The sequence below is a fragment of the Puma concolor genome, chromosome B4 (genome assembly GCF_028749965.1).
Source record: "Puma concolor isolate L17-30 chromosome B4, mPumCon1.1.hap2, whole genome shotgun sequence".
NCBI lineage: Eukaryota > Metazoa > Chordata > Mammalia > Carnivora > Felidae > Puma > Puma concolor.
In genome coordinates this window covers 11,440,383-11,722,877 of record NC_141673.1, presented here as the reverse complement: position 1 = coordinate 11,722,877, position 282,495 = coordinate 11,440,383, and the positions used below count along the sequence as shown (strand labels likewise).

Below are 282,495 nucleotides of genomic sequence, written 5' to 3'. Positions count from 1 at the left end.
ACTCCCCTGCCCCCCCTAGTCCCCGCCACCACATACCGGAACTAACGACCAGAACCCTTATTAGTGGCACATTTGTTACAAGGGATGAACCTACATTGACACATCATAATCATCCAAAGTCCATAGTTTATATTACGGTGTCACTCTTGGCGTTGTACATTCTATGGGTTTGGACAAGTGGATAACAACGTGAATCCATCACTATGGTATCATACAGAGTATTTCCACTGCCTTAAAAATCCTGTGTGCTCTGCCTATTTAGCCCCTCCTCCTCCACCCCCACCCCTACCCCTGCAACCACTGATCGTTTTTACTGTCTCCATAGTTGTGCCTTTTCAAGATGTCATAGAGCCAGATCATACGGAATGCATGTCGCCTCTTCAGATTGGCCTCTTTGATTTAGTAATACGCATTTCAAGTTCTTCCATGGCTTTTCATGGCTTGATAGCACATTTCTTTTTTTTTTTTTTTTTTTCTTTTAAATGTTTATTTGAGGGGCGCCTGGGTGGCGCAGTCGGTTAAGCCTCCGACTTCAGCCAGGTCACGATCTCGCGGTCCGTGAGTTCGAGCCCCGCGTCAGGCTCTGGGCTGATGGCTCGGAGCTTGGAGCCTGTTTCCGATGCTGTGTCTCCCTCTCTCTCTGCCCCTCCCCCGTTCATGCTCTGTTTCTCTCTGTCCCAAAAATAAATAAAAAACGTTGAAAAAAAATTTAAAATAAATAAATAAATAAATAAATAAATAAATAAATAAATGTTTATTTGAGAAGGGAATGGGGAGGGCAGGGAGGGACAGAGAGAGGGAGAGAGAGAATCCCAAGCAGGCTCCATGCTGCCAACGCAGAGTCTGAGGCAGGGTTCAAACTCACGAACCATGAGATCATGACCTGAGCTGAAACGAAGAGTCAGACACTCAACTGACTGAGCCACCCATGTGCGCGCCCCCACAGCACATTTCCTTTTTAGTGCTAAATAATATTCTGTTCTCTGGATGCACCACAGTGTGCATCATGTACTAAAAGACATCTTCATTGCTTCCAGGGCGCCTGGGTGGCTCAGTCGGTTAAGCGTCCGACTTCGGCTCAGGTCATGATCTCGCAGTTCGTGGGTTCGAGCCCCGCGTCGGGGTCTGTGCTGACAGCTCAGAGCCTGGAGCCTGTTTTGGATTCTGTGTCTCCCCCTCTCTCTGCCCCTCCCCCGCTCGTGCTCTGTCTCTCAAAAATGAATACATGTAAAAAAAATTTTTTTTTCTTAAAAAAGACATCTTGGTTGCTTCCAACTTTTGGCAATTATGAAGAAAGCTGCTATGAACATCCGTGGGCAGAATTTGGTTTGGACAAAAGTTTTTACTTCTACTGTTTTTTTGTTTTTGTTTTTGTTTTTTAAGCCTGGAGATGGAGGTAGTTGTTTGGAGGCTGGCCTGAGAGCCATGTAGCAGAGAGGTCAGGGCTAGATGGGGTCCTCTAGGACTAGAAGGAGGAGGACGACGACGACGACTAATCCAGCAGTTCTGTTCCTAGCATCAGCCTGGCACAGAGGTCTGGTGAACCAGGGTCACTAGCAAGTTCACGTGTGCTGCCTGATTAGTTAAGCTCCAATAACGGCCCTCATTGCAAACCAGTAGATGCTGGGTGCTGTGACAGGTGCTTTATCCATGGCGGTGTCCAAAACAGTGTTCTTAGAGTTTTTGGTCTTTTTACATTCACACAACTGCAAGGAATGTATTTTATCATACAAATGCACTCACGTAAATGAAACAGGTGACCCCAAATACTCTAATATCTTCTAATCTAGATCTTTTTTTTGAAAAAATTTTAATGTTTATTTATTTTTGAGAGTGAGAGAGAGAGACAGAGTGCGAGCAGGGCAGGGGGCAGAAAGAGATGGAGACAGAGAATCCAAAGCAGGCTCCAGGCTCTGAGCTGTCAGCACAGAGCCCGATGCAGGACTCGAACTCACAAACTGCCAGATGGTGACCTGAGCTGAAATCAGACGCTTAACCGACTGAGCCACCCAGGTGCCCCGATTTCATTTTTTTTAAATGCCGGTCATGACATTGACTTCCTGGCACGACATGGAATTTTATTAACAATGAAGCTTTGGGCAAGCCACTGAATCTCTGTGAGCCACCAGGCAGGCCTTAAAATGTTGTTCTGAGTGGTAAGTGAGATAAGGTATGTGAAAAGTTTAACACCAGATCTTTAACATTGATAAGGGCCCAAACCAGGGTTGAACCTGGAGCCAGGTTCTCCTTCCCACAATTCCGAGCTGCCTCTCAGAAGCCAAACTTGCCGGGTGTGGCTTCCCAAGGCTGTGCTACTGGTTACAGCTCAGTCATTTGGGTAGAGGCCAGGCTTGCCACTCCTGGAAAATATAAGAAGCTGTCCTCATGCTCTCCTGGACCAGTGACAATCTTCTCTCTCCCTCTCCATTGCTCAATTTATTTTATTTTGTACTGTTTTTAAGTGATCTCTACACTCATCATGAGGCTCGAACCCACAGCCCCGAGACCAAGGGCCACCTGCTTCACCGACTGAGCCAGCCAGCGTTCCTCCATTGTCCTCTTTAACTCAACGTCCACTTGCTGGGCACTAACTGGACACGTGGCTATTCCCTCTTTCTCTTCCTCAGCCTGGAACTCTCCAGAGACTGCCTGGTGCCCTCCTTACTTCATTCAGATTGCTCCTAAAATGTCACCTTCACAGAACCATCACTAAATCCCTAATCGAAACAAGAATCAATATCCCTGTCTAGGGTAACCCCTTTTCCCTGCTTTAGTTTTCTTCACGGTTTGTTACTACCTGACAAATTATACACCATGTTGGGTTATCCATTAACTCTTCATTTTCACTAAAACATAAACTCCAGGAGAGCACGAACTTGGAGGGTTGGTTCCCTGCTCTATGCCCAATACCTAGAACAGCGGGGCACAGAGTAGGTGCTCAATGGATGTTTGCCGAATCAACAAAGGACACTGGACCAAAGCTGGGGAGGCAGGGGACCAGGCTGGGGGCCATGGGGAGCTGTGTGGGTGGACCTTGTGACAAATACACTCAGCCAAGTACCAACCAAGTGCCTGGAAGCACAGAGGAGGCAGAAATCAACTCTAACTCTGGATCAGGGAGGGGGCTGAGGGACCGCAGAGGTTGGGTGGAACCTCAAAGATGTAGCCGTACGGAGAGAGAGTGTCTGTGTAGAGGCGAAGGCAAGGGCAAAGTCAGGGTAGAAAGGCGGGTTGGGCAGAGACCAATCTGCGGGGGCAGTAGCTGTGGGTTCAGGGATGACGGGCAGGTGGGAAGAGGCTAGAGCAGGAAGTAGAGGGCTTTGAATGCCAGGCTGAAAAGTTTGGCATTTATAACTCTCTGACAGTGTCCTAAGAAGGTCCACCCATGTATCTGTAACTATATATCTATATCTACACACATATGTGGAGCACATTTATATATGCACACACCATGAGAACCTATTAGAACATAAAATTCAGGGGGCACTGGGTGGCTCAGTCGGTTGAGCAACTGACTTTGGTCTTGGCTCAGGTCATGATCCCAGGGTCACGGGATCGAGCCCTCCGTTGGGCTCAGCGCCGAGCATGAAGCCTGCTAAAGATTCTGTCTCCCTCTCTCTGCCCCCCTCCCCTGCTCACATGCTCTCTCTCTCTTTCAAAAAAAAAAAAAAAATCAATAATATTTATAGATATGTAAAATTTTAAATTAAATTTAAAAATTAAATAAATTAAGTATTAAGTTAATTATAAATTAAAATGAAATATACAACGCAAAATAATATATACTTTTTATTTTTTATATATAATTTTGGGATTTTTAAATTGTTTTTTATGTAATCTCTACCCTCTAATGTGGGGCTGGGACTAGGATCCCAAGATCAAGAGTCAAGGGTCGCATGCTCTACTGACTGAGACACTATATATATATATATATATATATATATATATATACATATATATATATGTATATATATATACACATACACACACACACACACACTTGTGTATAGTGTATATATATTTACATACATATAGTTACATATGTACTTTATATATATACTTTATATATATAAATATAAATATATAACTATATATATTTAAAAATTATGTTTTAATAATTTCCCACGGTTCACAGTTCGGGCATAAAAGACTTTACGATGAAGATCTCCCTCCAGTTCCTGCCCTCCCCCGCCTCATCCCCTCCCCAAGGAAGTCCCGCAGAAGCAATCAATGTCACTGTACTTTGTGTTGTCCCAGCAAATGCGCGTTTGCACCAGGCCGCGCTGGCGAAGCGGCTGTGTGGGGTGTGGACGGGTTCCTGCCTCGGGTCCATCAGTAGGACGCCCGGCCTCATTCACCGCTGCCAGGTGGCCCTTCACCCTTCTCCAGCCCGGAAGCTCTGCGTGCTCCACCCTCTGACAGGTAGATTTGCTTGAGTCCGCCCACTCCGGTCGCTTGAGCCAATCGAACACGATATGCAAATCGAGTCTCATAGCGCTACAACCAATGGTGGCGGAGGTGCAACACCGGGTTCCCCCGGGCTCCCCTTCAGACTCTGCGCGAAGTCTGTAAAAATTCCTTTCAGGGGCAAAAAGAAGTTGGCAAATGCGGGAGCTGGAGAAGTGAGGACGGGGACGTGAAGGGAATGCTGAGGTGGGAGGACACTGAAGCTTGAAGGACTGCTGGAGGTCATCCCGCCTGGCCCCGGGGCTGACCCTCTCCCTCCCTCCGCGGCCGCCCTGCCAGGTGCTCACACCGTCTCTGGTGAAGTCACTACCGGCAGGCGCCGCCAGGCTGAAGTGAAAACCGGATGTGGCTTCTGCAGAAACCGACCCGAGGTCTGGGCGTCGGGCGAACACCCCAGAGAGAATCCGAAGCAGCCTCAAATCCTGCCTCTGCCACTTGTGAGCTGTGTGACTTTGGGCAATCGGCGCCCCCTTACTAAGGCCTCGGTTTTGCCACCTGTAAAATGGGAATAATAACACTACCCCTCCTAGCTCCGATGCGGGGATCGATGGGCTAGTCAGATGAAAACGCCACAGACTTCGATCTCTGCAAGCTACAGTACTTGATAATTAAAAGACGATCCCTTTGAAGTTAGATACACCAGGTGACCCGTTCCCGGTGTTCCCAACTATTTGTGGTGTGATCTTAGGCAGATCACTTTACCTCTCTGACTCTTGCTTTCTTCAACTCTTCAGTAAAACATTTCAATGGCTGTTGTTGGGATTAAATGTGTCAAGGTTTATAGGGCACTTGGCACAGGGCCAAGCCACATGTGCCTAGAGCCGTAGGTCCTCCTGGAACCTCAGTCTCCTCGTCTGTATTCTGGATACAACAATAATGTCTTCCCTGCCTGCCCCACAGGATAGTCATGAGCCTTAAATGTCTTGCGACACAGTTTATAAATAGGAAAACATTATACCAATGTTAATTAGTGATATGCAAGGCAGTCAGCACACTGCAAAGAGCGTGATGTTGGCCCTGACTCTGCCTTTTATTCTCTGTGTGACCTTGGACATGTTATTTTTTTCTGTCCAAGGGTCAATTTCCTCTCTTGTAATATACCAAGGATATAGGGCCATTGTGGACATTGATAAAATGGTGTGTGGAAAATGCCTCCTTTATGCCCAGCACATGACAAATTTTAATAAACAGTACCTATTATTACCAGCAAGTTTTTCTTTAAATATCCCTAGATTCTATTTCCAGAACCGAGGGATTGACAGAAGGGCAAGAGCAAGACTTGCTTCTCACTGTACATCCTCCCGTATCTTTTGACTTGTATTATGGGAACGTGTTATTTTTCTAAGACGTAAAATTTACATTAAAAATGGAAATACAATTAATTATGTAACTATAAGTAATAAAAATCAAAACATAATAAAATTTAAATCTAATTTTTTTTTAATTTCTTTTTTTTAATTTTTATTTTTGGGACAGAGAGAGACAGAGCATGAACGGGCGAGGGGCAGAGAGAGAGGGAGACACAGAATCGGAAACAGGCTCCAGGCTTCGAGCCATCAGCCCAGAGCCTGACGCGGGGCTTGAACTCACGAACCGCGAGATCGTGACCTGGCTGAAGTCGGACGCTTAACCGACTGCGCCACCCAGGCGCCCCTAAAACTAATTTTTATATTTATTACTTTCAATTTTTATAGTTTATTTAAAAAAATTTCAATCTTTATTTGTTTTTGAGAGAGAGACAGAGTATGAGCAGGGGAGGAACAGAGAGAGGGGGAGACACAGAATCTGAAGGAGGTTCCAGGCTCTGAGCTGGCAGCACAGAGCCCGAAGCAGGGCTTGAACTGATGAACTGTGAGATCATGACCTGAGCTGAAGTCGGACACTCCAAGGGCCAGATGCTTAGCCGACTGAGCCACCCAGGCTCCCCTAAAACTAATGTCTAATCTCATGGGTAGAGAGGCCTTGTCCGGGGTAAGAAGCAGCCCAAATTCAAAGAATAGCCTAGTGTCCACAAATGCCAGAGTTTACCACGGAGAGGCAGAGTCCTGCTTTTTTTCTAAGATCAATGGGAAAATTTCCAAACCTCAACAGGGGGTCACCTCTGCAAGGACTGACCGCCCATCGGTGTAAACATTCTCGAAGCCACTGTGAAGTCATTTTCTATGGAAGGAGATGACCGGGACTAGGAAGACTGGGCTGGATTTCTTTCACCATCAGAGGTATTCAGGACTCAGGGTGAGTCACTCCTGCCCAGAGGGCTTGCCCTCCAACCCCAATAAGGATGAACACCTCATTCCACAGTATTAGTGTTCCCCCGGCCCCAAGGCCTTACATGGGTATCAGCGAGCCATGGGCCATCCAGCCAATCCACCCCCAGGTTCCTCCAACTGTCCTGAGATGCCTCTGGTCTTGGACAGCCTTTCTGTTCTTCCTCGTCTGCAGGCCAAGTCCTGAACTGACCGACACCACTCTAGTCTGGAAGCTCCCATTCAGCTGGAGGAAGGCAGGAAGGAAGAACACCAAGGCCCAAGGCCACCTTCCCTCCAGTGTCCGCTGTTACATCTTTACTGTGTATGGCAGTGACCTTGCAGTTCAGATTCTGTTTCTCAGACTGTTCGTCAAGGCAGCAGAGAGGGCACAGACATTTACCTGCTTCCCCGTGGTAGGGACACGTGCCACTTTCGCTCACATCTCATTGGCCAGAGCAGTCGGGGGGGCCCCCGACCCAGTGAAAGGGTGTGGGCCGGTGCTGGGGAGTGACTGGAATATTCGGTGAATGTTGCTCTGTCTGCCACAATCTTTCTGCTCAGCCTTTAGGCCAATAGTAATTAAGTTAAGAAAAAATTTTTTAACGTTTATTTATTTTTGAGGCAGAGAGAAACACAGAGCATGAGCGGGGGAGGGGCAGAGAGAGAGGGAGACACAGAATCCGAAGCAGGCACCAGGCTCCGAGCTGTCCGCGCAGAGCCCGACGCGGAGCTCGAACCCGTGAACCGTGAGATCATGGCCCGAGCCGAAGTCAGATGCTTAAGACTGAGCCACCCAGGCGTCCCCAACATCAATTAACTTTAGAACCAGGGGATGTTAGGGTGGGAGGGACCCCGGGAGTCATCTCATCCAGCGACTTCTGAAAGTAGAAACATATCAGAACCTTTGGGTCGATGTCAAAAATGCAGAGTCCTTGGTTCTACCCCAGAACTACTGCCACAGAACAGTCGAAGGTGGTGCCAGGGAATCTACATTGTTAACAAGCTTACCGGGGAATTCTCCAGTCTCCGTGTGGGGTGACGCACGGTGGACAGGAGCACCCTCTCTGATCACACGGGCTTCCAAGAAATGGCCCCCCCGCCTGAGTCGCTGCAAGGAGGCCTCACAGAACAGTCTGCAAAGCTGGGGTTTCTGCAAAGAGGTAGGAAATGTGGTTGGGAGTGCTCTCTGGACTCCTGCACACCCCACGGAACTGAAAGCAGGGTCTCGAAGAGATGTGGGCACATCCCTTTTTATAGCCGCGAGATTCACATTAGCCCAAAAGGTGGAAGCCGTCCAGTGCCTTAAAGACGAAGGACATTCTGACCCGGGCGATAGCACGGATGAACCTGGAAGACAGACGTTCTACTTAGTGAACTACGCCACTCACAAGGGGACAAATACTCTATGATTCCACTTACGTGAGGTACTTCGACGAGTCGACTTCAGAGAGACAGAAAATGAGATGTCACCTGCCAGGGGCTACAGGGCAGGGCATCTGGGGCGTCAGTGTTCAAAGGGGACAGAGTTTGTTTTGCAGGTGGAAGAAAGTTCTGGAGATGGATGGTGGTGACGGCTGTACACAGCATGAACGTGCTTAAGGCCGCAGAACTATTCATTGAAGATGGCTAAAATGGTAAATTTTAGGTTATGTGTATTTCACCACCATTAAAAATTAACTAATTAGGGGCGCCCGGGTGGCTCTGTCTGTTAAGCGTCTAAATTGGGCTCGGGTCGGGGGCGCCTGGATGGCTCAGTCGGTTGAGCGTACGACTTCGGTTCAGGTCATGATCTCGCGGTCTGTGAGTTCAAGCCCCACGTCGGGCTCTGTGCTGACAGCTCAGGGCCTGGAGCCTGCTTCGGATTCTGTGTCTCCCTCTCTCTCCGCCCCTCTCTTGGCACCCTGTCTCTCTTTCTCTCTCAAAAATAAATAAACATTAAAAATTTTTTAATTAATTAATTACAAAGAGTGGTCCTTTAAAAAAATTTTTTTCAATTGCTTATTTATTTTTGAGAGAGAGGGAGAGAGGGTGAGCAGGCGAGGGGCAGAGAGAGACACACAGAATCCGAAGCAGGCTCCAGGCTCCGAGCTGTCAGCACAGAGCCTGACGTGGGGCTCAAACCCTCAAACTGTGAGATCATCACCTGAGCCAAAGTCGGATGCTTAACCGACTGAGCCACCCAGGTGCCCCAAAGTGACAGCTTCATTTCGAATCCTAGCTCTGCCACTCCTGAGCTGTGTGAACTTGGGCAAGTTTCTTTGCCTTTCCGTGTCTCAGTTTCCTCACTTATAACAATGAAAATAGTAGGGGGCACACGGGTGGCTCAGTCGGCCAAGCGTCCGACTTCAGCTCAGATCATGATCTCACAGTTGGTGAGTTCGAGCCCCGCGTCGGGCTCTGTGCTGACGGTGCAGAGCCTGCTTGGGATTCTCTCTCTCCCTCTCTCTCTCTCTCTGCCCCTCCCCTGCTCTCTCTCTCTCTGTCACAAAATAAACTTAAAAAATAAAATATAATGAAAATAGTAACGGCACCCAGTAGAAGTCTGGCGAGGTTTCGATGCCTCCAGTAACTCACTCAGAACACTGGCTACAGCCAAATATGCTCTCACCAGTGTTGCCTAGTATTATTTTCATACTAGTCACTTGGAGCCAGAAAAAGACACTAATGAGCCCTTCTCCTCTAGCTTCTCAGTCTCTTTCCCTAAGTTCCAGCAACCTAAAGAGACGGAACTGTCCCTGCGTGAAGGCACAGAGTGGGCTCGTGGAAAAGATGGGTGTCACAGCCACGCAGGGCGAGGCTTCCCCTCAGCCCCTCCAAAAGTGCCGCTGTGCAACTTCGGGCCGATTCACTTACCTCCCTGTACCAGCATTTCCTCATCCAAGAAACGGGTGAACTACTCCACCTCCCAGGTAGACGTGAGGATTCAGAGAAAGAACAGAAGCGCGCGGGTCCGGCCCCCCGCAGGCACCCCACACACACATCCGTCCCTTCATTGTGCCATTGAGCCGCGGCCAGGGGCCAGCGCAGCGTGCGCCCTCAGTCCCCAGGCTGTGGCTGCTTTGCAAAGGACCCGAGGAGTGTAGTCGCCGAGGACCGCTGCTTCGGTCCATGTGACCAGGATGAGGGTCATTAACGAAAGGCCACCAGCCCTCCAAGGCTTTGGGAAGAGCTTCTGCCTTCCTTTCAGGGCCTCAGATGGGGGTCAAGACATGCTCAGGGCGATAAATGAAGAGGAAGCAAACACAAAACCAAAGTGTTGCCTCTGAGATGAAAATACATTGCTAAACACTAACCTCAAGGACTGATGTACAGAAACCACATGTCGGGGATGCTCTGGAATGTCACAAGCTCCGGTGGTTTGAGAGAGGCAGGCTGGGCTGGGGTCCAGGAGGCAGGACCAGGACTACCACCGCCCCCCCCCCCCCCCCGAGGCAGCCCTGCTGGGTACCCTGGCACCTTCACGTCCAGGGTTCCGTGATCTCTCACACCCCACCTCCCACAGCCTGAGCCATCCATACGCCGCCCCCTGTGGCCACCCACTGGCCGTTCCTGTCTCTACTGCCTCCTCTGTGGGGCCCTTCCATCCACCTGGAGAGCCCTTGCCGCCCCCCCCCCCCCCTTTAGCCTCACGAACCTCGACTCATCCTTCAAAGCTGTGTTTAGACACCACCTCTGCTGGGAACCCTTGGCTGAACCCACCCCACCCCCCAGACCCTCATAACCCCTACGGTCTTGTCTATCACTACAATTCTACGAGGAATATCGGGTTTCCGTGTACTTGCTTCTCATCCCTAAGCTGCAAACCCTTAAGGGCGGTATACCGTTAAGGATGTGGATTTGGAGCCAGACTGCCCTGGTTTGAACCCGGCTTCCCAGCTGTGTGACCTTGGGGGAATGAATGAATCTCCTATGCTTCAGTATCCCCCCCCCTCCCCCCAAGATAGGGACGGTAACAGCGTCTGCCTTATGGGGATTCTGTCAGTTGCTGAGTATGTCTATCTCAATTATGCATTCTGGAACGGGGGAAATAACCACGGGATGGGTTTGGGGGACCCGTTTGGCCAAGTGTCAGACAGACCTGAGCTGACGCTCCTTTGATCGCCCGATCTCTCCAAAAGCCCTTGCTCTGACCCGGCGGGGCCATCGTGATATTCTGGGTCTCTCATAGTTCATGTCAGTTCAGAGTCAGAAAAGTCTGATTATGTCCTTTCCCTCATGCACAGTCGCCCGGATAAAAGGCTGGAGTGCCCTTGGGGAAGAGTGGGAGAAAGAGTTAGAAAGTAACTTGTTTTTTTTTTTTTTTTTTAATCTGTCCCTCTTTTCTCCCTCTTTTTTCACGGAGCCCCCTTTGAAATTCTTGGGCTTGTTACTTTATTTCTTTTTTACTTTCCATTCGATACATGTGTGGCATGCCCATTTTTGTTTTGAGAGTCCTAAATTGGCTAAATTTCTTTTCCTGCCAGAGAAATGTCAAGCCCAATTTTAACTGTCTCGTGTTGCTTTTCTTTTTTTTACATTGATCTTTTCTGTTAATTTTTGAAATTTAAATTCCAGTGTAATTAACATCCAGTGTTATATGAGTTTCAGTTGGGTAATATAGTGTTTCAACACTTCCAAACAATACTCGGTGCTCAGCAGGATAAGTGTACTCTTAACCCCCTTCGCCTCTTTCACCCACCTCCCACCCACCGCCCTGCTGGTAACCATCAGTTTGTTTCTATAGTTCAGAGTCTGTATTTCAGTCTGTCTCTCTTTCTCTTTGTTTCGTTCCTTAAATTCCACACGAGTGAAATCATTTGTCTTTCTCTGACTTCTTTCACTTAGCATTATGTTTTCTAGCTCCATCCATGTCTTTGCAAATGGCAAGATGTCATTTTTTTTCTTGGCCAAGTAATATTCCGTTGCATAGATATACCGCATCTTCTTTGTTCATCTATCAACGGACACTTGGGCTGCTTCCATAGTTCGGCTATTGTAAATAATGCTGCTATAAGCACGGGGGTGAAGAGTTTATGCTTTCCTTCTTCCTTGGTTCCCATTCGCCTTCCCCAAACGTGCATGAATCTTGTAAAGTTTCTTTTAAGGATTTCTTGCGAGGGTTTGGATTTTCGAAACTGAAATGTTGCTCTGCTTACTGCTTTGAGATCTGCCTCTCTGCATTGCTGCTATGCATGTCTTCTTACTCTTTGTCGATGCTCCAGTGTCCCTAGCATGCATCCGTGACATTTTGTCACCAACTCTTGAGAGTACTGACCTTTCTAATAATCTGTGATGGGTGTCAGGTGGTATCTCACTGTTTTCATCACGTTAACGGCCGTCTTCCCTGCTGGATTGTGAGCCTATGAGGGTGCCAGTTCCACGCAGAAGGCACGTCTGTGTCCTTAACATTCTGCTCCGTGCCTGCCACACCAGGTATTTCAGTCTGTACCTTCAAAGGGATGAACGAATTAGTCTCGAGAGCCCCCCTCCTGAGGTCGAGTTTGACTCCTGGGGAGGAGAGACACAGCCACGAGTGAGCAAAACACGGAAGAGCTGATTCGCTAAAGCCTCAGAAAGACACGGGCCGGGGCGCCTGGGTGGCTCAGTCGGTTAAGCGTCCCACTCTTGGTGTCGGCTCGGGTCATGATCTCGCGGTCCGTGAGTTCGAGCCCCCCATCGGGCTGTGCTCTGACAGTGCAGAGCCTGCTTGGGATTCTCTGTCTCTCCCCTCCCCACCCCCCCACTATCTCTGCCCCTCCCCCGCTCGTACTCTCTGTCTCTCTCAAAATAAATAAATAGACTTAAAAAGAAGAAACAGAAGAAGGCGGCCAAGGGGAGTTCCCTAGGGACTCCCAGACATAGCTGGAGGGAATGTAAAGGAGGGGATGTTCCCACAGAGCCAGGGAGAGCCACTGGGTTGCAGACGGGTGTCTGTGTTCATCTAGAAAAAAAGGGCTGCGCTGAGATACGGGAAGACCCTGGCAGGAGCTGCCAGCCAGAATCCCCGGAGGCAGAGACTTGAATATCAAAGGGGAACAAAATTCCTGCTGCCAGGTGGTTGGGCCAAATGGACCTTGCTCACATGTTATTTTAGTGATGATTATTAGAATTTGGGGGGCGCCTGGGTGGCTCAGTCGGTTAAGTGTCCGACTTCGGCTCAGGTCACGATCTCATAGCTCATGAGTTCGAGCCCTGCGTCAGGCTCTGTGCTGACAGCTCAGAGCCTGGAGCCTGTTTCGGATTCTGTGTCTCCCTCTCTCTCTCTGACCCTCCCCCGTTCATGCTCTGTCTCTCTCTGTCTCAAAAGTAAATAAACATTAAAAAAAATTTAAAAAAAAAAGTATTTGGGATAAAATGAGAGCCACATGTCTCTGAACTATCCCGACCAAAAGTCTCCCGGTGGGGTTTGCACAGAACCACTGGCTGGCAAGGGTCTGAGGGATGCTTTTCTGCCGGCAGCCTCAGTTTCCTCATCTGTACGGTGGGGACAATAACGGTGCCCATCTTGCTGCCCAGCATGTAGAAAGCACTCGGCAAACACCGGCGTTGACTGACTTTCTCACGGGCTTGGGACTAATGAGGGCCAGGGCATGGTCAGGGAGAGGCAGCCGGGCCTTCCTATGACCTCCCTTTTCTGGTTCCCGGAGGACTCTCTTGTGCTTGTAACTTGGGTCTCTACATACCCTCATTCAGTCAGTCAACAAACTCCTAAAGTAGCACCGAGGACACAGCCCCTACCCTCAAGGGGTCTGCAGGCACTGAGGTGAGGCTGTGGTGAGGGAAAGACAGACCTCCATCCCCCCGCACACACATCCTCTCCCTGCTGTCCCTCCCAGCTCTGTTTGAGCCTTGCTTTTTTCCCTACAAAATGAGACTCACAGAGTTGTTTTCATGTTCAAGGGAGAAAAGGGATTGATGGGAAAGAACTTTCTAGACTGCCAAGTGCATCTAAACAGATGGCCAGGACTATATTAGGAAAGCGGAGACCCGCTCATAGAGTGATGCTAATGGTCAGTGGGTTCCAGGGCAGCGTAAAAACCTCCGGTTTTAAGAAGTTTTCAAATAAAGGAATGATGCTCTTAGCCCATCCTTTGAGTAGGAAGAGACATGGGGGCAGTTGGTAGGGGAGGGATGGGCTGAAATGTGGTTGCTTACCTTGCTTTCTAGGCCAGGACCTGAGCTACGGGAGGGTGGGGCACAGAAGCAGATGAAATGCAATGGCTGTCTTCCCCTCACCTAGCCGCCCAGAGGTCAAGGTGCTGAAGGGGTGGGGACACCAAGCTCAAAGTCTCACTGCCTGGGTGGCTCAGTCGGTTAAGCGCCCGACTTTGGCTCAGGTCATGATCTCGTGGTTTGTGGGTTTGAGCCCCACGTTGGGTTCTGTGCCTGAATCCTGCTTCGGATACTGTGTCTCCCTCTCTCTCTGCCCCTCCCCTGCTTGGGCTCTCTCTCTCTCTCTTTCTCTCTCAAAAATAAATAAACATTAAAAAAAAAATTTTTTTTTAATCTTGCTGCTTCAGCAAGGGGACAGTATTGGTTAGGGGGCAAGCAATGTTGCTGTAACAGTGTGGAAAATATCGTTGCTTCAATGACACAGAGACAAGTTTCTCCCTCACGTGACAGTCCAGGGAGGTGGTCCAGAGCTGGCGTGGCAACTCCCCAGGGCTGGGCTTCCATTTTGTAGCTGTCTTCCCTCTTATCCATATGCCTTCTGCCACAAAACTGCAATTCACTTGTCATTCCAGGCAGAGGAAGAAGAGAAAGAGAGAAAGGGCTGACACATTCCTTTCCTATTAAGGACATGGGGTGGCCAGCCTCCAAGATTGTCCCCGATGATCCCTGCCCTGTCCCTACCCCCCATATTCGTGCCCCCGTGTTGTCCCTTCCCACAGTGAACAGGGATGACTGCATGACCGATAGGGTATTTGGGAAAAGACTGAGTGTGACTTCTGAGGCTAGGTCATAAAAGACATTGGAGCTTCCACCTTGCTCTCTCTTGGGTCACGCACTCTGGGGGAAGCCAGCCGCCATGTCACGAGAACACTCATGCCCTGTGGAGAGGTCCATACAGTGAGCAGAGGCCTCCCACCAGCGGCCAGCGTGAACCTGCCCGCCACGTGAAGGAGCCACCTTGGAAGCGGACCTTCCGGCCACAACCCAGCCTTCAGATAATCGCAGACCCAGAGGACATCTTGACAGCGACTTCGTGAGAGACGCTGAGCCAGAACCACCCGGCTAAGCCCTTCCTCAACTCCTGACCCACTGGAACTGGGTGAGACCCTACATGCCTATTTTTGTTTGCTAAGTTGTGGGAAATCTGTTACTCGACACGGGGTAACTAATCCAGGTCACCCTCAGAAGGCACGCTCATCAGAGTCATTCACATCTATTGGCCTCAACCCAGCCACATGACCACGTGTAGCTGCAAGGGAGTCTGGGAAATACGGTCTTCGGTTGGGCGGCTAGGTGCCGGGCTAAAACTTCAATGACTCGGGTCCTCAACTCAATCACATCTGCAAAGTCCCTTTTGCCAGATAAGGTAATATGATCACAGGTTCCAGGGATTAGGATGTGACACCTTCGGGGGCCATTATCCTGTCCGCCACAACCCAGTAGCTTGTACGTGCATGTTCACAGCAGCTTTATCCATAGTAGCCAAAACAAAAAAAATGGCCAAATATCCTTCTTTTTTTTTTTTTTTTTTTAATTTTTTTTTTCAACGTTTATTTATTTTCGGGACAGAGAGAGACAGAGCATGAACGGGGGAGGGGCAGAGAGAGAGGGAGACACAGAATCGGAAACAGGCTCCAGGCTCTGAGCCATCAGGCCAGAGCCCGACGCGGGGCTCGAACTCACAGACCGCGAGATCGTGACCTGGCTGAAGTCGGACGCTTAACCGACTGCGCCACCCAGGCGCCCCGGCCAAATATCCTTCTAATGGATGAATGGTTCTGAAAACTGTAGTACATCCACACCATGGACTACTATTTGGCAATAAAAAGAAATGAGCCATAAATACACACAACTCGGTTAAACCTCAGGAAAATTAGTCTGAGTGGGAAAAAAAATTTTCAAGAGGTAACGCGTCGTGTGACTCCATTTACACAACGCCTGTGAGCGAACATCATTACAGAGGTGGGGCCCAGAAGCTACAAGGGGCCAGCGAGGGTCGCTCTATATAAAGGCGCATCTCATGGTGGTTAAGTGTCTTGATTACGGTGGTGGTTACATGAAGCTCCCCACGTGATAAAATTGTGTAAAGCTCCCCACGCACCAGCACACAAGTGCACGTATCACTGGTAAAATCCAGATAAGCTCTGTGGATCCCACTCATGTTGATTTCCTGGTTTTGATGTTGTACGATAGTTACGCAAGATGTTACCATGGGGGATGTTGGAGGAATCTATAATTAGTTCAAAAATTAAAAGTTGGGGTGCCTGGGTGGCTCAGTCGGCTGAGCGTCCGACTTCGGAGGTCGTGATCTCACAGTCCTTGAGTTCAAGCCCCGCGTCGGGCTCTGTGCGGACAGCTCAGAGTCTGGAGCCTGCTTTGGGTTCTGTGTCTCCCTCTCTGTCTGTTCCTCCCCTGCTCGTGCTTTGTCTCTCTCTGTCTCTCAACGATAAATAAACATTGAAAAAAAATTTTTTAAATTACAAGTTAAGGGGCACCTGGGTGGCTCCGTCAGTTAGGCGTCCGACTCCTGATCTGGACTCAGGTCACGATCTCATGATTCATGAATTTGAGCCCTGTGTTGGGCCCTGCACTGACAGCGTGAGATCTGGCTTAGGATTCTGTCTCTTCCTCTCTCTCCATCCCTTCCCCACCCATGCTCTCTCTCTCTCAAAATAAATAAATAAACTTAAAAAAAAAAGTAAAAAAAAAAAAAAAAAGCAGGGTGGGGGGCACCTGGCTGGCTTAGTCGGTGGAACGTGAAACTCTCGATCCCCAGGTTGTGAGTTCGAGCCCCACGTTTGGTATAGAGATTACTTAAAAAAAAAAAAAAAAAATGCTGGACTCCCAGCCTGGAGACCTGGATCCTGGGTTGTAGTTCTGGTTCTTTCCTTAACTCGCCTTAAGTCGACGGCAAATCCCTGGCCACCACTAGGACTCTATCAGCCCCCCTGTGAAACGGGGGTTTTGGCTTGTGTCACAGGTTTTCACAGTTTGATGTTTCACGGCGATACGTTTTGTTCCAAACATCCTGATGGAGACACGATGGGCACTGGTGCTGTGATCCCCCATGGGACTTCTGTCAGCACCTGCACCATCTCACTGGAGGGCTCTCCCTGAGCTCAGAGGAGGCCGGAAGTGCCGAGAAAGGAAAGTCCTCTGACGGGAGCTGGTCATCAAGTGTCCGGGCGCCTTCGCCCCTTGGGCAGAATGGCCTGGCTGTGTGTCTTCTGCACTGGCTCCCAGAGATCCCCAGTGGAAACCCACATGCTTTGTCCTTGTCTTGCCTTCCTTGTCTCACCGTCCCCTCTCCCTGACCTGATTTGCCGGGGAACTTTATCCAAACAAATGACTCGTATTCAAATCATCGTCTCAGAACCTCTGCGAGCCCCGTGTCGGGCTCTGTGCTGACAGCTCGGAGCCTGGAGCCTGCTTCGGATTCTGTGTCTCCCTCTCTCTCTCTGACCCTTCCCCGTTCATGCTCTGTCTCTCTCTCAAAAACAAATTAACATTAAAAAAAAAAAGAAAAGAAAAGAAAAGGAAGGGAGTCAATAGGGCAGCACAACTAGAGAGGAAACCTCGTGAACCAAGGCCCTAGGAAGGACCCTGAGACGATAACTCGCTGTCCCCATCCTCCGCGCTGACCAAGTCACTTGGTGGCAGTTCTCTCCATATCTTGCCTTTTCACTCAAGACCACGTTCCTGTTTGGACCAAGAAAGTAACCCAAAAAGGACTGTGGTCACTCTCTTATCGGGCCTGTGGTGGGGGTGGAGGACACACGTCAGACCCTTCCCCAGCTGCTGTGGCCCCAAGCCATTTCTCCGGGGAAGACACCCCAGCCCCACTGGAGGCCACCACTGGGCACCTCTCAAACTCTAAGCCAGACGAAGGGATGTGTCCTGAGCAGTGGGCCCAACAGCACCCAGGTAGCCTGGTCCTCCTAGGAGAGAGCACTGGAGAGGGAGTCCAGCGGCCACCTTTGTAGAGTCTGTATCTTTCTGAACTCAGTCTCTTCCACATCCACACACCAGGATCACAGGCAGGAGACGTGCCCGGTCTTCACAGCCCACAAACCGTAACCAGTCGTATACTTCCAGTGGGGACGAAGCTCTGTCCTTTTTCCACCGCGTTCCAGCCCTCGGCACAGGGCCTGGTGAGTGTGAGGGGCTCAGTAAACGCCGGCTGGATTAACGAGTTGGCAAATGAATGAATGAATGAATGAGAGTCTGGGTATGTCGTCTAGTTGAACCATTCAATCCAACGTGGTATCGCGAAGGGCCTACTATGTGCCAGGAGCTGGGCAGGCGACTGAGGAAACTCACAAATAGCAAGACGGGATTTCTTACCCTTCCGAGCTCATGGTGTAAGAGCAGAGCAGCCTGTCGTCAGGGCCCGTGTGTGTATTCCTGAGTATCCCCTGTCTACTGAACTTGACTCTCAACCCTGGGTCGCTGCTCAGTGTCTGCAGCAGCTGAACTCTAGGGCAGCCCCACAATCCTTCCTCCTGGCATTCACACCCTTGTGTGATCCCCTCCCCTGCAGTGCAGACAGGGCTACGATTTGCTTCTAACCAACCGACCGTGGCAAACGGGATGGGGTCTACATAGTCACGCGTATGTGACTCTGTCATACACCTCCTTCTTGTGAAGAGGCTCCGTCTCCCTTGCTGGCTTTGACGAGGCAGAGAGCCATGCTGGGGAAGGAACGGAGGGAGGCTCACCCCCGACACCCAGCAGGGAGATGAGGCGCTTGGTCTGATCACAGCGAGGAACTGAATTCTGCCAGCAATTGTGGGAGCTTAGAAGTAGACTCTTCCCCGGTCAAGCCTCAGCTGAGACTACAGCTCCAGCCAACACTTTGTCACCTTGTGAGACCCCGGGCTGGTATTTAAGCTGAGCCCATATTCCCGAGCCACAGAAACTGTAAGTTCATAAATATGTGGGTTTTTTTTTTAAGAATTGTTTTTTATTCTTTTTTTTTTTAATGTTTATTTTAGAGAAAGAGACAGTGCGAGTGGGGGAGGGGCAGAGAGAGAGAGAGAGACAGACAGACAGACAGAATCCAAAGCAGGTTCCAGGCTCTGAGCTGTCAGCACAGAGCCTGACGTGGGGCTTGAACTCAGGAAGCGCGAGATCGTGACCTGAGCCGAGGTCGGCGCTTAACCGACTGAGCCACCCAGGTCCCCCATAAATGTGCGTTGTCACTGTGCAGATAAAAAACCCACTTCGGAATGGAGCCAATGGGAGGAAAGCAGAGGTAGATGTGGACGGAGACAAAGCCTTTGTGATACTGCTCACTTGAGCACCTGGATCCAGCCATGCCTGAAACTGGTCATCCACCCCTGGACGTTCCACTCATGTGAGTCAATAAATTTTATCTTACTATTTCTCTAAGCCAATTGAGTCAGTTCCTGTCCCTTGCAAAAGAGAAAGTCTCGATTAAGACACTCATCTTTACAGGTAAAATTCAGTAACTTCTCTCCTCAAGGAAGCCTTCCCTACCCACACCGGATGGCTTCTGCCTGCTACACCACTCTCCCAACTTACCCTTTGGTTTTATCCTCTTCCGGCGTTCTTTAGCGTCTTGAGTGTGAGTTGTGATACTCGAGCACGATTTGACACACTTTATTTATTTATAAAACGTTTAAGTTTATTTATTGAGAGAGAGAGAGAGAGAGAGGCAGAGACAGAAGGAGGGAGGGAGAATCCCAAGCATGCTCTGCACTGTCAGTGACACGGGGCTCAAACTCATGAACCATGAGATCATGACCTGGGCCTGCTTGGGGCGCCCCAAGAGAAAGGTTTTTAAAAAGTGCTTCAGGGGTGCCTGGGTGGCTCAGTCGGTCAAGCACGAGTCTCTTGATTTCGGCTCAGGTCATGATATGGCGTGTGTGTTCGAGCCCCACATCGGGCTCTACGCTGCCAGTGCAGAGCCTGCTTGGAACTCTCTCTTCCTCTCTCTGCTCCTCATGCATTCTCTCTCTCTCTCTCTCTCTCTCTGTCTCAAAATAAGTAAATAAACTAAAAAATAAAAATAAAACAAAACACCTCTTTCTTGTTGGCACATAGTATACACTAAACAAAACTGATCCAAACAAACAAACAAAAAACGCTTTTGGATCAGAATGCAAGGTTGTCAAGAGGCGGATAAAAGGAATGAGGTTCACGACCCTGTACTGGCCCCCACGGTACGCCAGGAACTTTCAAACAGGCTGTCCCAGTAATTCTCCAGAGCTTTACGGCTTCCGGGCGCAGACACACAGAAAACCCAGAGAAAGTCTGCGAGGTCCAGGTATCCCAGGTGGCCTGTCTGGGCCTTGCCTGCCCGGTCTGTTTCCATTTGTCTGGGCCTCTTTCTCGAACTCCCATACTTACTGTTTTGTCTCTGGGTGTCTAACTTGCTCTCCCTCTCCTGTTTCTCTGTCTCTTTTTCTCTTGCTTCTTTCTCTCTGCATCTGACCCTCTCGCTTCTGTTACTTTCTGTCTCTGGCTCTCTCTCTCCTCTCCCTCTGCCTCTCTCCCCTCTGCCCTGTCCTTCCTCCTCTCCCTGCCTTCCTCCTCCTTTCCCTGCCCTCTCTCCTCCAGGAGTTCAGGCAAGGACCCAGCTGGCCTCTAGGAGACACAAGACTCCCCGGGGGCCCAGCAGGAAGTGCAGTTTCCCCTCTGACCCGTCAGCTGGCCGCGGGGCACCCAGCTTCCCTCCCACTCTGTCCACTCAGACAGCCTGTGCGGGGATAGAGTATCTCCCTTTTGAGGAGCTCTGAGGACAGCCTTTCCCGGGAGGGTAGAGGGTAGGGGGCTGGGCTGCGGCCTGGTGAGCAGGAAAGGAGAACCCCGTGTTCACTGTTCCTGGGTGTTAGCACTGCAAAGGTTGGGGCGCGATGGAGAGAAGCGTCAAAGGCCACAGTCCAGTTCCCTTCCGGAAAGACAGAAGGACACAGGGCAAGGAGCTGGGGGATGGGGGTTGGCAAGAACTGAAGTTCGGGGGGAAAGAGAGAGGTCTCTGCAGAGGCAGGGGCTTCTGGCCAGCCAGGGAGGATAAGGAACCACCCCCGTGGATTTGCACAGCCATTAATATATTTTTACATCCCCTGGGCGACCCTTAGGAGAGGCCCTGTGGTTCACCAGCATCCAGGGGTCAGAGTCAGAGGCCTGGTTTCTGATTCCATTTCCACCCTGCCGCACGCGTGACCTTGGACATGTCACGTGACCCCTCCCAGCCCGTCTCATCATGTATGAAATAGGGGTAAAAGGCCTGCTTATTGCAGGGGTGCAGAAAGGATGGGGGACTAAAGGCCCTGGAGTCAGGAAAGGAGCCAGCACAGGACCAGGAGCCTGGCTTCAAACCGCACACACGGATTATCTCACAGCTGCGGGGGCCGGAAGTCGAGCACTGACCTCACTGCACAACATCAAGGTGTCAGCAGGGCTCTGTTCCTTCCGGAGGCTCTGAGGGGGGGACGGCACTTTCCAGCTTCTGGAGGCTGCTCACACTCCTTGGCTCACAGCCCCTCCCTCCGTTTCTCCGACCATCCTCTGTTGCAGCCACGTCTCCCTCTCCCTCTCCCCCTCCATTAAGGGATTACACCGGGTAATCCAGGATAATCTCCCTGTTTTAAGGTCAACTAATGCGAAACCTTAACTACATCTGCAACTTGAATGCCCCTTTGCAGGAAGCCTAACTATTTACAGGTTCCAGGGATTAGATCATCTGGATGACCATCTTCGGGGGGCCATTTTGCTGTTTGCCATGGGCTTTAACATGCCCCATCTCATTTTAATCTCCCCAACAACCCAGGGCGGGGGGGGGGGGGGAGTAGTGTTGTGAACCCATTTTACAGATAAGAGATTGAGGTCAAGACCACACCAACATGAAGTTAGTGCTCTGGAGAGACATGCAGAGGGTTTAGATGTGAGCTCTACCTTCTTGGGGATTTTTAATCTAGGGGAGTGGAGGGGGCAGGGCGCACCGCACCCAAAAGCAGAGAAGGGAGTTCGGGAGAGACAGGGGAAGGGGTGGGAGGAATGGCTTCTTGGTGGCCGATTAGGATCTCGCCCCCCTTGACCTGTCCTGCTCTCCCTCCCTCAACAATAAATTCATATGGAGAGCCTCCTCAGTGCCAGGCTGGGCTGGGCATCGGGCGGAGACTCACAGGAATTAGGCAGGGCCCTCCTCTGGGCAGCTCTGAAGACAGGAGCCCAGCCTCCAGGGCGGGAAGCCCCAGGAATTTGTTCTCCCACATTCCTGCCCCAGGGCCTAAGGACTGGGTCTCAGCTCACCAGCCCCCAGATGGCTCTGTGCGGACTTGAACTTGAGTGGCTGTGGGACAGCACATCAGCGGGCACTGGCAGAAGGAGCTGGGAGCCCGGGAGGGGTGTCTGGGTTCAGACTTCATTTTGCTCCTCTGGGTCTGCCCCTGTGCTAAGGGAGAAGAATGGCCCCTGGCCTCTTGACTCAGGAATGCGGAGCATTTCTTAGCACCACTAAGAAGGAAGGGGTCAAGGCCTCCTATCCCAGGCTCTAGAAGGATCCAAATTGTTTGCTAAAACCACGGCCCAGGAGAGGTCTGAGGGGAAATGGAAGTCTGAACTGGGGGCAGATATCCTGGCTCTGATTACCCTATGGGGAGGAGGGGCCTGCTCTTAAAAAGGAAAGTTACCCAAGGGGTGGATGGAGGGAGGGAGGCAGGAACAGAACTCTCCCTCCCACGGCCCCCCTGCAGCGGCTCCCAAGGGGTGTGAACCAGGCATGTGGGTGGGCTTCCCCCCTCCCCTCAGGCACCCACCTCCCGGCCCTGCCCCCCTTCCCTCCCGTTCTGTGTTCTCAGATGTTGTCAAATGCCTGTTGGCCAGGCCTGGTCTCCTCTGATTTGTTCAGTGACTATTAGGTGCCAGACAGCTGGCCAGCATCCCCAGGGAGGGACAGTGTGCCCCAGGAGGGGTGGGCCTCCTGCTGTGTCCCCAGGCCCGGGGTGTGATCTCACAGCCTGGCCTTTCTCTTCCAGCCCCTGTAGGCCTGCTTTCTCCCCATCCCCCCCCCCCCCCCCCAAACCTCACCCTCCTCCCAGCCCTGTTCCAGGCCTTGTTCTTCCCCGCAGCCCCTCCCTAGCTCTGCCGCCCGCCCCCCAACTCCTGTGGGGACCGCACCCTATCTCCACCCATCCCTGGAGACCTGGGCCCGATAGACCCCAGCTGAGGGGCACCCGACCTTCTAGACACTTCCTGAGCTGGCTCTCCTCTGACCCCATTCTGAGTGGTCTCCCACATACAGACCCCAGAGGCCAATTTCCCTTGGGTCCTGTTGGCCTCGGGGCTCAACCAGAGGAAGGGAACCAATAGGGCACATATATCCTGAACGATTGGTTGACTGTAAGGAACTTACGATTGATTAACTGACTGTAAGGCAAGGCAAGTCCGAAATCTGCAAGGCAGGCCTTCAGGAAGGGCAGGTGGAACTTCCCCCAACTCCCCAGCCTGAACTCACCCACACCTGGAAAGTTCCTTTTGCCCATTTAAGGTAATGTATTCACAGGTGTCCGGGATTAGGATGTGGCCTTCACTGGGAGGCCAGTATTCTGCCCACCACAGCCCCTCCACACACACACACACACACACACACACACACACACACACACACGGCCACCACCCTGCCCATTCCTTCATGAGCTGTTTTCTAGGTGGTCAACAGACTGGCCCGAGCCTGGGCTGGGGCCTGGGGACACAGAAGCCGCTGTCTAAGCTGAGGCAGCCACAGAAACAGATGGATGGGATATAGTGACTTGATAGGGGTCAGATCTGAGAAGGGAGGAAGGGAAGGCGGTACTCAGGGATAAGAGTGTCCTGTGGGGGGCCATCCCCACAGGGATCGGTGGGGACACTGCTGGGCCATGGTTAGGAATGGCATGCTCTCTGCAGTCAGATTTACTGTGACCTTCATGGCAGGAAGAGAGGGAATCATGATTTTATATACATATATAAAATCCTCCCGGGGCGGGGGTGAGGGTGGGGGGTGGAATCACGTTATATTAAAACAAACACAGATCTGCTAGGGAGTGGAATGCAAAATTCACAAAGTTTCTTAAGAAAACAATGGAGGCCTGAAGGAACCGTTGGGCGGGCCTCCGGTTCAGTTCTCGGAGCCGCCTTCCAGCTTCCCGCTTCGGCTCCCGGAGGGTGGCGGCTGTGCCGGGCGCTGTAGCGGGTTTGAGAAGCTGGCAGGGCGGAGCTCGGGTCGGACCAGCTACCGAGATGTGTACCCGGACCCAGGAGGAGACAGACCCAGCCAGCTTCTCCCCGGCCAGGCTGGCGCACACCTGAGCATGGGCGGAGCCAAGTGGAGGCCTAGGCCCCGCCTCCCCCCTTCTCCCCGGCTCCCCCCCACCTCCCGCCTTCTCCAAGTGTCCCAGTCTCGGTCTCTCTCCGACCGCTAGGTGCTAGGGACACAAGGGAGAGCCAGGTGGCCTGGAAAAGCAGACCCTGGGAGCGAAGCCAGACTCTGACCATTGAAGCCGAGTGGACCGGGGGCAAGTCAGATTAGGGTAACTCCGTGCCCTGGTTCCTGGTCAAAGGGCATAGGCTTGGGGAAAATCCTGCCCTAAGTGACAAAGCCCCAGTTACTTAACCTCCTGCTGCAATTAACCACATCCGCAGCCCTTCGAGAAAGATCTCCAGGAAAGCAGCTACTGGGCCGGCCCATTCACCAGGGTCCCCAGTGTCGCCTACAGGGTCTAGCATACGGTGGGAACACCAGAAGTACCTCCCTTTCTTCCTTCCTTCCAACGATGCATATTAATTAGTCTCCAGTGAGGTGGGCAGGCACCAGGCTGAGACTTAGACGTGACTTCACTTTACAGCTGAGGAAAGGGAGACTCAGAGAGGTTAAGTGACTTGCCCAAGGTCACACAGCAGGTAACTACTTGTCCCTGGAGTCCCTAGTTCTTCCACCTGACTTTTTCCACTTGACCGCAGCATCGAAGCCAAAGCGTGGAAGTTTGGAGGCAAGGAAGGGGAGGTGCCCAGAGGCAGGGGACAAGCCTGGAGAAACAGCGGGGCAGGCTCATGGCCGTCATCAAAGGTCAAGGAAGGGACCAGTGAGAGTTTGGCCTTCATCCTGTGGACCACAGGGACCAGAAGTCTGTTCCCGCTTTGGGCCCTTGCAAAACCAAAGTGGGCTCAGGGAGAGGGCTCGTCACAAGTACCCCGCTTTCTCACCTGAAAAAAACTGGCACAAATATATCGATAAGTGTTCATAATCCTGGTGCAAAGGATTTGAGCCTTAGCGTCAGACACATCTGGGTTGGGGCGCCCGGGTGGCTCAGTCGGTTAAGCATCAGACTTCGACTCAGGTCGTGATCTCACGGTTCCTGGGTTCGAGCCCCGCGTCGGGCTCTGTGCTGACAGCCCGGAGCCTGGAGCCTGTTTCAGATTCTGTGTCTCCCTCTCTCTCTGCGCCTCCCCCGCTCACACTCTGTCTCTTTCTCAAAAATAAATAAAACATTAAAAAAATTAAAAAACAAGCAACAACAACAACAAAACATATCTGGGTTAAAACCCCAGCATTGTCACTTCACGGTTGGGGGATCTTGGCGCATGATGAAATTAGTTACCTTTTCCGAGCCTTAGTGTCCAGCTGTGGGGACAGGATGCTCTGACTCATCATGCAGGACCACTATAGGACTCAAAAGAGACAAGTTGGTTGAACACCCAACACAGTGTAGGTACCCGACAGTGACAGCTATTATTATTATTATTACTATTGTTGCCATTAGCCAGGTGTTGTGGGGATTGGACCCATACTGGAAACCCCCCTGCCAGGGAGCAGGGCTCCCCAGGGTTTTGTGGGCCCGCCTCTCCCCACAGAACTTGGAGCCCTTGGTTTCTGGCTTCCCAAGTGTCTGTGCATGTTCCAAAAGCTTAGGCTTACAACTCATGACCCCCGTGAGTATGTCACGCTAAGCAGCCTGAGAAAAAAAAACGTCTGGAGATGGGAGACGGAAATGGCCTAGCCCCATTCTGCCCCGACTGGCTGTGTGATCTTGTGTGAGTCATTTCCCTCTCTGGGCCTCAGACAAGGGGAGGTGGATCAGATGACTCAGAGAGGCTTTCATTTCTCATCTTGGCAATGGGGGCCTGGAGATGGAAATCTAGTGCTGGACCTTCAAAGTCCAGGGGGTGGATGCCCACCAGGTGCCAGGTGTCCGATTCCTGACGCTTCCAAAGACTTTAAAAAAAAAAAAAAAAAGAGGAAGCTTTTTAGGTGCCGATATGACATGCTCTCAAGGACACGTGAAGGGAAAAAAGAAAGTGAGGAAGTGTGGCTACTATGCGTCCCTGTATGAGAAAGGGAAGAAAAGAAAAGAACGCAGAAGCCCCTGGAAACACAGGCCTTCTGGGGAGAGGAACTGGATGGCAGGAAGGGGAAGAGGAAAGACTTTTCACTGTGTCCCCCTGGCACCTTTTGAATTTTGTGCCATGTGAATTTTTTATCCAGAAAAAAAAAAAAACCCACAGAATAATAATAAATAAATAAGTAACATAATCCGGCAGTTTTGCTCCGACCCTGCTCCCCGCACCCTTGACCTCCTGCATTCTAGAAATACTCTAGGGCTTGTGTTACCCTTATCAAAATTCCTTTAGGCCTTTGGACTCGTCTCAGCCTGTCGTCAGCATCCCCCAGCCTGCAGGGATGGGGTGAGTCACAGCCACCCCCAGCCAGCTGTTTGCCATCTGCCTTCCTGAGGCAGAGCCCCTTCCAGATGTGTCTCCTCCCCCCCCATCCCTGCAAAGACTGGCCTCTCTCTTCATCTCTCTCTCTCTTTCTTCTGTCTCTCCCCTTAGACCATAATCCCAGCGGATTCAACCCCCCCATTGGGTGTGCCAGTCACTGTTCTAAGAACGAATCTGAAAGGGAGGGATGGCTGGAGCCAGGGGAGAAGGGTGGGAGGACCAGTTGTAGGTGTGTTGCAGGGAGGTGGCATCTGGGAAGGCTTCCTGGAGGAGATGGCACCTTGAAAGAAAAATACTCTCCTGGGGGCACCCGGGTGGCTCGGGTCGGTTAGGTGTCCGACTCTCGATTTCGGCTCAGGTCATCATCTCACGGCTCATGGGTTCGAGCCCCACGTGGGGTTCTGTGATGACAGTGTGGAGCCTGCTTGGGATTCTCTCTCTCCTTCTCTCCCTGCCCCTCCCCTGCCTGCTGTCTGTCTCTCTCTCTCGAAATAACCCGGGCAAAGCCAAGGTCGCTGGAAATGTATCAGCAGGTCTTTCTTGAGCATAACAGTACGTAGAGCTCAGTGCTTGGTGCGAGGCTGAAGGCAGGACGAGGAGGCACAAACACAGGGCCCTTCCCTCATGCGGGGAGAACATGGCACATCTCATAGGAGGCTGTGGGAACAAGTCAGCGGGATGCCTTCGCTGCTATATCCAGGAGGACAGGCAGGGCTGCCAAGGGATCCAGGGGAGGGTTACCAAGCTGGGGTGGGAAGGGCCTTTGCACATCTCCCTCATCCTCCAGGCAAGGCCACAGGCCCAGAGAGGGACAGGGAATCAGGCAGGTCACACAGTAAGTCAGCTGCAAAGCCAGGACCAGACCCCGGGCTCCTGACTGCCAGTCCAGGGCTCTCTACACAACCAGAGCTCAGGGCTCAGGCTCGCATCAGAGAAGCCTTCCAGAAGCAGGGATGCTAGGCACTCTGACCCCGGCCATCCCCTCTGGCAGGTGGTCCCAGGAAGGGACCTGCCTACTTTGTAAGGTGGGGCGACTCTGCCCGGTTGGGCTCAGCTCACAGCAACCTGCCAGAGCAATCTAGAGAGGAAAGGGCCACCTGCTCAAGGTTATCGCAGTGGAACCCTGTGCAGGCATCATCCCCGTTTCCAGGAAAGCAAATGATGGCTTAGGGAAATGAAATGATTTACCCAAGGTCGCTAGGCAGTGAGGATCATGACCTAGCCATAGCAGCGCCCCGTACTGTTTCCACAACCATTCTGCCTGCATCTGGGAAGTCCGTAGCCCTCCCACCCAAACACGCACATGACGCCTCCAGACATGCCTGACCAGGTGAAATCCCACCGTGAACTCGCTTCCTTCCTGTTTACCACAGGCACCCCCCGAAAAGGAGCACGTAACCCCCGACGGCGCTATCAGCCATGTCTGCTCGAGTATAAGTTGGTTATCAGAGCCTCAGACTGGGGCTGAACGCAGGGCCCTGCCCAGAATGACACACGACAGGTGAAGAGAGAGAGGTCCCTGGGCTTGGGCTGTGCCCTGGGAGTGGCTGGGTAGAGCTTCCCCTGGAGCGCTTGGGCGCCGGGCCCCGTGTCCAGGTGGCATTGTGGGGGCGGTGCCCAAGGGTGGAGGTGCACGGTGATGTAGAAAGAACACCGGCCCCGCTCAAGTTCCGACCTGCGCTCTACCTTCTCCTACCTGCACAGGCTGAGCCTCCCACTCACCTCCCTGAGCCTCACAACCACGCCCGTGCCTCAGGGCCACCTTGTGTCCACGGGGCAGGTGCGGGTGCTTGAGATGCTCCATCCCAGGGTTCTCATGCTTAAGGGGACATTGGCATCCTTTGCAGGGCCCCCGAAAACTCAGACTGCACGGCCCCACCCCAGACCTTCTGCTTTCGTTTGGGGGAACTACTAACTAACTACTAACTAACTACTAACTACTACCTACCACCTACTAACTAACTACTAACTACTAACCACTAACTAACTAACTACGAACTAACTACTAACTAACTACTAACTACCTACTAGCTACTAACTAACTACTAACTAACTACTAACTACTAACTAACTAACCAACCAACCACTAACTACTAACTAACAACTTACTAACTACTAACTAACGACTAACTAACGACTAACTACCCTGACAAGTTCCGTGGTTCTGCTGCTGCTTGTGCTGGTACCGCTTCTCTATAAAAAGCAGGTGATCGTGGGGCGCCTGGGGGGCTCAATCGGTTAAGCGGCCGACTTCAGCTCGGGTCACGATCTCGCGGTCCGTGAGTTCGAGCCCCGCGTCGGGCTCTGTGCTGACAGCTCGGAGCCTGGAGCCTGTTTCAGATTCTGTGTCTCTCTCTCTCTCTCTCTCTCTCTCTCTGACCCTCCCCCGTCCATGCTCTGTCTCTCTCTGCCTCAAAAATAAATAAAACATTTAAAAAAATTAAAAAAAAGAGCAGGTGATCGCTATGAAAGCCTAGAGATGGGGGCGGGGGGCGGTGATACAGAGCAGAGCCTTGGAAAGACAAGTACAAACTTGACATTTTGCAGGGATTTCACGCCCCGCCGCCAGGGTTGGACAGAGGGTGCCCGGAAGGATGAGAAGAGGGGGGATATAGGGCCAAGGTCAGGGAGCGGGATGCTGGGCTCTCTGCAACGACTGCTTCTGGGAATGTCAAAGTCTTCCTCTAAGCGCCCGAGGGCAACTGCTGGGCACTGTGCCCAGCGCCTCTCACGAATTGTCTCACATAATAGGTCTCCCCACAGGTCTCTGAGGTGGGTTATCGACACCCCATGTTACGGGTACAGGAACCTGTGGCAGACAGAATGACGGCCCCCAGGGGTGTCCACATTCCAAGCCCCAGAAGCTATGACCATTCCCTAACAGGGCAGGAGGGACTTTGTGGATGTGGTTTTGATATGGCTCTCCAGGTGGGGACACTATCCTGGATTATCCAAGTTAGCCCGGAGTAATCACAAAGGCCCCAATAACAGAGAAGTAGAAGGTCAAGGTCTCCATCTAGTCAGGCTGCTAAAACCAAACCCCACACACTGCATGGCTTGTAAACGACAGGAATTTTTTTTTTTTTTCCCCTCACAGTTCTGAAGGCAGGAAGTCTAAGATCAAGGTGCTGGCACTTTCACTTTCTGCTACGGTTCCTCTTCCGGATTCACAGCTGACACTTTCTCCAGGTGTCCTCACCTGGTGGGAGGGACGGAGCCAGGGAGCTCTCCGGAGCCTCTTTTATAAGGGCTCTGATCCGGTTAGTGAGGGCTCTGCCTTCCTGAGCTAAGCGCCTTGCAAAGGCCCCGCCTCCAGAAGCCGTCATCTTTGGGGGTTGGCATTGCAACGTATGATTTTGAGGGGGGCAGAAACTGCAGACCACAGCAGTCAGAGAGTCAGAAAGGAGGTGGGACAGAAGCAGAGATTGGGGTGATGAGGGTGGGACTGCCAGCCAGGTGTGGGGATGGCCTCCAGGAGCCTGAAAAGCACAAGGAAATTGATTCTCTCACTCGGAGCCTCCAGAGAGACTACAACTCCGCTGAAGCTTTGATTTTCGCTTTTTTTTTTTTTTCCTTTAATGTTTGTTTATTTCTGAGAGCCAGAGAGAGAGGGAATGAGCAGGGGAGGGGCCGAGAGACAGGGACAGAGGATCCGAAGCGGGCTCTAGCTAACAGCCCACTGTTTGATGCGGGACTCGAACTCACGCGCCATGAGATCATGACCTGAGCCGAAGTCAGACACAACGGGCCGAGCCACCCTGGCGCCCCCAACGCTTAGATGTTAGCTCCATCAGATTCATTGTGAATTTCTGACCTCCGTGAGTGCGAGATAACAAATTTGGCCTATTTTAGGCCACAAAATTTGTGGTCACTGGTTATGGGAGTCATAGAAAATTCATCCCGAACCAGAGGCTCAGAAGGGTACAGTGATAAGATCGAAACGTAGTCTTTCTGTCTACAGGAACTGTGCTCAGACTCCTAACCACAAAGTTGACTCAACAGCCAACTGGGGTCGGGAACTGAAGATACCAATACCATTCTCTCCTCCTCCCACCCCACCCCCACCATGGCGAAGAAATGACCCTGGGAGTGAGCAGAGGGGAATTCTGCTGGTTTTAAGTGTTGGAATTGTTATGGGAAAGGGGTGGGGTTGGGGCCAGGCACAGCAAAAGTTTTCCCTATCATGGGACTCCAGTTGATGAGAATTGGCTGCCCCGAGCTCTGTGCAGAGCATCCTGAGGCTGAGCCCAGGCTCCCGGGGAAAGTGTGCTGTGGTCGATTGGTAATGCCTGACGTGGCCTTGCAGTGGCTAATCAGCAGTGCATGCTGATCAGGATTAGATCGGTTCCCTAGGGCTGGCCCTGGGTCTGACTTATCTTTTTATTCCCAGGGCCTAGCAATGTGCCCGAAACAAAGCAAACACTCAATCAGTGTTTGAAGGAGGGAGGGAAAGCGGGAAGAAGCGGGGAGGGGAAGCAGGGGAAGAGGAATTTATTCTCAGGAGGCCAGGATGAGGGCCGGTGGGTAGAATCCAGGGTGGAGAGCTTCTGATTCCCCTCCTTGTTCTGTTCATAGCAATCCCTTCCTTTGGGGGGGATCCACCCCTGCCTCGTTCCACCTGGTGATGGCAGAACGGCCAGTCACAAGGTCCTGCCCCTCCTCTCCAGGGGCAGGTCTGTGACTCAAACCAGGCAAGACAATCTGAACCCCAATGAGAAACACGGGGGCAGGGGTGCGGGGGAGAGAGCGTCTGATGGCCACATCCTGGAAAGGTGGTCCACGAACTCAACCCGTGGAGAGGAAGTGGGCCAGAACTCTGGTCTGAGACTCCCGGGGCTGAGCTCAGACGCTCCTAACCTTAAAGTCATCTCTTTCAGGATGGCCAGCCAGAAGGCCCAGAAGCCACCGGGCAAGAAGCACTCCCAGGAGATGCGGGCACCCGGCCTTTCCGGCTTTGCAGAGGCGTGGCCAATGTGTCCCAATAACCATCTCCACCTCCATTTTTATTCTGCTGAGTTATGCAGAGTCAGTTTCTGTGGCTTGAAACTGAAGAATCCCAGCCTCGTACGGTCTTTCTAGAAGGAGGAGCCAGCCAAGAACCATTGCTGTCCCGCTAGGGAAAGTCTCTTTAGTTGGAGACTTGAGAAAAGAGAGGTTGGTGTTCCCCCAGATTCCTGTGTTGAAGCCCGCATGGGATGGGATGGGATGGGACGGGATGGGAGGTGGGGCCTTCGGGAGGCGAGCCCCCATGATGGGATTAGTGTCCCCTGAACAAGAGGGGGAACGCTAATGATGATACGAGAAGACAGCCATGTGTAAACCAGGAAGAGGGCCTCAGCAAGGCCCCAACATTGCTGGCACCTTGATCTTGGACTTCCAGCCCTCCAGTCTGTGGAATTCTGTACAGCAGCCTGCCCTAAGGCACAGGGGCTGGGAGGCTGTCCGGTGGGGATGTTGTGGAGGCAGTTGGGGAATGAATGGGAGGGAGGGTCCAGAGACCTGTCGCCTCAGTGAGCATGAGTTAGATTCCTTCCCTTCTGGCGTGGTGCCTGACTGAGTCCCTTTGCTCCCTGAGCCTCAGGGAGGCCATGAATATTATTTATCTGATAGGGTCCCCATGGGGCACATAGAGATAATGCAGATGAAGCCCAAGGTTACCCAAGCAGGCCAGCAGGGCACTGGGGCTTGAACCCAGGCACTTTCCTTTGAGAACCCCAGATCTTACCCAGCACTCATGCTGCGTCCCCTAGGGAGAGAAGTCTAAATCCCTCCCACTGTAAGCCCTCTTGATGGCAGATACAGGGTCTGAAATCCTGCCCTAGAAGCATGTGGGTCCAGTTAGGAGATGCCCACATGGAAAAGGAGAGTGAACTGAGAAGGCAAATCATGCGTATGCACGAGCCCAAGGAGCCAGCAAGCCCAGGGGGAGGAGGGCCCTGCTGCCTGGATTTCAGACCATATCCAATGTCTCCAGAAAGAAAGGACTAGAAGCCACTATCCTAATCCTGAGGCCCCCAGGGGGGAAACAGCAAGTTCCCGGAAGAAGACAGGTTCCCACAGGCTTTATCCTCCCCTGTCACTGCTCCAGGCAGCTCAGGCTTGGGGACAGGAGGGAGCGAGGGTGTTCTCTTATCTCATTCTGGGGGAGGGAGGGCCCTCCTCCAACACACGAGAGGAGAAGGCAGGCAGCTGAGGCTCAGAGCAGGAAGGGCTCTGAGACCGCCTGTGGTCCTGTCCCCTCCTTATAGGGCAGTGCCTCGGCCGGGGTCCACAGAAAGAGGGTGGCAGGATCACAGCAAGGACGCAGGTCCCCCAGGCGGGGGGCCTTGCAAGCACACAGCCCAGCTTCTCCCAGGCAGGACATTTCCCCCAAGCCCCTTCCCCAGCCCCCCTCCCCCTTCCACAGACTCTCCACCTGCAACAGTGAAAAGAAAGAGCCCTGGATTTGGAGCCGGGAGACCCGAATCTCAGTACTCACTCTGAGACTGACTCCCGTGGAGGAAACTCAGCTGAGTCCCCTCCCGGCTCTGGGCCTCAGTTTCCAGAAAAATAAAACCAGGGGGTTGGACTCCATCTCGAAGGTCTCCTCTGGCTCCAGTGTCCTGAGGGCCAAGGATCTTGAGTTGGGGCCACGCCCCTGCCCCAGGGGAACTAGATGCCAAGTGGAGACTTCTGTCTTTTTTTTTTTAAGTTTATTTTATTTATTTGGGGGGGGGGGCATGAGTGGGGGAGGGGCAGCGAGAAGGGAGAGAGAGAATCCCAAGCAGGCTCCATGCTGTCAGCACAGAGCCCCGATGCGGGGCTCGAACTTGCACACCGTGGGATCATGACCTGGGCTGAAACCACGAGTCGGACACTTAACTGACTGAGTCACCCGGGGTGCCCTGCCAAGTGGAGACTTTTGAGGGTAGGGGTACGGGTCGGGGTTTGGGGGACCCACCCCACCCTCTTGGGCTGCTTTACAAGTGAAAAGAGCCGTGTTGGGGTGCCTGGGTGGCTCCGTCGGCTAAGTGACTGACTTCAGCTCAGGTCATGATCTCGCGGTTCGTGAGTTCCAGCCCCGCATCGGGCCCTGTGCTGACGGCTCGGAACCTGGAGCCTGCTTCGGATTCTGTGTCTCCCTCTCTCTCTGCCCCTCCTCTGCTCTCACGCGCTCTCAAAAATAAATAAACATTTAAAAAAAAAAAAAAAAAGGAAGAAAGAACAAAGAAAGTGGCTGTGGAATGGACTCAGGATGCTGAGCGTTTAAATTCTTTGTGCATCAAAAAGGGCCTCCCAGCCACTACCAGGCCCTTTGGAAGGACGCTCGGATCGATGGTTTTCAACGCGCAGGTCAAAGTGCAGGTAGCTCTTGAAATTAATTTGGTGAGTCAGACTCAGAATTTCATAATGGGGACGAGGATAAGCACGATGGGAAAAGAGCAGAGTGAGTCTCGGGTAGTAAACGGTCTCGTGAAATGCTTGCTCGGATTTTGTGTTTTGTGCCAGGTCGTGATGTAATGTGTGCCTTCGTGCTGGTCGCAGTCAGAAAACCTTGAAAAGCCGCTGCCTCAGACGACGTGCCCTTTGTTCGCCAGCAGGGGCAAGACAGCTGGCAGGGAAGGAGCTTCCTGTCTGCCTGGGCTCCCTGCTCACACACCCGGACCAAAGGCTCGGGCCACACCCAGCTGGGGGCCCCCACCCCAGCAACCGCACAGCGCCCGTCACACCTCTCCGTCCTCCAGGTTCCCTGTTCTTTCAGCCTCACGCCCAACCCTGCCTTCACTCCGGGAGGCCCTGTCGAAATGACACTTCCTCTGGCCATCAACCCACAGGGGGCCAGGCAGGCTGTCCCCTTCCGCTGTCGGCCGTCCCACAGTCTGCTGGAGCGCAGCGCTCTCACCCTGTCAGTCAACTGCTCCACCATCAGCGGCTTGGCACACTCTGATTCACTGGGCGGATGGAACTGTTCGCTTAAAATGAATGAACGAATGATTGATTGAAGGTTGACTTGCTCTGGGGCGGGGGTCCTGGTGCGGAGGCTCGCTGCTTTAATCGTCATCCAAGGATTGCTGTGTACCTACTAGGCACCACGCACGCAAGCGACCGGGGACACTAGACCGACCAGAATAGGATGGCTTCCCTCGAGGAGCTCACGGTCCGGTGAAAGAGACAGGCATGTGAATTACCACCCAGATAAGAGCCCCAGATGAAGACATTGGCGAGAGGACCCCACCTTGCTGGGAACACTGTATCACAACTCCCCCACTAGCCAGTGAACTCCAGGAGAGATGGCTGGACCCTGCCTGCATTGCACGTCACCACTGTGGAGCTCTTTCTGGTGTCGCATACTAACGCGTTCAATATTTACTTAATGAATATTCAGGAAGCTGCAAATGGTGCATGTTGACCTGAGAGGAAAGTGGGAGGAAAGTGCTAGGAAGAGGCGCTGAGCAGTCTGTGGGGCCCCGGACCGCGGAAGGCACGTCAGCCCTGCAAAGGTCTGGGTCTTTCTCCTGCAGGCACTGGGGAGGCCATGGAGGAGTTTCAGCGGTCTAGAAAATTCCTTTGGCTCTGGTGTGCCGGGTGGGTGCCTGTGGCCCAGGAGGGCAGCTGAGAAAGCAAATGCAGAAGTAACCCAGGCGAGGAGACTTGAGTCTAGAGACAGCCGGCTGGGGCGCGCTGGCGTGGAGGCATTTGCGTGCTGCAGATGCGTGCTACGACGCGAGGACGCTGGCCAGTCAGGCTCTGAGATCCCACCTCCTCCGGCCACACCGTCCCCTGCTGGGGCAGGGTCCAGTCCCCAGGAGGTTCCTGCCAAACGTCAGCCACTGCTAGCAAACTCAAGAGCTTTGCCTTGGCACTCTTTGTACCCTTATCTTATTCTTCTCGTTAAAAATCAGCTCCTGTTTTGGGTGCCTGGGTGGCTCGGTTGGTTAGGCGACCGACTTCGGCTCAGGTCATGATCTCACGGTTTGTGAGTTCGAGCCCTGCGTCGGGCTCTGTGCTGACAGCTGGGAGCCTGGAGCCTGCTTCGGATTCTGTGTCTCCCCCCCGTCGTGCAGCTCACACTCTTGTCTCTCAACGATAAATAAACGTTAAAAAGATTTATAAAAATTTTTTAAAACATCAGCTCCTGTTTTAACGCACTTATTTATGAACATTACATGAATCTATGCAGGGTCTATGCCCTTGTGTGTATTTCTGCACATTTTCATACTAAAAAACATTAAAGTGAATATTATGTCACCACCATGTATGGAAAGCCAAGTGCCATAAACAGTAATTCTACACTCTCAATGGAAACTCTGAAGTCCCCAAAACAAAGCCATGTTATGAAACTTACCCAGCTCCTATCTCCTGCTCCTGTCTTCCGGTCTCAGGCCTGTCTCTCCTTTGCTAAGGGGTGTGAGAGACATTCTAACCAAAGGCATTCTCCTTGCCCCTAACCAGGATTCAGGAAATGTGAGAAATAAGAATCTCAGGGTTTAAGGTTTATCTATTCATTTTGGGACAGAGACAACGTGTGTGAACAGGGGAGGGGAGAGACAGAGACAGAGAGAGAGAGAGAGAGAGAGTCCCACGCAGGCTCAGTGCAGTCAGTGAAGAGCCCTACACAGGCCTGGATCCCACAAACCATGAGATCACGACCGGAGCTGAAATCAAGTCGTAGGTGCACCCAAATGACCCACCCAGACGCCCCAATACCTGCGTGTTTTTAAAAACTGCTCCTCTGTTTCCGATTCTGTGTTTCCCTCTCTCTCTGTCCCTCCCCCGTTCATGCTCTGTCTCTCTCTGTCCCAAAAATAAATAAACGTTGAAAAAAAAAAAAATTTAAAAACTGCTCCTAAGCCCCCTAACACTGGCAAAAAAAGACCAGGACCGAGGCTGAACTTCTGGCCGTTTGGGTCTCAACATCTGAGAAGCAGCCCTTTGGGGTTTTATCACCTCCCCCAAAACCTGCTGAAAACTGCTCACTTATATGAACACATTTGATGCTCAACCCCAACCCCGAGCAAGCAGCCATTATATATCCCCACTTTACAGATGAGAAAACCGAGGCAAGGAGAACCCCTGAACTTGCCCACAGCCCACCAAGGCCAGTATGCAACCTAGTAAATGGAATCTGAGTCGTGTGGTTGCTGTCTTAGCTCTTACTAAGCCACGCCGCGCAGGTTGACTGGGCGGTTAACTTTGTCAGCGTTGAGTTCAATGCCAGGCGTTTAGCAGGCACCCGGCGGACTGGGGAGTCCCGAAGCGGGGCCGATTTTCCTCCCACCCCCACCCCGGCTTGCGCCTAGCCCAGCTGCCTCCCCCCACCCCAACTTTCCGGGCCCCCCAACCCGGGGCGCCTCGCCGCGCGGGGACTCGGTTCCGGCACGGCTGGCTGGGAACCGCGCAGGTGCGCGGGCAGGGCGACGCTTCTGGGTACGAAGGCGCAGGCTGGCGCGGCCTTGGACTAGTGCCCCTGGCGGGCGGGCCTAGGCGCGGAGCGGGCGGACGCAGGTGACGACAAGCGGCCCAGACGGGAGCGCGGCGCCGCTCTCACCTTATAAGGCCAGGCTCCGCGCGGCGGGGCGGGGCCGGGCGCGGCAGGGGCGGGGCGTCCCATCCTGCCGGCCCCGCCCAGAGGCCCGACTACCTCCGGGTAGACTTTTCTTGCTCGGGCGAGGTCCCTCCAGGGATGCCCCTAGGTCCCCCGAGGCCCTTTGGGGTTCCCCGCCGCGCACCTCTCGGCTGAGACCCGCCCTACAGGGGCTGAACTTGACCGACTCGCCCTGTGGCTGTGGGCGGGTTTCCATCTTCCCTCCACTGGCGGCAGGTGTGCAGGAGGTAGGCAAGCTGGGGGAGGAGGACCTTTAGCGACTGCGATCTGGAGCGCTCAGACCTTGCGCTCAGATGGTGAGCCCTCCTGGGCCCGGCCTGCGCTAATTGGGCAACTTTTCCGACTGGCCCTAAACAGTCTCTGTAACCCCCGGCTCAGCCCAGGACCTGGCTAAACATTAGCCATTGATCATCGGCCGTGTATGGTTGACTGAACCCTTCCTGGAGGGACAAGACTTTAAAACTAATAGGAAGTGTCCAGGGGCGTCCGGGTGGCTCAGTGGGTCAAGCGTCGACTCTTGATTTCGGCTCAGGTCATGATCTCACGGTTGGTTAGTGAGTTCGAGTGCCTGGTGGGGCTTTGTGCTGGCCGTGCAGAGTCTGCTTGAGATTCTGTCTTCTTCTTTCTGCCCCTCCCAGCTCGCTCGCTCTCTCTCTCTCTCTCTCTCTCTCTCTCAAAATAAATAAATAAACTTTGAAAATTAAAAAAAAAAAAGAAGTGTCCAGCATAAGTCAGCCCACTGGTCACCTGGCCTCCACTCTTGTCTCCCTACAGACGTCCTCTCTACTCCACAGCCCCTGCAGGGTCAGTATGAGCCCTTCACTCAATACGCAGGCCTCGGTGAACTTGCAGGTACTTCCCAACGTTTGCACCTGCTGCTCCCTTCTGGAAAGCTGTTTCCCTTGGCACACACAGAGACATGAACCCTTCCTTCAAGAAGATTCCTCTTAATGTCCTCTCCCTGGCTTCTCTACCTTCCTGAGCCTCAATTCTTCACGTACAAAACGGGGATAGAATCATCTTCACCTCACCGGGTTATGGCGGGGGTCCAACGAGCTAATAATGTCCGCGCAATGTTCAAGGCGATGCTTGGCACATAGTAGCTGCTCATGAAAAGTTGTTGCCGAACAAATTCCTCTTTCTGCGTTTCCATTAACGCCTTCATGCGCTCTGAGTTCCGTGAGGGCTGGGCTCTTCTTTTCCACCCTCGCACATCCAGTGCCTGGCATGTAGTAGGTGCTGATTAGCGTGGGGCAGGGAACGGATGAATAATAGGCAGCGGGAGGTGGGGGTAGGGAGGAGGAGATCCCTCACCAGGGGGGCCACCACTAACAGTGAGAAAATAACTCCACATCTGCTGGGAGGTAACACATTCCACCTCTTCCTCCACAATCTTCTGGGAGCTTCATGAGAGGGATGTTGGTTGGCTATTGACCTCACTTCCCAGCTAAACTTCCGAGGCATGCAGAGGGGAAGTGACTTAGCCACGGTGACCCAATGAGTGGCAGAGTCGAGATGTGGCCCACTTTTAGCCCTCACAGCCCATGACTGCAGGCAACTCCCTTACGTGGCAGGCAAACCAGGATGGTTGGTCACTTCGGATAAAATTCCAAACCCAGGTCTCTGAGGGCCCCCCCCCCCCCTTCTTGTGGGACATCCCATTGTCCCCAAGCTTTTTAGTGAATCTCCTGAGGAGACAACGCTCTCCAGCCAGAAGTTCCGGGCAGCTAAAAAAGAAAAAAAAAAAAAAAAATCACTCTCTCTCTTACTTCCCAAAAGCCAGACTCCCAGCACAAGGGGGGTGGGGGACAAGAGCATCAGAAGGACACCGATCCGGGGCTAGGAGTTCAGTGCGCTTTGACACAGGCTCATGGCCACGCCTGTGCCCGGAGATGGAGAAGGCCAACCCCGCCCTCTAGGGCTCCTGCTCCTGGGGGATGACAGGATGCTCACACACAGCGACAGGCTGGTTGACGGACAGCTGGAGAAGGGAGGGATAACTCAGTGGGGGTTCTGAAGGACCTCCTCCTGATTCAGCCACTCCTCGCCGGCCCCTACCTCCTCCCCTTGCCGGGCCTGGCTTCCTCTCTAAACCCGGGGGTGGAAACTGGTCTCTGGGGGCTTCTGGCCCTGAGGTTCATGACATGGGGAGAGCAGAGTTCTGGGAAACGCGGCCTCCAGAGAGGAGGCAGCAGAGGCCAAGCCCGCCCGAGTGATGAGGGCAGGAGCCTGGGCCTCATGTGCACAAACAGCTTCACCTTCCCAGGCTGCCCGGCCCTGCCGGCCTCATCCTCCTGGGCCGCTGTCCAGAGAAGCCAGTTCTCTGCCTGGTCCCCCGAGTCTGTGGGGGCTAAACCAGGAGAGGGGGTGCCCGGGCCTGCCCCCCGCCCCCAGCGTCCCCCAGGCCTTTGCTGGGGAAGAGACTTGCTCTTGTGGCCTGAGCCCTGCAGCCCTGAATTTGGCCTGGCTGTGCCTCAGCGGTCAGGGCCAGCACTGAGCAAACACCAGGCCCTCTGGGCAGCCAGGCCCACCGCGGCCACTGTTCTGTGTAGTCATTCCTGAGCTGGCCGTGGAAGGAAGGAGGGTCTCTCCTGGGTCCAGGGACTGAGCAGGGGGACGGGACCCCTGGGGGACTATTTCCTGCCTTCATCACCTCTTTTAGAAATAGTTGACCCCCAGGCAAGGCCTCTGCCCTCTCTGGGCTTTCATTTTCCTCTCCTCATCCAGATGCGATGGCCCTTCCTCCCTTCTCTCAACACCACCAGGCCCCCATTAGATGGAAAAGCGAATATGGGAAAGAACACGGGAGTCATGAATATGCTTGCTTCATGGGGAGGGAGGGCACGGGTGGCTCAGAGACTCAGTGATGCCTCCCGTGACAGAGGTGCTGGGGCCCCGCCAGGCCTCCTTGGTGTGGAGAGGGGGACCCTGGCAGTGGGGTCTGGGCCGTGGAATAAGGATGGGGACCAGACCAGGTACAGGGCCTGGCATAGAACAACTCCTTGGTAAGGTTATATACTTCATTCATTCATTCATTCATTCACGTTGCAGATTCCTGTGCTCCTCCTCTGTGCCTGGCCCCAGGGGAAGGGGGACATGGAAGGGACATAGAAGGGACATGGAAGGGACATGGAAGGCTGCTCAAGGAAGAGGTGCAGTAGAATGGGCTTGGAGAGGGCTCTGGTCACAGGAAGGACATTCTCCTTTTTCTTTCTTTCTTTCTTCCTTTCTTTTTATTTTATTTTTTTTTAATGCTTCTTTTAGAGAGAGAGAGAGAGAGAGAGACAGAGACGGAGAGAGAGAGACAGAGTGTGAGCCAGGGAGGTGCAGAGAAAGAGAGACACACACACACAGAATCCAGAAGCAGGCTCTAGGCTCTGAGCTGTCCACACGGAGCCCCACAAGGAGCTCGAAGTCAGGGACCGTGACATCATGACCTGAGCCGAAGTCAGACACTTAACCGACTGAGCCAGCCAGGCGCCCAGCAAGGGCATTTTCTTAAAGTCCAGGATCGGCCGCATCCAAATCACTAGGGCTTTAAAAATGCACATCCCCAGGCCCCACCCCAGACCCAGGACCCGTCCTAGATGCATAACCACAACCTGATCCTCATATGAAGGGCTCACGTTCTCAGGAACGCCAGAATTGGGGGCCTAGAAATTTCTGTATAATAATAATAATAATAATAATAATATTCCAGACAAAATTATACTTGGAGTATAACTGGTGCCAGAAACTTTCTAAGGCAGATGTGGCTGGACAAAAAGGGGGCTGGAGGTGGGGCAGGTCTGCTGACATTCCTGTGGCTCAGCCTCCCCTCCCCCAAAGTAAACCGGCAGGTAGGAGGTGCCTGTGCACGGAGGGAACCCGGCTCACGTTTCAGCCCTGGGGACACGCCTCCCAGGCCCTCAGCAACAGCAAGAGGCTCCCTCTGCCCTGGGGATCCCGCACCTATAAAATTGAAAACAAGAAAGAAGCTCTACGCTCAAACTCATTCGTTCCAATCTCGTTAATAATGGACGGAAATTCTAGCCGGAAAATAGCTAAGTGTGGGACAGTGGGGGAAAGGCTAATGATGTGACTTTAGCTGAGGGACTTCCGGGGGTCTGGGTTGCAGGAATGCAGTGAGTTGCCGCTCTGAGGTCCTGGTAAGGATCTAGGGGACAGTGAAGAGTGGGGCGCCCAGTCAGACTGTGGGGTCCACATCCTGGCTGTGCACCCTCCTAGCTGTGTGACCTGGGATCATAATGAAAGCCCTCTGTGCCTCAATTTCCCCACTCACAAACTGGAGCCGATACTGGAACCTACCCCCTAGGGTTATGTGAGCATTGAAGGAGTTAATAACTGTGTTTAGGACAGGGCCTGGAACCTCCATGCTGTCCATTATTATTAAACTATGTAATGGGCTTTTATGGGCTGAGTGTGTCCCCTCCAAACGTCACCTGTTGAAGCTCTAACCCCCAGGACCTTAGAATGTGACTATATTTGGAGATGGGTCTTTACAGAGGTGATAAAGTTCAAATGAGGCCGTTAGGGCGGGCCGCAGCCCATTTGGACTGGTGTCCTTACAAGAAAGGGAAATTTGGACAAAGAGACCCGAGGAATCTATGGGCACAAAGACGATGTGAGGGCACAGCGGGAAGGTGGCCATCTGCAAGGCCCCACCCCCGGCCTCCTGCATCCCAGCCTCCCTCCTTGGACCCATCAGGTACCTTCCCACCTCCGTACCTTTGCACATGCTACCCCCTCTGCTCCTCCCACTGCTCTCTCTTCAGGCTAACTTCTCTTCCGTTCTTCCAGACAAAACCTGTCTGAATGTCCCCTCCTCCCCACGAGGATGTGCAGTCAGTCCACACCCTGTCTTCCTGACATGCATGTTCTGGGGCATCCACACCAGGCCGAGCGAGGCGTTCACAGATGCCAGCGGGCTGAGGTCGGAGCGGGGGAGGCTGGGACTGGAGAGACTATTCCGGCCTCAGGAGTAGATCCTGAGGAAAGGGAATCTTCTGCCTCTGGCCAGGGGTTGGGGGGGGGGGGGAAGGCAGATAAAAGAGAGAGGCTCAAAATCCCCACTCTTGGCATAAGACGAGGGATCCTTTGGTCCTCCTGGGGACAGCGGTGTGGCAGAGGGGGAGGATGGGGATTAGGCCAGGCCACCCCGGGGCCCATTTCCTAGGGTATGTCTCTGGGTCTCAGTTTCCTTCTATGTGAAATGGGAACAACAGTGGCGACCCCTGGTGGGTGGGCGTTGGGCGGGTTAGATTTGGTTGGCGCAAGGATCAGTGCTGGACTGCCTCCTTGCTGGGAGGTTGAGGAAGGCTGCAGAGGAGAGAGCCAGCTCCTTGCCTGGGGCTACCCAGAAGGCAGGCGGCGGGGGACCAGCTCACCCCCAATTAATAGTTGGCAGCCGCGTGCAGTGGGGGGTGGGGGTGGGGGGCCGGCTGGCTTAGAGGCAGGAGCCAGAGGGGAGGCCCGGAGCGCAGGGGACCAGACTCAGGGCGAATTCCAGTGGGCATTCTCCGAGGGTGAGGTCACCACCTCCAGCTCCTCGGGGCTGCCCGAGCCACAGGCACCGCTGAGCCAGCGCTGGAGCAGGAGGCGGGTGGCGGCAGGGTGGGGGCCAGGACAGGGAGCCAAATGCCCACAGCCTAATGCGAGGACGGGCCCCACCCACGGTGAGGTGCTGGGTCCTTATCTCAGGAAACCTGGTGCTTCCTGTTTAAGATGGAACTGGGGGTGGGGGGTGGGGGGTGCGCGGCAGGGGTGGGGCAGGGGTGGGGCGGGGGGAGTGGGAAGGCAAAGCCACGGACACTTTCTGGGCTCCAGCTAGGGCCCGGAATGCTTCTACATGCCTCACCGTGACCTCATTCTGGAGTGGTGGTTACCGGCCCAGCTTGCAGATGGCGCCACTGAGGCTCAAAACGGTGCCGCACCTTGTCCCCAAGGGAAAGCAGTAGAGCCAATGGCTAAGGACCCAGAGACTTGGGGATCAGACACGCCCGAGTTCAGAGCCGAGCCCCGACACCTGTTGAGGCTCAAGTGCTCTGGGCCTCGCCTTCCTCGTCGGTAAAGTGGTGACAGAAGACCGGGCGTCCCGGGGTCGTGGAGAAGGGCTCAGTGACGTGACGCACGCTAATGTGCCCTCAGAGAGAGCCAGCCACCGTCGCCTCACTGTACTGATGTCACAGCTGGGCATCAGAACGGGGCGGCGAGGCGCCCCAGGCCACGCGACTAGTAGGTGGGCAGGGTCAGGACTTGAACCCAGATCTGAATCTTCCTGCCCTCCTTACACCCCTGCGGGGTGGCTGCTGCCAGCCCTTGGCTCCCAAGGTGGTTGGAGAGGTGAAGCGCCTTGGAACCACCTGTGGTCCCGGCTTCTGGCGGAGCCACGGAAGCCAGCGCCGGCGCCCGGGGTTCAGGGTCAGGCCTGCGGCCGGTGTTCCAGGCCGCGGAGAGGATCCGGGGCAGCGTGCCTGGAGGCCTCGCTGGCCGCACAGCATCCTGCCGGCCACCAAGGCCCCAACATTGTTCTCTGGGCCCTCCCAGGTCAGGGCCCACACATCAGGGATTTCCGGCGGCCTGGCCAGAACTGCCTTCACCTTCCGGAGAAACGTTCCCCGGGGGGTCTGGGGCAGGGGCTGAGCCCCTCGCCCTGGGCAGGGACTGCCGGGAAGGGCAGCGGCAGCACGGTCAACATCCCCTTGACCCGACTGGTACCGGCCCCAGAGACTGGCCTCCTCAGAGCCATGGCGTGCTCCCCACCTCTCCCGAAGCCGAGGGAAGGGAAGGCTGTGACTCATTTTCATGTTAGGGCTGGCCGAGGTCGGGGCCCTTGGCCTCACGTCCCTATCACAAATGGGCTGTGACCTGGGTAAGTCACCCTCCTGGTGCCCCTCTGAGGGAGACTTCCAGGGTGGCCCGCAGCCCCTTGCTCTGCGAGCTTCTGGAGGGCACGGTCGGTTTCCTTCCCCATCCAAATGCTTCCGAGACCCGCTGGCGCACTCTGATGGCGCGCCCTCCTGCTGGCTCAGCCATTCCACGGCCATCACTCCGGCCTCAGTCTCCTCCTCTGAGAAATGGGGAGAACTCCGGCCTGGCAGGGAGCGCAGGGGATCGTAGCGGAGAACACGCGGACAGCACGACAAACGAGCTTGCGTCCCTGACTTCAGGCATCGGGAGGATGCACGTATAGATGCCGCCCCTGGGATGTCTGGGGGGCCCCAAATGCACGTGGCCGTGCCCGCCTTCCCGGAGGGCGTGTGTGCTTCTGAGGGCGGGCGCCGGTCCCCCCCTGCCCCGCAGCGGGACCACCGGACCCTGTAGCTGCACCGCCAATCCCCGGAGCCCGGGAGCCTGAGGAGGCGCCCAGAAGGGCAAGAGCAGGGCCATGATGCAGAGCCAGCAGCGTCCCGGTGAGGTCAGCGCTGTGGAATGAGTCAAATGGGATCACCCTGAGGGTTCTGTGCTCGCAGCCAGTGACTCATGGCCTGAACAGCCGCACCGGCACAGCCTGCCAGCCTGGGATGGCCGAGGCCACCGGCTCACCTCCCGCCGCGGCACACCTTTTAAGGACAGGGAGCTCGGGGCAACGCAGAGGCCTTGCCCCCAGGCCCCGAGGCCTTCGCCAGCCTTTCACACCTGCCGGGGGGTGGAGAGGCCGGACCCCCCCCCCCCCCCGGGTTCACAAGTGGCATCATCACTTTTTAGACATGACCTTGGGTAAGTCAATTTCTCTGAATTGGCTTTTGCACTTGTAATTTGGGAATAATGCTTGCCTCACAAGAGAGGAATGGAGTGAGGTAATGAGTGTGGAAACTGCTTGGCAGAGGGCGCCTTTTAAGGAGTGGCAGCGGGGCACGCGGGGAGGGGCCCGGGCGCGGGAGTCACGGCGCCCCGACCCTGAACTCCGAGCCCTGCCTGCCCCCACCTTACTCACCGGGCGTCTGTGCAAGTTATTCAATGTCTGCATCAGCGCCTCTTCTGTAAAGTGAGCCACCGCCCGGCCCGTCTGCCCCGTGGGCTGTGGGACTCAGATCATACGCTACATTCTGGAGGATGACAGGAGAGGTACAGGTGCAGCCTGCCCCGCCTCGATCCCCGGCCCGGGGGCCCGTGGGCTTCGTGATCTTGGACAAGGGCTCAACCTCTGAGTCAGTCCCACGTGTAAAAGGGAATGTTGACGAGGACGCTAACCCCGTGCGGCCACCGAGGGGTCAGGAGCCCAGAACGAGGCCCGGCGCCCCGTGAGCGCCCTCCGGGCACTGGCTGCTACTGCCCATTGCCCCGCGGCCCTTGGCCTCCCTCCGCTACCGCCAGGTGCTGGTTTATCTGGCTTCTGCACGCCTGTGACAGGTCCCGGTCTGTGGTTTTGGCCGCTCCCGGGGCGGCCCGGCTCTCCTGCCTCCGCCACAGCGGCCTTCCCCAGGCGGTGCTCACGCGGTTTCGATAGGAACACGAGAGCCAACGAGGACAAAGCACACAGGAGTGGTCACGGCACCCCAGGGCCGAGGGCAAGGGTGTCCCCGGTGTTGAGCGCCCACGGCTCCCAGGATGCCAGCGCCTTGGCTGGGCAACTGAGCCTAAGGGCTGTTTGGCCCCAGGAGGGAGATAGAGGGCGGGCGTTCTGGGCTGGCACCTTGCTCCGCGGGCCAAGGGGAGCCGGGAACAGGAAGGGGCGGAGAGGCTGGCCGAGGCGGAGGAGGTACTGTGGCACACACAGGGAACAGCCGGCCCAGCTCCCTCAGGGGGCCAGGCTTGCCGCGGGAGTGGCCCTGTGCCCGTTGGCAGAGAAGGAAGCGCTAGAAGCATCCAGCGCATCGGGTGTAAGAGCCCAGGCTTCAGAGGCAACCACGCCTGGGTACAAACCCGGGCTCTGCGCCCTATGAGCCCGTGTCCTTATCTGCATAACGGGACAGGAAGCGCCCTCTTGCCTTGTGTGTGAAGGTGGCACCGGGACAGCGGCCACGACTGACAGCACTGTTAGTAACAGGAGAGGCTGGCCGAGGGCAAGAGGGTGGCGGAGTCAGAGGAAGCAGGGACAGCAGGCCAGCCCGGGAAGGGGACACAAGTGCTCCTGGAGCCCAGACAGAACAGAAGCTGTCGACAGAGCAAACCCTGGCTTTATTGGTCCGGTTTGTTCACAGTGAGGCTTCCAGAGGCAGGGGCCTGACTCCCCCGTCCCTCTGCCCAGTGCATGCTCTCCGCCCTCGTGCCTGGGAAGGAAGGAAGGTGGCTCTTTGGGGGAGCGGGGGGGCGGGGCGGTGGCTACAGGGTAATTTAGTGTGGGGCCCAGGGTCTGTTCTTCACAGCAGGAGGTAGAAGGGATCACATAAAGTTCTTTATTACAGACCTACAAAAAATGAGAGAATTATATATTACTCTCACTTGTTTGGGTTTCTTTTTTCCTCTTCTATTTTACAAAACAGCAGCAGGGAAGAAAAACTGCAGGAGGCAGATGGGCCAGGCACCGGGGTGCAGATCGGAAGGGGCCAGGGACACGCAGCCGCCATTGGCCCGGTGCACCGCGGGCTGGCTGGCCTGGGGCTCTCTCCAGCATCCTGGGGGAACTAAGGCGAGCCCTGGTGGGAGCAGGCAAGAGAGTGGGTGGGAAGACGGCTGTCCCCAGGTCAGTGGCAGTCAGCCGGCCCGGAAGCCCCGGAGGCTCCCAGGGTTTGGGGGCCTGGTCTCCAAAGCACGGGTCCACAGGGGCTGGACAGAAGGGAGGAGGCAGGAAGGGCCAGCACAGGAGGTCTGAGCTGTAGCGGGGGCCCTCCTGGAACCCCGGGGCCCAGGTGGGCAAGGGCCACCAGGATTCTTCCCTGCGTGTCAGCCAATCAGCTTCTTCAGGAAGGCCTCCAGCTGGTCCTCGTCCTTGATGCCCACGAACTTGTCCACCACATCCCCGTTCTTGATGGCCAGCACGGTCGGCACGGCGGACACCTGGGTGCAGGAGACAAGGGGAGGTGAACTCCTCTCAACCGCCACTCCCAAGCCTTTGTGGAGAAGGCCGGTGGCTCCCGCGGGGCACTGACGGCCCAGGAGGCGGGCACGGCCCCTCCTCTTGGTGCAGGGGTCCTGCGGGGCCTGGAGGTCCACCCGCCGGGGAGACTTTTCCACTGCGGGCTCCCCGTGGTCCCCTTCCTCCCCCAACCGCACGACTGACTCACTGGCCCAGTGGTTTGGCTGCAATGACAGGAGAGATGAAAATAACCCGTCCGTGCAGCTGCAGGCCGGGGCTGGGGGCGGGGCGTGGCTGAGGAGCCCGGAGAAGCTTCCCCAGGAGGGAAGACCCAGAGACTGGGGTCCGTGGCCTGGCTTGGCCCCTCGCGGGTAGGCCGTGCCACCTCCACGGCCCCGGTGCCCTCTTCTGTCAAACGGTGACCAAAGGATCTCCCTTGAAGGTTTAGGACAAACCATCCAGATGCAAAGCTGAGTGGTCAGGAGCTCAGGCTCTGGATGCGGCCACTCTGGGGGAGCCACTTCATCACTGTCTCCGTGTCCTCATCAGCAAAATGGAGCCACCGGAGGCATTCGTGCTGGGCTTGGGGGCTGCGTGGGATGATGCACATGGCGCCCTGCGCCTGGCAGGCACATCGAGTGTTAGGACCTGGCAGAGGGCCTGGTATGCAGTGGCGCTCAACAAACGGTGGCTGCAGAGAGCATGGCAGAAAAGTCTAACGCAGGAGCCACGTCGGCTCGCTGCCGTGGCCGGTTAGCAGGGTCCAGAAATTCATGGACTCCTACTGGACAGCGTGGGAGGAGGGGCTCGGCTACACACGATCCGATGTTTACTTATTAGGGGGGTCGGGGGCAACATTCTTGGCCTGTGAAGCATTTTCTCAAGTTCCCTCGGGGGACCTGTGCAGATTACACGGCATGTCAATGAGGCCCGCTGCACCCTGGCATCTAGCATTTTCTGCCGCCTGGGCTCCCTGCCTGACGTTTGTAGACATTTTTTAAAAAAATGGATACACAGAACAAGATAAACAGACTTTTCTTACACATGTTAACTACAAAGTAACAACAGCAATTTACACAAACACACCCCGTCTTCGGGATTCTGAGCGCATCCTGCCCGTGAGTCATCTCGGGAAACCAGACTTCGGGGTTAGAACGTTCACACCGTGCGCGGGTCGCTTACAAGAGAACCACAGGCCACAGCGGCCCGAGCTCATACCTCGGGCGGTGCTACCACTCGCTCCCGACCGTGTGGCAGGCCCTGGCCTCCGCTAACTGGCTCTGGGTGGACAAACGCGGCAGGTAATACGACAAAGTCCGTATTCCGGTTAGTCCCTCCCGGCCCTTTTGAGGGCTGTCCGGGGGCTGATGCGGTGGCAGCTGATATGCTCCTCAGACCCATCCGGCAGGGGGCGGACCACGTGTGCCACTGCCCGTGGCCCGACCACTGGCTCCCGTCCTTGTCGTTCACGACTGTGGCAGGGGAGGCGGCATGAAGTACAAAGGTCTGGAATGTGGCTCTTAGGGTCTCCAGGCACAGGCAGGGCCCAGAGAAACTTGCTCCGGCCGGGCTGCACAACCAGTCGTTTGGGGTGCGCGTGTGCACACATGGAACACGTAGGCTCCACCCCCAGACTGGAGCCCAACGCAGGGCCTCAAGTCACGACCCTGAGATCAACACCTGAGTGGAGATCAAGAGTCAGATGCTTAACCGACTGAGCCGCCCAGGTGCCCCAAACGATTTAATTTTAACTTAATTTAATTTAAAATATATATTTCTAAACGTTTGCTTATTTTTGAGAGAAGGTGAGCAGGAGAGGGACAGAGAGAGGGGGACGGAGGAGGATCTGAAGTGGGCTCCGTGCGGACAGCAGAGAGCCTGATGCGGGGCTCAAACTCACGAACTGCTGGATCGTGACCTGAGCTGAGGTCGGAACGCTCAATGACTGAGCCACCCAGGCGCCCCAAGATTTTATCTTAAGTAATCTCTACACCCAACGTGGGGGCTTGAACTCATAACCCCAGAGACCAAAAGTTCCACACTTCACTGACTGAGCCAGCCACGCACCCCCAGAGCTGTGGTCTTATGCGCCCTCTAGTGGCCTGTGAGGGCAGCTAGGGTGCCTCAAATCCAGCCATTCAACTGAGGCACCAGGCTCAAGCACTAACTGGATCCCCTCCCCTCCCGTTTCTCCAACCGATATAAAAGCTGTGTGTCAGGGGCTAAGTGTGGCTCAGTGGGCTAAGCATCTGACTCCTAGTTTTGGCTTAGGTCATGATCTCTCGGTTTGAGTGTTCAAGCCCCGCATCGGGCTCTGTGCTGGCAGCTCAGAGCCTGCTTAGGATTCTGTCTCCTGCTCGCTGCCTCTCCCCTGCCCGCGTGTACTCTCTCACTCTCTAAATAAATAAATAAGCTGTGTGTCATTGTACGAGAAGTAGTCTGATTGCTTTCGCGTGTCCTCTCGGGACGACGCTCACTGTGGGGCCTGGAGGGGGACTCAGTTTTCAAGAACTTCACGAGTCCCACCACGATCACACCTGTGTGTTCACACGCATGCACGCACGCGCACAGCCACACTGCGGTCAGGTGTACCGCAGACAGTCCGAGGCCTGGTCATTACTGACCAAGGGCATTCTTCCAAGCGTGAGTCCAAATCGCACAGGCGCGCAGAGCAACGGGCTTGCGGGAAGCCGGTTTTTCCGGGACACTGCTGTGGCACCTGGGGTGTGATGGGACTTCCCTCCCCTGAGGTGGCTTTGCGGATCCGGAGTTTGGCTCACAAATCAGGAGGGGCTGGTGCTTGTAAACCCGGCCTTACATGGAAGTGCACAGGTCCTTGGCACACGCCTGTAGAATGTGATCCAAGTGCAAGAGGGGCCGTGGCGGACCAAGAATGCTGCTTCCCTCCCAACTCTGGCAGCGCTGAAGGGACCGAGGGGCCAGGAGAGAGATGAACAGATGCGCGAAGACGTGCTGCTTCTCCTCCTGCTCTGTGACACCACCAGGAGCCTTCCAGGCTGAACCCGATGCCCTGAGAATTCAGGGTAGGGTGGGGTGTGTGTGTGTGTGTGTGTGTGTGTGTGTGTGTGTGTGTGGTCCGTCCCCACCAACCTGCAGCCCAGTGGCTCGCCCTGTGCGACTGAGCTCAGTGTCCCTGCTCAGTCTCCCCCTTCTCCCCCCCAACCTCCTCCACCTGTGAGGACCTACTGAGGGACAGACACAGCGCTAGATGTCACAGGAGGCTGGCCACCTCCTCCTCAGCTAACTGCGGAACTGATGCAAAGGAAAAGACCACTGTCACCGAGGCTGCTACCTACTGGGGGCTCCTTTAAGGGTCAGGAACGACACCAACCGCTTGCGTAGGCTACCTCGTAAGTTCTTGCCTCGAGGTGGGGTCGCTTTGAAGAGGAGAAGACAGAGGCACAAGCACTGAATGAGGAAGAGCGGGAGCTGGGATCTGTCGTGGGATCTGTCTGACTTTGCTGTCTGTGATCAAGCTGAGCCATCCCTTGGCCTAAGAGCTACCGGGTCCCAGCAGGGCGAGGATGAACGGGCAGCTGGGCAGCCTCCAGCCTGGGAGGCTCCCAGTGGTGTCACACTCCACGTTTCAAATGAGAAGCCTTTGGACACGGGAGGGTTCTGGCACAAAGCTATTACTGAAAAACTCAAATCCAACTCTATGATGTTCTGGAAAAGGCAAAACTATGGGGACAGTAAAAAAGATCAGTGGTTGTCAGGGGCACCGGGGGAGGAGGAAAAAAAAGGAAAAGGTGAAACCCAAGGGGATTTGTAAGACGGTGACGCTATTCCGCACACAACTGTAACGGCGGATGCGTGTACATTGTCAAGACCCACGAGATGGACACCATCTGGCGGGACCCCTGCACGTCCCCAGAAGGTCAGCACAGGACTTTCCAACTTTTGCTTCTCGATGTTTTGTTTCCACGCTGCTGGCAGTGCTCACCTAGAAGCTGGTCGGAAGAGCAGAATCTTGGGCTCTTCCTACACCTACTGAATCAGAATCTGCTTTTAAGCAACATCCCAGATCGTATTCATGTTTGCAAAGCACTGATTTAGAAGACTTGCAAAGCGGGGAGATACGGTAACGATCGCTTCTAGCTACATATTCATAATAATATGAAACAGCAATACTCAGTGAACTATGAGGTTATACGAAACATTAAAAGGAAAAATAACTCAAATGAAACCTTAAATGAGTTTAAAACACCACCCAAGATGGTGACAGTGGTTGTATCTGGGGCAGTAAGATGACAGCGGACTTTCCCCCTGATTAACTACTTGGCTGTTTTCCTAATGCTTTTAAAGGGCCTTCTCCATACGAGGAGAAAATAAAAGAATAACAGCTCCAAGTGTGAAGCCAGAGGAAAGCATAAAGCTTCGAGGGTCCACATCTGGATCCACTCTCTGCCCCCAGTAGCTGGCAAGGTCTGTACGGAATGCACAGCCAGGCAGCAGGGACGGAGACGGACAGCAGAGAGCTTTTCGTCTGGCCAAGCCAGGGCAGTGCACGATCGGGTGGTGGTGGTGTGGGGGGGGTACCCTAAAACTACCGAAGCCCCGAGTCTTTCCCTTCCCTGTCCTTTGGGAGACCGTGGGGGTCCAGGGTGGTCAGCTGAGCGAAGCAGAAGTGTGGTGCCTGAGGGAGGAGACTTGCCCCGAGGGCATGTGCTGGGCACGAGGGGAGGTTCAGGAAAGCCTGGAGAGAGGGACCAAATTCCCTGAAAACAATTTTTTTCCCCCTTTTTTAAAGTAGGCTCCAAGCCCAACGTGGAACTTGAACTCAGGACCCTGAGATTAACAGCCACATGCTCTGTGGACTGAGCAGCCAGGCGCCCCTCCCTGAACACCATTTAAAGCAGTTTCTACCACATGTTCATCCAACACTCGGAAAAGGAGGAAGCTGTCCCAGGAGGTACCCTGGATCTCTCAGCTGAAACGTCTTTGTCCTCTGGCTCTCCTCCAAAAGAACAGGTGTGAAGGAAGGAAGGAAAGGGGGTCAGGAAAGTCCCTGTTGGAGCTTCCTCAGCCCTGCAGTGACCTCTGCCCAGGGCTTGGCAAAACAAGGAGGCTGGGACCAGCTGATGTGACCCACGAGATCTGGGCAGTGGACAGAGGGAGGAGCGAGAAGGTCCTACAAGAGGACCCAAGTCCACATACACTTTCCAGGCTTGACCACAGGACCTCAGTGCCCAGCCCTAACCACCAGGCTCCCTGGAATGCAGGTGGGGGTGGTCTTGGGAACCTCGCCACCCGGGGGGGGCCCCTGTTGGCGGGAACTGGATTATTCTTCTTCACATCTGTACCGGTTAACCACGGTTCCCGGAACATGGCTGGCGCTCAGGGCATGTCTGCTAAAAAGTTCTACTGGCTGAGGCTGATTGGCATGGCGGCAGGAGTTAGCCGAAGACATCTTACGCCCGCCCCTCACCCTGGGAATGTCCTGGGAGCTCCAGCCCTCAGCTCACCCCCACAGCTGCCGCGGGCCTTGGGGGAGGGACGGACAAGTAGGAGAAAGGTAGGGGCATCTGAATGGCCAGTAAGTACCCCCTTGACTGAACGCTCAGTGACAGAGCTTTCAAACACAGTAACTTGGGATGCCTGGCTGGCTCGGTCAGTAGAGCATGCCACTCTTGATCTCAGGGTTGTGAGTTCGGGCCCCAAATAGGGATGTCGTTTACTTAAAAAAAAAAAGACAAAACAGAACATCAAAGTAGTAACTCATCCCTCTCCCCTGCGCCAGCCCTCGTAAGGCGCCCTCAGTCACTCACCGCCACAGGCAGTCCTACACCCCCTCACTCATCTGCAGTGACCATCGGTGGCTTTGCCTGCCCGGCACCTATTTCCTTTCCCTCTGGTTGGGGCAGCCTGATTTCCTGGCGGGGGGAATCACTGCCACCCCAGTGCAGCAGGCAGCCAGCCTATGCGCACCCCCGTCCCCTTGGGGACTGGCTGGAGGCGGCATCTCTACTTGAGCTGGGCTCGGGCGGGGGCGGGGGGGGCGCTGAGCCTGGACTTACAAACTCGATCAGCACCCCTTCCCGTCTGGCCACAGTCAACTCCCCCAGTGGCCTGTGCTCTCACTCTCTGCTCAGTTCCCCACGCTGGCCATCCAGCCGCAGTACATCTCTCCCCTTTCTCCAGCTGTTGTGGTCTCCGAGGCCCAGAAGATGCCCCCACACCCCACTCATTTCCTGCTCCGGGCACACAGGCACTGCTATTCTGTGAGCAAACTGTGCTCACCCTGACCCCAGGGCCTTTGCATTTGATGTCTGCTCTGCCTCAGATTACTCTTCCAAAGAGCTGCTTGCTTCATTTCCTTCCTCCCTCCAGATCTTTGCTCGGATGTCAGCTTCTCAGAGACCTTCCCTAACCCACCCTTTTATTTTTTATTTACTTATTTCTATTTTTATTTATTTTTTAAAAAGTAAGCTCCACACCCGACATGGGGCTTGGACTCATGACCCTAGGATCAAGGATCACATATTCTATCGAGCCAGGTGCCCCCACACCCTTTCAAAAATGAAACCCTCCCATGGGGCGCCTGGGTGGCTCAGTTGGTTAAGCGTCCGACTTCAACTCAGGTCATGATCTCACAGCTTGTGGGTTCGAGCCCCGTGTTGGGCTCTGTGCTGATAGATGGCAGCCTGGAGCCTGCTTTGGATTTTGTGTCTCCCTCTCTCCCTGCCCCTCCCCCACTCACACTCTGTCTCAGATGAGTAAACATTAAAAAAAAGTGAAACCCTCTCCAGCCCCATGTTCAGCCCCACCTCGTTTTCTTGATTTGTTTCCACAGCACTTATTACCTAAAGCAGAGATCCCATAGGCCAGACCCAGCCTGCTGCCTGTTTGTGTAAATAAAGTTTTACTGGCATACAAGTATGCCCATTTGTTTATACACTATCTCTGGCTGCTTTCAATGGCAGTTGAGTTTTTGCAATAGAGACCAATGCCCTGTAAAGCTTCAAGTATGTTCCACCTGGTCCTTTAGAGAAAAAGCGTGCCGATCCTGTTTTTTTTTTGGGGGGAGGGGGTTAGCTTTGTTCATTGTCATATCGACAACCAAGTAACAGCACCTGGCATTTAAGAGACTCTGAACACACATCTGTTAAATACACACAGAGACCAACCAAATGCATTAGACTACCCTGTCTCAGTGTGTGCTGTGCTCTTGGCCTTTCTTCTCTGTGCATCCTTCATGGCCCCAGTCAGAGGTCCCCCAAAATGGAAGCATTCCCTCCCCCGACCCCAACAATCAGTCCCTTCTTCCTTTGTGCACCTCTGCTGTCAGCACCTCTCACCGTACGCTGAAATGACCTGTCTACCTGTTGTTCTCTTGCCAGACTAGACTAGGGGTGCTGGACACAAGGTGTTCATCTTCTTTGTGCCAGAATCACGGATGCCCGGCTCACTGCGGGGCTCCCGAACGACGGCTGACGGAATATGTGCGTGGATGAAAACATGAACGAAGGAGCGCGTCAGTGCCCCAAGACTCAGACGATAACCTGGTGTTTTGGATCATACACTCCGCTTCCTAAAGGTGGGCTAGACAGACAAGCGGCTCAGAGGGTCAACAGAGTCACATCTGCAAAGGGCTCTGAATTCCTGAGAGCTCTAGGAAAAACCGAGACACTTCTTCCTGGCTGCCTGGTGGTCCCCAAGATGTGTCCCGCACCTGCTATCCTAGGGCCCAAGCACCCCTCACACCAGCTGCACTGTGGCAATCCCCTGCCGATTCATACCTCATATTCTAGGGCGAGGTCTGTGTGGTCGTCAATATCCACCTTGGCCATCACCACTTTTCCATGCTGCTTGGCCACCACCTTCTCTAACCTTGGCCCCAGGATCTTGCACGGGCCACACCACCTCAGAAGGGGAGAAAGGAAGCATCCAGTCACAAGAGTGCTCAGCAATCGATTTACTGCCTCCCCAGAAACTTCCCTTGACCCACATCTTTCTGAGGGGCCTTCTGCCCTCATTAGCTCTGTTTACAGTGTTTGAATATTAACTTGTAATGTCAACAGGTCAAATGATAAAGCCAGAACTCTGCAGCGGGGGAATTTCCAGGGGTCCCGGGCTTCTAAATCACAGTCTTCATCAGAAGACTCTTATAAGGGTTATTTCAATAGATATAAGAGAATTGCACTGTCACAGAAAAAAATATGAGATGTGAAGTTAAAAGGTTTGGGTTCCAACAAAGACTCCTCACCTATCAGCTCACTGTTCTGGGGCCTCGGTTTCCTCTTTTGAGAAAGAGAGATCATGTCTCTCCAAGCAGCGATGAGAAATCTACTAAGGCAACATGAATAAACATACTCTATAAGCTGCAGGGTTACTCTAGATGCTTCACGGACCCACAACTACAGGGAGGACAGACTAGTGGCTGGGGAGCTTCTACAACATGCTAGTCACTGCGCCAGGGCCTTCTCAGCTTTTACCGCCCAGAACCCTCAGCCCCACAAAGGAAAAGAACACGCCTTCCTAAGAAACTGAGGAGCACGCAAGTTAAGGAACATGTGCGTGGCCCCAGATCTGGCGAGCGGGACGTGGGAACTGCAACCCGAGGTTGTGTTCCAAATGTCTTCCTCCAGCCCTGGTTATCCTGGGATCCCTCAGGCCCCGCGTCAAGTGCTAGCAAGGTACCGATCACAGCTGTTCCCCTTCGGGTGGTGAGCTCTTTGGGAACAGGCTGTCATCTCCGGAGCACTAGGGACAGTGCCAGGTGCTGAATGAACAAGCTCACTGTCTTACTTCCTCGTCGAAGGAAATGAGGCATCATCCCATTTGTCACTCATTTGGGAAGTCCTCTCTGGAGTGCTCACTATACAGGGGAGGTAGAAAGCTCCGCCTTCCACGAACCCCTGGCTGATGACCCCTATTTTATGCTCAGCCTTGAAAACGCTTTCCCTTCGGGGATTTCAATTAAGGAACTCACAACACCTAAAAACCCAGTCTGCAAGAGCTTATCTCCTATTGTAAGAAGAAAGGGAGGCACAAGGAGGTCACACGGCCTGACCAAGGCCATGTGGTGAGTCAGAGAGAGTGGGAAAGAAGGCAAAACAATCTGTCTGACGTTTGTTCGTTTGTTCGGAAGGCCTCCCAGCTTGTAACTCAGGCTATGCCAGGTCTGTCCAGTTCTTTGGTAGCCAGGTGGCTGCTTAGGACCCAAAGTCTGGAAATGAGAAAGCCAAGCTAACAATTAGAAGGCTAGAGGCATTTAAGGATCCCTAAAACACACTTGTACAGCACTGAAAAGAAAACCCTGCCCATCCCCTGCGTGCTGGGATATCGCTGTGGGGACACTGATAACTTTTTGCCAGCCCTTCCCAGTTTGGGCGGCAAGATGTTAAACATCAACCTATCCGCAGGGCCAGGAATTGATATACACCACAAACCAGATGATGTGATGGTCCCTATTTTTCCTGCTTTGGTCCAAGCTGAAGGGGACTCAGCCATTTGGGCAGGGAGATACAGAACATGAGTGTTTCTCAGCACCAATGACAGGGAGCTTTGAAGACTGTTTACTAGTGTGTGTCTTACCAGACTGCACTCAATCTTTGATGGCAGGGACTGGGTCTTACCAGCCTTTGTAAGGAGACTACATCTGAGAAGCATCGAACATGGCACTGAGACACAGCAGATACTCAGTAAATACCTGACCGAGCAACACCCCAGTCTTCTGCCGACCCCTGGGACTCACTGTGCGTGAAAATCCACAACCACTGGTGTTTCACTGTTGACAACTCGGTCTTGAAAGTCAGGTCCATCCTGGATATTAAAGGTCGTTGTGCAGACTCTGGTGGTGTATATTGACCGGGCTTGGTTGGGTGTTACTGTGAGGTCACCAGGACTGCACCGCACGGCCCTGGAGGTGAGGGGTGCCCACCGACCCTGAGGCGGTTTCCTGGAGATGATGGAGGCCAGGAACCTCCTCAGGAGAAGTCGCTGAGCCATCTGTGAGGGAAAGAGGCAGGAACAGTTCGAGAAGTCAACACCGCAGGAAAAGAAAGGTATTTGGGGAGAACTGGGGGGCTCAACATTCAGGGCCAGAAGAATTCCAGGAAATGATATGTAAGATTTCTAGAGGAGGGGGCGCCTGGGTGGCTCAGTGTTTAAGTGACCAACTCTCTTGGTTGCCGCTCAGGTCATGATCTCACGGTTCATGGGTTCAAGCTCTGACAGGTTCCAGGCTGACAGTGCTGAGCCTGCTTGGGATTCTTTTTCTCTGCCCCTTCCCCACTCGCGCGCGAACGCGCACTCTCTCTCTCTCTCTCTCAAAATAAATAAACTTAAAAAAAAAAGATTTCTAGAATAGAGGTTAAGTGAAGAATGAGAATCAAAAAGCAGGAGTCACATAACACAACTCGGAAACTGGGCTGATGACAAAAGAGAAATCAGGATATTCAGAATTATAACAGAAGGGAGGGAGGAACATACATTCATGGAGAACCTGCCAAGAGCCAAGGGGGCCTTAGTTCTCCCAGATCACCCAGGAGGAAGTTTCTACAGTACTGCTCACACTACAGATAGGGAGTCCGAAGCTCAGGTAAATTGTGACACGCCCAAAGTAACCTATTAAATGAGAGTCAACACTGGAACCCAAGGCCGTCTGCAGATTCTTTATTACTCATTTTAATGAGTGTTCTAACGGGAAATTAAGGCACGAGGGAGTTATCAAAGGATCAGAAAAGAGGAATCGCAACAATTCAAGGTGGGGGGAACCAAGAGGTTCCGGACCCGGAGTGTGTGGGGGGGAATAAAAAAGAAGGGACATGCGTTGAGGGACTGGGGAATCGGACGCCGCCGGGGATCCCGGCCCTCCGGAGGACAGGTCCCCCCGCCCGGGGTCTTCGCCCGGTCGGCCGCCGGCCAGCGCAGGAACAGACCCGGAGCTTGCCTCCGCCGCGACACCACCTAGAGCCACCCCCACGAGCCTCCTACCTCCCTGCAGCGCGAGCGGAGGGATGCACGGCCCGGCCCTCCCCGTCAGTCAAGGGCACTCCTGCCGTCACTTCCTCGGGGGAGGGCCTTTCGAGCATCACTTCCGGGGACAGACAACCTGGAGGACTGCTCTCCGCAACCCGAGGGCGGCTTGGATTTTCCACCAATGGGGATGACGGACGACGGCACAGCGGAAGGGGTGGAGCCTCAGTTAGGGACCGGAAGAGAGGTGTTCTCGGGGAGGGACAACGGAAGAGGGGGCTGGTCCTTGGGAGGGAAAACCGGGAGAATGGGCGGGCCCTCGGGGGGGGGGGGGGGGGGGGGAAGAGGGGGCGGGTCCTTGAGGAAAGACGCCCTCGACCGGAAGAGGGGGCGGGTCCTTGAGGAAAGACCGGAAGAGGAGTGGCCCTCGGGGAGGGGCCGGAAAAAGGCAGGCGGGCCCTCGAGGAGGGTCCGGAAGAAGAGGAGGAGGAAGGAGGTGGGAGCTTGAGGGAGTTACCCAAGGGCGAAAGGGCGGGAGGGAGGTGTGGTTCCGGGTTTTGCAGACTCCTCCACCCGCCACCCCTTTGCCTCAGTGTCTTCCGAAAATAACAGGTGCGGGAGATTCTTTTCCTCCTTTTTACAAATGAGGCAGCTAAGCTCCTTGAAGGCGGAAGTGCCGGTTAGGGGCAAAAGACCCCGACTGGGAGTAAAGAGGACGCTTTGTGGCCCTTGTCTGTCACACGCAACTGTACCCGCTAGTGGTTTTGGACAAGTCACCCTGGCCCGGGGGGCTTCGGTTTCCCAATACGTGACATGAAAGGCTGGCGTGGTTCAAGCCTGTCTCCGGAGTTGCTGGGGAACAGGGCTTGGACAAGATGTCAGGTGGTGGTGGTACTCGGCCTGCTTTTGAGGCCCCGGGTAAGGTGTGGGGACCCGTGAACTTGTTTGAGCCTGGGCCTTCCTTTCGCACCCACCGTCGCTGGCCTGGACAACAGGGGCTAAGTATCTGTGTGGCCCAGGCTGGAGTCACAGCCATCTCTTGTCTCCCCCCGCCCCCTCTCCCTTACATTACAACCACTCGTGGCCTGGCGGGTCTATGAATACATCACTGCCTTTTCCCTCCTCCTTGCCTTATGCTTAATTTAAATGCTCTTTTCTCTCTCCCCTTGGCGGAACACCTACTCATCACTTCTCTGAGCAGCAGTAATTGTTTCCTTCTCTGTAGTGCTTTGTTCGAAACTCTTATGTAACACATTGTGGGTGTCTGCCTCTCCCCCTAGACTTTATGCTTCCTGAGAGTAGGAATTTGTCGCTTTTATTTGACTCCATATGCCCACCAATCTGATACAGTGCCTGACTCCGAGGATGTTCGATAGATGTTTATTAAACACTGTCTTTGGATATCTCAGGGAGCGGTTTATAGAAAGGTTACGTGACTTGTCCAAGGTCACAAGGCAGGTAAATTGGCACAGCCCCTTCTTACACCTCCGTTTCAGTCTAGTCCAGCCACTGGGAATCCCATACAGCTCCAGAGTGTGCTTAAATGTCGCTCCAGTCCCTGGATTTTGTAGTTGCTCTATGACCGGAAGGCTCTGTCCTCTACTCTCCAAGGGAGAGACTAGGCATCATCTCTGGAGACCCTTTCCTGAGCCTCCTCTAGCGGGGGAGATGCCCTTCTTCGACCTTCCGCAGCCCCTGTGCCTCTGTACATCAGCCACCACACTCAGCACTCTGTATTGTTACCGTCTGTTTTGTCTCCACTGCATTTATTACTAATACAGAAAGATGTTAAAAAGAAAAAAAAATTCGGGACACCCTGCTGGCTCAGCTGGAGGAGCAGGTGACTCTTGATCACAGGGTTGTGAGGTAGAGATGGGTATAGAGATTACTTAAAAATAAAAAATCTAAAACAAAATTCATTCTTAGTTTTCCAATGGCTCTCAGCCTTCCCTCTTGCCCACACAGCTCCTGACCCATTTCCTCAGGGCCAGTTCAAAGCCGAACGTGTTCACTCCCAGTTTCACAGAAAACAGCCAGTGCCTGGGATGTGGGGGGAGATGACAGGAGGGTGACAGCACCGTCCAGGTTCCACCCACAGGCAGGCCGGGTGGGGATTCACAGAATTCAGACGAAAGGGCTGGTGGCCTCACAGTGATGCAGTCTAACTAAAGTGGGCTGGAGAGGAGATGGGTAGACCGTCAGAGGCTTTGGAGGACATCTCGTGGGCTTGTGTCAAACCCAGAAAAACCAACACCAGAAGGATGGAGAGGCCAGGGAAGCGGTCTTGTGGAAAGTTTCACAATCCTCCCACGTTGGGAGGTGTGGAAAGTCTAGAAGGCACCAAGAACCTCTCATTTTGGCAGAAAAACTTACTCTGGTGTTGGGAAGTCCGCAAAGATAACCACGAACACAGCAAAGCTACGAGGGGGATGCACAGTTCCCCAAAGTGCAGCGATCACAGACCAGAGCGGTGGGGATCGGGCTACTGGTGCGGAAACTACAAAATATTGTCTGTTCTTTGTTCCTCACTCCTCACTGTACTGTCATCTCCCAAAGGGTCCATCTGTCTCTCCATGGCTTATGTCCGGGCCTGGTGCATGATAGCAGGTGCTCCGTGATTATTTGTCCCATGAACAGACGGCAGGAGCACAAATCACACCTTCTTACCCCAAATCCCATTGTCTCCACCATATCACGTGGCTCCATTATACCCTTCCCAAATCGCTGCCATGTTTTTTTTGTCTGTTTCCCCTTCGTCTTGGCCATAGTACGCTGTTTGTTCTTTGTGCAGTTGACAGGTTCGCTCCCTCACTCCCCTGGCGTGCACGTCCTCTGGGGTGGGTGAGAGAATCTTTGGAATAGACCCACAACCCCTGGCCATCACCAGCTGTGTCAGCCTTCCACTTTAAATAGATTGTCCACCACAGGCAGGGGGCCAGGTGAGAGCACGGGCAGGCGTGGCCCTCCCTGCCCTGTCTGATCTCTCGCTTTTGCCTCTGCCCGTGCCCAGGGCTGGAGCCAACAGTGGTAATCCACGGTGGGAGCACCTGAGGTCAGCATCCCTTGGTGCGGCTGTGTTTGCTAGTTCCAGATGCCGTCTGGCTGGGGAGCTTCCCCCTCGTCCGTTTTCACTTCTGTTGTTTCTGTAGCTCCAGCACCTCTTCCAGTCACCTGCTAATCCTATTCCTCCTTTCCGATGCATTTTCTGAAAGGCCATTGTCCCTGCTCAGTTCACATTTTGAATTCCGAAGGAGGACCAGTCCTGTTTATCCTCATCCCACAGTGACTTCACCTCTTGGCCTCAGGCTTCTCATCTGAGAAATGGGAAGAATTATGCCTTCCCCATAGGGGGCCGGGAGATTGCAGGAAAGACTGGAACAGTTGTTGGTGTTAGGTCTAGGTCTGTGTGTCCTAGGGTTGTGATATACAATGTGTTTCTTACTGTGGCTCATGGTCAGAGGGTTTGAAAGCTGTTGATATACTGAAGAGTTACCCAACACCTGATGCTGTTCTAAGCACCTTACACGTATCAACTCAATCCTACAACCCTGTGAGCCCCCGTCTGTGCCCCCTAATGAGGCACATGGGGGCTAAGTGGTTTGTCCAGGGTCCCCCAAACAATAGGAGATAGATAGAAGCTTACAAGTGCTATATTGCCCCTAGCAAGGATCTGATCTGACTCAAGACTGCTTCTTCTTCCCACCACCAATCCCTACAGACCAGCCAGTTAGTCTAGGCCATCGAAATGCAACATGGGGCTCTAACCCAGCTGGTGGCCGAGCGGGGCAGCCGTTGTCAGCAGAAGTGTCCACACGGTGGCAGTGTGGTTCACACAGTCTCCTCAGCAGACCAGGCAAGCTGGGCACGGCCCTGACGCACCAGCTCCCTCGGGTCCACTGGGCAGGGGACAGGTGTGGGAGACAGGTGCATCTCAGTGACCACATGTCCGAGGATTTCATAGCTGGAGGGAGGCACTTAAGAAAAAAGTCAATGAAGAGAGAGGTAGCGGGCCACAGTCTAAGCTCATAGAGTTTTCAAGAGGTGTTTCTCCTCGAGTATCTTTGTTTTCAGTTTCCATCTTGATGATCATTTGTGTGTTTTTATTCAAAAAATTTTTAAACGTTTATTCATTTTCAAGAGACAGTCAGAGCATGAGCGGGGGAGGGGCAGAGAGAGAGAGGGAGACACAGAATCCAAAGCAGGTTCCAGGCTCTGAGCTGTCAGCACAGAGCCTGATGCAGGGCTCGAACTCATGAACCATGAAATCATGAACTTAGCAGAAGCCATATGCCTAACCGACTGAGCCACCCAGGTGCCCCCATTTTACAGGTATTCTAGAGTCCAGGGCCTGGTCCAGTTGTTCTCAGCCACCACAAAAGTCCACTGATGTGTATGTAAAGCAGAGAGCCCACCATTGTGGGCTGAACGTTTGTGTCCTCCCCTAATTCATATGTTGAAGCCTTAACCCCCAGTGTGATGGTGTTTGGAGGTGGGGCCTTTGAGGGATAATTAAATTTAGATCAAGTCATGAGAGTTGGGTCCCCATGATGGGACCTGTGTCCTTACACTTACAAGAAGAGGAAGAGAGACCGGAGCTCGCTCTCTCTCTCTCTCTCTCTCTGCCATGTGAGAACATGAGTAGGTAGCAAGAAGGTGGCCTGAGGGCTTCCCCCAGGAACTGAATCCACCGGCCCCTTGATCTTGGATTTCCAGCCTCCATAACTATGAGACCTAAATGTCTGTTGTGTAAGCCACTCAGTCTGTGGTATTTTGTTATGGCGCCAGAGCTGACTGAGACACCCGCCAAGAGTAAGAAGATATATCTTTTTTTCCTTTTTTGAGCCAGGATACGATGCTATAAAAATAGCCTTTCGATTTAATAAACATCCTAACTCTAGGATACCTATATATATATTTTTTAAAAATTTTAAACGTTTATTTTTTTTTGAGAGACAGAGACAAAGACAGTGAGTGGGGGAGGGGCAGAGAGAGGGAGACACAGAATCGGAAGCAGGCTCAGCACAGAGCCTGACGCAGGGCTCAAACCCACGGACCACGAGGTCATAATAACGTGAGCTGAAGTCGGGCGCTTAACCAACTGAGCCACCCAGGCGCCCCTAGACCTTGTTTCTTTAAATGTATAGAATGAGTATAAAATTGAAATCTTATACAATTGTAAGCATTAAAATGCCAACATTGTTGGGGCGCCTGGGTGGCTCAGTCAGTTGAGTGTCTAACTTCGGCTCAGGTCATGATCTTGTGGTTCGTGGGTTTCAGCCTGCGTGGGGCTCTATGCTGACAGCTTGGAGCCTGGAGCCTGCTTCGGATTCTGTGTCTCCCTCTCTTTCTACCCCTCAATTGCTTTCTCTCTCTCTCTCTCAAACATAAACGTTAAAAAAAACCCTGAACCATTGTTTTAAAACAATGCCAATATTCTTGGCACATAGTAGGCCCACACTGTGTGCATAGTAGGCACGCACACTAAAGGACATTTCAGAGAGGATGCGTTTGGCTATAAGAAACAGAATGCTTACCCAAAAGTGGCTTAAATGGTAGGGATTTATTACCCTATAAAATGAGAAGTTTGAACGTAGGTAGTTTCAGGTGATTAATTCAGGATTCAGTGATGTTAGGGCACCGGGTCAGCTTTTCTGCAACTTTCTTGGCCTTCTCCCACCTCCAGCGTGGCTCTCCTGGCTGCAAGCGTCATATCCTTCCATCAAATCCTCCCAAAGCAAGTGGGTTTCTCATCCCCCACTTGTGGTGGGTTTCTCATCCCCCAAAGTGATGTGGCTTTTAAAAATCAGGCAGGACAATCTTTCCCTGAAACCCTCCTTACTTCTGCCTGACCAGTAGTGGATGACACGGCCTCTTTTAAACCAGTAACTGGCCAAGGGATATGGATTAGACCCATGGCGGGGTTCACTCTCTGGAGCTGGGCCCACCTTCCCTGAGCTCTTCTAGCTGTATACACTCTGAACAAAATCAGGAAGCTGCTAGCCTGCAAGCAGTGAGGGAATGGCTACTGGGAAGGTAGCTGGTGTTATCATAATTAGCTGAAGTTGCTGGAAACTTCTAGAAAGCAGTAAAATAAAGTACACCTAGTATCAGCAAATGAGTTCAGACCACTCAGTGGTTCAGGTGATGGGAAGGTCAGGAGAGAGGAAAGCCAGGGGCAGAACTTTATGGAAGGGTAGGGTGGTGGAGACTGTGGTCTTACACAGTAATAAAATTTTACATCGAGCCCCGGCTTTTTAGCTGTAGACTGCATTTCCCAACCTCTCTGGGCATGTAACTAGGTTGGGGGAATGGAAGTCATTTGTTCAACTTCCAGGCTGTTCCTTTAAAGTAAGGGTCAGCACACTTTTTCTTTAAATGTCCAGATGGTAAATACTTTAGGCTTTGCAGGCCCTAAGGTCTCTGCTGCAACGCCTCAGCTCTGTTGTTGAAAGCGCAAAAGCAGAAATGGGCAAATGCCTAGATGAATAAGCATGTCTGGGTCTCAATAAAACTTTATTTACACAAACAGGCAGTAGGCCAGATTTGGCCCATGGGTTACTACCAACCTCTGCTTTGCCAGCCTCTGCTTTAAAAGGATGGGGCATGGGGCCACCTGGCTGGCTCAGCCAGGGGAGTGTGCGACTCTTGATTTGGGGGTCGTGAGTTCGAGCTCCATGTTGGGTGTAGAGATTACTTAAAATAAATAAGTAACTAAAAAACAATAAATAAAAGGATGGGGGCACGCCATCCCTTTCTCTCTAGTTGGAATGTGGGTGTGTCGGCTGGAGCTGGAGTAACTACTTTGGATCACGGTGTTCAAGTCCTTTGTTGAAATGGTGGAGAAAAATGGTAGGAGTTTGAGACCCTCACTCTGTGGAGCCACGTACCCGCTCCGCACTGCTCATGGTGACTGTTGCGTTTGGGGAGGACTAAGCGCATCTTTTGTCCATCACTCGTGGTTTGGGTCTTGCAATGGCCACCATATTAATAGCTTAGCTCCCTTATTTCAGAGACCCTAAGGGGCCATCAGATACACATTGCGCAATCATTTCATGTGTCACTAAGAAACAAGACCACCGCTGTGCCTCTTATTAAGCTTTGTTTCTCCACTCCAGATCCACTCTGCCATATTGTGCTTTGTGATGACAGCACTGGAGACCTGTGAACTACACCGCGCCTTTGCCTGCTGGCCAGCTTCCGTCACTCAGGGTCATTGGAGGGAAACAAGAAGGCGGGAAGGCTTCCCGTTCTTACTACTGTCCGGAGCACTGGCTCCTCTCCCAGGCGGCAGCCCGTGGTTCCAGCCTCCAGCTTTCCTCGGGACCTCAGAACTGGATTCATCATATGCCTCGAGAGGTACCGACACTGGGCAAGTCGTGCCTCCTTTTCAGAGGTCTGGGTTCCGGCCCAAGGTGGCAGGGATGGTGCTGGGTTTGCACATATTATCCCTGAGTTACCTCTGTGTTCCCTTTGCCTTTTTGGTCCTCAATGCCTATATTGTAAATTATCTCTCTCTCTCCATATATATACATATATATATATACATATATATGTATATATATATAAAGTTTTATTTATTTTTGAGAGAGAGAGAGCAAGCATGAGCAGGGGAGGGGCAGAGAGAGAGGGAGACACAGAATCCGAAGCAGGCTCTAGGCTCTGAAGCTGTCAGCACAGAGCCCAACGCAGGGCTCGAACCCATGAACTGTGAGATCTTGACCTGAGCCAAAGCCAGATGCTTAACCAACTGAACCACCCAGGTGCCCCCAACAAATTCTCTATATTAATTGTCCTCATCTGAAATGCGTTGTGTAGCTTGTTTTTCTGATTGACCCCGGAATAATGAAACAATTTTTCTCATCACTTACAGTCCTTATTTTATGCTTATTGAAAGAGTTCTTTTTGACTGATTGATTTTTAAAGATCTTATTTACTTTTTTTTTTTTTAATTTTTTTTTCAACGTTTATTTATTTTTGGGACAGAGAGAGACAGAGCATGAACGGGGGAGGGGCAGAGAGAGAGGGAGACACAGAATCGGAAACAGGCTCCAGGCTCCGAGCCATCAGCCCAGAGCCCGACGCGGGGCTCGAACTCACGGACCGCGAGATCGTGACCTGGCTGAAGTCGGACGCTTAACCGACTGCGCCACCCAGGCGCCCCTTTATTTACTTTTTTAAGTTTACTTATTGATTTTGAGACAAAGAGAGAGAGTGCACAGAAGGGGCAGAGAGAGGGAGAGAAAGAGAATCTCAAGCAGGCTCCATGCTGTCAACGCAGAGCCTGATGCGGGGACTCTAACCCACAAACCGTGGGATAATGCCCTGAGCCAAAGTTAGATGCTTAACTGACTGAGCCACCCAGGTGCCCCTTTAAAGATTTTATTTTTAAGTAATCTCCACATGCAACATGGGACTTGAACTTACTACCCCAAGATCAAGAGTCCCATGCTTTACCTACTGAGCCAGCCAGATGCCCCTCCTTTTGATTTATTTAAAGAAAATTTAATATATGTCTTGTGTACATATAAAAAAAATACTAGTGAATATATTTGATAAGAAATTTCTTTTTAAAAAATGTTTGTTTTTTTATTTATGAGAGAGAGAGAGAGTGAGTGCATGAGAAGGGCAGGGAGAGGGAGACAAAGAGTCCCAAGCAGGCTCCACTCGCTGTCATGAACTGTGAGATCATGACCTGGGCCGAGATCAAGAGTCTGGCCGCCCAACTGACTGAGCCACCCAGGCGCCCCAATGGAACTTTCGGTACAAAGATATGATGGATGAAATCACTGGTTATTGGTGGTTGTACTCAATCTCCAGCCCCTCTCTCCTTCCCCGGAGGTGAGAGGGTGGGGCTAAAAGTTCCAGTCCTCCGATCACCTGGATGGTTCCCCCAGCAACCAGCTCCCATCCTTAGGGGTTTTCCAAAAGTCCCCACATAAACAGAAACTCCAGGGTGGCTCATAGGGCCTTGGTTTGAATAGCAAAAGACACCTTTATCGCTCTTGTCACTTAGGAAATTCCAAGGGTTTTAGGAGCTCTGTGCCAGAAATGGAGATGAAAACCAAATATATTTTTCTTATTTTAAGTCACAGTATCACAGGTGGAAATGGAAGTAGATCAGGGCAAGGAGTTTATGTAATCCCTCAGCCCCGTTCTACTTTCTGTGTCCTGAGGACTCTTACTGCTTAAGTGTATGGTCTGTTTTCTCTGTTGGACTATGAACTCCATGAGGAAAGGGATTCTGGTTCTTTTATTCTCCATTTTAGCCCTAGATGCCCAGTAAAAGTTTTTTTTTTAAAGATTTTATTACTTTATTGCTTAAAAAAATATTTTATTTATAAGTAATCCCTACACCCAATATGGGGCTGGAACTCACAACCCTGAGATCAAGAGTTGCATGCTCCGCTTAGCCCTGAGCCTGAACATGGTTGGCACTCAGCAAATGTGTGTTAAAAGACAGAGAGAGAAAGAAGAATGGAGTGAGAGGTCCTTCAGTTTTGGTGTATGAATGGAAGTCCCTTAACCCTGTCCCCAAGAATGGCCCTCTTTGAGGCTTGGGTTAGTCAGGATTCTTCCGCGTTACAGTAGGCAGTTAGGTTCAAACAAGATACCTGGAGGCCAGCAAGGAGGAAGTTGTGGCCAGCTGTCAGGGCCCTGTCCCGGCAGCATGCTACAAGAAGCCAGATCAAACCAGACAGGCCCAAGATGGCGGGCGTGCGCCCTAACAGGAAACCTCTGACCATATTAGGAAGAAAAAGTGCGAAACCCTGTTTCTCTGCTGCAAGTAATGAATATTTTGCCTCCTAGTTCCCAACTGCCAGTAAAAGATAGGAACCCAAACCCCAGGGACACAGCTGTCTTTCTCTCTCTTGAGCTTGCTGGAGCTCACATCTCAATAGCGTACTTTTCCTTTCAATAAACCTTCCTGCCTGTGTTGCGTGTCCGTTGTGCTGCGTGTCTGTCTTTGAATTCTTCTTGTGACAAGACCAAGAACCTTTGGCGACTTTTGGGAGGGGCTGGGTCGAGGCCCCATGGCCGCTCGGTCTCCACAGTTCACCCAGCAAGGTCAGGAACCAACTCAAACCAGCTCACGGAAAGGGACTTATTAGCTCACATAACTGGCATGTTCAGGGATGCAGCTAGCTCAGGTACAGTGGGATCAGGACCCAAATAATGTTGCAGAGCTCTGTGGGCTTTCCATTGCTTGTTTTGATTTCCTCGTCATGTTGATTTCATTCTCCATGTCGTGGGAGAGATGCCTACTACCAGTCACAAGAAGTCCAGCTTTGGGTTGACAGTCTGAAAATGGGAAAGTCCCTCTCCCTCCCAGTGTCCATCCCTCAGGTCTCAGGAAAGACTCTGATTGGATCTGTTTGGGTCACACGTCCGACTGTAGGGCAGTCTCCGATTGGCCAGCCTGCATTATGTGTCTGACTACCCCTCACCCCCACTCCCTGCCTCCACTGTGATGGGTGGTCCCATAGAGTTGGGTGGACATTGAGCGGGTTCTCCAAAGGAAGGCGTGTGGATCACAAACGTGCAGGTAGTGAGGGCTCTTTGACTCAAGTCCAATAATCCTTCCATTTGCCATATCCCTTCTTGATCAATTCATGCCTGACAAAGTTGGGAAGACTTTGATGCTGGAGGAGAGTCCTTTGATCAAAAAAAGTTGTGCTGGGCCAGTTTCGTTTTGCCTAGGTGAAAGTCCCTTTCAAGTGCAGAGCTTTTGATCTCAGTGGAATACTGGGTTGTCTTACTGATGCGCACAAATGTACGCTAGTTAGCAGGCTACCTGTGGTTTTACTGAGGCAAAGACGGACATCAGACTCCTGAGTTTCCACCAGTTAGTTTCAGGCAACCACATAACAAGGGCTGAGTCTCCATGGACTCGCTTCCTTTATTTAACTGGCTCGTGCTTCTCTTTCTTTCACTTTTATTTATTTTCTTACAATTATTTTTTAAAGTATTTATTTATTTATTTACTTATTTTTATTTATTTAATCTCTACACCCAACGTGGGGCTCGAACTCATGATCTTGTGATCAAGAGTTGCATGCTCTTCTGCCTGAGCCAGCCGGGCGCCCTTCACTTTTCTTTTTCATCGATCCCTCAGCATATGCATATTAAATGGTGCAATACCATAGCTATATTTTACCAAGAGTTTTTCGATGAGTGTGCTTTGTAATTATCTTTGTAATTACAAAAAGCTTATTAACAATTGCTATTACAGGGGCGCCTGGGTGGCTCAGTCGGTTGAGCGTCCGACTTCGGCTCAGGTCGCGATCTCACAGCTCGTGAGTTCGAGCCCTGCGTCGGGCTCTGTGCTGACGGCTCGGAGCCTGGAGCCCGCTTCAGATTCCGTGTCTCCCTCTCTCTCTGCCCCAAACCCACTCGCATTCTGTCTCTGTCTCTCTCAAAAATAAATAAACATAAACAAACCACAGTTGCTATTACAAATATCGTATCTGCTCTTATAAGTGTACCTTCACTGGAGCCACCTTATAGCCACCCTGGGGTGACTATCCCTGTTATCTATTGCTGTGTAACAAACCACCCCAGAACTTAGTGGCGTAGCACAGGGATCATTTTCCTCCCAAGTATGACATTTGGGTGGGGCTCGGCAGGGATAGCTCATGTCCGCTCCACATGGGGAGCCCAGCTGGGACTGGAGGATCTGTTTCCAAGATGGCGCACCCATATGGCGCAACTTGGTCCTGGCTATTAGCTGGAAGCTCAGCTAGATGCCTCAATTCGTCTTTACGTGGGCCTCTCTCAGTATGCTGGCTGGGTTCCTAGAGAAGTAGTGGAGGTTGCCAGTCTCCAAGGGCCTGTGCCCAGAAATTGGTGGGGCATCACTGCCACCATGTTCTTTTGGTCCAAAAAGTCCCAGAAGCCACCCTAGTTCAAGGGGAGGGAGCAGAGACCTCACATCTTGATAGGAATTGTCATTAAAGTCTTTGGCCATCTTTAACCTACCACAGTGCTTCATAGCACAGGCTTCTGGGCACCTTTTCCTTTCCTGATAGACTGACTTATTTAAAACTTAAACATGGCTGGTGTTAAGGAGCTCATCTCATACATTTTTGTAGTTGCTTGCTTTCTTTCTTTCTTTCTTTCTTTCTTTCTTTCTTTCTTTTTTAATGTTTATTCATTTTTGAGAGAGAGAGAGAAAGAGCAGGGCAGAGGGAACAGACAGAGAGGGGGACAGAGGATCCGAAGCGGGCTCTGCACTGACAGCAGAGACCCTGGTGAGGGACTTGAACTCAAGAACCGCGACATCATGACTGAAGTCGGAAGCCTAACCAACTGAGCCACCCAGGTGCCTCCGTAGTTGCTTCATTTTTAAACTACAACGACAGACTACCACACACTGAAATTTCAAGATAGATTGCATTGCCATTAATTTTTTTCTGGTGGCGAGACTCTTCTGCATCTAATGAATTTATAATAATTTGGAACGACCCGAGAGACTGGTCTGAGACGGTGACATCTAAAAGAGAATGAAAAAACAAGTGACAGACTTCTGAAACATTTTGCACGAAGCACTAAACTTGGGGCCTTCTCCAGAAGAGCAGGCGAATCAGTTTTACTTATGCAGAACTGAGAAAGGAGCGAGACAGGATATTCTGCTGGTCTTTTCTTCCCTGCTTAAATACATCTGTTACATGCTGTTTTTTATTTCAGGGTTGATGGATTGGTCGTGTGATGTACTTGGATTAAATACTTGGGCTAAAGCATCTCATATATTTGCCCATCAGCTTCACTCTGTGGCAGATTTACATTCCGTCTGGGGTGCCAGATTGAATTAAATGCTTGTTTAAAGCCTGCAGTCTGACAAAAGCCTTGCCCCAGTCAGCATTTTTACTGTATTAAAAAAATAAGCATCTGCAGGGAAATGATGCAGCCTACGGTTTCTTTTCTCGGGAAGAATCCAATTTGGCTCTTGGGGATGATGTTGTAATTGGTCAGAGAACTGAGGATCCTAACTGAGGCTGAAGCCTGGAGAAAGGTGGACAGTCCAGACTCCAGGTCCCCATCTGAACCATCCCGCCCCGCCTGTATCACGGGACGTCTGGTTGATGGAGTGGCTGAATACTGTTTTCGAGGGTATGTTTTGTGTAACTGGCACTTTGACACTTCTCTGCCATCCTGTGGGACCACACACCCTTCACCGTGTCTTAGGTTTGAAGGATTGTTTGCTCTCTTAATGTCTTGCCACCCAGTGTTCATGAGAAGGAAGCCCACAGGTGATGAGATGGCTGCTTTCATGACTTAATATTTAGAGGACGGCTGGAAGGAGGTGGATTTTCGAAGCAAATCACCTGTGTAATTGTTCTCAGCCTGAGAATGGAGGCTAGGATAGGAATATCTACCCCTTAGGGTTGTGGCAACAGTTAACGCAGGTAAAAGCTGGTTAGTGCATGTGTTAGTTATCTATCGCTGTGTAACAAAACGCCCCCCTCACAAAACCCCCCACAAAAACTTAGCAGCTTAAAACAACCGGCATTACGTCAAAGTTTCTGTGGGTCAGGAATCTGGGAGTGGTTTAGGTGGGGGGTTCTGACTCAGGGTGTCTCATGAGGCTGCGTTCAAGGTGGTGGCCAGCACTGTGGTCATCCAAGGGCTGGGTGGGAGTAGGTCTGCTAGGCTTACGCACATGGCTCTTGGCAGATCTCAGTTCCTTACGTGGACCTCTCCATCCGTGCCTGGATGGCCTGAGCCAGTGACTCGAGAGGGAGAGAGAGAACAGCCTCTTGGTGGGTGAATGCTCTAGTCTTTTTATAACCTGAGCAAGTGATGAAACAGAGAGAGAGAGAGAGAGAGAGAGAGAGAGAGAGAGAGAGAAAGAAAGAAAACAGTCTCTTGGTAGGTGAATGCTACAGTCTTTTTATAACGTAACCTTGAAAATTACATCCTGTCACTTCTTTTTCTAAATGTATTTATTTTGAGAGAGAGAGAGAGAGAAAGAGCGAGGGCATGAGCAGGGGAGGGGCAGAGAGAGAATCCCAAGCAGGCCCCGAGCTATCATTGCAGAGTCCGATGCTGGGCTCGGCCTCATGAACCCAGAGATCATGACCTGGGCCAAGATCAAGAGTCGGAGGCTTAACCGACTGAGCCACCCAGGTGTCCCAACGTCCTGTCACCTCTGCTCTATTTGCTGGAAGTGAATCACTCAGTTCCACTCACACTCAGCAGGAGGGGAATTAGTCCATCTCTCTGAGGATGTATCAAAGAGTTTGTGAAACTGTCTTTGAAACCACCACGGCACAGTTTTGGGGACGCAGTCAGTACTCAATAAATGACTAGGGGGGGCGCCTGGGTGGCGCAGTCGGTTAAGCGGCCGACTTCAGCCAGGTCACGATCTCGCAGTCCGTGAGTTCGAGCCCCGCGTTGGGCTCTGGGCTGATGGCTCAGAGCCTGGAGCCTGTTTCTGATTCTGTGTCTCCCTCTCTCTCTGCCCCTCCCCCGTTCATGCTCTGTCTCTCTCTGTCCCAAAAATAAATAAAAAACGTTGAAAAAAAAATTAAAAAAAAAATAAATGACTAGAAGTTGGAATTGGTTTAGCAGACAAAGTCACGTCTTGGTGACTCAATTGGCTACGCCCTCACTTTCATCAGACCAAAGGACTTGGGGGCTCTACAGTGGATTGGAGATTACACCCAGGGAACCTCCACAAGAAAACGAGGATTTTTCTCTTTCCTTTTCTATCACTTGGGGAGGGAGGATGCTGCCAGAGATCTCCTCTCTTGTGCTGGGTCAGTCAGTCCAAATACTGAAGGACAGGAATACACATCACTTAAAATTCCCTTCTCTAGACTGGGCATGTCTAGTCCCTTGACACTGGGTGCAGGGGCTTTTCAACTTGGGAGAGGGATAAAACCATGGGCACCCCCGGGACCAGGGGCAGAGCATGTCCCCTGGGAGGGTCACCACCCCCCCCCCATCCTCTCACCCCTAGCAATTTTAAATCCCAAAAGCAGAGATGATTTTTTATTTTTATTTTTATTTTTTTTTTAAAATTTTTTTTCAACGTTTATTTATTTTTGGGACAGAGAGAGACAGAGCATGAACGGGGGAGGGGCAGAGAGAGAGGGAGACACAGAATCGGAAACAGGCTCCAGGCTCTGAGCCATCAGCCCAGAGCCCGACGCGGGGCTCGAACTCACGGACCGCGAGATCGTGACCTGGCTGAAGTCGGACGCTTAACCGACTGCGCCACCCAGGCGCCCCGATTTTTTATTTTTAAAAAAATGTTCGAGAGAGAGAGCGTGAGAGAGAATCCCAGGCAGGCTCTGCATTGCCAGCTCAGAACCCAACGCGGGGCTCAATCCCGTGACCCGTGAAATGGCGACCTGCGCTGAAATCGAGAGCCGGCTGCTTAACCAACTGAGCCACTCAGGCATCCCCCCATAGATGATTAAAAAGAAAGAAAGTATTTATTTCACTATAGAGCGTAACCACAAATTTGGACAAAAGAGAAAGGGAAAAAAAAAAAGCCTCCACAAGCCTAATACCACTACTGTTGACATTTTGTGATCTGTCCTTGCCAGAGTCTCCCCTGTGGGTGGCTTTCTAGTTTTATATAGATCCAAGTAGTTCACAACTATAATTTCATGTCCTGCTTCTTTTCGCTGGACTTTGTCACACGTGTATCTTTACCACACGGTCTTCACCTCTGGGCGTTTTTGAGAGCCGCGTAGTATTTTGTTGGGTGAATGTCCATAGTTTGCTTGACTAGTCCTTTTTCTCACTGGCACAGAGCCCAACTCGGGGCTTGAACTCACAAACTGTGAGATCAGGACGTGAGCCGAGATTAGGAGTCGGGATGCTTAACTGACTGGAGCCACTCAGGCGCCTCTACCCCTTTGAGTCGCATTAATGAAATATGGCTGGGGTGGGGGTGGCTGGCTGTCTTGGTTGGTGGAGAGTAGGACGCTTGATCTTGGGGTTGTGAGTTTGAGCCCCCCATTGGGTGTAGGGATTACTTAAGAAAGAAAAAAAAAGAAAAAAGAAATTTCACCTGAAACTAATATTACACTATATGTTAACTAAGTGGAATTTAAGAAACTTAACTATGGGCTGGAAACGTAAAACCTTTTCCTCTGGGGAATCATTTCATGGCTTCTAAACCTGGGACAGTCCTTTCTTTTGTGATAGCACCGCTTCTCCACCTCCAGTTTTTGTGTGGCTTTTTTTTTGTCTTTTGTCTTTATTTTTGAAAGAGAGAAACAGTATGTGAGTGGGGTAGGGGCAGAGGGAGACAGAGGCAGAATCTGAAGCAGGCTCCAGGCTCTGAGCCGTCAGCACAGAGCCCGATGCGGGGCTCGAACCCACGAACCGTGAGATCATGACCTGAGCCGGACTTGGATACTTAACCAAATGAGCCACCCAGGTGCCCCCAATTTCTGTATGGCTTTTAAAAAATTCCTCAGGAATTAATTTCGAAGTATAGCATGAACTAGGGGTTTGAAATGAGATTTCTTTCCTTTAAAAAAAATTTTTTTTAACATTTATTTTTGAGACAGAGACAGCATGAACGGGGGAGGGTCAGAGAGAGAGGGAGACACAGAATCCGAAGCAGGCTCCAGGCTCCGAGCTGTCAGCACAGAGCCCAACACGGGGCTAGAACTCACGAACTGCGAGATCATGACTGGAGCCGAAGTTGGCCGCCCAACCGACTGAGCCACCCAGGCGCCCCTATTTTATTTTCCAAATTACTTATCAGTTTTACAAGGAAAATACCAGGGAAGGCATCTCTAATCAGCTAACCCATGAAACCATGTCTTATGAAACACAAACAAGGCTGGCTGAAATTCTGATGGAATTCACGATCTGGCGGATGATGGGAGAGAGCAGATGTCACACAGGCGTCAGCGAATTATTTGTTGAAGCACCTTGAACTTTTATTGGCACAAGGAGCTTAGCCGCCGTTGGTAACTGGTTAGGTGTGTGATGTGTGTGACCTTACAGGACAGTCTGAATTCAAGGATTTGTTTTACAAAACGTTTTGGAAAAGGGCAGCCAGGCTGACGGGCCCCGTATCTGGTTTACATGTAATTTGTATGAACTATGGCGAACCATGCCCCCTGGGGTTAGACAGAGATCCTTAGATGGCTCAGCCCTGGACAAATGATGCCAAGTATCGCCCCAAGGAAGTACCTCCCCTCCAGGCTCAGACTGCTGAGTGTCACTACTGTAACTGCACGACTGGAGGGAGAGGGGTCTGCAGACAAGCAGCGGGCCCGGGGGCGGAGGCTGAGGGAGGAAGAGGATGTTCCCAGAAAAGGGCCCTGGATCCAGAAAGCCTGTGTCCCTTGAATTCTGAACACATACGTGGACAGTAAGAACCAGTGAAGAAGCAATCATTTAGGGTCCTGAGCTTTGAAAAATCACCATGATTATTTTATGTACAAATGCTTTCCTTTCCATGATCTACTCCTAAATGGGACGAAAATGCCTGACAGGAGTGTAGGAAGGGAGCAGACTTCTGGGGAGGAAGAAGAGCGAGAAGAGGTAAGAGAACCAGAAAGTAATCGCATTGTTGTTATTGTACAAATGCAGTTGGAAATGCCTCCTTGCTGAGCCAGGCTCCATACAAACAGCAGGTGAATCACCTCGGAAAGAATCCTCTCTGAAAGATAGCATGGTGACAGTTTTACAAAACGTGCTCGGGCAGGCCAGAGGCAGAGCGTTGTTTGGGATGCCAGAGGGCAAGGGCATGGTGCCGAGCAGGAGGGAAGAGAAGAGAACGCAGAGGTTGAAGATTAAGTCGGGGAGTGCAGTCTTGGGGCGGGCGCAGCTCTGAGTACAGCTGCTCAGGGAGAAACCTGTTTAGATAAGGTGGCTTGGCAGGAGCTGTCCCGTCTCTGCCTGGTGACAGCGGCTGGGCCTAAGATGATAAACTGGGCTGGCCCCCCTGGGTTCTGGGAACAGAGGCCGGGGCAGGGAGAGGCAGTGGCGAGGTGGGCAGGGTGGAGGCTTCAGGGCCACCCCAGACAGGGGCTCGTGGGAGTCACCTACCCTCTCTGGGCTGATATCTTCATCAAGGGTGACAGTCCCACCTGCCTGAGATGGTTGAGGACAATAGAGCGTCTGCTTTATAAAGTGCCTGCCACAAACCCTTAGGAAGATGAGGACAGTTCCGCCTGTGACACGATCTGCAGGCGGGATCCTGGTTCATCTGAAGAGAAGACCAGAAGGAAATGGAACCGCTGGGTGCTTGATGGGGACAGAACTGAGCCAGCCTGGTGCTCAAGGACAGTCCACTTGCGGACGGGCCTGGCTGTGGGAGGCGACCCCGCCTCCCAGGCACCAGACCGGAGGGGAGACCACTGGCTGGCCTCCCTCAGCCTTGACATACCCCCTGCGTGTTCTCTTGGTCACTGTGACAATCTGAGTGGTCTTCGGCAACCACAATGGTGGGACAGAGGCGCAGCTGTGGGCCTGGGTGGGAGAAGGCTGGCTGTCACAACTCTTCCTTGTTGCTGTCGTGGGGCTGGAGCAGCGGAGGCCCTGGGGCCAGGGGGCCACCCTCGGGCCCCTGGGCCCCGTCCTCGCGGCGCCTGCCCACGGTGGCATAGCCCTGCGGGAACCTGCGCTCCTCTCGGTGCCGCCGGAGGCTCTCAGTTCCCACGAGCCCCTGCGTTCTCAGGTACCCCTGCTGGCAGAAGGGAGGCAGCTTCTGGTGTGTTAGGGCAAACAGGAAGCAGGACTCTACACAGAAGCAAAAGGAGATAAATGAATAAGATGGAAGAGGAGGAGGGGCTGCCGACGTCCCGGGGCCTCACCCAGGCCTTGAGCTGGGAGCTCACTTTTGTGGGTACCTCCCATCCGATCTGAATAGCCACGGATCTCGTCCCTCCCCGAGGTTCCAAGAATAGGAGGCTTCCCGGACATTCTGGAAGAACAAGGCTCCAAATGGAAAGCAAAAACCACAGATATGACTCAGCTCCCAGGGGTCTGGGCCCAACATGGTGCTCTGCAGGGAGCCAGCCCCAGCTGGGAGCTCGGCCACCCTGAAGCAGACCCCTCAGCCTTTTCTTCTAGAAGCTGGCCTGGCTGGGGCCAGGAGCTGGGTGGTCAGTCCTATTCGGAGCTCAGAGCTGCCTGCGAGGATTTATCCACCTCAGCAATGTCTGGGTGGCACATACCGTGTGTAAAGCACTGTGCGAAGCACTGTGTTCTAAGCACCATGCGGGGCGGGCAGAGGAAACTGGTAAACCCTCGTCTGTACCACAGCAGAGAGTTGGCACACAGATCCAGTCTGCTCTATCAGGAAACAGCTGTGGATGTTTATGATTCAGAGATATGAAGAAACCACCAGAAGAGCAAGAAGCAGTTCCTTCTGGGGAACGAGGGTGTAAGTGAGAAGTCTTTTAGCTAAGCGCTTATATAACTTTCACTTACAAAACAGAAAAGACGAAATAGATAGGGGCTCAGTCTTCTCAGGGATTTAGAGACAAGATGAGAAGGAGCAAATGTCCAAAACTGTCTTGAGGCTTACATCTCAAAAACAAAAAACAACCCCCTCCCTCCCCCCCTCCCCCGCCCCCCCAAACAGGCACGTTACAAAGGACGTTGTGAGGCTTGCATGGGTGAACAGGCTGTAGGGAGCTACACGGATAGTATTTCCTATTTTATTTCTGACTTATGCACGGACGGCCCATGGGAGAACGGTCCTGAGCAGGGAAGACCGCAGGTGCAGGGGAGGACGGCGGAGCGGCAGACTTCTGGCAAGCACCACCTTCCGGTGACATACGTCACCCCTTCTGCAGGGGCCAGGGGGCGGAGGAGCCCAGCAGAATCTGGGGCCAAAGCTAGCAGCTGCACATCAGCTAAGGGGGTGGAGGAGAGCCCGCTTCCCTGCCAGCTGGCCCCGAGGCGGGAGGACTCTTCCAAGGTGAAGGCAGTGACGCTCAGTGGCTTGCAGTGCTGAGCGGGATCTGGGGGGTGGGAGCCAGGAGGCTGCAAGGCCCGGAAGAGGCACTGTGGTGGCCGTGCCCCAGGGTGGGATACACTCCCTAACAGGCACGGTCGTCTTCGTGTACTCCCGAAACCTCGAGAAACAGGCAGGGATCTTTAGATCTTTAGATCGCTGAGATCTTTAGACCCGTATCACGTAATTTCCCGTGCAAGCGTGTGGTCACGGTTGATAGTCTGCGGATGCCAGCCCTTCAAAGCTGCTTAGCCCTGCGTTACGAATTACCTCTGAGCATCTACGTATATTTAGACTATGAATTTAAACTATTGTTTCAAGCCATCCCTCTCTTTAAAAAAATTTTTTTTAATGTTTATTTTTGAGAGAGAGAGAGACAGACAGACAGACAGACAGACTGTGAGTGGGGGGCGGGCAGAGAGAGAGGGAGATACAGAATCTGAAGCAGGCTCCAGGCTCTGAGCTGTCAGCACAGAGCCCAATGCGGGGCTGGAACTCATGAACTGTGAGATCATGACCTGAGCTGAAGTTGGATGCTTAACCGACTAAGCCACCCAGGCGCCCCAAGCCATCTCTCTTAATATACGCATTTTTATTTCAAAGTTGACTGAGGCTGTTGAGAGGATACCGACCATCTCTAACCTGATTTGATAGCAATAGTGCCTGATATACAACTGATGTTCAAAAGATGTTTGCTGAACACAAAAGAGTGGATGTCCTAGGCATTCGGGGGGTTTAAAAAAAGACAAAAATTTGGCTTGTTTCAATTAGTTCTCCCTCTGGATCATCAGACTTCTGTCAATGCTATCTTCCAGTTCACCAATTCTCTCTTCACCTCTGTCTAAAGTGCTACTTTATCTTTCGGTTGAGTTTCTAATTACACATTTTTTTCACTTCCAGAAGTCTTACTTGGATCTTTCTGAAAGCTGACCAGTCAATTATATTTTTTTTTTTTTATTTTTTTTTTTCAATGTTTTATTTTATTTTTGGGACAGAGTGAGACAGAGCATGAACGGGGGAGGGGCAGAGAGAGAGGGAGACACAGAATCGGAAACAGGCTCCAGGCTCTGAGCCATCAGCCCAGAGCCTGACGCGGGGCTCGAACTCACGGACCGCGAGATCGTGACCTGGCTGAAGTCGGACGCTTAACCGACTGCGCCACCCAGGCGCCCCAAGTCAATTATATTTTTAAGAATCTGTTTGTTTCCTTATATGTTTAATTTTTTAAAATTTATCTTAAAGTTTATCTATTTTGAGAGGGTGCGAGTGAGTGCACATGCATAAACAGGGGAGGGGCAGAGAGAGACAGAGAGAGTCCCAAGCAGGCTCCACACTGCCAGTGCAGAGTCTGACTTGGGGCTCAAACTCCCCAACTGTGAGATCACGACCTGAGCTGAAATCAAGAGTCAGATGCTTAACTGACTGAGCCACCCAGGCGCTCCATTTTTCTTACATATTTTAGACAGACTTTGTCTCCTCTGTTTGTAACTCTTCCAATTCCCACAGTTTTTTTGGTTTGATCCCACAGTTTGTTTTTTCTACTGACGCTCCCTCGTGTCACATATTTGTGTCCTTATATGTTAAGTGCTTTTTGCTTGGTGGGGGAGGGACACGGGTTCACCTTAACCTGGAGCTTCATCTGTGGGAATGTTTTTTTGAGCCCTAGTTTTAAAGTGTGTTTCTTCACAGAAGACTTGCATTTACTTCTGTGATTTTTGCACACTGATGGTGTGAAGTTTGGCCCCAAACTCACATGAGCGAGGCTTAGGGGTTAGAAACTCTCAGGAGAGGGGTGCCTGCGTGGCTCAGTCGGTTGAGCGTCCGACTTCGGCTCAGGTCATGATCTCACGGTCCGTGAGTTTGAGCCCCGCATCAGGCTCTGTGCTGACAGCTCAGAGCCTGGAGCCTGCTTCGGATTCTGTGTCTCCCTCTCTCTCTGACCCTCCCCCGCTCATGCTCTTGTCTCTCTCTGTCAAAAATAAATAAAACATTTAAAAAAAAAATTAAAAAAAAAAAAATTCTCAGGAGAGATTCTTCCTTACTCTACACAGAGCCCAAAAGCATGAGTTCTCCATCATCTTCTCTTGGGAGTGTTTTGTGCCTCCTAGTGGATCCACTGAGATCCAAGCTTATGTGAGAGTCTCTAAACAGACCTCCTACCCTGCTGCTTTACCTTCCCACCCGCAAGTGCTGTCAGTTACCCGGGCTCTAGGCTACTGATGATTGGTGACAGACCATGACCAGCAATGGCCTTATGCTTTTCCTAGCATCCGGCCTCTGGAGACTTCCCTTTTTTTCCTGCCGGTTCTTTAAAAGTGACATTTGGGGCTCAGTCAGTTGAGCGTCTCTTGATTTCAGCTCAGGTCATGATCCCAAGGTCATGGGATCGAGCCCCGCATCGGGTTCCACACTGAGCACAGAGCCTGCTTGGGATTCTCTCTTGCTCTTTCTCCCTCCCTCTGCCCCTCTCCCCCTCTCCCCAGCTTTCTCTCTCTCTAAAATAAATAAAATGAAAAAAAATTAAACAAAAATGACATTCAATTCAGCAACTTCAGGTGTGCTGTCCTGGGAGAGATTTCTGCAGACATCTAGTCTATGCCGTGGATAACCGAATTCTCAAGTTTAGATTTCTAGATGTGAATCCTGAAACCTCAGGGGAAACGGATCTACCTGGTCTTCTTTCAACCTCCAGCTCACTGACTCTGTCCTTCTAGGAACTTAAGTTACCTGCATAGAAGCTTCGCAGATCGGTGTCCAAACAGTTCTCCAGGAAGCGCCTCAGAGGTAAGATGTGCCCCACCGGGGCGGTCCAGTCCGTCAAGAAATCTTCCACGATGTGGTGGATGGCTGTGGGCCGAGGCAGGGCCCAGTCGGCAGGGCGGAACCTCACCTCCTGCTCTGTGGGGACGAGAGGGGAGACGGGTCAGGGCCCGGCAGGCTCCCATCCTGGAGCTGACAGCGTGGTTCCCACACATCCCAGGTGCTTGCCGCGCTCCCTCACGCTCGGCTCGCCGGCCACACTCTGCGCTGGGCAGTGGCCGGCCTGTTCAACAGCCATCTCTGTGTTTGCAAGGTTGGCACGAGGGAGGGACTGGATCTGTTCCTTGTGGTATCGGAAAGCGGAACCAAGACTAATTACTTGCACTTGGTGTTTTTCTAAGACGCGCATGGACTGAGGGCCACGGTGATTGCTTCAGAACTGCTCTCTGAGGAGACTCGGAGCCCCGCGAAAAGGGTCTGGGGGCTCATCTAGTCCAGCTTCCCACCTGGTGTGGACTCCCTTCAGTGGTGTCCCGGGCAGACGGCCATTAAGTCGCAACTCGACCATCCTCGTACTGGGAAACTCGATGTCCGGGGGCGACCCATTCCACTGCTGGACAGCTTTGAGTAGGAGTCACTCCTGATTCTGAATAGAAGCCTGCGCTCCTGTCACTTTGACCTGCTGATACTACCTCTGCCTGTTTTTAGAATACCTCTTCCCAGGGACAGCTCTTTAGTTTCCGGAGCAGGAATCACATTCCCCAGCGGGGAGGGGAGTTCATCTGTTGGTAGCTACTCTGTGCCAAGCACCGTGCTGACATTCTGTGTTTTCAGTTTTTGTTTTAAAGACTTTATCTTATTAAAAAAAAATTTTTGTTTTTACATTTACTTATTTTTGAGAGAGACAGAGAGACAGAGCATGAGCAGGGGAGGGGCAGGCAGAGAGAGACACACACACACACACACACACACACACACACACAGAATCGGAAGCAGGCTCCAGGCTTTGAGCTGTCAGCACAGAGCCCGATGCAGGGACTGAACCCATGAACTGTGGGATCATGACCTGACCTGAAGTCGGATGCTTAACTGACTGAGCCACTTGGGTGCCCCAAGACTTTGTTTAAAAAAAATTTTTTTTAATGTTTATTTTTGAGAGAGAGACAAAGCGTGGGCAGGGGAGGGGTAGAGAGAGTGAGAGAGTAAGAGAGAGCGAGAGATTGAGACAGACACAGAATCTGAAACAGGCTCCAGGCTCTGAGCTGTCAGCACAGAGCCCGACACAGGGCTCGAACTCATGAGGTGTGAGATCATTGGCCTGAACCGAAGTCGGACGCTTAACCGACTGAGACACCCAAGCGCCCCTATTTTATTTTTAAGTAATCTCTACGCTCAGTGGGGGGGCTTGAACTCACAACCTCAAGATCAAGAGTCGGATGCTCTACTGAGTGAGCCAGCCGGGTGCCCCACATTCTGTGTTTTTTGTTTTTTTTTTTTAATCTCGTTTATCTTCACACAATTCTATTGTTAGCCCCACTTTACAAATGAGGAAGCGGAGGCTCAGAGAGTGTAGGTAACGGTCCAAGGCCACACAGCAAGGAAAGGGCAGCCTAGGAACGCTGCCCGGCTTTTCCGCGCTTTTTATGCTGCACGCCTGTGCTAATCACGTCCAGCTCCTTTCCCTGCGCCCTCTGAGAGTCAGTCTCCAGGTCCCCTCCCCCTCCACGCTCAGCCTCCCTTGGAGACACAGAGCAAGACCGTGGCGCCTGGAGGAGATCACGACACTCCACGTGTGGCCTGCCCAGGTCACGGTACGCGCCAGAACCTGGGAACGTCGTTTCTCATTCGTGGACCCTGTGCCTCGTTTGCTCTGTGGGCGGAGTCCCCAGTGCCCTCCCCGCCCCCTGTCCTCCTGTCAGCTGAAAGTGTTGTGTGAGGGCTTAGTGGTGACAAGGTAACGGGCAGCGGGGGCCGAGCGGTGTCGGGGGACAGCAGAGGTCTGGCTCACCAGTGGGGAGGTGCCTGTAGTAGTAGATGACGGGGTGGAGGAAGTTGGACTGCCACGCGTCTTCCGTGTGCCCCACGGACCGGTCATGAAAGAAGACGTCCTTGTCGGGCCCAGAGAAATTTCTGCCATACTCCATGTTGATGACGAAGAGCCCGTGCCTGGCCCTCCTTCCTGTGATGGTCTCCAGCTGGGCCAGCATCTGCACGGGGAGCTCCTCCAGGTACTCAAACGCCGTGGCGTTCCTGGGGATAAGGGCAGTGCGGGTGGCCAAGACCCTCAGTGCCGCGGCAGAGGTGGGGTGGGCGCGCGCGTGTGCCTCTCGTGCAATTGTCTACGGGCTCCGATTGTTCTGCACACACCTCACTTGAGCCTTACTATCACAGCTGAACCCCGACTTACACGGGAGACAGGTTCCAGAAAACTCTGAGTAACACCTGAAAGGTATCTGGGGAAAGGGTGACCCGGGCTGAGAGGCCAGTCACGGAAAAGCCCCGGGAGGGAGCCTGGGTGTCTTCGAGGGACGGGAGGCAGGCTGGCCTCGAGCAGAGGGGCAGGAGAAGGGCTGGGGGCAGGTCGAGGAGAGCTTGTGGGTGCCATGACGGGAACGCTCGGTTTCACGTGGGTTCTCCCACTCGCTTTCTCCCTGAGAAGGGAAGGCCACCGGCCCCTGGAGAGTGCTGTGCAGAGATGAACGTGTGTGACTCGGGTTTTAAGAGGACCGCCCGGCCGCTGTGTTGAAAGCAGACCATGGGCAGAGGTGCGAGGCCGTAGGTGGTTCAGGTGAGAGATGCTGGGGGGCTGGACCAAGGCGGTGCCACCGGGGTGGGTGAGGGGTGGTCAGATTCCTGACAGAATTTGAAGGCAGCGCTTACGGGGTGTGGGGCGGGTCGGAGTGTGGAGAGTGAATATGGAAGAGAGGAGTCAGGGTGCGGGGTGTCTTGTGCTGAGCACAGGCGAATTCCTCGTGTGTCCTTGAACTTGGCGAGCTGTCGCCTTCCCTGGCTTTGGGTCAGGCTGCTCCCTCTGAGAGATGCCCCCTGCGTCTGACCTGTCCTCTGAGCACCCTCCTCCGTCCCTGCTCTGCCGTGTGTCGTCTGTGATCTGCCACCTGTCACTTAACCGATAAGGAGACAACACGGTCCTGGCCTGAGGGAGACCCTTCATCCGCATCGCTGCGGTTTACTGCTCATCTGCTCAGTGCCAAGTGCGGTCTACCAGTTGCCTTTACTCCTGCCTGCAACGTAAGGGTTATTATCCCCGTTCCGCAGATGCGGGAAAGGCTCAGAGAGGCTAAGTGACTTGCCCAAGGTCACACAGGCAGAAAGCGGCAGAGCTGGGAGGCACACCCGGGTCCGTCTGTCTGTCTGTCGAGCTTGTGGTGTTGATTTCGTTGATTTCCGCCCCCCACCCCGCCCCCGCGCCCTGAAGGCTTCACTTAGGAGGGCACCACTGGGCCACTCCATGCCGGGGACAGGCAGAGAAGAGCTCCGACCTGTGAATGGTGGAGCTGGGCTACTCACTCCTTCAGCAGGACGACATCGGCCAGCACGCCGAACATCTGGTAGAGCCCAGAAGCCTCGTTGATGCGCCGGACGATGGAGCTCGTCAGCTGTGAGACGGGGTGCTCAGCGGAGGGCCAGGCGACGCCGTGGTGGCGATGCTCCAGCAGGCGGTGGACGGCACGCGCTGAAATGGCCAGAGGGAGGAACAGCATGCCATACTTCAGATTTCATCTTTCACCAGCCCGAGGGATGCACGGCCCCTGTCAACCTCTTGGGGCTCAGTAACGCTTGTGTGCGGGGCTCCAAAATGCCTCTGGCGGGGCGCCTGGGTGGCTCAGTCGGTTAAGCATCCGAGTGTTGACCTCGGCTCACGTCATCATCCCACAGTTTGTGAGTCCGAAGGCCGTGCTGGGCTCCGTGCTGGCAACTTGGAGCCTGCTTGGGATTCTCTCCATCTCCTCTCTTGCTGGCCCTCCCCAGTTCTTACTCTGTCTCTCAAAATAAATAAACTTAAAAAAAAAAAAAAAAAAAAGAACATGCCTTTGGAGCAGAGTCAGTCAAGGTTTCCCACCAAGGGCCAGATGGGCCGTATTTTGGGCTCTACAGCCCGGTCGGCTGCACTACTCAGTTCTACTCCCAGCGCGAAAACAGCCCGAGTGGGTACCTGAATGGATGGGAGTGGCTGGATCCGGCTCCAGGCCAGAGTGGGCCCGGCCCCGCTTTAGGCCCCCTGCCCGTGGATGTCCCACGCTACCCCTCACAGGTGCTAGGTCAACCCCGGACCCTGAGCCTCCCTCTGACCCCGCTCCCCTTCCCGGGGTTTTGTTCCCCTCAGAGACTCCCAGCTGGGAAACCTTTCAGTGCCTCCCGTCCTCCAGAGTCTAAATCCAAGCTGTCCCTAAATTCTACTGATGGAAGGACAGCACAGTGACAGCTGTCTGAAATGACAGGGAGATGTTCTGCCGCGTATCTGGGGCTGCCGTGCAGTTGTGGGATCGGGCTTGCTCTTCCAAAACACATCAACACGATATCCAAATCCGAGAAAGGCAAGAACACAGACAGACCACTCGCGTGACGGGAGACTCAGCTGGCCAACAGTCACGGGAGAGGCTGTCCGGCCTCCCCAGATACCCGACTCTGGAGGAAACGATGGCTAAGCTGAGTTTTGCACAAGGTCGAGGAACCGCGCAGCCAGTGGGGTCTGGGGAGGGTGCCCCAATCTTGGGAGAGCCTGGCACGTTCTGAAAAGCAGGCAAGGGACCAGGCTGGAAAGGTGAGCTGGCAGGGGCCTGGCAAAGCTTGGTGCGGCATGCCAAGGAGCTGGAGCCTTCCCTGGGGGAGGAGGGGAGCCACTAAGAGCGGCTTAAGCTGTAAGCAGGGGAAAGAGAAGATTTTTTTGTTTACAGAAAGGGTGTTTTGGCAGGCAGCTGGAAGAGATACAGGAGGGGGCCGGGCCGGGCGTCTGGCCTGTCCTTCCGTGTGGTATTGGTCTGTGCCGTTCACATTTTATCTTCTGTTGCTTTCCTCTGCCTTACTGTTTGCTTCTGGTCTCCCGTGGGACCCGTTTCTCGGGTCTGAGCAGGATGTGTGGGCCACGTCACCCCTCCCCCAGCAGGATCCTCAGCCGGTAGTAGTGACCACACAGCAACCCAGGACTGCTTCCCATTTGCCTGGAGCTTCGTGGTCGGCTGTGAGCTTTAGAATCAGACACGTGTGCATTCGTATTACCCTTCTGCCAACTGGCTCGGTGACTCTGGGCAAGTTACTTAAGTTCTCTGTGCCCCAGTTTCCTTATCTGGAAAAATGGTGCAGAAATAACAGCGGTGCCGTGAGGATTAACTATGTGAGCTGGGGAAAGGTCAGGGGACCGAAGGAAGGAGGTGGGGGTGGGCAGGATCTGTCAGGAGAGCAGGTGCAGGGAGGGTAACATGCATGGGAACAATGATGAAGGTTTTTTTTTCTGTAAGAAAATTTTTTTTAACGTTTATTATTTTTTTTAATTAATTTTTTTTTCAACGTTTATTTATTTTTGGGACAGAGAGAGACAGAGCATGAACGGGCGAGGGCAGAGAGAGAGGGAGACACAGAATCGGAAACAGGCTCCAGGCTCCGAGCCTTCAGCCCAGAGCCCGACGCGGGGCTCGAACTCACGGACCGCGAGATCGTGACCTGGCTGAAGTCGGACGCTTAACCGACTGCGCCACCCAGGCGTCCCGTAACGTTCATTTTTGACACAGAGAAAGAAAGCGAGCAGGGGAGGGGAAGAGAGACAGGGAGACACAGAATCTGAAGCAGGCTTCAGGATCTGAACTGCCAGCACCGAGCCCGACGTAGGGCTCGAACCCACAGACCGTGAGATCAGGACCTGAGCCAAAGTGAGATCATGACCTGAGCCGAAGTCGGACACTTAACTGACTGAGCCACCCAGGCGCCCCAAGGATTTCTTATCGGGGAGACACAGCTAAAGGGACAGATGCTTCTCCTTCTGGGTGTGTGTGTTTGTATTCGATCTGTGGATATTTTGGCTTATAGACGGGAAACACTCTCTCTGGTTTCCTTCTCCGACAGCACCCATCACCCGTGGGCCATAAAACACATTGTCTGGAAATCAAACATGGTTATTTTTCCCTGCCAAACAGGAAGGATAGTCAAATGCAAAATTGAACATTAAGCCACTAGGAGTCATCAAATTAAACACGGAAATGCCAGGATGCGGGAAGCCTTGTGGTGACTATGGCAAAGTCAACTGGTCCACATAACACTCACCATGCAACCAAGTACCCATCCAATAGCCCGCCTGAGGTGCAGAAGATTTATACTCTCACGACTGATTTAATTCGACCGCAATTTTGACTGAAATTTGTTGGTACCCAGAGAATCTGTGTGTAATGCTTCATAGCTACAGGTCCCCGGGTATTGCCTTATTTAGTCCTTACAACAGCCCCGAGGGCGGAAGGTTCACCTCGATTACATCTCTGATGTCAGGCCGTCCAGATGAGGCTTCTAGAGAGGTCATAAAGCCTCACCTCTCAGACCACCCAGCGGGGGAGGAACCCACATCAGCACCCCCCAAGCTTGGCCTTCTTGCCAATACCTGGTACCTCGCTGGCATGGGATTCAAGCATGTAACTTGCCAACTCCCAATGTACTTAACTTTCATACCTTATCTGACACTTTCCTAGACAAATTACTCAGACCACAAAAACATGCTGCCATCTGTCCCGGACAGATCGACCTATCGACTACTGATAAGCAATCTCATCGAGGCTGCTGGAAATCAGGAGTATGTTTATAAACCCTGGGGTTTATTCTCTCTGCCGGGCTCACCTGTGTATCGGAATCCATGAATGAAGCCCCCGGCCGATTTCCGGTAATCCACCGAGTGGCTGGCGGTACCCAGGACAAAGAGACCCCGGCTTCCTTTGGACTCATAGCTAGCTTTCACCAGCGGGTACTTCTTGCTGAACTCACCCCCAGAAGACAGTCGGAGGGACCTGTGAGCGGAAAGTGTGGTTAACAGAAATCACTGCTGTGTATGAAACACGTATGCTGCGCTCAGCCCTGCGCTAAGTCTAAGTGCTTTATATCCCTTGTTGCATTTAAACCACACCATGACCTTGGAAGGTGGGTATGATTATCTCTACTTAACAGACGAGGACAACCGAGGCTCAGGTTGAAGTTGTGGCGGGTCAGGGATGGGGCCAGGATTCAAGCCTGACTGGAGGCTTAGGCTCTGGGCTCTGACTTAATGGGATGGCAGTCTGGTTGAGGCCTTCCAGCTTCTCCTTGTCCGCCCGTGCTCTGGCCAGAGAAAAGTGAGACACTGGACGGATTCTTTAATACCAAACCTTGCCAAGGTACTGGGACAGCGATGTCTAAAGCAAGGTAGTTCACAATCCTAAGTGACGTTGGCAGCCACCATTTTGTTAAGCATAGAATATGTGCCGAGTACTTTCTGGATTAATCCTCACAGTGGCCCTGTGAGAAAATATGATCCTCGTTTTAGTGATGAAGAGACCAGATGCAGCACGGTTAAGTAACTGTCCCAGAGCCCGCAGATTTGCCAAGTGGAGAATCTCAGACCGACACCAGTGCCTGCGTCCTTAGCCACCTTGCAGCAAATTCACCATTTTATTCTGCCTCGGCTCATCTTCCCCTCTCTCCGGTGGAAGATCACAACGCAGACAAAGACCCGCCGTTGCTGCTGCTACCCGGTGGAGGGCCTCAGGGCCTTCGGTCCCTGTGAGGACAGACAGCTCATGTCCTGGGTGGGAGATGAGGCAGCAGCTACATCCACTGTGACGACACAGTCCTGAAAGCCGTCGCTGGCCCACTGGATGGTGACTCCCCCCCCCCCCCCACCCGCCCCCGCAGGGGAGATATCAGAAGGGATTTGCTAAGTGATCCCAGCTCCTCCCCCGTTTGGACTCACTTGTCGAAAATGGAGAAGTCGAAGTTCCAGCCCAGGCAGCGGATGACCCGGTCGTAGGCCACGCGCATGGCGAAGTTGTCATTGTCGTCCTGGGGGAGGGTGATGGCGTCGGCGCTCTGGTTGCCTTCCTCCAGGAAGAACTTCAGGGTGACGCGGAACTTGCCCTCACGGTCCTTCACGATGGCCAGATCCGTCAGGTCGGACTCCAGCAACCCGTCCAAGGACTTCAGCTGGTAGGTGTCCAGCAGGCCGTTGTTGATGGCCCTGGGGCCCAAGGGAAATGCCAAGAGAGAGAAAGGAGTCCGCACGGGGGACAAGGAGGCTCAGAGGAAGGGGTGGTTGGTCCGGTGGGGTCAGGAAGGGCTTTCGATCCACAAGCAGCCGCGCAGCATACCTGAGGTCTCCAACATAGTGGGTGGCCCAGGACAGCCGGACGCGGGAGCGACTCAGCATGTGGATGAAGTTGGTGACACCCAAGATGTTCTCTGCTGTCTCAAAGGCAGAGTTCCCCCGCCCCAGGATCAGCACATTCTGACCCTCGAAGTCCTTGGGGTCCACGGACACAGACTCGTATCCCTCCGTGTATTCGGAGCCCGGGAAGTCAACCTGGTTGGGGACCGACAAACCGGTGGCTACCAGAAGGACGCTGCAGGGAGGGGACAGAGGGAAGATGGCTTAGTCTCTCAGCCGTGAGACTACTACGTGAAAAGCATTCCTTGGATTAGCTGCCTGGCTTGCCCACCTCGCGCAGGCTGCTGGCTCCTGAAAGAACACAGGAGAACGTCCATTCCTTCATCCATTTAGGGACCCACCCCCGAGTATCAGAGACGTGACCCCCACCCTCGCTGAGCCCACCCTAGCGGACAGTCTCCTTTCCATGTTCCTGGGATGATCCCAGACATGAGAATCAACCTGACTCCCTGAGGTGACACGTGAGAAATAGAATCGTTCACCTAATTTTGGACACAGCCGTTAGGGCCACTGTCACCCGCAGGGGTGCAAGGGTCCAAGCTGGCACTACCCTTCTTTCCCCGGGGCTGTAACAAGCAAGGAGCAAGGCTGGGCCTCCGGCAAAAGGCATGAGAATTTGAACTCTGGGCACCTGCCTGGAGCCGGGTGCCAGGCTAATGGCCAGGAAGGGAGGGGGCAGTCTGGTACAGCAGAAAGAACACAGGTTTTGGGGTCAGGAAGACACAGTCTGGGTCAGACTGCAGCTGGATCGCTGATAAACTGTGTGACACAGCGCCGGTTAATCAACTTCTCTGGGCCTCAATTCTTCATCTGTAAAACTGGGACCAGAGAACTCCCCGCCAGGGTCCTTGCGGGGATTAAATAAGGGCAGTGCGGTGCGTGACCCCGAGTTTGGGCTGTCTACACAATATCGGGCTTTGTCCCAAGCCAAAGCCAGCCAACACCGAATGCTGGTGGCACTGCCTGTTGGACCTCTCACTCTTGTTCAGTCCTGAAATCCCACCGAGCCCATCCAACACTTGCTGGATGTTTTTCCCACAATGTATTTTGGGGAACACCAGTTCTAGGAGATGCTCTGCCCAAAGAGCTTTGTGGGTACATATGTTTAGGCAATGCTGAATGCCCAGTGCCAGAGTGCCACAGTGAACACGAAGGTCTTAAACACTGACAAATCCTGCAGGAAAGAGCTGGTAAGTATCTTCCACGCACATTTGATCATAATTTTTTTGGACACATTTGGGCAACGTTGGGTGAGCTGAACCCCTTAGCACTGGATTTCAGTGGGAGCAAGGAGTGGCAGAAATGCGCATATTCTCTCATTTCTTCCAAACCTACCCGCCAACCAAGGGGTGGCAGCAGATCGGCTCCGGGGCCAGGTTCCTTACCTGCACCGGTGTGCGTGGCCCATCTGGTCCGTCAGGATGAAGTAATGGCCGTTCCAGGCCTGCCGATCCTTGTTCAGAGTGACGTGGGCAATGGTCGTGTTGTACAGCACGTGGAGCCCCAGCCTGTCTGCGAAGTCATCCAGGTAGCGCACCATGTCGCCCGCATCGGGGAAGTAGGCGCTGGAGTAGTGTCTGAAGAGCAGCCGGGGGTCGTGGCTGAGCAGAGAGTTCCAGTCGTGGCGGAGGTTGAACTCGGCGTTGGCCTTGCCCGTGTGCCGCTTGTTGATGCTGATGAGCTTGCGGTGGCGTGGGTAGCGCGTGAAGAAGCTGCCGGGCCGCGGGGCGCGCTCAAACACCGCGTAGTCCCTCCCGGCCCGCTGCAGGAAGTAGGCCATCTGCAGGCCCGCGGGCCCGGCGCCCAGGACGCAGTAGTCCCGGTGCGGGGGCCCCGAGGTCGGGGCTGGGCGCAAGCACAGAGCCGGGTGCAGGGCGAAGGTCAGGAGCAGCCCGGGCGGGCCCCACAGCCCGGCCGCGGCCAAGAGGCTCATCCTGTGGCAGACCAGGGATGTGGGGTCTTGCACCCTGGTTGGTCCCTCCAGGACCGGGGAGATGGGCGAAGGGCTGGGGACCGAGAGAGGGGCAGGGGCTCGCCCACCGCAATCTGAAGTCGGGCCAGGACCACACCCCAAGGCCCTCTGAGCTCATTTGCCTGCCTTCATCCTTTCAAGCTCGAATCTGGGGCTCCCCCCAGGCATCCCTAACGCCTCCATCTCCTCCAGGGCCTCGGTTCCCAGGGGCGCCACCCTCTTTCTTATTGCCATAGTAGTACGAGGGCGGGTGTTCCCCCATTCCTCCCCTAATTTGAGGGTGCCCAGCACCCTTCCCCGGCCCTCCCCAGCTGAGACCCTCGAGGTACGCCTCTTTGGCCACGCCCCCGTCCTCAGGTCCTGGACCGGAGGAGGTGTGGCCTGCACGAGCCCCGCCCCCTCCAGGTGCTGGGCGCGCCGGGCACCCCGGTCACGTGACAGGGATGCCCCAGAACACCTGTCGCCACGCGGCGCTAGGCCTCAGTCCTGCCGGCGCGGGCTCCCCGGGGGCCGCTCCCCACGCGTGCGCCGTGCCCACGTCTGCAGCACCCACTTCCCTGCACGGAGCGCGAACGTCCCAGCCGCACGGGAGGCAGCCCGCAGTCGACTGGGGCCGCGCTCTGCCCGCGGGCGCCTCGGCGGCCCCGCCCCTCCCGCCCGGCCAATGGCAGAGGGCGGGGGTCACGTGCGCGGCGCGCAGCACGCCGGGACGGGCGGGGGGGCCGCGGGCTCCCGGCCGCGCACGTGCTGCCAGCGGGCTGGGCCGCCTGAGGCTGGTGGCGCTGGGGATCGCGGCGCTCTTGGGGCGCCGGGCTCTCGTTTTAAAGCTGTACGTCTCCACGTGTAGGTGAGGCACAGGGGCAGGTGACTTTTGGAGATAAACCCAGTTCTTACACTCTGCTATTAACGTCGCTAAAGACTTGTTGGCTACCCAGTTTGGGGAGTCTGGAAGCCAGGTTAGTGAAGTCAGGACAGAAAAAAGAAATTAACAGGTGTTTGCTACAGGGATTTAGTCTGTTGTTTGCAAAGTAACATCCGTGATTGGCTGACTGTCCCACCAACCCGGATAAGCAGGCGATTCTGTTTCCTACATTGTGTAGCCACTGGCCAAAATGGAAGTTTAGGAGCGATTTGCTTGAGACCACCCAGTTCGGTGGAACCTGGAATTCACCCCTCCCCTTTTACTCCAAATTATGAGCTCTTTCCAAAAGGTTTCTAATTCATGAGTCATGTGTTGTGTTCTTGGTAATGTTGTAAACAAAGGGGCCTGTGATAGGCCAGTATAGACGCAAATCCACTGCTAATTCACTGCAACTGGGTGTGGCTGAAGCACGCAACGCGGATGGCCGATGATGGAGAACCGCTTTTCGGGTGAACTGGCTGATGGAGGTTGGCTTTGCTGAGGTGGAATGTGGATCCTGCATTAGATTTACCGGGCAGAACATAGGCAGTTTTGAGAATACAGAAACCTTCAAGGGGGCGTTAAGCAGTTCGGTGAGACGGGGTCAATAGTGCTCCTGGTTAGGGCAGCCATGCCTAGTGTGGAAAGAACTCTGCGATCTAGCTTCGCATGGCTGGAGCCTCTAGTTAAAAATTGTCCCTGGGTCCTCTAGAGAAGTCTCCCTTGATCTCTCAGAACAACGTATCCACTAAGGAATGCCACTCATCTATTTATAGGTTGTATCCACATCAGAGAAAAGTTCCATAGAGCAGAAATGATCTTATTCACTCTGGTGACCTCAGTGCTTTCTCCAGTATCTGGCAAACAGGGAGCCATCAGTAAGCATTTGTGGACTAAACACCAAAACCAGACGGGCTATGCCAAGTACCTAACCAAAACTAAGGTAGGAAGGTCTGCTTCTTACTGGTTGTGAAGACTTGAGAATATGTGCTGGCAAGTAACGAAGTACCTGAAATAGTTACTGGTCTTATTTGGGGAGTGGTGGGAAATCTGGCCTGATAAAGCAGGGCAGGGCCTTGAGAGTAGGCTGACCCTGAATTACAGGCAGCAGTGGAAGGTTTTGGAGTCGGGACTGAAGCAGTGCAGCTTGATGGCCCCAAGCAGGATGGACAGAGGTAGGGGATAGAGAAAATAAATGAAGCGTGTGGAAGCCGGTGTCAAGGTTTCAGAGACCAGGGCTGGAACTAACTTCCACCTGTCCCCCTCCCCCAGTGAATCCCGCTGGACCGCATCATGGGGCTGCAAGAGGCAGTTTGGGGGAGTACCAGGCCCAGGTCTGAAAGCCCATGGCGCTTGTCACACCACTTTTAACAATCTATTTCACAGACTCCCCAGGAAGCATGTTTCATGCACTAGCTAACGTGAACAGGAATAAACGTTTCATTGCCTTTTGAGGCTCAATTACTTTGGTTAAATGGTAACTTCAGGAAGGTTACCCAAAAGCTGAGCCTGTTTCCTCATCAGTACACTGATGTCACTTCGACCAGCATTACAGTTTGGGCTCAGGCTCAGATGATGTATTTATAGAAAGCTTAGTATACCTGGCAAGGTAATTACTTCCTAGTGTCCAGAACAGAACACTATTCATTTATAAAACTTTACAGGGATGCCCAGGTGGCTCAGTTGGTTAAGCGTCTGACTCCTGACTCGTCATTTCAGCTCAGGTCATCGTCCATGGGACTGAGCCCTGTGTCGGGCTCTGCACTGACAGGGCAGAACCTGCTTGGGATTCTCTGTCCCTCCCCAGCTCGCATGCTCTTGCTGTCAAAATAAACATTAAAAAAAAAAAAAAAGTCTGCATACCCTAAGCACCTGTGGCAGATTTATGACACATTGCTTTGAGGGTGCCGGCTTAAGACTGTCACCTGCCCGAACCAAACTTCAAAATAATTTACAAACCATTGAGCATCACCCACTGGAACATCCATCAGAGTCTTGTGGGGCAGTCTTCTAAAAAAGCAGCACACCCACCTCGACCTTCCAAGACCGTGCCCTGCTTTACCTTTCACTAGGGAGTTATGTCTCCCAGGGGCAACAGACGGGTCTGGCGCACAGCCAGCAGGCACCCACGTCTGTGGAAATGGACCTCCTATGGGGACCTCCAGGAGGCCCTCACAACTGATGACACTCCCCAGCAACGGTTTGTTGTCAGGGGGGTCCAGGAACGAAAATACCTAGGGCACTCACCCTTTAACAGCGGTGTGACGTGAATAACTCTCAAGAACAAATGAAGGAGCCGTGATTATGAACTCCAGGTAGAAAACTGCCGTATCTCACCTCCCTCTTCCAAAGGCTATGGGGGGAGGGGGGGGGAAATGGCTGCCGGTCACAATGTCAGCACGTGATGAAGGTAAGAGACTGAACAGTTACACTTTATTCTCCCTGTTCAACTCCAGAGGGCAAGCAAGCAAACAAGCATCCTGCTAGGCCTTGGATGCCCTTCTAGGCTCAGTGGGACAAATTCCAGCTCCGCGTCACCGTCTGGTTTAAGTTTCTTCCTCTGAAAGACACAAAAAGGTTAGAGAAATGAGCCATGCCGTATGGTGAGCTGCTTAGGATTGTCACCACCTCCACTCCGAAGCCTTTCGGTTCCTCGTGGGGCCAACGCGTTTCTGGTGAAGCAGGGAGAGGCGGCTCTGGGCCCACGTGACTAGCCCAGAGCCCATCTCTCCTCCTCAGACCCCTGGGATCTAAAGGCTCCTGAAAGCAGCTCCCGGTGCCAGACTGGAGGCTGCCCCAAAGTCCGGTCTCGGAACCGTCAGCAAGTTTTACATCAAGGCTACAGAGAGAGATTGGTGGCCACGAGGCTCAGGCCCTAGCCAGCCTACAGCTCACTCCAGGCTTCAGAACGAGGCCTGCCACACACCTTCTTCCTCCTCCTCCTCCTCCTCCTCTTCCTCCTCGTCCTCATCAGAGCTGAACGTGCCGTCGGGCAGGCTGTAGACGCGGATGACCTGCTTGTTGGGGTCCTTCAGGATGAGGTACTTGCCCTCCTCCAGCTTCATGCAGATGTCGATGACACAGCGCAGGATGCCCCAGGCGTTCTCGACGCTCAGGTTGATCTGGCTGGCAAACTCATTGGGCTTGAACTGCTGGGTGCCCAAGATGACGTGGCGTGAGGAGTCTTTCACGTGGTACCGGGACACGTAACTAGCGGGGTGGGGGTGGGGGGAAGGGGTGTTAGTGCCGTGGGGGCGGGGCCGCACTGAGAGACGGCAATGCCTGGGGCCACATGCAGGTTCTTCCCAAGGGAGGGGGAAAGGCAAGCACGGGTCTCTCCGCGCACCCCTCCTCTCGGCAGAAGACTTCACGGCCCCTGGACGGGAGTCTCACCCAAGCTTGAGATACTCCGACCCGGCCAGTAAGGCGCAGCAGGTCCATCGGGCCAACTTGTAGCTGTTGTTCTTTAGCTCGGTGGCAATGACAGCCCCTCGCTGGGAGTCCAGCTTCTGACGCCAGTCTACGCCGTTACAGTGCTGCAGGAGGAGAGCCCGGGCATAAGAATGAGGGTGGGCTCCTACCGCCCAAGGCCTGGAACCTCCTCCGGCCGAGAAGGGACTCCCCGGGGGGCTTGACTTGCAAGTGGGGGAGTCTGCACGTAAATCACAGGTAGGACTGTCATCACCGTAAAGGCAGAGACGTGCCACCCGGCAGACGGCAACTCCTCTCTCCACAAGAGCTTGTCTAGACAAGGACACAACGCACGCACAAGCCGACCAAGTGCCAGATGAATGGCGGGGACAAGGGTTCACCGTGCGTTGTGTGGTAAGGAAGGGCTTCGTGGAGGGGAACGGGCTAGCTGACCAAGGGGAGGCCAGTGACAGAGGCTGGGCGAGGCATGACCAGAGAGGCACAGAGGGAAAGACAGGCCGGGTCAGCCCTGGGTGGGGGTGGAGGCTGCAGAGGGGGAGGAGGTCGGTCTGGCCTTGTGGATATACATGTGCCCATGAAGGAGGGACCATCTTCCCCAGCCACCTCTTTCTGAGATGCAGGAACTCGAGACCCAGAGGGAAGTGACTGCTGGAAGTTCGCGTGGCACAACGTGCTCAGCCTGTCTCGGTTCATGGCAACCACAGGCGAAAAAAAAACACAACTACTAGAGTTCAAGTAGTTAGACCAAAACCATTCAGGAGCAGTATTTGGACAGATGTGTTTCTTCAAAATTACCCTTGTGAGTTTGCTCTGGCATTTGAAGGGCCTCTCCACAAATCTGTGCCGCTCGATGGAATTAATTGGCAGAGATCAACTGGGTGGGGTGGGGGGGGTGGGATGGAGGGCATGAGGGTCAGTTAGGAGACAGGTCAATGCACAGTAACAGGCATAATCAACAGCGTCGGAAACTAGGGTGACCGAAGAGTCTGTGTGGGGGAGGAGGACGCGGCGGGGACCATTCGAGGCTGAGCCTAAGGGAGTAGGAGAGACCCAAAGCTGGTACACAGCCGAGCCAGAGATGTGAGGAATCACTGTTAAGAGTTCAAGGCTGAGGCCCGGGGTAGGCCGAGTTCTATGGTGGCCCCCTACGGCGCCTACCCGAGTGCGGGTGGAGGCTGTATGGATGAGGAAACCCTGCTCCGGTGCTTACGCTCCCTTCTACGTCAGGGATTCTGCACGCGTAATTAAGGTCCCTTAAGGAGACTATGGGTGGGCCTCACCTAACCCCGAATCTCTTAAATCTGGGCATAAGCCAGACACAGAGAAGTCGAAGACCGCAAGAACCTGCCGTGCTGTTTCTGCCTGGAAGACGGAGGGGACCTGTGGCGCGGGATGTGGATGACCCCCAGGGCACGGGGTGTGGTGACCTCTAGGAGCCGAGAGGCCCCAGCTGACGGTGGCAAGAGAACGGGGACCCCAGTCCCACAACTGCAAGAACTCCGAACTCTGCCAACTAGAATGAGCTTGGAAGTTTCTTCCAGAACCTTCAGATTCACTTTAAGCCTCTAGGTTGCTGTCATCTGTTATGGAGCAAATGGAAACTAATACAAGGCTGTATGAGGAAGTCGTTATGGCAAAAACAGCCGCGTCGGGAACTGACCCTGAAAGAAGGCTCCACTGGTGTCAAAACAAGTGAAGGGAACCAAGAAATGTACGGGACTAGAGTGAGGGAACAGCACAGAGGGCAAGGCCACACGGCTACAGCGATGCTGAACGCTACAGGGAGGCCTGGAGGACAGTCGGAGAAGAGGTCACTGGCCTCAGAGCTAGGTCTGCAGAAATGCTTCTGGAGTGCTCTTCTGTCAGGTGACGGAGGCTAAGGAACACCCGGGGAGTGGGAATCAGCAGCAGTTAATGTTAATCCCGTGGCTCTAACGAAGTCAGAAGGAAATGGCCCACAGGCTCCATCTCATTAGACCCTTGTTCAACACTGGCTTAGCCCGAGCTGTCCTTCCCTCTGAGGACCCTTTGTTCTGTAGCAGCACCCAGGAGCACTGCCACCCACTGCCAGTTCAGGCACAGAAGCCTGGGCAACTTCAGAAAGGGAAGCAGCCCAAAACTCACGGGGCACCAGCACGAGAGGGAAGTAGAGAGTGGAAAAATGAAGGAAGCACATTTCTTTCAAGACGCCTCCCAAAGAGCCAAATCTTAGCTAACCTAACACTCTCTGAGTTCAGTAAGTGAAAGAGTTGGAAAAAGGAATCAGAAGGTTGAAGAAGGTAGTGGCTGCAGTAAATGAAAGAACAGCTCAAAGAGCTCCCAGGCTTAGAGGAAACCCGCCAGCCCAGATGAGAGGTCAAAACCAGACGCCTGCAGGGAGCAGACGCCAACGGGAGGTCAGCATGGACTAGAGGAGAGAGACCTGTAAGAAGGTAGTTCCTACTGGCTCCCATGTGCAAAGTAAGCAGAAAAGTTCTTCAACCATAACCATGTTCTACACACACACACACACACACACACACACACACACACACACACACACACACAAACACGTTCTCTTTCTCAATGAGGAACTCAGTGGAGAAAAACTCTGAAGACAAAAAAAATCTTGGAAGCTCTGTAAGTAACGCACGGGGAAACGAAACCGAGGTTCGCAAACACCAGCCGGGGACAACACGCTCGCAGGAACTACAGACAGGGTGACGAAGCACGCCTCACCCGGGAATCCCACTCATTGAGGGTCTTGATGTTGATGAAGGACACTTCCCCGTTGGCTCCGGTCATGACACCATCATGCTCACAACGGACAATAAGGTCGATATCGTCCCCAAGCTTCCACCTGCGGTAACTGCAACGAACAAGGAGCTTATCTGGTCACTGGAGACCCTGCGTTTCAGAGAAGCCACCCCACGCAGGTGGGTTGACATACCGGTATGCAACGGAGGCAACTTCATTCTTGTCCATGTCGTCCTCCACGAATGGGTTTGGGTTGGGGAAGTTGTATCTCTCCTTTCCCTGTAAACAGACAAAGGCGTCACTAGACAGCAAGTACTTGCTTCCGAGCCCATTGGCCAGACCCTGCACTCTGCTTAGTTACAGCCCTGGCCGGCTCCCCGGGGCCCTCGAGGGGGCTGTGGGCTCCCTGCATGGCGGGTGGCTATTTACCCCTCCTGACTTTAAGCATGAACCCCGATGGATCTCAAATGCTTATACGTGTTGCCGGCGAGCTTCGAGTATCTCATTTAATTAGCAGCCATGCCCCTCCTGTTTCATTTTGCCCCACAGCACACGTCACCGTTTGTCACAACCTAGGTTTACAGTCTTTCTTCCTCCACGATAACATAGCCTCCTAAGGGCAGGAACTTTGTGTACCGCTATATCCTCAACACCTAAATGCTGTATTTGTATAGATCAGCGTTATCTGTCCGACACTGAAGGTATCTATACGGCCTATCTGTGGAAGGTAAGTATTATTAGTATCCTGACTTTCCAGACAAGAAACCTACCCTACACCCCAAAGCTCTTAAGCACTGGATCTAAGGTTCGGTCAGGCAGCCTGACCTCAAAGCCCCAGCCTGGAGCTCCTCTGTGACAGGCGGGGACCCTGTCTGTCCTGCTCGGTCCCACAACCCCGGAGCCTACCACAAAGCAGACGTTCAGTAAACGGTAGCTGGCGAAACAGAAGCCGATGCCCAGACGCTCTCACCGCCTCACCATTCTCAAGCACTGCTGGGAGAAGTTGTGGTTGATGTAGGTCGCTTCCATGGCCAAGTTGCGGGGTGAGTTGAAGGAGTTGCCTTCATCTTGTGGGGGCTCGTTGGCGGTCTCACTCACCGTCAGGAGGTCTGCAAAAGCGGCAGCATGGTCACGCACCCGTGAAACCGGGTCGCCCGTGGTGTGCCTGGCACTGCAGGGAGGGGCCAGCGACGCAGGCCTGTCCTTCCAAGACCCGCCACCTACTCACATGGCTCCGTCAAGCGTGGGCAGGCTGGGGAGGGAGTGGGGAGTGCTGCCGGGTAACTTTAGATCCCCTCTGATGTCACAGTCAAGCGAGCTGTAAGAAGGCTACCCCATTTCAATCTGTTTGGATTCTTCAAGAGCCTGTCTGATTTTGTTAGCTTTTTAACAAAGAGAGGGCCCCAAGGCTCAAGCGTAGACAGAATTGTATCATTCTGTCTCACTGCCGTTAGTTCTCAGCGACCTGGTTTCCCCCCATGGCGTGCGTGCACACGTCCGTGTCGTGTGAAATACAGGCAAATGTATTTTTCCCTGTGTAAACACACCGATGTGAAGAAGAAAAAGCATTAAAAAAAACGTGAAGGTAACGTTAAAGGTGCTACGGAGAGCTGGAAGTCAGGAAAGTGCCATTCAAACAGGTAACGCTTGCCAGCACAGCGCTGGGGTCCTGGGAGGACTCAGGAAGCTGGCACCTCGAGCTGGGACAGCAGGGACCGTCCTTCCCTCTGCCAGGCCTCTCAGGGGGCTGGGAGGGCTTTGGCCACAGCTGTCACTGCCCGTGGGGAGACAGGCCACCTCCCAGCCCCGCTCCAGGACCAGGGACTTGCTCTGAGCCCTCAGAACACCCAACCCCGTCGCGTCGCTCCCAGACAGGCTTCTTACCAAAGTCAGAGTTGTCCCTCTTGTCGAAGAAGAGCTTGGACCCGACTCTCTGCACAACGATGTCCCAGGAGTACACAGAGCGGGTGCAGCTCATCAGCGTAGCCAGAATGGCATCGGTGGCAAACACGTTCCCCTGAGTTTTTGCCAGCTGCAAAGAGGGCAGAGAGCAAGATGTGAAGACACTCCAGTCTCACTGCCCATTCCCACGGAGGACTCGTTTGCAAGGGGCCCTCACACCCTCCCGTGCGCATGCGCCCTCTAGCTGTGTGAGGAGTGTGCGTGCGGCAGGTCTGCCTGCTGGCGGTCCCCACCCTAGGGTACGAGGGACCCCGCGGCTCTCCGAGCGCCCACGACGTTCCGGGATGGCACCTGACACCCCTCACCCCGGTGGCATGTGGTAAGCGCCTCCGACCCACTTCAGAGGTAGGAGATGCGAGGGGGTGGTGCCGGGAAGCGCGGCAGGGCTGGGAAGTGGGCCCGGCTCTGCTCTATTACCAGCATCAGGGGCTAACCAGCAAGGGGCCCGTATTTCCACCTAATCCTGTCTGATTCAGGAGCGTCGCATCTAAAGGGCTTTCCGAGGGGCGCCTGGGTGGCTCAGTCGGTTAAGCGGCCGACTTGGGCTCAGGTCATGATTTCGCGGTCCGTGAGTTCGAGCCCCACGTCAGGCTCTGTGCTGACAGTTCAGAGCCTGGAGCCTGTTTCAGATTCTGTGTCTCCCTCTCTCTGCCCCTAACCCACTCGCATCCTGTCTCTGTCTCTCTCAAAAATAAATAAACATTAAATAAATAAATAAATAAATAAATACATAAAAGCAGAACTAAAAACATGGAAACTGGGGGTGCCTGGGTGGCTCAGTTGGTTAAGCGTCTGATTTCGGCTCAGGTCATGATCTCACGGTTCGTGGGTTCGAGCCCCACGTCGGGCTCTGTGCTGACAGCTCAAAGCCTGGAGCCTGATTCAGATTCTGTGTCTCCCTGTCTCTCTGACCCTCCCCCGTTCATGCTGTCTCTGTCTCAAAAATAAATAAACGTTAAAAAAAATAATAATAAAAAAAAAAATAAAATAAAATAAAGGGCTTTCCAAGGCTCAGATGATTCACGTAGGTCCCCGCGGGCTCTGTTCCTCCTGAGGCCTCAGCTGTAGAGGCCGGCGGCACTCCCCACACAGGGGGGTGGCGAGCGGCCGAAGGGGGCGCCCACCTTTCGGATGACCGGGTCGTCCGTGGTGGTGACGGTGTGGAAGATGCGCTTGATGCTCCGCAGCGGCTTCTCACTCCTCGTGGTGATGCGGTCAAAGGCCTTGTCGTAGTATTCCAGGGCCCCACAGCACTCACTGAGGGGAGGCGGGGAAGACACGCAAAGCAAATGGGAAGGAGATCAGCTGTTTGTCTGAATCTGCTTCAGGTAAGCAGCTCTTTGAAACATCAGGAAAAGCTTTCCTGTGGACGACCTGTAGTCTTTCTCATCCTGCGGAAAGAGCTCTCTTTTGCTCATGAGGTCAGGAAGCGGAAAGAAATCTCAAGTTTAACGTCAGCGAACTCTCTGCTGGTCCCCCCTTGGCCCTGAGTTTTAAAAATTGTATCTGTTGGGCACCTGGCATCTGACTCTCGATTTCGGCTCAGGTCATGATCTCACCGTTCATGAGTTCGAGCCTCGCATCAGGCTCCGCGCTGGCAGTGTGGAGCCTGCTTGGGTTTCCCTCTCTCTCTCTCTCTCTCTCTGTCTCTCTCTCTGCCCTTTCCCTGCTTGTGCTGTCTCTCTCTCAAAATAAAATAAACTTAAAAAAAAAAATAAAAAAGTGTCTGTTAATCTTATACAATGTATTTAAGCGCCTGCCAATCCTTTTTGGAAACACTAAGGCTTGAGAAAACATTCACTGCCAGCTGGTCCACACAAGTGCATGGCGGAAGGTAGCAAAAGACGCCACTTACATGTCCTGAGGCTCTGACACTTCCAAGTAGCGCATCTTCATTAACTGAGGAAAGTCCATTTCCTCTTTCACCTCCCAGTCACTACGGACTTCCACTGAAGAGTCTCGGGGTTTCTGCAGTGCAAAACCAGGGGAGGGAAGAGAGTTACAGCCAGTGCGAGGCAGAAGCAAAAGGCAGCTTAGCAGCGCGAAGGGCTTTTAGCCAATAAACGTGTCCAGAACATTTACCACGTGCTGGGTGCTGTAGGAGCCAGAATCCCTGACCCCGAATTCGGAGTTTACAATCTCGAAGGGGAACGAGGGAGTCAAGGGGTCAAAAACAACCCGGGAACTTGACTCCCACGTAATGCCGGCGCCCAGGGAACGTACGTGTTTTCCGTGTGTATGGGTTCTTCCTAAAGAAGCTATGGCAGCTTCTTTTATTTCTCTCTGGATGTCAGCTATTTACCCTTGACATAGAAACATCACATCCGGCAAAATCTAACCGCTGCAATCTGGAGCTCCTCACTTGCCCTCACGTGTTCTTCGTTTATCACAGTGTCCGCCCGAGCATTTGTACGCGAACGTTCATGGCAGCGTTTTTCATAATAGCAACAGGTGGAAACCACCCAGACGGCCATGTACTGGTGAACGTGTACACAAAACGCAGTGTGGGGGCACCTGGGTGGCTCAGTCGGTTAAGCTTCCGACTTTAGTTCAAGTCATGATCTTGCCTTTTGTGGGTCCGAGCCCAGCATCGGGCTCTGTGCTGACAGTTCAGAGCCTGGAGCCTGCTTCAAGTTGTGTCTCCTTCTCTCTCTCAAAAATAAATAACGTTAAAAAAAAAAAACAACAACAACCAAAAAACCAGCCACAAAAATGCAGTGTGTCCACACAACCAATTCAGCAATGTGCCGACACACGCCACAACAGGGATGAACTGTGAAAGGAGCTACACAAAAGACCACATGTCATAGGATTCTATTTATGTGAAATGTCCAGAAGAGGCACATCCAGAGATAGAAAAGACCGGTGGCAGCCAAGGGCTGGGGAGAACCGGGGCTGGCTGCCGAAGGGTATGTGTTGTTTTCACAATGATTCAAACATTCTGAAACTGGCGAATATGTGTGAATATACCAAGAGCCACTGACTTGTACACTTTCAATGAGTGGATGGTGTGATATGTGAATTATGTTTCAATAAAGCAGTTACAAAACCAAACACATACGCGAAACTGAATTTCTAGACAGAACTCTGGTGTGGATACACTACCTGTGACTTCTGGTCCCATTTTTGCCTCACTCCGAACTGTTTCTGAAATTTTTTCTGCAGTCGTATGCGTTCTCTAGAAAGACAAGAAGACTGTGCTTTTGGTGCAGATCTTTGAGTCACTGGCTTTTCAAAAGGCAGAAAAGCTGCCATTCTCTTCGGCTGAACCTCAGCATCATTAGTGACTTCTCTGAACTAAGAAAACAGGGACTTCATGAAAAAGAGGAGACCTTAAGAGTGTTATAGGAGGCATACTGCCCCCCAGCACCCACCAGCTGGGTTTTACTCGCCCTATGGACGGTCCAATGGCAGCACCAGCCTGGGTGTGGCCGCTGCACCGCACAGCTCACAGGGCCCAGCTGAGCCCCAGAGCTCATCTTACCTACCCTCGCTTCTGGCCAGTGCACACGGCCACTGCCAGGGACCTTCCCGCCATGCTATCTGCCAAGAACTGGCCCTTGGAAAATGAGGCCAGGCTACACCAGTGGCTTAATGGCCTTCAGGAAGGAATTTTTGCTTGTTTGGCAGTGACGGGGAAGACCACCGTTGGCCTAGTGATTTCAGAGCACGGTCGGTCCTGGAAGAACAACTCAATCCAGGAGGATGTGGGAAACCTCACCTCTCCTTCTGCTTGGCGCTCTTAGGCAGGGTCTGCAGGTTGAACTGCAACATGTTCCGTCGATCTTTGTCTCTGCGGAGGTTCCGCTGGGAATCAAGAAAAAACAGCCACGCTAAAACCTTGGGGATCTGACCAACAGCAGGGAGTGCCCAGGGGGAGGTCTATACTTGGAATTGGCTTAGACGTTCACACGACATTTTTTATTGAAGTAGGTTTATGGGCCCTTGTTAGAGTTGTAGTTTGCCTCTTTATACATAGGAAGATGCAGCCCGACCGGACCATCTACTTAATAAAGCCTGCACACAGCAATTAAATGAGGCATCAGGCATCTTTTTACCTGGCACGAACACCCCACTCTCAGCACAGAGGCATGAGGTCCTGGCCACTGGTCAGCAGAAAGCTAAACTATTTAGACCATCTCTGGACCCAGCCCACGTTTACTTTAGCGCAACGTGTCACCGGTCAGCTACTTGGGAGTCACTGGAAGACCTAGGAGAACACGCTTTCCTCCCGTCACTATGTGCAAGGAAGCACTTTTAGCAGGTGGCAGCCACGGGTAATGGCCCCAAGACGGTCAGATTGCCGGCTCTTGGCCTACCTGTGCAAATCGCATCCGATTCCGCTGGTAGGCGGTTTTCTGTGTGCGTGCTGTGTCCACCAGCTGGAAACTGGTTTCATCCTCCTCGTGGAAATAAGCATACTGACTTCCACCACCGAACTGAGAGGAGTACTTATCTGCAGGCAAAGGGGATGATGTGTAACAGATGCTACCTACAGACTCTGCACGCCTGCTCTTCTAAAGCCCTGCTAGTTCTTTTAAAACTTTTTTTTTTTTTTAAATGTTTTTAGTTATTTTTGAGAGACAGAGCACAACTGGGAAAGGGGCAGAGAGAGAGGGAGACACGGAATCCGAAGCAGGCTCTGAGCTGTCAGCACTGAGCCCGACGTGGGGCTTGAACTCACACACCGTGAGATCATGACCGGAGCTGAAGTCGGATGCTTAACCGACTGGGCCACCCAGGCGCCCCTAAAGCCCTGCTATTTCGAGTGTGCTCTCAGGACCCTTAACGGAAGTGCATGTTGATGGACTCCGCCCAGCCCCACTACGTCAGAATCAATGTTTTCAGAAGGTCCCCAGGTGATTCTTGTGCACATTCCAGTTTGAAAAGCTCTGATCTAAAGAAATTTCTAAGTCACGACAGAGTCTGAGTTCTTTAAGATAAGCCCATTTCACACCCTGCCTTAATCTATGAGGACCGGAATTAAGGTTTACTACTCCAGAAAGGGCAAATATGGGGTATGCGGTATGCAAATATGCAACCACTTACATCATCTGGTACCCCAAGCAGACAGGTCTAATGGGTTATGATATACTTTACTGTTGACCCTAGCCTCAGATCATCCTAACTGGGTACTCACTCCAACTAAGCCACTTCCAACAATCTCAACTGGCACAGGAAAAAACGAGACGACAACACCAACACCACCAACCCATCTACTGTATCAAGATCTTAAAATCAGGGCTTGTAGACCTGGAGTCCACCGATTGGCTTCACAGGTTCGGTAAATCCCAGGCACTAGGGTACCAAATGGGAAGGAGTTCAACAGATCTGTGAAAGGGTTTATGCCTCCCTAAAAGCGGAAGGAAAAAAATCCCACTGTAACAGGTTAAACCTCCTTAATGACCAGTCTTTAGTTTTGGGACCGTTTCAAAAAAATGTATGTGGTTATTGTCTACAGTTCAGCTCCTGCCCCTAAAAACTATGTGTTATCGTTAGCAAAACATCCTGGAATGTTTTTGGATGGAGGTCACTGGAAAAAGTAACAATCCTCCCAAGGCCTTGATCTGGGCGGTCAGTTGAACACTTACTCGTGTACCTCTTATCTTGATATGTGGCACCTGTCCAGTCTGCAACCTGTGAGGCAACAAGAGAAGACAGAGCACGCAGGTCAATCAGGCAAGTTTCTGCTGACCCAGAAGCCCCCGTACGCGAAGACGCAGTCTGGGAAAGTGTAAGGACTGGCTCACGATGCCTCTGCCAAGTGCCCAGCTCTCCCGTGACTACTGGAAGGACCCAGACGTTATAGCTGTTCCCAGCCAGCGTCTCCGTGAGGAGCACAGGAGTTAAATTCTTTTGAGAGAATAAAATCGAAACGATCTAACAGACGACAGCGGTCACGGCTCGAAAGAGTCACTGTCACTGACGGGCCAAGTACCTTTCCTAGTCGATCTCCTTTGCTAAACGGCTGGTAGGGCATATCCCGAAACTGCTCAGGAACCGCACAGGGACCCCAACCCGAGGGGTTGTCCTGGATCACAGGTGTCATGAACTTTGCCATCTTCTAGAATCTTAAAGATACAAATAATGTGAGGAGCTTTGTGAAGAAAGGCCTCCAAGCCCAAAAAGCCTTCCATTCGAGGTAAGCTAAGACAGAATGATAAAATCAGAAAAGCGACACACAAGATGGAAGTCACAGATAATACTGTGAGTACTTAAAACTCAGAGGACAAATACGAAGACTCATTTACCGTATTGTGCTGCTTGTGACACCCACTTTTTCCACTATAATATCTTTGAAACAAGGCTGCATCTTCCGCTTGATGGACTGTCTCACCTTAATCGGCAGTTTTTCTTTCTTAGTCTACATATGACAGTGGTGCTTCTTTTTTTTTTTTTTAAATTTTTTTTAACATTTATTTATTTTTGAGACAGAGAGAGACAGAGCATGAATGGGGGAGGGTCAGAGAGAGGGAGACACAGAATCTGAAACAGGCTCCAGGCTCTGAGCGGTCAGCACAGAGCCCGACGCGGGGCTCGAACTCACGGAGTGTGAGATCGTGACCTGAGCCGAAGTCGGCCGCTTAACCGACTGAGCCACCCAGGCGCCCCTCGACAGTGGTGCTTCTTAAACGCAGCGGGGTCTCAGATTTGATGGAATGTAGTAACCTTTTCTCAAGCGTAATAACCACGATCTAGTTTCCAGAAACACCTTCACCAAGGCAAACAATCCCTAGCATCCCTAAGCCTCAGTCTTTTCATCTGTAAAGTGAGTGAGACCCTTGTCTAATTCATAGCACAAGACCAGGGTCAAAGACTTAATAGTTACGCACATGAAAATGCCTTCGCTGTAAAATGCCACACCATTACTACTTAGACTTGCAAAAATACATTTACACACAGTGCCGGGAAAGAGTCCGTAAGTATATCCCACTATTCAACTTTTCTTTCTCATTCTCCCAATTTTCTGCCATCAATGCAAACCCTCACGCAGAGCAAGTGGACAGAGCCTGTCAGAAAGCTGATGTTACCATGAACCTTAGGTTGTAGAAGTGGCCAATCATCACATGTTTGTAATATTACGAGTACCAGGTACTGTTCTTAGTGTTTACTCTGCACCAATTCAGTAAATCCTCCCAATGATCCTGGCGTAGCGGCTAGTATCATCTCCACTCTTCAGGTAAGAAAATTGAGGCACAGAGAAGCTAAGAAGTTGTTCAAATTTGCAATGCTAGTTGACGAAAAAATCTGAACCAAAGCAGTCTGGCTGGAATTCACACTCTGTGTGAGGCTACAGCTCCTCTCGAGAGAGAAAAAGCCAGGGGCTACAGAGCACATCTCTGCCTGACGGTTTCTATCAAAAACCTCATCATCCATCATAATCCTCAGGTGAGCTCCCAGAGGAAAATTCACTACACGAGTATTTCTGGAGGCAGCCATCAAAGCACACAGGCACAGTGACCTTAGTAAGTTCTCAGTGTCCCATGACAGGGAGAGAGATTCAGGCTTCCTCCAGAAGTGACACCTGGGTGACAGCAACAGGGACCTTCGTCCTTCAACTCTATGCTTAAGCTACACTACAGAAAGGGGACTGAGGGCAGGCGTGGCAGTTTCAAGACAATTCACACTAAAATACGTATTTATGGAGCTCCTACAATGTCAGACACTATGCTAAATTAAAAATTTGCAGCTCAGCTGTCGATCCGTCCATTGTTTCAAAAACAGACTTGATTTCCAGGGTTGTCTGCACCAAGTCCAACATTCTTACCATTACGTTATAGCTGGGCAGCAGGCTGAGAAAACATGGGGTGTTACTTTTTACAATGTTTTATTTTTGAGAGAGACAGAGCATGAGTGGGGCAGGAGCAGAGAGAGAGAGAGAGAGAGAGACACAGAATCTGAAGCAGGCTCCAGGCTCCGAGCTGTCAGCACAGAGCCCGCTGCAGGGCTCGAACTCACGGGGTGTGAGATCATGACCTGAGCGGAAGTTCGATGTTTAACCAACTGAGCCACCCAGGCACCCTGAAAAAAATGGGGATTTAGACTATACCTAGTAACCCAGTAATGATGTTTAAAAACGTTTAAGAAATCGAGTCCTCTCTCACAGCTCAAGAAGGAAACAGACCCAAGGCTTGGCATACATTTCTCCAGGGGGAGGAAGTCCCCTGGCTTCAACCCATTCAAAATAAGAGCGAGCAGAACAGAACCAGAAGGAGAAAGAGCCACTCTGTTATATCGAAGTGACAGCTGTACTGGCTACAAGGACAGGGTGGGGAGGCCACCACAGGGCAGTCAGAAGGGGCCCATGGCTGGCAGGGCACGGTATTGTGCAGATTACCCTGACCACCACAGATCATATGCCATCAGTCCCTGGGGGGAGAGTTTCAAATCAGAGATCACACCTGCTCCACCACAGCCTTCCATTTCACAGAAAAGGAAAGAAAACCTTCGGACTGCGGACTCCTCAGAGCAGGATCGAACACTGCTCAGCTTGGTACAGTCAGTACCTCCTTCCACGGCAGCTCAGAGAGCCTCTGATCGCTTTGAAAAGACCCTGAGACCCAAAGGGGTTAAGTGGTATTATCAAAGTCGCTCAGCCCGTGGCCGCAAAGCGGAGCCCAAGGTCAGAGAACCTTACCCATAAGGCCGTGCCCCGCATCCCTAAGTGTGTCGGGCCTGGGGTCCCCGAAAGGCGGATTCGTGCCCCGCCCAGCTGAGCAGAAGTGGCCGGAGACGTACGAGAGGCCTCTTCCGGAAGGCCCCCGAAGGCTGCGCCCAGCCCAAACCGGCTCCAGAGATACGGAGAACCTTAAGGGACACTCCACTCACCTGTAAAGGCCTCGGGCGGCCCCGATGGCGAGAGATGGTCCAGGCCGAAGACCACACACCCAGCAGCCCTCGGAGGAACGGAGGGAAAAAGGAGAGAAGATGCGCGCGCAGCGGCCGGCGCCGTAAACACAATCGACGCTGTCGTAAACTGCGTTCTTGCTTCCTCCGGACTCAAGGGCGGAACGCACGAGTCGTAAAGCGACGGCAGACCCGGAAGTTCGTCACAACTCTCTGCTAGGTGGCCCGATGGGTCTCTGAGGAGCCGAGACTCCGGAGGTGTGTTTACAATTACGTCACGGGCGCCTCCGGCGAGGCCCCGAGAGGGCGTTCCGAATTATTGAAACGTGGCTGCCCGGCAGTGGAGGTTGGGGGCGGGCAGCGGTGACCGCCCTTCTGTGTCCCCCCAGTGTTTCGCGGACGCTTCGGCCCCTCTGTATCGCACCGTGACCGGGGCTCCGGTCTTCTCTAGCTAGTCGTGTGGCTCGAGTCTCACAGCTGGGGGCAGGTCGAGAGTCAGGGCAGAGGTTAAAGTTACCATCCCCTACCCCCGCCCCCTGTACCACCCCCGCCCCCCGGCTTTTAGTCTCGGTAACATGCCCAGAGGGGAGGGTTATATTGCTAGTGTAGAGGGCGGCCGCCAGGATTCCAGCCACACTCCACGGTTCTCAAATTTTGTAGGGCAAAGATTTCTGGGGCGCCGAAGTGTAGGATGGAGACCGCGGGTCTCACCTCCACGGACGGGTTATTTAACTATGTCTAAGCTGGAGGCCGGGAATCAGCTTAGCGATTGTGATTCTGAAGTGGCGACCGCTTTGCTACGAAGGGCAACCGTGCTGTCCTTTCAATGACTATCGGGTCTCCGGAGTTTGTCCTGAAATCTTATTGGGGGATTTCAAAGCATTGAAAGAGGATCCGAGGACGTGCTTTTATTCAAACCTCACATCCTTTTCTACCTGGTCTGGGATTCCTCCCAGCGTGTCTCTTCTGTCGGAAAATGTATCTATTGTTAGATCTGATATCTGCTTGGCTCTGCTACCTGCAAGCTGTGTAGGCTTCTCATCTCTGGGCTCAGTTTCCTCATCTGTAAGTTAGAGGTAATAAAATTATATTGGGTGCAATGAGAGTAAAAATACATTCATATGAGAACAGTAATTCCACTTACGTGAACTTGGGGACAGGCTATTCGATCTCTCTCTGAAGCTGCTTACTCATCTGTGAACTGAAAATACTAACAGCTGTTGGGGCACGTGGGTGGCTCAGTTGGTTAAGCGTCCCACTCTAGATTTTTTGCTCAGGTCACGATCTCAACGGTTGGTGGGATCGAGCCCCCAGTCAGGCTCCTCGCTGACATCGGGGAGCCTACTTGTGATTCTTTCCATCTCTGTCTCTGCCCCTTTTCTCTCTCATGTGCACGCATGCTCTCTCTCTCTCAGAATAGTAAAAAATATTAATAGCCTTGTTTGTTTCTATAACTTTTCTCCCAATCTGCTCCTGTTCCAGTTTTCCTAATTTTTATTGATGGCACCCAGGTAATGGTGTTCAGCCGAAACCTTGTAGTCCTCATTGGTAATTCCTTTTCCGTTTCCCACCACATTCCCACACTTGGTCCTTTACCAAGTCCTCTTGATTCTGTTTTCAAAATCCACCATGAGTGCTATCACTTTGCTCCAATGTATCCAGGCTCATGCTCAGACTCCCAGCGTCCACTTCCTGCTCCTCTGGGCTCCTTCTCCACATGGTGCCCAGAGCAATCTACTGTCTTCTAGCAGCTTCCCATGTTTTTTTTTTTTTTTTTTTTAATTTTAATGTTTATTTATTTTTGAGGGAGAGAGAGAGAGAATGAGCAGGGCAGGGGCAGAGAGAGAGGGAGACACAGAATCTGAAGCAGGCTCCAGGCTCCGAGCTGTCAGCCCAGAGCCCGATGTGGGGCTCGAACCCACGAACTGTGAGATCATGACCTGAACCGAAGTCGGACGCTCAACCAACTGAGCCACCCAGGCACCCCTTCCCATATGTGCTTAGGGTTGAAACATGAATGGCTTCCTGTGGCCTGTCTGGTCCCTGGTTACCTTCCAACTTTACATCCTGTCTTCTATACTGACTCGGCTATGGGTACCATGATCTTTCTGTGCCTTAAGTACATCCACCTCTTATCTATCCCAGCAGGGCCTCTGCATTTTCTGTGCCTTCCGCCTGGAACAGTCTTTCCCAGATTTGCCTGTGCCTGGCTCATCATTCGTGTCTCCGTTCAGACTTCTCTCTTCAAGGAGATCTTCTCTGACCACCATTCCTAAAGAGGCTTCTCCTCCCTCCTCCCTCCTCACCCTCTTACTCTGCTTCCTTGTAGTTCTTATCATGCTCTGAAGTATTTTTTTGTTTCCTTGTTTGGGTTCTGTCTCTGCCTCTAGTGTATAAGCTCCATAAGAGTAGAGGTTTTGTCTGTCTTACCTAGAGCAGTGCCAGTAAGACATATTGGTTGAATTGTTGAATGAATGGATAGGGGTTTTATGAGAATTGAATGAAAAAATAAATTCAGTAGATTATCCTGGGCACATAAGTAAGTACTCAGTGTCAGTGTAGGGAAGATCAATATTAATTGTAATATGTTCTAAAACGTAAAGAGTGGGGCACCTGGGTGGCTCAGTTGGTTAAGTGTCCGACTTTGGCTCAGGTCATGATCTCACAGTTTGTGAATTCGAGCCCCGCATGAGGCTCTGTGCTGACAACTCAGAGCCTGGAGCCTGCTTCAGATTCTGTGTCTCCCTCTCTCTCTGCCCCTCCCCTGCTCATTCCCTCTCTCTCTCTCTCTCTCTCTCTCTCTCTCTCAAAAATAACATTAAAACATTTTTAAATGTAAAGGGAGATGTATTTTTTTAAGTTTATTTATTTATTTAGAGAGGGCACAAGCAAGGGAGGGGCAGAGAGAGAGAGAGAGAGAGAGATTGAGGCTCACAAGCAGGCTCCACACTGTCAGTGCAGAGCCTGATGCGGGATTCGAACCTGCAACCCATGAGATCATGACCTGAGCCAAAATCAAGAGTGGGATGCTTAAGTCACTGAGCAATCCAGGCACCCCAAGGAGATGTATTTTTGCTCAATTGCTTCATTTCATTTCTTTTCTTTCTTCCCCTTTCTTTCTTTCACTTGGGTTCACAGGCCATCTACTGCAGTCTCTTCCTTGTGTCAGAGTTTAATCATCTTTCCCATATTTTGGCCTCAACATGTCCCCAGATGGAGGAGGGTTTGGAGAGTCCTGCCTCATTCTGCACAGTGGGTCTCTGGCCTTGGGTGGCAGATCTTGCCTTCATTCCTTCTTTCAATGGACACCCTTGCTGCCTCTCTTTCTCTCCACCCCGCTGTCCACACGCAGCTGGAATGACCCTCCTTTACATTAAGTCGGAGCATGCCTGGCCTCCCCCTCCCCAGCTGTTTAGTAGCTTACCTCTAGCCCGAGGAGAAAATCCCACACTCTGTTCTGTGGGCTGCAAGTTTCTAATGCATCTTCTCATTGGCAGCATTCTGTTTGTGCGTCATACCCAGGTTCATTACTGCCTGGAGACCTTTTTACCTGCGGTTCTCTGGGGCTTGGAATGCATCTCCCCTAGATCTTAATGCCCTTGTGTCTTCATCAGACAGACATTTCCTGATCGCCCCTCTGTGTTGCCTCACCCTGTCCTCATTGACTTGCTCAGTGGCCCCATGCCTGGCACTATTCCAAGTATTTGCATTAACTCACTGAATTCTCACCACAGCCGTGTGAGGTCAAGCCTACTGTCCTTCCTGTTTTAGAAATCAAGATATCGAGGAATGCTCTAGGCTCAACAGTGTGTAGTGAAACTGGGGTTTCGAACTCAGGAGGCCGCCTGGCTCCTGCTTCCTTTGATTCTGCTTTGGTGTTTTGCTGGATGACTAACATTTGCCTCGTTTATCTAGTTGTTTGGGTTTTTGTTGCTGTTTGTTTGCTTACTTACTGTCTCCTTCAGAATGTAAGCCTCATGACAGGTGGGATCTTACACGTCTCGTTCACTGTCGTATCCCAGCACCTCGAATTACCACATAGTTGGTGCTTGGAAAAGGTTGGGGGCATGAAGGACCTCTGCAGATGGGTCCTTCCCCTTACATGTCTGCAGCACTTGGTGGAACCCTCCGTGGCTGTGCTTACGACATGTCTGGTCTGTTACCAGTGTCCCCCACCTCTGGTACTCCAGACCCCGCGTTCCTCTAACGTGGGGTCGCGTTATTTCTGAGGAGGCCTCATGGCTCAGCGCAGTGCCAGGTACACAGAGTGTACCCAGGAAATGTTTATTGTATTCACGGCCTCTGGATACTGCTTTTAGAGGCTGTAAAATAAAAACCTTAACATTCTTGCCGGAAAAATGCAGGTTTGGGGGCAGATGCCCACTTCTCAAAAGATTTCACAGCGTCTTCACACTTTGAAGAGAAACAGACACTGTCTTTGGGCAATTGAGTGACTAATTTTTCATTATTACTAACAATGGCTAACATTAGTACCGCAGTTTATAAGTGACAAGGTCCGTAATTTCGTTTGAAGATGAAATGTATATTCATGACTCACGACTATGGTCTTTTAACACGAAATTTGCCGTTGGTAGAATGAAGAAGCTCAGAGAGGTTAAGTCACTAACACAGGTCACACAGCGAGTGGGAGACAAAGCTGGGATTTTATTTACTCATTCAACAGACATCTGTGGAGCACCCTCCACGTGCCTTGTATAGGCCAGGTGTGGAGGATGCGGCAGGGAGCAAAGTGACCGAGGGTGTTGCTTTCAAGGAGGGTACCTTTTAAGCAGGGGAAGGTAGATGCTGGGCAGGTGTACGGAGAAGTGACAAGTAGGTGAAGACGCCGCACCAGGGATCTGTGTTAGAGAATGATCTGGGGTGCAGCACTTACAAGGCGGGAGTTCGGGGAGGCCCCTCTGGGGAGGTGACATTTGAGCAGAGACTGGAGGATGAGAGGGAGCAGGCAGGGGAGAGGCAGGGGAACAGCTTTCTGGCAGAGAGAACAGGCCCTTTCTGTTCCCTTATGTGACCTTCCGAGGAGGAAAGACCCATTCTTGTGTGCTGGGGCGTCAAGGGACCCTCTTAGTCATTCATCTGCTACAGCCTTCACTCCAGACCAGGTGTCTCCTTGTCTGGCTGATTGCCGTTCTCTCTGCTTGGATGTGCCCTGTGACAGGGAGCTCATTCCTCTGCCGATGCCACTTTACCCTCTATGGACTTCTGTGTGGTAAACATTTTCAGCTCCTTTGTCTATTTCTTGGCGTCACCTCAAGTGCCACTTGGTCCTCGTTTCCCCATTGTCAGCATTCTAACAAAACGGCCACTTCAGAATCGCTCTTCTCCTCTCCTCCGGGACCTCTCTGATTCCTGCTTGGTTTCCACCCTCCTTTTGGGGATTTCTTAACCTCCTTCTGTTCACACCCGCCCTTCACGTGAACACACTCTCCTCTAACCTCTCTGGCAGCCCCATCTTCTTGGAGCCAGGACGGATGAGCTGCTTCTCAGCTGCTGGCTGGGGCATCTTCTTTGAGTCGACCAGCCCACATTCTTTCCAGGGTCTGGATTCTGGAAATTCTGGATTCTGCCATTCCTTCTTCCTCAGGGCCTCCCCTCAGGGCCTGCTTGGAAGGCATGTATATTCTTTGCTGAGTTTTCAGCTGTGGGTCAAATGTCACTTCTTCGGGGGCATCTTTCTTCCTCTTCCTACCCTGTGCTTCCCCTTAACACTTGCAGCAATGATAATTAAGTGATTATTGTATGTACCTATTTGATCCACGTGTCTCTTCCATCACACGGAGCACCCCGAGAAGATGGAGAGAGGACTCGTATCCCCAGTTGCTAGAACAGGGCTTGACATGGAGTAGGTGCCCGTAAATATTTGTTGACTAAGTCAGTGGATAAGAGGGTCAAAATTGGTATGAGATCATTCATTCAATGGGTGTCACTGAGAGCCACCCCTTTGCAGCAAGATCCTGTGTATGTAACGATTGGTAGTGAGATTCTTGTCTCCTGGTCTGAGTCAGTGACTGCAAAACAATTTCTCGACTGGGCAAAGGGAAAGCTGTAGGTGACTGCCGGACCCTCCATATACCTCCCCCCATGTCATGTCTAGAAGTGAGAGGCGCCCTTGTTACTGTTTTCTGATCAGCCTTTTGTGCTGTCCTGCCCTGTCCCTTCCAGATAAAGCAAAGGCATTTTCTTTCTTTCTTTTTTTTCATTTGAAAGAGGGAAAGAGAGGGAGAGAGGCACAGGGAGAGAGAGAGAGAGAGAGAGAGAGAGAGAGAGAGAGAATCTTAAGCAGGCTCCATGCTCAGTGTGGAGACAGACACGGGACTCAATCCCATAATCCTGAGATCATGACCTGAGCTGGAATTGAGTCAGATGCCCAACTGACTGAGCCACCCAGGGGGCCCACAAAGGCATTTTCTAATAGGAACCTCTAATATCTTAAAGAGGAAAGTAGTATTTTTGACTGTTGACTGTATATGCCAGGCGCTGTGTTAGTGCTTTACGTAATTAATTAACATGATTTTTTTTTAAGATTAAAAATTTTTTTAATATCCGTTTATTTTTGAGAGGGAGAGAGACAGAACGCAAGTGGGGGAGGGGCAGAGAGAGAGACACAGAATCCAAAGCAGGCTCCAGGCTCCGAGGCAGCTGTCAGCACAGAGCCCGATGCAGGGCTCGAACCCACGAACTGTGAGATCATGCCCTGAGCCAAAGTCGGACACTGAACCGACTGAGCCACCCAGGCACCCGTAAGTAATTACATAATTAATCATCTCTTTGATTCTTTCCAAGAGTTCAACCCTCCCATCAATGTGGGTGGGGAGAAGCAGGCTCCGCCCAGTTGGATGCTTGGTCCGAGGAGTAACAGCCACTGTTTGAGAGCAGTTTTGTGGCTTCAAAAGCTCCCATCCCTGGGGTGCCTGAGTGGCTCAGTCGGTTGAGCATCCGACTCTTGATTTCAGCTCAGGTCATGATCTCAACAGTTTGCGGGTTCAAACCCCGCATCGGGCTCTGCACTGACAGTGCAGAGCCTGCTGGGGATTCTTTTCCTCCCCTCTGTCTGCCCCCCTCCCACTCACACTGCCTGTGTCTCTCTCGAAAATAAATAAACATTAAAACAACAACCACCACCACCTCCCATCCCTTACAGGGTGGTGGGGAAGACCTTCCCTGAGGTTTGGGAGGTTCTCTTTCTCGCTCCCTCCCACCGTCTCTTGCCTCTGCGATCTCTAATTTACTCAGACCCTTCCTATCTTGAAGATCAGTGAGGGCTCCAGAAGTTCCCCACAGGAGGGGCTGCGCAACAGGGATCTGGTCTGGAAGCTGTGTTTGTACCATAGAGGCCATGTATTCACTGAGGCACACTTACTAGGGGAAGGCACTCCGGAGCTTGTGAAGGGGCTGCTCCCTAAGACGTCTCTTTGGCAAAACTGATGAGCACCCAGATGGAACGAAACCGGAAGAAGAGGAAGGGACGAGTGAACAACCATTGATTTCTTGAATGCTGCCTCTGTGCGAGCATCTTGTGTGTTTCGATCATTCTAGACTGTGAGGGAAAGAGTTGTCAGGGATCCGTGGTGTGCTCAGGGATCTCAACTAGATGTAGGGTGACCGTGTAATTTACCATCCATGTTGGGGCCCTCTGGGGAGACAAAGGGGCCACTATCGAAAATTGCACCAGACCAAAGTATAAATTGGGACTGCCCTGTGCCAACTGGGAGGTCTGGTCACCCTCGGCAGGAGGGAAATCAGATGCCCTCTGTTCCAGTTATCTATTACTGGGTGACACCTCCCTCCAAAATTTGGCAGCTGAAAGCCACAATAATCCTTTTGTTGTCTCTGTTGGCTTCTGTAGGCCAGGAATTTGGGAAGGGGTTGTCTAGTTCTAGCCTGGGGCCTCCCGGGCCGTATTAGTTAGGTGCAGGTGGACCTGGAGTAGCTGGAGGCTAGCTAGAACCTTCTCTCTCTCTCTCTGTGTCTCTGTCTCCATTTAGCCTTAGAGCCTCGCTATATGGTGAGTCCACACAGGGAGTTGAGCTTTCTCACAACATGGCGGCCCCGGGGCAGTCAGACGACATACAAGGGGGCCAAAGATGTCCGGAACAGGTATTCTGACTAACAAGCTGGCAGCGGCATGGCCCTCTACAACCCGGTCTCAGAAGTCAGGCGGCCCTTCTGTTGGTTACCAGCGAGTCACAGGCGCAAGGTTCTAGAAGAGCGCGTGGAGTGAGAGACGTTGTCGTGACCGTCTGAGGAGCCTAAAATCTGCTACAGATGCACCTGGCCTTTTCTAAGAGTAACCAGTTGGTTGTCTGCAAAGGTGTGACTGAAGAGTTTAGGACAGAGCAAAAGCCAGAGTTTCGGAGGAAGTCTGGTCGGGAGGAGGCCTGGGCTGTGCTCGTGGTTTATCAAGGGAAATCTGCTCAGAGGAGTGAATGAACTTGTGGGAAGGGGAGAGTCACAGAGCCAGAGGCCTGGCGTTGTCCAGGGCACGGCTTCTTGGCCACACTGGCCTGAGCAGCAGCCACCGCCCCCCGCCATGTCCCTGGGCAAGGCCGTCCCCTCAAGCCGCCTCTGCTGAGAAATGCTTCTTCTGAATAATCCCGTTACTTGTTCCCACTCCCTCCCACCAAGCAGCCCCGCAAGACCATGAACCCATACGGAGCTTTCGCTGCCGGGAAGCACAGGCTGGTCAGGCTAACATTTCTTGTGCTCTCCGTTAATAGATGGATCGTCTGGTGATGCGTCAGCCTCACAAGATTGACTAAGGGGAGTCTGGCCCTGCCTGGCGTGCGGGTGTATCCCAGACTGTTCTGACGGATTCACCAAGGTCGGCTGGTGGTGATCTGTCCGTGGGGCCGGCGCTTTTTCCAGCGCGCATCCACCTGCACCTCCTCGTGTGCCTTCTGTGAACCACCACGGGGGTTATCACCCCACTTTCTAGATGAGAAGGCCGAGGTGCAGTGAGGAGGCACGTTTTGCCCGCGGTCAGGCCGCCGGTAAAGGTGCAGTTGGAACAGCGGTCCAGGTGTGCGTGCAAACCGCAAACCTCTTCATGAAGGTCGGGGCACGTACCTGATGGCAAACCCGTCGGACGGTGTGCTGGGAGGAAGGGAAGCCTTGAGTCACCAGCTCACGCCAGCCTCCTGAGAGCCCTGTGGCCCCAACAAATTCGTAAAAATAGAAAACCTGGAGGGATTAAAGCCCCAAAGGACGCTTCAAGTCCCCCGCGGGAAAGGGAGGCTTGCCGTATGTTCTGATGGTCTGCATTCAAATTTATTTTATTTTTTTTCATCTCAGCTGGATGTACACTCACCCATCACAGGATCAGCTCTCAGAATAGAGAGGTACCTGTTGAATCATCCACCCCACTTCCTGCCTCGTGCGGGCATCTCTCCAAGTGCTGAGCCATCCGCTTCTCTGCTGGGGCCTGAGATATATCAGGATTTGCAGCCCTGGTGACTTCCTTTGGAACCATTTAGCTAGTTGAGAGAGTGCTTGATTGTTTCAATGGGATGAGCAATGAGCAATAACCAGGTCTCTCCCTGGCTGCTTCTCTCTGCCCTGTGCTTGCTTGCTCTTCTTCCGGAAGCTGGGAGGTGGTGGGGACAAAGGCACACACTGGTTTTGGCTCAGTCTGGCTCTTGAACTAATAGGTGCCCCTCCCGGGACCTCAGGCCCACTTTCTGCAGCACAGACGTCGTTCTCTTTCCTTCTGCCCGCCTTGGCTCCCGCTGGCCTTAGGACTAGAAACTGTGCCTGGTGGGTGCCTGGAGAGACTTGTTGGGGCTAAGTGACTGCAGGTGATATTTAAGGAGGTCTCATGGGAGATACGGTTTCAAGGCAATGAAAACAGACATCCGTGGGGACAGACTGTCTGAATTTGAATCCAGGTCACCGCTAGCTTCATGGCCTTGGGCAAGTCAGGCAACTGAGTCTCGGCTTCCTTGTCTGTTAAATGGGTGGAATCAGAGGAGGTAGGTAGTGAGAATTAAGTCAGATAATACGTACAGTGCTTGAAAGAGTGCCTTAATCCAGGCCAGCTGAATTAGCATGGTCACCAGAAGCCTGTGGGGCTTTGACTGGAGCGATCGATGGCCACTTGTGGGGACCCCGGCCCTGAGTTGGCCACTCAGAGTTCAGAGAGAGAACCAGTCATGAGCTCAAGTAACTCAAAGCCTAGTGGGAAAACAGATGTGGCTGATGCAGGGGTGCAATACCTATCGAGTGCTTAACGAAATATGTTTTGAGTAGACCTTTAAAAAGCAGATTTCACGTGGAAATCCAGATTTGTGGCTTCTCTTATGATCTAGCAACACTGGGTTGGCTTTCCCGCACGGTGACAAGAAGCCGGAGCAGAATAAGTGTTGTAGCCTACGCCAGGTACTTTGCCCCAGTCCCCACTCTTCCCTCCTGCATCCTGTCCGCCCATATTCATGTTCAAGTGTGCTTGCTGCCTGGCCCTTTGGGAATTTGCAGACAGATTACAATGCAGTGCTGTGAATGCACCGGGAGCACGATGAGGGATAACAACTCATCCGTGGGCAGTCGGGAAGAGCTTCCCAAAGGAGCCGAAGTCCCAGTTGCCTCTCTGTAATACCCGCCAATGCTGCAGAACATCCTTGTCTTTATGGCTCAAGGATGTGAATAGAGGACACAAAGTCCTCCGAGCTGGCGGGATCTCTTCCATAAAGCAACCAAGGCTCAGTGGCTTGTGTGGTCATACAGCCAGCTCGTGGCACATCCAGGCTGTCAATTAGAAGCAGCCGTGGGCCTCGGGAGTCTGCAGTTTGTACTCTGGAATCTTGATTCCCTCTCTGCCACCCTCCTGCATCGTGGCCATGGGTAACTCATTTCATCTTCAACCTCGGTTTCTTCATCTGTAGGGTAGGGCTGGGGATTCTGACCTCAAGGGAGTGCTCTGGGGCCAGATAGTGAGAAAATGGGTAAGGGACACTCATAAGCTCCGAAGCGCTCTAGGCCTGTGAGAGGCATCACGATGGTGGAGAAATAGCCACCGTCTTCGAACAGATTTGGCGCATCTTTTCGATGTTACGGGGACCTTGTCCCCTACCTGCTTTTGCCATTCTCTCTCCTTTGCATGTAGGAGTGTGCACAGCCTTCTTCCAGGCGTGGACCCAGAAAGGGAACGTTTTGGGATTCTCTGGCCTTGGCTGTGAACAGGACTCCAGGCGCAGAGCCCAAGGGCTCCCCTCTTTCACGAGGCTCCCACATCAAAAGGAGATGCTGAGATAGAGCTGGGAAGGAAGCCGACCTCCCTGGGCAAAAGAGGAGAAATGTCGGTAGTTACTTTGTTTCCTTTAAGACACCTGCCGCTGCGCATCAGGGGCTACGTTCAAATCCCCGTTCAGTGCCTGGAACTATTGAGACAACATGGCATGTGGTCGACTACTGGATTTGGGAATCCCGCTGTCCTGCGTGCAAATATTGACTCCTCCTTACTAGCTGAGTGTGCCTTTGGACAAAACTTTAAACTTCTCTAAACCTCAATGTCTTCATCTGCAAAATGGGCTTCTTAAAAGTACCTGTTTTTTTATTTTTATTTTTTTATTTTTTATTTTATTTATTTTTTTTTAAATTTTTTTTTCAACGTTTATTTATTTTTGGGACAGAGAGAGACAGAGCATGAACGGGGGAGGGGCAGAGAGAGAGGGAGACACAGAATCGGAAACAGGCTCCAGGCTCTGAGCCATCAGCCCAGAGCCCGACGCGGGGCTCGAACCCACGGACCGCGAGATCGTGACCTGGCTGAAGTCGGACGCTTAACCGACTGCGCCACCCAGGCGCCCCAAAAGTACCTGTTTTTTTAGAGCTTTGTAGAAGTTAAATGACATTACATGGTGAAGGGTTTAGCATATAGTGAACAGCTTAATAAATGCCAGATATGAATTGCTGTTATTGCAAATGGTAATAAGAAACGTACATCATGTTTGTACAGCGTTTTACCGTTTAGGAACTGGTCGTGTTCTCCTTAGCCCATTTGACATTCCCAACAACTCTTTGAGGTGGTCAGGGCAGGGATTATGACCTCGTTGCACACGTGAGAAAACCGGAGCCCAGGGAGGGCAGAAGTCTGCTCAAGGTCACACAGCTTGTGAGTGGTAGAGCCAAGCTCAAGTCCCCTTGGATGAAGGATGAGCAGTGTCATTCGCAGGGCCAGGCCAGACCACCTGCACGTGCCGTCGGGCTGCTCCTCGGGCACTCTGGTTCCTCCAAAGACCCGTTTATAGAGAGATAATCCCGTGGGTTTACCTATTTAAACCCTTGTCGTACCTATTTATACGCTGAGCCTATACCAGCTCCGGGGGCGAAGAAACTTGTCCTTGTGCCCTGGTGTCAGACTGACTTTCTTGGCATCTGTCCCCAAATGACCTCCGCGGGGGTTTCCCGCTGCCCCCTCGCACCCTGATCCGTTTACCAGAATAGCCATGTGTTCTGAGTTCTGGCCGCAGGATGGCGCTGCTCCCCAAGGCATGAAATGTCCAGCCCCTCACCAGGACTGCATTTCCAGGTATGAAACATCTAAACAGCTCCTATGTGCAAGTCACTACGGTTGCTGAGGAGAGGGCTTCGCTTATCCATTATTGTTACATAAACAACGGCAGCAAAACCAATAACACCCGTACGGGTTGTCACAGTTTCTTGAGCAGTTTACAGAGATCACCCGGTTCCATTTGCTAAATAATCCTGGTACGTGAGAGGAGGCGAGTCTTTCCACCCACGTCTGAAGAGGAAATTGAAGCTCAGCGAGGTGACAGGGCTTGTGTAAAGGCCCCGAGCAGAGTGGCTGGTGGCAGATTGAATGGGGGAGACCAGGCGTCTGCCTCCTCCGTGCCCGTACTTGTCGGCGAGGACAGGGGCTATCTTAGTTGCCTTTCTGCCCCCATTCCTTCCTGTCCCTCTCACTGAGGGCTTTAGCTGACGTCTGTGGCGGGCAGGGGAGAGGCAGGCGGGCTCCCTCAGGCCACTCAGCCTCTAGAAGCCGCAGTGCCGAATAGCTCACCAGCGCTCTCCGGACACACTCAGGCTGAGAGGTGCAGCGTCTGGGTTGGAGCCTGTGAAGAGACTTCAAAGAGAGGCCACTGCTTTCACTCCGAGGCCCGGGCAGGGTGTGACTGACTCACTGTGATTTGGCCCCTGAAGGCTGCCGGGTGACCAAGTGGCCAGGAATGATTCATTCATTCGTTCACTCATGTATTTGTTCAACAAACGCTTCCTACGTGCCCGCCGTGTGCTAAGTACTAGGGACGCAGAGACCAAAAGCACAGCCCGTGTCCTCCTGGGAGGGGAGGAGACAGAGGGCGGGGGAGACAGAGGGCAGAGAGCAAACAATACAGTTTGGCAGGCGCTTCTCGGAGGTCTGTTCTAAGTGTCATGGGGTTGAGTGAGTCTACCAAGGGCAGGGGAGCAGGCCACACAGAGGAGGAAGCCTTTGGCGGGATCTTGAAGGATGAGACAAGTTTGCAGATGACCAGGCAAAAGGAGCCTGGAGGTGGGGTGGGGTGGGGTGGGGCGGGGGCAGGGGGAGAGTCGGGGGCGATGTGCAAGAGCTGTCAAAAGTCATCGGGCACTTGATGGGACAGGGGGGCAGCCGGAAAGATGGGGGGCAGCCAGAGACGGGCCTTGAAAGCCATCGTGGGGACAGTGAATTTGTGTGTCATAGATGGAAGAAAACACATCAAGACTTTGAGTGATCACTCCAGGAGCTGCGCTAGGCTTGAGATCCAGAGTTGAACACTGTGGTTCTTGCCATCAGAGTTCAGAATTTCAAGGGCATGGCCAAAGAGAAGACCCTCAGTCACGTTTGTTGAGCGCTGACCCTTTGCCAAGCATCGTGCCAACTGCTTCCTGAGCATTGGCTTGTTGCCTACTTTGCAAGGCAGGTACTATTATCATCCCCACTTTTTAGCTGAAAAGCCTGAGACTTGAGGTGCTTAAGTAAGTTGTCCAAGGTCATAGAACTAGTGATAGTAAGAGTCAGGACGTGTCTTTTTTTTTGCTTTTTGTTTTGTTTTTTAAAGTTTATTTATGTCGAGGGAGATGGAGGCAGTGCAAGTGGGGAGAAGGGCAGAGAGAGAGGGAGAGAGAGAATTCTAAGCAGGCTCCGTGCTGTCAGTGCAGAGCCCGATGTGGGTCTTGAACCCATGAAACTGTGAGATCACCACCTGAGCCGAAACCAAGAGTCAGACACTTAACCGACTAAGCCACCCAGGCGCCCCGTCTTTTTTACTTTTTAATGCTCACCTTTGCTAAAACTAATTCATTAATTTTATGTAGATTTTTTTATGCATGTGGTACAAAATTCAGAAGGTGCCCAGTGAAGGCGCTTGTGGTCACATCCCTGCTTCCAGCCCTCCCTCCCCGGAAGTGAACACTCTTACTGGTTTCTGGTGTTTTCTTCTAGAGAGGTTCTATCCAGACCCAAGCCCAAAAGGTAAGAAAAGACAAGTGCGTGGCTAATCATAAGCATGGGCTTTGGGAACAGCCTGCAGGGAATTGAGTCCTGACTCTTTAGGGTGATCTTGAAGAGTGTTACCACTAAATTGTGGTTTGAGCAAGGGTCAGGAGGTCTTGGAGGGAGTGGGAGACATGCCAGAGGGCTGGACTTGGTGGAGGAGGACGCGGTGACAGGATGGAGATGAGAGAATGAGGACCAGTGGGGCCTGGAGAGAGACTTGGGTGGGGGCCAGGCTGTGGAGTGGGGGGGCCGCCACGACAGGTAGGTGTTTGGCAGGACTGGAGGTGTGCTGAGAGGGAGACAGGTGGCCCGTGGGTCTGGGACAGTCCCTGTCTGAGGTCTCATGCTGACGCCTGGAGGAGTTCCAGCTCATCTGGTGCACCCCGGAGCTGGGCCTTGGTCCCTGGGCTGACAGCAAGGCCATGGACTCAGGAGTCCGGGAGGTCCGGCCTGAGTGGCCAGCAGGGAATTCTGGGCAAGCCACTTCCCTCCCGAAGCTTCAGTGCCAGTGAGCGCTTCCCAGAGGTTCATCTCCCCGTTGTTCCTCACTGTGGAAGTAAAGGCAGGGTCGGTGGGGGGGGATGCGGGGGGGGGGGGGGAGCAGAAGTGCCCTGGCTGGAATGGGCTGGGGGCACAGGATCCTTCTCCAGAGGTTTCCAGGCTGCATCTGAACAAGCATTCACAGTGTGCAGAGTTCTCCCAGGCAGGGTGGGAGCCTATACATAGATATAGTCTTACATTTTCGATCTAATATGTGTATAATGTGTGTAATAACATGTAATACATACATTATTTTGTTTGTCCCCTGCTTCTGTTTTGAAACCAGTTTTCAAAATAACAAGCAGGTTCTCTGGTGTCCTCCCTTTTTCAGTGCTGAGATGATCTCATCTCTGGCCCTGGGAGCCCCTTCAAGTCGACCGCTGGGCCTTGTGACCCAGCCTGAGTAGTCTTTGATAACTTCCTGGCTTTCTGGAAGAACAAATGTTCCAGATTCATCTTGTACTTTCCAAGTCCTGGAATCCGCCATTTCTCCGAGGAGCCCTGGCCCTGGTTCCCTTCCCTGAGAAATGCCATTTGGAGGCCCCAGTCTGGGCTGGGGGGATGTGGGAAGCAGCAAGCTCGGGGCCAGGAGCCCACAGTCTGGCAGCTCCCTCCTTCTCCCCTGGGGATGGGGGATTAGAGGTCCGGTTACGTCTTTCCAGACTCATCCGAGGCCAGGCCGAGAACAAGACATGGGAAATATTCGTGCTGGGCACCCCTGGGTTGCGATGGCATGGTGGGAGCCCACGGACCTGGATTCCGCCCCAGCTCAGCTGCTGTGTGTCGGAGTGACTCTGGGCAAGTGACTTAACCTCTCTGAGCTACGGCATCCTCATCTGTCAGATAGGGACAGTAGCACTCACCTCATGTCAGCTTGAGGATGATGTGAGACATCGCATTTAGGTTTCTGACATACGTCGCCTAGAGCAGGTACTCAGTGAATGTGAATTCCCTTCTTATCCCTCCTCGGCCATGTAACTTCAGCATCCCAGGAGGTGAGAACTGGATTACTGGATGATTTGGGAAAGGGACAAGGGAAGAGGAAGAAATTGGGAAATAGAAGTTTGTGGACAAATAAATGGGAGGGGAAGTTCATTCAAAACAGGGAAGGTGATTTTAGTGGTCAGATCTGTCCAAACAAAGGAAGGTTCTGTGTGCTTGGGGAAGGTGGGGAGCCTCCTGTTGCCGGAGGTATACAAGTAGAGGGAGAGGGACCATTGCCAGAGAAGTGTTCTTTTGAGGACTCCTGCATTGGCCGGGAGGTTGGTCCATTCACTCGGCACACTTTTGGAGTCCTACCGGTCCTTGCCCAGCCCTGTGATGGGACAGGGGATGCCAAGGTGAGCGGGATACCATTCCTAGCCCAAGGAACTCCCAGTCCAGGGAATGAACTGACCTCCAAGGTCCCTCCTACTCTGCGGTTCTGGGCTTTAAAGTGTCCAAGCCTTGGAGGGAGTTGGCTGAGGATTTTCAGCGTGCGCCTTTTGGTATTGATCCACTGGAGCCGGAGCTGGCAGGAGAGGACTCCGCAGCGTTATTAGTGCGGAGGACACGCTGTAATCTGTCAGTGTCACCCTGGTCGCAGCTGGTGGGGGAGCCATCCCGCTGTTAACTCCTCCCTCCCCAGCAGCCACTGAGCGCACAACTTGTAGAGCATCCCCCACCCCCGCCCAGCACCCCCATCTATCCCTTTAGGGGGGAGAATTTCTTTCTCTATTTCTCCTGGTATGAGCCCTCTGCCCCCACCAAGGACATTCCTCTGTACCTTTAGTTACCAGATTTCCCTACCAGGAGCCCGTGGGAAGAGTCCTCCTCTTTCATGGCCAGCTTTGAGTCTTACCTCCGTGAGCCCTTTGCCAGTCTCTCAGGCAGAGCAATAGACTCTAAAGGACTGTCCTTGGGGAAAAAGTTTAGCCTGGTTTTCCAGCTAAGACAAGGAGAGAGACAGAGCATGGGAAGGAGGTGTGAGGTGAGCGAATGGGTCAGGGATTTGGTTCTATGGTAAGTGCTCCTTTTCAGCTGTGAGCACTCTAGCAGACTGAGTGGGTATGTACTGGGGGCTGAAGATGAAGTGAAGGGGGCCAAGAGACCACTGTTAGAGAAGTGGATTAGAATGGGGGTTAGAATCGCGGTGCCAATAGACTGCCCGGCTTACTGTCCCAGCTCCACCATATTCCTGCTGTGTGACTTTGGGCATTGATCTTAATCTCTCTGATCCTCATTTCCTCTTTTGTAAAATGGGGCTAATAAATAGGACTTACCTCACAACGTTGCTGTTAGCATTAGAATGTAAAGTGTCTACGTTAATGCCTGGCGCGAAGAGGGGGGCTGGATAGATTTCAGTCGTGATTATTATTACTCTTCATGGAGCACCACCTGCATCCAGGCATGACACTGGGAGCTTTCATGTTCAAGGTCTCCTTGGAGCATTCCAGCTGCTAATCCCGTGTAGGGATTATTAAACCCATTTTGCAGATGAAGAAACGAAGGCTCTGGGAGGCTATCTCTGCTATCTCTTGCTTGCATCACACAGCTGGTCAAGGGTAGGGCTGGGCTTCAAACACAGGCCTTTTTTTTTTTTTAATTTTTTGTTTTTCAACGTTTTTTATTTATTTTTGGGACAGAGAGAGAGACAGAGCATGAACGGGGGAGGGGCAGAGAGAGAGGGAGACACAGAATCGGAAACAGGCTCCAGGCTCTGAGCCATCAGCCCAGAGCCTGACGCGGGGCTCGAACTCACAGACCGCGAGATCGTGACCTGGCTGAAGTCGGACGCTTAACCGACTGCGCCACCCAGGCGCCCCTCAAACACAGGCCTTTCTAACTCTCCTGTCCGTGCTCTCCCACCTGCCCTTTTCTGCTGCCCTTGTCTGCTGCCCTCAAGGGACGTCCGCCCTGAGAGGCAAGGATGCTGAGACTTCCGTGTCGGCTCTGGCTGGGGTGCTCTTTCGGCTCTCTCTACTTTTATTTTTTTATTTTTTATTTTTTTTAACGTTTATTTTATTTTTGAGAGAGAGAGAGAGAGAGGGAGAGAGAGAGAGAATGAGAGAATGAGCAGGGGAGGGGCAGAGAGAGAGGGAGACACAGAATCCAAAGCAGGCTCCAGGCTCTGAGCTCTGAGCTGTCAGCACAGAGCCCGATGCGGGGCTTGGACCCACGAGCTGTGAGATCATGACCTGAGCCAAAGTCAGACACTTAACCAATTAAGCCACCTGGGCACCCCAACTACTTTTATTTTTTTTTTTAATATATATTCTTTTAATTGTAATTTTTTTTTATTTTAGAGGGAAAGAGAGCTCGTGAGCAGGGAGAAGTGCAAGGGTCGGCGGGGGGGGGGGAGAGAGAGAGAGAGAGAGAGAGAGAGAGAGAGAGAGAGAGAGAGAATCTTAAGCAGAATCCACACTCAGCAAGGAGCCTGACATGGGGCTCTATCCCACGACCCTGGGATCATGGCCTGAGCCGAAATCAAGAGTCAACCGACTGAGCCACCCAGGCTCCCCTGGAGTTCTCTACTTGTAGCCTCGAGTTGTTAATTATTATTTCATGCGTGTTTTCTCTCTTCTTCAGAGAGCGTGAGATCGAGAAACATTTTTTCTTCTCTCTAGCAACTGAAATGTTGACTTGGACCATGAAAGCTACAGAATTGACGGTGTTTCCCTTCTTGCCTTGCTTGCCAGGAAGCTTGTACTTTTTGTCATACTGCTTCTTTCTCCCTTCCAGGGTTTTCATTTTCTACCTTTAATATTGTCTTTACTTATGGGTTTTTTACTAAAAGCTGTTCCACTCATAGAAGGAGCTGTGTAAATAGAGCTTAACTGAATGGAAAAGGGCAGATTGCAAATCCCAAGTACATAATTCAAGTAAAACTATGAGCTTTAGGAAAGGGACATACCTTCTTTTTTTTTAAATTTATTTTTCATTCAGAGATGTTTAAAATTCACATCCAAGTTAGTTAGCATATAGTGCAATAATGACTTCAGGAGTGGATTCCGGTGATTCATCCCCTACATATAACACCCAGTGCTCATCCCAACAAGTGTCCTCCTTAGTGCCCCTTGCCATTTAGCCCATCCTCCCACCCACAACCACTCCAGCAGCCCTCAGTGCGTTCTCTATATCTAAGAGTCTCTTTTGTTTTGTCCCTCTCCCTGTTTTTATAGTATTTTTGCTTCCCTTCCCTTATAAACATAAGGGAACATTTGTATCTTAAATTCCACATATAAGCGAAGTCCTATGATATTTGTCTTTCTCTGAGTAACTAATTTTGCTTAGCATAATACCCACTAGTTCTATCCATGTTGTTGTAAATGCAAGATTTCCTTCTTTTTGATTGCCGAGTAATACTCCATTGTATCTATGTACCACATCTTCTTTATCCATTCATCCATCGATGGACATTCGGGCCCTTTCCATACTTGGGCTGTCGTTGATAGTGCTGCTATAAACATTGGGGTGCATGTGTCCCTTCAGAACAGCACACCTGTATTCCTTGGATAAATGCCTAGTAGTGCAATTGCTGGGTCGCAGGGTAGTTGTCTTTTTAGTTTTTTGAGTCACCTCCATACTGTTTTCCAGAGTGGCTGCACCAGCTTGCATTCCCACCAGCAGTGCAGAACGGATCCTCTTTCTTCGCATCCTCACCAGCATCTGTCATTGCCTGACCTGTTCATTTTAGCCATTCTGACGGGACATACCTTACTTCTATTCGCCCTGGCTCTGGCATGGTAAATTTTGCACAGAAAGCTCAGTGGTGATTTTCCCTGGCATGTGTGGGTCAGCAGCTCTCCTCGCACTAGCATAAAATCCAAAGTCCTGTCCCCCGGGGACTGACCCCTGCCCACCTCTTCCCACTCATCTCATGTCACTTGTCCCTTGTTTATCAGAGATAGCCATCTGGGTCATCTTTTAGGTCTACTCACAGGCCAAATTCTTTTCTGTGAATTTCTGTGAAAGGAGCTTTGCACATTCTGTTCCCTCTGCTTGGGACGTTCCCTCTTCTCCCATCCCCTGTGTTTGCCGGGCTCACCCTCCTTATGCTGCAAATTTCAGCTGAAAGTATCAGTGAGAGGCCTTCACTGACCGCTCTATTTAAAGGGGTTGCGGTTTCTGAAACCACAATTACACTATATGTTAACTAACTTGGATTTAAGTAAAATTAAAAAAAAAAATGAAAGCACTGCTTTCAAAATTAAAAAAAAAAGGGGGGGGAGTGGTTTGCAGTATCTAACCTTCAAAGATGGTGCCTAATGTTTCTTCACCTCTCAGCTGCCTTCTACTAATCCCATCAGGAGGTGGACTCAGTTTCTCCTCCCCCTGGAACTAACCTTGAGGATTCGCTTTTTGTTTTGTTAAAATTTTTTTAAACATGTTTATTCATTTTTGAGAGATGGGGAGAGACAGAGCATGAGTGGGGGAGGGGCAGAGAGAGAGGGAGACCCAGAATCCAAAGCAGCTCCAGGCTCTGAGCTGCCAGCACGGAGCCCCACATGGGGCTTGAACTCATGATATGCAGATCATGACCTGAGTTGAAGTCTGACGCCGAATCGACTGAGCCACCCAGGTGGCCCCGCTCTGATCACCAGAATATAGCAGAGGGACCTGCTGAGGCTTCTGAGTCTAGGCCCTCAGATGGGGAGCAGCTTCCAGTTTCTGCCACTTGGAATCCAGCTGCCATGCTGGGAGAGGCCCAAGACACCTGGAGGGGCCGCAGGGGGCAGAGATGAGGGGTTCGGGTCAACGGCTTCCCTGAGCTCTGAGCCAACAGTCAGCATCCACAGCAGCATTGTGCGTGAGCCCGTTTGTTCATCCCAGCCCAATCAAGCCCTCAGATGATTGCATCCCCAGCCGTCATCCTGTGGAGCAGAACAACCACCCAGCTGAGCCCTCCGAATTTTGAGGGATAATAAAATAGTTATTATTTTAAGCCACTAAGTTTTAGATGACTGAAGGAGAGGTCAACTCCTGTTTTGTTTTGTTTTGTTTTGTTTTTTATATCCTTGCCCCACCTGGGTGGCTCGGTTGGCTGAGCATCTAACACTTGATTTCAGCTCAGGTCATGATCTTAGGGTCATGGGATCGGGCCTCCGTCGGACTCTGCACTGGCAGCACGGAGCCTGCTTGGGATTCTCTCTCTCTTTCTCTCTCTCTCTCTTCCCCCCTCTCTTTCTCCCCCTCTCTGCTGTTTCCTGCTCACACATGCATGCGTGCATACACACTCTCTCTAAAAAATAGATAAATAAACTTGGAAAAAAGAAATCATTGCCCCAATGCATTTACTTCATAGCCCTCATGAAAATTTGTGATTATGTAATTATTTGATTCTTAACTTGCTAATTTTCCTGCTTCCCCTCTGGAACAGGAGTTGCAGGAGGTTGGGACCGCATCTCTCTTGATTACCACCATCTCCAGCATCGAGCACAGAACAGCATGTAATGGGGGCTGAATGAATGAATGACTGGAAAGCATCAGGATGGTCCTCTAAGGCCTCTGGGAATCAGGCTGGGGCATCACCAGGAAGGAGGTGGGTATGACTCAAGCCTTAGCTCTGGAGGGCTTTCGCAACTCAGAACTGCGAAGCCTTTCCTGACACGACCCTGGCACCCCAGACCCCCTGGTCCCTGCCAGCGAGAACTGCCCCTCCCTCCTCCTTGCTCTTCTGTGCCCTGTAGGGCCGTCCATTAAGGCACCTGCGACTCTGTGTGCTTTTGTGTGTGTGGATGATGCAGACAGGACAGAGTAGTCGGTGTGGTGTAGGACTCTGGACCCAGAGACCCCGATGTTTGACCCTGTGCTCTGTCACACTGTGGTATCTCTTTGTGCCATGGCTACATTTTTTTGAGTGTTCACTTATGTAAGTGTTTATAGGTATCAGGCACTGTTCTAATGCTTTTAATTCATTTATGCCACCTAGCAATCTTATCAGATAGGTGCTGTTATTATTATTTTCCTTTTACAGATGAGGAAACGGACTCATAGGTAATTTGCCCGAGGTTAGGCTGAGAGTAAGTGTCTAGAGCCTGGCAGTGGCTTGAACCTGGCAGTGAGAATCCAGGACCTACCTTCTTAACCCGCATACCTTTCTGCCTCTCTGGGCCTCAGTTTCCATATCTGTAAAGGGGGTAGTAACACCTGCTTCACAGGACTGCGATGATACATGATTTGATAGTGTCAGGCGTATTGTAGGCTCTCTATAAATGCCAGTTTGCTGTGGTAAGACAGATAACTTAGGCTTCCTGCGGGAAAGTACCTGTCCTTGTCTGTCCGCTCGGGACCAAGATCAAGGACTGGTAGAGTGGACGTGGTCAATAAACCTGACAGACCGAACGAATATGTTTGTGTGAGTGGTTCTAATTCCAGAAGCGCGTGCCGTGTGTGTGCACACGCCCATAAAAATACGTATGTGGACACACATAGGCTCACGTGCTGTGTGTGTGTGGGGGGGTAGGGTTGCGTCTTGAAGGTGTGCATGAGTGAACCTATATGCACACACCATATCTACACATTTGTGGAATGATACGCCGGCAAATGTTTGATAATCAGCTCTTTGTTAAAAAAAAGAAAAAAATCCCTGGGGCGCCCGGGGGGCTCAGTTGATGAAGCGTCCTGCTGTTGACTTCAGCTTAGGTCATGATCTCACGGTTCGTGGCTTTGAGCCCCGTGCCGGGCTCCATGCTGACAGTGCAGAGCCTGCTTGGGATTCTCTCTCCCTCTTTCTCTGCCCCTTCCCGGCTCATGCTCTCTCTCTCACAATAAATGAACTTAAAAAAAATCCCCCATTTACAGCAGTTGCCCACTCCCTTTTCAAGGTGCCAGGGTGGCCTCCTGGAGAGCTGAGAGGGGATACGTGTGGCCCACCTGTAGGAGTCAGTCCCAGCACACCACTGGCTGCTGGCTGTCCGTCTGCGACAGCCTGTGGCTGGGAAGGCAGCCGGCAAAGTTCCTCGGGCCTGGGAGAAGTCTCCGCACGTGGCCCAGAGAGGCCTCTTTCCAGAGCCCGTGCACCAGGGGAGCCAGTGGTCGTTGGCACCCAGCCAGCTCTCTTTGTGATTGGCCTGGAAGCCAGTCCAAACTGACCCTCCTGGTTAGTCCGGTCTCCTGAGACAGCAGCCTTCCCTCCCCTGCCTCCACTGCCCTCAGAGTTCGGTGAGGTCAGCACTCTAAGCCTGGAGCGAATGGAGAAGGGAGGAGAAGGTGCCCTTCAAACCTCCGTCAGGAGGGGTGGCTGGGGACTGCGGAGGCCAGGAGACCAGGGCCTGGAGCCTGCGGGAAGCGAGTTCCCTGCGCAGGTGTGGACACGTTGCTTGCCTTCTCTGGGCTTCAGCAGTGCCCTTTTGCACGAAAGGATAGGTCTTCTGAGCTCTGTGACCTCATGCCTTGAGGGCTGGACCTGAGGATTTGAAATCTACATTGAAAAGCCAGAGAGAGTCTGTGCTGACCTCAGATTTGGGCAAGAGGGGCCCCTGTTTGGGGCATTGGGCTTCGGGGAAGCTAGCTGTGGCCCTCTAGGCCATGCCCCCCTCCGTAGGGGGAAGAGTCCATAATCCAAGGGCATGTGCTTACCCTGAGCCCACACCCCTCTCTCAGAACTCTCTCTCTGGGGCCTGCTACTCTAGAACTTCTGCCCAAAGGATCCTAAGCCAACCTCCAGGGTTGGCTGCCATCCGTCTTGAGGTTGGGTTGGTGTGAGGGATGGTCAAGGAGTTGTTGTTTGGGTGTCTGTAGCTGGAACTCGGGCATGCAGGCTGGGATGGACACCCGCTTTGTGCTGAGCAGACCTGGAGGTGGGAAGGGGAGGGGGCCAGGCTTGGGCTAGGAGCCAGGCTGGGTTTGCCCCTTGCCACTTTTGGGTATAGCATCCAGACCAGGCTGAGAATTCCAAATTCCAATCTAGTATTTTAGGTCACCACGAAGAGATGTTTGTCAGGATGGAAGGATGGAACATATTTTAAACTTTGTTTGTTTGATCTGTAGCCTTTAAATATTCAAGTTTATGCTTTGGGGGCTCTGTATCTACTCCTACCCTGGGGCTTGCAGATGTTAGGGGTGATCTTGGGGGAAGAGATGTTTGGGGAGGGGGTGGCTTGGTGGCATGGCCTGACGGGACCTGAGCTGAATGGAGCAGGGAGTTCTGAACGTGGGCCAATTCCAGAGTGGAGTTTTCTGGGGCCTCATGGTGTGGGGATGGGCTTCTCTTAGGTCTGGGTCACTTGGGTCTCCTTTGTGTACATCTCCTTTCTCTTGGACCCCAAGGAGACCTGTACAATGACTATGCTTCCTCCCCACGTCTTATGCACTGTCTCCCCTCCCAGGGACCCTGCCTTCCAGAGCTCATGAAGAATCCTTGATCTATGTCAGGACTGGGGTCGTGACATCTGGGACATCGTGACATCTGGTATCCTCCCCAGTTCCCATCCCTGTGTTTTATCATGGCTGTGTCGAAGATCACATATAGGTGACTCTTCTGGCTTTCCAAATGAAAGTATTCAAATAACCAGGCCAGTGAATCCCAGCTATTGTAATGAATGAGATTTCTGTGGGGTTTTGTTGGTTTGTTCGTTTTGTTTGTTTTTTGGTCTGCAATGTTGGATATCAGTAGGACAGAATGAAGCTCTTTTCTCTTTTCAGAACAATGTGTTATAATGTTTTCATTTTTTAATTTTTTTTTTCAACGTTTATTTATTTTTGGGACAGAGAGAGACAGAGCATGAACGGGGGAGGGGCAGAGAGAGAGGGAGACACAGAATCGGAAACAGGCTCCAGGCTCTGAGCCATCAGCCCAGAGCCTGACGCAGGGCTCCAACTCACGGACCGCGAGATCGTGACCTGGCTGAAGTTGGATGCTTAACCGACTGCGCCACCCAGGCGCCCCTATAATGTTTTCATTTTAATTTTTTTTTTTTTTTTTTAACGTTTACCTATTTTTTTGGGACAGAGAGAGACAGAGCATGAACGGGGGAGGGACAGAGAGAGAGGGAGACACAGAATCAGAAACAGGCTCCAGGCTCTGAGCCATCAGCCCAGAGCCCGACGCGGGGCTCGAACTCACGGACTGCGAGATCGTGACCTGGCTGAAGTCGGACGCCCAACCGACTGCGCCACCCAGGCGCCCCTAATGTTTTCATTTTAAACAAGCTTTGGTTAGCTTTCCCTTTTCCTGTTTGTCACACATTTGGTTGTGAGTTTGTACCTGACCTTCCTCGTTAAGGATAATAAATTCAGCAAGGTGGTGATGGGCAAGTGGGCCCAGAGAAGCAATAGAAGGAGGAGGAAGGAAGCGGTTTACAACTTGCCAACGGATGAGTTCCTTTTTGTTTGCTTTTTAAATCTTGATTTGATTTTGGAAGACCTTCTTTCCTCCCCTCCTATTCAGTATGACAGTTTTTCTCAAAGTTAAAAGGAACTAAATGAAATGTGTTTAATGGATTTTAAGAGGTGTTTACAGTGCTCTTTCAAATAGCTGATGTTGGCAGTTTGACCAGACCAGGGCTGGACATCGCCAGGCTGGCTCTTTAGCTGCCTGCAAATGGGGCCTTTCTCCAATGTCAAGGGTGAGATTCTCCTGTTGGCATCTTGTTATGGGCTGAATGTTTGTGGCCTCCTGAAATACATGTATTGAAGCCCTAACCTCCAGTGTGAGGCTATTTGGAGGTGGGGGTCTTTAGGAGATAATGGGTTAGATGAGGTCAGGAGGGCGGGGCTTCCATGATGGGATTAGTGATCTTTAAGAAAAAAATTTTTTTTAACGTTTATTTATTTTTGAGATAGAGAGAGACAGAGCATGAATGCGGGAGGGTCAGAGAGAGAAGGAGACACAGAATCTGAAACAGGCTTCAGGCTCTGAGCTGTCAGCACAGAGCCTGACATGGAGCTCGGGGCTCAAACTCATGGACCGCGAGATCATGACCTGAGCCAAAGTCGGACGCTCAACCGACTGAGCCACCCAGGCGCCCCAATGGGATTGGTGATCTTATAGGAAGAGAAAGAGAGACCAGAGCTTGGTGCCCTGTAAGCACACAGAGAGAAGGTGACCATTTGCAAGCCAGCAAGAGGGTTCTTACTGGGAAGAGAATCTGCCGGCGCCTAGATCTTGGACCTCCCAGCCTCCAGAACCTGGAGAAGTAAATGTCTGTTGTTTAAACTTCCCAGTCTAGGCCTTGTGATAGCAGCCTGAGCAGACTAGGACACTCCCCATTTTGTCTCTCCTGTTAGGAGAGACCCAGAGCTTCCTGCTAGACCCTCCTCATTTGCCTCCTAATCCATAGTCCCCTCGGAGGAGCAGTTCCATGCAGGGAGCCCTCTGAGTTCACCTGCAGGGTCACGTTCATTCCAGGCTGTACACCTTCATGGGGAAAAATTGAAACCCTGGAGTGTCACTGGGAATGTTGAGTGGGGCTGGTTTGTTCTAAAACAAAGAACTCAAGGACATCATGCTTGCCATCTTCAAATATCCAAAAGGACGGTTGTGTTCGAAAGGGAAGGCACTTGTTCATTGTTGCTGGATTCAAAGGAGGAAGTGGATTGAAATTCATCTTGCAGAGGAGACCTTGATCAATGAACGCTGCCCAGCCCAGGCTAGGCTGCCTATGGAGGGGATGAGCTCCCTGTCTCCAGAGGTGTGCAAGTATCCCTAAAGGATACTTACGAGGAGACTCATGACCTGTGGAGTGGGGACATTCTACCGCATGGCTTCTAAGCCTCCCATCCCCCAGCTCTGAGACTGCACAGCTTCAGGATTGTTTAGTTGGGAAAGCAATTAAAGAAATCCACTGACGTGAGGACCAAGCTATAAAAAAAAATCTTTATTTCATGTACCAGGATTTTTTTCTTTTTTTTTTCTTTTTTAAGTTTTCTGCTTTTTAAAATTTTTTTTTTTCTGTTAACAGTCTGAAAAAAAAAAAAAAAAAGGACCCACCAAGAAAATAAATCGGAGGTTGGTTTCTTGAACTGGTTTGAGCTGGGCATGAGCAATCAGCTGCCCTGGCGAGCAGTGCCCTTGACAGCCCCCCTCCCCGCTCCCTCCCTTCGGGCCCCCTAGCCCTTTCTCCACAGTGCTGGCTTCACCCTGCACCCAGATGGCCTTCTCCAAGCGACCCAGGCCCCAGCCTGGAAAGAAGCGCCAGTTGCTACCCCACAAACACTCTGCCAAAACCCAGAGCACTGGGGCCAATTTTCCTCTTCCGACAGCACCCGTTTGTCTGCTGTTTTCCTGGGGCCTCTCCTTCTCTCTAGTCCTTCATCTTTTTCAGGTTTGGAAGCTGGTGGGGTGAGGGAGGGAGAGAGACTGCGATTTCTGCCCAGACCGAGAAGGGCTGTGTTGCCACCGCGCTAGCCTTGGCCGCCTTGGCTCTGCCCCCGGGGGGGCGTGGCCTTCTGTGCGCTGGGGGACCAGCAGATGTTCTGCCTTGTGGCTCAGGCTGAGTTTAGGGTTCCAGCTGCAGCTGACTTGAAAAAAGGGCTTTCCTTTCCTACTCCCCGCAACTCTCCAGAGCTCAACTTTAGGAACTTCAGGCCAGGCCAGTGCGAAGCAAACCAAGTGGGGGCCAGCAGGGGCCCCCCACTTTGAGCAGAGTGGCTGGCAGGCTGGGCTGAAATCCACACTTGAGAAAGCTGTTGGGTTTCCGTTAGTCGGAACTGGCCTTTGATGGTCTGGGAAGAAGGTGGGGGAGCAACACGGGACGCCCCAGACTTTAGTCCATGGTGTCAGCTTAATTTGGGGGGTTGGTCCTCAACCTGCGATCCCCTCCGTCCCCTCAACCTTAACCCCTCCCAGCAAACCTCAGAGGATCCTCTTTTTCTCTGACCCCCAAAGGCAGTGGGGAAGGCCTGGCGGTTGTTAATCTCTTCTCTCAGAGAAGCCCCCTTCACTCTCTGTGACTGGGTTATGGCACTAAAGAAAGGGGACACCAAATGAAGAGTGACTTTAGGGACCTCTGGTGCCTTCTCCCTCTCTGTCTGAATGGCAGGATATGTTTGCTCACATGTGTGTATTTTTGCTCTGACATTGGATGTGGGGGCAGGGGCTTGGGAGCACAGTGAGGAGGCATATGGGGTGTGTGTGTGTGTGTGTGTGTGTGTGTGTGTGTGTGTGTGTGGTTGTTGTCAATGGCTTTGGAGGGCATGAGTCAGTGTTCTCTGAACCCTGCCTCTGGCTATGTATGGGAAGGAAAGGGTTTAGGCTGAGAGTGTATCCCAGCGTGTGATTGGAGCACAGGGCCCGGAGGAGTGTGTATGTGTGCGTATGTGAGTGTGTGTGAGTGGGTATTCGATCTCCTTCGTGTAGACCGGGTTCTCCATCGTGATTCTCTCTCTCTCTCACATTAGCAGCACCTTCCTGGTATAAGGAAGAGATCTTTCCTCACAGAACCCCCCTGTCTCTCCCCCCAGGGCCCTCCTCCTCTCCCTCCCCCTGAGCCCAGCCCTTATATCTTGCAGCAGTTTGGTTTTGTTTTGTTCTTTAATGGATTTGTATATTTGTTTTCTGTTTTCTCTTTACAAGTTCCCTGCTAAATTTTAAGTCCCCCACCCCACCCCATTGTTTTGTTTTCACAGTTTAAAGCTGGAAAAGAATTAAAAGAAAAATACTATCTGATTTTCTTGCAAGTAAATCCACTTATTATATATTTACATTTATTTATAGTCTGTGGTTTTTTTATTAAAAAAAAATCACCACTTGTTTTTCCTTTTTCTTTTGTAAAAAGAAACCTTTTTGCAGTGTCGTTGTTGGACTCGCTGGGCCCCCGGGAGGGGGGCTTCAGTGAGTCCAAGGACCCCCAAAGGGTCAATGAGCCCCCCTTCCCAGGGGGCCGGGGGCCTATGAGTCTGGGGGTCCACCATCGCCCCAGGGTCATCAAGTGGCCCTGAGGTGAGAGGTGAGGAGGGAGAGCTGCTTTATAACCCCCCGGGGGGTGAGCATCTCCCGCTCCTAGGGACAGGAGCTTGGGGTGGTGACCCCAAAAGCTCACCCTGAGGATTCCAGGGTTTCCGGGCATCTTGCAAGCCAAAGGCAGCCATCCCCTCTCCTTCCCCTCCCTCAAGGCCTAGGAAGTCATCACAGTGGGTTAAGGACCATTAAGGACTGGGAACTTGGGCGCTACGCAAGCCCCAAGTGCACCCCCCCTCCAGGCACCTTTCGGACAGGAGGGACCAAGGACTCTAGGGTCACCTGGAGGCCTGCAATTGCCCCGTCGATGCTGGGTGGAGCCGGCTCGCAAGCCTCGCGAGCCTCGGAGCTTGCCCAGCGTTCCTGGGGCAACCATCCAGAGGCTCCAGGGACCTGGCAGTGACCGAGGGGCTCACCGGGCCCCGGGGCCCCTGAGTCTCCACCCCCCCACTCGCCCAGGGAGGCAGAGCCCGCTTGGGGTTAAAGAGAACAGAAAAGTTAACTCTCCCGCATTAAAACAAAAAGTAACATAAACCCCTGATAAATGCAGAGAACATCCCCCTTCCTTTCCGCTCCCTCTCATTTTTTTGCTTTAATGTTATCTTGGTTCCCTTTTATTTTTTCGTTTAAATTGGTTTTTATTAAATGTTAAAATAATGGTACATGGGAAATCATGCATTTTCTTTTAGATTTATTTTCTATTTTAAATTTTTTATCCTCTCTCGCTTTTTTTTTTTTAAAGTTTGTTTTTCTTTCCCTCGGTTAATATTTTTTCACATTTCCTGTCGTTTTGCTTCTGTGTTCCTCTTATATTTTGTTCTTTTTTTTTCAAATTTACTTGTTATGTTTTTCTCTTTTTTTGTTTTTTTTTTCATTTTTTTTGTTTTTTTTTTTTTGTTTTTTTGTTTTTGTTTTTGTTTTGTTTTTTTTTTTTTTTTGCTCTTGGAAGGTTTCCCCTTCCCCTTGGATGGTCGGGTTCCCGCCCCCTCCCCTGCTCGCCCCACCTCCCGGCGCACGCGCCCCTCCTGCGGCGCTGCCAGGCCCCTCCCCCACCCCCTCCCGCGGGCTTCATACGGGGGTGGTCCGGCGGTTGGCTGTGTTGGAGTGGAGAGAGTCTTTGTTCTCCTTCTGGATACAGTTGTGGACTTGGAGGAAGCTGTTATCCCTGTCGGAGTTGTAGGTGGCGGTGGGCGTGGTGGCGGCCTTCAGGGGGTCCCTGCTGAGGGTGTACATGGAGATCTCCGTGGACGGCAGGGTGTTGAAACCCTTGATGCCCACGGGGGAGGCGTCCCTGGAGTGTGAGGGCTCGGTGGAGCGGGAGCTGGAGCGGCTTCGGCGCTGGTAGCGGTAGCGGTAGCTGGGGATGCGGGTGATGGCGGAGGCCTGGAGGTAGTCCGTGGCGCGGGCGGTGGCCCGCAGCTGTTTGTGCCGGTCGATAAACATGTGCACCGCCAGCACCCCAACCATCTCGGCGATGATGAAGGACAGGGCCCCGAAGTAGAAGGACCAGCCGTAGGAGTAACTATTCTTTTTGGAGTCGCTCTTGGAGGGGTCTCCGGCATTGGCAGATATATACACGATGATGCCAATGATGTTACTCAGACCTGCGGGGCACAGGGACGGGCGCGGAGGGGTGGGAGTCAGAGCGGGAGGGGGGGGCGGGGGGGGGGAGGGTTAGTTTCCAGCAGGGTATCAGGCCCTGGGGAGGGGGGAACCGAAGGGCAGGGGCAGCTGGGCGGGCTCTCCCTGATCCGGAGTTTTCAGGGTCAGTGCTCTACTGTGACACAGGCAAGCATCACCTTAATATTTTTGTCACGCCACTGAAGAGAGCCACAAAGGGGAGGGCAGTTGGAGATAAAGATGCGGGAGTGGAGGGGGAGAAGAGAGAGGCATTCTACAGCGCGTTGAGTTAATGGACACTGTTTATTGAGCGTCTGCTACCTGCCTTCACTATTGAGCGCTTTTCAAGGGGGTTGCAAACTGAGGAAAGGGATCACAGAGAGGTTAGGTAACTTGCTCCAGGCTGCACAGAGATTTGAAGCTGGGATTGCAGGAGGTTCAGACTGGCTCCTGGAGCCAAGACTGCCTGGAATCAAAGCCCTTGGCAAGGTAACCTTAGAGTTTCCAGATCTGTAAAATGGGGAGAAGGATAGGACTGGCTCTTGTGGGAGTGATTGATTAAATGACTTAATACCTGTGAGGCTCTTGGGGGCGGGGGTGTGGTAAGGACTACTTAAGTGTTCCTCATTCTTGTTAAATGGCTCATCCCACAGCCGTGTTCTTTCTCTGGCATCTGTAGCAATGTGACTAGTCCTGTAATGGGGCTGAGGGAGGTGGTTTTAGGTGCCTGCCTGCACCCCAGTGGGACAGTGAGGGGACAGGGCAGTGAGGACAGGCCCAGTATTCTGAGAGGGACCTGGGATCTGGGCCCTTTTCTAAAAGGTAGGAGGAAGATGGGCCATTTGGGCTGAGAGACGGGGTCTGGGGATGTTCCTGGGGGACTCCGTGGCGGCGGGGGGCTTGGACGTTGTTATGGGGCGGGAGCCCCAGCACAACCCACCTCCCCTATGACATGACCTGTTGCCAGTCCTGGAGATCCCTCTTCCCCCTCCCCCCTCTCTTTCGAGTCCTCCCCGTCGCTGAGCACCCCAGCCTCAGCCTTTTCCCCCCAGGCAGGCCTGGGCTCTGGCCCAGCGCAGCTCAGTGGCCATTACCTGCAGACACGAAGAAGATGCCGGCACTCAGGATGATGTTGTGTCGAGTCTTGTAGAACTCACTGGCTGCGATGCAGAGTCCACCCATGAAAAGCAGAATCACACTCAGGATTGGGAAAATGCTTGAGGCCCTCACGGCCCCTGCAGAACACAGAGGGTCAGGGAGAGAGAGAAGGGCACAGCTGTGAGCCAGAGGGACTCTAGGGGGAGAGAGTGGCCCACGGGAGTGGGAGTGGGGAAGGGGAGGGGGAGCAAGCCACTGCCCAGCTCGTGGCCCTTCAGGGGCTCCTCTCTGCCTACAGGACCAAACCAGGGCTTCATGAGGCCCACAGGGCCCTGTGTGACTTGACCTCTGCCCCCCTCAGGCTTCATGCCTCCTGGTCCCCGTGTCTCCTCTTGTCAAGCCACAGCACCCTTCCCATGTCATGTAATTGCATGCTTCTGACTTTTGACGCACTGACTTTTCTTACTAGAATGTTTCTCCTGTTCCTTTTGACTCAGCAGATTCTATTCATCCATTAAAACTCAACTCAGGGGCGCCTGGGTGGCTCAGTCGGTTAAGCCTCCGACTCCGGCTCAGGTCGTGATCTCATAGTTCGTGAGTTCGAGCCCCGCGTCGGGCTCTGTGCTGACAGCTCGGAGCCTGGAGCCTCCTTCAGATTCTGTGTCTTCCTCTCTCTCTCTCTCACTCTCTCTCTCTCTCAAAAATAAATAAACATTAAAAAAATTAAAAAAAAAAAAACCCTCAACTCAAATTCGCCTCTTCTGTCAAGCCTTCCCTGACTTCCTTAGGCAAAGTTATTTGTCCCTTCCTCTGTGCTTTGGGGCACAAGGAGAGGCAGCGTGTGACAGTGGTGAGGGAGTCGCACAGCCTGGATCTGGATCCGGCTTTACCACGTGTTAGCTGTGTAAGTTTGGGTAAGCTGTCGCTTTGCGCCTCAACTCTCTCATCTATAAAGTGGGGACGGGAATAGTGCCTACCTTGCAAGACTGCTGTGAGGATTAGATGAGTTGATCCTGATAATGCACTGGGATGAATCTCGGAGTGTATGTAGTAAACACTGGTTAATGATATTTACTACAGGAAAAATTCGTTTCTACATATGCTGCTACCATAAAGCCGTGGGGTCCCATGAGGGCAAGGACTGTGGCTTTTTTTTTTTTTTTTTTTTTTTTAGTTCTTTCTTTTTATTCTCTCTGTCCCCACCACACCTCTGTGTCAAAGATCCAGTAGGTCCCCAATAAAGGCTCACTGAGTGAGTAAGTGTGGGGAGGGCTTCCAGAAAGAAGCAGCAGCAGACATGTTACCAAGACAAGAAAAAGTAAAAAACAAAGAACAAAAAAAAAAAAAAAAAAAAATGCCTTCAGGATAAGATAAGAAGCAAGGACTGACAAACAGGCAAGAGAAAAGAATATCTTCAGGAACATTTGCCACCTGCAGGTGAGAGGAAGGAGGACAGAGGGACGCAGGGTGGCTGAGGGCAGGGGAAGGCAGCTGGGGCAGAGGCAGGCCAGGCAGGCAGGCTGTGTATGTGGGGGACAGTGTCTGGATGAGGTCCTCCCTAAAGGGTCTCTGGAGAGGAAAAGAGCTTTTCTCTCCAGATTCAAATAGGCAGCAAGTGACCTCAGAACCCTGATTGCTCGTCCCCGGAGCTGTGGGCCAGGCAGAGCCATCTGGAAGCTTGTGTGAAGAAAAGGAAGTTTTCTTTACGTGTTTGGGCTGTTTAAATGGCTTCTGAGGAAGTTGGGTCCTATTAGAGGGTCTGTTGGCTCAGCCGTGGGGTGGGGGTAAGGGTTGGCTGGGGATGTGCATCTTGGAGAGGAAGGTGCCGGGGTCGAGCCTCCCCTGGCTCCCCACCCCTTTGGGGGGCAGTGTGGCAAAGAGAGTTTTTCTGTATAGAACTCAGGGCATTTTTCTAAGAGGATTTTAGGCAGTGTGCTGCAGTGCGTAGCATAAAACCCCTCTTCTCTCTTCCCCATGGATCTTTAGGAAGTCTACACTGCTTACTGATGCTGTTGGGTGAGTCGATTATTTTAGGGGGACTTGAAGAAAGGTGAACCTGAGCCGGGGCCAGAGGAGGAGGCACACAGAGGGTGCAGTTGGGTTCCTGGGCAATCGGGCTTCCCTTCTCCCGCCGACGGATGGGCCACCTCCCCCCAGACCTGAGCGTTCTCCTCCAGCAAGTCATTTCAAGAGAACCGTTATGTTCCCCAACCTGGTCACCCTTCCCGCACATCCCTACACACGCGCACACATGATTGCAAGGTGCCTGGACTTGCACAGTCAATGCTGCCTGAATCCTCATCTTCACAAGCACAAGGGGAGAGGGGAGAGAATCTCTGATAAGCACCATTCTGTGTCGAGCCTTGAACGAAGACCTGACATACATTCTGTAATTTAATCCTCATAACAGCCCCATGGGCTGTGTTTTTTAGCCCCCGTCTATAGACAAGAGAACTAAAGCTCAGAAAGGCATAGTAACTCGCCCAAGGCAGCCCAGCTAGTGAGTCAGGATTCAAGTCCGGATCGGCCCAACTTTTGGGCCATCCTGTACTCTCCCTCTGGGGCTTCCAAGGAGCCTGGGAGGGATGCTGCAGAGTCCAGAGATCTGGGTGTAGGGTGTCCCAACTATGCCACTCACTTGCTGTGTGGCTGAGACAGGTGCCTCGTCCTCTCTGGTTTGCCCATGTGCAAAGCGGGTGTGGACCATCAGGTGATTTCTCACGCTTCTGCCCTCCCTGTGTGGATACGATTCCTGACCAGCTGGGAATGGGGGCGGGGGGGGGGGGGTGACGGCAAGAAGGAAGAAGGAGAGGTTGGTGTGACTTCCAAGGGGGCAGTGGCAGTGGCTCAGATGAGCAGAGGGAGACCCAGATGGAGGCTGGGCAAGGAAGCTGCTTTAGAGCAAGCAGGGACTCTTACATTGGAGAAGTTTCTCGAAAGCGTTCTTTCCCGCTAGGCAGTGTCATAGGCTGAGTGGGGATTTGGGAGTTCGTCACATCTGAGCTCAGACGCGGGCCTTGTCCCTAACAATGTGTCCTTGGGCCAAGGGTCTTTACCTGGCTGAGTCTGTTTCTGCATCCAGGAGAATGGGAAAAATAACCCTAATACCCAGCTCCCGGGAATGTAAGGTTTGCTGTTCACAGGGCAGTCGGAAGGCCAGGGGCCTGGGCATCGCGGGGGAGCTGGTTAGAGCCTGCAGATTCTTGGGTCTTACACTGCCAGCTACTGAGTTAGATTCTACGTTTTTGCAAAAGCACGTAACACAAGTCATGTGCACGCGAAAGTTCGAGAGGCACTGTTGTCAAGGTTACACTGGACCATGGCTGTCCTGTTTCTACCCTAGAAAGGGTACAGTAAATGGTACAATCGTTATTATTTCTATCGTCCTGCCCCCTCCATCCAGACACTTCTTCCCCACGAATTGCCTTGATTCCCACTGAAGCTGGGGTGGTTTTAGTGCTAAAGTCTATCGCGAGGAACAGAAAGTATCTGGTTTATTCAATGAACAAATATTTATCCATCTCCTATGAGTAAGCATATGGAACTCTGCAGTCCCTACCAACAGTTCTGGAGCTCTCCCTACAGCATCCTACGTGCCTTACATGGATAAACCCATTTAAACCTTACACCAGCCCCACGAAGCCATGGCCTTGGCTTCAAGGAGGTTACAAATGCCTAAAGCAGGTATTGGCAGACTTTTTCTGTAGAGGGACAGGTAGTAAATATAATCAGTTGTGGCTTTGCTGGCCATATGTTCTCTGCTGCAACTACCTAATTTAGCTGTTGTAGCTTGAAAACAGCCACAGGCAATACGTAAACAAATGAGTGCGCTTCTATTTCAATAATACTTTATTTACAAAAACAGTGGTGGTGGTGGGGGGGCGCAGATTTGGCCTGCGAGCTGCAGTTCGGACATTTCCTGGCTGAGAACATAATATGCTGTACTGGGGAAGGGCCGCATGGTCCCGGAGTGGGGAGATGCTTCGCTTTTAACTAGCTGTGGGTCCAATGAATAAACACAGGTCGAGTGCCCGCCGCTGTACCAACTTCCAGGCTGGGCATGGAAGACACAGGGGTTCAAAAACAGGCCTGGGCCATGTCTTTATGGGGCTTACAGTCTCATGAAGGAGATACATGTCGTCAGGTAATAACCCAGATACTATGTAATTATCAACCAGGATAAAGTGCTATCTATGGAAGAAAGGTATCCATATGGCACCATGAAGGTATGTGACAGGCTGATGTCACATATAGATGGCCAATGTTCATCGAGTGGTTCGTGTACCCCAGGGCTGTTCTAAGCACTGTGTATCTATTAACTCATTAGCTGTCATTACAGCTCCGTGAAATAAGTACTTTGGTTAGCCCCCATCAAGCGGCAGCTAAAACTTGAGGCACAGAGAGGTTAAGCCATTTGTCTGAGTCCGCCCAGCGAGGAAGTGGGGAAACTGGGTTGTGAACCCAGGAGGTCAGCCTCGAGGGCCTGTGTGTCTTCACCACCGCCCTCCCCTGCTTTCAGACATGCACGTCTTGCCCCTCAGAGCATCCTCTGAGCTCACGTGGGCATCAAGGAGGGCTTCCCCCAGGGAGTGAGGCTGGGGCTGGCATCTGAAGGATAAGGAGAAGCTAACAGGGCACAAGAGAGGCGGGATGCGGAGTGTTCCAGGGAGAGGAAGCAGCGTGTGTGCGCTCCAGGGCTGGAGAAGCATCCTTGCTCAGGGAACTGGAAGATTCTGGATCGCAGAGAGCCACGGGAGAGCTTGGGGAGCCCTAAAGGGAATGAGGCAGGCCAGGGTGGGGGGGGGGCTCACGAGGTACAGGCTTGGGGCACAGAGCTGCGGTGGGCTGAAGCTGTAATGGGGGGCGGGTTGTAGACACAGAGGTGGGGCACAGATGCACCTGCCTGTGGAAGAGCAGAGGGCTTAACTTTGAGGCTCCGGGCACCCTGGTGTGAAGTGCTGGCCCAGCAGGGGCTCGTGCAAATCACGTGGTATGCCTGGCTTCCGCTTCCTTGTCTGGATTAGGTGATCTCTAGGATCTTGCCTGTCTCTCATGGCCCTGTGTCCCCCAGACCTCCCCGCAGGGTCCACTCAGCCAGCCAGGCCACAGTCTCACCTGTTCCCTGTGCCAGTTGTGGCCTTTGATTAAAACGGTAGTCTTACCAGGTGTATGGAGGGCGGGCTCCCTATTTTCCGGGCGCGGTGCTCATCCCTTTATGTCTGTTATCCCACCTGGGTTTTTTTTCCGCCTTCTAAGCGGAGAGGATCAGCGAGGAGCTGGCTCAGGGGGGGTTGCTGGGCTCTTGGGCTTTTGTCCCTCACTCCCCTCCCCGCTGTGCTGGATGGGGTGGCCAGGACCACAAGTGTGTGTGTGAGCGTGGGTGCGAGAGAGGTGGGGAAGGGGAGAGAGAGGAGGAAGGACAGAGCGAGGGAGAAGGAAGGAGGAAGCGGATGACGATGGATGAGGGGAGAGAGAGAAGCTGAGAGCGGTGGCTTGGGAGCCCGGGCTCCACACGGGGCCTCCTTGGAGCCCCGTCCCAGCCTTCCCACCGGCAGTGTGGCCTCCGTGCCTCCAGTTTCTTGCCTGTGTAATGGGGACACCAACAGCACCTACCTCCCGGGGTGTTGTGAAGGGGAACACAGGTAACATATAAAGTTGTCAGGTGTGTTCTATCTAATGACATAAGGAAAAGAGTTCCAGAAGCCCCGGAGCTTCCTTGGGGAGTGCCATCTGCGTGGTGCCAGATGCTGTCCCATTCCCTGTTGTCGCCGGGGCTGGTGATCAGCTGCACCAACCCAGGAGAGAGGCGCCCTGCGTGCCTCCGCCGGCCATGCCCCCTGCCCTTCTGAGCCTCAGTTGTCCCCCCTGCCAGAGGGAGGTCACGAGCACACGCAGCTCATAGCCTGCGACGAAGAGTAAGGAGTAAATACATTTCAAGCAGTTAGAAGAGCGCCCGGTACGCGCCAAGCACCAGGAAATGTTAGTTTTCTCATCTTGGCAGAAGGCACCGTTGCTGTTTCTCACGGGCCCCGGGTTGGTGTTGATCACAGTGCGGGTTGTGAGTCAGGACTAGGTGGGGAAGTCAGCGTGCTGGGTGCCACCAGCACTTAGAGAAATGAAGGGGGACAGAATTCAAAGTGTCAGCGTGCGTGGAATGCACGAGGTTGGAGCCGTTTTGAGAAATGTTTGCTCTGGCTGCATGGATGTGAGTGACTAGGGGTGGTGGCTTGGGATGGGCCCCAATCACACTGTGACCAATGGGAAATACCAGCTCCCATCTCCTGGACACAACACACACACACACACACACGCACGCACAGCCTGCAGGGACCTGTAGACACGCAGCAGACACGAGCAAACACATTCAGACAGACGCTCAGATGCGCGGACACACGGGCACCGAAAGACACAGAACACAGCACAGACTTACACACTTGTGCACAAAGACCGACACACTGACAGTCACAGGAAGTCACACCTGGGCCACCTCTGCCTCTTCCTCACCCGCTCGCAAGCTTTGGTAAGGATAAGGATGGGCGGGGGCTGGGGCACCGTGGCAGACACATCGATGGCCCCCCAGAGCTGGCTGTGGGCAAAACAGGTCTGGCCATCATTTGTTCCTGGGCAAGCTAGTGACAGGTGGGCTAGAGCCACACTGGCCACACCTTCGTGGGGCCCAGATGTCAGGAGGCTCAGGGTGGTGGCCAGGGCCTGTCACCAGAAAGTCCCTGGACTCTGTGTTCAGGAGAAGCTTTGGAACTCCTTAAATACCCATGGGGGTTGGGGGTAAAAATGTTCATTAATTCATTCATTCATTCATTCGTCCCATTAGATATCTATGGGGCGCCTTCCTTCTGCTGGGCCCCCCAGGAGGCCTGAAGCTTGGTCTGATGGCTTGAGAGCAAGTGAGCCCCACTTTCTTGCCATCCCAGGAGATGAGCTCTGCGTTCCTGTCCAGCCCTTCTGGCATGTTCTCTCCTCCTCCTCTGTTCTAGGTCCTCCATCCAGCTGGTGGAGCAGGGATGGTAGCGGTGGCCCGGGCCACCCACTCGCCACCCCCTCAGCCCCCTTCCCTGGGGCCTCCTCCTCTTCCTGGCCTCTAAACCTTGGCATCCTGGGGCTCAGACTCTGCACCTGTTCTCTGCACCACCGCCTCGGGCCATTCATCTGCTCGTGGCTGTAAATGTCATCCACCAGCTGACAACTGGCAAACTCCTGTCTGGGCCAGGGCCTGTCCCGTGAGCCCCAGACCCCAAGGCGTCTGCCCAGGGAGTCCCATAGGTTTCGCTGACTTAATGTGGCCGACACTGAGCTTCCGATTCTTCCCAATCCCAGCCTCGGACTCAAACCTTGACACCTTCCTTTCCTGGGAAATCCACAGGTAGGCTCTCAGGAAAGCTTACATGGCAATCCCTTGGGAATATTTTCAGGCTCCGACCCCTTCCCACCTCCTTCACTGCTATTACTTGGGTTCAGGACGCTGTCTCTTGTCTGGATTTATTGCAGTAGGTTCCTAACTGTTCTGCCTGCTCCTGTCCTTACCCTATTTCAGTCTTTTGTGAACGGAGCAACCAGAGGGTCCTGTAAAATGTGAGATAGTGGGACTCCTCTGCTCAGACCCTCTGATGGTTTCCTGCCTCAATCAGAGCAACACCCAAGCCCTTTCTAGGACCCACAGGGGCCCCCGGGCCTCTCTTCACTGGCTCTTCCTTGGCTTCCCCTTGCTCACTCCACTCTTGTCTTTCTGGCCTCATTCCTGCGCCTCAAACATTCCAGGCTCTAGTCTCAGGGCCTTTTCACTTGCTGTTCCCTCTGCCTGGAACATTCTCCCCTCACATTTCCACATGGCTCCCTCTCACCTCCTTCAGGTCTTTGCTCAGATTTCACAACAAGGATTTTATGGGCAACCCCCTCTCCCCGGAATTTCCTATCCCCCTTTCCTGCTGGATTTTCTCCGTATCACTCCTCATAGTTTAACAGACCATATAATTAACTTGTGAATTTCGTTTGTTGTAGCTTGCAAGCACCATGAAGGCCCGTCTTAATTTTGTCTGCAGGCAAAAAGGACCCACGGCCCATGGGTAGCTCAGATCTTTCCTGGCCTCCCGAGTACTGGGACCTCAGGCCCAAAGAGCCAAGGAGAAGATACTCAATGGGTTTCTCGGGAGCTATAGCTCTGCCAGGAGAGGCCCACAGCCCCATGCTTACACACGGTCAGGCCTCTTTCCGTCCATGCCAGCAACGCGCTGGCCCTGTGTCGGCCTCTGAACAGATCCTGCCCTTAGGTTGAGCAGAGTCCAGTAGACTGTGCCCCTGACCTTGGTAATAGCAGGAGCTCCTGCCACCTTTCTGGAGCCCACCCTGCCCGCCCCGCTGCTCTCCGAGTGTGAGGCAGGCCGGGCACGAACAGTCAAAGCCAGAATGTTTGGCTGAGCCCCTTTCCACCCTCCTAGGTCTCCTGCCCCCCATCCTGCCCCTCCTGCCAGTCCTCTGCTGTCCTCTGGAAACCCCTTGGGGTCCGGCTCCAGGACCCACCCCCAAGCGCCTGTGCTCCCCCCCCCCCCCCCAGCCATGTCTCCCAAACAGCCCCTCACTTCTGGCCGCCACCACAGCTATCGCTCTGGTCCAGGCGCCATAGCCTCTCACCAGGATGCCAGCAGCAGCGGCCAACTGGCCTCCCTGACCCCGCCCCGGCCAGCGGCCAGAACAGACCTTCCACATCAGTGTCCCCTGCTCACGGTTCCGTCACACTTAGAATTTCTGACACCCGATTGGGCTCCTCCGCCGCCTCTCGGACCTCGTGCTGTGGAATGTCTTCCATTCCTGCACTGCACTCAGCCAGCCGGGCCTCCCCTCTGACCACCGCCCCCCCCCCCCCCCCCCGTCTTAATAAGGCCCTTGCTCTCTCACCAGTCCCCCCTCGGGCACGCACTTCCCCCAAGTCCTCTCGGTTCTGTCTTTTTCCTCATTTAGAGAAGCTGTCCCGACCACCTGTCCTCAGTAACACCCCCCACCTGCCCTCCGCCCACCGCCTCACCACCCCCTCACAGCCAGTTCTGGAATGGTCTCAGGGGGCTATTTGTGGTCTTGCCCATTGCTTCTTTCCTCCACGAGAGTGTCACCTTCACAGAGGCACCAGTTTTGTTCTGTTCACCCTTGGATCCCCTGTACTGACAACAGGGCTCTGCACTGAGTGAGTGCTCAGTGAATGTCTCAAGAGTAAATGAGCGAATGCTTCTAGAGGCCCAGTCTCTGCCTTGGTGCCGCTTTCTCAAGGGGACCCTTCTGGAATCATCTCCCGTTTGCGGGTTAGGGGCCAGGCTCCCTCAGCACCACACACTCCATTTTATCCCTGCCTGCGTCTTGGCATTCATGCTACCTTCACGGGCCTGCTTCTATACAGTGAGCCCTCAGGAACAAGGGCGGCGTCAGCCCCTCTCACGGCCTCCCACGTGGCAGGTGCGCTGTGAGAATGGGTGTAACCGACCCCCGAACTGGAGGCCGGCTGAAGCCCCGCCCACCTCCAGACACAGCCCCGCCCCCCTCCCCACTTCAGTGGGGCTGGGGATCGGAATAGAAGAACGATCGATCCCTGGCTTCTAGCGTCTCGAGAGCTTATTAAGAATGAGACCATCTAGTTAGAATGTATTAGGATTTAGACTCTATTGATAAGGATAGGAACTCCTGTCTTCCGGCTTTCCAGAATTACTTTTGTCACCTAGCCCAAGATTAGCGTAGTCTAGATCAGGGGTCAGCAAACTATGCCAAGTGCAGCCTGCTGCCTGTTTTTGTAAATGAAGTTAAGTTTCCTGGGAGCACAGCCACACTCATTGGCTTCCATTATGTCTAGACTCCACGGGCAGCTTTGAGTAGTTGGGACAGAGGCTGTATGGCCCACAAAGCCTGGTATATTTGCTGTCTGACCCTTTATAGAAAAAGTTTGCCGACTCCTGTTACAATGCTCAAAAAATACCGTTGGGTTAAGTAAGCTTAAATCAGACCCTTGGAATCCTGCCCTGTTAACAGCAGTTAACCAATTCAGGTCTTTTGTCCGGGGACACCCCAGTGAACCAAACACTTTCTGCGATTCTCTCTTAAACAATGAGGCTATGGAGGTATGGAGTAGGTAGAAACAGCCACTGAAGACTCCTATATCTGCCCTTTATGTAACAGACAACATTTATGGAGTGTCTGCTCTATTCCAGAAGCTGTTCTAGGCACAGCGACGAAGGAGACAAAGTTCCTCCTTTGAGCCCTCTAGCTGATTATCACATCCTTGCTGTGCTCAACCAGGGTGGCTCCTGGCACGAGGCTTAGGCTGTGGTCCCCCGACTCCCACCGCCACCAGCAGGCCGCATCCGTCCCGCGCCGCGTCTCCCGAGGCCAGCTGTTTCTCTGAGGGGCCTCCCGGCCAGGCTGGGCGCTGCCTGGGGCCACGGGCTGCGCCTGTCTTTTTCACCTGGATCTCCCCAGCACCGAGCACAGGTTCTGGCCTAGGTCTCAGCCCGCTTTTATGCCACCGCACTGCTCCTGCAAGAGCCCCGGACGTGGTAGTGGGGAACGATAGCCCAACCCGTCTTTTAGGACTTCCATTTAAGAGCAGTGCCTTTCGGGAGTTCATAACCGGAAATGATGAGCATTGTAAGATATTTTTCTCCCTTTCAAAAGAAGTCTATAAATTACATCGTGTTCCCTTCCTTTCTCTTCCTCGCCACTGGGCTGACTTCATGTTCCATGGGCTTTTCAATGAAACCAGGTTGATTCTAAGGCTGACCCGAGAGTTGGCTTTGATGTGAAGAGTAGTTACTGAAAGAGACAGGGTGATCCATGTAATGAAATGCCTCCTATATTTTCCATAAAAGTGATCAGAGAGTGATGCTAGCCATTCTGCTGGGGGCGGGGGGGGGGGGGGGGGGGGGAGGCGGATGGGAGGGAGGCTTTAGCGGCCTCCGTGCGGCTGGGAAGGTCACCGGGGACAGAAGGTGGGGACGCTCCTGGTGGAGAGCAAACCTCTTCTAGAAGAGCCTCTTGAGAGCGTGGAGCACAGCTTTCACCCACTTCTGCTTGGGTGGCTTTGCTGTCCCAGGTGTCAAGGACCCTCAGCCCCTCTCCTGGAAATCCCTTTCTCAGGGAGCATTTTACCTTGTTAGTTTTTGTTGGTTCTTGAGAAGTTTTCTTTGGGACTCAAAATGCTTTCTCTTGTTAATATGCCTCAGGTGGATTTAAGGTCACAGCATGTACCTCAGGATTTAACCGTGACTTGATTGCGGGGGAAGAAAAAAAAAATCTCATGTATTGTTCTCGGTCGAAGTTCCAATCTGAAACTGCCTGATGAGTTTCTTCATTGAGTTAGTCAAGAAATATTTACTGAGCGCTTATTATGTGAAGGGCATTGGGCTGGGAATATGAACACGTGAACGAGATAGGGTGGGTCCCTGGCCTAACATAATTGGTGGGACTGCCAGGGAGATGTTTACTCAAATAGATCAGGACCCCACAGCATGATAAATGTGCTGTGCTCTGGGAACCCGTTAGGGGCACAGAGGACTTCCTGGAGGAGGTGATGTTTCAGGCTGGGACCTGGAGGATGAATAGGAGTTTATCAGACAAAGGGGAGGGAAGAGGGTTACAGGCAGAAGGAACAGCATGCATGAAGGTTTGGCCTCCAGACAGGAGGAAAGGAGCGAGGCTCAGCTTTTTCCTGCCCTCTGCTGATACAGGGATCTCTGGATAGTCCTGGCCTTTGGTGCTCTGGAGGTTAGAAGAACTGGACCCACCACCAGAAGGGAGAAAAAATTGCATGCACTCACGGAGGAAATATTCTGCTGTGTCAGCTTCGTAATCTGCATCCTCTGGGAAGTGATCGATTTGCTTGCAGAGACCTTTGAAGTTCCCTGGAAAACAAGAGGAGAAAGGACACGTGAAACATCAGAGTTTCCAGGGGCTCAGCACCCACTGGCCTCTTGCTGACTTCTGGCTCTTCTGAAGCTGGCTCAGCCCTCTCCCCGGCCCCTGAAGGAAGGTATCACTTTGTCTGTTTGGACATCTGCCTGGTGAATCAAAACACACACACCTGCGGTGCAATGGAAAGGATCTAAGGCCTAAGACTTCAAAACCCAGCCTTCCGTCCCTGCATCGAGGCTTCTGAGGATTAGCTGAAGCTTGGCGGGCAGCAGAGGTTTGGCTCGGGGCTGGGGACTGCCGAGGAGGAGGCTGATGAACCCGTCAGTACACCCGCCTCTGTGCCCCAGCTCCGCTGGGAGTCACCTCGCATTTTGCATGCCAGAGAGCAGATCGCTTTGCAAAGAAGACAGACCCCACACGGATGCCGACAAACGTTCTCACAGCCCTTAAATGAGCTTGCAGAGTGCCTTCCCATCTGCAGGGCCTGGAATCCACTGTGCCCAGCCCCTAGCTGCTCTGGGCAGGGGAGGAGGATGATGGGGGGGATGATGGGGAGGGGTTGAGCCCCCAGTGGGGGCTGAGCCCCACTGCCAGGCTCTTGAACTACGACTCATTCTGGCTCTACCATAGGCCTGTGAGAGGACTATTATCTCTTCCATTGCACAGATGAAGAAACTGAGGCTCAGGGAGGCTAAGTGATCCGAGTAAGTACTTGTGGTCAGGAAACGATAGATCCAGGGCTCCAACGAAGGCCTTTTGACTCAATCTTTTCTGGCAGATGGCCGAGAAGGTGAACACAGGCTCAGATGAAAACCCAAGGTCCCAGCCGGCTCCACCAATGACTGTGAAGTGAATGTGGTCTTCGTGAAGGACTGATTTGTGGGCTGGAGCTTGCCAAGCGGGTCTGCTCCGCCACAGTAGAAACCTCTGTCAGTTTCACACACGGTCGTACCGGCCCCCCCCCCCCCCCCCCCCCCACCACACCAGCAGACGAACTTTCTCTGAATGAATAAATAGGCAAACCCATGCTGGCAGCTCCTGTGGCCTGGGTCCAGCCTGGCATTCCTCACCTGAGAGGTGGAGATCAAAGGAGTTCTTCCTTCGCGGATTAAATGAGCTGACACATATAAAGTGCTCAGAGCGAGTGCCTGGCACGTCGGTAAAAGTGCTTGGGGGCATCGCTGTGAGGGAGAATTGGATGCTGACTATATTCAGCCACTGACATTTGGGATTTTTCTGTGACAGTAGCTAATATAACCTAATTAATACAGTTCTCGGTCCGTGTTAGCAATCTGTTTTCCTATGGGGTGCTGAACCTTCATATCCCATAAAGTAGGTTTTATCATGTACTACGGATATGATTTAGGAACTTTAGGGCATTCTTACATAGATCTGTGTATATATCATATACACCTGCTTCTATACGATACAGGTGTACTTCTATAAAGGGAAGCGTTTTAGGCATTTCTAAGGCTATTATTTTATGCGACATATTGCAGAGAAGATGGTTGATCGCCCCAATCACTGTCTCTGTACCATATTCACCCCCTTTCCTGACTTCTGCAAGAAAAACGATTCCCCAGAGGATATGGAGACTTCTGGTAACTTCACTGAAGCTCTGTGGGGACTCAGGAGCACAGCGTTTCGCTTGAAATGCTCCCCTGGGGCAGAACCCTTCTTGCCCACACACCCTGCTTCTCCGCCCTCTCCTCAAGCATCCCCAGGAGGCCTCAACTCCCTCTAGGACCTGAGAAGAGTCTACTGCTAAGAGTCTAGCTGCTAAGAGGATAAAATCTCCTCCCTATTGGTAAAATTACAAATCAGTGTATTTGAAAAGTGCTTTGCAAAGTGCTTTCATTTGCTTTCAACTCAAGCTGGCAAATATCTCATCAGTGCCAATCTGGTGCCGGGCATCTTTGTAAGCAATCCGTGCAGGAGGTGAGATGTGGACCCCGAGACTCCTAACAAACTGGGGACACGGGGCGGCTGGGGGGCTCTGTCGGTTAAGTGGCTGACGTTGGCTCAGGTCATGATCTCACGGTTCATGAGTTCAAGCCCCGCATCGGGCTCTGTGCTGATGGCTCGGAACCTGGAGCCTGCTTCGGATTCTGTGTCTCCCTCTCTCTCTGCCCCTGGCCTGCTCACTCTCTCTCTCTCTCTCAAAACTAAAATAAACATTAAACAACAACAACAACAACAGCAAACTGGGGACACTGCTCGATTCCAGACTAAGGGCTTGTGGGTGGTGCCTCCACCCTGTCTTCTAAGGGCCCCACGTTATCTGAACTCATGATCATTTCCCCTCAAACCTGGTCTTTTGCAGGCACCAACCAGCTCAGTGAATGCCTCTCCATCGCTGCCGATGCAAGCCTGAGTCCAGTTGTCACTGCCTACATTTCTTCTTCCTGACTGCAGGTCCCTTCCCTTAGGACGTCCTGCCTGCATTCACTCGCAGTGTCTCTCAAAACTGTCAAGTTCTCTCCATTGGCAGCAACACCCACAGCCAGGCCACCATCCTGGCTTCTCTGCATGACAGCCTCCCCACTGGTCATTTTGCACTCACTCTCATCCTTGTCTACAGAGTAATCGTAGCGATCCTTTGAAAATGCAAATCTGATCAAGCCACTTCTAGCTTGAAATGCCCAATAGCTTCCCAGTCCTGTAAGGAAAGCTCAGCATCTTAAAGCGGCCTGATCCCCACCTCCGTCTGGCCTTATTTCCTGCCCACTTCCCTCTCTGTGCACATGCCATCTCAGCCTTCTGTCACGCATGCTCCCTCCTACCACAGGACCTTTGCACATGCTGGTCTGGCTGCCCCAGCCTCCAACATATCGTTTATTGTCTCTTTCCCTCAACCCCCCTCTGCCCCCCCTGTACTGTGCTGGTGAGGTGTCTGCTGCTCTGCTGTCCATTCTGTGTTGGGGGAGATGTTAAGGCATGAGTGATCCTGGTGGGAATGTTCCAGAAGAGAGGGAAGGCATGATAGCTGGAGAGACGAGGGAGGAATGCAGGAGCAGTGTGAGAGGGGATGAGGCCCAGCTACATCTAGGGTGTGGCTGAGTCTGGCTGGAGGGTTGCCTTTAACCAGGGTGGGGGTCTGTGGAATGAGTCCAAGAGCAGGGGTGGGGGAGGCAGTGATTATGAAGATGGGTCAGACTCTAAGCTGGGGAAGGAGGCAGTGAAGAGGTGATAGGGTCAATGCATTGGAAGCCTAGGGTGGGGTGGGGGTCAAAGAACTGCCAGAGCCGGGGGCTCCTGGGAGTAAGTTGGAAGACTGGGGCATGAGAGTCAGAAAGTGGGGGCCAGCGATTGAGATCACTGAGGGGACGTGGCTATTGGTCATGTCACGGTCAAGGATGAGACCATGAACTGGGTGGCTTGGGTCGGGTGGAGGTAGGGATGACATTCAAAGTCTCTAGCAATCGGAAAGGTCATACCAATAAATATAAAAGACAAAACTAAGCGTTCACTTTTATTTTCTATACGTAGTTAAGTATGTATTAGGAAGCTGCCTACCAAGTTAAGGATGATACGCAAAGCATTCATCACATTATTCTGATAAATCCCAAATCATTGGTTGTTTTTAGAAACTATTGGTGTGAGGCTCTTTCTAGCTAAATGATGGTCCTGTCTGGACCACGATTTGACGCAGGGAACCATACCAGCTGCTTCCAACATGTCTCTGTTGGAGTAAGACTTACTTTGTCTCAGTAAATACAGAATTTTCTCCTACCCTGTCCCATGCCATCGTGTTGGAGGCCTTCTCCAAGCAGGTAGCCCTCCTGCTGGGCGACCTAGGAGGCCGGGAGGGATGCCCCTGTGGGTGGTGGAGTGGGGGTGGGGAGGAGAAGAGCGGAAACCTCAGAGGTAGTGCTCTCATGGGTGATGGTGTGTGCCCAGCCTGGCCCAGCCACTCTGGCTGTAGGAAGATTCTGTTCTTCTGGGGCCCTCGCTGGGCCCAGGGCTTGGAGAGCTGCCAGGCCCGGGGCACAGAGCTCAACCCTCCACCAATTCTTGGCGAGTGGGGAGAGGAGATGGGGCCTCAGTCCCAGCTGCTCCTTGCTCTATCTGTCACAGCCGGGAGCCACGCCTGTACAGCCCTCTTCCTGCACTTAGTGGGGCTGCTTGAAATCCTGGGTACACAGGATGTCAGCAGTTAACAACCAGCAAGCTGGGACTGGGATGTGCTCGCCGAGCAAGGTGTTCAAGGCCAGGTACTGGGAAGGCTGTCTGACTGCTTGTGAAATCCAAGATGGCTGCAGGGTGGCCTGGGAGAATGAGGTGGGCCGGTGCTTACCTCCTCAAAGAATGGGGGGGATGCCAAGTTGGGACTGGGCAGGAGAGAGTCAGGGAAGAGAAGACTGGATGAGTTTTAGACAGGGCTTTTGGGAAGAGGCAATAAAACATCCCCTGTGAATTATCAGCCCTGTGAGTGGTGTCTCAAGGGACAGCCAGGTTTCTATGAGTGAGCACAAAAGAGGTTAGGAGAGGGGGTTCCTGACCTCTGGACCAAATGCCGAGGACCCCTGGGCAGGGATTTGAAAGGCCGGGGGGGGGGGGGCGGGGTGAGGTGGGAGATTGGGGCAGATTGGGAGGTGAACAGAGTCCTGAGGGACAAATGATTGGTAGTGAGGACTAATGGAGGTAAACTGAGACGCAGGCCATGACGGGATGGGTCCCAATAGTCCAGAGGCTAACGGTAGCAGTGAGGCGGTGAGGGTGGGCTGGAGGCGTAAAGGGTCTCCAGGAGCACTTGAAGCTCTGTGGCCACGGATTCAGTCCGAACGAAGAGGTGCTGAGGTTCATGAAAGGGAGGTGGCGTCAGCAGCACTCAGCCACCTCTGTTTGGAGTTGAAATGTGGTAGAACATCTTCGAGACGTCACAACAGTCAGTGCAGAGTGGCACAGTCTGGCTTTCCTGATGCCAGCCTAGGGTCCTGCTGTATTTTTTTCAGGTTGGTGCTCATCAAGCCCAGGGACTGACGGCTTCAGGCACAGATGGATCCAGGTGCTCAAAAATCTGGGGTCTCTCTCCCCATCTCTGGTTTTCCTCTCAGTTGGCTTCGTCCTTAGGCAGGCTCTCTCCCCAAGGTAGGGACTAAGGGCTGACCATGTGACCATGACCACTGGGGTGGTGGAGGGAAATCTAACCTGATTCCCTGCCTTTCGGGGGCTCTCAGTCTGGGGGGGGGGGGGGAAGACAGACAGCACAGAATTTACTAGAATGTAATGTGTCACATACTCTATAGCCAAATGTATGAGGCCTTATGACAGCAGAGTTAGTTGTTCAGCTAAGATTTGTGTAGTGCCGACCGTATGCCATGCTCGGTGTAACCTGCTGGGGACACAGAGGAAAAACATATACTTTCTGTCCCCATGGAACTTGTAGTGTGCGGGGGGAGATGGATGCCAGACGCTGTGGTGTAGCAGGGTCTGTGCGGCGACAAAGCAGAGCGTGTCTCGGGGCGCACAGGAGGGGCACATGTGACTGTGAGTGTGTGAGTGAGAGTGAGCATGTGTGTGTCGGAGGGTGATGAGGAAGTCGGTGGGGGGGGCGGTGAGAAGAGATTTGTAGGACAGGGATCAGCAAGAGCAAAGGCAGGGAGGTGCGGGGCACACAAGAGGGGACAGACTGTCTCGGGGGGTCGGGGAAGGTCCCCTGGACCAGGGTTGGGGGTACAAGGGAGCCCGGAGGCAGAGGTGTGCGGGAGCAGGCTTGCACTAGCTTCCAGCGGCTGCTCGTTAGAGTCTCATGGTCACTCACGCGGGCAGCCACGGTGGGAGGATTTGCACCCCGAGAATTGGCACGTACGATAGATCGAGGTCCCCTTTCCCTGCCCGGAGAGCCAGTTGCTAGACATTTACCAGCACACCTGCTGGATGAAGGGCAACCCGTGTGAGGGGTCGGCCGGGGTGGACGCGTGACGTCAGAGCGGGACTGGAGACTTACAAGAAGATGGGTCCCATGTAGAGGGCTGGCTAGGAGGGGGTGAGGGCAGAAGAGGGGACAGGGGCCACGTCCCCAGGGGGGCTGGGGGCCCAGGCTGAACTGAGGGGGGAGCATCTCACTCCCCACTCCCCAGAAAGGCATTGACTTTGAGCTCTTAGAGCAGGAGGATGTGGGAGAGACTCTCCCACTGTGAACTAGAAAGGATTATTCTGCCAAGGCCCCCAACAATCACGAAATCTCTACTGGACCCACACCCCAAAGGGCAGCAGTGCCCCACCGACCCCAGAGCCGAATGACTGCCCGCCCAGCTGAGACAGAAAGGCCAAGGGCTGTGCCTGAGGCTCTGCCTCCAGGAATTTACTCTCAGACTGGAAATTTCAGCTTGCAGGTATTAAGTAGTTTAAAGGAGGTTTCATCAGCTTTGTAAAAAGCACATTAATATCTCACAACACCAACTGCTGTCTCATTTCTTTGAGATACAATAAGCTCTTCATAAACCTGGTCATTAGGGGCTGAACAGACACCGTTTTATTTCCCACATATTCATGAGAAGCTGAAGGAGAGCGGGGCGGGTGCTCGGAGGGAGGGGGGGAGGCACCGGCAGGAGGCTGGCTAAGTAATTTTTTAAGTGAAGCAAATGAAGGGTTTGGTGGGAGCTGCTTTCTCTGTGTTTTCAACCTTTTCTGCTCCTGGCTTTTCACTTTGCTGGCTGGGCCCTCCCTGCTGGTGGGGATTCAGGAGACCTTGGGGTGGGTGGGCAGTGCCGGGCTCCTCCCTGGCTGGGACCCCCAGCCGCCAGCACGATGCCAGCGGCAGCCGGTGCTGGAGGGTTTGAAGCAGCCTGTGTGGCTGTCTGTGAGCTCGCTCATTTGTTCATGCACTCATTGGATTATTTCAGGCACCCACCATGGGTTAGGTCCCGTTCAGGTTCCCCTGGGGCGGGATGAGAAGGGGGTAAGGTGTCTGGCCCACCGACCGCCAGCTCACCTCCCAGAGGTCCTGAGCACAGACGTAGTTTTTCCTCTTCAAATGATGCCTCTTTCAGGAAGACTTTCTTGATTGCCCTCAACTGGAAAGACTCTTTCTCTTCCCTATGGGTCTCTGCCTGCTTCTCAGATTTCAATGGGCATGGGAATCGCCCGGGGTTCATGTTAAGCCAGATTCTGACTCAGTGGTTCTGAGGCAGGGCCTGAGACTCCATTTCTCACAAGCTCCCAAGTGGACCACAGTTGGGATTGGGTAGCAAGGCTTTCAAGCACCTTGTGTCTGCTTTGACCATGACCTCTGTTAGGGTATTGTTGGGAACAAGTAGCTTCAAGTCTGTAAGCTCCTCAGGGCGGAATTTCCTCTAGAGAATTCCCTGAAGGTACCATATTTCCCTTGACTCTAAGATGCTCTCACACGCACATTTCAGTGTTGCTGAAATTAGAATGTGTCTTGTAATTGATGGATTCATTTACTGCACTGTGTTTCTTTCCTCCTGAAGAATCATCATTACACTGATGGTGTGGCTTCTACTTGATGAGAATGGCTACATGACAAATGTTTATTGAACAAATGGACAATAAATGAATGAGTCTGTGTGTGCGTATGTGTGCCCACCCAGGTCTGCGAGCAGGCGGTGTGTTACACATTTCCATCCTCCTAAATGGATGAACACTTGTCTCAAACCATTAGAGCCCCTGGGGCATCGCCACCACCTTTTGCACCTGGCTTATTAAAAACCTATTTGACAATATGAAAATATGTGTATCCCCCCCACAACCCAGCAGTTTCTCTTAGAAATTTGCCTCGGAGAAATTCTTGCATGTAGGCATGAGGAAATGTGCGTGCGAATGTTCCTCCCAGCCCTGCTTGTAAGGGCAAAACACTGGGACAAGCCCATGGTTCTGTTGTCGGGAGAATGCTAACTCCTTGGAGTATGTTGATAAAACGGGATACTACACAGCAGTGAAAACGAATGGATTACAGCTACCCGTGTCAACACCGGTGAATCCCACACCCATAATACTGAACAGAAAATCAAGCTGCAGAAATATATATATATATATATAGCTGCAGAACATATATATATAGCTATGACATGTATAACATCTAGATGTTATATATAAATATATATACTTATGGTATGATTCTATTTTCACAAAGGTAAAAACTTATACAACTAGGCTGACGATCATTTACAAGCGGTGAACCGGTAAAGCCAGGCAAGGCAACCCCGACCACGGAATTCAAGAGGGTGTGGACTGGAGGTGGGGGAGTTGGGGGGGTTGGTGGCAGCAGGGAGGGCCCAGGACCGGCTTCGACGCACTGGATGTTCTAGTTCCTAGTCTGGTGCTGAGTGCACAGGGGCTCTTTTTACAGTTCCTCTCTACACCTCGCGGTGGCGCAGCCAGGGTTCCCTAGCCCAGGGTTTCCCTTGCCTTGCCATATTTTGCCCGCGCGGACGTTTCCCCACGGATTTGCGCGGCTGTGCCAGCCACGGGTGGCCACGTGACCTTGTTCTGGCCAATGGGATGGCAGCGGCCGTGGGGGTGGGAGTCACTTCTGAGAAAGAACCCTCAGCGGGTGGGACGCGCCCTCTGTGCGCCCCTGGCTTGGGCAGCTCCGGTGCGGTCTTGAACCACGGAGCCACCCTGCGGATGGAGAGCGGCATGATGGTAGAAATAGGCTCAAGGCATGGGGGCAATGCCGCCACGGAACTGCAGCAGCCCTGGGCCTCTTACCTCCAAGGTTGTGTGATGAGGAGGGAGTAAACCATCCTTTACATTGGAGTTGACAGGATGCCTGGGTGGCCCAGTCGTTAAGCATCCAACTCTTGGTTTCGGCTCAGATCGTGATCTCACGGGTTGTGAATTCGAGCCCCACATCGGGCTCGGTGCTGACCGTGCGGAGCCTGCTTAGGATTCTCTCTCTTCTCTCTCTGCCCCTCCCCTGCGCTCTCTCTCTGTCTCTCTTTGAAAAATAAATTTAAAAACCTAAAAAAAAAAAAAAAAAAGCCTCGGGAGCCAAGACTATTCCTAATGAACATAATCATACGTGTTAAAATAGTCTTTTGTGTGGATTTAAGACCAGCGGGCCGAGGTGCTTACGGACTGGACTGGGGTGGGGAAGCTGGAGATGGTGGTCAGGACCCTACACTGGACGGAAATGGGCTTGACTTCTGAGGAGGTGGAAGGATCTGGGTCCTGAACGTCAAGCGCCCTCATTGCAACTTTGTCCCCCGTCCCCCGCCATTGTTGACACTGGAGGCGGCCCTGGAGACAGGAAAAGCTCAGACACACTTCATGCCACGTTGTGATGGAAAGCCTGCTCCCGATGAGGTTAAGGACCCTCTGCTCAGGTAACGAGCCCACCTAAAAGCACCCTGTGACATCGACCTGTAGGCCTCGGTGTTGTCACAGGCCGTGAAGGAATCTTCCTGAAATACGGATCCGTTAGTGTAGCTCCTACTATTAGGGAGGCCGTGAAGGTCAGTGGTTAGCCCAAGTCTGGAGGCAAGCTGGGTTTGTATCACCGTTACACCACGGAAGCCCTCTGAACCTCAGTCTCTTCATCTGTAAAATGGGGAGGCAGTGGGACCTGTCTCATAGAGTTGTGAGAATTTCCCAGAGTGCTGTATTGAGAGGCCTTGTTCAGTGCCTGCTAGCTAGTAGGTGCTATTGTCTTTGCTGGGGCCCATTGGGGGTGGGGGTGGGGGACACGGATGGAGCACACACAGCTCCTGTGCTTGAGAAGCTCACAGACTCATTGAAGAGAATGGGGATTACTCTGCTGTGTCAAGAGAGCTCCCTGGGGGAGGCATGCCCAGGGAGCATAGGGAGCGGATACGCATAGATCCTACAAAACAGGATTGTTCAGATGACTCTGTCAACCCCGGGACCCCAGGGGCAGGTGGGTATTGAATGGATACCGTCATGTGTCAGCAGCTCTGCCTCATCTTGAGAGGCCTTACGGTGTAGTGGAAAGGTGGCCTTGCCACTGAGAGCACTCGCATTTGGTCCCTCTTTCTGTCATCCGTTAGCCATGTGATCTTGGGCAAGTTGTATGCTTTTTGACGCATTCAGTATTTCCGCTAGTCCTCAACTTTTACTGAGAGCCTACGAGGTGTGGTGGTTTGAACTGGGCACCGCAATAGAGGGGACATTGATACAGCAGGATTCTCTGTCCCCAACAACTGAGTCCAAGAGGCACCGGGACAAATAATTAACTTGTATGACTCAGGGGTGGTGATCACTGGCCTCTGGGAGAAGCCGCCATGAGCCAGGCGCCAGGCTTAGCACTTTATATTTAATCCTCAAAAAACCCCTTTTGTTATGTTCTCCACTTAAAAAAATTTTTTTTTTAACGTTTTATTTATTTTTGAGACAGGGAGAGACAGAGCGTGAACAGGGGAGGGTCAGAGAGAGGGAGATGCAGAATCTGAAACAGGCTCCAGGCTCTGAGCTGTCAGCACAGAGCCTGATGCGGGGCTCGAACCCATGGACCGAGAGATCATGACCTGAGCCGAAGTCGGCCGCCTAACCGACTGAGCCACCCAGGCGCCCCATGTTCTCCACTTTTTAAAGGCATGGGAACGGAGGCATAGAGGTAGAGGAATGCATCTAAGGATTTACTGCCAGTGTGATCAAAAGGGCTGAGATTTGACTCCAGGCAGTGGATTTCTAGGTGACCCCTGTGTGATATTGTCACAGCAGAGCATGGAACCCTGGAGGGTGCACAGAAGCGTGCATAGCTCAGTCTGGGTGCTGGTGGGTTGTCAGGAAGGCTTCCTGGAAGAAGCCTCATCTCAGAGGAGCCCTGAAGGGTAAGTAGAAGGTGGCAGATGAAAGAGGGGAGGGAAGAAAGGTGCTAGGGAGAGGAGCAAGGGTTAACCAGAGACAGAGGACGGGATCCTGAGGCCAAGAGCCTTTGTCTGAAGGACAGATGGTTGTGCTGGATATAATTGTGTGTGTGTGTGTGTGTGTGTGTGTGTGTGTGTGTGCGCGCGCGCGCGTATAATCAGTTGGGAGAGTTAGTGGCTGCAGTCAGATTATTCAAGGCCTAATAAGCCATTTAAGGTATGAATTTAGGAGCAGTGGGGAGCCAATGAAGGGTTTTAAGCAAGGGGGACATGTGACCAGACTTGTATGTTAGGATGTCGGTACTGATGGCCAAGTGGGGCATGTGAGGGAAGGGTGAGACTGGAAGCCACCAGCCCCATTGGAGCCACCAGGATCCCTTGCCTGGATCGCTGTGGCAGGCGTCCAGGGGAGAGATGGTGGCGGCCCAGGCGGGGTGGGAGCAGTGGGGATGGAGAGAAGGGATGGTCGTGAAGTCAGCGGAGGTCTGTTGATCTGCCAGGTGGGAACAGGGGGCAGTCCTGCTTTCCCTGATGGTAGAAGTGAATAGATGAAACGGGAACTAATAAACCCACCCGGTAAATTGCAAACCCCGTGCAGAGGTGCAGGCTGGTGAGCACGGGCGTCCTGTAGTGAACGAGACTGGGCATGACGCACGTGGCTCCGTCCCACTCCCCCCACCCCCCAAGCTTCTATCTCCTTCTGTGAAGAATGGGGTAAGGTTGTTGTAAACCCCAACAAGACGTCAAAAAGTGCTGGACACCGTGCCTGCCGCATAATAAATGCTAGGGAAATCAAAATTCCCGCAGAGATAGCATCCCTTCCCCTACCTCGTGCACAAAGATCATGGGGCCCGGCCCCGTGGACATTGCCATCTGAGGGATGGTCCTTCCCTTTTTTTATTTTTGAGAGAGAGAGACAGAGTGTGAGCAGGCGGGTGGGCGGTGGGGGGAGCAGTGAGCGGGAGACACAGAAGCTGAAGCAGGCTCCAGGCTCTGAGCTGTCAGCACAGAGCCCAACGCGGGGCTTGAACTCATGGACCGTGAGATCACGACCTGAGCCAAAGTCAGGCACTTAACCGACTGAGCCCCCCCCCCCCCCCCCCAGCTGCCCCGGGACGCTCCTTCCCGATAGCATCTCACGAAGATCTCCGGTGTGTTGTTCAGATCCCTCCTTGGAGAGAAAATGCCAGCGGCCTTTTCTGCTTTGCATAATCCACCTTCGTTTTCTGACAACTGCTTTCTCTGAACCCCCTATGGTTCATTTTCCCTGCTTTGGCACATTCGATTTCATGGCAGAGATCCAGGCCACAGTGGTCAAATGCCATCTAAACCACTGACCCAAGAGGACAGAAACGTTTCACGTGATGAGGAGCCACAGGACCGGGGATGCCGCTCATGCGAGCACACTCTTGTTTTCAAGCCAAACACACTCTGTGCCTTGGAAATCTTCAAGACCCCCAGCGCCTGTCGCAGAAAGGGCAGACATCTGGACAACCAGACATCCCAGCTATGTTCAGTGGGACCCAAAGCTTTTCACCTTCTCTGCCCTGACTCTCCTCTCCCTGCTGTGCCTTTGCATCTTGCCCTTGCCCCGGTGCCCACCTTTGCTTACAACTCCCCTCCCCGATGAATCAAACTCTTTCCTCCCCTTCACCTAAAACAGTGTCTGGTTTACTCCAGAGGGACAGCTGGGAGCCATGGGTGGGGATGTTCTGGCAGGGCCAGGACTAGATGAGGTGCCTAGGGTCCAAATCAAAGAGGCACTCGCTCTCAGGATCGTGCAGGCACAACGAACATCTTCTTCAGTTTTGCACCTCAACCTTGCCTGGTCCTGTGTAGGGCAGGAGATGTCAGGTGGGTACCCGAGCCAGTGTGGTAGTTTTCAGCATTGCCTCCTAAGGTAGTGAGCTACCCGTCACTGGAGGCATTCAAGCTGAAAGTGGTCAGCTGCGTCTTAGGGATGCTGAAGAGAGCATTTCTTTAATGGCTGGGAGGTGGACTAGATGATTCTGCCTTCCACCCCTGGAAGCTAGGATCTAAGGAGCCTTTCCTGATGGTGCATCTCAGAACTGCGTCTCTTTCCTTCCAGCTCTGTTTTTACCTCCAAGACCACTCATCCGGCCGTCCACCGCAGGCTGCCTCGTGACAGCTCTCGTACAGCTGGCCTGTCTTGTTATTTCGGATTTCACGAGTTTCTGTGTCATTGTCCTAACGGCGTTCCACATGCATCAAGGACAGGGATCGAACTGCACACTTTCTGTTCTCTCGGTGGGTGCGGGAGACTCTCTAATATTCACTAGAAATCCTGCTCCAGCATTTTCCATATCATGCGATTCAATGATCGTGTCAACTGGTTGAGTGGGTTCTATTCACGAGCCCCTTCTACTAGAGGCTCGCAAGCTTGCTAGATAGTAACTATTGGGTAAATGTTACCTAGTTTCCTAGAAACTCAGGACCGGGGCGTCAGAATGCCTGGGTGTGTATGTAGCCTTGGGCAAGTTGCTTAACCACTTTGGGCCTCAGTTTCCTTTCTGTAAAATGGGGTAAGGAACATTACCTATTCCAGAGTTCCTTGTGTGGGCTCCATAAGTTTAATGCACATGTAACGCTCTTAGAACAGTGTGTGTTGTGAGCTGTCGGTACACATGATCTGTAATTATTGTTGTCACAGGACTGGTGGGTCTTGTCATGCCTAGAGAAAGGAACGATCGCAACTCGAGCCTTAGTATTCCCGGGTGTTTAAAAAGACTTGGACTGGTCACCCAGGTGGGAGCTTCTCATTGCTCAGAAGTGTCTACTCCCCAGAAGAGAGTTCTGCCCAGGAGACACTTGCAGACGAGGGAAAGGTGAGTCTCCCAGGAGTCTGACTGGCAGGGATCAGCCTGCTAGAATTCGATCACCTTTGGGGAACGTCCAAAGAGAGTTCTCCAAACGACAAAGCGGAGGACAACACTTGGTCTTTAACTATTGAGTCACTGATCAATGAAGACACCTTGCCAGCCTTCTCTGTGCTAGGCACTCTGCTAGGGAAGCAGGGAAGGACGAAAACACTAGAATCTGTTCCGAAGCCTTCAGAGTCTGGGAGCGGGGTGGAGGGAGGCCAGGGGTGGGACCCCGTGAGCTCTGCCCCCCAGAGCCAGCCTGTGCTCAGAGAGGAGCAGCCGAGACAGCCGGGCCGCCTTCCGTCTCTCTGCCGCAATCCCCAGGAGGAAAGGGGTTCTGGAAGGCTGAGGAAAATGACTGAGAGAACTTGCAGCTGATCCAGACAGCTCAGCGAGGCTGGAGATCAGGAGGGAGGCGGGTGTGTCGAGGAACCGGAGGCAAGCTCGGGGCAGGGGGACCGCCAAGGACCCCGCGCAGGTGGAGGAAGACAGGGCTCTGGAAAGACCTGGCTGTCGCTCGCGGGCTGCTGAGAACAGGACTTTGGTTGCTGTGGGAAAGGCAAACGCTATTTTCCTTTCTGTCACTTAAGACAATGGGGTGTTGTGACACTCCGGAATCTGAAGATAAATGTTTAATAAAAGGATTCAATTTGAGATGATGTCAGAACTTGATTAGATCCACAGCGCACAGAGGGCTTTCGGTTAGGAGCTCCTTCGGGGTCTGGCGCGTGTGTGTGTGTGTGTGTGTGTGTGTGTGTGTGTGTGTGTGTGTGTCTGGAGCCGCCGAGGGGCCGCGTGGCCTGGGTGGGATAGCATCTCCCAGCCTCCAGGCCTGCAGTCTGCAGATTCTGGTTCAGAGGCACTGCTTTTGGCATCTCTGGAAGAGGTGCTGCAGAGTCCCGGCCATTCTGGGCCCGGGAATCTGCATTTGCAGGATTGGGGCTGCAGCATGCGACTGTAGAAAGGTGCAGATGAACTTGACCTACCTCAGGTTTCAGGCCATGACTCCAGGTCAAAGGAGGGAGGACTCCTCAGAGGAGGCCAAACTTGCACAGGGGAACTGTCTGTGAGCCTGCTTGGCCATTGAAGGTCAAGGCTGCTGGAAATTGGTAAACAATCATGGTTTTGGTCCCAGCCTGGGCTGACATTCCTCAGGTATGTCCTGACATAGCCATGCTGGCTGTCAAATACCGGTCGGTAAAATGACTTCAGGCCAAGCCCTCCCGAATTCCCCTTCTCCCTCTGCCCTGGCCATGCTGGCCCCTCCTCTAGGACCTCCTGGACACCGCCCTCCCCGCCCCCCCTGCCACCCCAACAAATAAGGGGTTGGAGCCTGACATGGGGTTGTGTCCAGGAGGCCGTCTCATCATAGCCACTGTCCATTCTGCCTTGTCAGGCCGCCAGGCCTCCGTAGATGCGAAATATGCTATCACCTCAATTCCAACCTGTAAAAATGACAGCAGTCTGGGCGGCAGGATGTGATAGACCTAGGAGCGTTAGCTTTGGAGTCAGACCCCGCCCCTGAGTTCAAGAGCCTCAGCACTGCCTGCCATGAGCCGTGTGAAAGTTGGAGCCTCCTCTGTGAATGCGGTTTCTAACACGTGCGGCAAAATGTCGTGAAGATCAAAGAACGTCAATAATGTGGGTGGTTCCAGGGTATAACGGTTGGCACTTCAGATTCAGACTCTAGCAACCCAAGTTCAAGTATCAGCGGGATGTTTCCAAAGGGTGTAGAATGTAGAGTTGAAGAGTATAATATCTGGAGCAGACTGTCTAGGCTCAGATCCCTGCTCTGACACTGCTAACCTTGGCCTCGGGTGAGAAATGTCACGTCTGTCTGTCTCAGTGGCCTTATCTGGTGAAGGAGATAATAAATATCTCCCGGGTGGTTGGAAGCATAAATACGCTGATGGACTTAGGAGACTATCTAGTGCAGAGTAGGAATCCAATAAATGTTAGCCGCTTGTTCATTATTATGGAGTGTGCCTGGCACACAGTAGGTGCTTAATAAATGGTAGTGGTGGTGTTCCTTCCCTCATCCTGCCACGCTGGCTGGCCAGCGCCTGCCTGGTTATTTGGCTGGCCGTATCCTCTACCAAGAACGTGCACATCCAAAGAACGCCTTCCTCATGTCTCCTCAATCTTCGTCTCCCCAAATGTGCCAGCCCTTCTGGCTACGCCACCACCTCCTAGGTGCCCAGTACGTTTTCTTTATTTTTATTTAAAAAAAAAAATTATCTTGAGAGAGAGAGAGAGCGCAGCGCACACACAAGTGCATGGAGAGCAGGGGAGGAGCAGAGAGAAAGGGAGAGAATCCCAAGCAGGCTCTGGGCTGTCAGCACAGAGCCCCATGCGTGAGATCATGACCTGAGCTGAAATTAAGAGTCGGATGCATAACCGACTGAGCCACCCAGGCGTCCCTACCCAATACGTTTTAAATCAGTGAATGAATGAGGGGGACCCAGACCAAGGACGCCTTTCATCCCAAGCTTGGGAGAGGATGCTTTTCGCCAGGGGGTTACCAGCTGTAGACATTTCATCAGTTAGACATGCCCTTTTCCATCAATGCTGCCATTTCCAAACGCCAGCCCAAGAGATGTTAGTAGGTAATGGGGTTCCATTGCCAGAGAGGTTTGGGAAATGCTGGATCAAATGAAGTTAAACAGGTTTCTTCACCACTGGGCTGTTAGAGGGTTTGCTCTGCGAATTGCATCATCGGACCCTGATGTGAGACTGTGGTGCACGACCTTCTAAACATTCGGTCACTACAGACAGCATGTGTACATGGATGTGCGTGTGTATTTCATCTCACGGGGCCAGGTTTCTCAGACCATCTTTGGGAAACACTGCACTACACGGATCTGGGATTTTTCTACCCGTCCTTTCACGGAGAGCAGAGGGTAATGAAAAAGTAGGGTGCAGAGGTTTCCAGTACCTTTCTCTCCCCTTGTGCACTAGCCTGGGAGGATTTTTACACACGTCTGCGTGCCTCTGCCGTGCCCTGTGGGCATCATGTGACCCAGCCCAGCACTCGGACCTCCTGATGTGCCCTTTCCCCTTGGCACCTGGGACAGCCCTGTTGCTCTTTTCTTTCTTCTCATTTTCAGACTCCTTTGCAAACTCCTCTTCTTCTGCTTGTCTTGTAAATTTGGTGTCTTTGGGGCTCTCCCCTTGGCCTCTTCATGTTTCATTCTGTAGGAATTCCTTGCGGAACCTCACCTGTGGCTGTAGTTTTCATCCTTGCAGGGGAGGACCCGAGAATCTTAACTCTATCCCAGACCTGTCTCTTACCCCTGACTTCATGGTGCACTGGGTCCCCTAAATATCCCACAGATACGTGGACTTCAGGCTGAACTTAGCTGTTTTCCCCACAGACTCTTTTCGCAGCTGCTCTCCCTTCACATGCCAGGCCTTCATCCAACTGGTTTCCTAAGCTGCAAATCTGGGAGTCGTCCTTGATTTTGACCTCTCCATTCCCAGTCTGGTCTAATTGCCAATTCTTTAACAAATCTGGAATCACCCACGTCTTAGTCTGGCCCACTGCTAACTTCCCCTGCATTATTAGAACACCTCCAAGCCCCAGCCAACTTCTCTGACTCCCTCTTACCCAGTTCCAAACTATTCCCCACTCTGTAGCCACTGTGATTTGCAAAAGGCAAAAATCTGGGCTTCCTCTTCTCTGCTCCAGGACCCTCAGTGCCTCCGCATTCCTCCAGGATGGGGTCGGGGCTCTGTGGCAAGGCCTGCTGCGGGATCCACTGGATTTGCTGCCCCTTAGCTCATGGCTCTTCAGACTCTACTCATCAGCCATCCTGAGCTGCCCGGACTGCCACCCCCACCATGCTCACTCCTATCTCGGACTTTCTTTCTTTTCCTTTCCTCTTCTTTTTTTAAATGCTTATTTATTTTTGAGGGGGGGTGGGAGGGGCAGAGAGAGAGGGAGACACGGAATCCCAAGCAGACTCCGAGTTGTCAGCGCAGAGCCCGACGCAGGGCTCGAACCCGTGAACCGCTAGATCATGACCTGAACCAGAGTTGGATGCTTAACTGACTGAGCCACCCAGGGGCCCCCTATCTTGGACTGTCTAACTCACCTTCTGCCTGGCCTTCCTTTGCCACTTCCCTACCTCTCCCTCCTCTCTGTCTGCCTCCCTGGATGCCTCCCATTCATGCTTCAGCTCTCAGCTGACACATAATTTCCTCTAGGAAGGCTTCCTTGAAGTCTGCTCTTTCTCCCAGGCCCCTCTTCCCTTCTGTCCAGCCCAGCCCAGCACTCCACCCTGGCCCACACCACCCTGAGATGGCGCATTGGCCTGTGTCCTTGCCCACCCCCTCCAGGGCAGTGCAGGCTGCTGTGTTTATCGTCATGTCCATAGGCAAAAGATAGCCTGTCCGCCTTCTGTGTCTCCAGATGTGCATATGCACCGCCCCCCCCCCCCCCGCCCCTTGCCAGAAAGCAAAGGGTGGAGAGCTACAGGTAGTGTGACCTCAGGTGCCCAGGCGTTTTTGCCGGGCTAGAGGAGCTTGTGAAAGCTTGCAGAGGACAGTGATTCCAACTATGGACTCAGTGAGGTTTGGGGATTTTCTGTGGTTGGCAGTGGTTCCGTTTGCCCATCACCGGCTATGATGGAGCCTGGGGGCAGAGCCGGTTCCCCCTTCTCCAGCTTCTCTCACCTCTTGGGCAGGGCCAGACTCGTGGCAAGGGCCTTTGTCCCCAGGCAAGGTGACTCAGTTTACTTCCAGTCTTCCTCACTAGAGGATGCCTGGCTTCAGAGCAGGGACTCTGCATGTTTTATTCATGATGTATCCCTGCCACCCAGCAAGGGCCTTGGCTTACAGCAGGTGCTCAGCGAATGTCTGGGGAATGAATGAATAGAACGCATGTGCTCACAGCCATATGCCCACTACAGCACGTAAGTCCCGCCTGACTGTTCAGGAGGGGAAGTGCGTGCACAGGGTTGGCAGTGACTGGCTGGAGTCTCACACACAGAGAAGGCTGGTGAGCAAACGGCGTGAATTCCTGCCCGCTGTATACATTGTGTGTATCTCATGGGTACCCTGCCCACAGGACCCCAGCTGGTTTAGTCTGGATTGCCTGCTGCCCTCCGCTGCCTCTCTGCCCCATTCACTTGACTCCAGCCAGCCCGACTGCCAGTTGGTCTCTAACCACACCAAGCAGGCTCCCCGCTCAGGGCCCTTGCACTTGGGGCTCCCGCCTGCAGCGCCCTTGCCCTCCGTCCACATAGCTGCCTCTCTTACGTCACTCAGATCTCTGAACAAAAACTGCGACCATCACCTTCTACTCCCTTAGCTGGATTGATTTCCCTTCTTATTTAATCACTAGCTGATGTTCACGACCTGAGGCAAAATCGGGCGCTTAAACAGACTGAGCCACCCAGGCGCCCCTAACCTTCTATGTTCTAAAGAAACAATGTCATAGTAGAAATCAGTTAAAAAACAACAACCACAACAAAAAGACTTGGGGCACCTGGGTGGCTCAGTCAGTTGAGCGCCCAGCTTCAGCTCAGGTCGTGATCTCGCGTGAGTTCAAGCCCTGCATCTGGCTCACTGCTGTCGGCCTGTCAGTGCCGAGCCCGTTTCCAATTCTCTGTCTCCCTCTCTCTGCCCCTCCTCTGCTTACGCTCTCCCCAAAATAAATAAATATTAAAAAAAAAGGCTCTACTGGCACACTGCGTTTAAAAGTAAGAAGGTGTGTTTATGTTCGTTCTCCTATTCATTCCGCACAGCTACCAAGGTGGCTGATAGAATTTTCATTTCCCGTTGCCCCCACCCAGGGCTCAGAAAAATAGTCCTCTGCCCTGGCCCCAAAGCTGCTACCCCTTGAATGGCAATGTCCTTGAATCACTTAAATGCGTGTTACCTTGGTTTCCCCGTCTCTGATAGGGAGATAGGAAAAGTACATGCCTCGCGGATTGCCGGGGAGAAGCTAATTTGGTTAAGTGCTCAGAGAAGAGCCTGGCACATACTAAGAACTCTTTAAATGCAGTTATTATTGTTGGGTCATTCTAATACTGAATTTTTATTGAAATTCCCCCATAGGAGAATTCCATCCTTGAATTTTTGATGTCTTTTTCATGCAGTTGCATTGGAGATTTACATTAAAAAGCTGTCTTTTACTGTTGAGTTTTATCCCGGTGAGGCTGCACCATAGAAAGTAGGGCCTTAGGATTCACTAGATATTACTGTCTCCAGTGGGTCATGTCACTCTGTCTTCCCAGTGAGTCCCCGAAGGGGAGAGAGAGGTATCACTACTGGAAGTCTGGATGAAGCCTTGTGACCTTCCCTTTCCCCTTAGATCTGTGATCTATCAGGGATTGATTTTATCTGTATGGTGTGAGGTAGGGGTTGACACATACATTGTCCCCATAGGGATATCCAGTTGACACAGCCCCATTTGCCCTGCTAGTTTGGCTCCCTCCCTGGCTTATCATCTCCCCTCTCATGACCCATTTGAGCCTCCCCTGATCTTCAAGGCGCAACTAAAATCCTTCCTCCTTCATGAGGTCTCTCCCGACCAATTTCATTATTCAGTTATTGCACCATGGTTTACTTATTTTCTACTCTTCTTTCTACTCTATATATTTATTTTATACTCCTTTCAGGCATGGTGCCAGGCATCGGGGATGCTAAGCACTGGGGAGGGAGTGCATGAATTAGGGGCCACCTCTGCACTCAAGACATTCACAGGCTGGTGGGGGATGCAGACATTGGACAGGTTATGGTGCATGTGTAGGGTCCTGGGAAGGAAAGGTTCTGAGAATCCTGGAGATGTGTTACTAGAACCTAAACCAAGGTGAGCTTTCAGTGAAGTCCTCCCTAAGGAAGCTGCATTGAGGTGGAGATCTGCAGGATGACCAGGAACTAGCTAGGCAGAGGACAGGGAAGTGACGAGACTGATGTTTCCCCATCGTCTAGTCCTTGAGAACACTGGCATATTTACTACTCTCTCTTCGTGTTTTCATGCCTTATCTGCCCATCTGGATGGGTATTTCTGGGGGGCTAGGAGTAGAAACTATTTAAAAAAATGATTACAGAGCCTAGCACAAGGCTGGAAGCAACATAGGTACTCGATGTGAGTTCCTTGATGGTGGGTAGAGTTATTATACTATGTTTTATGTTGAAAATGCTTTAATCTGGCTAGTTGCTCAGAGGAGGGACTTGAGGCAGGGGGAGTGCATGGGCTTTGGAAAGCAGACAGACCTACCCTGAACCTTGGCTTTGTCACTTACCAACTAGTTCATGTGGAGCCTCTTACCCCATCCATTTAAGTCTTAGTTTCCTCATCCAAAAAAAAGATGTGTAGTGACATCTACCTCATAGACTTATTATGGAGCTAAAAGGAAGAAATCCATGTAAAATCCCAAACCCCGGCACTGAGTAGGTGTTTAATAAAACACCATGGGGTGCCTGGGTGGCTCAGTCTGTTAAGCATCCAACTTCGGCCCAGGTCATGATCTCAACAGTTCGTGTGTTCGAGCCCTGAGTCTGGCTCTGTGCTGACAGCTCAGAGCCTGGAGCCTGCTTCAGATTCTGCACCTCCCTCTCTCTCTTCCCCTCCCCTGCTCATGCTCTGTCTCTCTCTCTCTGTCAAAAATAAATAAAAACATTAAAAAAAAACCCACCAGTCTCTTTTCCCCTCTTAAATGCAAATGGTGATACGATGGTGCGGTGGGAGGCATAAGGGCTTGGGAATCAGACAGTCCAAGGACTGAGCTGAGCCTTCATCACCTCTCTCAGTCTGTTCGTTCACCTGTCGAATGGGATAATAGCTGCTGCTTTTGAGGATTTCTGAAATTCGTTGAGATAACGAGATATGTTGAACACCTGCTGCATTCTAGGGTCTGGTAACGCTGTTAGCCATCGATCTGAAATTTAGAAGCCCTATATGTTTCGGCTGCTTGCCACGGGTATAAGCATGAGAGCCTCGCGGGGTCTCTCTGGCCACAGCAGCCGACCAATACACATGCGCCGAATGACTGTCTCTGCTTTTATGTGGCTGGAAGCCATCCTCTGTGGAGGTGGAGGGCACAGGGGAGGGACAGGTAGTGAAATCCGAGCTGTGTGCCAGTGACATCTTGTGGCCCTTGGATGGGTTCCGGGACTCCAGGCCCGGGACACTGCCAGCCTCTCCTCTGTGACTTTGTTCCCTTGGGTTTTGGAAGGGCCAGCCTCCCTTTTCTTCCCAAAGAGCTTGCTGCCATATGGCCGTGTCTTCAGCTGGGCTGGAACCCGGGCGGAACCCAGAGGAGAGCGGCCAAGTGTGCCTGCAGGGGCCCCTCGGAGGCAGCTGCTCCTGTGTCACATCCCAGGCTGCAGAGGCTGCCCCAATTCACTGCCAGGTCTGCTCACCGCCCTCTCACCAGTGACCGGCTTTCCCCTTCCTGGGGAGACAGGTGGCAGCTATATGTGCTTGGTCTCCCTCCACCTCTCTGCCTCCCTGATGGCCACCAGGGCCTGCCTGCCCCTGGTCCTAACAAACAAGACCTGTCCCTGACAGTGGGTATGCTTCCTACCCCCGGCCCAGCCTCTATTTTTCAGAGGGGAGAAGCAACAGAATGGCATACGGATGGGATGAAAACTTAAGAGAAAAGGGCAGGGAATTCACTCCTAGTGTCAGCTACATGCCTGGCACTTTCCACAAAACATCCTTGAAAATTCTCACGGCCCCGCTTGGGAGGCCAGTGTCACTCTTCCCATTCGGATGAGAAAACCGAGTCCCAGAAAGGTGAATAAGGGATCGCCCAGGACACAGTGGCTTCGCTGCCTAGCCAGGATTTTACCTTCTATTTGGTCAGGGCCCCCGTTCAGTGCTCATTCCATTGAGGTTTCTCAGACTTGACTAGTGTAGGGGTTGTGTTGAGTGAATAGAATCCCCAAGGCTCTGCGGGATGTCAGATTTTTTAAAAATTCTGATGTTTAAAATGCAAAAGCACACTGCTAGGTTGCATGTTTCTTATGCGCACGGCGTAAGAGTTTACAGGTCTCATACCATTTGTGAAATAGAGACAGCATTGCCAGGGAAACACAGAATTGCCGTTACTAATCGAATTCGAATCAAGAGCCCTGATTTAGTGTGATGGTGACGTTGTTTTGCTCGAGCCTCTTTTGAGTTCATTATGCCTTGGCCGGTGTGTGCCACGTGATCACTCTGCCTACCAATGAGTTCACTGTGACTTATCTCAAGGACCTGAGACACAAAGACCACCACAGTGTCACCGGACCTCGGCTGCCCATCAACCACGTCTGCTTTTATTCTTTTCCCACTAGTCTGTGACAATGAAGGCAGTGAATTTCCTGCCCAATGATACTGCTCTTGTGATGTAAACGCAACGTCTCCATTTCTCAGATAATTTAAGTGAAAGCGATATTCTGCGAACAGAATATTTCCACTGAACAGATGGCAAGAGAGAAGTTTGCAACGCAGAAGATTTCAAGCTGAGGACCGAAATCACTTGAAAGTGATTTCACTTGAAGTCGTCGCTTCAGTGTTGGACATAGTTGCCACCGTAGTGGCAGCTGGATGTGTTTATCAGCCTGTTACAAGTTAAATGGTATCACTCGGGTCATTGCTTTTTTTTTTTTAATGTTTATTTATTTTGAGAGAGAGAGACAGAGACAGAGAGAGACAGAGAGAGAAAGAGCAGTGCATGAGCGAGCTGGGGAGGGTCAGAGAGAGAGGGAAAGAGAATCCCAAGCAGACCCCATGCTATCAGCATGGAGCCAGACGCGGGGCTCGATCTCACAAACGGTGAGATCACGACCTGAGCCGAAATCAAGAGTCTTCCCCTTAACCAACTGAGCCACCCAGGTGCCCTTCAGGGTCATTGCTTTGTATAAAGGCAAGCCCCAGCGCCGAAATGGTGTTCAGAGGGGCCTCTACACAGCTACATAAGCCAGTTATGCATAAGTGGATTTAAAAATATTATTATCCCCTGGAAGACACATCCCAGTGTGTGCATACGCGCGCACGGTGCCTGGACCGTGAGTCTAGGAAGACCGCCGCTCTGGGAAACCCTCCCCTGCCTTCTGTGACTTTGCTCAGATTAGCGCCGCAAAGACAAGTAATTGGACACTCCGCTTTCAGCACAAGCCTTCCAGATCTGTTTGCAGAGGACGAGCAGCTCAGAGAAGCATTCCCTTCCTGGCATGATAACTTAAGGCAGGTGGTCCTCTGGGACGCAACTGAATGACTCTCAACCGAGTGATAGCAAAATCCTCAGTCCGGAGTGAGGCTCACGGTGTAGGGAGAAATGTGTTCACAATGGATACACTCCAAGAGAAAGGATACTGTATTTTTCTCCTTTTCCTTTAAATAACCAATCCCACCTAGAAAACCTCTCTGGCCTCTTCTGCCAGTTCATTTGTTCTGTGGGGTGGAGCGTTAAAGAGCATAGATCCAGGAGCGAGGCTCCCCAAATTCGAACGTCAGCAACACCGCTTACTGGCTGTGTGACCTTGGGCAGGTACTTCACCTCTGTGATAGTGCGATTGATAAGAAATATATATTTGGTCGCTGAAATGACCACAATATAGTTCTCCCGTGTATTTGGTCTTGTCCAGGGTTTCTGGCTTTGGGCTCCTGATACCCTGGGAATTGCCCACAGTAAGGGGGGGGGGGGAGTCTTTTGTTATGTTAATGAGGCGACCTTTGGAAAGCCCTAAGGTAAGGGTGGGAGTGGCTGCCCAGAGAACCAACCATGTGATTGGAGGGTTGGAACTTACGGTCCCACCTCCCGGACCTCCGGGAAGATGAGGGTGGCTAGAGGTTAAATCAGCCAAAGACCAGGGACTTGGTCTTGACTGTGCAAGGAACCCTCCAGAAAAACCCAAAAGGACTAGGTTCTGGAGCTCCCTGGTTGGTGAACACATAGGGGAGCGGGGACAGTGTTGTCCCTGGAGAGGGGATGGAAGCACCACACCCTTTCCCCAGACCTCGCCCTATGCATCCCTTCATCTGGCTGTTGTCCTTATCCTTCAAGAAAGCCCACTGGGGTCATGGCTCCTCTGGGAAGCCTTCCCCACTCCTAGGAGCTCAGAGTGAGAACTGCCTGTACCAAGCCCAATCCTGGCTGCTGGATGGGCCTCCCAGCCCAAGCCTGTCTTTTCCGGTCGTATATTTTGTCTTGAAGAATTTCGTATCTTCTGCGATGGGAGTGATTTGAGGACAAAGATGACTTTTGTTTTTGGATTAAACATGGTGTGTGAATGAATGACTAATAATGATATTGCACAGGTATTGAGCTCATCCCTGAAACTGATAAAAAGGAAGTCAGGAGAACAGAATGAATTCCATCCCTGATGCCCATATGTGCTGCATATTTAAAAAAAAACCAAATCAGTGATTAAGTAGAGTCTGTGTGTGTGCGCGCACACACACACATTCTCTCCAGGAGCCTTTCCTTTCTACTCCATGCACACACAGGTACTGTGACACAGGCCTGTTCCCCATCCTTCCCCACTCGTCTGCTGGGACACTGTCTTACTCATCTTGGCATCACAGACTCGACAAGGCCCTGGCGAATAATAGCTGCTCCGTGAATATTTCTCGAATAGCTGAGTTAAAAAGACAACTTTGTGGCTTTGCAAGGCAAGCCACACGGTTTTCCGTGTTAAGTATGCACGTTGGTTCATGTCTTTGCCTATGACAACAACAGTCAAGCAGCAGGTGACATTTACTGAGTACTCGCTATCTGCTGTTCACCCTCCTCAGTGCTTTACATCTGTGATCTCGGTTAACCCTCCAGACGTGATTACAAAACAGGCACCGTCCTCCTTGTTTAGAAACCGGGAAACTGAATCACAGAGAGGTTAAGTGACTTGCCCAAGGTTGCTTAGCTGTGGAGGGGCAGGATTCAGACCTGGCCAGTTGGCTCCGCCTACTTTTCCAGAGTCCCCCCCCATGAAGCCCTGGGCCCAGACCAGGTGCTGCATGAATCACTCCGTTGGTAGTTCCTCCTTGTTAGCATACCCCAGAATGTCTTGGAGGGCTTGTTGAAACACAGACTGTTGGACCCCGGCCCCAGTTTCTGATTGACAGAGTGTTGAGTGAAGCCAGACAGTCTGCCTTTCTCAAGCTAGGTGCCGACGGTCTGGGGACACAGTCTGAGAGCCGTTGGCCCATGTCTGACTTCCTTACCCTTAGAATAGGAAAAGCGAGTTCAGTAAGGTATGTAGACACAAGCCATCTATGAGTGGGGCTGGGTGCCCAAGAAATGCTCTGTGAAAGCAGAAATTCAGCTCTGAAGTTCCAGAGGGAAGAAGGAACACGTTTTAGGCCCCTACTATATGCCAGCCTTGCCCTGGCACTAAATTACTTAAAAGGCAAGGCAAGACATCTTCCTCACTCAGTCTTCGAAATTTGGAGAAGTAACAGAGGCTCACTCCTGGAGAAGGTTTTGAGGTGTTAAGAGTATAGCATTTGGCATTCATATGCTGGGACCAGATTGTCAGTAAGAGTTACAGTTCTGCCCCTTCCTGGGCGTGTGATCTCGGGCATGTGACTTAATTGCCTTGTGTTTAGTTTCCCAATTTGGGAAATGGGGTAACAGGAGTATCTATCTTATCACGTTCATCGTGAGGGTCAAGTGAGTTAGAATAGCACTGTCTGGCCCAGAGCTTGTCAATGACTTTGTCAACTGTTAGTTAACGCAGAAAGGGTGAGATTCAGGCCAATGAAAGGGAGCTGGACTGAGAGTCTAGGGAACTGTTTATAAACTGATTTAGGGGCGCCTGGGTGGCTCAGTCGGTTAAGCGGCCGACTTCGGCTCAGGTCATGATCTCACAGTCTGTGAGGGCTGTGAGTTCAAGCCCCGCGTCGGGCTCTGTGCTGACAGCTCAGAGCCTGGAGCCTGTTTCAGATTCTGGGTCTCCCTCTCTCTGACCCTCCCCTGTTCATGCTCTGTCTCTCTCTGTCTCAAAAATAAATAAACGTTGAAAAAAAAATAAAAAAAAACTGATTTAATAATAATATCGATGATGATGATAATGGTAGTAATAATAATAATTGCTATTAGTATTATTCATTGAGACATTTGTGGGTCAGTCACTATGCAAAATTCTACTGAGTCCTCTTAGTAATCTCAGTTGTTACTTCTGCTGTCTGGATGGGGAGACTGAAGGTCTGTGGGGTTAATCCCCGTAACACTCTGCGTGACCTTGGGCAGGTTGCCTACCCTCTCTGGGCCTCCAAGATGGGATTGACCTTGATGTTCTCTAAGGGCTATGCTGCTCCTGTGACTGCTCACCCCAATCATTAGGACACATCAGTTCTTAAAGCCTTGGCAATCCCCGGAGTGGGGAGCTCCTCTCCTTTGCGTCTTGGGTATCAAAGGAACAAAGTCCCTGGAATTCTAGACACCTCCCGAATCGTATCTGCCATACAGCTCCTTCCAACGCTGGGCGTCCGTATGGGAGGTGGCAGGGATGGCCCCAGGTGAAGCTGTGAACGAGGAGGAGGCTTCTTGGCACCTTGTCAGCTCCCCCCCCCCGCCCCACCCCCTCCAGTGGTGGGGGCAACCGCTGTCCTTTATGCAGCACTGACTGCGGGCCCGGTGCCACGTGTCCTCCCCTTGAGCTCCCTGAGCCCGGTAGCAAGCCCGGGAGGTGCAGAGTTTCCCTTTCACAGAGGAGAAAACAGGCCCAGAGAGGTCAGGCTGCTCACCCAAAGTCACCCAGCTCAAGGGTCAGAGTCAGGATTGGAATCCAGACCTATCTGCCTCCCAAGCACATTACCAGTGACCACCACCCTAAACTGTCTCTCTGGTCTCTTTCTTCCCCTTTCCCCTGATTCCTAGTCCTTCCTTCCTTCTGCAACTCACCCTCCCCCCCACCCCCAACCTGCTCCTAGTGTCCCTGGAAAGGTCTGATAAGTGCCTTCTAGGTACTAAGAAGCAGTAAAGACATCCAACCCTCACACTCTGATTTGGTAGATCTGGGGTGATGTGCCCTCTTGATTGTACACCACAGTCCCTTCTGGATCTAACCTTCTTTGAGGCTAGGATCCTAAATGTGTTCAGAAGGGACTCCTGCAGCCCCACTAGCTGGAGGAAGTCCCGGGTGTGATGCTGCAGCACATTTCAACCACGCAGCTCCAATCTGTTCTTTATACAGAAGAAAGAGCACTGGATATGGAGTCTGAAAACGCATTCTGGCTCTCCCAATTACTCACTGTGTGACCTTGGGCAAGCCCTGTCCTCTCTCCGCACCTCATGGATGAGAGGATTCTGGGCTCTATAATTTTGAGGTCACATTCTGCCTTCACGCTGCCTGGAGGGCAGGATCCTTCAGGGCAGGGCACTGGCACCCCCCATTTGCCTCGGTAGGTGTCCCTAAGGTCTAGAGAGCACCTCTCACAAGCTCTGTGCTCCGTAAATACAGTAGAATGGGTGAATGGCGCTCCTAAGCATTGAGTGGGCTGCTCCATTCTGCAAACTGTAACATATTAGATCCAGATAATCACCAAGACGGTAGCTAGTCTCCGTTCCTAAAAGAAACCGTATTATGTTTTGTCTGATTTGATAACATAGCTCAGCTTTGGGGAAATTTTTGTTTATCTTTAACCACAGTTAAGGAAAAAATTTTTTAAGCAAAACCTTCTGAAAGTAATTTGACTACAGGGGTTTTTCTACCTCTAGTCGTTTTCTTGGAGAAAAGCAAAAAAGGCAAACAAGCGGCTACTTAGTAATAGGCAATGCTGTTTGGGAATTTAAAGGGACAGACATGAAAAATTTAGCAGAGTGAGCTAGCTGCCCCTGAAAACCTGGTTATAAATTTGTGCTGACAGCTTTACAATTGGCGTCAACTGTAGACCAACCAAGAGCTCCAAATTCTAATCCTATTTCTGATCTTGACTTGTTTTGGTCTCTGAAATGAGTCACTAAAATGCTAGAACCAAGCTTGCTCCTCTGGCAAAGGATGACAACATCGACCTACTTCATTCTTGCCTCTTGTTTGTTTCTCTTTTCCTTTATTTGTCTTTTTATGGAATCATCTGATCCGTATCACTCTTGCCCATTTTTATTCTCTTCTTCCTTCCCCCTTTTGCATCTTTACCCCCGATTCCTCTGTCTTATTTTTTTTTAATTAGATGAAATGTGGAGTTGGAAGATAGAAACCATCAGGCTTTTGTTAGTGTGTTTCCTTCTTCATCAATGAGGACAATGTGTACAGAAGATCTTGTGGATTTCACTGCAAAGGCGAGCTGAGAACTGTAACCAATCAGGAGAGAGCTTTCTCAAGAGCTCCAGAAATATTTTGGTTTTCATCTACTCACTATTTTGCTTTTGAAACCAGATTCCCAGCCCTTTGCCAGAGTTCCTGGCTCCAGTGTTAAAAGGTGCCCCTTTGTGCAAGCAGAAAAGTTACAGTTGATTAAGAGTCTGCAGCTACAGCTAAGACATCTCAGCCTTGGCCTTGGCCAGAGGGAGGACTGGCCCCAAAGATGGTCCGTGAGTGTGTGAGGAAGAAATTTATTTGGTGCAAGCTTTTGTCAGAGATGACTTCATTTAATTATGGTATAATTCTGCAAGCTGGTGTCCTTTTACAGATGGGGAAACTGAGGTTCAGAGAGGGTAGACGACCTGGCCAGGGCCGCATAGATAGGAAGTGACCCAGCCCTTCTGACATCCTAAGCTTGTTTCCATCAGTTAGTCTCCTTTCCGTTCAGTGGTGCTGCCTCCTGGCATCAGGCTTGAGATGAGCTGATTGCTGCGGGATGGAAGGGACTGGGAATCAGGTGAAAGCCCCTCACACCCACTACTGCCTTCCCGGGGACTGGGGCCGGTGGGTGGGGGTGGGGTGGGTAGGTATGAGTGGGGGTGGAGGCTGTGGCCCTGGAAAAGTGGGAGGGGCAACGGGCTCAGGGTGGGGCTCCTGTGGGGTGTATGTGTGTGGGGAGAGAGAGAGAGAGAGAGAGAATGATAGAACCAGGATAAATATGTAACTAGGTGTTTGCTTCCAAAATGAAAATAGCGTTATGATTTATTTCTGATTTTAAAAGCAAGGCATGCTGGTGGTAACAAATTTAGTCTGCACAGAAAGGAAGAGCAAAGGAAGTGAAATCAGCCTATAATTCCACAGACTAGAAAGAACCATGACCCGAAGCGAGGCTTTGAGTTCTGCATTCCAGGGCTTAGCTACCTTAAATTCACCTCAGTCTTGCCCGTTGGCGAGTTTCCATGGAGACCACCAAAAAACGGCTAATATGAATAACTCTGATTTTTGAATTTTGGACTCACTTAGGGGTAGCTGGGTTGATGTCACCTGATAATTCCTTTAGGGTTTATTTTCTCTAAGATGAATTTTAAAACTCGCAAAATATGGTTAGCTCATTAAAAGTCATGCTTTCAAAAACGAACCATATGAGAAAAATTTCGATATGATGTTTAGACAAAAGGGGACGTAAAATTGGGCATCCAACATGATCTGGGCCTGGATTAAGATGTGTATCTAGGGGCACCTGAGTGGCTCAGTTAAGCGTCTGACTTCGGCTCAGGGCATGATCTCACGGTTCAAGGGTTCAACGCCCCCCCCAGCAGGCTCTGGGGCTCTGTGCTGACAGCTCAGAGCCTGGAGCCTGCTTCAGACTCTCTCTCCCTCTCTCTCTGCTCCTCCCCTGCTCACACTCTGTGCCTCTCTCTCAAAAATTAATAAGCATGAAAATGAAAAAAAAAAAGACGTATATCCATATTCACAGAAAAAACAAAAGAATTTGCAGTAGTCCTCTTAAAATGTTACCTCCTAAAATGTTATCAATGTGAATTATTTTAATTGTTTTCTTTATATTTTTCTGTATTCCTGAAGTTTAAAACATTTTTTTTGAATGTTTATTTTTGAGAGAGAGAGAGAGAGAGAGAGAGAGCTCAAGCAGGGGAGGGGCAGAGAGAGAGGGAGGCAAAGAATCGGAAGCAGGCTCCAGGCTCTGAGCTGTCAGCATAGAGCCTGATGTGGGGGTGGAACTCTGGAGGTGGAACTCACGAGCTGTGAGATCAGGACCTGAGCCGAAGTCAGATGTTTAACTGACTGAGCCACCCAGGCGCCCCATGTATTACTTTAGTTTTTTTTTTTTTTTTTTTAATTTTTTTTTTCAACGTTTATTTATTTTTTGGGACAGAGAGAGACAGAGCATGAACGGGGGAGGGGCAGAGAGAGAGGGAGACACAGAATCGGAAACAGGCTCCAGGCTCTGAGCCATCAGCCCAGAGCCCGACGCGGGGCTCAAACTCACGGACCGCGAGATTGTGACCTGGCTGAAGTCGGACGCTCAACCGACTGCGCCACCCAGGCGCCCCATACTTTAGTTTTTATAAGGGGCATGTTTTGCTTATACAGTCAAAGAATAATATGCTATTTTTAAAAAAGGATAGATGTTTGGGGACAAGATGTTTTTGAAATACACAGTGACTAGTATGTGCAGAGACAAAATAAAGCAGGGTATTAAGCAATTTCCTGTTGACCTTAATCAACATTCTAGCCTGGATGGATGTTGGAGAAAGAGGTGGGAGTAACTGGCTGAGGGAATGTTCATCTGAGTTTCTGAAATATTCATTTCCTGCAAATCCTCTACTCTGCAGCCATCTCCAATGGAAATGCCAGTTAAAATGAGCAAGAGAAAGATTCTGTCTGTAGGAGCCCTGAAAGCCCTCATTTAGAGTTAGGGTTCTGCTTTCCCAGGGAGACTGGTGGTTTTACCCATGGACATCTGCCAGAAATCAAACAAAAGGGACAGGTAGGAGAAAATAGTCTGTAATTTCGGCTCTATGGATGTATGTCATGTAGTAGATTTCCTCAGCTTGGTGTATGTTTCTGGTATGAAACTATCAAAAACTCCCACGATAGCGCCCACTGTTTGGGGCCACCGGCAGGGACACTGTGAGCCCAAAGATCCCTCCTGGGTGGAGCTAACAAGCTTCTCCAGCCTCCCATTGCTCTGTCCTTTCCAAATGAGTGGTAAAGACAACAATAAAAACCAAGAATCCTTAAATCTCAGGGGAGAGTGGAGAGGTGAAGGGAGGTCTGTTTTATGGCACACCTTCAATAAAAAAGATTTACAGGTAAGTCATTTTCTCTTCTTTCTAGGTGTTATATTGAGAGGGTCCAGTAAACTAAACCCCAGAGAGAGCTTGGTATAAATAAAAAAATCCGACAACTGTCAAAACAAATAGCAACCAATCAGAAATACAACGTTGAGGGAAGCTCCAGTTCTCAAATAATTTAGAGAAGTGTTAGCCTGTTACCGCAAGAGTAAAGACTTAAAGGGACCTTGGGAGGCAATTTAGGATGTCTCCTGAATCTCAAACTTGGAGATTTGATTGAGAGAGATGGGTAATACAGGTCTAGTTTTATCTCTAAGGAATAATCAAAGGTCTAAGTATCAGTGAAGAATACACTTTCATTCGTTCACCTGGCAGTCACCGAGTGCCTTCTCTGGACAGGCTGTGAACTGGGTGATGGAGAAGCAGAGTGGAAGGGCACAGACCCGTCCCCATGGACCCCAGAACATGGAGGGAGGAGCCATAGCTATCGTGCAGGGTGTTCTATACAGGGATAGAGGTAAATGCTGGCTGTTATTGTGGGAGGGAGAGGAGAAGCAACACTGTGTGTGTGTGTGTGTGTGTGTGTGTGTGTGTGTGTGTGTGAGTGAGCTGATGATTGGCAGAACTGAATTTGAAAGACACAAAAAGTTAGGCAGGTAAAGGGAGCCGGGTGATAAGTATATAAGCCAAGAAAGATACAATAGTCATTTGTTCATTCATTCATTTGACACATATTGAGCTCCTACTGTGTTCCAGGCACTTTCCCAAGAACTGAGTGAACAAGACAGACAATGCCCTTGCCTTCAGAGTGCTTATAATCTAGGGACCAGGCAAAGAACTGGTAAGCAACAAATCCACGAAGAAGAGGCTTTCAAAGAGTAACGTGTTGTGAAAATATAAGAAAGTATAATGTGATCTGAGGGTGTGGTGGGCCTGAAGATGGCCAAGGACCATCTCAGAGAGATTACCTTCCATGCTGTGCCTTGAGTCATCAGTCCAAAGCTCCAGGGAAGAATATCCAAGGAGGCGGGAACAGCAAGTGTAAGGGTTAGAACTTGGTGTCCTCAAGGATCAGAAGAAGGACAATGAATGAGGGGGACAGTGGAAGGGGAAGGGGGTGTTGTGGTCAGAGAGGTAAGCAGGGGCCAGATCATGTAGTGCCTGTGGGCCCTTGTGAGGACTTTTAAGAATTGTTTGTAAGGGGTGTATGTGGGTAGGTAGACCAGTTGGTCAGCTATGGTGATAGACCCTGGTGGGAAGCCATGGTGGCCTGGGTGGAGGTCGTAGTTGTGAACTTGGTCAGAAGATGACAGTTTGGGATTATGTTCCGGAGGTAGAAGCAACAGTTTCTATGGAAGGATTAGAAAAGTGAGGGGAGAAGGAAAGAGGAATAAAGGATACCTTCTGGGATGCTTTTGCCTGAGCAGTGGGTAGATGGTGGCCATTTATAGAGGTGGGAAGAGGAAGTTTGTTTGTTTTGTTTGAAGGGGGGGCAGCAGGCATGGCATAAACCCACGTTTATGGACAGAGATGAGAGATGGCAGGAAGGGCAGGCAGAGGTCTTGAAGGATCCAGTTGGCCCCATGAGAGCACCACATGCAACACCAAAGCCTCAGGTAGTCAATGAAGACTTTTGCAACCGGGGCAGTGGGGAGGGGGGTGGGTTTAACACTGTCTGGTTTCATCGTTTGAAAGATGATGAGCTTCCAGTGTAGGTGTTTGCTTGGGGGGAGGTGGCAGGAAGCAGAGATTAGTCAAGATGCTGTCGTAATAGCGCAGGTAGAGCTGGTGGTAGGTGAAGTAAGGGGGGACGGAGAGAAGGGACAGGTTCTTGAGCTATTCAGCGCGTAGAAGATGCGGGACACAGTGTCTCATTAGACGTGCGAGGTAGATTGTGAACACTCATTTTATGGGTTCCATGGAGTTCATGGATGGTTTCTGTTCACTGCAATGCAGCACAGAGCGTGGGGAGGGTTGAGGAGGTGAGGAGTTAAGTTATAGACTCGCAGATGTGTGTTACAGTCAAGTTATAGACTCACAGATGTGTGTTATAGTCAAGTTATAGACTCGCAGATGTGTGTTGCTTCCCTCGTAGCCATTTGGCTCCTCCTTCTTCCCTGCCCCTCCTTCAGCACAGTCCTGTCCTTCAGGGGAAGCTGACCCAGCGCCCAGCTCCAGGGGTGGTCCCCCTGTCTAGGCAGGTAACTCACCCCCGGCCAATGAGTAGTATGAAAGTGGTCATGTGACTCACTTGGGCCAATGGGATGGGGGGACAGGTTTCCCAGGGCTTTTGGGAAAGCAGCTTCATTGCTTTCACCTGAGAGTGTCTGGAAGCAGCCCAGCCTGGTCGCCTGGATGTGCAGTCCCAAATCACTGCAGCTGTCTAGCCACCTCTCTGAGGATATTGAGACCCAGGCAGACAGGCTGGAGCTGCCCAGTTATGTGAGGAAGCTGTTTGCATGTCGGGCAGCCTGTTTGCATTTCCCTTACTGGCAGCTTGGAGCATCTGGACAGATACAAGGGCCAGTGGGACATCCGGTGGAGATTTCCAGCAGGCACGTGGGCATTCCGTGTGGGCCTGGAGCTCCGGGTAGAGTCTGAGGTGGAAAAAGAACTCTAGCTCGCACTCCTGAGGGTTGGTGTGAATAGGATTGTTTTCCTATTCAAAGAAGACTTAAAAAAAAATTTTTTTTTTTTTTTTAACGGGGAGAGAAGTGGAGTAGTGGAAGGAAAAACTTCCTTGAAGAGTGCTCCGTGGTGTGGTAGTGTAGGGGTGGCTTATGGAACCTCTTTAATTAAAAATCTGAAGGAGAGATGCTAATCATTAGAATGATTCAGACACTGTTCAAAGAGAAGCTGAATGACCTATTTTCTGAGATTTTTTTAAAAGTGGAAATTCATTTTGTGTTCGTTGCCCCAGACGACCTCTAAGAGATGGAGACTAGCCCAGAGGAAAGAAGATGGGAGCTTTGGGGTCTGGCACCCACAAAGGCCAAGTCCAGATTTCACACTTAGGAGCTGAATTCTTTCTCTCCCTGAGCCTCTTTGTGCAGCGCAGAAAACCAGTCCCCTCCCTCCCCCAAGGTGGTCCTGTGAATTAAATTGGAAGCTCCTATAACGAGCTAGTACTGTGCCTGGAAGATAGTAGTGGGGCGGGGAAGGGGGAGAGGGAGGAGGGGGAGGGCCCCCTTCTTTCCATTCTCTCTCCATCTGTCTCCCATAAGGCTTTTTTAAAAAAGTATTCTATTATAACTTTTAAAAATGTTTATTTATTTTTGAGAGAGAGAGAGAGAGAGAGCCTGTATGAGCGGGGAGGGGCAGAGAGAGAGGGAGAAAGTATCCCAAGCAATCTCCAAGATGTCAGCACAGAGCCCGTCTTAGGGCTCAAACTCACGGGACCGTGAGATCATGACCTGAGCTGAAACCAAAAGTTGATCACTTAACTGACTGAGCCACCCAGGTGCCCCGCTCTCATAAGGAGAGCTCCTTATTTCCAGCATCCTCCGCTGACGGACGTGGTTACCAGTGAGCTCTCCTTGTCAGATCTGACAGTTTGTTCACACCTTCCTCGATCAATCACTGGGCACTTGAACTGGCCCATCACTCTCCTTGAATTTCCTCCCTTGCCTTTGGCATCCCCGACCCCGAGTTTGGTTCTCTTCCTGCCCCTGTGGCTACCCCTTTCTGTCTTTGTTGGCCTCCTCCTCATCATCTTCTCGATGCTGAGAGGTAGAGCGCCCTGGGACTCGATCCTCAAGCCCCCACCTCTAGCATCTCACCCCTCAAGTGGTCTCATCTCAGCCGAAGCAGAAAGCCCAACACCCTTACCGTGGGCCATCAGCCTCTGCCAATCTGCCCCTCCCAGTTTCCTCTGCCGCCTCCTACCATTGTCCCCCGGCTCCCCAGAACCCCTTGCCGCTTCAGGAAAATGCCCTGCACCCTCTCTGTTCAAGCCTCCTCCCTTACTGTCCCCTCTGGCATGGTGTCTCCCTACCTCACTTGTCTCGGGTCCTTGTTCCAATGTCACTGTTTCAGAGAAACCCTCCCCGGCACCCTGGATAACCTACCGTCAGGCTTCATCCTCTCTCCTGAACCTGCTGTCACAGCGCTCAGCACTGCTTAATGCATTATATATTTATTCGTACATCTCCCCCATTAGAATGTCACCTCCTTGAGGTCAGAGATCTTGTTTTAGGCACAGAATCTCCAGCTCCTGAAATGGTGTGTGGCCCAAAATGGGCTCTCAGTAAATCTTTGTTGAATGAACGCGTTCACTGAGGATTATGGCTATAGCCATTACCAATGTCATTATTTTCCCCAACTTTAAGATTCTACTATATATGCGTGCAAAGAGGGAGTGCCAGTTGACTTCCCGACATCCCTCTTGGTTTTCCAAGTCCAGTGGATGCTCTGTAAATGGCTTACATGGGAACAGATCCAAACAGAATTACTGACGCTCAGGGGCCTCAGATCACCACACTGCCGGGCATCCTGTACTTCCTAAAAAGCCATCCTGAGCGATATGGTTAGACAGCCACTTAGACATGTCTGTTTTGGAAGCAGTCGTCTGACCTATGGTGGGAACGTCACATGAAACAGAAACATTCTGACGTTTTAAGCGCTTTAATTTACTCACGATAAAAGCCGTGGCATCTGAATATGTCAAGTTTATAAGGCATAGACTTCAGAACAGGAATGTGCCTACCTAATGTGAGGGCATGTCAGAGAATTGATTGACTTGTTGAAGGAGGACACCAGGAGCATCTTTGGAAGACACAGAAGATGTATCTGGAAAATATATCTGAAAGTCGGTTTTAGGGTGAACCTGTCATGCTCGCTAGCAGCGTGAAGTTAGGTTATAAGTGTAATCGAACAATTGCCAAGGTGATTCAGGCCGATGCATCTCAGAGGCCCCGAAGGACAGCACCCCCATGACCGTTGTCGATCAGTGGGGTGTAGTAGAGAAAGCATGGACTTTGGAGTGACACAGACCGGAGTATGTATCCTAGCTCTGCTGTGTGACATCAGGTAAGTTACTTAACATCTCTGGGCTCTGGTTTCTCCTGTCACGTGGCAGAGCCTACTATGAACCATCCCATCTGTTTTCCCGGGAGCCCAGCACTCAGCCTGACTGCATTTCTGAGCCTTCCTCGCAGCTGGGTATGATCGCGTGCCTGAGTTCTGGGCCGAGGAACGTGATGAATGCCATGTGTGTCGCTTCTGAGCGTAGCCCGTAAGAACCTCTCAAGGGCTCTCTGTCACGCTCTTTGCCCTTCTGGCCTGAGGCAGAGGAGCCTGGGAACTCCAGAAGCCATGTGCCAGGGACGGTGGAGCCACAAGACCAGAAGGCATAGGTCCCTGCATCAGTGCCTCTAGGAGAGCCGCCTGTTTGGGACTTTGAGTGACTGAGAAACCAGGTGTCGACGAGAAAGACACTTCTGTGTTTCCTGCCCCTGGGATTTGGGGGTTCAGTTGTCCTCTCAGATACTACTTCCCTAATAAATGAGGAGAAACATTTTTGTTTTTGGAGACTTGAAATACATTTTGTGTTTGAAGCTCCCAGAACACGTCTTGATGTGCAGCAAGGGATCGATACTGGTTCTTACGATCCTCTTGCCTAGTTAATCTATGTGGCCATCCCACGTTGGCCCTCAGAGGGTTTTGTTGGCCCTGGGGGGAGTATTAAGAAGTATAAAACATAGTCCCGGCTCTCGAATTCTAGGCACGGACGACGAGGAAAAACAGTTACGCTCTAAGTATATACACAGTAGTCTCCCCTTATGCGTGGTTTTGCTCTCTGCGGTTTCTGTGACCCGCTGTCGACCTCGGTCTGGATGCACACGGACGGCATGTCAGGTCAGTGATAGCCTAACGCTGTGTCACATGCCTGCGTCCTTCACCGCACCTCACCTCATCAAGTAGGCAATTTATCATCTCATGTCATCACAAAAAGAAGGGCGACTACAGGACAATAAGTATGTTTTGAGAGAGAGAGAGAGAGACCCCATTCGTGTAACTTACTGTCCTATATATTGTAGATTGCTATGACTGTTCTATATTATTAGTCATTGCTGTTAATCTCTTATGGTGCCTAATTTATTTATTTACATTTTAAAAAGGTTTTAATATATATATTTATTTATTTTGAGCAACCTCTGTGCCCAGCGTGGGGCTTGAGCTCACCACCCCAAGACAAGAGTCTCACGCTCCACTGACTGAGCCAGCCGGTGTCCCTTAGGTGCCTAATTTATAAGTTGAACTTTATCATAGGTATGTAGGGACAGGAAAAAACATAGTATATAGAGGGTTTGGTACTGTCTGCAGTTTGAGGCATCTACTGGGTGTCTTGGAACGTGTCCCCACAGGGAAGGGGGACTACGTAGATCCTAAAATATCAGACCTCTGAAGGACAAGAATGGAGTGTCTCTAGGATCAGCCATTAGAATTCAGAGGAAGAAGTTCCCTTTGGTTGGGCTCGTTAGGGAAGACTTAACAAACCAGCAGGTATCAGGAGAGATTGGTTATGTGGGCCACCACAAATTGTGGTCGACTAAAAAATTTCTGTTTCATTTCAGACACATGAGATATTCAGTCTCTTAGCACTTATCCGTTGCTAGCCATGTTAGCAAGGTAGGCTATTAGAAAAGTAACCTAGAATATGGAAAAGCTGTAAATTAGGACAAGGGTGTTCATTACTGGGACACTTAAAATGTCAAATGATCAGAAGCGACCCAGATGTGAAGTAGTGGGAAACGGCTGAGGCAGATCAGGGCTCCTCCTTTTGATGTAGTCTGTCCCTGTGAAACTTCATCGTTTCCGCCTGCATAGGGTGGCTACTCCATCTGTGACTTTGGACCTGACTGCTCCCCACTCCATGCCCATATCTCTAGCTGCCCACAGGGTGTCTCCGTTTGGGTGTCTCCAAGACATTTCAGACTCAGTGTCTCCAGCCTAAGCTTAGGAGTCACACACTGTCCCCACCCCTCTGCCAGGCCCCTCCACTGTCCGGCATCTCCTGCCTTGTCATCTTTGTGATGAAGAAGTTGTGAGAATCAGGATTCTAGACATCTCTTTTAAAGCCATACTCTTCTCTTTATCTCTGCCGCTGCCCCCCCCCCACCCCGGGCTGAGCTGTCATTTCTATGTGCCTGGACTGTGGCTCACCTGTCCTCCTGCAGGCAACCTCAGCTCTTCTCCAGTCTTTTCCACCTCATCTCTGAGCATTCGCCCCAGCTATTTCCTCGCCCTGAAACTCCTCAGTGACTTCCCACTGCTTTTATTTTTTGAAGTTTATTTATTTATTTTGAGAGAGAGGGAAGGAGGTGGGGCAGAGAGACAGAGAATCCCAAGCAGGCTCCGCACTGTCAGTGCAGAGCCTGATGCAGGGCTCAAACTCAAGAACTGGGAGATCTTGACCTGAGCTGAAAAAATCAAGAGTCAGTTGCTTAACTGACTGAGCCACCCAGGTGGCCCCCCATCCTCGCCACTGCTTTTAGAACAAAGACCCAAATCCCTCACGTGGGCCGCCGTACCTCCTTGTCTGAGCCTTGCCTGTCTCTCCACCTTCTTGTCCTGCTGTTCTTCTCAACTCCTTCCCCACAATCCAGCCACGGGCCATTGCTCAGCTCTTCTCTCTGCTCCGAATGCACTGTCCAAACCCACTCCCCTGCCTCCAAACGCACAATTGCCAGGCTCGCCTTTGGCATATCCTCCAGATGCCCTGGACCCATCACCTCAAGGTAGCTGTCCATGGTTCTGCATCTAGGTCAGGTTCCTCTGGGACCTGCTTTGTAGCTTACACACAGCCTGGGCCAAGGAAAAGATGGCTCAGGGGCCTTCTGGATGGTGAGAAGCCAGGTGTTAAAAAACATTTGTCACTGATGATGCAGCGTGGATATCTCCCTTTCTACAACTGAGTGTGAGACCATGGAACGTAGTTCTGATACCGAGTTTGAACCAGGGCTAGTCATTTCGTGCCAAAAATATTTACCATGTGCTGGACACTGTGCTCTTTCCCCTGCTCCCCGGGAGCTTGCCATTTGTTGAACACATTTCAGAAATCTGGGTATCAGGAGAGCAAATCTGTCTTCAGGGAACTCCCGCGAATGTGTTTTATTTCCTTGAGTAAGACATTTCATTTTCTGGGTCTCAGTTTTAATAACAGTCCTTGCTGACTGCCCCATGGTGACGGGGGCTGGCGTTCATGCTGCTAAAATACTTGGACACCTTCAGGCCTTGGGTATGATGCAGAGGAGAAGTCGGGCTTTGAATCTGAGCAGTTGAAAGTGCGACTTTCCCAAGACCCTTCCTTCATCCCTGCCGCCCCCCACCCCCACCCCCAGAGGACCTGTGCTATTCAACCAGAGAGCAGAGCAGGTCCTGGCTGGCAAGGACCCAGGGATTAATGTCCAGGGCGTTAACATCATAATTGGCCCGGCTTTGAAGGCGGCAACATCTGCTGTGTGAGGCCCTGATGCCAGAGCCCACGTGGCACCTCCCGGCTGGCCAGGACCCCCTGTCTTGGGAGGTTGGGAGGCAGCCGGGGTGGCCTGACGGCTGTACTTAGCACACGCTCCATGGCTACTGTCAGGTGTTGAAAAGCTCTCATTAGGGCCAAGGAATTGACTTGTGTCCGGGGCTTCTCAGGAAGGCAGTGGGGACCCACGGGAAAGGCTTTGTGCCGGGAGGCGCCCAGGGACTGGTAATTGAGTTACTGGTAAAGTACTGAGGCGCCGTGGCCGTGATAAGTATTAGCGGCGTGAGGCTGGCAGACTATTGCAAGGCTATTCTGCACTTTTCCTTTGGCATGGAATACTTGGAGATTAATTCTTTCTTGAAAAATGTTTACTGGGGCAGTAGAGCCCGGTATTCAGGAGGGCAGTGGGGAAGTCGGACCACCAGTATCTGGAGGTGGCAAAGGGAGAAGATCACCATGCCCCACACCGTGGCATGCATTGTCTCAGCAACAACATTCCTGGGACGCCTCATTTTCCGGATGAGGAAACTGAGGCTCCAGCAGATTGGATGGCCTGACGACACAGTCATAAAAGATAGATTATGGATTAGAATCTTATCTGTTTTCAGGCCCCCACTGCCCTGACTACATCATGGGTACATTTGTGGACACGGCCCAGTTAGGTCCATATAGTTTCCTTTGCTCAGTTTCCTGCTTCCAAATGCATCCACTTCCTAACGCTTCTGGCCCAAGCGGCTCTTATCTGCATGACTGCAGCCTCCTAACCAGCTTCTCTGCTCCTTCTCTGCTCCCCTTTGCCTACCGAGCGGGAACAGATCTCAGGATGTCACTTGCATGCTTCCCATCCCTCGAAGGGTTGCCATTGCCATGAGGCTGGATTCCAAAATACTTAACAAGGCCTGAAAGGCCTCCCCACCCCCACCCCGCCCCATGTCTCCTTCCATCTCTGGACCCTTGGCTCTACCCACATAGTCTTCCTGTACTTTCTGGAAGGCTCTACGCACTTAATCCTGCCTTTGGGCCCTCACATATGCCATTCATTCTGCCCGAAACTCTTCCCTGACTTTTTCCTGGGTGACTTCTAGTCAAGTTTGAACGTTTCTTCCTCAGAGAACGTTCCTGTCTACCAAAGCCCTCTCCTTAGTGTCCCCACTCTCCCTTCTTCACTTGTTAATTATTTGCAAATATTTTTTTCTTCTGTGACTTTGCTGGCTGCTTGCTTTGGTCTTGGTCTTTTCTCTCCCTCTGTTTTATGAGCTCCTGGAGGTTGGACCAGGATGGCTCTGTTCCCACAATCTCCCCGCATCAAACACATTGCCCGGCACTCAGTGCATTTCCAATAAGCACATTTTGTATTTGTTGAATGAATAAATGGTTCTGAAAAACTGTTGGCATTGTCTCTGACAATGTAAGTGCATGTGGCATATTTATATCAGCCAGTTCATTCTAAGGCAGTTTTCATCCATTTATTCATCCATGTGTCATTTCCATCAATATTTACTTAGTACCAACTGGATGCTGGGGATGCAAAACTGAACAAGAAAAGTTGCCAGCCCTCCAGTAACTTAGTAACTTGGGGGTAGGGTGGGGTGGTGGAGACAGAGCCTGAGCTGAGTCAGGTGTGGGTGACTGGTCCTCCAGTTACTCAGTGTGTGACCTTGGGCAAGTCACTTGTCACTTCACTTCTCTGAGCTCTGTGCGGGCGGCTCCTCTGTAAAATGGAGATAAGCAGACACATCTTGCAGGGCTATTCTGATGCGAACACGAATGAGCTAAAGTGCGTAAAAGCAGAGCTCAATAAAGAGAAGATGTTATTTTTATTTTTATTAGCTGGGTGGGGCATAAAGGGGGAGCCAGGTCATCTACCTGGTGGGGGGGGGGGAATTAGAGAGGCTCTAATACATGATGAAGTGCCTTTGAGGCAGGGTGGGTAGAGGTGGGGGCTTGTTGTGTGACAACAGAGGGACTTTTGGGGGGAATCTGGATTGCAGTGTTTTGAAAATGAGCATCTCCTCATGTCTCTCTCCCAGGGGTGGAGGAGGGGGGCGCACACCACCTTCCCTTCCTCTGAGAATAGTTCAGTTTGTCTTTGGAGAGCCCGAATGCACCACGCCTCCCCCACTCTTGCCCTGTTCCCATGCTGTCCCCTTCCCCCCCCACCCCAACCCAGCTGCCAAGCCTATACCTCTGTTTCCCCTTTCCTCTCAAAACTTGGAAGAAAGGAGGATTGGAAGCGTTTCTGTCATCCGTCCAATGAAATTAGGAGCTGGCGGCTGTGGTTCTATTGATCACCACTCTCCCCTCCCAACCTCCGGGAGACTTGTACCCAGGATGGACAAGGCAGGGATACGAGACTTAGCAACGACTTGGAGATGGATGGGGACCCGGAGGCCACCTCATGTGGCCTCCATCCTGGCAGCACCCTTGAGGAGGGGCCCTGGTGGACACTCTCTCCAATGTGCCCCAAGGTCATGTCAGTGGGGGCCAGTTTCAACGTGTATCAGTGGTGTGAACTTCAGTCTCTAAGCCCACGATTCAGTAGAAAAACACTGCAAAGTAAACATCTCTTCAAGGAAGAAGTGGCAGGATATTGAAGGGTTGGGGCTCTGGGAACCTCACCGCCGGGATCTACATTCCAGCTCTTTCATCTTGGACTGATGAACACAGCTCAGCCTCAGTTTCCCAATCTGTAAAATGGGAATGATAATGGTAGTTCCTTCCTGGGAGCTATTATGGGGATCGTTGCAATAACAAGGGGGGAGCCCTTAGAACACTGCCACGTCCAGAGTGCTAACATGGTACGTGTTGACCGTTATGATTAAGACTTGGTGGAACCCCGCCGAAGCAAAGGCTGGAGTGAGATGACAAGGGCCCAGAAAAATCGCCAGCCTCCCTAAATCCCTCTTTCTGCTCTCTGAGGACTCAAATGCCTTCGCCAGGGAGCAGTACCTTTCACTGCGTGGCAACAGAGAAGCTTGTGGCAGAGTAAAGAGAGCCAGGCCTCTGCAATGGGCAGCCTGTGGGACTCTCAGCAATCACCCAGCCATGGGTAATTACCTACCCTCGCTGCACTTCTGTTTCCTCACTTGCCGGACCGGGACCCCCGTCTCCACAAGAGAGGGTAGGACCTGACATCTCAGCATCACCTCCCCTGGTTCGCTCTTGTCCAGGCCACCTCAGTGACTGGTTACTGCTGCTGTCTCCTGACGGGCCTCTGTCTCCCTGTTTGTCCCCATATAGGTACCATATAGCTTTCCCCATATAGTTTGTCCCCATATAGCTTTCAGAAGCTTGCTCTGAAAACCCAAGTCAATGAACTTCCAATGTCGCTGCTTTCCTTAGACCCTCCAGTGGCTTCCAATATCCCCGAGTGGGTAACTCTCATCCTGGCCTACAAAGCATGTCTCTCCCATTCACTCGGCTCCCTCCCATGTGCCTCCTGATGGGAACACCCCAGGGCCTTTGCTCATGCTGTTCCTGGGCCCTCAGCCTGGAATGTGTTTCCCCCAGATAGCAGCATAGCTCATTCATTCTGCCCAACTGTCCCCTCCTCTGAGAGTCCCCGCACGGCCACCCTATCTCTCACGGCATTTCCTTTTGGGCGCTCCCTGTCCCCTTCCCCTGCTGGATATTTCTGCACAGCACTTATCAGGACTTGACAAACGTTTACGTATTTGTTAGTCTATTGCTTTTTTTTTCTTCTCATCAGGCTGCAGAGCCCAGAGAGGGGAGGATCTGACTCTTTGATCTCTGCTGGATCTCCGGCACCCGGCACAGTGCCTGGCTGGGTGTAGATAGTAGTTTTTGAATGAACAAGTGCAGAGTGTGTCCAGGGATTAACATTGTGAAAATGGGCCTGGTCCATTGTAGGTGTTTGATAAAGGTGAGTTTTTAATCCCTTCATTATCAAACTAGAAAAAACACTGGAAAAGCAAATACCCTTGGGAGGGGCAACACGTTGATTTCAATTCAGCCGGGATTCCTGCAGAGGGGAGGACTAAGCTGGGGGGTGGGGAGGAAGGCAGGCCCAGGGCCCCAGCCACTCTTCCCTTGCTAAGCAGTTTTGCCTCTGGCCAGCTTTGTTTATGCCTGTGTAGGATGATTCTCCAGGCAATTGAATTGAATTACCCTTTTCATTCTAATAATCTGAACAGAATTCAGATGTGGTATTTGATGATGTCTTGTCTATTGAACGACCGCAGGACTGCCTGGCACGTTGCAGCAAACGACCATCAACTTGAGGGCCGCCGTGCCTCCACCAAAGTGCCAATATTTCCGTGGAAAATCCCGGTCATTTACAGTTTATGTCTCAAAAATGAATTTTTATTTCATTGGCTTAATCTTTAGAGTTATCAGAAACGTGTGTTTATTCCCAGGGAGACTTCAAATGCAGGATTCTTGTAACAAGACCAGAGCTGGAAGATTTCCTGAAGTGGGGGAAAGAAAAGCGCTCCCTGCCTGGCTGGAATTGCTGTGTGTATGATGCCCTGCAGAGAGAGAGAAGAGAGCAGCTGGATGCCTTCCAAAAATCAGAAGGGAAGCTGATTCCTACTTGGGAGGGTGTTAAAATCTTAAGGGCAAGGCCAACAGACCGAGGGGAGAAAGTGAAGGAGAGAGAGAAATGTGTGAGCATCTTTTCCATTTTTTTTTTTTTTTTTTCTGTTTTCTTACAGCCAAATGCCTGGAAACCTGCGGCATCCGGCAATTCCCTGGCCTTGGCGTATAGTAAGCACTCAGGAAATGTAAGTTAAATTGGAGTTGAATTTGGCTGATGAGGGTTTGGAGGCAGTGTGAGCTGCTGTGATCTGATTTGACCAAGTCTCTCCCTGCACTCCCATCCCCCTGGTGCATTCATATTGTCTAATAATCTGTCACAAATAGCAACAGCACTGAAGCCTTTCACTGTGTCACAGGGAAGGATCCAGCCCTTCCCAGGGGATCTCCCCCGGCACAGGAGCCGGCCCAGCTCTGCCCACACACTGGGTCTCTGAGTCAGAAGGGCATGTTTTTGCAACCAATTTTACTACTCTTGCTTCTATCCCATTGGTCAAACCCTGCTAGCTTTTTTTGGGAAGGGGTCTGCACCAGCTGAGATCCCAAGATTAGTTATATTGATAAGGAGAAATTTCTCTGACCAGCCTCCCATCCCGCTTCCTCATTTTCTGCCCTTAGACAACTCGAGAAAGATAGACGGCACTGTAAACAGCATCATCACTGAAAGATCTCCTGGCAAGAGCTCTTGGAATCATAGATAATTAGTGAACTTGTAGCAGCCAGCTAACTCAGCGCCGATGCAAAGCTACTCGGTTAGTCACCGTAGTGTCTCCAAGTAAAGGGATTACTCCAAGCATCAGTTATGGACAGATGCGACTGACTTGTACTGTCCCAGTCTTTTGTGGGCATAGCAACAAACAAACCAGACCAAACTCTTTGCTCACTTGTGACTTATATTCTAATGATCCACATTTGTCTATCTATCTTATGCAGTGACCTGAAATGACACAGACAATAAAATTACAAAAAAAAAAAAATATATCAGGATCAAATAATATGTCAATGAGAAGGGAAGATCAGCATCAGAGGAGAAGAAATACCACTAGGCAATTCATAGGGTCCTATCGAGCTGCCAATGCCAAGTGGGAGCTTTGGTCTGAAGCTCCCTGACGGCCAAGGTAGAGAGGGAAAGTAATCCGTCACACGAGTCTCATTTGTTCAGAAAGGGATATCAGTACTTTCCCTATTTCTTCTTATAATAAAATCCATTATCTAATCATATGACCTTATTTAAGCCTTAGAATGATCCTTTGACTCAACTATCATTCATCTTAACCCCATTGTACAGATGGAAAAACTGGGGCTTAAAAAGCTGTGTACCTTTCCCAAGGTCTTATCTGGGAAGTAGCAGAGGTGAGGTGAATTTTCAGGCAGTCTAACTTCAGAACCAGTGCCCTTAAACACATACGGTTGGCCCTTGAACCACGCAGTCAAAAATCTGAGTATACCTTTCGACTCCTCAGAAACTTAACGACTAATAGTCTACTGTTGACTGGAAGCCTCACTGATAACATAAACAGTTGATTAACACAGTTTGTATGTCATATGTATTATATACTGTATTCCTAGAGAGGAATATGTTAGAGAAATGGAAATGTTAAAGAAAAGAAAATGTTAAGAAAATCCTAAGGAAGAGAAAACGCACTTACAATGCTGTACTGTGTATGCGTGTATACATACATGTACTGTGTGTGTGTGTGTGTGTGTGTGTGTGTGTGTGTGTGTGTACGTAAGGGGACCCACACAGTTCAAACCTTTGTTATTCAGGGTCGACCACTTCACTGTCTCTCCCCCAGGGCAAACTGAAAAAGTACATGAATGGCCCTTGAGCAAAAGCCTAGTTGCCCTGGGAGATGGTCTCCTGCCAGAGATCTGGGAGGAAAAAAAGAGAGAGGCACGTCCATGTGAAGTGGGAAAATAACAGTGGGTATGAAATTCATCAGCTTCTAGGCCCAAGACATCCCAAGAATGGGAAAACCAGAGCTGTTAGGTCCCAGGTTCGAGACGGCCCGGGCTAAACTAACCTGATAATCTTGTACCCATTTCCTGTTGTCATAAAGGCAGAAATAAGTGAAAAACAATCCCCGCTAGGTTGGCTCTGCCTGTTCTCAGGCTCCAGCCTTGCGAGAGAGCCTCAGTAGGTCTGAAAGAGGGGCTATAGTGCTGGGGTAAGCAGTCGGGGCAGGGGGGGGCGGGGGGGGGGGGGGGGCGCTCTCCAAGGTGCTGAAGCAAGAGGCTCTTCCTTTTCTTTCCAGATTGGCTGCTTGCCTTCTGAGTCACTACTCCTGGTAACCACATGAGTGGAAAAAACAAACAAACAAACAAACAAACAAACAAACAAAAACCAACCCCTCCTCGAAATAGGAGACAAACTGCATGACCAAGTTGAGAAAATGTGCCAATCTGTAAACGTTCAAGTTTATTTACAGGCGATGCCAACCCTGAGAGGTAGCATAGGGTAAAGGTACAGCATGCGTTCTGGAACCAGACTGCATTGGCTCAGCAACTCACTAGCTGAGGGACTTGGGGCCAATTTGTTAAACCTTCTATGCCTCACTTCCTCACCTGTAAGATGGTGGTAGTAGTAGTAATAATAATAATAATAATAATAATACCCCAGGAAGATTTGCTGTGAGGACCAAATAAGTTATAAGTCACTAAGCATTGTAAAAAGTGCCTGGCAAATAATAAGATCGATATGTGTGTTTGTTAAGAAACATCTCTTACAGCAAAATTGCTTGGTAATGGGTCATTTCTGGGATGATGAACCCAGCAGAGTCACTTCATGCCGTTGGGTGAATCCAGCCTTAGGGGATGCGGTGATGGCAGATGACATAGAAAATAGTATCTTGCTCTCATCCCTCTCTATCACATTTACATGAAACACGAAAGGCCTGTGCACCAGATGCAATTTCCTCTTGCATCTTGGACTTCTGAGTCCAATGATTTTCTAAAATGTTGAATTCTGTTTGCTCTACAGTTTTTAAACAACAGCTGTTCATCCACCCCAGAGGTGGCAGCGAGTCTGTGTTGGGGGATGTTCAGTGCATACCCACCTCCCTTGGCTCCTCACGGGGATGTTAGGGGGTCTAATTAATTACTGTTTGTAAAGCATTGAGAAATTCTCTAGTGAAAGTTGCTATAGAAATGCAAGTTGCTGTATTATGATTACATGTACTTGTAATTGTTTGCAAAGTTTACTTATTGGGCAGGGAGAGAGGGAGAATATAGTTTTTTTTTTCCTTGATGATAGTGGATAATGCTTTGTAAATTGGCATTTATGGATGTCAAATCACTTTATGGAGATGTATCTTCAGAGCTACAGGGAATCTCATAATAGGAAATGTACATTGAGGATTTCTTCTTTTGCTTTTGTGCCTCTCCCTCTTGTAACTCCTTATTTCCACAGTGAAACTAATGTGAAAAGAAAGAAACATTGTAAGAAGCAATCATGTGTATCCAAACTTAAAAAAACCCAGTACATATTTCTATACAAAATTTCCTACATAGAGCCAGGTGGTTTTTTTTTTTTTTTTTTTTTTTTGCCTAGAACACTCCTCCCGTTAATTTATGCTAAAGGTTGAGCAACATTAGGTTGAAATAAAATTTTGAAGGAGAAACGAAGAAAGTTAGGGATACATGTAAACTCCAACAATTAAAATTTTGTGTTGGGTGCCTCTAAGTCTTGGCTTGGCTTTATTTTGTTACATTGTGTGAAATGACTAATAGCAAGCTCACATCTGAGAAATGTCTTTCCATGGTTATACATGCACTTTTTTTTCTTTATTATCTACTTTCCCCGAGTTTATAGGGAAATACCTATTTTATGGGTATGATTGACCACTATATGAAACCTACCCACCTTCCTCTAATGTATCTGTTTCCTAACTCAGGTGTGAGATTAGTGATACCGATCTTGACGTACTAAAAAGAAAAAGCTGACTGGAATTAAAAGTTAGCATTATATAGAGGCAGCGCCCAAGACCTTCTTTGTGAGCTGTTTACATGGTGATGAAATCTGCATCAGATAAGAATGCTATCAATGCTGCCATTAGCGACTCCTCAGCCAAGTTTTATCTATAGCCTCACAAAAATTGATTTGCAATCAGTTATATTTGTTTTTTAAAATCCCATAAAATCTAAAAAGCCTATTTTAGTCTGTAAAATGGAGCAAATAATTGCCTCTTTTACATGAATAAAGTGTAAAATCCATACCTGGACTAATGGCCATTTTCTTATTCCTCAGAAGGCCCTTTGATCTCCAGCCACACCATACACCCCGTAGATTTTCTACTTTTCTGCTCGTTACGAATTTCTAAACTGAGTTTGGAATTCTCATCGACAATCCCTGCCATGTTCTGCTACCTAGCCCCCACCCTTGCCAGCTGCAGACACTGACCTTCTCTGCTCCAGGGTCCCCTAGTATCTTGTAGGTGATGAGATTTCTCACACACTAATCCATAAAGAAAAGAATGAATGAATGACCTGGGGCTTACTTCTTGAGGGCAGGCACTCTTATTTTATATTTGCTCATAGCCCTTGGTATGGTGGGCTGATGGCAAGGGGCAGATAATGACACTACTTATCCAAACCGTCCCGTGCACGTCCCGTCCGCTCACGATGGCTTTTGTTCCTAGAGGATTAGCCATGTTGCAAATGATCAATAAGTCAAATAATCCTGGCAGATCTTCATTTAAAATTCTTAGAGATGCCATCACTTACTTAACTGCATTCAGTCCTATTGATTTACCTCTCACATCCTTCTGCTTTTCTCCCTCCGTACTGACCATCCTAGCCTGGACCACCACTGTCTCTCACCCGCACAGCTGCGGTGGCCCCCTCAGGTCTGCCCGCAGTCATTCTTGCTCCTTCTTACCTCTTCATCTTCATTGTAGCAGAGGGGTCATTTAAAATGCAAGTCTTATCATCTTGATTATGGGATCCTTAAGACCCTTCAGTGGCTCTCATTGCTTTAAGGAATGAAATAACCATCTGCCTTTGTCTCTCCCTCCACAAGTCTTGCTTCACTCTCTTTAGCCACTCTGCCTTCCTTCCTGGTTCTTAATTATCTCAATTTGTCCCCCCACCCCCACCCTGCCTCAGGACCCTTGCACATGCAGTTGCCATTGCCTGGAACACTCTTTTCTTCCTCACCTTTCACCTGATTACCATGTTGTCCCTTAAAGCCCAGCTTCCCCAGGCTAGCTAAGGTTTTGCTTACACACTCTTTCTAACTCCCAGGGCTTTTTCCTCCCTCACAACATAGTTTGTAGGGGTGTGTGCGTGGGGGTGTATGTCTAAGCTCCATGGGAGCAAGAGCTGGGTCTGCTGTTTGCTCCCCACTCTATTCCCAGAGCTTAGAATCCCCTGGGACAACATAAGGATTTAGAAAAAAAAATGTTGAATGAATGAGTAACTCTAGAATAAATTTAAGATCTTTGTCTAATAAAGTAGGAGTCAAGGAAGAAATTTATATGCTCAAATGTCTGCTTTCCAGCTGCTGGGAAGGTGTGCATCACCCAGCTCTACTCTCGGTGAATCCTTGGTATCAACCTCAGAAATGATGCGATATTTTTCCCAGTATAAGTTCAGCCCTTTATAAAATAATTCCAGCACACCGTGGCAGGTGTCCAAGAGGTCCATAATTGAATGCAAATAATTAAAAAAGAGCACATGATTTCCAAATTAAGCAACAGAAAAAACAGTACCGTACAATTGTACAGTGATGATTCTGTATCGGTGAAATAAATAGCCCAGAAACCATCGATGTGGAAATGTCCTAGGGCCCAGCGCTCTTGGGAATGTGAAACAAGCATCCTCCCTCACTAGGTTCCCGCTGGCGTCTCTGGTTTGTCTTGCCGTCCACCCCTCACACCTTCTGTCCAGCACAACCTTGCTCAGAGCGCCCCCCGCAAGTCCATGCCGGGAACGTGGTTCCTTCTGCTCAAACTGCCTCCCTTTCCCATCACCTTCTTTGCGTTTCCATTTCTGGGACCCCAGGGCAAACATCCATTCATCACTTCCCTGTCCAACTAACCCCTTATCCAACAACATTTCCTTATCCAGTTGAAATTTTAATGTTTCCTTCGTTGTCTGGGTAAATGGCCCGTCCACACCGTCCATCAGCTCATGAGAATCCAGGAGATTGTCCTTGCTCCTTTCTTCTCCCTTCAATCCTAGGCACATCCCATCCATCAGCAAGTCCTGACGCAAGTCTGGTCCTTTCCTCCTACCACATCCTCCTGATCTTAACCACCATTTTCCCTGCAAAGATTTCCCAATGGGCCCTCTCTCCTTTGCTTGCTTCATTTCAGCCACACTGGCCTCCTGCTGTTCCTCAACACAGCGGGCACACTCCTGCCTCAGGACCTTTGCACTAGCTGTTTCCTCTACCAAAAACACCTTCCCTAGATAGTTATTATTTATGTATTTATTATTTCCTAGATATTATTTGGTCTCTCGTCTCCTTCAGGTAGTTTTTCAAACATTCCTTCCCACTAAGACCTTCCCTGTCTATTCTATGAAATATTGCAACTTCCCTTCCCCAGAAACACTCTAGCCCATGTCCCCAGTGTATTTTTCTCCTTAGATCTTGTCTCTGCAATGTGTAGGGCTCGCTTCATGGGTGTCCACCCTGTGCTTAGAAGGAGTCTGTGCTTGGTTTAGTGCTCCGTGTTGCCGACTCTGATTCCATTAGTATCTTTCTAATTTTTTAAATTAAGTAGGCTTCACATCCTGCATGGACCCCCAACGTGGGACTTGAGCTCACCACCCTCAGATCCAGCCTAGAGCTGAGATGATGAGTCGGACGCTTAACCAACTGAGCCACCCAGGCACCCCAAGATATCTTTTTTTAAACAAGGGACCCTGCAAGTTCATTTTGACCTTGGTCCCACAAATTATGTAGCTGGTCTTAGCAACATGCTATATCTTTGACTTATTTTGTTGCATCAATCCCCACTGGGGAGTGAGCCACAAGGGCAGGGGTCCTCACCTCTTTTGTCCATCACTGTAACCTTAGACCTAGAACAGAGCTATGTATGGGACAGATGCTCAAGAAACATTTGTGGGGCGCCTGGGTGGCTCGGTCGGTTAAGCGTCCGACTTCGGCTCAGGTCATGATCTCATAGTTCATGGGTTCAAGCCCCGCGTCGGGCTCTGTGCTGACAGCTCAGAGCCTGGAGCCTGTTTCGGATTCTGTGTCTCCCTCTCTCTCTGCCCCTCCCCTGCTCATGCTTTGTCTCTCTCTCCTTCAGAAAGAAATAAAAAGAACATTAAAAAAAGAGAGAAATATTTGTCAGTAAATGAGTCCTGGTTACACCAGCCAGAAATCAAGGGAGTCACCCTTGACACTTACCAACTTCCTTGGACTCCCACGTGCAAGTTCCATCCTTTTTGTTCCTTAAATGTATTTTAGATCTGTCTATTCCTCTCCATTTTCTCAGTACCACCCTCAGCCAAACTACCTGGATGCTTCCTTGTAATGTGCTTCTAAACTGGTCTCCATCGTCCCCATATGTCCCCTCCAACCACTCCCCATAGTTGCTACCTTCTACCCGTAGAGCCCAGGATGAAGGTCAAAGTCCCTGGCATGACCTCAAGGGCCTGCTCGAGCTGACCCTGTCTGCCTCTTCTGCCATATCCTGCCCTCCGTCTTGGCAATGCAGCCTCTTGGGCCTCCTTTTGGCCCTGCGAATACATTGTTGTTTGCATGCAAACCCTTCTGTCCCCTGTTTCCAGAACACCTTTCACTCCCTCTAGCTCTTGCTCACTCTCATCCCTTTCCTGAACCCCTGAGTTAAATCTCCCCATTATTCGCTATCACAGAGGCACCCTCCACACACCCCTTCTCTGTAAGTCTTACAATAGCAGCCACTGGACAATGATTGGTGTGCTTTCTTTTCTTTTCTTTTCTTTTCTTTTCTTTTCTTTTCTTTTCTAGAGAGCATGAGCATGGGAGAGGAGCAAAGGGAGAGAGAGAGAATCTCAAGCAAGCCCTGTGCTCAGCGTGGAGCCCAATTCGGGGCTCCATTCATGACCCTGAGATCCTGACCTGAGCCAATATCAAGAGTTGGAAGCTCAACCAACTGAACCACCCAGGCGCCCGGATGTGTTTTCTTGATTTTTTTTTCTCTCTCTCTTTTTTAAAATTTATTGTCAAGTTGGCTAACATACTGTGTAGTGTGCTCTTGGTTTTGGGGGTAGATTCCCATGATCCATTGCTTATGTACAACACCCAGTCCTCGTCCCAGCAAGTGCCTTCCTCAATGCCCATCACCCATTTCCCTCTCTCCCCTCCTTCGACCACAGGATTGTAGGGTTACAAGGGCAGGGACCGCACCTCTGAGGTCTCTGCCCAGCGGGCCGTCAGCAAGCACATGGCAGGTGCTCAGTAATGCTGCTCAAGTGAGTGAATGTGGGGCAAGATGCCCTGCTGAGCAATTAATTTAGGTCGGGTCTTCAATGGCTAGTTAACTTTCACTCGAGTCCCGAGGAGGCAGACAAGCCTCGGGCCATGTTCCTGGCGTTAAGTTAAGCAAGCGGTAGGGCCAAGAGGCAAAGTTGCCCCCATGCGGGGCACGGGGGGCTGGGCTGTCTGCAGAAATCTTTTGTTATGCAAACACAAAGTTGGTCCCCATGGTATTTCTTTCTTTTTTTTTTTTTTCTTTTCTTTTAAAAATGTGGATGAGTTGCTAACATGGATAAATTGGGAGGTTTCACCTGAAAAACTGACTATTTGGCTTCTTTTGAAAAGTTGAAAGACCCAGCCTTTGCCAGACTGGCCTGTGGATCCTTACTGTGCAGGACGAGGAAACAGTTGAGAGAAGCAGAAAGGCAGGCAGAAAGTGGAGGGAGGAATAGCGAGGGAACCTGAGTGCATCACGACTAAAGGCAGCTGTGGCTGGGGAGAGGAGAGGCCAGAATGCTGGGGCCTGGGCCAGAGACTTCTGGGGTCTGGTGTAGGAGGCAACAGAAGTGAGAGCTGTTTCTGTGGGTTAGGAATTGGGTCGTCTCTAGGAATTCGTGTTCTTTAGGGATCAGGCGTAGACATTGGATCAGAATTCTTTTAATTCTTTGACTAAGATGTGACTTTTTTTTTTTTTTTTTTTTTTTGCAGAGTTGAGCCACTTGGAGCTTTATGATGTTTTAGGACTCCTCAAGTGCATGCGTTTATGACAGAATAGTTCCTGTAAGGAGAATGTCGGTGCTCCTACCCGAGGTCTTGGTTAAGTAATTCAAGTCTGGACCAAGTGAAGCTTTCCTCCACCCCTTCAGCAATTGCTAGCTTCTTGACATCCTGGCCATCAGTTTGGTTAGGTCCTATTTTGGTACCCCACCCCCCTCGACGTGGTAATTCACAGTTTACATTTTGTCTCCCTTCCTTGGCCAGAAGACTCTGGAGGATAGGGACCAGCTATGTTTTATTGTTCTTTATAGATTCAGCCCAGAGCTAAGACCATACCTGCTGGCACATAATCAGTACATGTTTTTTGAACAAATGATGGAGGCTTACCAATGGCCGTGATTTACTTAAGACTTCCAGATCTCTCTTTAGCTAGGTCCACACCAAGGGCTACCGGAAACATTCAAGCAGCATAGGATGGAACAGTCTGACAGATAGACTCTAACTTGTTACCTCTGGGAACTAATTTAACTCAGGAGCTGAACGTACCCAGGAAATGGTGCTGGGCTCTTGCAATTGACTTTCTTATAAATGATTCAGGGACTGGAAAGGCTGCGTACTGGTGTGTGTGCTCATGATTCTAAGCTGGCCCCCAAATTTAGACTCATCCTTGACTCGTGTTATTCTCATAACCCACATTCAATCCACAGCAAATCTTGTTGGTTTTACCTTAAACACACAGCCCAAATCCAACCACTTCTCATCACCCTCCCCATCCCCCAGCGTAAGCCGCGTCCTCGCTCATTGGGACTGGTATAATGGCCTCCTGACTGGCCTTCCTACTTCCACTCTGGCCCCTGTGGTCTGTTCCCCACCCACCAACCAGATCACTACCCTCCTCCACTCAAAGCCCTCCAAAGGCTTCCACTGTGCTCAGAGCAAAAGTCAAAGAAAGTCCTTTCGGTCTGGCCCCTGCTGCCTCCCGAGCCTCCCCTAGCTCCAGGAACTCTGGCCTGTTTGCACTTCCTCAAATGCACAGAGCACATTCCTGTTTCTCCTGCCACACGAGGCTCTGCCCCAGATATGTGGCTCTTCTTCTCACTTCCTTGATGTTCTTCCCACTGAGGCCGCCCTTCTCCGGCCTTCCCTACTCAGATTGCTCCTCCCCTGGCTGCTCGTCCCCGGCCTCCTTCCCTATTGAATTCTCCAGAGCACTTACCTCCATCTGACCTATATTCTGCTTTTTTGTTTGTTTCTTGTCTATCTCCTGTAGCATGAGGGCGCGTCACGAGGGGGAGGACGTTTGTTTGCTCTGCTCACCATTGCAGCCCAGCGCGGGGCACAGCGCCTGGCACAGAGAAGTGCCGGACAGCGACTGTGGATAATGGGGGCCTCACCATGTGGCACGAACCTCGTGGCGAGATGACCGTGTATGCGTATGTGTGTGGAATGTCTGTGGCTTAGTCGTGGAGGATTAGTGCTGAATTCTTGCCTTGGTGCCTTCTTTAAGGGAGATCAAGTAGCTTTGGGCAAAGAGAACCCAGGCGTCCGCGTCTGGGGTCCCAACAGCGTGCGGAAAGGAGGTTATGCTTTGCGGTTAGACCTTGGGATACACAGAACCTCAAAGCAAAAGACTCTGGTCCCGGAGAACACGTTTGGCTCATGTGTCAAGGACAGAGGAGCATAGTCTGGGTTCAGGAAGCCTCTGCTGGGGGGCGGGGGGGGGATGGGGGTGGGGAGAGGGGTGTGGAGGCTGCTCCAGAAGTCAGGCTGGGGGACGCTGGGCTGGAATTGCCTGCAGTTGTATGAATGGTCCCTGGGTTGAGGAGCTTTTGGGACTAGACATTGGATTTATAGTCTGTGCTTAGAATGTTTTTTCAACTTGTACAGTGTTTTTCATTTTCATAATCTTAAACCTTTTTTTTTTTTTTTTAACTGGATGATAAGATTGGCCTGGGGATGGGCAGTGCTGTAACAAGGAAGAATGTCCTAAAGTTTGTGTATTTCTTCTGCCCTGACCCAGGGAGCCGAGGCTTCTGGTTCCAGAATATCAAGCTGGCGCAGAGATCTCTGGGACCCTAATGAAGCAGGCAGATGGTGAAATCCTGGTATGGTTCTGGTGCCCGGGGGCACAAAGCAATTCTCAAATTCTTGTCCTCTTCCAACTGCTCTCAGTGCCCACGGCCCTACAGAGATTCAGTGAGACCAGGGACTGGCATGGACTTTGTGCCTGCGGGGAATGAGCCCATAGACTTGTCATTTCTAGGGGGCCGTCCAGATGTCCCGCTTGGGCTGTCATATGTAAGTGTATTATGATGGAGTATTACAGCATGTCCTGGTTTGCAGTAGGGTGCCAGCACGGTCCCTGGGAATCCTTACAGAACAAACGCAGCAAATAAGAACAAAGACTTCACAAAGCCACAGGAGCAAACCAAAAAAATGTCCCATGAAGTTGAGTGCGGGCAGGTGTAAAGGGAAAATACTCTGACCTTTATTGGGAGGAAGACGGGCCCCGGGCTGTGGATTTCAAACCAGGACAAGAACCACGGTCAGGGCGGATTCCTCCCATAACATGAGGGGACCTGCTGTCCTTGCCAAAAAAGCAGGGGAGGGGTGGGCACCACTGGACAGACTGTTAATGAGGCGGGGGGAGGTAAGCCAAGCAGAAGGAAACACTCACCACGTACTGAGCATTTCATGTCTGAGAGCACAAGAAAAATACGTGGAATGGTTATTATTGTTCCCATTTTACAGATGAGGACAATGAAGCTCAGAAGCTAGATAATTTACTATCTTGCAGCTTCTGAGTGTTGGGACGGAGTTCAGACTGAAGCCTGTCCTCATCAACCATCTCTCATCTGGTCCCTTCCTTCTTCTAGCACATTCATACCCAGGGCCTACCGTGTGCCAGACCCTGCCCAGGTACTGGGTACCCGGCCAGTGGCCAAAGCAGGAATGTTCTGCCCTCATGGAGCTTCCCGATCCATGGAGGACGTTGACAGTGAGCAAAGCAGAGCTGATAATCACAGCTGGGATAGTGCCACAGAGGAAGTGGTCAAGGTGCAGTGATGGGGAGAGAATTGGGGTGCGTTCTCCTTGGGCTGGCGGGGGGCGCAGTCAGGGACAGAGATAAGATAGAGCCCAGCGTGGGAAGGGCTGAGTGGGGGATGCATCTGGGCTGGGGGAGCAGCAGTGACTGCCAGGGAGGGAAGGGGTCTGCATGTCACAGGAGTGAGCAGAGGGCAGAATGAGTCGCAAGGTGTTTCTCCAAAATGCACGCCCTTTCTGCCCTAGCGCGTGGCTTTGCCAGAGAGGAGCTCCTGTCGGAAGAGGAAATACCACCCTGCCCAGTGGGTAGGAAACTTCGGGCCTTTGGGAGTGAAAGAGATGATGGGGGAGGGAAAATACCCACTGCTTCCCAGTAGATGTAGACAGAGTCCCACTGAGAGACTCCTAACGCATTGTTAAGGCAAACAGGGAAGGCAGGGTTCCATCCTTTCGATGGGGAGGTCCTAGACAGCAACCTGACTTCAACCCGATCGGAAAAGAGGCCGGGGTGGGGCCGTGTGGGAGAGGGCGTGGGCAGAACCCCATCTACCATGGAGATCCCGCTGGCATTTCTCGAGGAGGAGAAAAGGAGAGGAGGAAGGGAGTTAACGCTGGTCAGATGGCTTCTCTGCAGAGAACTGTATGCTGACGTTCCACAAGCCTCACTTCCTAGAGGCCCCCCAGGTCTTCATCTTACAAGGGAGAAACTGAGGCTCAGAAAGGTTAAAGTAACTTGCCCAAGGTCACTCAGCTAGTAAGGGTGTGCTGTGCCTTCTTGACTCAAAAAGCCACACTCCTTCCTGGGGACCAGGCTGAGTAGCAGCAGACCAGCCAGGCGAGGGAGGGAGTGAGACCAGAGAGGCAGGACCCAGGGGCCACTGTAGGGAGGGGGTTGATGGCAGGGTGGGGGGAGAGAGACGGTGAGGGGACAAGGGGACACAGGTGGAACTCTGATGGACTGGGCTGGGCTTTGCTTTCTGCGCCAGACTGACTTGGGTTCAAATCCCCCCTGTGCCGGTTTGCTAATACCTAGCAGGTAGAGGGAAAACCTTGACTATCCCAATTCCCCGTGCTGCCCCTCCCCCAGCCTGCCGCCCCAAGAGGAGGCCCCCACGGCTCCTCTTGCCTCGGCCGCCTGAGTAAGCAGTCCTCCAGAAGAGCCTGACTCATTCGCCTTGGCTCCCTTCCACCAGAGCTCCAGGGAGGACAGTGGCCCAGTGGCCCCGTACCTTCTAGCGTGGTCTGACTACCCAGCCTCCTCTGGGAGCCAGAAGGGGACAATCCCCTCGGGACTCTGCGGCTGGTACCTGCAGAAGCCTCAGCCTCCCAAGTTGCCTCTCATCACCCAGCACGCAGCTGTGCTGCCTTATTGTATGTGCTTGTGTGTTAATGTGTCACTGTCCCTCATCAGACGGTGAGCTCTTGCAGGGCAGGGATGAGGCTGAGTCATCTCCCGTCCCTGGTGCCCATGACAGGATCTGGCATAACACGCGGGCCGCTCAGCAAATATTTGTCGAATTCCCTTCCTAATCGAACAGGAAATTTCCCTGCCCTTGCCTGGGGACGATCACCGGGGGGGGTGGGGGGGGAGACAGAGTCCCGTGGCCTCGGCTTCTGTTTGCTACCTTCACCCCGCTGCCGTGGCCCTTGGATGCGAGGCGCACAAGGCATCTGCCACATTCCGGCATTGTTTCCTCCTAGTGCTTTCGTTCCAGCCCATTCTCACTCTCTGTCTGGGAAAATCACAAGGAAACTCCACGTTTTGCTCCTGGAATTCTTGCCAGCGTGATTCAAGCCGAATGGAGCACATGGCACCGAGTTCCCACACAAACAAAGACGTTGCCACTTTCAGTGCGGTGGCTTCGTTCCTTCTGCCGGCCCGGGCCCCCCGTCTTGCCCAGGCAAGAGGGTCAGAGTGCACGCGGCCCGGTTCTCACCTACAAGGCCCCCCATGGTGGGTGCACCTACAGTTCGGCGGTGGGTGGTGAAATAAACACAGAGGCCATCTGCCCAGGGAATGCATCCCGAGCCCTATCCACTCCCCACTCACCCAGGGTTTCCTGGATCAGATGTCTTACCAGTGTTTAACTGAGCTGTGCGCCTTGGAGTCAATTACCTACTCTTTCTGTGCCTCAGTGTTCTCATCTGGAAAATGGAGATGGTCACAGTACAAGATGATTAGAGGATTAAGGGAGACACAGTGAACGTGCCGTGCAGCGCTCGGTAGACAGTGGGCACTCAATAACTGCTGGCCACGATGCTGATGCCCTGTGTCGGTGTTAGCACATGTTCTCGGAGCTCAGGCCTTCGCGGGGCCGTGCGTTCCTCGGCTATAAGCCCCGTGACCGTGAAATCAATCACTTTCGTGCTCGGCGCTCCCAGGCGCTGCGTGCGAGAGCAGGATTGCGTGGAGGCTCCCGTCCAAATCCAGTGTCGAGAAATGGAACAGGGAGCTGGGTGGACACATCGATTAGGCACATTCCTGGCTCGAGTGTGGCTCTCTCCAGTCCCCTCCCTGCAGGCTGGCGAGCAAAATTCAGGTGCTGACCTCCTGAGAACACCCCTTAGGCTGAAACCTATCGCCCCCTTTGTCAGAGATTATGTGATCTCCAGGGAAGAAGAGGTGTGGCGTCTCACCTCTGCCACTTCTGAACTGAGTGACTTGGGACAGAGGACTCTCCCGTGCCTATGATGCCCTCGTCTACGAATGGGGTTGATAACTGCCCTCCACGAAGGATGTCGGGGGGGCTCGGCACCGACTCGAGTGTCAGGGGTTTGGCCGGGGTCTGTGCTTAAGAGCAGCTGCCCCTTCACCAGTGATGCTGCTGTCCCCAAATCTCTAAATTTTAACTAGGGTCCCCCTTGTGAAGGCCTGGGTTATCCCCACTGGAAACCTGTTTTGGGAACTAGCTCCCCTGCGTGTCACCGAGGGAAATGGGCGTCAAAACTGATGGCCCCCTAGGTGGGGGGGGGGGGAGACCTGGCCCAGACCTTGTCACAGGATGAGCACCTCTGGGATGAGAGGCCAAGTGGCCTAATGGGCCGGGGACTCAGACTGGCTGGATTTGAGCAGTGTTTCCACGCTCACTCCCAGTGGGGCCTTGACAAGTTCCTTAACTGTTCTGAGCCTCGGTTTCTTCACCTGAAAAATGGGTGTGATGATATCCCTCTTTGTGAGACCAGAGAATCAATGGCAGCTTGTTAATTATATTCTAAGGCATTATTCTAAGCCACCCTGTGAGGTCATCACATCTATAAATAGCCTCACCTGACAGTTGGAGAAACTGAGGCACAGAGCGGTCACTAACTTGCTCAGGGCCACTCATTCATCCCACTTCCTGGCGTGGTCCCTGCTCCTTCCTCTGCTCTCCTCACATTTCCCCAAACTCGCCAGGCCAACCCACGCCTCTTGGCCTCTGTGTTCCTTCTGCCTGCAGTGACTGTTTCCCCACCTCTGCCTGACTCAATCTGGTGTGTCCTTCAAGGCCCAGCTCAAGTGTCTCCTCCTCCAGGAAGCCCTCCTGCCAGGGCACTAGAGGTAGGTGATCCTGTAGCCTGGCATCCCCTTGACGCAGGCTCACACCCCCTGCGCAGTTACAATGGATTCAATCTCCAGAGCACTTTCTTTCTCCCGGGCACGTGCAAGGCCGTCCGTGCCCCCTATGCGGTGGGGTTGGTCTTTTCTCCACCTCGTGGCTGGGGAGACGGGAGCTGAACTCAGGTTCGCTCTCCAGGAGGCAGCTGGGAACGCATCCCTTTTAACTCGGCTCGGTTCTGGGACCCTGGCCTAGGTGTGTCTATGGCCCCAGGGCCCTACACCACGTGGCGATTCAAACAAGAGCTGTTGAATGAATCCTGAGCCCTCAGGATGTGTCTCGAGAATAATAATAGCTAAAAACCAAAAAGACCTCGATCAAGGACCCCAGGTTCCCATCCCCCTGGCTGGTTCAGGCAAGTCCTGATGGGAACAGAAGCCCCGTGAGAGCAGACCCCTGGGTGCATCTGTCAACACGTGCCTATTCCAGGGTCTGGCTGGAGGAAGTGCTCAGAACGTACGAAGTGACAGGGAGACGTATTTCCCCCTCGCGGGTGACATCTTGGACGGCCCTTCCCTGTGGACCCAGTCTGCTTTGGGGCCCCTAAATCTGAAGGTCTTTGGTTTCGGCCAAGGGGTACGTAGAGGAAAGAGTGATCCCTGCACGCCCCCAAATCAGAGAAATTGGAGGTTTGATGAGTGCTTCACGCACACAGAGAAATGACAAAGCGATGTAAGGGTGAGAGCCTTCAGAATACCCATCTTCTCCAGCATCCTGCGTTTTTTTCTTTTTAGAGCAAAGCCCTGTAATATTAATAAACGGCGGCGAGAAGGGAAAAGTGACTGTTTCCTTTTGACATGGCGAAGATCACAGGGCCTGGAGGACCTTTAATCTTTATTAATGTGTCTCAGGGGGGCCTCTCCCACAAGCTGTTCGGAGTGCAGCAAAGCCACGTCACGGGGACCCGCTGTGTCCCGGGCAAGAACAAGGCAGCCCTAACCCAGCTCCCATCTGTGGGGGGCTGGATGACAAGGGAAATTCAGGACACGGGCCTCAGTCACATGGGCCCGCTTCTAACCAAGGGCACCGACGCCCTGAAGAGGCTCAGAAGGAACCAGGCTGTCAGTTGCGGCGACGAGCACAAATCACGCCCAGGAGGGGCCACACCTGAGTCCATTAAGGAGCACGTCCAATAACCGACACCCTCATTTCCAAGGGCTCTCCTCCGCACTGCCTGGCCAACCGCTTCTTTCCCGCCCCCTCTTCCCTCTGGCTGGGCTGTGCACCAGGGGGCCAAAAAGGTCTGTAACTGGACACCGTGCAGACCTAATTCCACAGACCTAGTGAGTCAGGAATTGCAAGGCGGGTTCGGAGCACACAACAGAATTGAAAAGTGTTATAGTAAGGATAGAAGAGCCCAGAAAGTTGCAGGGTCTCTCTGTCTCTCTCTCTTTCTCCTTCTCTCTCTCTCTCTCTCTCTCTCTCTCACACACACACACACACACACACACGTGCGCGCATGCTGAGAAACCGAGAGGCATATTTTGACATTCATTCATTCAAAAATTCTGAAAACCACTCGGTGCTAAGCACTATTCTGGGCAGTGGGGATCCAGTGATGGGAAGGACCGCCAAAGTTCCTGTTCCCCCAGAGCTTACGTTCATCCCAGTGTTCTTGGGGGGAGTTTCTCCAGTGGCCAGGATGGCGCAGGTTAATCTCAAAAGCCACGTTACAAGACAGAGGGGGTGGGCACCATTTGCACCCTCACTTTCCGGACACGGGATCTAAGCTCAGGTCAGAGGCCAGCCTGTCTGAGGCCACCCGCTAGGGTGGGGGACCAGGAGGGGAGCTTGGTTTCCAGGCCTTTTCTCTTCCTACTCACTGCTCAGAGGCCGCGAAGAAGCCCGAGCTGAGAGGCCGGTGCTTTCTGGGAGGAAGAACCCGGTGAAGTGTGCTCAAATAAAGCATCACCTAATTCGATTATGTTTGCTAGACTGCAGTGTAATAAAACGGAGTTCCTCATAAGCATCATCTCCTAATGTTTACAGAACAAGAAAGCAGAATTAAGATAGGAATTTCCAGGGAGAAAAGCATGTGTTTTAGGCTGAAACGTAAAGAGAATAGACCCGGAAGAAATCGATTCCTGATTTTACAACTCAGCTCGGATGAGGGGGTACACTGGGCGGCTGGCTCCTTGGGGAGGGCCTGGCGGATGCCCCCAGGTGGCTGCTGGGGGTGGAGGTTCCCACCGGAAGGACCCCAGGACGGGGCAGAGGGGCCAGTGGGAGGAGATGCCTTATCGGGAAGAAGTGTTGGCAAAGAGAAGCCTTGGGGACCTGCTGGGTTTGTTCCAAACGCCTCCTCGCTCCTGTCCTCCCAGCGCCCACCGTCACATGCAGACAGAGTGATTTTTCTAGTAAGAGTAGAGCCTGGTGATAAGCATGTGGGTCCTGGGGCCGCCTACGTTCGAAGCCTGGTGTGCCCCTTCCCACGCTGTGTGACCCCAGGCAGATTACTTGCCCATTCTGGACATCCATTTCCTCACCCACAAGTCATGAAGCTAGAATGAGCCCATGTGCATGAAGCACTTAGAGCGGCACCTGGCCCCTAGTAGATGCTGAATTAACAAGAGCTGCTCTCATTATTTTAAATCTGCATATACCCCTCCCTTTTCTAAAACGTTCGTTCGTTGCCCTCAGGGGAAAGCCACACTTCCCAGCGTGGCAGTCAAGGCTTTTGGTGATCTGGCCTCTGCTTAGGACCCCTTTGTCCACCCTGGAACTCACGACTCCCTCTTTTGTGCCTCTGCTGAGCCCCCTGTAGAGTTTGGTCGCTCGAACTGATTTCATTGTTCTGCTCCCGTGGCCCTTGACCTCACTCGACAGTTAGGGCCTGGCCCTCGTTTCTAAGCTCTGGGTCCTGTCCAGGACGTAGCACTGCGCCTCAGGCAGTGGCTGCTGGGTGAATTTGGCCATTTAACGGGGAGAAAGTGAGCGCTTGCGACCAGTTATTATTATAAAGTAAGCACATGCCTGGTGATGGGGGAAATGTTAAGTCCACGCAGAAGCTTGAGAGGCTGTTCAGATGATTTTCCTGGTTAAAAACCCTTTGAGAGGAAGAGCCTGGGGAGGGAATACTGTGTTTTGCCACCACATCGCCTCTGGATCAGGGAGGAATAAAGCGAGGGTTCATGTTTCTCCTTCGAGAAATTAGGTCACTGGGTGTTGTTAAAGTGTGCCTTACAGAGCTATGCTAATCAGTTCTCTTCTGGCCTAAATATCTGGTAATTATCTTGGTTTTTTTTTTGCTTTGCCAGACTCGGCTTCCTAAAGCAGTTCATCTACGCGGCTACTTGTCAAGATCTTCAAGGGTAATGTTAACCACGACCACCAAGTGGCAAAGCCCGCCCAGCGCCTGCCTGGTGCCGGGCACTGTTCTAAGCGGTTCAGGCGCACGGACGTCTCAGATCTCTGCACAATCAGGAGGAAGATGGTACTATTGCTCGCTGCTTCCGGGGCCTTTGCTGCCTCTGCTGAGCTCCCGGCCCTCTCTTCTTCCTCGCCCCTGGCTCCCCCTGCCCACTCCACAAATTGTCCTGGCTACGCGGGGGCACGTGGCTTCCTCGGTATAAGCCAGAGCTCCACGGGGATCCAGCTCCCTGCCTCCCCACCCACCCCGTGACATCGGCCTGCCTCGGGTCCTTACCCCCCCCCGCCCCGCCCCGCCACGCACTCTCTGAGGCCTGGCTGGAGTCTCGACTCTGCCAGAAAGTTCTGTCTGAACTCTCGTGGCACTCGGAGTCCAAACCACCTGCTTTACTCTGTGGCGGACCAATGGTCGCCAGCATGCGTGTGCGTGTGCACGTGTGAGCACGTGTGTGTCCATGAGTGTGCGTGTGCGTGCACGCTCCTGTGATCACGTTCTTTCCATACTTAGATTATAAACCATTTGAATACAGGGATCAAGTCTCCCTCTGCCTCTCAGCCTCCATAGAACACTGATCTAACTATAAGATTCTCTTTACACACTTCGTTCATCCAAAAAAAAAAATCAATAATAAGCCTATATTAAACACAGTCCACGGTGTGCCAGGTACTGTGACCAGCACCGGGGTGTTGGCCTAGACGGTGATTGACTATCGATGGGAGGGCAAACGTGGAAAAAGAATTTAAGGAAAAACCCAATCAATAATAAGCCTATATTAAACACAGTCCACGGTGTGCCAGGTACTGTGACCAGCACCGGGGTGTTGGCCTAGACGGTGATTGACTATCGATGGGAGGGCAAACGTGGAAAAAGAATTTAAGGAAAAACCCAATTGATCCGGGGCAGTTCATCATTTGGCGCTCAAAACTCCACAACCCAACTTTTGACCTAACATACGAGGTGACATCAATTACAAATAACATTCACCTTGACATGTAAATACAGGTTCTATGGGCTTAACATCTTCTGACTAGTGGGTGTGTTTGGAGGGATCTATTTTTAAGTTTGTATCTTCACAACCTGATAATCGAAAAGAATGATGATCATAGTGGCCAAATGATTGAGCTTTTAAAACAGGCTCTGCCTACAACGAGTTCAGGGTCCGGAACACTCTCAGGGTAGGCCCTCTCATACCGACTTCTCTGAAGGAGAAACAGAGGCTCAAAGTGAAAAGGGCAGGCCGGGCGGCCGGAATCGCCAGCCGGGTCCAAAAAGTGTCCGTTCTTTACGGGTTTCTATGTCTACGCTTCTGATGTTCTCAAATTATAGAGAAAGAAAGAAATGTTTTGACCTTGTGCTAATACGTTTTCCGTAAGGTCAGAAATAAATAAGTGAAAATTAATCTGACAATCTGCAAGCAGGCTGAAAAATACCACTTCACTTTCCCCTTGGATTCGACCCCCGTAATTGTTGTGCTCATTGACAGCTGATTGGTTTAAATAATTCATACCCTTTCGTGAGGCCTGTTGCTTGCAATTGGCATTTGCTTGATGAGGGCTGTGACTGACGGGCGATTACAGGCTGACACGTTCCAGAGACAGGCTCAGAGCTGCCGCCCCCACCCCCCCAACCCCGGCGTCTTAAGGCAAATCTGTGTATCAGGACCTCACTGCTCTGTAAAGCGCGGACTGGTCAACAGACAGCTTTTTTTTTTGGATATTCTGACCACATGCACGTTCCCAGCCTTCCTGTGGGCCAAAGGGAGAGGGCTGGCCGTGTGTCCTGGGACACTTGTGCTCTAAGTTGCAGACGTGACTGGAGCCTGTGTGCTCCAAGGGTCTGCCTGGAGTCCCTGCCTCCACGTCCTGCAAGACAGAGAGCTCTTGTCTCTTTTCCAGGCCGTCAGGAACCCAGAGCTTCTGCTGTGGAGGGTGGGGGGACTCCAGTTTCTCCCAGCCCCTCCCCCAGGAAAGAAGCTTCCACTAGTGGGAAAAGTGACCAGCCTTTTTGAAGAGAAGAGAGGTATATGCGGAGATGAGAGGGTACGGACGGGGCTCAGAGGGGCAAGACAGCCGTAACCCCAACAAAAGGCAAGAAAGAAGGGCACTAAGGAATCATGGGAAGAAGGACGCAGATGAAATTCACAGAAAAGCTAGAAACCTTTCCTCGCTACGAGAGGCAAGGGGACACGGACCTTACTTAGAGCCACACTGGGAACGTGTGGAGGGGAGGCCAGGAAGGGGCCCGGGAGGGGCAACCTTTTGCACAGATGGGAAGGGGCCAGGCAGCTGGAGGAGGCCGAGAAACCACAAGCATAGAGGCGGCTCCCACCAGGCCGTCTTCAGTGCCGCTCTATGCGGATAAGAGAGCAGCGGCTCCCATGAGCTGGGTCTCAGGATGTCAGATTTCCCCCAGCTTGTTGGGGTGACCTTGAACCCGGGAGCAGTTTTGGTTGCCTTCTAGCTCTTAGGTCACACGGCCAGTCCTCCTTCCCCACGCGTCCAGCAGACATGGTACCTCCCACATCGTCACCGTCATCAGACCTCACTGGACCCCTGCATAGCAGAGGCCCGCCCGGGACCCCCTGAACCTGAGTCTGTATTTCAACCAGACCCTGGGTGACTTGTGCACATTGATGTCTGAGAAGCAGACCCCAGGACTGTAGGCTTCGTGGGCGGAGGATGGCATCTCCCTTGCTGACTGCTTTGATCCCCGAGCATGGGGCCGGACACATCCTGGGACCTTAACAGACACGTGTTGAAGGAGTGAAGTAATGAATCTCTGCAGACACCAAGACAGTGGGGTGGAGAGGGGGCCCAGTGATGGGAAAGAAGGCGATCGATCAGCCCCAGTGGGCAGCAAGGATTCGGAGAAGGTTGAAAAGACCGGAAGTGGCATTCTCTGAACTCCACTGACGGCAGAATGATTGGTAAAACTTTCACGTGGAAAGCAGTCCGCCTATGAAGAAAACGTCTTGCAGCACACACACGGATCTCTTTTGTGGATTCTCGAATGCCGTGGAAAAGGCATCTCCACGTGGAAACAAGAGGCAAGAGCCCTGTGTGCGGAAGAAGAGGCGGGCAAGGGAAGAAGCGAAGGAGGAGGTTTGATCCCAAGAGCCGGGGGGAGAGCAGAGAGGGCTGGCACCCTTCTGCCGCGCGGTGCTGGAGAAAGCCGAGTAGGTGAGCTCCGATAGGGGACCGAGGGCTTTGGACTCTACCCAGAGGTTCCAGTCTCCATGCCAAGCCCTCACCTGAGCAATGTGCTTTATGGTTTACTGCACTGGAGTTTCAGCAGATGTCGTCTCTACCTGTCACTTCCAGGAGCTGACAACACCCAGGCGAGAGGGAGAGGGCAGTGTGCGTCGGGAGGGGAGGGGAGGGGATGTGCTGGGGGAGTGAGGCAAATGCACTTGACTGCTGGTGGGTTGTGGGGCTTGGGCAGCTGGTGGCTGTCCCTCCCTCAGGATCAAGAAAGGCCTGGTGGTGCCCATGCTTGGCCAGGTCAGCCCTGGCGACTGAGGAGCTCGGGGGGCTGGGCCCCTCCCTGAGGCTGGTAGCTGCGGGCTGGCGTCGGTTCTGGTGGATGGTGCCATGGGGCCAGGCCGCCATCTTGGTTCTAGCATCTCTGAGCAGGGGGAGGGACGACCACGGGAAAGTTACTTCGCCTCTTCCCTCACCTTGGACCCAGGACGAAATCATTTTACTCTTAATGCTCAAACCACACCTGAGATAGGGACCCTCTTAATTCCCATTTTACAGATGAGGAAGCCCAGGCCCAGGGCGGGCCCCAGAGAGAGCCGGATGGAACGCGGGCAGTTTGAGTCCCTACACCACGTGCTGACCCACTGTGCCCTGCGCTGCAGGGGAGAGGCAGGGAGAGGCTCCAGGTGGGCACTCCGGGGCCAGACTTGCATCCTAACTCGCTACCAATGGGCTCTGTGAGTCTCCCTCAGCCTGTTTCCTCATCTGTATGACAAGTTTAATTATAGGAACATCTCAAAGGGTTGTTCCGAGTGAGGGTCAAGATAAAGTGATAGTAGCTGGTCATCTAAAACAGTGCCCGGCATAAAGTACTTCTTGCTTTTGGTATTTGTCAGCTGGGGGGGGGGGGGGGGGATAAAATACAGTGACTTAGGAGGTGAGTGATCGGAAAGTCTCAGTCCTTTCCCCTCCTCTCCTCTTCCAACCCAACAGGTAGGCTCCGGTCAGTTTCCGAAGCCGGGTGGGAGTGAATTCCATCCTGTGACACGGGCGTCTTTTTATGTTGACTTTTTTTTCAAAGAGCTGGGAGTACGTCCAAGGTGGCAAGTCTCATTTGTATGGATAACGGCTCTAGGAATTACGTCCCATCAAACAACCCCCGGGGCCTGCTGGGTTACATTAAGTTCCTGATGTCACCCTGCCAGTTGAAGACACGGCTGTCGCTGGAGTGTCAGGGCTCCCGAGTGCCCCGCTCACTGCTCCCTCCTTTTCCGTAGGGAGAGGTTTGAGAAAGAGAGAGAGGGAGGAAGAGAAAGGCTGGCTTGAAGTTTCTGTGACCACTGCCGACCACAGTGACGGTCAACAGGCATGACAAGATGGTAATGACAGCCACCGTCCTTACTGAGAGCGTTGTCTGCGCCATTGGGCTGGATCCTCACGGCAACCCTCGGAGGCGGGCGGGCCTGCCATCCCTCGTTTTAGGAGGCAGAGATCTGAAGTGGATTCGTGTCCACGCAGTGGGGAGGCGGTGGGTGCTTACCAGTCACACCTGCCCTGTGGGCTACTAAGCCCCCTTGTGGTCTGCCCCAACCCTTGCGGAGTGGGCTTGGCCCTCGCTACCTTCTGGGGAGGCCAGACCCGAGATACCTGCTTCCACCTGTGAATTTTCACAGGGTTGATCTTGCCCTCCCAGCAGCTGTAAACCACACGCCAGCAGCCTGCACCTTGACCTTTCTTTAACTACCACGGTCTCGGAAGTGCCTCCAAACCTGAATCTTTAGTGGCGGTGGAGGAAGATCCTTCTCTGGTTGAGACCACGGCCCTCTCTTTAGGGGAAGAGTCTTTGCCACCTGGAACCGCTGACGGTGCACCTGCCGTGTGTCATTCACTGCCCACCCCCCCCCCCCCCGCCCAGGTCAGGAGCTTGCCGGAGTAACGATTTCACTCGTTTTGCCAATGAGAACCTTGAGGCCCAGAGAGGCTGAACCACTGGCCTCAGGTCACCAGCCGACTCCTATTTTAAGTCACTGGAGTCTCAGATCCACCCTGGAAGCCCAGGCCTTGTCAACACCCTTTTCCTGGGAGACTGCTCGGAGGAGGCATGAGGTGAGCTGATTTGCCAGAAGGTCCTTTGCCATGGCTCACCACGGAGGAGGCAGGAATTACCCGCCCTCTGTTTCACAGAGGGACGCACGGCCTCAGAGGGTGAAGAAAGGGCCTCGGTCAAGGTCACGCCGCCCAGAAGTGGAAGAGCAGACCGCCGCCAGCCCGGATCCTCTGCCCCCACATCTGGTGCCATTTCCTCTACCCCACGGTGTGGGAACATCTGCCGGCCAGCCTCAGCGAGGGCCCTAGAAAAACGGCGGGGGCCTCGTTTCCCTCAGCTGCCGGTCGGAAGGCTTGTCTCCCTTTCTGCCTCTTGTAATATGAAGTGCGCGCGCGCGCACGCGTGTGTATTTTAAAAATCTTTTGTCAGCACCAAATTCATCTGAAATTGCAGCAGGCATAATACTTCCGTGCCCTCTTTACGCTCTTCGGTTCTAACAATCTTGCAGGTATCAGCCGGCCTCCGCTTCAGAGGAAAAATAATAATGAATGACTTAAAATAACTCTGCGGAGGAAAACGAAGGTTTGATTTGAATTGCAGAGGGAACGGCTCGCTTTCAGTCCCTCTCCCTCTCTTCGTTTGCTGGCGAAGGCTTTCAGACTCTGCAAGATCCTTCTACATTCGGAGATTCCAAGGCTCCGGGAAAAACCAGAGTCACGTTGTTCGATCCACCAGGGTATTTGTCAGGCATCTTTCCCCGTCATTCCAAAATACTACCAGTATCACCTTAAGAATAGGAAGCATTTAGTTCTTTGGTCTGTCCTTTCTTAAACATCGTCCGGGGCATAGGGAGTGATACGGTTTCCCTACCACTGTGCTGCCTACACGAGCATCTTCCTCGGGGCTGCATCAGAGTGGCCCATAGGCCACAGAAGCCTGTCTCATTAATCACGGTGATCCGTATCAATAGAAGGGAATTCTCAGAAGGAGGCGAAATGCAGGTTTAACCAATGAGGCCCTATCTGAGGAGACTCATTATAACTCCTTACATCGGTCCCAAGAGGACATGGCAGGTCACGGGTGTGTTGAACGCTTTAATAGAAACCCTACTTAACCCACATGGGCATAAATGAAGCTGAGATTACGGAGAAGTATGTGCTGGCGTGTGCTGACCCTGTGGCTCGATTCAATCGTAATAAAGTTCTGCGGATTTAATACATTTTCTCCGTAGAGTGTCACAGCCGACGGAGTTGTGAATAGCACGTTCTGTTTTTGCCTTGAGAACAGTTCTCGTCAACCAAGTAGCCAATGGGAACTCAGTTAATTAATAAAAGTACATCCCTTTTAAGTACTGCTGTGGCTTGACTGGCCCTTGATCGCATGGATTTGAACAAAGCCAGTTTGGAGGTTGCTAATAGGAACTTGTTACTGAGCTGTCATTTACAAAATGTACTTTGAGGCTCTGAGTCATCAGGTCACGCAGTGATGCCAGGGGTGGGGACGGAGGGAGGCTTAGGGTTGAATCTATTGATGTGCTGGAACCCAGAGGGGAGGGCAGCTGCTCCCCAGGCTTAGACCCCAGGTCAAATGGGGCCACATCAAGTGATGGGATTGTTACCTCCCCAGGTGCCAATTGGGGTTGGCTTGCAAAGCGCTGAAGAATGAATCACACCCTGTCCTGGCTGAGGTTTATGACACGCGATTTGGGGGCGGGGGGGGGGGGGGGTAGGAGCAGGAAAGCCTGACTTTGTGCCATGTCACATGACTTTGTCCCATGTCACATGACAGGGGCCAGCAAGTCACCAGAACTGGGAGAAGATGGCCATCAGTCAGAATCTCAGTTTCTAACCCTTGTGTGAACCAAAGGTGCCCCCTCACCCCCCTTCCCCTCTGATCTTAGAGAATCAGCCCACTCTCTCTATCAGCTTCTACTACCCTCTTTCCACACACGTTCACGTTTGACCCAATTCCCCCTTCTATCCAAAGACGCGACCCAGTTCTCGAGCCTTCTCCCCCACAGTTCTGACCCAGTTCTCTCGTCATTTCCACAAAGACGTGACCCAATTTGGCTGCATCCTTCCCCATGCACATGCGATAACATTCCCCCTACGCCTCCCCACACTACAGATCTGACCCAATTTCCACCTCCATGCTAGTCATTCACACCTGTTCCCCTCCCCCGCCCCACTGGACCGGAGCCAGATGGCTACCTTCCCTTTCTACAGGTGACACCAGCCCCTTCTTTTAATACCCAAGACAGAGCTGCACCTCCGACAGCAACCTCTTCTCTCCCCAGGTACGTCCCCAGGCATTTGACCTGATTCTCCCACTCCTCAAACCCTGCTGGGGACGTCATCACACCCCCTCTTCCCAAGGACATGTGGTTCGTGTCATTGCCGGAATGTCCAGCCCTCCGACACAGCCAACATCCCCAAAGTTTTCGGCGCAACCAGAGCAGGCAATTATTTTTGCACCTGGCATGGCCAGAGGAAACCGTACAGCTGCCCGTGCCCTAATCTGATATTCAGTTATTAGGTTATTTTTGAAGAAATCATTTTGTTGGCAGCGTATCCGTCAGCATTTTAAATTTTATTAAAAAAAAAAAAAAAAAAAGGACGTGGGAACAGTTCCGGTGAACTGTGGTGGGCAGTCAGGGCTAAAGGCCTTTACAGGAAGATGTGGAAAACAGCCAAGGCACCAGCCACGGACCGCCCCCCCTTGCTATGTCCGTGGGACTCCTTAAGAGGTTACAGAAGATTGCTCTCCATGGATTCCTCATTCTCGGCCGCTACCTAGTTAAAAAGTAAATACGTTTCAATGATCACAAATGATTTTTACTGAGGCACCAGGAATCAGACCACAATCATTTTTGCATTTTGTAAAAGCCCCTACACAGCTGTCACATGACAAGGGTATTAGGTACTATCAATTTTGGGGACTGATTTGAGTGAATGACCTTGGGCTGGGGGCGGGTGGTTGAGGGAAGGGGGGAAAGGGCTTTTGCAGCCTCGCCCTGGCTTCTGTAACTGTTCCTTTGTCCCTGTCCAGTGGTCCGCTTGTGTTTGAGGCAGGAAGAGCCCGTGGCTCTCCTCCCTTTTCTCTGAACTCTGAGCTGAGGTGACACTCGTGGTGGAACTAGAATTAGAAATAGTTGTTGTTTTGACAAATCCAGCATATTACTGTGAATAGGGTTTCTCTTCTAAAATGAAGCACCATGAGTTCAAAGCCTTTGGACACTGTAAAGAATGTTCCGAACGTTCTTATCATGATGACAATCCCTATGATCATCACTGTTGTCACCATCTCCATCATCACCACCTTCATCACTACGTCTTCATCACCATCACCACTAGACCCCCACTGGCACCACCACCACCACCACCACCGCCATCATGATCATCAACATCACTAGCATCATCACCACCACCACCATCACCACCATCACTGCTGCTTCGACCATTAGCATCACCATCGCCACCACCATCACCGTCATCATCGTCATCACTAACATCATCACCACCACCACCATTACCGTCATCACCACCATCACCACCACCACCATCCCCACAACCACCAGCATCACCGCCGTCATCATCGTCATCACTAACATCATCACCACCACCACTGACGCCACCACCATTAACATAATCACCACCATTACCATCATCATCATCATTGCTACCGTCATGATCATCACCACCACCAACACCACTACCGCCACCATCATCGTGATCATCTCATCACCACCACCATCAGCACCACCTCCTTCACCACTATCTTCACTGTTACCACCATCACCACCACACCTAATAACTCTGATTCTGTCCTGCACCGTTCCATTCTTTGTCTCCTGTCAACCTTTATTTTATTTATTTATTTATTTATTTATCTATTTATTTATTTATTTAGAGAAAGAAAGAGGGAGAAGGAGAAGTAGAGAGAGAGGGAGAGAGAGAATCTTAAGCAGGTTCCATGCCAAGCATGGAGCCCCACATGGGGCTCAATCTCACAACTGGGAGATCATGAGCTGATTCAAAATCAAGAGTCAGATGCTTCACCAGCTGAGCCACCCAGGTACCTCACTCCTGTCAACCTCTTTATATATTTATTTATATTTTTATAAATAGGAATGAACATGGAAAAATCACTTTCTATGTTTTTTATTTACAAATTTTTATCTGCTTTATTCATAAATAAGTTAGAAGCTCAAGATCTGCCGATGTATATCTCATTACTGATTGATTGATCAATCTATCCATCCATCCATCAGTCTATCCACCCACCCACCTAACTGTCCATCCATCCATCATCCATCTATTTTCTATCTATCTATCATCTATCATCATCATCTTTTTCTTTCTCTTTTTGGTTGTATTTCTAGGACTTTCTCCTTTTTCTTCAGACCTCCACGCTCACCTGCAGCTTGTTTGGAGCTCAAAACCTAAAGCGAACCAGTATGGCAAGTTAGCACATAGAGAATGCTTCCAAACACCCTAGTACAGAGACCAGAACTTTCTTATTTAGAAAGAGAATGATGAAGAGAAACTAAACTATTTTATCTTTCTGTGGGAAAAAAGAGTACATGTCTTTATTCAGCATCAAAAGTTTCTAAAATGGAAGAAGTCAGCAAATCCGAACGTTTGGTTCGTAGCCAGTGCATTAGGGCCATCATGTGCACATTGTTGACATCCGGTGAGTGCTTGTTGAATTGGATTCGAGTGTCAGCTTTTGGACCAAAAAGGAATTAAACCCATAGTTCCTTGGGCCACCACCTTTATTCTCAGTCTCTTTTTGGGTCACATCCCTAATCTTTCCCAGTCTTTCCTTTTGTCCCTTATCAAAATTCATGACCCTGATGCTGAAGTAAAATTGATTATTAATGTTTGGAATCCATTGGGTATACAGGATTTAAGTCCCAACTCTTCCAACAACTAGCCCGAAAAGGTCATTTTTCTTTTGGCCTCAGTTCTCTCATCTGTGCAATAGGAATCAATGCCATATAGGAAACACAGTAGGAATTGAATGAAAGAAGGTCCATACGGTTGTAGCTCCCAAAGCACCCGGCTCATGGTAGGCATGTGTATGGTACATATACATTTCCTGTGGAATATCACGTCCTCCTCTCTGTCCATTTCTGGTACAGCCAAAGGATGCCTGGGCTGCATGCTCTTAGGGATCAGCTCTCCTTCTGCCATCAGCTTGTTCTTACAATCCTCAGCCCTTAGGAGAACCTGATCGTTGAATTAGGGAAGTGTAACATAGGCAGACCAGGGGGCAGGATTTCCCTGTGAACTCACTGCTTTTTTACCCACCGCAGGAACACTCTGAGACAGCCCATCACCATGGACAGGAATGGTTCCTACAGCGTGGTGATGCTTGAGAAGGAGCTGCAGGGTGGGAAGCCCTCCTGTTGGAGTGAAGAGGGTGAGGAGGGAACCCTGAACCTGACTCCCACCAGTGCACCTGTTAGCTGTGTGACTTAATCTCTCAGCTCCTTAATCTCTCCTTCCTGCTACGGGGGCTCCTAAAATAGATGCTGTGTATTGTTCTGAGGAAACGATAAAAACACTTGGCACCTAGGAGTGTCCTCAGTAGATGTTGTTTTCCTCTCTTCCTTCTCTCTCTATCCTCCCTTTCTTTTTGAAGACATTCTTTTCTTTGCATTTCCTTTTCATCCGAGGTTTTGTGATACCAGATTTTGAGAAATGCTGACTGCTCACCGGTGGCTTGTATGGAACCCTACAGTTATTAGGAGGGTGGACACTAAGAAATCCAATAAACAATAAATATTTGTTTGTATAAATAAGAATGGCAACAGCATAATTATTTGGGATCATTATTAAATTGTGAAATCAAATGAAGCCAAAGTGATAATAATTGCACTGAAAGTCAGTGGACAGCTACACCCTCTAATTTGTTTGAAAATACTACCCTACTTTGTTATTGATGCTTAATCACGCAATTATTAAAAAGAAGACCTCCAAGCTGACAATACTAATAATGGTGATAAATCTTCCTGACGTGGAGGGCTCTCACTTTGTTTTAATTGAAGGGAAGCTATGGAAGTGTTTTCCCTCATTTGAAAAAAATCTTCCTTTTTTTCTCAGGCCATCTGTCTGGCTATTAAAATCCCATCAGCTTCATTGCGAGAACGCTTACTTCCCCCACGCCTGCCATCCCAAAGGGGGCTCTTAGAGCCAACTAGTTCACGACAGCTCAGGCCCCTCCAAGGAAAAAGCATGCTGCTCTCAACTCGTCCTTTGAGGCATCCTTTCTTCCCTGGCCTCTCTGTACACGGCTGCATAGATGGTGATTTATTTCCAGGCCCCCACAGTAATACCCAGCAATCAGTTTATACCTTCGATAATGTGTTGATTTGTTCAACTGTTTAAGAAGTAACTGTCTCTTCTCAGCAGGCTAGGCTGTAACGAGACAGTGCTGGATGTTCAGGATAAACACGCTTGGGGTGAAGTTCAACGCTACGATTTCAAGACCATGCTCTATAGACGAGCCTGTGAAACTAAGTGGTTGAGTCAGGATCAAAGGTAGGGAAGCAAATACCTGTGTCCCTCTGCTCTGATCCAACACCTGGTGTCCTAACCCACATTATTCCCAACCTGTCCTATGTCCCTCTAAATCCTTTCTCCTGTGATGGTCATGCAAGATGGTCATTACCATTATTACAAGGCTGGCCTCAGCGCCCCCCCCCGCCCCCCACCAAGGACAATCATTACTGAGAAATCTCATAGCACCTCTTCACACTAGGGGCAAATCCTTCAATGTTGGAGAGACTCTAGAAAGAAATCCCTTCACTTCTGGGAGATGCAGAGGAAAGGGCTAATTCCTCTCACCCAGGTGGTCCTGGGAGGGACATCTCCTCAAGACCCTGCAGGAAAACAGAGGGAAGGTTCTCCAGCTCAAGCCAGTGTGTCAACAAGGGAGTTAGGCTCACGACCTCTCTCTGGGCGATAGTCCGCATCATTGTCCTTCTATAGATGTGAGAATGGGTCACATTTTAACTAAGAGCTGAGTGTTCCTGACGCCATAGAAAGGCTCTTGGAGTCCAAGCGATTTCTGTGGATTGACCCTCTGACCTTCTCTTCACTTTCTGCCCCTTTATCACTAAAGAAAAAAAAAAAGCTGTGAGTAATGGGGGTAAAGGGACACCCGTCTCTCCATCTTTTTCAAACCTGGAGGAAGGTTTATAGGTCAGAATGGTGCGTTTGCAAAGTGAATGATGGGCTATTGTGGTATCTGAGATGAATTTAGTTGGTAGAGGGATGAACATTTAAGCAGACTTAAGTGGAGTATTTTTAATATGTGTTAAAATTTTAACTAGTGCATTAAGCCAGCGATTCCTTGGCTATTATTGCTTAGGATGAGGCTAAAACAGGGCCAATTAAAGATAAGTGTTAAGTTAGTAACAATACAGGTGGCACCTGGACACAGCAGACATAATGAAGGCGGAACCCAAATGGCTGAAGGGTGGGAAATCTTGATTCACAACATCACCGATCTTTTGAGCGCCTTCTCCGTGTACAAGCCCTTTATAGAGATTATTTTACAATTTATAACCCACTGCATGACAGGCATCATCATTCCGGTGCCCTGTGGCAGATAAGAAACAGCAGAGATGACCCCCCCTCTCCCTGAGGGTAGGGGACTCAAACCCATGCCCGTCTGATGCCCCAGCGGGGCTCTTCCTGTTGGATGGCGCTTAGTCAATCAGTCAGGGAAAACTAGGGTAGGACGTGGTTGGGTTCTAGGGAATATCTACGGTCCCAGGCTGCTCGGGTGTGCGGTCCTGTCTCCCGGTCTGTAATTTTAGCCCGAGTCCCGGCCACAGGCTTTGCGGCTTCATCGCTCAGTCCACAAATACACCTCTCCTGCCTGGTTGTTCGCTGCGATCTCTGGGTCTCGGTGAGTTCTCCTCCCGCAGTGTTTTGGGGCTGGAAGGGGGTGTGTGTCCCTGCCTGGGGTGAGGCGTGCCGCTTCTCTTCCCTCCGACCAACTGTCACGGACCCTCCGACCAACTGTCATGGACCCTCCGGCTCCAAGGTTGCGGCTGCTCCAAGAGGGGATGGCCCCCTCCCATGCTCAGCCGTCTTCCCTCCCTCCCAGCGGCCTCTGCCCACCCTTTCCACGTCCCCCTCCCCCAACACCAACCTGGTTTTGCTGAGCTTCTGGTCCCGCCTCCTGCTCTCCCCAGCTCTCCCTTTTTAAGCCACTGTCTTAGCCTTGGCATGGGGTGCGGGGGTGGGGGGGGGTGCGGCTTCCTATCCCTGCATTAGTGTTCCCTGTTCCCTCCCATCAGCCACCCCACCCATTCTGCCTCAGGCCATGTCCTTGTAACCCTGGTGCCATGTACCGAGGCCTACGGGGAAGCCTGAAAGGCACAGTGTTCTCAAGCTAGAGGGGAGGCCCTTTGAAACAGACCTTCCCGGCCAGGTTCTTGTGTTCTCCTGTGAACTCAGTCCTGGGGGAGGGATTCTGCTATTCCAGGGCTGAGGCCGGGAGAGTGGCCTGTTCTCTGAGCTGCTGCTTCCATGGCAAGCCACGACTCAAACCAATGTATCCCTCCCTTCCTCCTTCTGTCTTTCCATCCTTCTTTCCTTTCCTCCTTTTCCCCCCTTCTTTCCTTAAAAATTTTTTTTTTTGCTGAGAGTCGACTATGTGCCAGACCCTGGCTTAGCTATTTCATCAGATCGAATGGCCGATTTCCCACTTATTGACCAAATGCCCATCGTGTGCCAAGCACCCTGCCAGGCAATGAGACACACAGGCAAATCTGACAGCCCCCTGTTTCAAGAGGCTTCCTGCCTGGCTGAGGAGACAGAGACTTGAAAACAGAGAAGTCTGGGAAAGTAGAAAATCTTTGTGCACGTCGGAACTGGCAAGGACAGGAAACGCCACACCTCTGGCTTTTGCAGCCCGTGGGGAAAAGGCTTCGCGTTTCGATCAGCCTCCATCCCCCGTTTCGCTGTGTCAGCATGAACACCACCACTGTGAATGCCAGACGTAACACCCCATCTCCAAGCAGATGTCCCCGTCCCTCTGTTTCTCACTGCCGTCTGAAGGCTCTCTTTGGCCAGATCCTACCGCCCTCCCATGTGACTTTGTGGGACAGGTGGAGAAGCCCGGAGCTCACCCAAGGGTGTGCAGGGAGGAGTGGGAGGAGGGGGCTGAAGAGATCCATGAGTGCTGGTGGTCCTGCCCAGAGAGAGGTGGAGCACGTGGTCCCCAGGGAATTGGCCCTCTGGTTCCACCGAGCATTGCTGAGCTCCTGCTGTGTGCTAAGCGCCCTACTGGGTGCGTGAGGTTCTGCACTGATGCTGGGATGGGACCGGCGTCACATGGATGCTGGTCCCAGCACCATTGCTGGCTGGTTCCACGCCGCTGGCGGAATCCCCTCCGTCTCTGGGCCTCAAGTTCTTGGGGCCCAAAGTGAGGGTCTGGACCAGATGAGCTCCCTGGATGCACTGCTAGATACCCTCCTTCAATCTGGAATAAAGATTATGTTTTCCAGACTTCCTTACAGCCAGTGTATGGTCAGGTGACAAACTTCTGGCCAATGAGACCAAAACAAAAATGTTGTGTGATATCTTTTGGGACACTTCCTTAAGAACCATGGGACAGGTGCCCTTTTGCCTTTGTCTCTTCGTGCCATTCTCTGCCTTGAAGCCTGGAATCTGAAGACAGTGGCTGGAGCTCTGGCAGCCATTATAGACTGTGGGGTTGAAGGCCACACCACAGGGATGGTGAGCAGGTAGGCACCTGCGTCGCTAACCTGCTTGTGGTGCCTCCAGACCAAACTTGTCTCCAGATTGGTTTATTTAAGAGAGGAAAAACTTTTGTCTCATTTAAGCCTCTGTTAATTTTCTGTTTCTGTTACTTGCCAAATCTGATCCCTCCTCATACAAGCCCTAAAATCCCTTCCAGGAGTACCATTCTGAGGCTGTGACGTTAGGGCATCTTTAAACACTTGCTTCCCGTGCTAGGCAGAATAATGGCCGGCTGCAGATGTCCCCCATCCCATTTCCTGTAACCTGTGAATATGCTATGTTGCATGCCAAAGGGGAATTAAGGTTGTAGATGGAATTAAGTTTGCTAATCAGTTGATCTTAAGAGAGGGAGATTATCCTGGATTATCCAGGCAGGCCGACTGTAATCACGAGGGTCCTTACATGTGGAGGAGAGAGGCAGGAGAGCCAGAATCAGACAGATGCAGCACAAGAAGGACTTTGTCTGGCACCTGCTGGGCTTTGAAAATGGAGGAAATCTTTCTGCCCCAATGGAACGCGGCCAGTCTCTAGAAGCCGGAAAAGGCCAGGAGACAGAGTCACCCCCCCGAGCCTCCAGAAGGAACACGGCCCGTTGACAACCTTGATTTTAACCCAGTGAGACCAATTTCAGACTCCCGACCTCCAGAGCTGTAAGGTGATAAGTTGGTGTTATCTTAAGCCATTGAGTTTGTAGTGATTGGTCACAGCAGGCCGTAGGAAACTAATACACTCTCTCTGTTTCCTCCTGGGAAGATAAGATCATAACCCCCACGCTAGAAAGTGCTGTGTGGCCTAAGGAAGATGGGTCCATAGGACGCGACCCAACACATAGGAGACCCTCAAACACCGTCCACTCTCAGGGAACACCAACCATTCCCGTCACACCTGTGGACACCACCTTCGACCATCAATAACAACATTAGCGGCAAAGGACCCTGGTCTCCCAGAGTTTCTATTCTTGTTGGGAGAGAAATAATATGCCCTCCAAACAAATTCAGAGAGCAGGAGGCTCGATGGAGAAAACAAAACAGGCAGGGGGAGGTTGGGAGGAGGATGGGTGATGCCAGCAGGGGGGGGTCAGGGCAGACCCCCTTCCCCCGGAGCTGACTTGTTTCTGAGCCCCGTGCATGAGCACAGAGCCTGGCATGCCAAACATCCAACACGTGTCACGTTGGATCATGTGATCATCCTCCCAGATCAGACTGCACGTCTAGAAGTTCATATCCTTTCTGAGCAATTGCCGGGCACCTCCTGTCCACCCTCCCCACCCCGCAAAAAAAAAAAAAAAAAAAAAAAAAAAAAAACCTCTAGAAATTTCCCTCTTCTCTCCGAAGCTTGCTGGGCAAAAAAGGAAGAGAACCCCCCGTGCTCCAGCAACGCCCCCTCCCTTCCCTCCTCGGCCAGGCCGACAACATGGGTTGTGTCCCTGGTGCCTGCCATTTAGTTATTGAATAAAGCAGACCACATGGCCTGCACGACAGGGTGCGCTTCCTGAACCGGGGTCAAGGTCAGAAAATGTCAGCCTCTGAAAGAGACGCTGTGGGGGTGGCGGCATATGGGTGAGAGGCTCTCTTTAAAGGCGGCAGCGTTTAGCACACGGATGGGATGCCGTATGGAGGGAGCCGGCCGGGCTGGCCCTCCACCCAGATCTCATCAGCAAGCACTGCCCCGGGGATGGGAGATATTCACGCATCTGTTCACGGAGGCGCCGCCTGCTTTGCCCTGTGAGTGGCTCTGCCCTGCCCGGGCTGCTCTGGTTTTGCTTAACATTCTCAGCATTTTTGGCCACCAGGAGACAGAGACGCTGCCTGCGGTTTGCCTTGGCCTTAGAGGAGCGGCTGCGAATTCAGATGCGCTGCGGAGGGAGGCCGGAGGGAGGCCACAGGGGCGAAGCGGCCACAGAAGACACGTGGGAACGGCGGGGACCCCGGGGGACTGCAGAGCACCTGCCACGCCTGAAGGGGCCACCTACTGTCCGCCCGGCCCCTGCCATCGGTGGCCAAACAGGAATGGGGTCCCGGGGTTACAAAAAAACCCGATTTGTTTTGTTTCGTTTTTCTCCCAAGTGAAGCCATGACTAGGAATTTTTATAGGAAAGTTCTTCGTTTGCGGAAGATTCGAGGGCTAAACACAACTCGCTGGCAGGCCACCGACTGCAACTGCTAGGGTGACCACAATCGCCACACTACGGATAAGGACAGTGGCACTTACTATGTATCAGCATCTCGCCGAGCACTTTACACGAGCATTTTGCTAAAATCTCATGACCAACTCATGAGTGACATACAACGTTTCCCACTGACACATGAGAAAATCGAGTCAGAGAGGTGACACTCCTCATCCAAGGTCACCTCGCTGATAAGTGATAGGTTTGGGGTTTGAACCCAGGCCGACAAATGCCAGAGCTGACTGGAGCTCCAGGCCTGGCTGGAATATCCTGGGATTACGATGGTGCTGGGAGAAAAATCTGAGATTAAATATGTATCCTAATCTCAGACGCGAAGCTACATTCTATGTTCTTTTTCTATAGTCATCCATCCATCCATCCATTCATTCATTCAACAAACACTGACTGAGCTCCTACTATATGCCCGGCACTGGGCGAGGCCAGGGGGACACAGGTGGGAATCACTCTATCCAAGACGAAAGGTCTCGTCATCTCCCTGCAGATGTCTCCTGTTTGCTCGCACCGACTCAGACAAGGTCACTCACGGTCACACCTTACTTGACACAACGACAGTCCCCAGGTCCTGTGGATCCTCTAGGGTCAGTCCCCTGCCCTGGGCCAGCTGCTTCATCACTTCCCAGACCATGCAGTCCCCTCCTTCCTGGAGTCTCCGCTCTGTCCTCCCCGCCCCGTCCCCATCTTTGCTTCCCGAACGATCCTTCCAAAGTGCGAGTTTGACCATGTCCCTTCCCTTCCCGACATTCTCCTCTCTGGGCTCTTTGCACAGCACAGCCGTCCCTCCACGATGTGGGCTCTGTCCAATCTTGTCCCTCGGGTACTAATACCTTCCCTTACCTCCCCGCCCACACCTGGCTCCCAGCAATACCAGAAACCTCTTGTGCTCCCCTGAACACTCCGTGCTGTCTCACGCCTCTTCCTGGAGCAGGGTCCCCACCCGGAGCGTGGCTGCTTGTGTCCCTCTATCCCCCACTAGAGCAGAAGCTCCTGGAGGGCAGGGGCCCCGTCTTTCCACCTTTTTAAAATCTGGAGCCTGGGATGGAACTTGGCACATAGTAACCGAGTGAATTTTGTCGATGAAAAGGATCGGGGAACTCATGGTCTAGAAGCGGAGACAGAACTGGGAACAAGCAACGGGAAGAGGGAAAGTGTGTTAGAGACACATGTGGATGCTGTGGAAGGAAAGAGGCAGGGGTTGTAACCTAGTGGGAGGCAGCTGAGGTGTCGGGGAAGTGACAAGTTAGCTGAATCCCGGAGACAGGTGGAATGTGGTTGGGAACAGGCCCTTCTGGCACAGGGTGGGGGAGAGGGAATAAATAAATATATATATATTTTTTTCACCCCTTTCCCCCTCCAGAAGCTGTAGCTAGCACGATGTCCATGCGTTTTGAGGCATTCTTCTGTCTTCAAAGCACCAAAAGAAACTGGCAGTCCCTCCACGTCCCCCCACTCTGCCCTGTGTAAGGAGCATATTCCTAATGTAAGCTTCAAAGTTCTGAAGACTGCATCATGCATGGAGTTCAAGTTCTCCAAGAGATTTATTTGTAAACTTGGGGGCTAGGGGATGATGGGAAATACAACAATTAGCGCACTAGGAAGGCTGTGCACTGGTTTGGGGGACGGACAGACTTGGGCTGGAATCCCAGCTCTGCGACTTGCTGTGTGCCCTCGGGCGAGTTACTTAACTTCTCTGAGCCTCTTAAGATGGAGATAAGGGGCATGACCGCATGTACGTTCAGAATTGTGAAAGTTACGCAAGAGCTAGCCTCTGAAAAGCATCTAAAGAGTGCTTAGCGCGAAGGAAGCACGCCACGAATGATCAGCTATTATTATTTATGTTATCATTACTGTTGACGTGATGCCAGGGTTACCTTCTTTGCCAAACACGTTGGAGGAAAACCTGGGGAGAAGAGTTTCCAACCTTAGGGAGACTTCAAGAAGGATGAGGGATAAGACTCGTACAGACAGAGGGCTGGGGGCAGAGAAGTGACAGAAAAGACTGAATGATCCTTTAGGCAGAGAAAGCGAGAGAGGAAAGCAACGGGGCAAGACTGGAAGAAAGGCTAGCAGCCAGTCACCAGTGGATTGTGCCCCACAGCCAGGGCAGAGAGAGGCTGGCACCGAAACTGCACGGTGGATGCTGTAGAGCAAAGCAAGGTGCTGATTCCCCATACAACGAGGCCACAGCAACCGTGTACCTGGGATCTCAGAGCTAATCCTTGGCACTCTTGTTAGCAGCTGGAAGACTACTCAAGGTCAAGCAAGTTCAGGGAAGAGTGAATAAATACAGCGTCAGGAAGGCAAAGGAGTGGTGACTCCTCAGAGGCAGACTCAGGGCTGCTAAGTCAGTACCGCTGGGCCGGGTGATAAGGACCAGGATTTAGATTAAGAGAAAAGGCCGGCGGTGGCCTTATCGGCTTCCTGAAGCTCATTTATGGCAAAGCTGTTGCCCTGGGGGGGTGGGGGTGGGGGGTGCAGGGTGCCAGGGAGACACCTGCCTCTTCTCGGGTCTTTCACCAAGTGGTTCCAGCCGAGCCTAGGAGAAAAGCGCGGTCTGGAGGATGCTCCGGGTTTTTCTTTGGAAGCCAGGTCCCTGCCTCAGTGGGAGCTCCTGGAGGGCAGGTGCCGCTTAGCTGTTCACCCAACGCTGGCTCCTCAGCATTGTCTCCGTGCCAAGGCAGACCCGGCCCCGCCGGCACGGAGCATACAGCCCCTAAAGGGGCACACGGACCACAGGCAGGTGAACGCTAAAAAGGAAAAAGTCAACGTGAAAGGCGGAAAAGGGAAAGGAAAGAGGCTCATGGGACTGCGGGCTCCAGGGGAAAGGGTGACATCTGAGCAGAGAACTTCTGCATCTTTGTCACCGGAGGGGCTACACCCGGAAGTCAAAAGAGAAGGGGGGCGGATCCCGATGCACCTGTTTTGCCCATTCCCTAGGATCTTCTCCCTTCTCTCTGTTTACTACAACCAGCTCCGCGCAACTTACGAGCTCACTCCCTTTCCTGGGAGAGAGCTCACCACCTCTGGCCCCTGATGCCTGCCACCCACCCCCCCCCCGCCACCCCCACTGTGAGAGACTCAGCCTCCGGGGAGCTCACTGGGGGGCCAAGCCGGTTGCCACCCTTGCTTCCGCCTTGCTGGGCCTCCCTTTCTCCCAGGTGGAAACACACACCGCCCCGTGAGCCATTTCTGTCCCTCTGGAAGGCGGTCCCACCGCCTCCCAGACTCACCCCTCCTTGCCATCTACCTTCCAGCCGCGTGGGACCCTCTGCACGGTGGCTCGGGCGTCTGTTTCTGCACACGGCCCTTCCCTCGGTCTGAGGTGCTCACCCTCTCCCCAGCTTGCTCACCCCTACGCATCCTTCAGAACCCGGTCTCCCCCGGCATCCACCCCTCCCCGGTCTCTGCGCTCCCAGAATCCCCTGTGCTTATGCTTCCTGCTGTCCCGTCATCTTCGTGTGTTCACAGTTGTGTCTCCCCTGCCAGATGAGAAGTCCCTGTGCCCCGAGGGCAGAGACTGAGCCTTTGACTCTGTCCTCAAAGCTCGTACCGCTAGTGCTCCGGGAACAGCTACTGAGCAGAGATCAACTATCGCCCTCTCCCTTGTCGAGAAAGGTGTCGGTAGGACCACACTGTTCCGCCCTCTGCTGCTCCCGGAGTCACGGGACAGGCACCAGCTGCCTGCGGGCAGAATCCCTTGGGCTCTCTCGGCACCCTGCCCGCAGGCCAGAAAGCTCACCACCTTCCTTTGGTTCGAAGGCACGTAATTCAGGTTGCAAGTTTTCTGAAATTAGAGCGCGTTTGACAATTGATGTGTCCATCAAATTTGCCCTCCCCCGCCCCCCGCCCCCAAAAGCTATTTTTAAGAGGATGGTCCACTTCGTAAATTAACGGTGCCCGGGAAGCGAGGGAAGACGGGACCGGGAGAATACGGCACCTTTCGTAGCCGGGAGAGAGGACCGGGATGCCGTGAGGTCATGCGACTGAGCCACGATCGCACAATGGTCGACCTGCATTTCTGGGGGGTCGGGGAGCACACTTAACATCCCTCTTCTCTCTCGTTCCTTTTTTCCAAAAGTCTGCTGCATAGGACTGAGCCGCATTCAAACTCCAGCGCAAATTCTCCACGGTCCTAACTGATTGTAAGGGGCGCCAGGAATCCCTCTGAACTTGCGGGAGGGCGACGAAGGCAGCAACAGGGCCATGTCACATAGCCTGTTCCTCAGGATCCCCCACGGGGCCTCACCGGGATGGCCCTCAGGCAGGTGGGGGCTTGCTCACCACTGCTTTCTTTTCTTTTTTTAATTAAAAAAATTTTTTTTAAATTTATTTTTGAGAGAGAAGGAGAGAGAGGGAGAGAGAGAGAGATTGAGAGCAAGCAGGGGAGGGGCAGAGAGAGAGGGAGACACAGAATCCGAAGCAGGCTCCAGGCTCCGAGCTGTCAGCCCGGAGCCTGACGCGGGGCTGGAACTCACAGACCACGAGATCATGACCTGAGCCGAAGCCGGCCTCCCAACCGACTGAGCCACCCAGGCACCAGGCACCCCGCCACTGCCTTCTTATGTTGGCACAGGGCTGGCACCTGCCGTCAACACCTCCACTGAGTGTATTTTGAATTTAGTTGATTGGAGTGGAGTATTATCTATTCCCGGCCTTCTCTGCGCTGTCACGGGAAGTTTGGAGGCCTTGATGGCATTGGGATGGAGACGGGGGGGGGGGGGGGGGGGAACACGCCGAGAAGAGAGGAGAACGGAGCCCGAAACCTCACAACAACCTTAGGGGCAGGCACTGTCACCTCCACCACGTGGATGGCACAAGGGAGGCACGGAGAAGAATTCACTAGCTCGGCGTCACACAGCTTGTAAGCAAGAAGCCAGAAGTCAGAGAGCAAAACTCTGCAAGACTGACAAGGCCTCGCACCTTTGAGTCCTAACTACCTCCGAAGCCCTCTCCCCACACCGTCCAGCACTGCCCCCCCAAACTCTCTACCTGCCCCCCCTCCCCCAGCCACCGGCCTCACCCAGGCCCCTGTCTCGTTCTTCCTCACTGATCTCTGCACTTGCCGCCCTCTGAACTGGAATGATCTTTTTTCCTCTCTTCGCCCCATGAACCCCTAGTCCTCCTTCAGATAATCGTTCTCACCTCACCTCCTCAGGGAAGCCTTCTCGGATTAGATCCCACCTCAATATTGCAAACTCACAGCCCCATGTGACCTCCCTGGAGAGCACTATCTTAGTTGTAATGTACATATATTTAAAAAAAATTTTTTTTTAACGTTTATTTATTTTGGAGACAGAGAGAGACAGAGCATGAACGGGGGAGGGGCAGAGAGAGAGAGGGAGACACAGAATCGGAAGCAGGCTCCGGGCTCCGAGCCGTCAGCACAGAGCCCGACGCGGGGCTCGAACTCACGGACCGTGAGATAGTGACCTGAGCCGAAGTTGGACGCCCAACTGACTGAGCCACCCAGGCGCCCCTGTACATATATTCTTTGAATTAGGGTCTCTGAGGATCGGGGGCCGTGACCCTGAAGGCACCACCTCAACCCCTGGCCCAACCCCTGGCCCTTTGCCGAACTTCAGCAAAGGTTTAACAAATAAATGAGTGAAGGAGTTGCCTGACCCGTGACTGTCAACCAACCCAGAAGCTTTAAATGCGTATTTCACTTGAATACGGGTATTTTGGCCAAAATACTCATACCTGAGGCGAAAGGGAACCATTGGATTTTGCATAGTCTAAAACATCTCTTGTGTTATTAGTTTGGATTTGTGCCTTCTCCTCCCCACCGACCTGAAAGCGAACGCTCGTGGGAAGCCCTCCCCAAGGATCTCGGTGACAGCCGCTGTGGGTGATGTGGAGGCAGGAAAACATGGCCACCGTCTATTTAGAGGACGCTCACCACCCGGCACTTCCTTCCCAGGCATTCGGTTGTTCTCCCAACTCTTTTTTATTACCTTCCCTTATTCTCGTCCCTTGCATGTGGAACACCACCCTCCCTTGTCTCTCTCCCCCTCGCTCCCTGTCGCCCTCCTCTGTGTTGAGTTCTCCATTTTCTGGAACGTCAGAAAGAGGATGCTTTTGTCACCACCGCTCACCGTAGATCAGTTCGAGAACGATCCTTTGCCGGTATGAAGGGACCACGGGCTCCGAATCCCCGCCCCGCTAAGCAGGCAGTCGCGGTTTGCTCATTCACCAGCGAAGGTGGGCTGACGTCGGGCACGTCGTAACCGCTGTGGCTGCGGCAACAAGCAAACCAGACAGAAATCCCTGCCCTCGTGGAGCTGACTGGCCGGCGGGGGAGACAGACGGCAACTATCCCGAGTAAACTATGGAGTGTGCTAGAAGGTGGTAAGGACTCCGTAAAGGAAAAGGAGGTGGAGTAAGGAGGATTGTACGAGGGGTTCAGGTTGGGCTTGTCGATCTTGACCGCCAATAAGATGGTCAGGGAAGCCGCCCTGTGAGAAAGCTGTTTTGCTTTCCTTTTACAGAAAAGGAAACTGAGGCTCGGAGAGGTTAAATGCCGTGCCCCGAATCTCGCCGGCTGCAGGGCTTGGAACGAACCCAGGCCCGAGTGGCTGCGAAAGTCTTTCAGCTACGCGACATGCCACAAAGCTCCATCTGAAAATGTACAGGGGACGTACGTTTGCTATTTTCTGAAAGATGCTTGCAACTATAAAGCTGAGGACACTTCCAGACTTCCAAACCGGAAGGGCAAACCCACAGAGGCGCGTGGCGGGTCTGGCCTGAAGCTCAGGGTCGCGTTCCCTCAGCCTCACGGGAGTGAGGGAATTATGGCAGAACCGTCACGCTGCGAGGAGCGGGTCCGGTGGGCCAGAACAGGCTCAGGCTGGGCCCTGGCTGGGGGACACTTCAAGGGACACAGACAGAATAAAACCCAGGGCTAGCAGTGAATATGAGCATAGGGCCACAGTAGGCCAGGGTATGTGCATAGAGCCCTCTGGAGGCTTGCGGGGTGGAAACGGGGCCCTGGATTCAAGTTCTGGCTCTGTCCACATGGCCTTGGTGGGTGGTGTCACCCCTGTGTGCCTGGTTCTGCTCAGCTGTAGAGGGACACGGGGGCGGGAAGGGCAGCACGGGTGGACAAGGGCTCCAGAGTTTGTGCCTCAGTAAAGCACTCAGGTTTGCCTTCCCAGGTGAGGATGCTTAGGTCTTGGCCCTGTGGAAAACTGGTCAGCACCTAAGACATCGGGGACTGTTCTCAGGATCCTGGGGACTGGGTGGGGAGGTGTGCTAAAGCATAGAAGATTCTGGGGTAACTACATGGGGACGGTCCCTAATGCCTGCTCTCTACCCACAGTGTCTCTTCTGGTGCTTCTTGCAACCCACCTGGGCTTGGATGTACTTTAAAAGCAGGAAAGGGAAGAAAACCAATGGGTTATTTATTTATTTTTCCCTTGCTTGCAGAGACTGAGTTTACTGACAATTTTCCGTTGGCCAGTTAGGAGCGGCACGACCTTAAACACGGACTCCTTCTGAATCCTCTTAGTTTGTGATGATGAGTTCCATGACTCATTATTATTCTTGTAAAAAAGAAGCACCAGGAAGAACAAACAGACCATCCTGACTTCCTCGCCTCCTTCTTTCTCGATTACTCGACTGTCACACGTCCTTATGGTGTTTGAGTGAAGTTAAATAATCTTAAGGATTTCGGAATCAATCCACCCATCACTATGTTTATGCGCGCCCCCCCCCCCCCCCCATTGTGCGCAAAGCGCTAAGGAGAGTCGAACGGGGAATCTGACTTGGGAATTCTGGAGTGATGGGTCCAGGGTGTGAAGCGACTTCCACAATCAGCTCGCCCGACACGCGAAAAAGTAAGATGATCTGGGAAAGGCTGTTGGCCTTCCTAAAATAAAAGATACATACTTTCCTTCTGGAGAAGCAAGGCAGCCATGGCTGAACCCAGCCTGGAGCCCTCACCACCTCTCAGGCCGGGCAAAGGGTACGCGACCGGGAGGTGGGCAAAGCCAGTTCGGGCAAAGCGAGACACTTCTTGCTCAAAGGGAGCAGGGACGTAGAACGAGTGGCAGAGTCACCGTGAGCAGGCAGCACGTGGAAGCAAAGACAGGAGGAGCCGTGGATGGAAGAGGAGCTCAGAGATTCAGCAGAGAGAATGTTAACAGCCCAGACAGAAAGAGTTCTGTGCTGCCTCACAGCAAGGAAAGGGATGCGCGCGAGAGAAGGGAGGGCGGTCTCTGCTCTAGACCACGTTGCACGGCTGTTGGTTCCTCCTCTGCAGGGCCGGAAATCCTCTGGGGGAGACGCAGGGGGCCCCCCCCCCCGCACAGAGGGGAGGAAGGCGAGGAAGGCGCAGGGGAGGATAAACACAGAGTGAATTTCTTGCTGCCCCTGGAGACCATGATTCCTTTCGGTGACAGCAGAGGTTAATATCTATCCTGAGCAGCAAGCCACCGCTCGGCCCAGAGACACCTCGCTCGGAGCAGCTGTTTTAGTGTCCTGTCATGGGTTTTATTGAACTATATTCCCTGAAAGGGCCAATCCCTCCCTCCATTTGGAGGCTCTTAGCGCAGCTTTCCTGAAAAGTTCAAGGACTTCTCCTATCACGCTCCACCTGTCTGTATCCACGCACAGGCTGTCCCACCCCCTCGATCCCAGTAAAGACCCCAGTCCCCTAGGAATTTCAAGTTCGCACAGACGCTCCTATTTACCCTGCACAAGGGGAAAAAAAAATTAAAAGGTTGTAACATCTTGATCTCCCTTGTCTCCCGCTGTGTGTCTACCCCTAACAGGTGGCCCTGTGTCTCCTCATTCTTCAGCAGACTGATTCACTTCAAAAGCAGCAAGGGAGGCAGGCAAATATTTGCTGATTCTTATTTTCATCAAGAAGGGAAGGGGGGTGGGGGAATGGCAGGGGGAAAGCACGTCAGGAGACAAAAAGCCCGAGTGAAAACCCGAAAAGCCGCAGAGATCAGAAGCAGACGGGGTTGTCTTTCCCTCTGGAGTCATCAGGAGCATCTTGGGGGAGATTTGAAGTCTGTTCACAAACTTTTGGGGTATGGGCAGGAAACACAGTAAAGAGGCGACGGGGGAATCTTTCCTGAAGGTCCAAGTTTCCACACACAAAAAACATAGATTGGGGGAAATGTAAAGTGCCGACAACTGGATCTCCATAAAGGCTGACCCTATTTTGAATGCTCCAAAAAGCGAGCACAGAAACACCTCACAAGAGCCATCTATGCTAACCTGCAGAGATAAGTGCTTTTCCAGTCTGTGGAAATCAGTGCATTCTTCCAAAATAAGTGGGTGGCTTCAAACCTTCCAGCCACTTCCTAAGTGGCCAAGGCCCGACTTCCTGGGGGCAGTCCCAGGTCCGCGAAGCCCCATATGGACGGACGCGTTGGAAAATGCAGGCGAGGTTGCACACCCCCCCCCCCCGGCCACCCGGAGCACCCACCCTTCCCGCCTGGGCCTTGGCCACAAGTGGAAAAGGAATAGCATCCTGGAGGGAGCCTGGCCCAGCCCCCCCTCACTGCCCGGAGGCCCCAGGCCTGGGAGAAGGGCCAAACCCAGAGCTCTGGTGCGCACCACACAACCCTTGGGAGGTGTTGTAATCCTAACCCTTTCTGGGAGATGATTCGGGGGGGGGGTGCCGTGTGGCGAGAAAGCGAGGGGGGTGGGCGGCACATTTGGGGACGCAGACACCAAACACATGGAATTTAAATGAAAATACTTAAGCCTTTTAATACACAAGTGATCCAAAGCCACCTCCAGTCCACTTGCCTTCTGGGAATTATAAAATGTTTCAAAGATCCCAGTACATGAAGAATTTGCAAGTAAAGCCCTGATAGGAAAGTATGTTTATACCAACTTACCAATTTCTGAGTATATTTCTCCTAAAATAACATTCCGTCTTTCCTCTAATTTCTTGGCTGCCTGTCTCCATCCGACTAACATCCAAGGAAGGCAAATTGCTCCTATGATCATTTCCCTAAAGCAACTCTCATTCACTTTGCTTTTCTTCTCTTTTGGAATAAAAGTCTGCCATAAATGTTTAATTAAATGGAAGCCTTTCCACTGTTAATGACAAGCTGCTCGAAAGGCTTTTCATTCTTTAAGGACGGGTGTGTTTAAAACGGTCCCTATTAATTTCCTGATATTGATTCTCTGGCTGGGGAAGAGCATAGAGTATTCAGCCTACAGCTCTCCTGCAGACTATGTTCAAGGCAGCGGTTTGGATTGAGAAAGGGCACCAAATGCAGTATGCGTCAAATAGACCATCGCTCAATGAAGTCACTTAGCTATTCAAAACATGTTCAGCCATCACTCAACCGCTTGCACCAAGAATGTTGGGAGGGGGGTACGAAACTGGTGCTCTTTCCCAGACATAATCGCTTCCCAAAGAGCGGCTTTGGCTCAGTTTGGGTTAGACCCTGGGGCCACATCAGTTTCTCCCTCTGCTGTCTGTTTCCCTCTCTTCTCCCCCATCTCCTGGCTTCAAGTCCTTGCATCACCATCCCATGGTGAGCTTAACAAACAATTCTGCAGTCCCCGCTTCCCAGCGCTGCCTCAAACGGCCTCCGGTATTGGTTCATGTCAGAAGCAGAGCACATAAGCCTTTCTCTCCACGCAGAAACACGTATCTCTCTGTGCACATCCTTCTACGGGTAGCTGTAGCTTGTACATACGGATATCTCTATGTATGTATATATACACACATGGCCATTCAAATGCGGTCCCTCGTATTAAAGTCTGTTGCTAAATGCAGGTTGTATGACCTGCAGGAGTTTTTTCTGTGCTTATGAACGTGGCTCAGAAGCACATGCCTTTAGCGGTACCCCGAGCTCCCAGGCTTCTCACGGTGGGGACCCCTTGGGCCACAGCACATGCACAGGCACACGCGTCTCAGTGACCCTGCAAGATCAAGGCAAACAGCTGACACCCCCAGTCCACTGCCCCCCCCTCCACTCCCTCCCTCAAGCTCCCCAAGCCCTCGCCTCTCTCTCCCGGCCTCTCTGCACAATGTCTGATGCTCAAGCTGGCTGCAATGTTGACCGTACTCCCTTCTGGATAACAGACATGTCACCGCGTGGAAGTGAACCGGTTCTCAGCCTAACCCGCAAGTGAACTGCTGTTTATGAGAACTTGGGCTTGTTTCCTGTGAGAGACGTATGTATTTTTGGACTTTGTAAACGTTAAAACACACACATACACACACGCAGCCAGGCGCCCCGAAAGATATGTGTGGGTTCGTAGACATGACGAAATGCTCTTGAACTCAGCTTGCGATCCTGGAATAATTAGGATTTACCAAATAAGGATTCTTAGAAACAACAGATTTTTTTTTTTTTAAAAAAAAGGAGATTTGCAGATGATGATGTGCCTGGGACTTTTGGGGAGTAAGGGGAGGAGGAGGGGGGAAAGGAAGCACATTTTTGAATTCTTCATTGCGAAAAGAGGAGCAGCGTTGACAGAAACAGCTATTTCCCCCCCTTGTAGATGGCAGTGCTACACCAAATGGAAAATCCTAATGATTCCAAAGCAGGCAGAGCTCATTTGACTTTAAAAGACAATCTCTTGTTGTTTTCATCACATCACAGATCATTCCAATGAAGAGGTTTAGGGGAAGGGGGGGGTGGTGGTGGAGGCTTGAGAGTTGAGTATGGCTTTTGCTTATTGATTTTCTTTCCTCTGAAACTAACCCAACCAACCTTGATCTGTGGTAGGAAGGAGTGAAGTAAGAAAATGGTGGAATGTGAAGGGGACTTATTTGGAGGAGGGTGGGGAGGGGGAGTGAAAAGGGGAGGGGTGAGGTGGCGAGGGGGAGGAGATGGGAAATCAAATACCTTCTAGACAGCAGGTTCTCCATAATCCAGAATGGGTCATAACTTCCTCGTTCTTTTTGCTGGTTTCATTCTCACTGACACTTTTGGTCTTGCAAACCCCTCTGGAGTAGAGCCAATAGTCGGTTCCCACAGCTATGGTCATCAGACTGAAGGCAGCGAAAGCACCAACGGTGGTTAAAAGCATTTGAACACCTCGATCAAACAGCCCCATAATTCTTCATTATATAAACACCCAACCGACTTCTGGTTCTCGGGAGAGTGTGTGTGAGGGTGCGAGTACTAAAGCAAAAAAATAAAAATAATTCCACTACTAATATAATGGATCTGTGTGTGAATAGAGAATATGGAGAGATATAAAACCAGGGAGGTAAGAAAAGCTCACGGAAAAGAGTGTAAATTATAAAGATCACACGGGAAGAGAGGCTTGCCTTTTGAGATCAGAAACTGTTCCAGTTGCAGTAAAATTTTTTTTTAAAAAAAGGAGGAAAAAAAAATAAAAAGACACCCCCCACCCCCCCAAGTGAGATGCCTTAATCTCTTTTCCTAAAATTCTGGTCTCCAGTTTCCATATGTGATAGCTAATTTGGAGATGGCTTCCACAGTGAACCAGGGAACAGCCGCATTCTCAACACAATCTCTCATGGTCGGGACCTAGACAGTTAGAGATTGTAAAAGCCGGGATGCAACCTTCCGTCTTCGTTCTCGGCTCTGCGGCCTGCGCCATGAAAATCCTTTGCTTCGCCAGTTCTCTTCCTTGGGGGGGGGGGGGTGTCTCGGGCGCTTTCGTTTCAGACCAGACTTCCCAGTATTCTGTAAGCCCTTGATCTCAGCTGAACAGGTGCGGGGGTCTCGCCTTCCATGGTTTTGCCCCGGCAGCGGCAGCGGCGGCGGCAGCAGGGCGGGCAGGCACGGCGGCGGCGGCGGCGGCGGCGGCGGCGGCGGCAGGACGAGCAGCGGCGGCGGTTATTGTTGTTGGTGGCGGGGGTAGTGTTGGCGAAGTGGGGGAGGGAGGGGGTTTCTCCCGGAGAATCGAGGCGGGTTTCCCTCCCCCTATCTGCAAAGCTCCTGGAAACAAGGGAGCCGGCGTCTTGCTGCAGGATGGGCCGCCCGCCTGCCCCCCCACTCGCTGCCGGCTCGGCCCCCGGCGGAGGCGCTCCCACCTACTGCATTACCGGGTGGTGCTGAACTGGACAGCTCCCTGCGCCGCCCGCTCCGCGCGCGCCCCGGCTCGCTGGGCGGCCCGCCAGGAGGGGGGCGCGGGCCGGAGTCCTCCCTCCCTCCGGGGGCGGCAGGGCCGGGGCAGAGCCGGGGGCTGCCTTCCCTCTTTTTACCCCTCTCCCCAAATCCTAAAATGAGCGCTCTTCTGGGCTCCCGGAGCTCGGAGGAAGGCGTAGCTAGAGATAGCTTGCTCCCTCTCCCTCTCCCTCTCCCTCTCTCTCTCTCTCTCTCTCTCACTCTCTCTCCCCTGCCCTCCCCCCTTGGTGTTTCTTCCAGCTCAGCCTCCTTCTCATTCCATCTCTACGTGCCCAGAGCTTCAAATACAACCCTCCCATCGCAATCAGATGGGCACAAAACTTCAAGCAGCCGTTTCTCTGCCTGGAAGCGGTGAAAATATAGCCTGGATGGGTAATTACAAACACTGTCTATCTGTGTTTTTCCAATCGTCGTTTTCACTTTGCTGTCTTGGGGGGATTTGTTTTGTGTTCTGTTACTGGCACGTTAGCCGCGTCTCCTTTTAGTCGTTCCTCTCTCCGTCTCTTTGTCTCTCTTTCCGGCTAACGGGGAGTGCAGTGCACCGTGTGTGTTTCTCTGTAGTTTTCCGTGAAATTCCGACTCTGCTCCCACAAGCAGACATTTTGGAAAGATTATTCATGGAAAAGGGTGCGAGAGGGTGGCTGGTAGCTGGGGCTTGGGCAGTGATTTTCATCTCAAGGATAAACCTGTTTGCAGGGGAAGTGGGTGAAATGGAATCCTTCTAAGTTTCCGTGTCATTCATAAACTGGATTGGAAGAGATAAAAAATCTCCCTGCTGTGAACACTGAAACACATCACAGCCCTCCCCTCTTCCTCAGCAGAATCATTATGCTGGGTTAATTACAGCATTACCTCTCATTCCTATATGTGCAACTTTTCCTTAATGTGACTCCTGGAGAAAGGAGCCCATCAGATTCCTGCTGATATTGATTACATTTTTCTCTGATCAGTTTCGGAGTTAAGTGAGAGCGCATGAGGCATGATGTAGGTGCCCTGTTTTTCATTTTTGGGGGGAGCGCCCTAGAGAGAGGGGTGAGTCTGGTGGGTCCGTTGGGGGTTAGAGGTGTTTGAATTTCCTCACTCGGTTATTCCGTACTTTCTTCTCTTTCCCTCCGTTTTTGTCTTGAGATAATTTGTCTCACAATTTCTCGGTGATTTGGTGATTACCAAAGAGTATATGATAGATGACTAGATTAAAAACAGACTTTTTTTTTTTTTTTTTTGGTGTTGTCTAACTTCTTTCCCTTAGCTGAGAGCTGGTCTGCAGGGGTAATCGGTGCGTACTTTTTGATGTAGAAAAACAACCTGTTTCTCCACCCTGCATAAAACTTCCTTTTCTCACTCTCTGGTCCTTTCTCAGAAGGGAAGGACCCTTACGAGGGGCGATTGTGTGCTCCTGGCACCCGGGAGAGGGTCCTGGTGTCCAGAGAACAGAACCACAGTTTCGGCAACCTCTGCTAAGGTACCTTGAGGGTATAGCAAGACATTTGCAGACTGAAGATTTCTCCAGTGTTGTGTCTTGTCCTGTGAGGACGGGGGTGGGAATTGAGGTGGGAGAGGGGCTGAAGTGCTGATGCACTGGGCAGGGAGCTTAGCAAGTTCCGCCAGGGGTTCAGGTGTGGGATTTTCTTGGCTCCGGCCCATAAGGCAAAAGTGAAGGGCAGACGAGAAGGCCTCTTAGATGGGCTGGGTCTTTTGGGGGGAGTGGAGACAGGCTTGTCTGAAGCCACATGAGACTGAGAAGCTTGCCCTCACTCCTGCCTGTCCCCTTGGTTGCCTCTGACCTATCCAAGAAGTCCCTTCACACTGGAGGTAGAGCCCTCCTTCTCCCCTCCCATCACATTTCAGAAACTTCTGTTTGTCCACGGAGGCTGCTAACATCTTAGCCACTGACCATAGCTGAAGATCTGCAGCATTTGATTAATCTCCTGGCCAGATAATCATGGAGAAAAGGAAAGGGGGCTTCGGGGAATGTAACAGCTTTGGCCTATCAGTGTGGACGGAGCAGACTTCTGGGGACAGAACAGGCCTGGGACCACGGGTTGCCTCTGCTGCAAACACACTCCAGACAAGTGGGTTTCCTAGAGCCTTGGCTTTACCGTATATAAAATGAGCACACGGGTACCTGCCTCTTCCTTTTCTGAACTTGTTCCTGGCTTCTCCCTGCTTCTCACCGCTGCCACCGCCACCGGGCCCGGGCTTCTTCATCCCATTTCTAGCGCTTACTTGGCCTGCATCGTCGCCCTCACTGACTTGTGAGCCCTTGAGGTCAGCGCCCGTGTCTGGTTCACCATGATGTCCTGGGACCTCGTGTGCAGGCCTTGGTACATGGCCGGTGCTTGATAACAACGGCTGAGTGATTACGGTGAGGATTAAATGGTAGGAGACAGGTGATGTGCCTGGGACACAGTAGGCCCTCAGTGAACGTGGCTTTCCTCCCTCTCCTCCCCACTTTTACATCCAGTTTGGTCTCTGGCTTCCTTGATCTAACTCCGGTTCTGCTCCCCGCCCCCCTTGCCGACCGAACCCACCCCTGCGGCCCAGATGAGGCTGCCTGGGAAGAACTGGCTTGGTTGAGTCCCATTCGATGGCTTGGACCCACCAGGCACACACACTTAGCAGCTGCTGAATGGGTGCTCTGAGGGGAACAGCTTTGTGTGCCTGCAGTTGGTTACTTGGGAAGGGCTTAGAGGAAATTAGCTGAAATGCCACAGGCCTATTTTGAGCTCCTTCTTTGATGGAGTGGAAATCACATGGGATTTGGGCACAGCAGACCTGGCCTGGAGGCACAAAGCTGCCTTCTCCTCAGTTTTGACCTTGGGCAGTCTCTTAACCTTTCTGGAAGCCTCTCTTCATCTGTCAAGGAGGATCGTGGAGGAATCTTACAGGGTGGCTGTCACTATTACACGTTAATAGCAGGAACAAGAGCCAACGGGCCAGACAGCGGTCGAGGCCGAATCCCACAATAACGCTGCGGGATACGGACGATCCTTGTTCCCATTTTACAGATGAGGACACGTAGCAGGTTAAGTATCCGGCCTAAGGCCGCCCAGTTAGTGAGTGGCAGAGCTGGGAGTCAAGTCCAGCGGCTGAGCTTCAGAACCACTGTGCCTTGACCCAAGATACGGACTTCCTGAATAAGGGTATTACACCCAAGTGTGTTGACTTCTCATCCGACTTGGTGAGCATTTAAGGGAGTGACTTCTAGGTGCTTGCTGTTTTCACAGAGATTCTTACACTTACCTTCCCAACAACCCTACAAATACATATTACTACCTTATCCCACGGGCGAGTAAGAAGAGGCCCAGAGAGGTCACATATCAAGTCCCAAGGTCATATAGCCAGTTGACCGGAACAGCAGAGGCTTGAATACTTTGCACTGCTTCAAGCTCTGCCGGCTCCACGTCCCAAAGTTTATTCGCCTGTTCATTTATTCGTTCAAAACACCAAGCACCTACTAGGCGTCAGGCACTGTATTACTTCCCGAGGATGTTGGGCAGGCAGACACGGTCCCTTCCTCCAAGGACCTGAAGATATGCGGGAGGAGCAGACAGGTAAGGAATAGCCACATCAAAGGTGAGGGGGATGGTAGCAGATGGAGACTACCGGGCCTTGGAGTAGGGAGACGAAACCCAACCTGGGGGGGAAAGGACATCCTCCCAGAGGACAAGGCATTTAAGCTGACATGTAGGAATCAGAGTTAGCTAGGCCAGGACGGGGGTGGCTGAGAAGGCGAAGAGCCTTCTAGGCTGAAGGGGAACAGGCACGTGCCGAGGTTTGAAAGTACACACGGGTGGGAAAAGACGATTGGCGAGTTTTAGGGAACTCAGGCTAAGTATGGCCCATCTAAAGACAGTGGCGGGGAAACGTTTTAGGCTTAGAACCTGGAGGCCTCGGAAAGGAGGTTGGAGCGTAAGGAGCCTCCCGGAGGAGGCTGGTGGGGCAGGAGACAGCAGGGCAGTTGTGGTGGGGCTCCAAGCAATAGACAGGGGTGGCCTGGATCCGTGGTGACATTGGGCATGGAAAGAAGTGGAGATTCTTGGGGGTATCGGGGAGAAAATTGATGAATATCGGTGCGCGTTATAGAGACAGCCGCTCTGAGGGAGAAGCAGGCTGGAGGGGGGTGGGGGGGCAAAGCGTGGGGAAACTGAGACTCCTGCTTCGGTCACGGGTGGGATTTTGCTACATTCTATTGCCTCTGCACTCCCTGCCCCTATCCTTTCTCTTCTCCTCGTGGCCATTAATTAATTAGGACTGTAAATCATTCATTCGATTACGTTCTACCCCGCCCCCCGCACCCCCTCCCGGAAGTAAGCCTCACAAAGGCAGAGATTTTGTGTTCACGTTGTATTTCCGACACTTAGAACAGTGCCCGGCACACAGTAGGTGCTCTATAAAGAACAAGTTACTTTATTGGTCTAAAAATCTAAAAGCATGCATCCAGATGCATAGCTTCTCTGTTTCAGGCCATGAGCTGAGGTGCTGGGGAGGCAGATGAGATGGAAAATACCCAAACCAGGGAGACTGGCAAGCAGACAGCTAATTCCAAGAGACTGGGCAGTGTGGTCCAGCCCAGGGAAGATCTGGGGTGTGTGGCATCCCCTACTGTGAGCTCCCACAGCCTCCCGGTGCTTCTCCTCTTGTGGTTTGGAATTTCTGTTTAATGGCCGGCACACAGTAGGTCCACGAGGCCCATCTGATGAAGGAAGGAGGGGACAAAATGAAGACACGCGTTATGGAAGCCCAGGGAAGGCACTCTGTGTGACATCGGCCTGTTTTGTTTACATCATAGCGCTTTGCTGCAACTTGACATTTCTTGTTTATTATCTGAAGTCTCTCCCCCACCCCCGCTGGCCGCCCCCCCAGGCCACCAGACCTCATCGGTCTTGTTCATTCCAGGCTCCCCAATGCCTAGAAAGTGCCTGAAGTGCTCAGAGAATTTTTTTTTTTTTTAATGAGTGAATAAGGTTCAGGCTATGGGGGATAAGCAACAGGGACCAGATATAAGCATTTGGGAGACAGTCGGAGCAGGCCTCCAGAAGGCCCTGACACTCGGCAGGTGGGGGTGGGTGGGAAAGGTGAAGGTGTCCCCGAGGTGCGATGGGAGGACTGAGAGCATGTGGTGGGGAGGCAGTACCCCCCGGGGTCAGACTTGGGGAGGCAGCACTGGCCTGGCTTGTCCACACCGCTCCTCCCGGGCCTGCTCTGCTCTATTGGTCCCACACAGGCCATCACGGTGACCAGAGACTTCTGGCCTGGACAGCTGTTGAGCCCCATGCTGGAACAGGTGCTCCAGAGAGGCCCCGATGGGGCCGGGAGGAATTGAGATGCTAGGAGACTTGGGGTTTCTTACCTTGCAGCACTGAGAACAGTTGAGAAAGCCTCAGGGAACCCCAAGAGTCTGCTGCCAGAGGGGCTGGCAGAGTGGGGTTAGCCCGGCTCGTCATGGGGGGATGTGGTTCCTTCTGAGCCTGGTGAGAACCAGGAGCTGAAAATCCACACGTGGAGGTGTCCACGGCCACAATTCCCCGAGACAAGTGGCTTGCGCACACCCGGGACTCGCAGCCCCATTCTGTGCTCTGAATCACCAAAGCTCTGCCCCACCCCACCCCCAACCCCCGGCTGGTGTGGGATTTCACCAGGAACTGAGTCACAGTAAAGAATATTATGATAGAAAATCAATAAGAAAGTTACAGAGTAGAACAAAAAATAATACAATAAAGAGGACACATAAAGATGCAGAGGCGAAGCAAGAAATCGAATGTTAAAGGACAGAAGGGCAGGCAGAAAAGGTGACTTCCGGTGACTTTTCAGGGAGAAGGAATCCAGGGGTGGATGAGCGAGTTTGGGAGGGGACCGAGAAGGGATCCTGGGTGTCCTTCATGACCAGGTTCGGCCACCCTGGGGCCCCTCGTCTTCCATTTCCCTCCCAACCTCCCCTCCTCCAGTCAAACCAGACTCCCGTGCCTGGATCCCACGGCCCCAGGCCTACCCCAGGGCCTTTGCGTCACAGTTTTGGTGTCTGGGATGCCGGTCTCCTGGCGGCTGATTCAATCCCTCCTTCCCGAAGCTGTCTGCTCAGAGGCCCAACTGACCACCCGATAGAGATGCTCGCCTGCCCTTCCTCTGTCACTGTCCATTCTTTACCTGCTGAATTTTCTCCTTAACCCTTAACAGCCACCCCCACCCCCCACCTTGGCAAAGTTCACCCTGCCATTTATTTTCTGGGTTATAGTGTAAGGGTCGGGGTCTGGTCACGTTATTATTATTCCCCCTGCCTCTCTCACAGCGTCCGGCACATAGCAGGTGCTCACCAAAAATGACCCCCCTGGGCCAGTAGGGAGAGAAGCGGAAACCCCAGCCCGCAAGAGGAGGCAGGAAATGGGAGTATCCCGGAAGAGCTGGCCTGGAACTGTGCACGGGGAAGCCAACTGTATCTTCAGGAGAAGATGCTGGAGGTTTCTGGGAGGCGGGGGGTGGGGGTGGGGGTGGTCTTCCAAGGTTCAGGAGCAAAGTAGAACTTGGAGAGGTGACGAAGCTGCAAGGACAAGGGAAGGCACTCCTCTCCGTGCAGATTTCAGGCAGTTCAAGAAGGAGGGGCCGTGGAGACTGAGAGTCAGGGCAGGACAGACACGGCCGGTCGGCAGGGAGCGGGGGGGCCCAGGTTCAGGCCTCCCGGCAGCGTGGCCTCGAGCGACCGATCAGACGCTCCCGAGTCTCAGCCGGCCGGTCTGGAAAATGGGGCAGAGTTGCCTGCCTCGAGGTGCTAGTCTGATAACGAAATGAAATAAAAAAGTGCTTCCAGCCCCGCCTCCACGGTAAGCCCTAAATAAACATTAGCTCCACGTTGAGCTGCCGTTGGGCGTTACGTGCTTTGACTCGAACACAAAAATGAAAAAGACGTGGTCCCTGCTCAGTCGAGTGGAGGCGGGGGGCAGGGGTGGTGGAGAGGCCTGCCGGTGGCAGTCAGTTTGGTGTGGATGGAAGGCGGAGGTGGCCACGCGGGCACCACCAAGAGGGCAAGGACATTCAGCATGGGCATCAGAAGTTGGTGGCTGCTGGGCTGGGTCTTGAAGGGTGAGTGGAAGGTGAGGAGCAGAGAGGGCCAGGCAAAGTTTTCGGGAGGTCCAAAGACAGGGGATGTGAAACGCCCACTCAACACCAATGTGTTGAAAAAATACAAACTTCAAAAGAAAAAAAGATTTAGAAAGTCAATCTCCAAATCTTTTTTTAAAAAAGCTTATTTATTTAGTTAGTTTTGAGAGGGTGGGGGAGGGAGGGACAGAGAGAGAGGGAGAGAGAGTCCCGAGCAGGCTCCGTGCAGGGCTCGAACCCACGAACTGTGAGACTGTGACCTGAGCCGAAGTCAGAGGCTTAACCCACTGAGCCGCGCAGGCGCCCCTTAATTATTTTTAACGGAAGAGGTTTTTGTGATTTTTGCAAACTACGTGTTAAAAACTACGTTGTCTAAGAAAAGAATGGGTTGAACCCCTACTGGGTGTCCAGACTGGCCTGGTCCCCGTCCCCGGGATCACACATGCCCAGGAGGCCGACACTATGTAATTGATTATAAATTGGTTAATTGCAATCAGATGCTGCAGGTCATTCTGTTTTGCCAAAGTGCCTGGAGGAACTGGCAGAGATCAGGCTGGAAGGGGAGGTGGGCCAGGTCAGGGAGGGCCTTGAATCACGCACAGCACTTACTAGGTGACAGCTCTGTGCGATCGATACAAAGGGGAACAAGACCGGGTCCTTCGTTGGCAGGAACCAGTGACCGAATGCGGAGTGCTGGAGGGAAGTCCGTGGTGGGACAGGAGCACAGCATGGGAAGCGACAGCGAGGGAAGGCTTCATGGAGGAGGTGACATTTGCCTCTTTTTCCAACTGAATGGCAGTCCCAGAGCTGACTGTCCTGCCTTTCCGGCGGGACTTCCGAACCTGCAGGCTTAGAGGGGCACTAACCACACCCAAGAATGACTCAAGAGCAACGCGTTCTGCGCCTGGCAGAGTTCCTTCTCTAGGCCTTGGATGTAAGGGAAGGAGGAGCTGGCATCATACTGAGACATCGACCCAAAGACCAGAATGTGGGGAGCACCGACGGGCTGCTGCTACGCCCTGGTGGCTCGAGGGCCAAGGGCTAGGAGTCCCAGCTCCACCCTCCCTCATGCGCTATGTGAGCTTGAGACAGGTTATTCTACCTCTCCGCCTCTGTGTGCTTATCTGTAAAATGGGCATCATGGTGGCTTTATGGAGCTGTTGCCATCACGATGCTTGAGTGTGTGTCTCCCCCTTGGTAAGTTTTAATTACGAACGACTTGCTATTATACCCTGCCAAACATGCCACCGATTCTCTAAGTGTGGCTGACCTGGCTCCTTGTAGGGATGGTCAGAATGTGGGCAGCCTGTTATCTGAGCCAGGTAACTCACTGCGTGATAACACCCCAGCTCACTCCAAGGGCCCGTTTGGATAGAGGGACTGTCTCCCAGAGGGACACGGGACTGCATCCGGAAGCTGGGCTGTAGCCGTGCCCCCAGACCAGGCTAAGCTCAGTGTCCTGGCCAGGCTCTTCTGAGCCACCTGCCCTGGCGCCTCATGTCCTTGTGCTGCAGATGCTGTTTCTCGTCTTTTCCTGAGAAGTCCTGAGTCCCGAGAGGCTGGATCCTTGTCCCTCGTGCCCACCACTGTGTCCTTTGCATCGCACAGAGTTTGGCACGAAACAGGCTCTCCATATGTGTTTGTTGATAAACGGGGTGGGGGTGGGTGGGAGGAGAGAGGAGAGGGGCAGGAGTGATAATAGCATATGTTTTTCCGTGGCGGGGGAGTCCCGTTGACCACCCAGCCCCCACCTTTGTTGAGCGTGGCCTGTGTGCCGGGTGGGGCTTCACATCGTGTGAACTCGCGGGATCCTCACAGCAAGGCCTCCAGAGAAGTTCGGTTATGGTTCTCATTTTACAGATGGGGAATCCGGGGCACAGAGAGGTCAAGCCGCTTGCCCAAGGTGACTCAGCCAATAAGTGATAGAAGCAAGATTCCAGCCCTCAGGCTCTCGTGCGGTAGAGCCTCCTATTTGCTGATTGCCTGTTGTGTGCCCGCCTCTTTGTCCTCTAATATCGCGGGAACCTTGGGGACACTGAGGCTCAGGGATGTGAACGTGTCAGGCCAAACTGCCAGCAAATGGCAGATTCACCATGGTTTGCACACGGCGCTCTGCCTGTCTGTAAAGTTTCTGCCCGTAGTAATGAGGGCCCCAGAGTGCGGAGAGGTCCTGCGGGTCGACTGTCCCTCCCCTGCCCTGTGTCAGTGATGGGAACGCCTTCTTTCTGGCCTCTCACCTAGGCCTGCCCCTGCCTCCACTCAGCTGTGGAGGCCACACTGAATGGGGTAGTGGAAAGAACCCGGAGTCTGGAGCTAGAAGACTGGGTTGAATCCCAGGGACCTTGGGGAAGGTGCTTCCTCACTCACAGCCTCGCTGTCTTTAGCTTGGAAATGGGAAAAATAACATGACTCCCCCAGTACAGTATGGTATGGGTTAATTTATTTTTTATTATTTTTTATTTAAAAAAAAATTTTTTTTCAACGTTTATTTATTTTTGGGACAGAGAGAGACAGAGCATGAACAGGGGAGGGGCAGAGAGAGAGGGAGACACAGAATCGGAAACAGGCTCCAGGCTCCGAGCCATCAGCCCAGAGCCCGACGCGGGGCTCGAACTCACGGACCGCGAGATCGTGACCTGGCTGAAGTCGGACGCTTAACCGACTGCGCCACCCAGGCGCCCCTTTTCTTTTCTTTTTTAATGTGTATTCATTCCTTCCTTCCTTCATTCAGAGCGCGCACTAGTTGGGGAGGGGCAGGCAGAGAGGGAGAGACAGAATGCCAAGCAGGCTCTGAGCTGTCAGTGCCCAGCCCGATGTGGGGCTCGATCTCACGAACCGTGAGATCACGACCTAACTCAAGATGGGGAGTCGGATGCCCAACCGACTGAGCCACCCAGGCGCCCCAACAACCTGTGTGTTTCTACATGTTCACACAACCGTGAACAGAATATACCTGCGGCTAATGTTCACACACAAACACATGCCTTCGTCTAGTCCTGTGCACGCGCACTTGTGGGGCTTGGCCACCTTGTCGCAAAGTGGGGCCATAGGAGGCACCCCTTCTGCATCTTGCTTTATCAGCCAAACAACAACCCCCGTGAGGCTCTGTCTGCGTCAGCTGCAACAGCCCTAATTCATTCTTTTCATGGTACTGTTGTATTTCACAGTGAGGAATCGTGATCATTTCTTCATCCAGTCTTTTACTGGCAGGCATTCTCCTTATTTCCTGTCCTCTCCCCGCACCCTGAGCCTGTAAGCGGTCTTGAAGCACACACCCTTCTACATACATCCGCTCACCCGGTGTTTTTATTTTGATGGACTAGATCCCCAGGGGCGGGATTGCTCAGCGGAAGGGTATCTGTATTTTTTATTTCAGGCCGATGTTGCCAGATCGCTTTCCAACAGTGCTGTAACTTGTCGCCTTTCCTCCAACAACTTCACGAGTCTCTTTCCCCGCATCCACTCCAGCCATAGGTGCTAGTATTATTTTTCGATCCGGTATTTGTATACATTGCAATATGGCAAGTGGTTTTAGACTTGAATTCCTTATTTTCATATTGACTTTGTGAGGGGGCTCTGTGGCTACCAAGTAATGTTGGGGGGGGGGTAGGATGTCTTTTTATGTACAACTTTCTTGTTTTCTTATGCACTGAGACTGACCCTGTCATCTTCCACATTTTCTCACAAGATATTTATTGTTGTAGTGTATTTTTGGATGTTAGCTCTTCAATCCATCCAGCGGCTATTCATGTATGTGATGTCAGATGAGGTTTCAACTTTTTTGCAAAAGAGAGCTTTTCAAGTTTCATTAATTGAACAATTCTTCATTTTCCAACTGAACTGAAATACCATCTCTGCGCCATATTGGATTCCTGTGAATATGTTGACCTAGTCCTGCTCTCTTGGGCTGTTCCGCTGATCTGTGCCTCACTTCCCTGCCAGCATCACCTGAATTTGGTAACAGGGGCCTCCATATGGTCTCACCTCTAGTAAAGCCACATTTCTCCCCGATGTTTTCTCTTTCATAGGATCTGGTTGTGATTAGGTCTCCCTTCTTCTATGTGAACTTTGAATTATTCTATTCAATGGCGTGTTAGTCACCACTGGATCCCAGTGACTTACCTGGGGTCAAGCATTCAATTGGGGAACAGAGGATATTTGTTGAATGTTTTGAGGCTCTTCTCCTTCCCCAGTTGGCCCCATCCCTCTACCTCTAGGTCTATAAAGTGTATTGAAGAGCAATATTCAAGCCAAAAGTAAGTTAACATGAAAACGTGTGCAGAGTAGACGGCTCGAACCAGAGAAAGCTTCCGAGATGCTGAAACTCTCAGTGCATTGTTTTGTTTGAGACACTGGAAGCAAAGAGAGAGAAGCATTGATTTTTTTTCCTGCCTCTGTTTATTAGACACCTACTGTATGCCAGTAGACTTATTCTAGGTCTGGGGATATAGTGGTAGCCAAGGCCAAGGCAAAAGTTTGATTCTTGGGGTGTGACGATGCTACTGTGTTCATTATTTTCATTATTTTCCAGTGTGATGACGATATTGTGGTTCTATTGAAAACAGAGGGTCCCTGTGTTTCAGGGGCACATACTGAAATATTTACAGATCCAATTACATGAAGTTTGGAATCTGTTTTTAAATAAGCTGCGGGTGGGAGAACTGAATGGACGTACAGGTGAAACAAGATTGAATTGATCATTATGGGAGCTTGGTGATGATTTCATAGGGTAATATTTATTATACGATTCTCTCTACTTTTGTCTATGTTTGAAATATTCCTTAACGAAAAAGTTTTAAAAATGCATACAGAGGTTACTATGTTTCAGGCACCATTCCAATTGCCTTAACATCCAGGAATTCATCAAGTCCTCACAGAAGCCCTGTCTTAGTCACCTGGGGCTCCTATGACAGAATACCATAGACAGGGGTGCTTACACAGCACACATTTATTTCTCAAAGCACTGGAGGCCGGGAAGTCCAAGATTAAGGTGCCAGCTGACTTGGTTCCCGGTGGGAGCTTTCTTCCCGGCTTGCATACGGCCACCTTCGTGCTGTGTCCTCCCCATGCAGAGAGTGAGTGAGCGAGCAAGCAAGCGAGCTCTCTGACATCTTTGTATAAGGGCAGCGATCTCATCATGAGAGCCCCTCCAAATACTGTCACCTCCAAATACTGTCACATATGGGGGTTAGGGCTTCAACCCACGGATTTGGTGGTGGTGGTGATGGTTGGGGACACAGTTCAGTCCATAGTAAGGTCTGCCCAGTGGCTATTGTCATCCCAGTTGAAAAAAACAAGTCCCCCCAAGATTCGGGAACTTGCCCAGGATCACAGCTGGTAGGAGCAGCGCTGTCTGGCCCCGGGGTCCTGTTGTCAAGCACTGTTTCTGCTTTGACGCCTATTTGTTCCAACGAACCTACACACAAAGAGTGATATGTGTAATCTGCAATACAAAGTGCTATAATTTGTATACAACGAAATAATTTCGTATGGCAGGATGGCAGGAAAGGCTATGAGAGATTAAAAAAAAAATAGGATTGTGAGAGAGAGAGAAAAAGAAGACCCGTCATGGGAGGAGGGACCGAGGCTGCGAGGGGTGGGGGGTGGGGGTGGGCAGGGTCCTCGTTCAGCAAGTGTGACCAGAGAAGGACCCTCTGAGGAACTAAGACCTGAGCGAAGATGGGGAGGCTGTGTGGAGGTCTGGGAAAGACATTCAAGCAGAGGACTGACAGGTGCAAAGACCCCGAAATAGAAACAGGAGGCCGAGTGGGGCTGGAGCACGGCCGGCCGAGAGGGATGATGGCCATGTAAGCCAAACGGATCATTTAAATACATTTTCCTACATCTTGCTGTGCTAAACTCATCTATAACGGAGGAATAATTTAATTCCGAAGCCAAATTAACTGCTCTTTGCCTTCTTGCAAGGTCACCTGCCTTAATTTTTTTTTTGAATAACTCGATTCAATTTTTCCGCTCTTGCCCCATTTTCTCCATCTCCTACACGCTTTTTGAGGTGGTTATAACGTTATTATCTTATTATTAGTCCCTAGCAGGGATAATTCACTTTCCAATTGATCTCTGCTGCTTATAAAACGCCAAATCAACTGGAAGCATAGGAAGCAAGTGGTTAGTGAATCCTGAAAGCCGGTGTAGACAGAAAGTGGTGCGTGAGAGGCTGGGGGCCAGGCACGGCCGACCTCTGATGCGTTGAACTGACCTGTGGTTGAGCCGTCCAAGTGTCAGAGGAGCGTCCACGAGGCTGGTTGTCAAAGGTGCAGGTGGAGGTTCCTGCTTGCATCAGACTCACCTTGCTTGTGCTTTAATATTTCACACGGTCCTTGCTAGTTTGTGTTTGTTCTAAGTAAGCATCCAACAATGTCCAGTTCAATGGATTCTGTAGGTAAAATGTGTCCAAGCACAATGTTTCCCTTGAAAAAAAATGGCTGGCGATACACAGATGTTTGTCGTGCAGCCTTCACACTGCCGTTTTGACTCGAGCCTGGAGAGTGTCAACCGTGGACCAGCGAGGTTCAGGGTATAGATGGTGGGATCACCTGTGATGTTGCCAGTTGGAAGAAAAGAGGCCAAGGACGGACCGTTAAATGGACAAAATGAGAGGCTATAAAATAAAACTTATTCTTGGGGTAACAGGATGCCATTGAAAAGAACAATTTTCATTTGTCCTTGAGAGAGAGAGAGAGAGAGAGAGAGAGAGAGTCCCAAGCAGGCTCTGCACTGACAGCCCAGAGCCCAACACGGAGCTCAAATTCATGAACCGTGGGATCACGGCCTGAGCTGAAATCATGAGTCTGATGCTTAACCAACTGAGCCACCCAGGTGCCCCCCACCTTTTTTTTTTTTTTTTTTTTTGCTGATTCTTGACTAGTTTATTTGGAGGGGGCAGTTAGGGGGATACAGAATCAAGAGGACAGGGGAGGAAGGGAATGGACAAGAAGGCTTCTGCTGAAGGCTCGGGGGGAATTTTTCGGGGTGTTGGAGGGAACCCTGGAGAAGCAGCTGTAGGGGAGATGAGACAGGAGTTGGGAATGAATGGAAAAGTGGACTTTAAGAAATTTGACAGGGGTGCCTGGGTGGCTCAGGCGGTTAGGCGTCCGACTTCAGCTCGGGTCATGATCTCACAGTCTGTGGGTTCGAGCCCAGCGTCGGGCTCTGTGCTGACGGCTCGGAGCCTGGAGCCTGCTTTGGATTCTGTGACTCCCTCTCTCTCTGTTCCTCCCCCACTCATGCTCTCTCTCTCTCTCTCTCTCTCTCTCAAAAATAAATAAAGATTTTAAAAATTAAAAAAAAAAGAAATTTGGCTGCAGTTTGTGTCTCTTTGTGGTGTCGGAGCAACATAATTAGGGAGCTTGAATTATCGTGAGTGTTTCGGTGGTTGGATAGATTGTTTGACTATTACAGCTCCTTGTGGACTGGACCACATGGGCCATGGGGCCATGTGCAAGGCTACAGCGAGCCAAGGCCAGGATGTAAGGGAAGCTTCTCGGGTAAGATGGTACATTGGCTACCGATTTGGTGAAAGTTCATGCCAAACTATACAGCTTAGATGTTAGACATGTGTCTTTTGGTTTCAGGCGCTAGGTAAAAAAAAGCCAAAAGAAATAAACTGCTCTAGATACGGGGTCAAGAGACCTACATATTTGTCCTTGCTTCACCAGATGGGCCCTTCCTGCATTCCGTAGATTACTGGGTGAGCAGTTCTATAATACCAGCCCCTAGTTAGGTGCTGGGCATGTAAAGGTATAGTGTTCATCTTTCTGGGTAATTTTGTGCTCCGTTGTGAAGGGTGGGCAAGAGTTTATAGACAGACAGTGGAGGGAAGGGAATTTGAGGCAGAGGGATGTGCATGTCCAAAGACATGAAGGTTTACAAAGGCATATCTTCCAAAAGCAGAGAAAAGTTTAATGGACCTCAGATCTAGAGTATGTGCGGTTGGGAAAATATGTGATTGATTTCCCTACTGTTGGCGTTAAAGATGTTTCTATTTTTCATGATTATAAATAATGCTGAGATGAACATCTTTTTTTAAATGTTTATTTATTTTTGCGCGCGCGAGAGACAGAGAAAGACAGAGAGACACAGCACAAGCAGGGGAGGGGCAGAGAGAGAGGGAGACACAGAATCTGAAGCAGGCTCCAGGCTCCGAGCCGTCAGCACGGAGCCCGACGCGGGGCTCAAACTCACGAACCATGAGATCATGACCCGAGCCGAAGTCGGACGCTTAACCAACTGAGCCACTCAGGCTCCCTGAGATGAACATCTTAATGCATTAAATGGTTTCTGCAGTCGGCTGTACGGTAGATTCCTACAAGTAGGGATCACCGGGAGTTTCAGTGGGAGAGTAACCCCGCGGGTCTTGCCCTGTGACTTTGTCCGAGTCACTGGCCCTTCTGGGTTTCCATTTCCCCACCTCAGAACGTGGATCCCAGGAATGAAAAGAACCTTTCTGGCTCTCACATTCACACATCTAGTGGCATCTTCAAACTGTGCTTTGTCCAGGACTTGCGAGAGAGATCTAGATTCCTACTGACGGAGAAAACTACTCACTATTTCATCTCAAGCAAGTCACATCCCTCCTGTATGCCCCAATCACTCTGTTGGCTCAGCAAGGAGACTAAAAGAGACTTAGGGGGCCACAAAGTGATGCTCGTGAAGCTTTTTTAATAAAAGAATTCTATGGTCCGGAGCATGGAGTCTCCTTCCACACCATCCCTTGTACGCAGACTTCTCCTTTTCTTGCTCTCCTGTCCCCTCTGGCCCATTGGTTCCCTCCCTCCTCCTCAGGGGAGGCTGGAGGAGGATCCACCCTGTGAGTGACATCCTCCCTGGGGGTGGCCGCTAACTTCATCGATGTTCAGCGACTGTTAACGCCGATACGCCCTGAGCTCCTGTCCATGGAACCCACTCACCAGAGCCAGCACCCCTTCTCTGGGCGGAGCCCCCGAGGCTCTAATAAGGGCAAAACTCCCCTCCTTCATGTCTCTTTAGTCTTGGGGTGCCCCTGCCGTGTTCAGACTCTTGCTTGGAGGTGCTACCTTCTGTTGACTCTGCATTGAAAGCTAGTGGTCACTTACCTCTCTGGGTTTATTTGGTGAACGAGCTTTGGGAACTTACTCTTCAAGATTCCCACACCCTCCTCTGTGCTCCTAGGGCTCTGAAACCAGACTCCCTGGGTTTAAATTTTCGGCTCTCTCCTTGACTAGCTATGTGAACACATCTGAGTTACTGAATCTCCTGGTACCCCCGTTTTTCCATATGTAGCACAGAGCCCAGTGCGGGGCTCAGACTCACAAAGAACCATGAGATCATGACCTGAGCCAAAATCCAGTTGGTCGCTTGACCGACGGAACCACCCAGGCACCGGTAAAAGGGATAATAACTTTTAAGTGCTTACAACAACGCTTGGCATGTAAATGTGTTCAATGACAATTACACTGCCGTGAATTTCAATATGAGGGGTGATATTAATATCGGGGTGTGGGTTAGTATCAGATACTCTTCCAAATACACATTCATACTACAGTGTAAATGTCTGATACGATAGCGTGACACAGACCTCAAATGTTTATCTCGAACAGCAGATGTTTAAGCCAAAGGGGCGAATGCTTAGACGTGGACTTTTGACAATCAATAAGATCGAGCAGCTCAGAAAAAGGGGTTCTAGAATTAGTCAAATTTGGGTCATAGTTCCTGCTCGGCCATTTTATTGTTGAGTGGCCGTGGGCTGGTTTCTTACCTTCTCAGTGACTCATAGGGTTGTTGTGTGAACATGAGAAGATATTGTAAGTAAAGCATGTGATGCTAAGGTGCCTGGCACATAGTAAGGTCAATAAATGCCCATGGTGGAAAAGTTCTGGCATGGAGGAGAGGGTGGTGGCAGGAAGTCTCCCACGGAGTCCTGACCCTTGCCAGCCTGTGGGCTCTGCTTCAGCTGTGTCCACTGGTCCATCCCGTAAACATTCGTTAAGTACCTACCGTGTGCCAGGAGTTCCTCGGCTCGATCAGTCCGTTCCCACAATTCGCTTTGTCATTGTAAATTCTACGGACATCAGTCCCCCTGGATGTTAACTAGGGTGTCTAAACAAAAATGACAATGTGACGGCAAATCAAGTTTGGGAACCAGAATTGGAGAGCACTCAACGGGCTCCGTGGCCGTGGGACCTGGAGCTTTGCCTACCCTCGTGCGCCTTGAGGGATGACTGTGGGTGTTGGGTCTCCTATGACCGCAGACTCTTCTTAACACGTCCCTTGCCTGCATCTTCCTCTCCACTGTCTGCTGCAGGCATGACCCCACCTTGCCGGCTGCTATCGCCCCATCCCTCGTCTCCAGCCCAGCCCCAGGGGAAATAGAGTCAGCTTTCCAAAACTCATGTCCTTTGAGCCATATACTGTCCCCCCTTGCGCATGGTGCGGGGACCTCTTCTCTCCTCCTTTGCCTTGCTGGTTCTCTTCCCCCTCCAGGATGCCTCCTGCAGTGCTGGTCTGGGATGGGGGCCCCTTTTTGACTCCTCCTGGGCTCCATAGGGAGCCTCTCTCATACTTGGCGGTACTTCCTGGCACCCGCATGCTTCCCGCTGTCCCCTTCCTGGCCTCTTGAGAGGGCATTGGAGTGGGGACTGCCGTGTAGCCCCGTGGCTTGTGGCCAGAGGGTGGGCGTTTGTGACTGTGGACACCTGTCTGGGCCTCGGCGTCCTGCTCTGCGAAACAGGAATCGTGACTGCAGCAGCTCGCAGGACGCCACATGGAGGGAGAAGTGGCCTTTGCTCTCCCCGCTCTGTGCCCTTTCGTGGCGGGGAGGCCGTGGACTGTCATGGAAAGAGCTCCCACCTGGAGCCTGGGTTTGGATCTCAATTGTGAGACAAAGGGCAAGTGACTGTATGCCTGAAAACCGAAACTTCCTCTCTGCCATATGGGATGCTTCTATTTCTCTTCCACTGGGTTGAACTGAGGTTACCCGGGTACAGGAGGACACAGAGTAGGTGCTTGATAAATGTATTTGCAAAAACGACACGGGCTTGCAGTTGAGCAGTCCCACGGTCCTGGGGCATGTGACTCCCTGGGAAGGCGCTCTGGAGGACAGGGGAGTCTACGGCCCTATTTACAGATGAGAGAACCCTACTTTGGCTCCCAGCTTACCCTGAGGATGGCGTGAGGGTCACCTGCCCTCAGACGCACCCTGGCTGGGTCTAGTACGGCTCAGTGCCTCTGCACATGGCTAAGCATGGTGGCGGTGGGAGTCGTAGAGAAGCCACATGCCCTACCCCGCCTCCCCCCCAACCCACACCCCCCCCCCCGCCCCGGGCTGTGGGTGCTGTGCTCCAGGCTCGCCACACCAGCTGGCAGGCCAGAGGGCCACTGTGAGTCCTGGGATCGCCCCGCCCTAGCTGTGTGCCCTTTGGCAAAGTCCCCTTGCCCTGCAAGGTCTCCGTTTGCGCATCTTGTCAATGGAGGGGTGAAGGAATCTTGATCAGAGCAGTGCTGTTGCACAGACAGAAGGAGATAAAACATATGAGGCACCTTAGCAGGCCAATGGCACTCAGGGTCATCATTATTATCTCGTTTAATTCTAACCCTTAAAGCTGGAGATCCCAGGGAGCCTGAAAACACCCCCTGATGCCTTTGGCCTCCAGGCGGGAATAGTTGTATTACCCCTTTGTCTCACGCTCCCGCTCCGGGCCCAGTGGCTTGTCCACACTCCTGTGGTGGGGGGAGGGGGGCATTCTCTTGACCTCGTGAAAGGTACAGCCCAGCAGGTCCCTGGTGTTTCAAAAGCACCAACGCCTGGCCCTGGCCCGGGGTGGGGTGGGGTAGCATTTCACAGCCTACAAAGCCCTTCCTCTTTGCGCCTCTCTTACCTCTGGCGTTTTACAGTTGATAACATCACAAAGTGTCTGCCCGGGAAGCAGGGACGCTGGCCCAGGACTCACAGATGAGAACATGTAAGCCGAGGGAGTCACACGCGGGCCCAAGGCCCTGCCTCTGGGGTGGCCCTAGGAGGAGAGGTTGGGGGGGGGGGCAGGGAAGAGGTCCGAATCCGACTCTGCCCCAGTGCCCTGGGCTCTCCCTCCTAGCCCTCCCTCTGTATCCTGCAGAAGATAGAGCCTTCCTGAATGAAGCTCGGGAACGCTGCCACCGTTCAATGAGCTAATGGCGAAATCGGAAACTCAAGGGCTGGTAGCAGAGGCAAAAAAAAAAAAAAAAAAGAAAGAAAGAAAAAAAAAGACAAGCTTTGATTCATGGGCAGGAGGATCAGTGAATGGGGAAGACGGCCTCCAGTAATAGAGGAAATGCCTGAGTGGCACATCCTTCCAGCGGAGTCTCTCCCCGGGAGAGGAAGGTCAGGTTAGCGGAGGCCTCGGTTAGCGTCGGAGCCTGATAGGGGAGGCGAGGGAGCACTGCAGTCAGAGCAAGCCTGGTGAGCCCCATCGGTGAAGTGGAGAGGGGTACGGGAGGGGGGCAGGTACTGGGGATCACAGGGCTCCCCCAGGTAGGGGGTGTAAAGTCAGCAGGTAGGAGCCAGGCACATAACAGGGGCTCACCAAAGAAAAACACCTGAAAACTCTTATTTTTATTTTTAAATTGTTTTGAGAGAGAGAGAGCGTGAGTGAGCAGGGAAGGGGAGGAGCAGAGAGAGGGAGACACAGAATCCGAAGCAGGCTCCAGGCTCCGAGCTGTCAGCCCAGAGCCTGACTCGGGCTTGAACTCACAAATGGTGAGATCATAACCGGACCCGGAGTTGGACGCTTAACCCACTGAGCCACCCAGGCGTCCCTGCCGCCACTGGTCTTGAACGCACGAATGAGTTAATTTTTACACTCTCGGATCTGGTCTCTAGTGTGTGTGTGGGCACTACAGTCACAGTACAGGTGAGGACTCAGGGATCAGAGAGGGGCAGTGATTTGTCCCAGGTCACACAGCTGGTAGATGGCAGAACTGGGCCTCCAATCCCCAGCTCCTTCACCTGCATCTGGGAGGAGATCGAAATGCATGATGGGGGGGGGGGGTGGAGCAACATTCCAGTGTAAGAAGGAGAGTATTATTGTACCTTGACTACTTCTAGAACTTTCTTTGACCCTGGTGAACTTCTCTGCAAAGGGACCCTTTATAAAAAAAAATTATTTTTTTTTTAGTTAATTTATTTTTGAGAGAGAGAGAGAGAGAGAGAGAGAGAGAGAGAGAGAGAGGGAGAGAGTGAGCCTGAGCGGAGGAGGGGCAGAGAGAGACTGGGAGAGAGAGACTCCCAAACAGACTCTGCACTCTCAGGGCAGAGCCCTACGTGGGGCTCGATCCCACCAACCGCAAGATCAGGGCCCGAGCTGAGACCAAGAGTCCGACGTCCCACCGACGGGGCCGCGCAGGCGCCCCTGCAAACAAGCTCTTTGATAGGAGAGCGGGTGGGGCCTCCCCCTCCCCCAATATTTGGGGTACCTGTCAGTTTCCCAAGTGGACGGAGACTTCCTCTGTAGGCAAGGAAACTCCCCGGCCTGAAACGGGAAAACGAGGGCAATTAACGAAGCCGGTTTGTACGAAGGGCCTCGGCTTTCGGGGTAACCAGGAAAAGGGGACACTGTATTTTATTTTTTCGAATCACTGCCCCCACCGTGCTCTGTTGGGCTCCGCCTCTCTTGCTGGCTTCCTTCGGGACGACACCCCAGGCCCCTTCCATAACCCTCCCATCGCTGTCGCTTATTAAAAAGAACAATCTCATCTTCGTTATTAAGACTCAGCCCGGTTCCTTTTAAAACGTCGCTCTCCCACGGAACGCGGAGCTCCCCCGTCTGGGGTTGTGTGCGTGCGTGCTCGTGCGTGCGTTCTCACGCACGGGCCTACGTGTGTGCGCCCGTGCAGATGTGCTTGGGTGTGTACCTCTTCTGGAAGTCGGGGCCGGGAGGAAGTTGCGTCCTCACGTGACTGCATCCTGCGAGCGGGCTGTGCCCGTCTGGGCGGTTCAGACCCACCGTCCCCTCTGCAGACAGTCCTGTGTCCGCGATGGCGGGTTTGCTACGCGTGTGCCCCATGGTTTTTTTCTGTATTTCTGGCCCCCCACGCCTAGCTGCTGGCACCCTCTGTGAGGCCGGTGCCTGAAGGCAGGCTCTCTCGGGAGGAGGTGCTGGTCGATGTGGCTCAGACTCAAACTCCGTCTCCTTCTCAGCTCCCGGGCAAGTGGGGGTCTGCCCACAGCTCCGACTCCTAGGGACCCTGATCTTGGCAGTGGGCCAGGACATTGACTTAAGCCCTGAGTTTCTTAAAGACTTTTTTTTTTTAATTTTTTTTAATGTTTATTCATTTTTTGAGAGACAGAACATGAGTGGGGGAGAAGCAGAGACAGAGAGGGAGACACAGCATCCGAAGCAGGCTCCAGGCTCTGAGCCGTCAGCAAACGGAGCCCGATGCGGGGCTCAAACTCACAGACCGCGAGGTCGTGAGCTGAGCCGAAGTCGGATGCTCAACCGACTGAGCCACCCAGGCGCCCCAAGCCCCGGATTTCTCCTTGGATGTCTGCTCACATGCTGGAAATCTCCCTGACTGCGGGAGAGGGCAGGGGAGGGGTGGTACGGGGCATTCCAGATCTTTTGGAAGGGCAGCCGGTGCCACGTTCTGCGTTCGTCCCCAGACTTGCACATCCCACGCGTAAATGCTGTCCGCCAGGCCGGCGTTCCTGCCCCTGGCGCCGTGGGAAGTCCCAGGACTCCAAGATTCAGACCTTTGAGATGGTCCTGGAGGACGTAGCGACTTTGTCCTCTATGGTGAACCCTCCCTCCCTCTTCAGCGGGAGGGCGGGATGGATAAGGCCCAGACCTCACGGCATCCGGTTCCACGAGGTTGTGGACGGCGCCGGGCACCGCCGGGGGCTTCAGGGGCACTGGCACGGCGGGTTTCGAGGCTCACACATAGGCTGGCTTTTCAGAAGTGGCCTGGATAGCCCGTGGCAGAAGCGAACGTGAACCTGCGTCCGCCTGTCTTCCAAGCCCAAAGCGACGGGTGTGGGTTGTCTGTGGCTGCCCAGAATCGATTCCTCATTCTCTGGTCACGGCACCCTGATGTCTTTAGGGAGCAGTTACCTCTTCCCCACCAAACAGCCCTGTCTGGTACCCTAAGCAGGATGTCGGGGGTCCTGCTCTTTGCTTTGTCGGGGGTCTTTGTCGGGGGTCACCACTATTCCTACCGTTCTCTTCTTGAGCTCTGGGTCATGTCAGGGTCCAGGTGAGGCGCGTGGCCACCCCTGGGCCTCCCGGGCCTGAGGCTGTGGGGGATCCTCACGCGGCCTCAACTGACAGGCTCTGGTTCAGTTCCTATGGGGCAGATGCTCATGTCGCATCAGGTGGCCGCTCGCCCCAGCTGGCGCAAACTGACCATGTCATGGCCCGGTGGCCAGCGAAGTCAGTGGGGCAGGGGCATGGGGGGAGGGGGGTCGTCTGCGCCGTGTTCTGGGGGCCCCTGCCCGGGGCGGACCGTCTCGTCCTGCGGTTCTGCAGAACTGGGGCCTCGGCAGGGAAAGCCCGGACTCACCACCCTCCTCGTCACCGTTGTCACCCTCAGCCGTTGCTGTTAAGAATGACCATCCTTACTATTCTGAGCACCCGGAGTGGGCCAGGCCCTTTGTGACAGTGAGGACCGCCCTAATCACGAAAGCAATAGCCACGCACGTTGCCAGGGTTACTCTTCCCGGAACCCGCGGGGAGAGGCGTGTGCCCATTTTACGGATGAGTCAGTTGAGGCGGGGGAGTGTTGCTGGGCACGCGTGGGGAGTCCTCGGGTTCCACTCGGTGTGGTCCCTTCAGCGGTGGCAGCGGCTGCTTTCTCCCGGTTTATACTTCCAGGCAGACACGGAAGTATTTGATCCTCGCAGGGACCGCAGTTTGACCCACAGGAGACACACACACGCTCCTCCTGGTAAGGTGGTTTGGATCCTGCTTCTTGTAAAAATCATCCTGGCCCTGTGATTCTAGAGGGAAAGTCACCGCCTCCCCCGGGGTCAAGCCCGCATCCTGGGGACGAGTGGCACTATCCTCACCAACGCTCTCTAGGCATCGGTGACTCCCAGGTTCCTACCTCCCGTCGGGCCCCTGTTCCGAACTCCAGACTCACGCCTCTGGCCAGCTTCACCCCTGCAGCTGCACGTGGGTGGACAGCTCAAACTCCATGGCCCTCGGCCCCCTGGTCTTCTCCATCCTCCGGTCCTACTTTTCCTGTAGCTCCTTCCACTTTGGTTACTGGGTTCTCCACTCCTCTCACGCTCCGTCCCGGAGCCCTGGAATCATCGTTGGCTCCTCCCCCCCCCCTTTACCTCGTATCTAACCCATGAGGAAATCCTATATTCGCCATCGATCATTTCTCTCTGCTTTTGTCCTGGTTTGAACCGCAATCCCCCGGCTTATCCCACTGGCTTCCTAATCGGCCCTCCTGCCGCTCTCCCTCCTCCCCCTCCATCCGTTCCCACTGCAAAGACTGAAATGATCCTCTTAAGATGTGAAGTCAGACCTTCTCCCCTCTCTGCCTGAGCCTGGGTGGTGGCTCCCTATTTCACCCCACGTAAAAATCAAAGGTGTAAGGTAGCCTCCGGGGCCCTTCCTGACCTGGCCTCGTATCTCCCAGCTCTCCTCTGCCCGCACTGGTCGCCTGGCCATCCCCCAGCACACCAGGCACACTCCTGCCTCAGGGCCTTTGCACTGGCCGCTCCCTCTGATCCCGGCTAAACACACAGCTCACTCCCTCACCTCCTTTGAGTCCCTGCTCAACAGGCAGGCTCCTTCCTCCCCAGCCACACTCAGATTGCATCACCCAGACCCCACCCCCAAAACTCCCGAGCCCCTCACCCTGTCCTACTTTGTTTCTTTGTTTGTTCGTTCCATAGAACGGATCGCCTTCTGGCGTCTTCTACACTTGACTTAAGGAGAGTTAGCTCTGCCATTTATTGTCCCACTCCTGACACCAACATGTTGGCTCTTCAGGGGCGAAGCTCTTTGCCTGTGTCGCTCACCCACGTGTGACAGGCTTCTGTTACCCTGCCTGGCACATAGTGTATACTCTATGAATGCCTTCCTTATAGCTTCCCTCTGAGCCTCGACTTTCTCCCTGAAACTCCCACTGTACTAGGTATTGTTCAAATTCCCAGGAGACAAAATGACCCGGTGGGGGGGTAGGTTGCTGACCTGGTCTCTGTCCCCACTTCTAGGCTCACTCTTTTTTTTTTTTTTTAAATTTTTTTTTTAACGTTTATTTATTTTTTTTGGGACAGAGAGAGACAGAGCATGAACGGGGAGGGGCAGAGAGAGAGGGAGACACAGAATCAGAAACAGGCTCCAGGCTCTGAGCCATCAGCCCAGAGCCCGACGCGGGGCTCGAACTCACGGACCGCGAGATCGTGACCTGGCTGAAGTCGGACGCTTAACCGACTGCACCACCCAGCCGCCCCTCTAGGCTCACTCTTAATCTTGTCTTCACCTTTAAGCTCTATCATTCTTAAAGCCCTCCCAGGCCCCTGCGCTGTCATACCTCCGGGCCTTTGCACGTGCTGCGTCTCTTTTCACCCCGCGGACTCCCGGGTGTCATTCAAAGCCCTGGTTAGGAGTTACCTCTTCCCTGGGGTCCTCCATGATACTCCCACCCCCCAAAGTCCTGAGAGACTCCTCCCCTCCTTCCTCCGAGTGACTTCCGTGCCTCGTGTGCGTTTCTCAGCGTGTGGGGCCCCCGTCTCACTGGGGCTCGTCTGCATGTGCGTTCCGTCATCAGACTGTGAGCTCCTTGAAGGGAGAGGCTGGGCTCTGTGTCCCCGGCTGGCCCAGAGCCTGGGACACGGCAGCCGCCTAGCCAAGTGTGTGCTTGTTGCACACGACAGAGCAAATCTGACACGAGCCAGGACAGAACAAAGACTATGCTGAAGACCCTTTCAAGGTCACCGGCTGGCAGGGAATGAACAATGTCTTATTATTTGATCATTTATTTATACTCTGTTTTCGAGTAGGATTCAATGCGCCCCGGGATGAAAGGCACAGATGTGACAAAAACAAAACCCCGTGTCTCGAACGCCTTCTCTCTTTTCCGCGACCGGCTCTTCCTCCTTGGCCTATGAACAGGCCCGGGTCTCTGTTCTCCTAACAAAAGCACCCCAACCGTCCTCAGGTCTCTGTCCCTGTGCGGCCAGCCTCTCAAGCTGGGCCTCCAATGACTGCCCCCCACCCTCCGCTGCCCCCCACCTCACTTGCTCACCTGTCACGGGACCAGCTCCTAGGTCAGCGGCTACCTCTGTGACTATAGTGGACACAGAGCTCTGGTGGGACCAGACCCCTCGCCACATCTCTCCCCTTCTCCGGGCCCTTGCTTCCCTGGCTCTCTCAGGCCGCCACACTCTTGACCTTTCCTTCTATGGCTCGGCTTCTCCTCCCCAGCCCCCCTTGTAGGTGGCCTTCCCCTGTCCGTCCCAGGTCCCCCCGCTCCCGGGACCGTCTCCTACATACTTCCACTGTTCCAATGACTGCGGTTACCATTGGGATTCGTTAGGGTCATTCTAGAAACAGATGATCCCCGCCCCCCCCGCCCTGCCCCTGCCCCAACCTCAGTGGCTGAGCACAGTGTTTCTTTCCCACTTACATAAAGGCCATTCGGCAGCAAGGGGAGGGAAGGGGGCTCTGCTCTCTCTGGTCACCTAGGAATGCAGGCCCCTTCCACTTGTCTGCCATTGACCCTGGCTCTGTGCTGCGGGAGGAATATGCCTCTGGACAAGGACAGGTGGACGAGGCTGTGGGGGAGAGCACAGGGCGAGTCAGGTGGCCCTGAGTCCCTGACTCAGCCTGTCCGCTTGGTGTCCCCACCAGCGGGCACAGTCAGCCTGTCTCTCTGAGCACCCTTTTTCTCTGTCCCTAGGGGAATGTGCCCCTCACCTTTAGACTGTTACGAGGCCCCATGAAAGCATGGACTCATCCTGTGCTGATAGGGGAGTCCTCCGTGGGCGGGGACGAGCTCCCTGCTCCCACATTCGCACGTTTCTTGGGCCCAGGAGACCCCTCCCAGTCGGCTGAACCCAGGAGTTGGGCACGTGGTTGGAAGAAGGAGTCAAGATCCAGCCGTGGGTGGCTTGCTGCTGGGGACTGTGTGGGGACATCCCGGCCGGAGGGCAGCTGTGTGCCTGCCTCCTCCTTTATAAATTCATGGCCGAGTGTGGGGACTCACCCAGGGGACCGAGTCAGCCTTCCGGCCGGCACTCAGAGCCTATGCCGATTGTCAAATCCATCAGCCTCGGTCAATGGCATGACAGTGGGCATATGTCACTGGCTCTTGAAGTCAGACAGGCTGGACCCTTCTGTCCTCTTTAAGGAAAGGGGCACTGACATTGATGGAGCACCTACTGGGGGCCAGACATTCTCCTAAGTGTTTGACATCCACACTCCCTGAACTCTCACGATAGCGCTGGAAGGAGGGGTGGGTCATCACCCCCAACCACAGACCCGGGCACCAGGACTTGGGAATTGCAGGAAAAGCACGGCGACGAGGAGGCTTCCCAGAGAGCGAATGTTTCCAAGGCACAGTGGCTTAGTTTTGAGCTCTCCGCTGACCCACATCGTCGACTCTCTTAGGACCACAAGCCAGAAGGGCAAGAGGCACGGACTTGGGAACAGGAACACCTGGGCTTACCGCCTCGAGTCCGGCGCTGGCCAGCTGAGGCATGTTGTACCAGCCACTTCTACCTCTTGAAGTCTCAGTTTTCTCATCTGTCAAATGGGCACAGCTATGCTGCTCTCTGAGGGACGAGTCAGAGAGCTTTTTAGCAAACCGTCAAGGTCTGTCATGTAAGCTGTCGTCTCCTGCTTAGACGCTTCGTAGGGACTTCTCCTGTTTGCTCTGGCTCCTTCCTCGGCAGCCTCTTCTCCGCACAGCAGCCAGAGGGACTTTCTGGGGGGACACAGAATCAATTCACGTCACATCCTTGCTTAAAGCCTTTAAGTGGGTTCACATGTGTGCCAGGTACCCTGAATAATCTGGCTCAGCCTTTAGCTGTCTCTCTCTTCAGCACCCCCCCCCGGCCTTCTTTCTGTTGTTTCACCGCACTATGCTCTCTCCCGCCCCAGGGCCTTTGCACCTGCTCGCCGCGCTCCCTGGAACGTGCGTTTCTCTTGCTCTTTGCCTGGGCAGCACCACACCTCCTTCGGATTGCTGCAGAAACCTTATGCTCAGGGAGGTTTCTTTCTTGCTGCCTTTATCTAAATAGGTCCCCTGGTTTTCTTCTCTTGTCACGCTCGGTATGCTGCTTTCACCTCGCACAATCCATCATTGGAGTTTTACTCGTGCCCGTGGTTTTTGTTTTGATGTCTGTCTCCCTCTCAGAATGTGAACTCCATGGGGACAGGCGCCTCCTCCCCTCTGCCCGCCACCATGGTGCCGGGCACCGAAGGGCACTTGAACGAACGGAACTGCTTCCCACTGTTTCCCCAGGCCGCCCGCAGCGGCTGTTCCCCGTCGTGGGCTAGAAACTGTGAGAGTGAGCGCGAGTCTGGCCCAGATGTGGCGGCCGACAGGCGGCCCAGAGCTCTTCCCACCCCCTACCCCCCCCCCCCACCCCAGATCTCATTTCACCCTCGTGACATGTAAGCCTCGATTTCTTCGTTCGTGAAACGGAGAGCTGGGTTGGAAAGTCAGACGTGATAAGGGATAGAAGCATCTGGCGCCGTGAGGGTATTTTAAAAACGCTGCTCTGTCCCCATTTTACCAACGTCCGCGGTCCCTCCGGGACTGGTGTTTCGCCCATTTTGCAGGTGGGGATGCCGAGGCCCAGAGAAGTTGAGCAGTTAGCCCAAGGGCACAGCGGCAGAGCTGGGCACGAGACGGGGTCCCCCGCATTCTGCGTGCGATCAGCCTGCCTCGTCCACCTGCCAGGCGACAGCACCGGCTCCAGGATCCTCTCTGCAGGAGCAGGTGCAGGGAAGGCGCTCCTGTGCTCATGGGCCCCGAGGAGAAGCCCGACGCGTCTCTCATACCCCGGCCTCTGGTCTCAGAAGAGCAGCTGGAGCATCTCTCTCTCCTGCCTCCGTCCCAAGTCCCCTCCTCGCAGCCTCCCGAGACGGGACCGCGGCCACCTCCGCAGAGCCAGCCCCAGGGGACCAGGTCTCCTCTCCCCGGGACCACTGGGACACCTCTCGCCGACTGACCTATATTCCGCTCCACTGCTGTTTGCCGTCTTTGTCCCCTCCCGCCCAGCACGCAACCCCACCCTGCCCAAACACTCCCGTCCCTCCAAGGACGTTGTAAAAATAAAACGATCACAACCTGGCCCTCGGGGAACCTTGGCTTTACGGTACGTCCTGCTCCGCGGCAGGGCGTGGCGTTCGCAACCCAGTTTGCAGCCAGGGAAGAGGACCCAAGGCAGGGGGGCGTGGGGAGGGGAGGGGAGAGGAAGGTACTCACCCGGGCTCGCGGGGTTGGGTGGATGCGGTGCGGAAGCGGAAGACAGCGGGGGAAGGCCAAGGGGAAGGGGAGACACCAAAAGGGGTGAGAAGTCGCAGGGACCCCAGGGTAACGAGGTTGGGGGCTCAGATGCCCCCCGGAGCCAGTGGAGCCCCAGAAAGGGCGGCGGGCAGGTGGAAGCAGGGCAGAGAAGGTCCTGGAAGAGAATCTGTGGAAGGGAAGGGCCGGACGGGAGAAGGGCGCAGAAGATGCGCCAATGGCCGAAACTGAGCTCCCGGGACATCCGACCGGGCCGTTTGTGGGAAACAGACACTGCGGACGTGAGAGAGTCCAGGAGGAGACCAGCCTGAAGGCTGCAGAATTGGGGGGGGGGGTGCTGGGCAGCAAGACAGGAAACAAGTTCACCTTGAAGTCAGAGGTCGTTGCCCTGAAAGGGGGCCCAGCTTTCATCTTTGCCGGGATGTCATTTCTCCCAGAGTTTTCCAGAAAACTCTTCAAGCCCGGCAAGTCCGGGCTCCGTTATGTTTGATGGTCTGTTCTTTGACTTCTCTTACTGACAGAGGCAGGATTTGCACCCGGGACTCTGTGTTCTCCAAGCCTGGGCTCTTACTGAGCCCCCCCACCCCATTGCCTCTACAATGGAGAGAGTGGGGATTTCAGCCAGTCCTGAAGGAGGGGTGGGGTTGCTGAAGCAGGAGTGGGGAGGGAGGGCGTCCAGGCGGGCCTGCTGTATGGACCACACGGAAATGGAAAATGGAGGGAAAGGCAGCTGTGCGGGGTGCAGCACTTTCGATCCCTGTGCCTTACTTATCTGCCAGGGCCCAGGATGAAGGTCGCCTCCTCCAGGAAGACTTCCATAGTTAGTTAGGCTATGCTAACTGCTAGCAAAGCACTCCAGGGCCCCAGCGGCTTCACAAAGGAAGTTTCTTTCTCACTCAGAGCGGCAGGTGAGTGAAAGCTGGCTGGGGCGAGGCGGGCGGGCTCTGCCCCACGGTTACATGGGGGCTCGGGTTCCTCCTGGGCAGTGGCTCCATCATCCTCTAGGACAGAGGTTGGCAAACTATGACCGGGGCTTGTAAATAAAGTTTTATTGGGACACAGCCACGCCCACCTAGTAACATATCCTCTAAGGCTGCTTTAGTGCTGCTATAGCAGCAGCATTAAGAAGCTGAGACAGGGGCGCCTGGGTGGTTTAGTCGGTTCGGCGTCTGACTTTGGCTCAGGTCACGGTCTCGAGGTCTGTGAGTTCGAGCCCCGCATCGGGGTCTGTGCTGATGGCTCAGAGCCTGGAGCCTGCTTGGGATTCTGGGTCTCCCTCTCTCCCCGCCCCTCCCCCGCTCATGCTCTGTGTCTCTCTCTCTCTGTCAAAAATAAATAAACTTAAAAAAAAAAGCTGAGACAGAGAACTGTGGCCGGAAAATAAGAATATTTGCCCTCTGGCCTCTCTGGAAAACATTTGCTGATCCTTGCTGTGGGGCTCTGGAGGCCTAGGGAGAGAGAGCGGGGAGGTTTCTATGGGCCAGGCTGGGTGTCCTTTGGGCCCACATTCCACTGGTGACAGCTGGCCACGTGACCCCACCGTGCTGCAGGCAGCCGGGACCTGTGTTCTTCCTGGTGCTTGGGACGAAGAGGAAGTAGGGTCTGGTGAACACATAGCCTCGTCCCTCCACACCCCTCCTCCTTGGCTTTGAGCCTCTTCTCCCCCTGCTCCCTGCACACCTGCCCCCGCGGGATGGGTAGCCCTGTGTCCACGAAGGCTGAGACCGTGCCTGTCTTGTTTATCGCTGTCTGCCCCAGGCTCGGCGCAGAATAGGTGTTCTAGAAATGGTATTGAAGAAAGGAATGAATTGTTTCTGTCCTGTCTGCTCCCGGTGCCCTTTGTAAATACCTCGGATCTGGCACTGACCTCACCGTATGACACTCATTCTGTGGCTGCTTTGCCCATTGCCAGATCCTGGTCTCTGTGCCACCGGTTTCTTTCCAGGTGTCGCCTGTGTGGTGACAGCATGCCAGGCCCTGGGCATGTCTTTGGGAGCAAAGCCGCGTCCTCAGGGGGCTTACGGTCCAGTGGGAGAGACGGCCAACGGGCAGAGAATCACACGATCGTGCCAATAAATTTGAAACGACCTTGGTGATCACATGCTCTGAAAGAAAGGGCCCGAGTAGCTGCTCTGAGTGCGTCCAAGGAGAGATGAGCGAATCCGTGATTCAGGGAGGGCTCCCCTGAGGAGGTGACGTTTGGGCTGTAACCTGATGTACACGCCGACATGAACCGGGTGGAGGGAAGACGGGCAGGGGGAGCAGCCTAAGCAAAGGCCCAGTGGTCGGGGAGACCATAACCTCACCCGGGACAACGGCGACGTCATTAATGTTATTATGGCTCAGACCACAGAGCGCTTGGTATGTGACGGACCGCGGATTAAGCTCTTTACGTGTATTATGCCAGTTAATCTGCATGATGCTATGAGAGAGGCACTCACCGGAGCCTGGGCTGTTAACGTCCAGCCCACACTGGTTCTGTCCGCCCCAGAGGTGCCCCGGGCACAGGTCTCCTTCTTGTCTGCCGCCTGCGAGGGGCGGGCTGGAAGGGCCAGGGGGTCCACACTACTTCCCAGGAGTGCCCTTGGCAATGACACATGAGAACTGGGGGGCAGATATCCCAGCTACCTCGCCCCTGGGGGGGGGATTCTGTGGCAGCCCCAACAGCGGAGGTGCCCGGCTGATAGGTCGGCCCTGTTGCCCACAGGAGTAGCTCCCCCCTCAAGCCACACTTCATTGGCTTTTGTTCCCTCCCCGCTGTGCTCCTGGGGTCACCTCCAAAATTACTTGCTCCTGAACATTTGTCTCCGGGGCTGTTTGTGGAGTTAGCAGAGCTGAGCACTGGTTTGTTATATATATATATAAATTTTGTAAACGTTTATTTATTTTTGAGACAGAATGCGAGTGGTGGAGGGGCAGGGAGAGAGGGAGACACAGAATCCGAAGCAGGCCCCAGGCCCCGAGCCGTCGGCGCCGAGCCCGACGCGGGGCTCGAACCTACGGACCGTGAGATCGTGACCTGAGCCGAAGTCGGAGGCTCAACCGACCGAGCCACCCAGGCGCCCCGAAACTAAGACACGGTTAAGGATCCCGCCTAATAGATGAGGAGTTAAGGAAACACAGAACGGATGGAGGGTCTCTGAAGCCAAAGCACCCACTGTGTGTACGTGTGTGTGTGCGTGCGTGCGTGCGTGTGCCTGTGTGGGTGCGACACCACAGCGGAGGCCGGGGAGGCGTGTGCGCGGCCAGGACGAGGTTTTCGGGTCATTGGCTTCGGGGCACAGGAGGCTGTCGAAGGGCTTCATGCAGACGGGCGACACGTTCTGATGGATGCCGAGACAGCGTCACTGTGGTGACCGAGGCAAACTTGGATTCGAGGAGTTTGAGCACATGCAAGGGGATGGCTGGCAGTCGCTGGGGGTGCCCTGGGGACCTGCCACGGAGCTCGCTCACAGGTCTCTGGAGCTCTGGGAGGGCACCACGAAGGCCAGGGGGGACCTGGGCGTCAGAGGGGCTGGGTTCCCTGCACCCGGCCCACAGTGTTCATCTCAGAAAGGGGGACGCACACTTGGTGTCTAAGCTGCTCGCCTCCCCACGCCCCTTTCCTGCCCTCTTAGGTCCCAGGGTCCCCCACGCCTGCCCCCTGCCCCGGGATCTCCATTAGGGAGGGTCTGTGCCTGGAGCCCGGCACCCCCCACAGCCCAGCTGGGGGCTGGCGGCTGCAGGGGGAAGGCCAGCCGGGCCTCCTGACCGGGCAGGCCCCAGAGGCCAGCACGTGGCCGGCCGGGTGCCGGCTGTTTCTGTCCCAGCGCCCTCTGCGGCCCGCCACCGCCCGGGCAGATGGTCTCGGAAGGGAGCGCGGACTGATCGGGGTCAGGAGGGTCCGTCGGCCCATCTTCTGCTCTGTCTCTGCGGGCGCCTCTGCCCTTGCCACTGTCCTGGAGAGGCCGACGAGCTCAGCTGGCCCGGGGCACACTGCACAGCACGGTGAGGGGTAATGTGACGCGGCCCAGGCGTCCAGGAGTGCCGGGTCTGGGGGCCGTGCATCCGGGGGGCTTTGGTGTAGCCATGGCGGGACTGGAGGGTGGGAGGGTGGCGGGAGGGTGGCAAGGGCTGCGGGCCACCCTGTGGATGCCTCAGGGAGACAGCCCCTCGCTGGGTGGCTTGTGGACCCCAGTGGAGGTCCCCACCGGAGGGAGTCAAGGGAACTCACGCTTGCTGAGAGCCTGGTCGTCAGTTAAGGGTTACCTCGGGCTATTACCCGCCGCTCACCACCCCATCGTAACCCCCACGTCCATCCTTCCTGGGGGACCTTTCCCCAGCGCCCCCCCCACTTCCTGTGGGTTCTAGTCCCCAAAGTCCAGTGTTTACTATGCGGTCGTCCCTTGCACACCCTCAAGGACAGCCGCTTCCCGGCAGGCCCGTTCTCAAACATTCCCAGCTGCGGTGTCCTTCCTGGGCCTGCCCCCCCGGGCTGCGTCTCAGCGACCAAAAGAGCACAGGTTCCGGGTGGATTCTAGTCCATGACTGAACTTGAGTGGTGGGGGCTTCAGTTAAGCCTCAGTCTCCTCATCTGGAAAGTGGGGAAAATCATGCCCCCCCCACCCCCCCCACCGGCAAGGCTCTGAGGCTCGAGACGTGGGTTGTGAATGCTGAGCACAGAGAAGAACAGCCTTCCCTCCTTGTTAGCCATGTGGCTGGGGTAGGTCCACCTCCCTGGGCCTCAGCTCCCTCGGCTGTAAAATGGGCTTGGCCTGCCCTGTCTGGGGAAGGGGGGGGCGGGAAGGGAAGGCATTGGCATGTTAGCTGCAGGGGCTATGCACTGGGACATCTCGCGATGAGAGGTTTGGGTAGATGAAGGTGCCTCCCCACCCCACCCCGGCCCAGCTGCAGTCTGGGGTCTTAAGAGCCTCTCCTGCCCCACGTGGCTCTCGCACCCTCTGTCTCTCATTTCCAAGGGTCAGTGGAAGCCTCCCTCAGGCCCTTGCTCTGATTTGGAGCCCACTGATGGGTCCGGTGCTGGGTCAGTCCTGCGTGGGGCCCTCGGGGCTGCCCCCGCTGTGACCGAAGTCGGACGCTCAACCGACTGAGCCACCCAGGCGCCCCTCGAGGCTCATCTCTGAGCACCTGTTCACCAATGCATTGTATCTGCGACCCTTTCAGGGGCGGTGGTCCCAGTGCTCGGCAGAGAAGGGCCGGTGGAAACCCTGGGAGAGTGAGGGCAGGGGAGGAGGCTCTGTGGAATCAGGGCTGCTGCTCCTCTCTGCCTCAGGACCTTTGAACGTGCTGTGTCTGCTGGCTGACAAGCCATTTCCCTGTTTCGCTGCGGGGCTCCTGCTTGTTCACACCTCAGCAGAGAGGCTTTTGCTAGACAGCCTCCTCCCCAAGGTAAACCAGGCCTCCTTGAAAATCTTATTCAGAGGGCTTTGAATTCTTATACCCCCTCGAGCTGCTTTTACAACCTGGTTATACGTGTGTTTGTGAACCTGCCCAGAAGATCCTGCCCGTAAAACAGGGCCTGGCACGTGGCTGGTGCTCCAAAGGCCAAGGTCCGTGGGGACATACTGTGCCCGTGCCTGGTGCTGTTCACTAAGCCCTCTTGCCCGCGGGCCGTGCGTTAGTCCAACCTTACAATTACAGAGGCCCCTGAGGCTTGGGCCCTCCCCAGGAGGCAAGAGGTAGGCTCGAACCCAGATCTCCCGGCCCCCAGTCGGGTCCCCCCAGTCTTCTCTGGACCACGGTGGGCCACATCCCAGGGCTCACTTGTGGGGGGACTCAGGCCTCCCAGCCCCAGAGCTCCTTCGGATGAAAGATGGGGGGCAGGAGACTCGGACCCTGGGGAGCGTACAGGATGGGCCGAGAGCAAACACAGTCGTGGCAGTAACGCAAGTGGTGACTGTTCCAGCGTGGCTGAGGGTTCGTCCGGTACGGATGGCCAGGTCATGAATCCTGGCCAATCGGGGGAGGTGATATTAAGGCCCAGAGCAGTGAGGTGACTTGCGCAAGGCCATTCAGCGAGGACGCGCCTGAGCAGAGATCTGAACCCAGAGCTGTCTGACTCCGGAGCCTAGAAGGTTGGTCTCGGGGCTGTTGCTGCCTTCTTCCTGGAGAGCAGGCAGGGGCTGAAGGACGGCTGATGCGAAAGGGCCAACCTGGCACAAAGCGGGGCTCTCAGGGCCAAATCTTCCTGCTGCACCCTCTTCCACTTTGGCTCCAGAGCCCCGACACCCCCCGGGAAACGGAGCCCCTGTTGGATCCATTGAGGACGCAAAGGACTGGGGACACAAAAGGCTCCCAGATGCCAAGAAGGCGGCCTGAGGTCACAGAAAGAGGCCTGAGTCGGAGGGACCCCAGGTTGGAGTCCGGACTTACTGGCCAGGTGAGTCACCTCACTGGCTGGGCTTCACTTGCCTCTTGCGTGACGTTGGGCGCAAAGCGTCTGCTTCAAAGAATTGCCGTACAAAGTGACATTGAGAACCCGTGTGTGAATTGCCGATACATGGCTCCTGGCGCTGTTTCTCGAACTTCGCTTGAAAACTTTCTTTTGCACCGGCAGGAATCCACCATGACCCGGGTCCTGCGTGCTCCCGGTTTGAATACCAAATGATACCGGCAAATGATACCGCGCCCAAGAAAGTTCTGGACTCGTTCTGAGCCCGCGAACTCGCCCTAGTCCTGGGCTGCCATAGTCGGTGCTTCCAAACGGAATGCGCTGCCAACTGAGGATTGGATAAGTTTGATCCTCGGACAGCTCTTCTCTGAAGGCTCGTACTCCACATACGGACATCAGGGTGGGGGGCGGGGGTGAGTCAGAGGCAAGCCAAGTGTCACGATGTCCACCTACAGACTGAAGCCCCGACTTTACCCAGCCTGCGGGAACCAGAGCCGGCCGGTCCTCCAGTTCTGTGTGTAGGGCCAGGCCTCAGCCTATCTTAATTTTATTTACTCCTCCCAAACCGGAAATACATTTTAGTTTTGTTTTGTTTTGTTTTAACGTTCATTCATTTTTGAGAGACAGAGCGTGAGCAGGGGAGGGGCAGAGAGAGGGGGAGACGGAGAATCCGAAGCGGGCTCCAGGCTCCGAGCTGTCAGCCCAGAGCCCGACGTGGGGCTTGAACCCATGAACCGTGAGATCACGACCCGAGCCGAAGTCAGACGCTCAACCGAGCCACCCAGGCTCCCCGAAACA

General features: G+C 52.4%; 4 protein-coding genes and 4 long non-coding RNA genes across 15 annotated transcripts; 4 read left to right on the top strand and 4 right to left on the bottom strand.

The window, feature by feature from the left end:
- Positions 1–17,674: 17,674 nt before the first annotated feature.
- Positions 17,675–36,369, top strand: LOC112863880 (uncharacterized). The gene is made up of 4 exons (XR_003223898.2): positions 17,675–18,019; positions 19,078–19,224; positions 31,469–31,745; positions 34,080–36,369. It is a non-coding gene; the product is annotated as an uncharacterized LOC112863880 (long non-coding RNA).
- A 9,908-nt stretch (positions 36,370–46,277) lies between these two features.
- Positions 46,278–58,248, bottom strand: TXN2 (thioredoxin 2). The gene is made up of 4 exons (XM_025926626.2): positions 58,094–58,248; positions 56,853–57,106; positions 54,895–55,018; positions 46,278–47,115 (listed from the first exon to the last, which is right to left on the bottom strand). Exons 2-4 carry the CDS (start codon positions 57,104–57,106, stop codon positions 47,002–47,004), a joined length of 492 nt encoding a protein of 163 aa, XP_025782411.1. The 5' UTR covers positions 58,094–58,248; the 3' UTR covers positions 46,278–47,001.
- A 15,337-nt stretch (positions 58,249–73,585) lies between these two features.
- Positions 73,586–91,789, bottom strand: FOXRED2 (FAD dependent oxidoreductase domain containing 2). Of its 5 annotated transcripts, XR_015253331.1 has the most exons (9): positions 90,570–91,787; positions 89,108–89,359; positions 88,714–88,977; positions 87,609–87,775; positions 84,300–84,465; positions 82,780–83,021; positions 80,739–80,909; positions 80,213–80,318; positions 76,686–76,789 (listed from the first exon to the last, which is right to left on the bottom strand). XR_015253331.1 is itself a non-coding variant. In XM_086712370.1 (8 exons), exons 1-8 carry the CDS (start codon positions 91,115–91,117, stop codon positions 73,924–73,926), a joined length of 1,947 nt encoding a protein of 648 aa, XP_086568496.1. In that variant the 5' UTR covers positions 91,118–91,788; the 3' UTR covers positions 73,591–73,923. The 5 variants fall into 5 exon arrangements, 4 of the variants coding, with proteins under 4 accessions (XP_086568497.1, XP_086568496.1, XP_025782616.1 ...); XM_086712370.1 differs by lacking the exons at positions 76,686–76,789; positions 80,213–80,318 and adding an exon at positions 73,591–74,060 and having other exon boundaries at positions 90,570–91,788; XM_025926831.2 differs by lacking the exon at positions 80,213–80,318 and having other exon boundaries at positions 75,606–76,789.
- A 2,673-nt stretch (positions 91,790–94,462) lies between these two features.
- EIF3D (eukaryotic translation initiation factor 3 subunit D) lies at positions 94,463–109,171 on the bottom strand. Of its 2 annotated transcripts, none has more exons than XM_086712373.1 (15): positions 109,017–109,171; positions 106,126–106,258; positions 105,779–105,824; positions 104,507–104,643; positions 103,909–103,994; positions 103,293–103,365; positions 102,043–102,155; positions 101,312–101,444; positions 100,110–100,257; positions 99,204–99,334; positions 98,419–98,504; positions 98,208–98,337; positions 95,451–95,593; positions 94,984–95,267; positions 94,463–94,617 (listed from the first exon to the last, which is right to left on the bottom strand). In XM_086712373.1, exons 2-15 carry the CDS (start codon positions 106,246–106,248, stop codon positions 94,604–94,606), a joined length of 1,647 nt encoding a protein of 548 aa, XP_086568499.1. In that variant the 5' UTR covers positions 106,249–106,258; positions 109,017–109,171; the 3' UTR covers positions 94,463–94,603. The 2 variants fall into 2 exon arrangements, with proteins under 2 accessions (XP_086568499.1, XP_086568500.1); XM_086712374.1 differs by lacking the exon at positions 109,017–109,171 and adding an exon at positions 106,439–106,551.
- On the top strand, positions 109,137–217,110 carry LOC147578914 (uncharacterized). 3 transcript variants are annotated; one of them, XR_015253332.1, is made up of 11 exons: positions 109,137–109,292; positions 130,424–130,585; positions 195,690–195,891; positions 196,480–196,653; positions 197,147–197,512; positions 206,443–207,878; positions 208,472–209,508; positions 209,743–209,798; positions 211,198–211,450; positions 211,633–213,034; positions 213,522–213,942. It is a non-coding gene; the product is annotated as an uncharacterized LOC147578914 (long non-coding RNA). The 3 variants fall into 3 exon arrangements; XR_015253334.1 differs by lacking the exons at positions 211,198–211,450; positions 211,633–213,034; positions 213,522–213,942 and adding an exon at positions 216,350–217,110; XR_015253333.1 differs by lacking the exon at positions 195,690–195,891 and having other exon boundaries at positions 211,633–213,942.
- On the bottom strand, positions 138,984–246,920 carry CACNG2 (calcium voltage-gated channel auxiliary subunit gamma 2). The gene is made up of 4 exons (XM_086712375.1): positions 245,502–246,920; positions 152,473–152,556; positions 140,659–140,799; positions 138,984–139,548 (listed from the first exon to the last, which is right to left on the bottom strand). The coding sequence occupies exons 1-4, from the start codon at positions 245,710–245,712 to the stop codon at positions 139,013–139,015; spliced, it is 972 nt and encodes a 323-aa protein (XP_086568501.1). The 5' UTR covers positions 245,713–246,920; the 3' UTR covers positions 138,984–139,012.
- On the top strand, positions 162,227–166,895 carry LOC147578915 (uncharacterized). The gene is made up of 2 exons (XR_015253330.1): positions 162,227–165,627; positions 166,031–166,895. It is a non-coding gene; the product is annotated as an uncharacterized LOC147578915 (long non-coding RNA).
- On the top strand, positions 246,717–275,133 carry LOC147578913 (uncharacterized). Its single transcript, XR_015253335.1, has 2 exons — positions 246,717–247,127; positions 274,619–275,133. It is a non-coding gene; the product is annotated as an uncharacterized LOC147578913 (long non-coding RNA).
- Positions 275,134–282,495: the final 7,362 nt, after the last annotated feature.

Coding starts and splice junctions, on each gene's coding strand:
- FOXRED2 (XM_025926831.2), bottom strand. CDS start 91,117: ATGAGCCTCTTGGCCGCGGCCGGGCTGTGGGGCCCGCCCGGGCTGCTC. Junction 89,360..90,569: donor GGCCACGCACACCGGTGCAG/GTAAGGAACCTG, acceptor CCCTCCCTGCAG/CGTCCTTCTGGTAGCCACCG. Junction 76,790..80,738: donor TCTGCGAAGCTTCTATGCAG/GTAACTTAAGTT, acceptor GCTTCTGTGTAG/AGTCCTGCTTCCTGTTTGCC.
- CACNG2 (XM_086712375.1), bottom strand. CDS start 245,712: ATGGGGCTGTTTGATCGAGGTGTTCAAATGCTTTTAACCACCGTTGGT. Junction 140,800..152,472: donor CACAGCAGAATATTTCCTCC/GTGAGTGCATGC, acceptor TGTGTTCTGCAG/GGGCCGTGAGGGCCTCAAGC. Junction 139,549..140,658: donor CATCTTCTTCGTGTCTGCAG/GTAATGGCCACT, acceptor TGTGCCCCGCAG/GTCTGAGTAACATCATTGGC.
- TXN2 (XM_025926626.2), bottom strand. CDS start 57,106: ATGGCTCAGCGACTTCTCCTGAGGAGGTTCCTGGCCTCCATCATCTCC. Junction 55,019..56,852: donor GTTGTGGATTTTCACGCACA/GTGAGTCCCAGG, acceptor TCCCCTTCTGAG/GTGGTGTGGCCCGTGCAAGA. Junction 47,116..54,894: donor ACCTCGCCCTAGAATATGAG/GTATGAATCGGC, acceptor TCCTGCACCCAG/GTGTCCGCCGTGCCGACCGT.
- EIF3D (XM_086712373.1), bottom strand. CDS start 106,248: ATGGCAAAGTTCATGACACCTGTGATCCAGGACAACCCCTCGGGTTGG. Junction 102,156..103,292: donor AATGGGACCAGAAGTCACAG/GTAGTGTATCCA, acceptor TTTGCACTGCAG/AAACCCCGAGACTCTTCAGT. Junction 95,594..98,207: donor TCAATGAGTGGGATTCCCGG/GTGAGGCGTGCT, acceptor CTCCTCCTGCAG/CACTGTAACGGCGTAGACTG.